This window comes from Leptosomus discolor, chromosome 1 (assembly GCF_034619465.1).
Source record: "Leptosomus discolor isolate bLepDis1 chromosome 1, bLepDis1.hap2, whole genome shotgun sequence".
Taxonomy (NCBI): Eukaryota; Metazoa; Chordata; class Aves; order Leptosomiformes; family Leptosomidae; genus Leptosomus; species Leptosomus discolor.
The window spans coordinates 17,986,672-18,228,053 of NC_141391.1; the positions used below are offsets into that span (position 1 = coordinate 17,986,672).

The following is a 241,382-nucleotide window of genomic DNA, read 5'->3' on the forward strand; positions in this document are numbered from 1 at the left end:
CATGCAGATGGTTGAGCCACCAGAAAACATCTTGCAATTTTGGGGGTTGGGGTTTTTTTTCTTAAATTAGGTCAATATTTTATCGACTCAGCTCTCTGAATCACATTCCTGTCAAGGGGAGGACCTCCAGTCCAGTGCAAAGGGAGAGGCATACTGGGTAAGGCTTTGGAGTGATAAAAGCAGCTCTGACATAGATCCATTTTGTCAGGATTGGGTTCTTCTTGGGGAAGAACATTTTAGCTGTGCTCCCACCCTATTTTTAAGATAACCAGATTAGGAATTTTAGTCTTTAAAAGAAAATCACGAATGAAGTAGTCTGTTTACTACATTGATCCCTTTTTTTTTATCAAAATACCCTGTGACACTGCACTCAGCCTTGATAATACAAGAAAAATACAATCAGTGTATATGTAATTGCAAAACTTGCCATTCTGAGATCTTTCTTAACTAAGACTGCATTGGTTCTGCAGTATTCATTTCAGATTACTTGCTTGTCTGTCATGGGATATTGTCATAATGATCAAGGCTAAACTCAACATGGCAAAGGCCAGAATCCACACTTCATCCACCCCGCATGTGTGTGAATGCCAGACTTTGCATTCTGTGGTTTATCTTTAAATCTTACCACTTGCATGCAGACTAGGGCTGAGAAGAGACTAAGCAGGCCCTGCCAAAAACAGGCTTAAGGGTAGGATAGTATGCTACAGGCAGATGAGACCCCTGCCTGCACTCCCAACCTAGCAGAAGAGTTGGGACAGTCTTTCAAAGGTTGTTTTTACACCTTACTAGCTCTATCTCTTTTCCTTCACACCTTGACAAAAGAGTTGTAGGTAAGAACACCTAAGGCAGTATTGGGATGTTCCACCACAAACAAAATGTGGTTTCCAGGCAGAAGAAATTAGATCGACCAGTATAATCTGAAGACAGTTTAGCCTGACACACAAGCAGTTCATCCAAGTGGATTTACAGTGTTGCAGACTTGAATTGCGTCAACATGGTATTATTAAGATAGGGAACTGAGAAAGTGGTTCTCTGAAAGAGCTTGCACCAGCATATTTTACCTCGTCAGTGAAAGACTGGATGTGAGGTGTATCATGCATCTGTACTGTCTGTGATGCACAGATAAATGGTCGTATCTGAGAGAAGAAGCAAAGAAAAGATAGTTCTTTCATTCCTGTCCATTTTTGCCATATTCTTATTTTCAAGTATCGAATACAGTATCTCTACATTGCATGTATTTGAGGCATGACAGATTCCCTTTAAAGAATCTGCCTACCCTGAAATGCTCTGTGTAGTATTTGTGGGGTTTATATTGCTCGTAAGAACCCAGCTAAACTATTAAATTTCCACTAATCACACTGTAAGCCTCTGTAGTCTCCAGTACTAACACCATCAGTACTACAAATATTAAAATATGCTCTGAATTTTATTTATGAATGTCCTAATTGTTATAAGGTAAGCACATGGACATAATTCTCCAATTGTTCCACCTTAATAAATGTTCCTTTCAAAGTGTTTCTTAGGGTTTATCAAAAAATATTCAAAGAATAATTTCGGTTGGAAGGGTTCTCTGGAGACCATCAGCCCAACCATCTGCTTAAAGCAGGGTCAGCTAAAGCAGGTTGTTCAGGGCCATGTCCTGTCGAGGTTGAATATCTCCAAGGTGTTCCAGTGTTTAAGTACCCTCATGGTAAACAAAAAAAAACAAACCACAATCCTTATATCTAGTCAGAAATTCCCTCATTGCAAATCATGATTGTTGGCCTTTGCCCTTTTGTTGCATGCCTCCAAGTCAGGCCCTGTCTCCTCTACATCATCCCATCAGGAAAGTGAAGACTGCAAGAAGATCCCCCTTAACCTCTTTTCCAGGTTCCCTCAGCTTCTCCTTGGATGTCATATGCTGCAGACCCCTGACCATCTTGGTGGCCTCTGCTGGACACCTTCCTATATGCCATTTTCTTTCTTGTACTGGAGAGCCCAAACATGAACACAGTAATGCCTATTAAGGTGATCATGCAGGGTCGTTCCAGTGGTTTTGACACTTAATGCCTCAGAAGCACAGTTTCTGCCAGTTCCTTTCTGAGTCTTACATTGTCTTACTTATCTATTGTTTCTTCATTCTTTTTGTTGTTCATATCTATATTGAAAGAACTGTTACTAATTCTAAGGAAAGACATTATTCTTAAAATCAAAACATACCTTGTGACATGTTATCCTATTCTTGGAGGAAAAGCATTCTGTAGAAGCGTATTAGGTGTTATACAAGAAAAAGCAGAAATTGAGTATCGACTTCAGTGTGGAACTAAGATTGAATTACTTTTCCTTCATTTTAGTTTTTGTCAATATCAAGAAAACATGAGTAACACCAGACGTTTGAATGGTGCAAAATAGAACTATTCTACATACTAAAAGATACTGCAGAAAACAGATACTATACAGTTAAACAAATAATGCAGAGGTAAACAGCCTTAAATTCTTTTTCCTAAAATTCCTACATATACAAAAGACATTTCATTAAGATTTCCTGCTTGCAGAAATTTTAGTTAAATAACATGTTTATGTTTCATATCAATTCCTTCTCAGAAAAATAATTAATTTTCTCAGGAACATTCTATTTCAGTATTAATTATTTAAAGATAGTTTTTCACAATATCTCTGTTCTTTTATCCATGTTGGAGTCTAGATCTTGGTATTTTGATTCTGAACAGTTCCTAAACACTGTCTTTAAGTGAGGAGAGAGAAGAAAATGTTTTGTAAAAGTAGAATAAAAGTTAAAGCGGTTAAGTGTCAACCAGACCTGCGGAGCAGCATTCCACTCTGTTTTAATCTTGGCAAGACATTCCACTAATGAGTAAATGATGTAAGCTGCACCTTTAACATAGCATTACTTTAGTTGAACTTTCACCATGTGGGAAGATATTGGAAGACATTTTGAACCTACAGTTTAATATACATTCAGAGGGAAATTGTTTAGTTGTTCTCATAAATTAACACAAAATAGGCAATGTTAATTCACTTTTTTTTTTTTTTTTTTTTTTTTTTTGGTCAATACGAGTGTCAGAAAATATTAGTCTTCCAGATACTTGCAGAGCTTAGTTGCCAGGTTAGGAAAATGTGAAGTACACATTTAACTGTGTGTTGAAGTGCTTTCCTAAACATTCTTCCTAAGAAATGCAACCAAATACTTTTAGCCATTCCTATTCCTATTATGATTCCATTAGGACAGAGACTGATCACAGAAGCCTGTTTATCTCACAGTCTTAGTATATATGCAACCTTAGTAAAATCAATGCTATGTTGGAAAATAGGTAAATGATAGAGGAATTATTCTTGGAGCTTTGTTGGGGAACGGTTTACTAAAATAAAATATGTTATTATCTGAAAGCTTAGCTGTTTCATGGTAAAGTGTTCTCTATGTTTCAGAATTTTATCTCATTTATAACAGTGTAAGGCAGCAATAAGTCTATGATCTGTTAGGCAGTGAACATGATGCCATCATTTCAGATGGCTTCAGAGAAGACGGTGGGGGAAACTGATAGAGCTAGGACAAAGTTTGGACTCAATGATCTTGAAGATCTTTTCCAACCCAAACTGTTCTATGATTCTATGATTCTAATTAGAATTTATTTCTGGAAAAAGTGTTTCTCATAAAAATTATCCATTTCTAAACCTGTCTGTGGGTCTGATCCTGAAAACCACTGAGAAACTCCTCAGCACCAAGGGTTTTCCCTTTGGCTTCAGCAAAAAATACTTCACCAAAGTGTTTCTTCCATCTTAAAATGCCATTGGTCACAAACATGCGGACACATCTCTGGCATAGCACCCTAGAACAACACATCATCACAGCTTTTTACCAGGTTTGATTATTGATAATGCATCCACATAAACCTAGTGCATTCCAAAAGACACAATGGGCCAAACGCAACATGATTTTAAGGCATGATATAAGTTTTGGCAGTTAAAATATGGATTTTTTCTACAATTCTATGTTAAAATGGGCCCCTCACTGCAAGAAAGACATTAAAGTGCTGGAGCGTGTCCAGGGAAGGGCAACAAAGCTGGTGAAGGGTCTGGAGAACAGGTCTTGTGAGGAGTGGCTGAGGGAACTGGGGTTGTTCAGTCTGGAGAAGAGGATGCTGAGGGGAGACCTGATCGCTCTCTACAACTACCTGAAAGGAGGTTGTAGTGAGGTGGAGGTCAGTCTCTTCTCCCAAGTAACAAGTGATAGGACAAGAGGAAATGGCCTCAAGTTGTGCCAGGGGAGGTTTAGATTGAACATTAGGGAAAATGTCTTTACTCAAAGAGTGGTCAAACATAGGAACAGACTGCCCATGGAACGGGTGGAGTCACCATCCCCGGAGGTGTTCAAAAAACGTGTGGATGTGGCCCTTCAGCAGATGGGTGAGTGGGCGTGGGGGTGTTGGGTTGGCAGTTAGACTTGATGACCTCAGAGGTCTTTTCCAACCTAATGATGCTATGAGTCTGTGATCCTAAAACTTGTGCTTGAACTTTATTACGCGTTTCCAGAACTCGGCTCCTGACCCCACACCGAGCCCCCGCCCCCGGCGGCGCAGGCCGACAGCCCCCCCTCACCGCGGCGGCGCCCCCCCCTCCCGCTCAAATGGCGCCTCCAGCGGCTGGGGGCGGGGCGGGAGCGCTGCGCTTGGCGTTCGGCGGCCGGCGGGAGGGGGGGCGCATGCGCGCCCATGGCGGCCGGTGCTCGCGCTGCCCAGCGTGGGCTGCAAGCGAGCGGCGGGCGGGCGTGGGGGCAAGGCGGGGGGTGGGGGGCGTAGCTCGGCACCTGCTGGCTTTGCCCTCCGTGCCCTCCGTGCCCTCCGTGCCCTCCGTGCCCTCCGTGCCCTCCGTGGCGGTGTCTGAGGAGGGCCGGTTCAGCGGGCGGCCGGCCGGGGATGCTGCTCGGTGTGCTGGGGCACCACTGCGTCGCCGGCCTTGTCCTTCACGGCCCCCGGGTCTGTGCCGTGGGGTGCAGGCCCGGTGCCTGTGCTCCGGCCCTGCACCGAAGTTGTGGGGCTGTGTCTGCCTGCGGGTTCAGAGGGGCCTGTGCTGTGCAGGGAGGAGATCAAAGCAAAGGAGCAAAGCCAGACTCGTGTGCAGGAGAAGCGTGTGAGCCTGTTGGGTACGAAGTGGCTCGCTGTGCCAGCGCACGTCTACGTAAGGTGCAGGATGCTTTCTTCACCCATTTGTCATTACACGTGCACATGCGTGTGCAAAAGTCGGTGGACTGCATTTGGGGCAATGCTGCCTGTGGTGACTGACATGCTGATACTGAAAGTACAAAACTGTCATCACTTGCAGCTGAATGTGTGTGTTTATATATTTATATGTGTATTTGTGTGTGTCATGGTTCACTGAGAGTGTTCAGAAAATTGATAGGTCAGTTTTAAACTTTATACATTTCATATTTGTTAATACATTCCACGCTAATGGTTAGTTCCTACTGTTTATTGTCACCAAATAGTCAAAACAGTCTTCAGCAGTATATCCATAATTAGATACTAGACCATGATACTGTGGAGCTGAGACTGTGTTGTGAGCACTGATGACCACAGTAATCGATGGTCTTAGTCACCAAGGTGGAAGTGATTACGTTCAAGAGCTCTCTGATGAGAAATGCTGAAACCAAAGTGTGCTTCATCTCACCTCCCAGCAAATTTAAGATCTTGTACTTTTATAAGACTGATTTTCTAGCAGTGCCACTTTCCTCTGCTTTGGCTGTACTAGCAGCCTGAGTGGATTATGGTCTGTGTAAAGGGCCACTCAGATTCAAGGGGAGAAAGGAAAATCATTGTTAGTTGGGTATTTTAATAGCTTGCGTTTTGAAATCTTTTTCTCTGGCAACAAGACAACTTTGAGACAGCAGCAAAATAAGCACTGACCAAACTATGAAATTGCAACGGTCCTTCACGATTTCAAAGAAACCACCTTTTCTTCCACACAAGAAGGATGATATGCATGGCAATTTAAGTGATGATTAAGAAAATAAAAGCCCAGAGCTGTGGTTTGCTTGTGCAGGGAGAAGACATGAAAGACTAAAGTTCAACTAGTTGAAACTGGCCGGTGTTGTTTCAGGTAATAAGAAGGACTTTCTTAAGTATGTTAATAGCAAGAGGAGATCTAAAGAAAGCGTTGGACTGATACTTGTTGAAGGTGATCATCTGACTAATAGAGATGAAGAAAAAGCAGAGGCATTCATTGCGTTTTTTGCCTCAGGCTTTAGTAATACTGATAGACCTTGGGCTACCTGGTCCCCTGAGTTGGAGGACCATGAGTGTGGGAACAGTGACGTTCCGTTTGTGGACACTGAAATTGTAAGGGACCAGCTGTATCTGCTGAATGTTCACTAGTCCACGGGGTCTGGTGGGATTCATCTCAGAGTTCTGAGGGAACTAGCAGATGTTATGGCAGAATCCCTCTTGATCGTCTACTGAAGATCTTGGGAGTCTGGGGAAGTCCTTGCTGACAGGGAGCTAGCCAACATTATTCCAGTCTACAAGTAGGGCATAAGGGAAGACCCAGAGAACTACAGACCTGTTAGTCTAACCTCAGTTCCTGGAAAAATTACGGAGAGGATTATACTGGGTACTGCTGAAAGGCATTTAAAGAATAATGTAATCATAGGGCACAGTCAACATGAGTTCACAAAGGGAAAGTCCCGTTTAACTAATTTGACACCCTTCTATGATAAGGTCACCTGCCCAGTGGATGAAGAGAAGGTGGTAGATGTAGTTTTTCTGGATTTTAGTAAGGCTTTTGATACTGTCCCTCACAGTGTCATCCTGGACAAGCTGTCCAACGGTCGGATGAGCAGGTTCACAGTGTGCTGGGTGAAGAACTGGCTGAAGGGCAGAGCTGAAAGGGTTGTGAATGGGACTACGTCTGTCTGGCAACTGGTCACCAGCGGTGTTCCTCAGGTTCAGTTCTAGGGCCAGTCCTGTTCAATATATTTATCAACAATCTGGATGCAGGAGTTGAATGCACTGTTAGCAAGTTTGCTGATGATACCAAACTCGGAGGCGCTGGTGACTCTCTTGAGGGACAAGAGGCCTGGCAGAGCAGTCTAGATAGACTGGAGCATTGGGCTGTGATTAGTGAGATGAAATTTAATAAGTTTGGAGGTGATGATCCTGCTATATGCAATGTTGGTGCAGCCTCACCTCAAGTACTGTGTGCATTTCTGGGCCCCACGATTTAAGAAGGATGTGAAGGTCCTCAGGTGTGTCCAGAGGAGGGTAACAAAGTGGTGAAAGGGTTGGAAGGAATGTCCTGTGAGAGGCAGCTAAGGACTTTGGGTTTGTTTAGTTTGGAGAAGAGGCTGAGGGGTGACCTCATTGCTCTCTGCAGTTTCCTGAGGAGGGGAAGTGGAGAGGGAGGTGCTGATCTCTTCTCCCTAGGATCCAGTGACAGGGCACATGGAAGCAGTTCAAAGCTGCACCAGGGGAGGTTCAGACTGGACACTAGGAAGCATTTCTTTACTCAGAGGGTGGTCAAACACTGGAACAGACTTCCTAGAGAGGTGGTCAATGCCCCCAGCCTGTCAGTGTTTAAGAGGCATTTGGGTAATGGCCTTAACAACATGCTTTAGCTTTTGGTCAGCCCTGAACTGGTCAGGCAGTTGGACTAGATGATCTTTGTAGGTCCCTTCCAGCTGAAATAGTCTATTCTGTTGTATTCAGAAGTTCCTATAACAATCACTATGGGGGAGCGGAAAAAAAAGGCAAATGCCGTTCTTTTAAAAAGCTCTCTGATATTCTGAGTAAATAATGGTAAATAATAACTATTTCTTTGGTAATGTCTGGGTTTTTTTAAAGAGTAAAGAGCAATTTCCTCAGTATATGTCACACTTACTCAGCATGCCAGACCATAGCATATGTTTTGAGGAAGGAAAAGTAGTTTCAGTGTTAGCCTATCCAGGAAAATCTATAATATTCATCATCGTACTCTAAATGTTACAATGTGAATTCTGCCACGTCAATAATACACACACGCAGAGCACGCACATGGGAACATTCTAGATAGATACACAGATTTACACCTTTGTTTTATGGAGTATGTACATTTTAAGAACTGTGAGGTTGTTGAACATGCTCCAGAGATCTTTAATTTCTCAAGTTAGCTAAAATTACAAATTCTGTCACTGCACTATAAATAAATTTTGTGAGTTGAAGTTTCAGCACTATTCTGCTGCATTGCATTCATAGTGACCTTTTGTTGGTGGATTAAATGGCTGTTGCACTGCAATACAGACAAATACTCATCTGAATAGAGGCTCGGGTGCATCCACTTCTAGCGTGAGAACAGTGTGCTTTGCGCAGAGTCACTCATGTGCAAATGCTGGAGCTTCTTTCTATATTGTGAGAGAAACTCATTGGCTTGAGGTTTGCCAGATCTGGTAGCTCCACAGAGGCGAGGCCGCCGCAGCTCCACGTTGCCAGATGCAGTCAGCAGTGAGGTGGACGATTGCATGTATTCCCAGTAGTCCCACAGATGCTGTACACTGCGTGTGTGTATACATACACATATACACGCATACATACATAGCTGACCACATAAACACAGATGAAAACTATTATCAGCGGATCAAACCCTCACCCTAACACCTGTCTCAGATCTCTCAAAGACCATTTGAGCATCTTTGCTCTCGGCTTTTCCGTTCTTATGCCCCAGAACGTGTCTGGGTTCAAAAGGAAAGCTCTCTGGTTTTGCAGGAATCAGACAAAGATGTTTAGGGCATAATCGTGCCCCCTCTTTGGCAGCTGAAGATAAAGGGCTGTTAGTGTGAAATGTGTACAGATATACAATATGGATACCTCTGGTAGTTGGCTTTAGACACTCAGTCTGTCCAGTAACGGACCCTGGACCCTTGGCCTTCCAGTTTACTTTGCATGACCCCACACAGACCAATATCTTTATATATGCAGTATGGATCGCCACAGTAACTGTCTCCAGATCCCCTTGTCTCCCCTTGACTCATGCTCAAAGACATATACATGCAGATGGGGCTCAGTTGACGCCTGACCTCATAGTTTCTCCAGTAATTGGCTTGGGCCTCTTGGTCCCTCCAGGAGTCAACTGTCAGACCACTCTGGTCTCCCTAGTATCCAGCCTAGACCTATGGCAGATCAAACATATGTCTCACAAGCCTCTTACCCTTCTCAGCCATTAGCCCAGCTTGATATTTGCAGGTGTGCACACACTGACATACACCCTTGCACAGTCTCTTCTCCAAAAAAGAAGCATCAATCCAATCATTTCACCTGCACTTGCTCAGATCATGCCTCTGAGGTGAACTTTACAAAGACCATTAAAACAGGAGTTGCCTTTCATTTAGATCATTAAGATCTCTGTGTAGTGTCTCTGAAGGTGGATCCAGTGTCCTCCACCATCTTTGCAGTGCTAACATACTTTCAGCTACCGTCTCAGAAAAGATAATGGCCAGGATGGACCTCACACCACAACAGGTCTCTTACACCTTCTTATCTGCAAAAACAAAATACTCCCCCTCTTGCTGCCCATAATATTTGTTCTCTATTGTTTCTTCTAAGGGCTGAATTTGCTAGGAACCATTCCAGAGCAGATCTTAGCTCAATGATTCACATTCTGCACCAAATTACACAGAATCACAGAACGGTATGAGTTGGAAGGGACCTCTGGAGATCACCTAGTCCAACTGCCCCGCCAAAGCAGGTTAGCCTAGAGCAGGTCACACAGGAACGCGTCCAGACGGGTTTTGAATATCTCCAGGGAAGGAGACTCCACAACCTCCCTGGGCAGCCTGTTCCAGTGCTCTGTCACCCTCAGAGTAAAGAAGTTTTTCCTCATGTTGAAGCAGAACTTCCTGTGCTCCAGGTTGTGCCCGTTGCCCCTTGTCCTGTCACTGGGCACCACTGAAAAGAGCCTGGCCCCATCCTTTTGACACCTGCCCTTTAGATATTTATAAGTGTTGATAAGGTCCCTCTCAGTCTTCTCCAGGCTAAAGAGCCCCAGGTCTCTCAGCCTTTGCTTGCAGGAGAGATGCTGCAGTCCCCGATCATCTCTGTAGCCCTCCGCTGGACTCTCTCCAGTAGCTCCCTGTCCTTGAACTGGGGGCCCAGAACTGGACACAGTACTCCAGGTGTGGCCTCACCAGGGCAGAGTAGAAGGGGAGGTTGACCTCCCTCGACCTGCTGGCCACACTCTTCTTAATGCACCCCAGGATGTCGTTGGCCTTCTTGGCTACAAGGGCACATTGCTGGCTCACAGTCATCCCATTATCCACCAAAACTCCCAGGTCACTCTCCAGCAGGTCGACCCCCAGCCTGTACTGGTGTATGGGGTTGTTCCTCCCCAGGTGCAGGACCCTACACTTGCCCCTGTTAAACCTCATCCGGTTCCTCTCCACCCAGCTCTCCAGCCTGTCCAGATCTTGCTGAATGGCAGCACAGCCTTCTGATTTACCTGCATCTCCTCCCAGCTTTGTATCGTCAGCAAATTTGCTGAGTGTCCCTTCATCTAAGTCATCGATGAATATATTAAGACAGGCCCTAATATTGACCCCTGGGGACCACCACTAGTCACAGGCCTCCAGCTGGATTCAGCACCCCTGATCACAACGCTCTGAGCTCTGTCCTTCAGCCAGTTGTCGATCCACCTCTCTGTCCACTCGTCTATCCCACACTTCCTAAGCTCACCTATGAGGATGTGGTGGGAGACAATGTCAAAGGCCTTGCTAAAGTTAAGGTAGACCACATCCACTGCCTTCCCGTCATCCACCCAGCCAGTCATTTTATCACAGAAGGCTATCAGATTGGTCAAGCGTGATTTCCCCTTAGTGAATCCATGCTGACTACTGATAATCTGTAAATTACACCTTTGCAGCTAGTCTGGCTTCTAAATAGATCATAATCTTAAGAAAGATGAGCACTTGTCTTTTCTAGTCTGTCCAGTTGTCGTAGAAAAGCAGTCTCATATTGGGAAATGTCATTGATTTTTAATTCATTCCAACTACCTATTTTTTTAATTACTGATTCAGGGGTACTGAGAAAGAAGATAAAAATTAAATGCCTAGGGAAAACACCTCAACTTCAATCCAGACACCTCTCCTTCCCCCTTCCTAGTCTCCACTCCCCTTGCCAAACATTATACTCAGTCTGTTCAGCAAGGCACCAGGCAGCACAGGATATTGACATCAGTGTGTGGCACTCCATGTTTGTTAGCTTTTCAGCTGCCCCAGTGCAGGTTCCTCCAGTCCCCTTCAGTGTAGTACCTGCTCCTGCAGGGATTCCTTTGTGGGCTGCAGTCCCCTCAGGATGTATCTGCTCCTTTGTTGTCTTCCGTGTGTCGTTGCGTGTATCCTCACACATCTCCTCCCAGCAGCTGCTCTTCTTTATTAAATATGTTTTCACAGAGGTGCTATATGCTTCTCTGATTGGTTCAAGTTTTGGCAGATGATGGGTTGCTGTTGTCTGTCCCTAAGCCAGCTGGAACCAGCTGTGCTGAAGGGCAGTCCATGACCTACACAGGTCCCCCCTGTAGCCCCCCTGCTACAAATACTCTGCTAGTTATGCCAAATGTACCATTTTCTTTCAGTCTTGGGCAACTCAGGATCCTTGTAGTTGGGAGCTGTGTTTAGGCAGGAGCATTTTCAGTCTCACCTCAGATTTCCCCAGCCTTTCACTGCCCTCCAGTGGATAGTGCTGCTTGTCTGCTTTGTCTGCCGTGGCACATAAGGCAGATATAAGGAGCTTCCTTTCCTTCAATGCCGTATCCTTCAGCAGATAAACAAGAGAACAACACACATGTGAGTGGCAGCATTCCAGGATTTGAACATTGAGAATCCCTAAACGTCTTTGACCGATTCCTGCAAAACCAGAGAGCTTTCCTTTTGAACCCAGACACATTCTGGGGTGTAAGAACAGAAGAGCTGAGAGCAAAGATGCTCAAATGGTATTTGAGAGATCTGAGACAGGTGTTAGGGTGAGGGTTTGACCTGTTGATAGCATTTGTCATTTTCATTCCTGGGGTCAGAAGATCTGCTAAGTTCTGTTTCAATTCAAAGTATGTTTTAGCTGGGATCAGGAGCAGGACTTCACTGGTGGAAGGCTTGTTTGGAGGGACAGTAAAATCCCTGACTAACACAAAATGACTCAGAAGGGGTAGTGGAAGTGAAACCTTCTTGGGAGGGAGTTCAGAGAGCTAGTTCTTTAATGAAGTGCAAACAAACCCTCATTGAAAAAAAACCTTCTTCCCTCTGCACACCTTTTCCCTCTCTTGCTGTTCTCCCATCCCCTCACCGCACATTGCACTCAGTCCCTTCAGTGAGGCAATGGGCAGTGCACAAGTCTGGGGTCAGTGCTTGGTGGTTCCTCCATCAGCAGCAGTCTCTTCAGAGCCATGCCTCGTGGGCCGGGCTTGGGCGGCTCCGTGGCTCTGGCCTTTGCTCAGGCGTGGTTTTCTCTATTCTTCTCCTCCAACCTGGTCTTTTTTTTTCTTTTGTGCTGGTGCTTTCTGCCCTTTCTTAAATGCATCTTTTTCAGAGCTGCTACAAACTCATCTAATTAAGTGGAAGCTACCACCAGCTTGGCCTGCGATGGGTCAGCGGCTCTGTCCAGTGCGGCTGTGACCTTCTCCCAGATCTCACCCCTCCAGCCCCCTCTTACGCTTGAGAGACAGATACATGAATTTTTACAAATTACATGACTGCCCTGTGCCATGGGAGAGATGGTGCAGTGAGGGAGAGAGGTTGGACAGGCTGGCATTGTGGTTTCTTTGACAAGCTACTCATTCTGTGGGAGAGATGGTGCAGTCCTGGAGGGAGGCTGGCTGGGTCAGTGTGGTGGTTCCTGCTATGCTGTGTCACCCTAGCACAGGGTCATGCATGGGTCTTGAGTTTCCCTGTGCTCTTTTCCGTGGCCTGAGTTCCTCAGAGGTTGCAGAGGTGGTCCTGCATCCTGGAGCAGGGTCATAGGTCCTCCCCTGCCAGGGTCTTTTTTCAGCCACCTCTGGTTACCCCAGTACCTTTCCATGTCCTTAGTTACAGGACTGGTGAGAGAATACCTCATTGATGATTACACCATTTGTTTTCTGATTTGTTGTTGTTTCCCAATTCTTGCTTCAGTTACTTCTGGACACTTTTGCACATCTTGGTGATCAACAGGCATTGGCACAGCTTGGCTGTCTGTGTCCTTGAGCACACCAAAACCATCCCTCCCAGGGATGGAGCCCTGGCTGGCAAAGGCCCCGGCCCTTACTGCACTTCAACACAAGCATACTGACCAGTAACTCTGTAATGGGATTGATGGGGAGTGTCTTCCATTGACTCAGCTGGGGGTGTCCCCCCAACCCGTGGAGCTGGTGGCTCCCTGTGACAGCCCTTGGACCAACCCTGTCAGGGGCTCAGCTGGCTCTGGTGCAGTTACTGGGGTTCCCCTGCCTGACGTGGTGCTGCTGCTCCTTTGTGTTCGTGGGGATGAGCCTTCAGTCACGTAACCTAGCAGTCTGTAAACTCTGTCCTCATTTAGGCTCACTTCTTGAAGTTCTTTGGGGTAGAAGGTCCCTGAATAGCTCTGTGGCACTAGTCTTTTAAGCAGTACAAGTGAAGGGTATCTAACCCCTTCTGATGATTTCATCTACTATGAAAATTTCATCCATGAATGTCTGCTAATACCCTTTTACAAACGTCTTATTTGTTCTAAATACCTTCTTGTGAAGTGTGCTTTTTGAGCAGAGACATAGTTTCTTAAATTTTTAAGAAACTTTGGTCACTTTTAAATGTCTTTAAATTCCCATGGGCAGAGGGAAGACTTCCTGCCCTAAAGGCCCTCGGTCTACCTCCAGTGTAAACAAGGTGGGGCTCCAACTGGAAGCATAGGGGATGGTGTTCAGGGAAAAAGACCATGGGACCTACTCCCAGTTACAAAGCCTAAGAAAAGCCTTTGCACCAGCAGTAGGGGTGCAGGGCAGCTGTCACTTTTTTGAATGAAAGTTGTCTCTAATCTACGCTGTGCATTCAGTGGTCACGGGGAGATTGGGTGGTGTGATATTGTGCTTAGTGATATGCCGTCTAATACTGATTTACCTGAGAGGATGGGTAAGTGGATAATGGTGCCTGTTCTGCAGACACATCACACGCAGATCACCAGAGCTTCAGCCCCACCAGTCTAGTTTAGACCAGTCCTATAGCAGTAACCCCAGAGGAACAAGTCACTCATTCTGACGTGCTGGGTCTATGCATGACAGCTCAGCTTCTGTGTGTTGCAGATCTCAGGCTTCAGCTACTACATGGCGTGGGATGACTACATATGGTGGCCACTCCCAAAGGGCTATCGTCTTAACTATTTATTACCTTTTATATTAGATCATTGATATAAGCTGACAACGGCTCTGGTAATCACATGGCCCGAGGCCCAATGTCTTTGATGTCCTCCGTCCCTGAGGCCAGTTGATAGTTGCCACCTTTAGTTCTCAGGTTTGTCTTTGAAGTTACGTTGTAGTTCCTTCTGGAAGATCAGGCCTGAGGAGTTAGGAGAAGTGTTCGTGGTCCCATCCGGGTGTTTCTGTTCTTCACTGACTGCCTCTGTGAGTTCATTCTGCTGTGGAATAGTTTCACTTGCATCATCTCCACTGAGCCATTTTAATACCTTATTAACAAAGTGGATCTGTATGTAGAAATTTATTTGTTTGTTTGTATATTTAATTATCTATAAATCAATCCATGGATTCTGATGACTCAGTTATGCAGCTTTTTTTTTTTCTGATGTTTATACTTATGTTCTACCATACACATACCTGTCTACCTCAACAGCATAAGGAACACCCTCATCAAACAAGGACATCTTCTAAGAGGTCAGAGTGTACCTTTGAATGAATTACCACGCAGAGACTTAGACACTATAAAAATACCCTCACCAACCATTTATTTGTTGAAATCTATACAGGAGATCATTAATAATACCATAAACTGAAAGAAGCTTGTAACTCCTACCATGTTTTCCTAGAATATTCCTTTCTCCTTCACCTGTGAAGATGTCCAGGTGTTGCAGACACAGTATCAGAAATAAACTTCCAGCAACAGATAACAAATGTACTAAGATGACACTAAGCCATAAACCCAGGACATTCCAACACATTGCCATTTACTCAGGGGTTTTTTCACCATCTTGCCAGGGGAATATTCTTTCTGCACCTCTCTGCTGTCCCATCAACTTCTTACCACTGTTAAACTGGAATATTGAGATGGGCCCCAGCATAATGTGGAGCTGTAGCCACAGTCCCACAGCGAGCTCAGAGGTGAGCCCTGGCACCTGGGTGCGAAATCAAGAAGCTGAACCTGGGCAGCTGGAACATCCCATTGCTCCTGTCGGTACTGGCGAGGATTTCTGTGGACCAGGGGTTAGCAGGCCTGATGTCCTGCAGGTTTCCTGTCCTACCCAATTGCCTTTGGTGTCTGAGGAGATACAAGCACTCTTGGAAACTTTCAGAAGGGAAGGCTTACACACCACGAGTGGCATTAAAATCTCGGCCTCAACCTGCCGCTCCTGCCAGCTCCCCTTGGCCCTCCCAACCGGCAGCAGGAGTGTTACCTTCAGCAAGAGTTGGAGCAAGTCACTAAGTAACACCACAGGAGGAAGTGTGAAATACATCAAATACTGTGAACTGCAAAAAGTAAGAAGGGCAGTAGATTTGTTCTCATACCGCTTACAAGATTTTAGGGCAGTCTGATCATTTCAACATAGTGCTGTTCTGCTACTCGGATGCTAAATTTGTATGTGCGCATCAAAAGAAGTCTGTGGAAGACGCTTTACCAGCATGTTGTGGCTAAAGAAATGTCCTTCCCACCATCAGGTGAAACCTACCTGGCTGGATGACATCTTAGAGGAAGGAAGGCCATTACTCATTAGTAGAGAGTATCACACCTGCAGTACTACTCTATCAAAAAAAAAAAAAGCATCTTCCAACAGCTTATATCTGTTGAAAATTTCTCTGTGATAAAATGAGCAGCTGTAACAGACTCCAGACCAATAGCCTCGGCAATTAAAATAGGCATGGAAGGCATCTTGCTTCCAGACTGGTCCCTCAGTTCTCTTAGGTTCTTGGGTGGCAGCAGAAAGCAGAGTTTCTCAGTCTCAGGTTGACTGAGGTTGAGAATCAATTACTTTTGTCATTTTTTCAGAGAAGCACTTTTACAGCGCTTCTCTAAACTTCCATGTGATCACATGTGCACAGTCTTCAGGAGCACTGCGATCTATGTAATCCCTAGTGACCTACACACTTACCAAAAGTTGAGAAAAATCCATGCCAAGTCAAAAATGTGAAAAGAAATGAGGAATTTTTAGATTGAAATGTCTTGGATTTATGGCTTAGTGCAGTCGTCTAGCTAATAATGCAGTAGATTTGGGAGTTTGGGTTTGTTTGGCTTTTTTATTATTTCCCAGAATTTAGGTTTGATCCACCTCTCCTGGGAAAAGCAGATTCAAGCTGCCAGTGCCCAAGTGGTGGAAACTGTCTGAAGGAGAATCAAGTTCATCTTGTTGCTTTAACCTCTCTGCTTTAACCATTTGTCCTGGTTTGGGCTAAATCAGAACTAATTCTGTTTTAGTGCTTTAACTTTTCAGTTAAGTCTCCTCTAACTACCAGCACTTTCTGAAACAGCAGCCTGTTTTTCCAGACAGTGACTGCTCCTAGCAGTGATAAGGCCTGATGTTTATAGTTCGTACCAAGGAATGGTATGCAGAGAGGCCCTTGCTTATACTTGTTCTTATGGCAACCAAGGTCACTGCTAAACCTTGTACTGCGTGTTGGGGTGCCAGGAGTGAAAAGGGTCGCACCTACAGGGAGGAGCGAACTGGACAGGTGACCCAAACCTGACCAACAGAGTATTCCATCCCATAGACGTCATATTCAGTATAAAGCTGAGAGATCACGAGGGTCTCGGCCCTTCGCTCCCCTTCGCTTTTCTTCGATGGCCGACATCTGAGGAGGACTGATCCGTGCATCCCTGAATCCAGTGCCTGAGTCCAGCTCCTGTATCCCATCCCTGTCTGCTGCCGAGTCCAGCCTGGGACTGCCCCAGTGCCAGCCCTGCGGTGTGGTGGTGACGTATTGTCATCAGGGTGGGGGGGGAGTTGGGTTCAGTATTGGTTTTGTATATATTTGTACATACTGTATATATTTCATTTTTTCCTTATTCTTATTATTATATTTTCTTTTATTGTTATTGTTCCATTAAAGCTGTTTTAGTTTTCTTTTCCAAACCGTAAAGTCTCTCTCCCTTGTTCTCTCTCCTTTTCCCTTTTGGGAGGGGAGAGGGGTTAGTAGAGAGCGTCTGTCATTTGTTAGTGGCCGGCCCAGCCTCAAACCGTGAGACCATTCCAGCTCCTCAAAGCGTACCCATTTTTGATCGCTGCTTCTGACTGCTGGTCAGAGATCTTTGTGATGGACTATGTGCTGTCAGGGCCTCTGTACTCACTGGTACACTGAGAAAAACTGAATGACAGCGAGATGAAATCCACCCAACTCGCCCACTCCACAGCAGACACGACAAATGCAGGTTCCCTGGGTAGCATTTAACATATGACACTCAAAAGGTCCCAAATGAAGGTATAAGGTTGTGCTGTGGATATATGTGAATTCATACACCACTGTCTTTCTACAATGAGAAGCTTGGCTAGACAGACCAGGCTCTGGAAGCCTGAAAATATTTGCAAACATTTTTAGCTCAGCTGTAAATGCCACAGGCAAATTGACCACTCACTTGTTGGGAATGAAATGAGCTGTGTAACTCATTAGTGTGAGGTTCTTCGAGCCCAGATGTGCAACGGACAGCAACCTGCTGTGCATCTAAGCTAGAGAGCACATACTTGAGGCTTTGAAGACCTATGGATGTTAGCCAGGGTGGCAGTCCATGCAGGATCTAGGTATTATACAATGAGCAAAGTCCAATTAAAATTTCACCTTATTCACATTCGGCAAGTATCAGAGCTACCAATATGACATACCTCACATCTCTGTTTCACATGCAAGTATGTCTTGTATCTAAGGGCCACTTTTGTCAGAACACTTAGAAAAGATCCCTAGGAATCACCTGTAATCATGTCCCACATAGAACTGCAAGAACTGGACTGGTTTTACCCTTCTGAAGGTTCATTTATCTGAGTTAACATTGGTTTATTTTAATTGTTACTTAAAGGAGCAACTAGTCAAGTACAAGCTATGTTCAATTTATTTTTTACAAGAACAGTTGGTGAAAGTAGAGGGGAGAAATGTGCAGGGTTCAGAAGGAAACACACTCAGAGGCACACACAGACACACAATCACTAAGTCCTGGGGACTGACTGACCAGCCCAAAAGGTCCCTGGAGAATCCAGATTCTTGGAGCAGGCAGCATCCTGCAGCTTCAGCTCAGCGTGCACAGCAAGATAAGTCCCTCTGCCCACTCCTGGCTGTGCCTTTTATAGATTCTGGGCTGCCAGGCCGAGTCTCTGCAGGAAGCTGGGATCATCGGGCCAAGTCTCCCAGGACCAGCCACGCTTGCACATCCCAGTGAGACTCATTCTGGGGCTGGAGGACGTGATCTCCCGAGCGGCGCATGCAACCCCTCTTCTGACTTCCCCCTGCCCTTGGTCAGGTGAGGGGCCAAGGTGCCCTTGGTCTCACTCATCCACGCTGTGGAGCGGCAAGGTCTACCCAAGCCTATGGGGGAAACATTAGTCATACTGGTGACCACGTAACACATTGGAGTAACAAAACCAGACTGAGGCAACGAGAATACTCGTAGTAACAAACTGCCCCACAGAGTTCCGAAGTAAACGTGGTTTCAGATATGCCCCTAACCAGAACAGGCAGTTAGGGTTTTAGCTGCATCTGTGCCTGATGTTAACAGAGGAAAACAGCAAGCTGTGTGAAAAAAAATGTCACCCATCTCCTCTCCCTGTCCCTTTCACTATCAAAGTGCCCATTCATATGAGTATCCACTTGCTGTTGACCTTCTGCCAGCAGCAATCTCCTGCCCAGCTCACCCAGCCTGCTCTGCTCAGTCCTCAGGCTGCCTGCCCCCGGCTCCCTCACCCCAGCCCAATCTGCAGAAGAAGCTAGTGCAATTCTGTTTGCCAGAAGCTCTGGGATTTCTTATTTGGCTCTAATGCCTTTACCAGCCACCTGAGGACTGTTAGTGTTTGTCATCCCATGTGGTTCTGAGACTTTAAAGGAAATCTGAGTGAGGAATCTATTGCTCAGCAGATTTCTCATAACATGATACTGAGCTGAAGATCCCAGAGAGGCAAAGCAGTTTCTCCGGCGGGCATCACCTACTGGCAGAATTGCTCTGTTACCGTAGGTAAAGGTACTTTCACAAAGGCCCAATACATGCAGTTTGTTCCACGGGAAATTAAGAGTGTCTGTTCCTGTCATTTCCAGCATTATGCCCTTTCTCAAGACAGTTTGCACGGTGCTGTCAGGGAGTATCTAGATCCCTAACTCTCCTTTTCCCTTCCTCCACTTGCCCAGCCCAACTTTACCACTTGTTACCCTACTTGTCGGTCTGTCTCTCTCACAGCCCGCCCTCCTGCGGGCAGCCCCTGCAGGCTCCCACCCCACCGGGCAGCTTCCTTTCAGCTGTCTCCTTTCTGCTCCCGCTTTTCTTTGCAAATCTCACGCTTCAACAGCCCAGTTCACTCTCACCCAGGCCGGCCTGGGTCGTGTGTGTGTCCCCCGGTCCGAGCACCCCCCTTCTCCTGCTGCACCCCTACACTTGTTGCTCACGGCAGGAGCTGCTCCGCTGGGTGAGCTGGACCCCGGGCACGGGCTGTACCCGCCACGCAGCGCCCCCGCCGCAGCGCGACGGCGGGCGGGCGGCCGCCGGTGCCGTCGCCCCCCGCCCCGCAGAGCCCGCCCGCCGCGGGGGCGGGCCCGCCTCGCCGCGCACATGACGGCGCGGTGGGAGGCCCCGGCGGGCGGCTCGGCCGCGCCACCGCAGAGCGGGAGGGAGAGGCGGGGCCCAGCGCCCACCCGGCGGCGGGAGGGCCGGGGGCAGCCGGGGCGGGGGCGCGGAGCCGGGGCCCGAGGGCTGGGGCCGGCGCCCGAGGGCTGGGGCCGGCGGCGGGAGCGGGGCCGCGCGGTGCTGAAGGGACAGCGCCCGCGGGCGCCGCCCGCCCCGCCCCGCCCCGCCCCGCCCGGGCAACAGCCACCGGCGGCCCGGCCCGGCGCCCCGGGAGCGGGGCGGGGGGACCCGGCCTCCGCCCGCCGCCGTCGCCGCCCTGCCCGGCGCGGCCGGCACGGGGGCCCGGTCCTGCACCCGCGGGAGCCGCTCCCCGGGCCCCGCGCACCCCCCGCCGCCGCCCGCCCGCTGCGCCGATGCCGGGCGTTGGGGCGATCGGAGCGCGGTGCAGGCACCGGCCGCGCAGGAGCCCCAGGAAGAGCCCCAAGGCGGAGCCGGGCCAGGCCGGCGCCGCCATGGACGCGGCGATTTGGATCTACCAGTTCCGGCTGATCGTGCTGGGCGACTCCACCGTGGGCAAGTCCTGCCTCTTACACCGCTTCACCGAGGGCCGCTTCCCGGGGCCGCTGCACTCCGACCCCACCGTGGGGGTGGACTTCTTCTCCCGGCTGGTGGAGATCGAGCCCGGCAAGAGGGTCAAGCTGCAGCTCTGGGACACGGCGGGGCAGGAGCGGTTCAGGTACAGGACCAGGGGTCTTCGCCCCCACCGCCTCCCGTCCGCCCCCCAAACCTGCCGGGCCCCCCCCGCCCCACAGCCCCGGCCCCCGCCGCCCTCCCGGCACCGCAGCCTCATCGTCCGACACATCTCCTGCCCCCAGGGCTTTGCCTTCCCCCCCCAGTGTATCTCACTGCACCCACCCGGCTGCTGTGCCCTAAACAGCACTCCGCCCCATTGCCATCCAGCCTCACCACCCCATTGCCTACCGGTGCCCTCAGCCCCGTGGCCCACCATCCCTTCTCACCCCACTGCCCACCAATTCCCCCGCAGGAGCTTCCTCCTCCCCCACCCTTTCCCTTCACGCCCACCGGCGAACAGCTGCCCCTCCCCTTCCAGCTCACACTAGGGGGTAACAAGTGGCCTTGCCCTGTTTCCCCTTCCCTCCCCCATTTTGCCCTGAAGTCCTGGACTGAGGGTAGCCGTCCCTCCTCTGCATTTTTTTCCTTCTTTGCAGCAGGAGGCCCCGGCTTCACTCCACATTTCTTACTTTGTCATCGCCTCCGAACTCATCTTCCCCTGCAGTATTTCCCTCTGCTGTAACTCTCCCTCCCATGCGATCTGGAGAGGCCAGGCCGCCTCCCTGCCCTTCCTCCCTCCAGCACAGCAGCACTGCGAGCGCCAGTGCAGCCTTGGCAGCGCGAAAGCCGCCGGGCAGCCGGCTACGGGCAGCCAGCTACGGTCCCTCGTTAGGGTTTATCTGCCTTCGGCACCTGCTCTGCACTGGTGGTTGCCAGGAGCCTTCGCTAATACCTCTGTAATTTATAGCGTAGCTAAATGAGTTCAAATGCTGCAGTGAGCACTGAATCCTCTCCTTTCTCCTTCCTGTCGCAATCAGGTAGCAAAATTACCTCTTTTCCTGCCCCAAAAAAGTCACAGTCACCCCCCAACATAGAAACCGGTACTACGATTCACTCACTCTTGTGGCTGTGATGTACCTGTGGTGCTTGCCGCTTGAGGCAAGTTGTGTGTGGATTTTAGTTTGTACTTGGAGTATGAACTCAGGTGGGAGGCTGATGCGTAGCCCGTCTATGTGGTACCTGACCCACACACTTGTTACTGGGATGCTGGCAAGAGGGTTGAAATGGGTCTCTTCACGGGCCAGAATCGATTCTTTTATGTTCCCTGCCTTCCGCTGCAACGGTTGTGCAGATCCTCGCACTCAGCTCAGGTGGGATTTCCCTGTCTTACCAGGGGACACCACCAACCCTTTTCTTTTCAGTAACAAACATTAGAGTGAAACAACAAAAACTCTTCTGGGGTGGCATGAGTCACAACTTCATATGTATTGTGCAGGCAGGCCTCTGAATGGTTAGCAGAGAAATGAACAGTGATAATAGCAAGCTTGTAGCATTTTTCACCCTCCTTGTGCTTTCTACAAGTAAAATACTTGTAAACAAGTGACTAAGAATGTATAGTCTCTTTATTTTGAATTTGCTGACAAAGAGGCGGGATGGCCAATGACAAGGCAGTTGACTGAAAGGAATGCAAATGCAGAGTTTTGCATGCATTTTAAATCAAATGTTAGCCGTCCTGTAACCCGGGAATGCTCAGGGGATATACAGTGATGAGTCATGCAGTCAGTTGCTTTTAAATTTACCATTAGTATACATCTGTGTTTATCCTAATACCCAGAAGATAAAAACTCAAGGAAGTCGTTTTAAACATTTTTTTGGTTTTCTGCTAAGAGTTTCCTGCTAAGAGTTTCCTGCTAGTTGGTGGCCCAAATATCATAGCCTTTATTGTATAGTCTCAAGGAAATTATAAACATTTTACCAATTTACACACCACAGGTTAAAATCTTGCACATTCTGTTCTCTGCTGACGGAGAAGACCACAGATCACAAGCGAAGATGGTCTTGGGGAGGAACTAACTCTTCCAAGAACTAATGTTAATTTTGTAGAACGCCAAGCAGTTTGCAGTTCTGATTCCAAATCTACTCTGGTTCACTTGCATTGGGGCTTTAGAAGAGGTAAAACCTGGCTTTAAAGCTCCCTGGGGAGTTCCCTGTGTGCAGGGCAAACTACTGGCTGCATAATGACCCCTTTCTTTTGGTCCCAGGCATTAGGGACATTCCCAGGGGAAAAGTAAGGTGTGACACACCAGCCACCACCCTCTCTTGAAAGAGGGCACTTATTTTCTTGGAGAAATTGTTTTGGAGAAATTCTTACATGTGTCTAATTCATTGATGCTGCTGTATTTGAACTGGATTTCATGCATGGTCTTAGAAATCATCGTTAATATGCACTGTTTGCATTACTTCTCAAATAAAGTAATTCTCACCGCTTCCACAAGAAGGGTGAGCAACCTGCAGACGCTGGTGCTGTCAGTTGACTTATTTTGAGCTCAGACAGAGCACTTACCAACTATATTTCCTCTGACATCAGCAAGGCATCACTAAGCAGAATCTGCCACTGTGCTAGGTGCCATACAGACCACAACCACATAATCAATGACTTTAACACCTTGCTAGAACAAGAACCTACAGACTCGGGTCCGTAACGCAGATTAAGGTAAATGAGGAGTACACCCACAGTTTCTTTCTGTCTTGAGATTAGTTGTCATTTAGAGCAATCGGCTGCTTTGGCTGTGTTTCACATCATCTACTTTGCTGTGATTTTTATGTTTGTTTGTTTAATTTTCCTGTATTTAAATCCAACAATATATTTAAATCATAAAACTTGCAAGTCTATAAAGTGCTTGGTAGTGCTGCTGAGACTGAGAGTTCATTTCAAGAATGTAGGGGCAAAATATTGCGGGGATGCCTCAATTATATTAACCCACTTTTTAGTAAGCCATGATGTTAGATACATTCTGTTTCTAACACATGACTTGAAAATAAAACACTATCCTTATTCTTCTTTTTGAGTAAGCAATATGTAATTTCAAAATTATTACCCTTACGATGTACTCTTCAGTCATAGTATAAAAATAAGTCTTCAAAATTAGATAAAGCTTTTAGTGAAAGTTCAGTTCTGGTAAAGATCAGTAAGATCATAATGAGAAAGAAACACTGGCACTGATTTAAAGTCACCCTAAAGCCATAGTCTCATGTCATAAATACATCTTCTCGTTTGTTTTCAGAAACAATTGTTCAATGGCCATCATCTTTTCTTGAGAGTATTAATTAGGGTCTTAGATCTTGAACCTCATACTTAGATTAAGCGAAGAGAATTGCTTCTGTTCTAGACAGTATTTTCCCCTTCCGTAATGGTAGTTTAGGCAGAATGAATTAGCAGAACAAACACATACTCTACATGGGAAGTCATAATTTACAAAAGAATTTAGGATCTGCATTTAACAAATACTCCCAATTAAAACTAAAGACTTCAAAGTAACTCCTTGGAAAAACGTTCTAACGTGTCATTACTGTACATCACAATTTATAGCTTCTTGAGGTGCTGTCTCACCTCCAGCAATTTCAAATACGGAACCATCTGGAGGAACCTTGCAGCATTCAACAGCAAAGTGTCGTGGTTCCCTTTTAATACTTAGTGCAGTCTTACCTTTTTAGTGTGTTCTAATAGGGAAAAACTGTTCTTCTTCAAGCCTTTGTCTGCATTTACCATTCATTTCTTACAAATGCCAAGCATTATATGAAAAAAAGCAAAAATGTTATTCATACAAGTATTCTTTCTGAAAATAAAAATTTAGGATGGTCTTGAGGGTGCCAGGACAGTCCATATTTAACAACAGCATAGATAAAGAGCTTTGGAATCGCTATGTATTTATATGAGGTGGGGGAGAAAATAAGAATTACCTTTTCAATAATGCTTAACATCAGTTTTTGTAACTCTCAGACAAAGGTGGTGTAATAGTTCACCTATTTAGTGTGGCCCGACTGGAGGCTGTAGCACACCCATCACCAGAGGCTGGTGTGACAGGCACACTCCATCCTGACAGAGGAGCTGCACAGCCACGTAGGCCTCTGGTCAGGTCACCAAGGGGTTACAGTCACCTCTCTCGGGTAGGAGGGTTGTTTTCTTCCATTTGGTGTAGCGGTGGGAAGCAGGCACACTCCCTCCTGAAATACTAGCTTGCGCCTGGAACCAAGGCCCAGGCAGACCCGTTGGTTTGGGCACTTCCATTAGCTGTCACTTAAAGAAGGGTTCAGAGTCTGCTGTGAAAGAGAAGCTGAGAGGAGGCAGGAAGGAAGTACTGGGCACAAAGGAATAGAAGAAAACCAAAGTGTTTAGGCAGAGAGAGAAGACACGTGAATAAAGACAGATGCAGGGATAGATTTAAGCATTCAGTCCTCCTTTCATTCAAAGTCAAGGGCAGATTTGCCAGATTCTAAATCTGAATGGATTTCTGCTTCCCACTTCCAACCAGCATGTCTTCTGAACAGACTCCTGGAAGGAGAAGGCAGGCTCCGTTGCTGTCTCCCCAGTTTTAGAAGAAAGGCTGCTCTTCGGCCATTACTTTTTCACCATAATCCCACCCTGTCTCTAACTTAAGGCTTTCCCTCTACTAAAGGAAGTACTCCCCTCTCCCTCCTTGGCCACAGGAGATTAATCATGGTGCTGCAAGTAACACGTTCCCATCCATAATGCTAGTTTAATGACGTTAGTCAGCTGAACCAGAGTTTACAGGAGAGGCCATCATTTCAACAGGAATTTAGGATCTGCATAGGGATAATTTGACAAATGGAAATTTGAACTTTATGAATAAGTCGGACTACATCAAACCTGCAAGTTTTTCAAGTCAGGATGAGGAACTGGTGACAGGTCACTTTCTTTCAAAATATAACTGCAAATAATAACTTACCTTAATAGTAAAACTATTCCACTATTTGTAGACCACATTTTAACAAATGTCATCCTTTTCTCAGATGTTAGACAATCATGTAACATGGTATCATATGTGTCTTTAAAACTTTTTGTGTTACTTTTTTCTTTTGTTACTATTTTCCAAAGCCTCTCTAGTATATCAAACTTTGTTTGGTATTGAGAAAATTAATTTCAAATTATACATACCAAAAAGATAGAAAAAACGACGGCTGTCTCTCCTGTATATTCACCCCGGTTTTGTGATGTACAGCCCAAAGTTACAGATGCTTTTTAATCACCTCCGTTACAGGCAATACGTACACGTAATTAAATGCACTGTCTTAGATCATCAGCTACTGTAAGTTAGCGTATCTCTGCAGAAGTGAGTTACAACAGGTGAGGGTGCTGACTGCTGTGCTTAAGCACGCAGTATCATGTGGGGGGCTGTTTCTCAGTACTCGAGTTCACAGACACATGTATAACATCATTCTGTACCGAAACGGTGGGCGGACAGTGCACTGATTTTCAATACTAACTTTCTTTCTTCGCTGGCTAATGCATTTCTTTGGCATAACTGTTTTGAAGGGGGTTTTTAAAAATGAAAATAGGTTGTATCAGCTTCCAAGTCGAATCCCATTTTTGTCACCCACTTCTTTTTTTTCTAGAACCACTTGAATTATTTTAATGTGCTCATTTCTGTTTGCAACTGCTCTGCAGCAAAAAAATGCTTAAGAAAACCTGAAACGGATCTTTGTGGCACCTTTATTTAATACTCTACAAAACATGACACACCTCATTTATAGTCTTAAATAATTTTGCAAAACCATGTATCATTTTTCATCTCCAGGCTATTTGAATTAATCTGAGGGTAAGATCGTATTTTCTTCACATTCGAGCTGTTCAGAGAGGCACTCCATGGGCTCTTGAACGTAGGAAAGAGCTTTCTAAACATTAGGACGAACAATCCCTCCCCGTTATCTAAATAAAACCATTTCAAATGCTGTTTGCAGTGGCTAAATGAATTTAGATATGCCAAGAAACCTAAGCCTTATCTAGCTGTGCACTTACCTATCTGTAATACAACTACTGCTGCTAATTATACCTCTATGTTCGAACTGTTATAAAACACTATGTGAAATGCAATGAACTGAAAATCAGAGGGAGCTACTCTTATGGAAAGAGAGGTTACGGTGTACAGTTCATCCTGATTCCAAAAGTTTTGAGGCTGCATCCTCTTCATGGTCATAAGATAAAATGAAATTAATTCTTGGCTAAATTATAATTTCAAATTAGGACTGTTAATAGAGACTGTGCATCTCATTTCAGTTGGAGAACACTTCTATATACACTAGCTATATATTCATGGTAATAACAAGCGCTTGCATCCACTCCTTGGTAGGCTGCCACTTCCTTTAAAATATCTCCTTTCACCTTCTCCATCGTCCCCTATTGCTCATGATTAGAGAATTAGAATATTTTTTTTGTGTCCCTGTATCTCTCTCTCTCTCTACGTTCTAACAAGCATTTTTCTTCTTCTAGGGCGTATGAAAAACCTTTTCAACCAGAGGAAGGGTTTCCTTCTTCCAAAATTCCTTCCAGTGAATGCTCTAGAAAGTAGAGGGCTCAAAAGTAGAAAATATCTGTTGCCAGTCCTGGAAATCTCATGCCAAAGAAGAGTAAATGCAATTATAAAGAGCTTTTGAACCTCTGTGTGAGAGAGATGCTGGAGGTAGAAGTGTTCCTTTGCCAATGCTGTAAGAAGGTGTGTTTGCCCACCTCAGCTACTTTTGGACAATTTTCTTTAGGGAGTTCCCTTTCTTAGTCTGTTACCTGTTGACTTCTGCAAGCACAAAGAATTACGATTATCTCTACGAACTTCACTACCAAAGAGTTTTTCTGCAAGGAATACAAAAGGGTATGCCTGTACATTGGGAAGCTTAGGCTCCAGGTTTCTCGACATCTGCCTACATATTTCAGTTTGAAATAATTGACTGGAACACAGTAAAGTGCATGTTTGTATAAAACAAAAGGACTTGGACTTTAACACCAACAAGTATTTGACAAATAAATATATATATTTTATTCTGTGAACGTGTGCCACAGTTCACTAATAAAGAGTACTTTGCAGGATAATTCAGCTTCAGAATTCACACTAGAGATGTTGGCTTCAAGAATGTTTAGAAAGTGACTTCTGAATGTCAGAAAAAAAGTGAAAAAGAAACATTTTTGTGTTGAGAAGGTGAATTGATAAATTCAAATTAGTTTTAAAAAAGCAAAGGTATTTCATAAAACTTACAGTAGATAAAACCACATTACCACATGGGAAAGTCATCTATTTATGATTAAAGTGAAAATGTATTTTAATTTTCCTTTTTTTTTTCTCTTCACAGATCAATAACACGCTCTTATTATCGCAATTCTGTGGGTGGCTTACTGGTCTTTGACATCACAAACCGACGATCTTTTGAGCATGTGAAGGACTGGCTACAAGAAGCAAAAATGCATGTGCAGCCCTTTCAGATTGTGTTCCTGTTAGTAGGACATAAATGTGACTTAGTGTCACAGCGTGAGGTTACGAGAGAAGAAGCTGAAAAACTGTCATCTGAATGTGGTATGAAATATATAGAAACTTCAGCAAAAGATGCCACAAATGTTGAAGAGTCCTTTACAATTCTTACACGAGACATCTATGAACTTGTAAAAAAAGGAGAAATCTCAATACAAGATGGATGGGAAGGTGTCAAGAGTGGCTTTGTTCCAAATGTTGTACATTCGTCAGAAGAAGCTGTAAAGCCCAGAAGACAGTGCATCTGCTGAGTTTGTAGCATGCCAAAGAGCACATCGGGTCTTCAGGAGATGATGCCAACCTAAATAACAGCATAATAATTTTGAAACAATATTAGATCATGACATAGCTGAATCACAGAACGGTAATTTGGTTTTGTATCCTTCTGTCTAGGTCACAACGTCATAAAACTTTAAGTGCTTTTTTTCTTTTCAGAGTACAATAACTTTGTGTGGTCTTTAGGAAAAGAAATTATATATTGCTAAAGGAAAAACTAATCCTGTAGCAAGACACTGAGAAAGCGCAATAATCGTTGTGACAACATCCTCTCTTGGGCTTTGTGTTTTGAATACTGTTTAAAATCAAGCCTTGCCTAGTGAGGATCAGGTGAGCTCATTACTTTTGTTCATCCTGCCTTAGTTTTGGACATGAAAATATTGTAACTTACACTTTTTAAATGTGATTCTTTACTCAAGTGCAGGGCTGCAAATGACCATTGAAATTTAGAATGCTGTAGAATTTCATAATAAAGATAACTCTAAAGAAAGCAAGCTGAAAGATTGCTCCAATAGCAAACACTTTTGATACAACTATGAATATAAGCCTTACTAAAGAAAAAGAATGTCTTAGAAAAGATGATTTATTTGTATATGAAAATGGGGAATAGAAGTAATGAAATTTATTATTAAGTATTTTCTGAATTGCCAATGAAACTAAACGTAACGTCACCTATGATCCAGCTGTTATTTGACTTGCATACAAAGCAGATTTCCTGACCACTGGAGTTACATTTCGGTGGCTGGATCCTCAGCTGGATGATTTTCATAGCCAGACTGATGCCTAGGGAATTATGTTAATTTACACGAACAAATTCCATATTAGCTTTAAAAAAATAACTACTTCTAACTAAAAGTAAGAATAAGTTAAAAAGTGCTGCGACCCATGCAGACCCAGGCCTTATATTTGAATAGAGCAAGGTTTGTTTTATTCTCAGCCAGCAAATGTTAAACTGTTGTCTAAAAAAAGAAGGTTTTAAAACCAAGACTGTTATGAATTGAGTGTTTGGAGAGGAGAGAATTTCTAAAATAATGCTCGGCTACAGAGAGCAAAGTTGGAGAACCCCTATTCTAAGAAAGCAACACATAATAGCTTTTAATAACAATAATAATAGGAGAAATCTGTGATCATGTAGCATTTTACTGAGCTTGAGGTCATCTTCCTACTCCTCTGAATATAACACACACTAGCTTTATGCAAACTATGCCCTGTATGTCTAGCACTTAAATACCAAATATGTCTCTTTCTATTTTACTGTAGTAGTATATCAGGATGACTTGATCTCCAGAGTTGATAAGCATCTACAATTTATCTGGGCATACTCATAACCACCAAACGTCAAGCCAATTATCTGCATATAAAGGTGTGTTATCATGTTACAATTCTCCATTTTCAAGCCAGGCAACAAGTCCATCTAATCTAACTTTTTTTTTTCAACAAACATATAATCAGTTTTCCCTCAAGTTGCTTTTAGGTTCTTTTACAATTCTTTTGTAAATGTTCCATAGTATAGAGACAGGTTGTTTGGTTCCAGTTATTTTATTTGTTTAGGGCCACTAAAATTATTGACTTCAAAGGGAACTGAAAGGTTAATTTCTTCAATAGCCTGAGTGTCACTTGCACTAAGGCACAGTTACGCTGTCATAGAAGGATACAGAGGCCTTAATATAAACAGGAATCAGCCTTAATTCATTAGCAATTAAAACAGTTAGTTAATTGTAGTCTCAGCATGCCACAAATTGCTATGAGCCTGATTCTCTGTTACACTACATATGTTAGTCGTTTACACCAAATCAATTTTGATTTGAGGGCATTTTAGGCCCTCTTTACTAAGTAAACATGACTACAGATGCCAAAAGGTAGTGCAGAATCAGGCTGTGTGCATTTGACATGGATTCCCCTATGATACTAGGCCCATGTTGTGCATCTCAGATCTTCTCTTAGTTGTTTAAGAGGACAGAATGGGCCAAGGAATAAGTCGGTGGCTGGTGAGTCAACAGACCCAAAGTCTATCACTGGTTCACTGTGTGTTTCTGAGCAAGGCATTTATGTTTTCTGTGCCTCACCACCTGTATCTCAGAAACGGAGATGATGGTTCTTCCTCAAATTCACAAAGACTGCTGAGACCAAATCTGACTGTATGATCTTCAGTCTAGACTCTTTTCTCTGTGTGCGATCTGTTGTAGAGCGTCTAGCACCATGGGTTGTGGAGACTGGTTTGTTCTGCCATACCAAAAAGAAATAATTAAAATATTAATACAGCTTTATAAGTACCGGGTATTGCTATTACTATGAATCTACATTTCATTACACGTTTTGTTACTTTCATGTTAAAATCTTTTACCTTAAACTTTTCTTCCTGAATACTCTGGAGCCAATGAGCTTTTTGTTCTGTATGAAAAAAGTCGGGTGTGTAGGGAGGGAAGGGACTAGGCGAAGAGGGGAGTGGAGGGGAGGTATGCACAGAGAAATAAACAATCATCCAAACAGAGCCTTAATGATCTCTGCTGTCAATGTTGTACCTGCAGTGTCACATTTGTTACACTGGGGATAGAACTTTTAACCAGATTCAACTGTGTAAGGAACTGGTATTGTCAATGCAACTAGAAGAGAAGTTCACTGCATTTTAAAGTACTGTGCACACTGGTGTCTTATTTGTAATTCCTAAAAATGTAGATTAACATGTACATTCAAACATTGTCTATCTTGATGATATATTAAACCACTACTGTACCTTCTCACTACACACTTGCAGTTAATAGAAATGTCTGATAAATAGATGATTTGCTGAAATATGTAATTTTGTTTTCAGATGCTTTGCAGTACAGTATGTAAGTAACAGCTTGAATAGGCTGTGGAACAGATTATAGTTCAGTGTATGCATATTCTTTCCCCCCCCCAAGAAAGGACAAATATTGATACAGGAATGAAATTTCAAAAAATTACAGAAATTAGATAAATCTCATTTGACAGCCAAATTAATAAGTAGACATTATATTAATATGAAAACATCGCAACTTGGTAAATTAACGTTTGGTAAATCCCAGTTAGGAAAAAGAAAAACCTGTTGAAATAGTGAACAGTTTGTATTTGGATTCATAGGCCTGGCAAATGAATGAATATAAAGTACTGGTTTGGACTCCTAAAATCTTTAACCTTTCATTGCTTTTATTTTAAGTTTGATAAAGAAGAATAAATATATTCCTCTAGTCATTTAAATATTTTACACATGAATTCTTCAGATATTTGGGCTTGCTTATAATTGCATCTGTCCTGTGTAAGAAGTAGAACCTGGCCGCACCCCCTAGGAACCAAGCAAGCAAAAAACATTGCGGTAGCGTACGTTCATACTGTTCATTTATGCCTTCACTGTGGAATAGACTTTTCAATCTAGCTTCAAGCTGGTGACTATCCTGTGCTCACACAAAATAATACAGGCTTGACTGAGCACCCAAGTACACTCCAGTTGCTCTGTGCAAAGATCCCTTCTGCCATAACCAAACCATTCCTGGTACCCAAGTTGCCTAACCTAAAGCAAAGATAGAAGAGAAGGCTCAGGGAGACTTTCTAGCAGCCTTTCTGTGCTTGAAGGGGGCCTACAGGAAAGGTGGGGAGGGACTCTTTGTCAGGGAGTGCAGTGATAGGACGAGGGGTAATGGTTTCAAACTGAAAGAGGGGAGATTTAGATCAGGTATTAGGAAGAAATTTTTCCATGTGAAGGTGGTGAGACACTGGCACAGGCTGCCCAGAGAAGCTGTGGCTGCCCCCTCCCTGACAGTGTTCAAGGCCAGGCTGGATGGGGCTTTGAGCAACCTGGTCTGGTGGAAGGTGTCCCTGCCCATGGCAGGGGGGTTGGAACTAGATGGTCTTTCAGGTCCCTTCTGACCCAAAACATTCTGTGACTCTATGATTCTATGATAGGTGGATGCACTGTGCTCACAGGTATTTTGGTCTCGGGGTTTCACCTCCCTTATAGAATACATGCTTCATCGCCCTGTTTTTACATAATTAACACCCAGGGAGAGCATTTTTCCCCCAGCTGTAGACCCCAGCACATGACATCAACTTCTCCAAGTCTCCACCCTTGCCTTTCACCCAGAGCTGGCATAGCAATCTCAGCAGCCTTTATTCAGCCTTGGAGAGGAAGAAGGAGGGCTGAGGGTTTATTCTCTACGTGGGCATGGACCCATACCACAAACATGCTGAACTGTTTAAGAAATCGTTAAAGAGCAAAACACAATTGTCAATAGGAAACATCTGCATTGCTCATTTCTCAGTCCAAAGACAATCTTTTAAATAAGTAAATGAAATTAAAATTCTAAAAGAGGAATCAGTAAAATATAAATCTCTTTAAAAAGCCTGATGGATAGGACTGAACAACAAAATAGATTCTAAAAAATAAAGTCCAAGCCTTTGTGTAATGATCCTTTGCTCTAGTACTTAACTGTATGCAGTAGCACCTATGATGCCTAGGTTTCTTAAGAATAATAATGGTGTCATTGAATGTATTTCAAACTACAAGAATTCAACCAAAATTCATCTGTCTGATCCTCAGACAAAAAAAATTACTGTAGCTCATGAATGCATATATACTTACTTTCCAGCTCATTCCTAGCAGTAATACAATGTCTGGGTTTAATGCTACGTTCTGTGAGGTTATCTTCTGAAAACCGACTACCTACATACACTGTCGTTTTACTCAGCAATATTTGCTCCTCTGCAAAGTGAATACAGCTGTGGAAAAGCTGAATTTTACTTTTAAGCATGGCAGAATTGTTTATCACATTTCAATGAGTGTGCAAATCTGATGAAAGTCATGCAATTGAAGACGTGCCAGTTGAGCATAATATAAAGACTATGAAGTTGTACAGGTTCCTGAAGACAATTTGCTTTGCATAATACTTAATTAGTGGGAGTGTAGCATACATGTGAAGAAAACGAAGTTGGTTCTGCAAACCCCAAAATATTTTGCTAAGCAGCACTTCTGACGTGGAAGAGCTGGCTTTATAGCTACAGGACTCCACAGAGCAATTGTTTTTCTTCATGGAGTTGCTGCTCCCACAAGCAAGCAGTGGAACAGCAAACACAGGGCTAAAATGCATCCAGGAAAATAGCTTGATAGCACAAATCCCCAAAAATATAATATAGACACTGTGGGCTTTTTACCCCTGGGGAGACGGGGGACAGTTGTGTGGCAGCCAACACCACCACAGCACTTGCATGGCAACTCCTCCCATGACTGCTCATCGCCCACAGAGGCCGGACAGGAATGGGGAGTAACAGGCTCTTTATGTAGGGGGAGGTAAATCTTCGTTTAAACTCAAACTGAGGAATCCAAAATCCCAATCCTGAGCTGCTAGAATGGATCACCATCTTTGAAAGTATTTAATCCATTTCTCAGAGAAAGTCACTTTTTAGGCTAGGCCTGAGCTACTTGGGGATGGATGCTTGATGTGTAATCTGCTGAGAGACTACTCCTCCATGGGAGCAGCGCTGTAAACCAGCTGTCACCAACCTTCAGCATCCTCACAGGCTACAATAGCAGCTCAGACTAAGAATAACCCTGATTACCTTCACAGGCTGCTAAGGGCCCACCTTGCAGCTAAAGAGTTTCTACAGAAATGTAAGAGTAGAAGTGACAAGAAGAAATTCTCTGCATTGTGAATAAAATCAATGCTTAGGTAAATGAGCTGAAGTTTCAGCTGTAGTTCAATTACTGTGATTCCTCATTGTTGGGGTTTCAAATCTGCTTGTGTGCAAACTGATTTTTCCTGCTCCATGAAAATTGTAGAGGGACAGACTGAGCCTCCTGTAGCAATAACCTCAGTCACCAGGGAAATGAATGCATAAGATAATGATGGAAAGGAAGACACAGATCCCTTCTTCCATCCCTGCACTGTGAAGGGGGATGCAGTGAGATTAACCACTGCCAGAGCCCTTAAGACCCTACGGAAATTTCCATCACTGTTATGGGACTTGTTGGATGACAGAAAGCGCCAAGGACCGGTAGTCATCACAGAGACACAGGCTATGGACTCCGCAGCTCCGGCGGCTCCCTAAGGATCAGATAATTCTGTGGGACAGCCGCCCCAGAGGAACAGTTGGGTATAACTTGATGCCAGCACTACATCTACATTGGAATCTTCCCCTTCCACCTTCTCCCCTGCGTGGTTTCTTTGCTGGAAGGGACTGCGAGAAACCATATTTGGCACTAAGGTCTGGCAGTGAGCAGGGCGATCGTTTAATATGTTAGTGGTAGTTGCTAAGTATTATGGTACAAATGCTGAGGGGAGGAATTGTGGAAAATATTTTGGTCATAATCTTAGTAATAAAAACTTTGCAGTACTGGCACTGCTCTGCAGCACTTTTGAGAATTGTCCATTTTGGTTAAGTTTTCAATGCCAAGAAAATAGCTTAGCTGTTTAGTCACAATTTATACTAAATTGCTGTTTTAAAATAATTACTACTTATTATTCAAGGGAAAAAGCATCCTGTGTGCAGATCATTTTTCTCATTTCCCTGACATATAGCCGGTGTTATATGCATTAAAAGAGCAAGGTATGCCAGGATTTAAATTTAAAAGATATAAGTCTCAATTCCGGTCAGTCAGACCACTGAAATTCACAGTAACGCTGTTCATTTTATTGGGTTTTTTTCTCTGCCCAGTTCTCTGCAGAAAACAGTCTGATTCTCAGAGAAACTTTCAAAAGAAAAGAGAGTCAAAGCTTACTGAGCACTGAAAAAGTGCTGCATGTGTGAACAAGTGTCAGAAAAGCAGCACATGAAATGGTAATTTTTCCTGTTGTATCCTCTTTCACTCTACCGCGCTTCACAGACCAACCATAACTCCCTGAATACACAGAGTGAAGGGCACAGTAAATTTCTAGCTGTCCAAAAAAGGCTAGGAGAGGAAAAATTAGATCAGATGTAATTCCCTGCAGCGGTTCTCTGCAGCTCTGTGCCTGGGCATGGAACAATGGCCACATTTTGCCTAACACACGCCACGTGCTTCCCCACGTCCCGAGAGGAATTTGGCCTCAGCACCCCGCCCCCTCGCCCCCCCCCCCCCCGCCAGGTTCTGCCTGCAAACAAGCACTCTGCACCACCCCACAGCATCCTCAGCGTAACTCAGGGCAAAAAGGGCAAAGTTTTCCAGCAAGGAAACTGTGAGGGAATAGCACTGCTGTCTAAAAATACATCAGAGAAGAATAAACATCAGGGAGAGAAAAGTTATTTAAGCTAGAGGACAATGTTGGCATAAGAACAAACGAGTCATCCTGAGATGCACAGGATAGGCAGTTCTGGTGATGCTAAGATAGAAAATCTTAAACAATAAGTGAAAGCAACAGTAATCTTTACTCCCACACCACACACAGGCAATTTCTCCAGAATGCTATTGTTATTAACTGCAAGGGTGACACGAAGCCCAGATAGTGAACATCAGAAATAAAGGGGTTTGCTTTCTTGCTGGAACAGAAACAAGTTGTTTCATGTCAAAAGTTTGGTCACTGATGATGCTTCTTTCTCAGCTGCAGGCAGGTGTCCATGTGTCCTTGCCCTGTAAAAGCACTGTCTTCAGAGACGCATGGCATGGTCTGCGCATAGGGTGGTTGTGGCTGTCCACAGCAGTGATAAACGAGACTTTCTCACCAAAGGAACAAGCATGAGTTTTAGTACCCCTACCGAACATAGCTAGTTTGATTGGAGAGGAGACTAGAACTGACTAATCAACCATCAAATGCTTTTTTCCATCATGGACTAAGTGAAGATTAGAAGAAACTACGTGCATCTTATTTGTCCCATGATCCTTAAGGTCCCTTCCAGCCCAAACCATTCCATGAGTCCATGATTCCATGAACACAGCAGCACTTATTTCCCGCTGATGCAACTCGTTCAAAGCCAATAGCTTTGCACCTGGAATCAATTCACTCTGAGACATCTAGGATATTATGCACCGTATTAATTTCACTGATCATCCAAATCTTGATGAGCTGTTGCTTGCAAATCACTTTGAACCCATGGACAGCTTTGCGATTAAGTGTCATTCACTCTGTCTTTTATAATCCATGCAAAGGATATCAAACTGTAGGCTAATGTAGTACCATATGCTAATCAATAATTAATACCTTCATTACCATCAGCATTTAGTAATAATCCATTTGCAATAGAATTAAAGCAAATAAAACAAGATTATATAACACTGTGTACTGTCAAAGCACCCTGAAGTGGTTCTAAAATACCACAAAACCTTGAGGCTCATGAAACTTCCCAGAAAATTAATGCCCAGATCTTCAGAAAAAATTACAGTCAGTATGTAATATCAGTAAAAAGTACCACTGCTTCTCAGGTGTTCAAGTTCTCTTTATTCCTTGTCTAGCACAACTTGTAACTACTGCACAAGAGCGTATTTGGGCAGGATGGAAGACCTTTTGTACCTAGTACTTTCACTTCTGACCCTTCCAGGCCAACCCCACGAATGCTACAGCAATGGCTACTGGGTGCTTAGAGGATACTTAGAACAGACAGGACCGTGAAAGGCACGTGCTGCGTCCTGGGCACTCTTACGCTTTTGTGGCAACATTTGGCAGGTTTGCATGAGAAGTACAAATACAGAGAAATCCATCATTTCAAACCATATCATGTTAAAACACAGCCCAACTTCACTTAGCTTAAATGCTGCCTAAGAAAAATTTGACATTATAACATTCTAATGATTTGCGTTGTGGTTTTGTACTCTTAAGCTTTGCATCACAGGGAACTGAGATGAAGTTCAGAGAGTCACAGAATCACAGAATCACAATTCTCTGTAGTTAGTATATTTTCTGGCTGAATGATGTCCGAATTATTTCTCAAAAGCAGTTTGAAAACATTGCTGAATTGTGGCATTAATAGCAAGCATATATTAAAAAAAATAAAGCATTTTAAAAGAACAAAAATATCAAATAACTGGAAACAATCCCATTTCAAAAGTGTTTGGGGAAAAGAGGATTAATCAGTTCATGGAATAGCGGCTCCCAGAAGTGACTGCCTCCATATCACAGTCTATAGAATATTTGCCTCAGCTTCTCTGGTACTGACATACCTCTAAAGTGATACACAGACTGTGGAGCAGGGGGCTGACACACAAATACACAACGCAACCTTTTACTGACCCTGCTGGAGGCCTCGTAACTTCAGCACCGTTGCAGAATATCTATGCAATGGACAGTTCGTCATACAATTAGCTCTATATTGCATAACTATATACTATACATACAACTATATAACTGCATGCATTGTATGTGCAATGAACACTGTACACTTGAATATTTATAGTATGGAATGCACAATATATAGTAACAATAAAGAAAAAATTATAGGCTAGTTGAAGCATTCAGAAGCTGGAAACTTTGTCAAAACAGGAAATTATTCAGTACCTCCTTTTTACTTCTCACTTCAGAGAAGGCCTTAGTATGGCTGTCTTAATTTATTAAGGTAATAAGGCCATATTTAGTCAGCATTATCAAAACTTCCGTGGTGTACAGATTTGTTGAATGTGTTCTCACAGCTTTTCTAACACCTCAGGGACCCTATCATCTACAATACGAATTTATCTTCAAGTTGCATCCCTCCCCTACACCCCAGCAGGGTGGCCTGAACGGATGGCACCAACCCTCAGGTTTCCTAACCTCGCTGAAATTTTCTTCAAGACACATTTTAGATGAAGGCTAAACATTTTAATAGAAAAATAAACCTCAATTTTCTGTAAATAAAAGCTGAAAGTGGTTTTGCTGATGACACAGAACTGGGAGGAGCGGCTGACACACCAGAAGGCTGTGCTGCCCTTCAGAGAGACCTGGACAGGCTGGAGAGCTGGGCGGGGAGAAATGTAATGAAATACAACAAGGGCAAGTGTAGAGTCTTGCATCTGGGAAAGAACAACCCCATGGACCAGTACAGGTTGGGGACTGAGCTGTTAGAGAGTAGCGTAGGGGAAAGGGACCTGGGGGTTCTGGTGGACAGCAGGATGGCCATGAGCCAGCAATGTGCCCTCGTGGCCAAGAAGGCCAATGGCATCCTGGGGTGTATTAGAAGGGGTGCAGTCAGTAGGTCGAGAGAGGTTCTCCTCCCCCTCTCCTCTGCCCTGGTGAGACCCCATCTGGAATAGTGTGTCCAGTTCTGGACCCTTCAGTTCAAGAAGGACAGGGAACTGCTTGAAAGAGTCCAGCACAGAGCCACAAAGATGATGAAGGGGGTGGAACTTCTCCCTTATGATGAAAGGCTGAGGGAGCTGGGTCTCTTTAGCTTGGAGAAGAGGAGACTGAGGGGTGATCTCATTAATGTTTATAAATATGGAAAGGGCGAGTGTCAGGAGGATGGAACCAGGCTCTTCTCGGTGATGGCCAATGACAGGACAAGGGGCAACGGGTGCAAGCTGGAGCACAGGAGGTTCTACATTAACATAAGGAAAAACTTTTTCACCGTGAGGGTGACAGAGCACTGGAACAGGCTGCCCAGAGAGGTGGTGGATTCTCCTTCTTTGGAGACATTCAAAACCCACCTGGATGAATTCCTGTGTGACCTACTCTAGGTGGTCCTGCTGTGACAGGGGGGTTGGACTAGATGATCATTTGGGGTCCCTTCCAACCCGTAACATTCTGTTATCCTGTGATCCTGGCCCCTATCAGCAATAGTGTGGCCAGCAGGAGTAGGAAAGGGATCGTGCCCCTGTACTCGGCACTGATGAGGCCGCACCTTGAATGGTGTGTGAGGTTTTGGGCCCCTCACTCCAAGAAAGTCCTTGAGATGCTGAAGCGTGTCCAGAGAAGGGCAACGAAGCTGGTGAAGGGTCAGAGAACGGGTCTGATGAGGAGTGGCTGAGGGAAGTGAGGTTGTTTAGTCTGGAGAAGAGGAAGCTGAGGGGAGACCTTATTGCTCTCTACAACCACCTGAAAGGAGGCTGTAGTGAGGTGGGGGTCATTTCTTCTCCCAAGTAACAAGCGATAGGACGAGAGGAAATGGCCTCAAGTTGCACCAGGGGAGGTTTAGATTGGACATTAGGAAAAATTTCACTACTGAAAGAGTGGTCAAGCATTGGAACAGGCTGCCCAGGGAAGTGGTGGAGTCACCATCGTTGGAGGTGTTCAAGAAACATGTAGATGTGGCAGCTTGGATTGACGGTTGGACCTGATGATCTCAGAGGTCTTTTCCAACCTAACGATTCTATGGTTCTACGAGTCTCAGGGGCTTCGTAGAGGGCCCGTCCCCGCGGGGCCGCGAAGGCAAAGGCCAAAGGCCTCTCCGCCCCGGGGTGGCCGGGCCTGGGCGGGGTCGCGCTCGGCAGCGAGCTGGGGTGCGGGGCGGGGCGGGGTGGGGCGGCGGGGGTTCCCCCGGGCGGCGCAGCGGCGGCGGCGGGCCGCCAGGGGGCGCTGCAGGCGGAGCCCGCAGCGCCAGCGGCCGCGCTTGGCGGCGGGGCCGGCTCCTCAGCGCCGCATCATGTGGGCCGGCCCCTTCCATGGAGCCGGGGCTGCTGCCGAGCGCCTCCTGGGCGGACGCCGCCATGAGGCTCTGAGGGGCGGCTGCGTGCGGAGGACCCAACCGGTCGCGCTGCGGAGCGCCCCGAGCCTGGCGCCGACCTCGCCCCCGGGCAGGGGAGCCCAGCGCTGCTGCAGCCGCCGCCGCGGGTCCGGCCGGGCGGGCGGGCGGCCCGGGGCCATGTAAAGCGGCAGCGGCCCGGGGGAGCCGAGCCGAGCTCGGGGAGAGGAGCCGCTGCCGCCGGCGGCGCCGGCCGGGGAGGCCCCGCGGGGGGGATCATGGCGACGTCTAATCTCTTAAAGGTGAGAGCGGGGCCCTGGCCGGGCCCTGCGTGAGGAGGGAGGCGGCGGGGGCCGGGCGGCCGGGGCTGCCCCGCCACCGGCTGGGCCCTGCGGGTGGCTGGGGCGGCCGGGCCGAGCCGGGCGGCCGGCGGGGTCAGGCCGCGGGCGCCGCTCCCCGGAGTTGCCGTTCCCCGGGCGCGGGGGGGCCGGCGGCCCTCCCTCAGGTGAGCGGCCTCGGCTCCCGGTGCGGGACCGCTGGCCTCGGCCTGGCCCGGCCGGTGGCCTCTTGGCCGCCAGCACCCCCTCCCCCCGGCTCTCCCTTCCCAAACACGCGTCGTTGGGAAACGGCGTTGCGTCGTGCTGTTAGAGAGGGCACGGTGTCGTGTCTTTGTTGATTTAGGAAGACCTAGGTGTGCGGAAAATTAGTTTTAAGTTAAACAAAGAGTTGAAAAATGCCTTGGCGGTGGGCAGGTGTCGTTATTTAGGTTGCTGCCGTATTCCACCTTTTTTGTTAACTACAGTTTTTCTGCAAAGAAAAACTCCTGGAGGCCTTTGGCTTACGTTAGGCGGCTTTGCTTTTGTAGTCGGCTGTTTTCAAACACTTTCCCGGTGTCCGATGACAGATGTCAGTCACCCCAAGCTGCTGCAGGTTTGAGCAGAAGTTTTTAGTATGACAGCCCAGTATTGTAGCTCAGGACTCCCTGCCCTGGTGTTTGCGGCGTATGTGTGTGGAGAAGACTGTCTGTGGCCTTTGAGGCCGTGCCAGCACATGGAAGATGGGCCTACTTCAAACAACTGTTACTAATGCCTCCAGTAAGTGTTTCTAGAAGCCCATAACACTTCTAGAAGCGTAGTTAGGGCCAAAGGCCTTGGGGAGGCTGTCTGCTGAGCTTCATCAGTTAGCAATTTAAAATAAATATAGAAATATACATGCGTTCAGCACTGTGCATTATAGTTAAATGTGGTTCTGAAGAAATGCTGCTTATGTTTTAGCACTCTGACCTATTTTGGATGTATAGATTTGTCCTGAAACTGCTGGCTGTGTTACTCTGAGACACTTAGTGTGAAGAAATGAGAAATAATTGATAGCTGTACTTCTTCCTGGTATCCAAAAAAAGGGTTTAGTATTAAAAAGATAATTTTTAGCATTTTTTTGTGAAATTGAAATGTAGTTGAAATTAATTTTAATTAATTTCTCTATAATTTTTGTGCCTAACTGGGTAGTTAGATTTTTAAGCAGATAAGACTTAAATAAAATCCAAAATTGAACAATCCCAGAACACTGGTGGAAAAACCCCCAATGTTCTGTAAGAAAAAGTACGCTTTTTGTGGAAGGGTATGGTTTTAGAGCAGGACTCAGGCGGTTTATCTGCTTGTTGATGTTTTAGTCCATCTCTTTGCTGTATATTTAAGGATCTCTGGAAAGACCAATGCGTGCTTTGACGAGACATGTGGCTGTATAGCCCGTAGTAGATGGAAGCATAGGCCTGTGAGGTTTGTCAGCATTCCACTTCAGCTGTTTTGAAAGAATAATAGGTGTACAGTAAGGGAAGATAGAGTCAAAGGCCTTGGTTCTGCGAGATGACTCGTGCTGAACCGAAGGCTTTGCATTGACTGGTCATGTTTTTTGCAACTGGCTTTTGAATCATTATTGTTTTATATTGACAACAAGATACACACGCACAGTGTGTTTTAGGAAAAATGCTACAGAGATGCCTATCCTAACATAGGCCTTTCTGGTCACTTGGAGGGTTTGTAAGTGCTATAACTTACTAATTAGTGAGTTTTGTAAAGACATGAAGTATGAGTCCTGCATTACAAAAGAAAAGATTATACAGGGATTTGACTTTGTAATGACACAGTAAACCAGTGCAAGAATTGGAGCTAGATAAGCTCTTTTGTTCCGCAGTTCTGCTGTCAGAGTGCTCTCAGAGAAGCAAACTGTTGATTCCAGGTTAGTGTTGACTGGCAGTGCCTCAGGCCTTTTGAGGCTGTGAAATGTACATCTGCTTTAAAGTTTAGGGGGAAAAAAAAGCACTATCTTGGCACAGTAAAAATCCCTGGGTAAGAAAGGAGAGGTGTTAAAATCTGTAAGGTTTTTCCATATCTTTTCCAAATAAGTCTGCATAATCAAATCTAAGTTGGGTTTAGACAGGTCTTGTTTTTGCTAGGATAAACAGGAACTAAGAGTTTTCTCTGGTTTTCCTCCGTCCTCATTTGACTGTCTACATAGTTGAGAAAATGAAGTGAAATATTATTTTCCTGTTCTAGTAATTGATACTAGCTGAATCCAAATCTGACTGGCTGTCATAATTTTGAAGAGTGTTGTTTAAACCCCACTAGTGCATAATTTTCCTAATTGTAAGTTATTTTTTTCTGGTGAGAAGCATATTCTCAGAGAGCCTTCTTTAAACGCGAAATTAGAATGGTCAATCGTGTGTTGAATCTGGGTGAGATACAACAAGTTGTGCTGTGATGGAGATGTTGAAGTGCTCAGTAAGAGGTAGCCGTGATGTGGTGAGCCAGTGCGTACCCTGCCTGGAGCAGCATGGCTCTCCCACACTGAGGCCGTGGCTTTCCTGTAGATGCCTGAGCTGTTACTAGGTGAGTCCCCTAGAGTTTTTTCTCTCAACCCACATGTGACCCTGATGCTTTTGGAGTGGGGTGCTTTGTTTCAGGGGGTGTGTTGGACTTGTAACCTGTTCCCTTTGCAGGGGACAAGGTAGCCTAAACCAATTCATTCATGTGACATGAAGATTCATGAGTTTTTCTGCAGTTTCTGGAACAGAAAGCCTCAGCTTACTGCAGCACAAAGAAGACCTGTAGCTGTATTCATGCTAGCAGGCCTTGATGTTTCTGTAGAGCTTTACTGGAGCTGCCAGCAAGTGCAAGAGTCTGTCCTTGCGAGATGAATTGCAGCTTGAGTCTGGTGTTGGGAAGGAAGAAGCAAAGAAAGCAGCAGATTTTCCATAGGCTTAAGTCAAATGAGAATCATTATTTACCTTTGCATTGGTTTCAACTATTTTTTTTTTGATCTCTTGCCTCTATCACTGATATCTGGAAACATAACCGAAGTTTTTGAATTCTTCAGCTTAAAGTATGTATTTCCAGATCTGTATTTTAAATTTGTCTGTTTCTTCCTGGCTATTTGCAATTAGGATAGCCTTAAGAATATCGTGAGTGTCGCACACTCATTAGTTACATAGCAAAGCTTTCCCTGTGGTGACTTTTCTGCTTTGTCTATTAACTTTGCTACAGTCATTACACTGTTTTTTAGAGCTGCTGGCAGCAGAGATTAATCAGACAGTGAATTTTAAGCTGCAGTTCAAAAATGAGTAAAACCAACTTCCTCAGAAGTGTTCCTTCCGAGTGAAACTTCAGAGTAGGTCCCATAAGTTTTCTGGAAGAGGTAAAAAGCCTGTTCTGCAATTCTGGAGAAGTACAATTCAGCCCTTGGCTGAAAACAGCTGAAGATAAGAACGGAACGCTCTATGTGTGAATGAGACTGGTTTCACCGTAAGACATGGTGCTTATTTCAGTCTAGGACTTCGTACTTCCTACATCACTCCTCTGTGAACCAGCCATAGTATACATGGTGTCTGAAAACGGTGAAGTAGTAAAGGTGAAGATGTTAGTCATACGTAGATGAGATGTACAGTAAGATATAGAGGATGTTGCTTTATTACAGTACTGGTTAGAGCATCTGGTGGAGACCAGGGCTGAATTTGTATGTGGCCTGAAATACACAGCGTGCACAATAAAGAAATCTGAATGTCCAAATAGCCATTTCAAGATTCAGAGGGACAGTAGCATGGAGGTCTTGTTACGTTGCCTTGCCTTATGTTCCACGTTTATTTAGGCTCCTGTACCATACTCGGTGCCTGCTCCTGCTGCTTCTTTTAAACTTGCTTACAGTTAAGGAGAGGAATTTTGTGTCATGTGGTAATACCCAAATCAGGAAAACTGGTTAGTGGAACAATTCATCTGCATCATTGTACTAATTCTACATAATATCCACCAACCTAGTCTGGGAGGTTTTTTACCTGCTGTCCTAAAATACTGTGTTTGGGTGCTTATACATAGGAGTGAAGAACAGGAAAAAGTCTGAAGAGTAAAGTTGTGGTATGTATTTCAATATAGTGTGTGAAGTAGTATATGTTTCAAGTCAAGTTTAGTGTTAAAATGGAACTTTAAATCTCTGTGAACAAATTTAGTGAAGTGACTTTTGAAACACGAGGCATTTCATAAGTGGAGTTATTTTTCAAAGCCTTAAATTTAAATCTCTAGAATGGTTATTTAACCAGGGTTATGGCTATCAGTTGTAATCAATTTGTAATCAAATTGTTTTCAGGGAAGACTTGAGGAGTGGAGTAGTTTCATTTCATCAGAGGTGTGCCTTGCCTTCCTGCTCACCTTCCCTTGGGAATGGTGGTTTGAGGCAACAAGCTAAGAAAGAAAAGTTACCCAGCCAATACTGCTCAGAAATTGCATAGGTTTGTGGGTGTTTCAAAGTAGGAAATGGTTCCTTGTGTTGTCTGTGTACTTGTGACTTTGGTACCCGCTAAGAACTACCTCTGTGTGACCTCCACTTCTACTACTAGATTTTATTTTCTCTCACGTGAACAGAGATGGAATTAACGAATGACACACAGTAGGTGGTATGATGCACCCTTGCTTCTTGTGATTTCAGTACAAGAGCGTAAGATTAGTCATCATGGAAGCCTGTATCTATCTATAAGCTGTTGAATTGTTTATTGAAATTAAAGAATAGTTTAGTTGAGTGGGATTTTTAATCCATTAATTTTATTTCCTCTTCTGCTTAATTTACGAATGAAGGAAGAAGTGTGTTTAAAAAAAAAAAGTTTTACTCCTATGTGTAGCAAACAAAGTTCTAAACTTCCATGATGGCGTTTTCTGCCAAGCTTTATTTGGGGAATTCTTTTTAAGTGGGTACATGTTCTTTACAAGTGAATGTGCAGTTTTTAGAACTGAGACGGAGTTTTATGTGTGCTTCTTAGCATGAACTAAGTAATCACAATCTAAATCATATAAACACTAGTGTTGGCAATTGACCACCACCTCCCCACCATGTTTTACAGTGCAATTAGTCTTATTCCCAAAGATAGAGCATTTGTTCTTATCTTCAGTGGTTTTCAGCGGAGGGCTGAATTGCACTTCTCCAGAATTCCAGAACAGGCTTTTTACCTCTTCCAGAAAACTTATGGGCTCTACTCTGAAGTTTCACTCTACAGGAAAACTTTGAGGAAGTTGCTTTTACTTATTTTATAATGCCTGTTCTGGAACTTCTAACTGTTCAGCAGCTGGTCTTTCAAGTTCATTATCCTGCAAAGAGGAACTGGGAACAGAAATATCTGGAAGTAGAAACTATTCATTTTCACAGGAATAGGAAAGATTGGAGCAACTCATCAAAGTTTAGAGAATGATTGTAAAGCTGGCTCTGTGTAGGGGAAGCATGAAGCCGATGATTTTCAAACATGGTGCATTAATTTTTTTATTTTTTTATTTTTTAATTTTTTTTTTTACAGAGAACGGGCAAAACACTCTGAATTGGAAAATTTTCTATTTTTTTTTTATGTTGAAAGAATTCTAAACTTTAGCAAACAGGGGCTGCTTCTGTGAGACCCATAGTCAGTACCTACTGCAGTGGTTTAATAATGCTGTGAGGCCTCCAGGTGCTGTTGCTGTAAAAATAGTTACTGTGGTGCCTGTTGTGTCTTTATAACTTGAAATTGAGACATCTTTGCACTTAAGAGCAGCAGGGAATAGTTTCCAAACTGTGCTTATTCTGAATATTAAATAATAGATTTAATTGTAAATTTACATGTAGAAATTAATCAGAAGGAGATGGTTGAGAGAACGTGGTGTGCTGCCTGTGCTTGTTTATCTGAGAGGTGTTAGTGGCAGAACAGTGCACTCATCAGAATTTCAAGTAGTGAGACTGTATTATTTTCTGTATTTTAAGTGAATTGTGTCCAATATAGTATTACTAGCCAAGACAGTGATCTGTTCAAAAGTAGGCAGTGCGTTGGAACATAACGCTGCAGATAACGCTAGCAGTAGTGTTTTTGCCACAGAACTCTCAATCAACTTTTCTTTTAATTGCAGGGCTTTGTTTTTAAAATGTGGAGCTGTAACCCAATAGGATTACAACATATGCAATAGAACTGTTACTTTTCTCTTAAAGTTGGGTGTTTTTTTTTTTTTAAATAGTGGAAGTCAGCCTGTATACTGCGGTGAGATTTTTCAGATAATCAGAATGATAAGGGAGCACTTTGTTTCTTCAGCTTTCCTTTTAATTTTATCATAAGTTTGAAAAAATTCACCTTGGATTAGATTTTTCAGCACAACGTAAATAATTTTTATCTGCACCAGCTTTAGTCTTGGCTGTCAAACTGCCTATGGCCAGTTAACCCACAGGAAAGGAGTCTGTGGTACAACAGCTCCTACATTACTCTGCTTCCTTCCTCCCTCTTTGCTGCTGATTCCAAAAGCACAGTGGAGAAAAAAGGTACGTGCCAGCGTCCACAGGTACTACTGCTGATTCCTGGCTGCCATTTTGGTAACAGTAATTTATTCAAGATGGGTTTGCAACTCTGCCTCGTGACTTTCATTGCATGTGTCTTGGCTGGGGCAGCGAAGCTGACCGAGTATCGTTCGTGTTGTCCATGCGTAACTTCGTTAACAGGTGAAGAACACTTGCTAGAACTTGTTGCGTTGTAGCTGATGCGGTGAATAAAGGGAAAAGTTGGCAATCTGCTTCTCTTAAGAAACAAATAATAGCTCTGTCACTGTTAAAATAATACTTATGTGAAAAGTGTTATTCAGCTCTGCTGTTGCAGCTCAAATGCTAGCTTTAAGAGAGACACTTCTTGAGAAGATACTTTTACATTAACCATAGAAACTGCAATCCTTAATGGGAATTTAAATAAGAAACTGGTTTGTTAAAAATAATTTTTTTTTGTTCCTTTTAGAATAAAGGTTCTCTTCAGTTTGAAGACAAATGGGATTTCATGCGCCCTATCGTTCTGAAACTTCTTCGTCAGGAGTCTGTCACAAAACAGCAATGGTTTGATCTGTTTTCGTAAGTCTTTTTTTATTGTCTTGCATCCTTCTGCATAATGGGAATACAGTTATGGTACTACTTCTGACACAGAAGTCACATGTGACACAGACTGTGGGAACACACAGACAAAAGTACTAGTTTAACTTTTATGAAGTGGTAAGTGTGCCTACATCACTGTAAATGTACAAAAGCAGAGTTTTGCTGAGATTCAGATCTTTGCAAGCAGGATGAAGAAAGAACAGCAGAGCTTTTTGACTTCGGCTGGTCATAGTGAACAAGTTTTGTACATGCCCACAAACCTTTTGTTAGAATTAGAAGGTGTTGTTTACTGCTCTGGCAGCAAATTCATTTAAAGGCAGTTTGCAGACTCTTACATTATTCCGATTTGAATGGCTTTCTTCTAAAATAACTTCAGAATGCTACTGAAGTAGCAGGGTAATGCAGTTTAACTGGTATAATTTGAATAGTTTTATACCCTAAGATATATAAGATTTTTCAGACAGCATTTGCATTATTGTACTTTCTAAAAACCATGCCATTTTCCTCCTTAGAAAAAGCCAGAAGTTGCTTCCTGTTAGGTGATGATTTTTTTCTTAAAATACATCGTGTGACCTTTGCCTACATAATATGGAAGTGAGTTACAACGTACATATCAAAAGTATATCTAAAAATAATCTTTTTCTCAACATAGTTACTTTCCTTCAAATATGGTTGTAGCTCCAATCTGTGATCTCTCCTGCTTTTTGAAATCTCTCATAAAAGTGTTTTTTAGTTAACTGCAGTTGTTGGCAGTCTGTATCTTTATTGCTCTTTTCAATGAGGACAGTGCAGTGATTCTTTCTACACCCATCTTACTGCACCTGTTACACTTTTCTGCCAACCAAAAGGAAAGGTAGTTTATCATGTAATGAGAAATATCTCACCATGTGTCCACTATAGTTGCCAGAAACATGGTATAGTTAAGGTACAAATTCAGTTCTGAATCATTGCTTTAATTTTTAATAACTAGTTCAGTAATTCTGCATTGGTATTGAAATTTTCCATTTATTTTCTTGTAGCTGAATTATTGAATAGAATTTAAGTAACTTCATGGTTAAATAAAGGGTGTTGAGGGAAAGGATCCCACTCTCCTAGGTTCCTGTTTTTGGAGAGTGCTCTTTCTTAATAAAATCTCAAAATCTGTAGGTGTCTTCTACCTGCCCTTTGAGTATAATTATCCAGTATTGCTTTTTCTGCTACTGTCAGGAAGCAGTGGCATTCTAAATACAGTGACACCTTTTCTGCATGTGACAGTTGTGTAAGTCTGACAGGTTAGGTAGAGCTCTGTAAAGCCTGAGCTAGCACCTTTGATCTGTGTCAAGGGAACTTTTTACCTTTTAAGTTATGTCTTTTCTGTCAAACTAGAAAAGATGCTTTTGTATTGAAATAACTGTATTGATTGAATAGGAACAAAGTCATACCTTTAGATTATATAGTTGCTTTCTTGCAAAGATGTGGCCCGTTACGAAAAGGAGGAAGAACCACCAGAGGAAAGTAATGACAAAAAAAGGCTTGCTAGGCCACGTTATAGATGACATATGGTTAGAGTGTAACTTGCTGTATTTGGTCTTTAGTGTGGAAAGAAAGTAGGAACTAAGTTACATTTGCTGGGCCGTCAGCTAGGAAAAGCAGGAATTTATCTGAATGTTGATTAAAGCTCATTAATAGAATTTTGCTTCGTGATGCTGTTTGGTAGCTTTTCTGCAGTAGGACTTAGCTTTAAAATGCTACCACTGTCATGAAATGTTTAAGTGGTCCTTATTAAACTAATTAAAACATCTTTTAAATTACCTGATGCCCCTGAGCTCAGATTTCTTACAAGGAAGGTCTGTTTCCTATGTAGCACAAGAATGTTGTAGTGCTTGGATTGTGAAACTGTGAGTGAAGGCTGCATGTTAATGAGAGTATTTTAGAACAATAGAGCCTGAGTAGTAATGCTTCTATGGGCAAGTGATTTCTGTCTTGGTCAAAGAAAAGCTTTAAAAATTGTTCTTAATGCAATAAGGATTATTGAATAGATACTGAAATCAAAATTGGCTTCTACATCTCGTTCTTGACCTTAGCCTTTTCCTAGGTAGGTTCTGCTGCTTGCTTCCCGGACTTCCTTATCGCTTCAGTCTCTTCTCCAAACGTGTTTTCTTGCGTATGTCACTGGGATCTAACCGTGTGTTGTTTGACAGCGATTGATCAAAAGTGTATTCATTTCTTAGATGTACTTAAATTATGACTGTTTAAACCTCATACATTACAGCATTAAACTTTGAGTAGCTGTACTAAAAGATGGATAAATTGTTTTCTAGAGATGTACATGCAGTTTGCTTGTGGGATGATAAAGGTCCAGCAAAAATCCATCAGGCTCTGAAGGAAGACATCCTTGATTTCATTAAACAGGCACAAGCAGTAAGTTCCTAACGTTTCATAATTTCTATTTGTATTGTTAGAAAAATAACCAAATAGTTCTGACTTTCACCGGATCTAAATGCGTTGCTTTTGTGTTTGAAACTCTGTGATGTTCTGGGGATCACCATTACGCTGTGAACTCTGTTGGCAAAAAGATGACTTAGCCTCGAGCATTTGCCTTGGCTCATTGTTTTCTCACAGTCCTTGAAACTGGGGTGGGCAATGATTTTTGTGTTATGTTGAAAAAACCCGAAACACACCATTATTTTTGTTTATCCAGCAGTATTTATGGAATCTTCTTCCACTCGAAAACTTCTTGAGGCAAAATTTTCTATAAGAAATTACTATCTGAAAAAAAATTTTGTTTGTCTAGCTTCAGTGCTGTGCTGATGTGTTTATGGATGGCTTTAAAACAAGCCACATGTATGGTGTAGTAGAAATACCCGTGCTATCCACTCAGCAACCTTAGCTGTCCACTCTTATGGGCTTCCCCCCAAATGACTGAAGTTGTCAATAGATTCAAAGAAAATTTTTGTGTTTGTAAAATGTATAGCAAAAGATGTTTTCTGGAATAAGGAATTTAAAAATGGGGGTGGTTGTGAAATTAAAAAAAATAAAAATCTCCTGACAGAGGTTTGTAAAGGAGAAAAGGAAAGTCTATAAAATCTTTCTTTAGTGAAGAGATTTACACCACTAAGGCTTTGTTTAAAGGAATAGTTTCTTACAGAGGCTTTTGTATAACCAGGCATATAAATGTTGATTTTTTTTTTTTATTTTTTTTTTTTTCTTTAAGTTCCATCAGCTTACTTACAGGCATAAATTCTGTGCTGAACTGAGGCCTTCAGTACAGTCTGCATTGGCTGTTGTTTGGGAGGCATCTTTTTAGGCTCTGTGATAGCCATTGGTAGTTGTGGTTTCCAGGCTTCAATAAAATACGCGTGTTAACTAGCTGTTTGGGTCTGATGAAAGGGTAGTAGATGCCATTGAGTTAAACTTTTCACTGTATAGAATGTAACATAGTCCTTACAGGTTTAATTTTAATTTTTTTTTAGATATGATTGTGCCAGTGCATGCCTTTTAGACCAAAGGTTTTAATCTTTTTGAATTGCAGATGGCTTAAAAGAAAAAAAAGAAATGGTTCACTTGGAAAATTTAAATTTAGTGACTACTTGCTTGCTGTTACCTTTCTTAACCCTTTAGAAGTGATCCGTATGCCATGGGCTGATAACTACTTCCCTAACTAAATGGCACTTACAATATGTAGACTTTCTTATTCTGATGTATCTGTATATTTGAATTTTATGTGGGGAGTTATTTTGGGGAGTTATTTTCAATGTAAGCAAAGCCAGCCCGTATTTTGTGCAGAAATTTGTTTTTAAATGACCTCCTCTTCTTCCCCCTCCTCCAGAGAGTGCTGAGTCATCAAGATGATACAGCTTTACTAAAAGCATATATAGTGGAGTGGCGCAAGTTCTTCACACAATGTGATATTTTGCCCAAGCCATTTTGTCAGTTAGAGATTACTTTAATGGGCAAGCAGGGCAGCAACAAGAAGTCTAATGTAGAAGACAGCATTGTTCGAAAGGTAAGAGATAGGTGTTAAGAGTTTTGTCGCACACTGTTCTGCCTACGGTGCTAGTGCAGAAGTGATTCTGTAGCTGAAGCTGAAATCGCACCGCTCATGTAATACAATGTATCGCTTTGCATCAGAACGATCCTTTTTTGGGTGGTTTTTTTTTTTTCCTTCTCTCCGTAGCAGTTTCACGCTGTTTCTCCAGTTTTGCTTTGGCTATTAACAGTTTCGGTCAGGTGATTAAAGCACTTCTTTGTTGGGCTTTCAGTATGTTTGGGGTTTGGGTTTTTTTGGGGCTTTTGGATATTTTTGTTTTTAATTATGACTTGAATCCTGGAGTGGGAGGCACTTGCAAATTCACCTACTGTTTCTATACTTGTAAGTAGCAAGTGTACTTGTATATGTAAGTGAGTAGGTTTTCTACTCCTAGTTTATTTCCCTAGGCCAAGATCTTAACTGGGGCACACCTCTGCATTTTTCAAATGACCAACTAAATACTGTCATCTTAAGTTCAATATGACTATTGATCTCCTGATTTCCCCTTTTCCCTCCAAACTGTCAGCTGTATCAATGAAAAGACCGGACATGTAGAATCTTGTGAATATGATCTTTTTACTATTTCATATCAAACACGTAAAGAAAGGTTAGGGTTTTGAGTATGGAGTGCTCAAGTGTTCCGAGTCCCATGAATAGTGGTCCTTGGAATTGTTTTAGTCTTTTATTACATTATATTATAATAATACTATATTATAATAATATTATAGTAATATTATTATAAGAAAAATGGAGCATATCAGTTGTAAACTGTGAAGTCCTTCAATTTAATGTCATTCATTATCCCTTTTCATTGCAGCAAGTATCTGTAGGGAAATGAAATTTCTTTAGCAATCTTTCATTTGGTGCTGAAGATCATTTTAACTGTACCCCAGTTTCCAGGGTGGGAAGAACAAAATAGTTTGGATGCATTACTTTGGGCAGGTTTTTTTCTTTGCCCTCCTGTTTTGACATCTGATGCTCTATACCTCTTGAAGAAAGGGAAGAGAACAGCAGCAAAGAGAGGATTCGCCACCTCAAGTTACCTTTTCTGTTTTCATTGTTTGTTGGAGAAAGCATGTGATCATATTAGGCTCTCCAAGATCTGGCAAACTTGAAGTCTTAACTCTGCTGTATGCAGAAGGCAGGAGGTCTAAGAAATGAAAGAAAAAACAAGGTGGAGTGAAGAAAGTAGTAAGGAGAAAGTTGGAGAAAGAGCTGGTGTCTAAGAATTCAGATTTTGTTCAGGACTGAAGCTGATGGAGATGTGTCTTATCTCTCAGGCAGTCCAGTTAGGGCCGTGTCATGATTGGGACATCAAAGCCCAGAGTCTCCAACCCATCTTCTTTCACATTCACTGCTGGAGGTCACTTCATGTTTCTGGCATCATTCTCTGTAGTTTTCTAAAAAGCACCTTGTGAAAACTTTTCCCATGCTTGGGAAGTTCTTCATGTAGTCACCCAGAATGGTATGTGTGTTTTCCTTCAAATACCTCCATAAAACTTATTTATCCATAATGTCTTAAAAGCAGTTCGACCATGACAAAGCTGTTAATGTGCCTGCCAGGTTGCTTGACATTATCTCACTGTTTACTTCTCCATTTTTTTTACTCGTTTCAGCTCTTGCAAATCAATTCTGTAATTGTACAGTGCAACCATAATGTGCATATCAATAACATTAAAATAATGAAAAAAGTAATTGAGGAAGCGTAATGAAATAAAGCTTTGCTTCTAAGAATGTTCCAGTGTTTTGAACAATTTCCTTCCAACACGTACGACTTCAGCGTCAGAAATGGATACTTGGCTGAAACTGAGAAACAGTTATGGAGAAGTTAAGAATGAAGGAGGGTAAACAACTCTCCAAAGGATATCTGACTTTTATTAGGTGCTTGCTGTGTTAAAATCTGAATCTTACAAAGCGAGAGTGGAATAAGACCATCGAATCTTTGCTATTATCTTTGCCGTATAACTGTGTGAGGTCATCCTAAGCTCTTTTTTAGTAAGCTTATTCACAATCATGAGGTGAAGTTTGAATTGGTGAATTTTATGATTCCAACCTGCTTTCCACTGCCAGTGTAGACTGACAGCTGGCATGCTTACGTTACATTAATAGCAGTTAAGAAGAAAGCTCAAACTTCCAGTATCTTCAAAGCAATGAAATGGCGTGAGTTGGATTTTTTTTTAAAAAAAATTATCTTTTAAGCTTTGGCATAATTTCACTGGGTATTCAGTGGCATATAGAAAGAGCCAGATCCAGTGTGTAAAGGCAAAAAAAAAATTACCACAGTAACTTGAATTTTAAAGCAAATTAATATTTTTAAACATGTAGCATGCTTCCAGTATTTACTGCTGAACAGTAGGTGGAGGTTAGGTGGGCATAAGCATGGCCTGGCCTGCCCCTGAGGTTTTTGTGTTGCTCAGCTGCAGCACATTGGCTGGTGATCAGGTGTAATGCGGTACCTTTGCAGCAGTGTCAGCAACAATCACCAAAAAAAATTTAAAAAATCACACAATGGAATATGAAGGGACCCTTTGAGTGATGAGGATTTTGTTAGGAGCCTCCATAACTAATTTTAAAACTTTGCAGTGCTTAGATGAGGTATAATTTTATAAATTATATATGCACTACTTGCGTATTGAACATGTTAGGCAAATCCCCAACCATCTTTTTTTTTTTTCTTTACATAGCTGTGATGTTAATTGAGATTTTGTTTTTGTTTAAGGCTGAGCCTGCCAAACAGAATTATATTTGGATGTTTCGCTCAAAAGTACCCCCTGAAATTGCAACTCCTGACACATTGCATTGCTGGAAAAGTTACTTGACTGATTACTGAGAACTGTAGAAATTATACAGAAATATGGAGTTAATATATGAATCAAATACAGCTTCCCCTAGCTGTCCAGTTCAGTAAAGCAGGCTTAGAATGTAAGCTGAATGTTACTTCTATAACAAGTTCAGACAAGATCAAGTTCTAAGGTTGCTGAACTGCTCTATATAACCCGAAAATGCCATTGTAAATGGTTCAATTTCTGTTTCTGATCTCTTGTGTTTCTTTGGCACAAACTTAGGTCTGCGTTTATCTTTCTAACAGGATTTTTTTTTCTTCCTGATACACAGCTCATGCTAGATACATGGAATGAATCCATATTTTCAAATATAAAGAATAGACTTCAGGACAGTGCAATGAAGCTCGTTCATGCTGAACGCTTAGGAGAAGCTTTTGACTCTCAGCTTGTTATTGGAGTTCGAGAATCATATGGTATGTCTTGCACAGCCCGATCTCTGTTGCCTCCTCACTTTAATAAATGAATTTTCGTCACACGAAGGTGACAGTTGTGATGGTAGGGTTGCTATGATTATTTCGGCATTTTGTATTGATTTGTTGTTGATATGTGATACCAATTAAATTCTGTTTAAAATCTTTAACTTCTGAGTGATTTAGTTGTGTATCAGTTATTGCAAAATCAGTGTTCTCAAAGAGCAGACTACTTTTTGACCTTTTAGGTTGCAGATACAACCTTATGGCTGTGCTCCTTTCCGTACCGTTTCTGACTCTTCAGACAGTTTGAAGAAATGCTAAACAGGCTGCATCTAAGACTCTGTCTTTTTCTTCTTTGCAAAACAGAGCTGTGTATCTGAAACTTCTGTGACATTTCGCCATTGCCTGCCTCTTCTTCAGAGCTCTGCAGCCTGATGAATTAAACTTGGCTAATACTCTCTCAGATGGCTTTATAGATGTACAGTCCAAAATGGTTTTTTAAAGTGTATTCCATTTAAGGACTTTGTTTATGTATATATTTATTTCTCTGAAACAGCTGAGAGGAAGGAAGGTGGAAACTTTTTTCTAAATAGTGCAAAGCACTGCTGGGTAGCAGCACTAAGCTTACTGTCTCCATTCTTGTAAAACAGAAACAACCCAATGCAAAAAAAAAAAAAATCTAAAATAAAGACACTGGGATTCTACGACCAATGTCTAAGAGCAGCTGTTTGCTCAGTCAGGTGAAGTGTTCATTTCAGGCGTTATGCTGTGCTTTTTGTTTTGGGTTTGTTTGGTGGTTGTTTTTGTTAGTTTGCTTTCTTTCCAATTTTGCAATTGTATCTGTATTTCTGGTTACCATGTTTGAATGTCCAAAATGCTGCAGGTAGGTACACAGTTCTTTCCAGTTCCCTATGGTTAACCTAAATGTTTTTGGAGCAAAGACTGGACAATTTTGATTACCTTTAGGGATCAGAGTGTATTTATAGGACATTTCAAATGGTTCAGTGCAACCTTTTAATACAAGACTCACTTTAATGAGAGAGATTATTATTAGGCACATAAGTTTCCAAGACTTGAGAGTAAGTTTGGGCTTTCTCTTTGCAGTTAACCTTTGTTCTAATCCTGAAGATAAACTTCAGATATATCGGGATAACTTTGAAAAGGCATATTTGGATTCAACAGAGAGATTTTATAGAACACAGGCTCCTTCTTATTTACAGCAAAACGGTGTACAGAATTATATGAAATATGTAAGTAAAAATTCTGTTATAACTTTGTTCTGAAAGTGTTAGTACTTAAAATGATTGCTGTTCTACTTTTGCACAGGCAGATGCTAAACTAAAAGAAGAAGAGAAAAGAGCACTACGATATTTAGAAACAAGGCGTGAATGTAACTCTGTAGAAGCAGTAAGTATAATGCGTAGAAAAATTGATGTATTTTAGATTTCTGTAGCATTATTACATTGCAGTTTTGGGGTTTGTGTGTTTTACAGTATTATCTGGTAGCAGTAGATTGATAGGAAACTATTGATTTTATCGTTTTTAATCATCCATTACATTTTTTTCTTGCAAAAAACTGTATTACTTTCCAATCTGGCAATTTACAATTTCTACAGATGTTTTTGTAGTAAATGTAGATCAAAAGTTCAGACTGAACGGCAGGTTTTGATTCAAGTTGATTTTTAGTCTTTCATTTTGAGTCAGATACGATTTTTTTTTTTCTATGCTTGACAGTTGATGAGAATGATGTTTGAAAATAAGCTGGCCCATCTAGTAGGTAAAGGGTTTCTCAGTGCTCAGTTAGAATACCTGAAGGAGTTATTGTTCATTGCAATCAAAAGAAGCAATAGAAACTGTTAAACATTCAAACTGTTCTGGATTTTCTCTTAGGCTGAAATATGGCCATTTAATATAAAGGATGTTTTTTCTTTTTTTCCTTCCCCTTCCCCCACTTGAGCTGCATTTTACACAGTTCAGATTCTGGAGGAAGATTTAACTGCAATGAATAGTTCATAATTATCTGTGTTGAGATTAGTTCAGGAAACAAGTTGTTTTAAATAAATACCCTTTAAATCTGAATTTCTGCAGTGGATCAAAATGTATTTTATGTCTTTTAAGTTGTAAATCATTTATGTTGCCCAGCTATAAATTGTGACCGGTATAAAGAGGCTGACAAGAGAGATGATCCTGACATGTACAAGCAGTTTCTGTTCTAGATCGAGCCATAGTGTCTTGTTCAAGCCACACAGCCTGGACCAAATAGGGTGTGCTGGAATGAGAACTATTCTTAGCTCTTGGATGTATACTTGGAAACTAAGTAGGGTAGTTGGTGTTCCAAAAGCAATGGCTCCCTTGAGAGAAAAGAGGCGACAGAAATATTAAGCTCATTACTGCTTTGGAAGAAAGTTTACCACATTTAGTAAATTACACATTTTGAAGAAATACGGTTTCCTGTATAGATTTTATTCAAACTATACATACTGTAATGAATTGGTGAATGAATTAATTATTTTATAGAGCATAGGTGTTGAGAACAGGATAGATTTTGTGTCATGGCAAACTTGAGACAGATCAGACTTCAGTGTTCAGATGGCTAAATGAGCTAATTCTGTGTTTAATATATTTCAGCTAATGGAGTGCTGCGTCAATGCCCTGGTGACATCTTTTAAAGAGACTATTTTAGCTGAATGCCAAGGCATGATCAAACGAAATGAAACAGAAAGTAAGTGAAGCTTCAAAAACAGTGCAGGATGAACTCAGCATCAACTGCATAAAAATAGATTTGTTTGTAGATATATCAAATTACTGTTTTTAATACATGGTGGCAGTGTTTTGTAGATAAAATATTACTGCTCGTGGACAATTTTATCCCACAAAAAATGACCATCATTGGTTAGTATGTTTTTATATCGCTTCTGAAACTTGTGTGTACAATACCCTAATTTGAATGACTGGATCGCTCTCATCTTACTTGAAAGAAAAGAATATTTTGTGTTGTGTTTTCTTTATTTTTCTTACAACTTAATTTCCTCATGTTGACCAACTCTGATAAATGTTGCAAATGTCTTCTGTTCTATTTTAATAGTTCAGATATGCTCCCCTTCTATTCCAACCCCATCTACCCCCTTCCCTCTGGGAAAAAAGTGAAGCATCTCTTTACATAACTGTTTTTCTGAAAAGCAGGGAGAAATTTTTCTTACTCTGATTATTGGTGCAGGATCAATAGGTCAATGAACAAAATATCTGCAAATTTTTCATTTGGTTTTATAGCCAGTATGTCACTGAGTATTAAAAGTTAGCTCTGCATGCCGTTTTAAAGTTTTCAAAAGTTTTTTCAACTCTGCCATAAATTGGGGGTAGTGTGATTCAGAAGTCTTGTGTTGGTCTTGTATGATAAACCAAACTAGGTAAGTCATTAAAGTGTTATAATTCAAGTAGGGAAATTGAAAAAAAATAAAAGCTGAAATCACAGGTTAATTTTTTTTTGAAGTCTCGGTATCCTGCAGCTTGGGAATATTTACTAATGTCTATGTGAAGTTTTCACTTCTATGCAAATGTGAAACCTGTTTTATGACTTAGAACAGTGTAGAAAATACTTCTAAAGCTAGCATTTCAGAAAATATTTGACCTCAAAACTATGTCATACTGATCTGTTCATCTAGCAGCATGATTTCTGGCAGTAGTCCAGAGCTAAATCTAGAAAGCCACCAAACTTCTTACGAGTGTACATTACAGCCTTTGGGAGAATACGGGAGGCTTATTTAAATGCAGAGCTTCAGAAAGGTTCATCTATAACATCCAAAGCATCTTTCTTTAGAAACTTGTTGAAGTATTCACACAGTCCTGTCTTTCCTTGTCACTATGTCTGCCCCCAATACAGCTTGGTTGCAAAATACTTCCGTTTAGTATGTAAGAACTAAACCATCTCTTTAAAATCTTTTTTTTTCTTTTTTTCTTTTTTTTTTTTTTCCCCTAGACCTACCTATGCTGTTTAAAATGTTATTATGTAGGATGCAGATGAATAAAAATGTATTTAAAGACTGGACCTATATATAGATTTGACAGTATCCTCTGCTGTACTTCACTTATGCGCATGTCTTTCTGATAGTATTCGCCCCAAAGGATTTCATGACGTTTTCTTATTAAACAGCATCTGACAAAAAAGGACTGGTTTTTTTGGTTATGAGCTGGGCACTACTGTAAAATACTCTCTTACGTTAAGTACTTAATATTTACATGCCATGCAAAGAAAGGAGGCCATAATGTTCCCCTACTAAAAACTATCAAAGATGTTGTAACTTGCAAACACTCTTCAGAACTGGCTTAGTGCATTTTTGTTTGCTTATAGTATCGGGGGTGGGAGGCCTAAATTTTATTCTTGAAGTACTTTATAACAGAAATAAAAAGTACACTTGGCTTTTATGAATACAAAATGAAAACAGGGCTTAAGTGCCCCAACGACTACCATATGGATTTCTTTACCTTTCGGTGTCATAATGTATGCTGAAAGAAATTCCAGTGAAATGTTCCTTTTGGTTTTGTAACTTTGAAATCTGTCTTGGAAGCATCTGGGGTTTTTGGGTTCCTACAGTTTTAGGGATGCACCTGAAGTCTTCCTTTGCCACCATTTATTGGGAGAAACCACTGAATTTTTTTTTCTTGACTTATTCGTGCCATCCCTAGTTTACAGAAACAGATGTCGAACCCTGTAACATATCTTCTTGTTTCCTTTTTTCCACTATCTTTTCCTCCCTCTCGCCCTTTTTTAAAGTACAGATGAAAAGATCCAGTGAAAGTTGAGCGAGCTTTTTGGATTTACCCTATGTAGAACAGTGCTGCCATCGCTTACAGTACATCTAACTTGCACTAAGAACATCTCTGACTTCATTTTTTTCTGGTTCCTGAAATCACATTGCTTAGCCCATTGTGAGTTGTATCTAGCAGCATTGCAAGTTCTTATTGAAGGTTGTTTTTATTAATTTTCATTGTTATGTTCGAAAAGGAATTTTTTTCTTCTCTGTGCATTGCTTTTCCATTTGGTTCTGCAGCAGTTGTTGGGATACAGACATCGATAACACACAGGTCATCCTCAGCGGTGACAGGGTCTCGATGTTGCTGACAGAAGTATTGCGGAGGAGAAAACAAAGGCAGGGCCTCTGGCTTTTGTCACATTTCACAGTAGATATAGCATTGAGGAGCTAAGTGAAGCTATCAATTTTTTTCTATCAAAAAAGAACTGGAGTCCATGATCAGTTTGTTCTGCTTCATTCAGCAGAGTCCTTTGCTGTGTTTAGTTCAAATCTCTGTGGTTTCTCTAAAGCAATCTGGTGGGCTTAATCCAGCTATTCCTTTGTGGACAGCTTTGTCAAGATGGTTATTGATGTTTCAGATCTTTTTTTTTTTTTAACAGTGTGGAAGTACCTTCACAAAAAGTAGACAAATAAACCATATCAGTTCTTAACAGCTTTTGAACTGGTAACTTTCAGAAAAACTAAATAAACTCTTTGGGAAAACAGAAAGGGGAAAAATGCTGTTTACCTTAGTCAGTTGTGGTTTACTTTAGAATTTGGCGTGCTTTTAATTAAAACAAAATATTGTAGATGGTATTGGAAGATACACAAAGACAGTTCTGTTTGGCTTTAATTTGAAAAAAAAAAAAAAAAGCTTGAATCCATACGATTTCCTGTATAAACTCCTGTAGGCTTCCGACTGAGAGACACCCATTTTTGCCAGGGACTTCAAGGCAGTTATACTAAGAACCTGGACTTAATCTAAATTGCCATTGAGTTTAGGGGGTTTTATTCAAGCTTGTGATGTTATATGCACAAGCAAGTATTATGTTGCAATAAATAGCTCTTTTTGCCTTCAGAAGAGTCTCCTTGTGGGACCAGAATTAGAACCGTATTCAAAACATCTTTCCTTTTAAGGGATGAATTGGGTTATCTGTTCTTTACATATTCAGCGTTCCACTTGAGATATCCCTAGCAGAAACGCAGTATATTTGGTTTTTATGCAGGTCTTTGACTGGTGGCTTTATCAGTATTTGTATCTTTCAGAGTTGCATTTAATGTTTTCACTGATGGATAAAGTTCCGAATGGCATAGAGCCTATGCTAAAGGATTTGGAAGAACATATTGTTAGTGCTGGACTTGCAGATATGGTAGCAGCTGCTGAAACTATTACTACTGTAAGTGTATTCGGTTTTAATAATGATTAACAAACAACTTTGCAGAAGTTAAATACTTTCTATTTGTGGGACATACATGTGAATGGCAAGTAATCTTGAAGATTTTATGTTTAAACATCAGATTTTGATCTGCTGAAAGTTTTAAATGTCTTTAGAATAACGTTTTTTCTTACGTTTTCAGTTGTAGCTTTAGGATGTGAATCTAATTTGCAGTCAAGAAAACGTTATAAATTAAGTGCATGGGTTACTTATACAGTAGGATTGTGTTAGTAATCTGAATTAAAAAGGTGTAGTCAATTTTTCCAGAATTCTAACTTCCTGATGAAATTTGAAATTTGATTTCAATCTAAGAGTCATTTCTTCAGTGTGGAAATTTAGTGTTTTTCCCACTGTTCTTTTTCAGCTTTTTGTCATCTTTTTCTGTGAGTCTAGGAGGTCTGAGTATCTGCAGCAATTGGGATGTGCCTTTTATTGATCCTTGAAAACTTTTTTTTAATTTTAGGGGTGGTTATACAATATTTGAAAGTTGTATATTTTTTCTGTGTGTATATAATCGTTTGTATATTGGAAATACTATCCTGAAAGTCTGTGCTGAGGCTTACATGCTGTAGAGCTCTTCAGTATAGAGAATAAAGATAAAATGCTCATTCACCATTTGCAGGCTTGAGGATACTACATTATTACAGATCAGGGAATTACGTGTAAGCTCACACTGAATTCTGTGGAGCCTCGTTTTTATATTCAGTTTTTGCCTCTTTAACTTTAGGATTCTGAGAAATACGTAGAGCAATTGCTCACACTATTTAATCGATTTAGTAAGTTGGTTAAAGAAGCTTTTCAAGATGATCCAAGATTTCTTACTGCAAGAGATAAGGTATGTGTTTCTGCTGATCATTTGTTTTCGGTTTCAGAATTGTTGTAATTCATATTATGTCTCTGAAATCCTTGTGCCCATTCACTGTTAAATCTAGAAGCTGCTCTTGCTCTAGTAAATAGGCAGACTAAAATATAGATGAAACTTACTACCAACTGATTAGCTTTTAATTTGTGTGGTAGTCATGCATAAAGTTGCATTTGTGTTCAGCTTTGTAATGTTGTAGAGCACATCAGAAGATGATCTTTGTGTTGAGCACTTTAATGTCAGGTTCGACAATATATTTATGTTTGGAATTTACTGCATATTTGGGTGTAGTCAGATGACTTCAGGTATGCAACCTGCTCCATGCAATCCCTTCCTAAATTGTTGCTTAAAGGAAAGTAGTATGTTAATGAAAAAGAGGGAAGCTCAAAACATCATTTAATGGGAAACAGATTTGAACTCTCATATTGTAAATCAAATCTGCAAACTTTGGGCTAATAAAAAAAATTAATTTCATGTTCGAGTAATCTGAAAACCTTTGATTCATATGTTAGAAATTGAGTGAAACACTAATAATCTGTAATTATTTTTCAGGCATACAAAGCAGTTGTGAATGATGCTACAATATTTAAACTTGAATTGCCATTGAAGCAAAAGGGGTAAGCCATATAAACTTTGTGTGAATCAAAGTTTTAAAATTGTTAAAGATCGAACTCTTTTAAAATACCTCTTCAAAAAGTAACAGTGTGTTTAAAAGTGCTTTGTGTTCTTTGCATTCTGGAATTTCAGATTGCTTATCAGCCAGCCTCTTCATGCGGCAGTGGATCAACAGATAGCAGGCTGTTTAAACTCAAGTTTATTTGTAGTAATTGAGGATCTATTTTTTTGTGGTAATGAGTCAAGTAGCTAGCTGAGTTTAGTAATACCATCCTGGGTTATTAATTCCAAAAACCTGAGCTGCGTAACTGCCGCAACTTCAGTAGAAGTCCTGGGGAAAACTGAGGCAGTAGCTTTATGGGAATAACTGTGGCTGATGAAGGTGTAACCATCCACAAGCTGTTTACCATCTCCTGTTCTGCCAGCTGTGAGTGTGAGCTGTCTGGGTTAGTTCCTTTTTGTTGCGGTGCAGGTTTAACCAAGCTAGTTTAAACAACTGCCAGTACCTTAAGTAGGCCTGTGGGACTCGAGAAGAAAAACCATGCTTACAGTAGCCACTCTAACTCAGCCAAGAGAAGGCAGCAGTCAGTTAGTGGCTTGTTAACGTTTAACATGTGGTGTGCCACTTGAGTAGGAATCTGTGCCTATCTAGGTGGTTGGGAATGCTTATATAAAGTTTGTAGTCTGGTTTACTACAGAAGCAAAGCTAATGTAGCTGGGCTGCCAGCTTCCCTTTCCAGTTACTGCTGTTGAGGGGTGGGTGCGTGTAAAGACTTGTTCAGCACTTTGGTTCTTATTCTGTGTTTGATTTTTGGCCTAATGGTAAGCCTGGACAGGGATTAGCCTCGCTGGCTTTACATTATTGGAGGAACACCTTCAGAAGAAACTGGATCTCTGCTTTGTATAAGTCATATAGATGTAGGCAAGGTAGAGGAGTTTTTTAGGTCTCTGCTAATGTTTTCATTTCCCCTGGAAGCATCCAAATCAATTCCTCATTCAAACTGTGGTTCACTCCTAAAGCTAAACCTGCCTAGTGATTTCTTAGAAACCACCACGATGGTGATGGTCTTCTGTTCAGCATTCTTCTTCCCAAGCTCTTTCAAGTTGTCTACGTATGCAGCCTGGTTTAAGTAAAATGAAACTTCATCCTGCATAACTTGTGCCATTAAGTTCAGCCTAAAAATGTGGAATTTGATAGTTTTTCATTGCTGTCAGGATCTTGAAGACTGCTGTTTGGAAGTGCCGGGGAACACATATATTAAATAAGGGTTCTGTCTTGTAATAACCAAAAGACTAGTGATCTGCTGTTACTCCAAATGGTGTTTAGGAGGACAGAAGACACTAGCCTGCAAGCTGCTTCATGAATTAAAAAGGAATTAAATTGTCTGAAGAGTTTTAGCACTGTCTGCAGTAGTCAGTGAGAGGGTGAGAGAATCAGCAAGAACGCTGGATTCCTGAGCTTCCCCACAGCTTCGTACCTGCTGTCTTACTCTCTGCCTTTGTTTTGAGCCCTTGGGACTAGCAAGTTGGTGCCATCTGACTCCAGGCACTATTTTATTCACTGGTCTAGACACAGGCTCAGAACCCAACCTCGTGCTTGCATGTGCTTTGAGGAACCACACAACTGTCTACTGTAGCATCCCTCTTGTTCAATCTGCTTTTAATCTCCAAGCTGTTAGTCTGCTGTTTATACCTGTTATAACATAATTTTACCCTGTCACTATGCGATAGATGTGTTAGGTTCTGCAGTCTGGGAAATGCGGTGCAGGAGGCTGCTCTTGAGACTTTTGTTAGAATATACTGACAAGATGAGTGAAACATTTCATTGCAGCATTTGTTAGTTCTTTACTATTGCCGTGCAATATTTAGTTGTTTCAAACTATATTTTCAACATAATCCTTCATTGTTAGAGTTCTAAAATTAAAAGCAGATGGAATGATCAAGCTGTAGAAGCTGCCTGAAAATGTTGGGTAGTATTTATTCTTTCAAGAAGAAAAGGGAGTTATCTCTAATTTTTCATTAGTTTAACAAGGATATGAATTCAGCACCAGGATCCTTGTCAAGGGGATCAGGAAAGAGTGGTCTGTCTTGTTTACAGTGTGACTGCTCCAGAATAGCAGGATTCTGTATGGTTTGAAGATATGTTGTTCTTCTTTTATTTAGTGTTGGATTGAAAACACAGCCTGAATCCAAATGCCCCGAGCTTCTTGCTAATTACTGTGATATGTTGCTAAGAAAAACACCACTAAGCAAAAAACTAACCTCTGAAGAAATTGAAGCAAAGCTCAAAGAAGTGGTATGTTTTTGCTTCTACTTCTCAATTATTCTGAAGAATGAATTTGTTTGTTTTATTGTCTTGCGTGGTCGAAGCCTTAATCTTCAAAAATGGCTATGCAAGGTGTGATAATGGGGAGAAGTTTATTATGTCATCAAGTGTGTGTGCGTTTAAACCTTGTAAATCACGCAGCGTTTCATGTCTCTGTCAGTTCACAAAATTAGTGTGCTAAATGAATGCCTATATCAGACTGTAATGTATTACAGTAACTACTGTTAGCCTAGGCAGTAATACAGGAGACTTCTACATACTGGTGTCAATGTCTTCTCTGATTTAAGAGGAGTTCTTGATGGTTGGCAAATGAAGAAAGTGGAGACATGGTATTATGAAAGATTCATGGCTGATGCCTGTGGTAGTATTAACACAGTTACTCTTAAGCAACGTCACGTGGCCTTTTTCTACTTCATAGTCTGCAGTGCTTTCAAAGCATTCAAAGACTTGTCTGATGATGCAAATAAATATTAAAATCTACTTTTTTGACAGCTTTTGGTACTTAAATATGTACAGAATAAAGACGTGTTCATGCGTTATCACAAAGCTCACTTAACAAGACGCCTGATATTAGATATATCAGCTGATAGTGAAATTGAGGAGAATATGGTGGAATGGCTCAGAGTAAGTAGTCAAACATCTTTCTTTGGTTGTGCCTTTTGCTTGTGATATTAATTCCCACTCTTGAACGTAGATTAACTTCTTGCTTAGGTGAGTTCTATCTTAAATTGCAGGCCACATCTTCTACTTCCAGTTTATTGCAATACTTTGTGAAAGTAAAGCAGTTTAGCTCTTGTCTACAAGAAATGTTGATCTTGATAGTGGCAGTGATAGATTTTAAAATACTTCACATGTGATTATCTGAAGGCTTCTGTATGCCATACGCAAATGAGAAAAATTCAGTGTACTTGTTGTTTAGGTATGTAAATAGTTTGACATCTGTTCTAATTGTGAAATTTTACGTAGGTTAGAATATTATTTGCATGCCTTAAACATTCCTTCAAATCTAAGAATTCACTGATTCCTAAATGCATGCGTATGTTCCTCAGCACTTGCTTTTTTTTTTTAAAAGAATCATTGTATGCCCTTAAGGGGTACCCATTTATGATCCATGCAAAACCCCTTTATTTTGCATTGCAGATTAACTGTTACTGTAAAGTGATGATACTTGTGTACTTTAATGTTCTTTTTTTTGTAGTTTATTATTTTAAAAATAAAGCTTTTTGTTCACAGTTGTCGGTGTCACAGTTTAGTGTTCTGTTTGTTTATACAGGAGGTAGGAATGCCAGCAGACTATGTAAACAAGCTGGCTAGAATGTTCCAGGATATCAAAGTGTCTGAAGACTTGAACCAGGCCTTCAAAGAAATGCACAAAAATAATAAACTTGCTTTACCAGGTATCGTTTTCAAATGATTTGCTATTTTTCATTTCTCTGAGTGAAAACTAATTCTGTTGAATCTTGGGTTAAAAATTGTATCAGCTGCAGGTGGAATATAGTCTTGAAGACATTGTTACCCTTAGATTGGAGGTGTCTGTAGGCTCTGCTTTCTCTTACAGTTGACACTGGAGCTACATCATTCTGTAAGTTATTGTGGGTTTTCGTTACAAGCAGTCTTGTAGATACAGACTCTCTACTCCTGTAGATAAATTCCAAGCAGGGGCTTTGAATCGGAATCAACCAGGTGATTGCCTGAACTACCCCCTGCTTTTGTGTCATTCTTCATGTGTGCTTCATGCTGTGCTGCTCCTTTATCTGCCAGCAGGAAAGCTGGATGCATGCTATGAAGAGCTTAAATCACATTTCTGAGATAAAATTTCACTGATGAGAGAGGCTGAGGAGCATCCAGCTTTGGACCTACCACTGCTGAAAACCCTTGAGTAGTGCTTACAAGCATCAGCTATAAAGCTGCGTCAGGGCTTAAGGACCTCTGCAGAGGCAAGCCAAAAATCCAGAGATTTCAATCAGTGTTGCTGGCAGAAAGCCAGTGGTGCATAAATAAAGTACCTTAATGTAGAAGTAGGTAGACACCCTGCTACTTTCTGAAAATCCAGTTCTCCATAATTGTATTTAGAGTAGGAAAAAAAAAGTATTTTGCTTATCTGTTGCATCTGGAGATTCGTATAAACCCATACTGTCTTACAGCTGACTCTGTGAATATTAAAATTTTAAATGCTGGTGCCTGGTCCCGAAGTTCCGAAAAAGTGTTTGTCTCGCTGCCCACGGAATTAGAAGATCTCATCCCAGAAGTTGAAGAATTTTATAAAAAGAATCACAGTGGTAGAAAACTGCACTGGCACCACCTCATGTCCAATGGAATTGTAAGTGTATAGTTCTCCGCCTGTCAGTCTCAATGACTGTGCTTTCTGTGTGTTTATAATAGTAAAAAAGCTTGTGACCCAGAAAGATTTGTAAGTGAAATCGTCGTTCTCCTCACAGATAACATTTAAGAATGAGGTTGGCCAGTATGACCTGGAGGTAACAACATTTCAGCTGGCTGTGCTGTTTGCATGGAACCAAAGACCCCGAGAGAAGATCAGCTTTGAAAATCTTAAACTGGCAACTGAACTCCCTGATGCAGAACTTAGGAGGACTTTATGGGTATTTCCCTTTCTCTTGAAACAGATTTCTTCTTCATTTTTGTTCTCTGAAATACTGGATTAGTATTTTTAAAGCGCTGTCAGATAACACTTTGAAACTGAAACGTGAACGCCTTTTTTGCTAATTAATGGGTTGTAATGCTGGATCCTTGCACTACCGCTGGGCACACACAGCCTTTACATTAACACATTCTCTCCACCCGGTATTATCTAACTTAAGCTTTTGGAAACAGCAAGATCTTTTTGACCATATGCTGCCTAAAGCACACAGTTACGACTGTTGTTTGTGGAGCGGGACTGGTCTAATTCTAGGAAATCAGTGGCATCTGATAAATATACGTTGCTTAAAAATAACTTCAGTGTTTGCTCTGTCAGACTTTTAATTATTTAGCCCAAGAATAAAGAGAGAAATCACATAAATCAAACTTAACACCACTTCTGTAGCCATGAGTTCATGCATTTTACTTCTTCGTATGATTTTACTACACTAACCCATTTCAGAAGCAGATCTGGTAAACTGTGTCCCCTCTCTGGCTTTTCTAGTATCTTCGTGTTGCCCTGTAGCAGCTCCAAACAAGGCTACATGGTTCCCTTACTACAGTCTGCACAGCAGTGAACTATGTTCTTGAAAAGTAATTGTTTCCATTTAGAAAGTCTGGTGTTTTATTTTCATTCTTTCCCCCCCCCCCTTTTCTCTGTAGTCTCTTGTAGCATTTCCAAAGCTGAAACGTCAGGTTTTATTGTATGAGCCTCAAGTCAATTCACCCAAAGACTTTACAGAAGGAACCCTCTTCTCGGTGAACCAGGAGTTCAGTTTAATGTAAGATAACATTTGAAAAGTAAAATAACAATGTACTATTTTATAACTAAAGGAATTCACTTTACGTTAACCTTCATCCTTGAAAGTTTTCAAGATTCAGCTAGACACATGCTTTGCTGCCCTGTCCTCACTTAGTTTTGGCAGGAGTCGTGCTTCAAGTAGGCAGTTGGACTAGATGACCTCCAGCATCCCCTTCAGACACATGTTTCTGTGGTTCTGAGTTTTGTGAAATTAAATTTCTTAAACACCTAGGGATGAGGTACAAAATTGCAGGCTTTGCTGTCTTCCTGTTACTAATAAACCCGTGAAATTTTACGTAGGAAGAAGGGCACGTAAGCAGAGCAGTAGTGCTGTATTGATGATTACACACAAAGTTTCAAAAGCAGAGTGAAACTGCTTAATAATATGGCATGCTGTCGAAAGCCGGGCTTTTTGGTGTGGTTTTCATGGAGAGGAGTGTCTTTATTTCAGTGAGGACTGCAGTGCTCCCTTACTGGTGCTTTGAAATCCTTCAGAGCATGAGATGGAATAAAGAGAGAATAGCTAAATGGTACATACTGCCTTCAGCATGTTTTACTTCGGGTCTTGCCTCTCTCTATTGTGAATGACAGTGATTAGAATGGGCTCCATGCTAGTAACCTCAGCTTCTGGGCCTCATTCCCAGTAGCAGCTGGACATCGGCATCTGTTGACAGAGATGTGACGAATCTGCTTTCCTGGGGCTTAGTTTCTTGCCCAGGGCCATGACGTTTGTCCTGTCATCAGGATCATGAGCTTTGGGAACTGATGAGAGGGTGTGACAGAAGAGGTGGGCTGTGCAGAAAGTTTGTGGGTGACCACTGAAGACTGCCATCAGCTTTCCTTGTTACAATAGTTGATTTTTGTCCTTTTTTTTTCTACTAGGTAGACAGTTCTTTTGACGGAATATTAAGTAGTCCAATTTCCTGAAGTTTGTTGTTAAAACTTCCTCCAAAGAACCCTAGTTTTACATCATTAAACTGAAATACATTTCTGTGGAATTTTATTCTTTAAAATAGTACTGGTAACTTTTCAACTTTGGACACTATCAGTTTCAGCTGATGGATGTTTTTGTATTGCAAGTATATTCGGGTTTTATTTTGCAGAGACGTTGGCACTGAGTTTTGATGTGTCAGCCAGCTATCTCCCTGCTGCAGTGCTAATAGCCTGTAAATACCTGATAACGTGATGGTACTCCTTGCTGCTGTAGTTTAAGTTTAACAGGAATTCCTTAATTGAAAATGTCTTTTTTGCTTATTTTCACACACTACAACTTTTTCAGAAAAAACGCTAAAGTTCAGAAAAGGGGCAAGATAAATTTGATCGGTCGGTTGCAACTTACTACAGAGAGAATGCGGGAAGAGGAAAATGAAGGAATAGTCCAGCTAAGAATATTACGAACACAGGCAAGTAAACTGCCAGAGGAATGTAAAGTGCCTCTGTTTCTTTTGTTATGTTGCCACTACTGCGTGCTGTCCGCATTTGGATGCTGAGGTACAAAATGGATGCTTCTGAATCCCATTGGAACTTAACTTTTGCTGTTTGGCTCAGATCCTTTGTGAATGCCGGATTTGGGGTGCGTGTTTGTGTGCCTGTGGTTATCAGCCGCCTGTTCGACTTACCAGGTCCTTGTTTTGGAAGAGGACAAAGCAGATACTAAGCAAGCGGGGAACATAACTCTGTAGTGGTGGGTGGCAGCAGCAGGTGGTGAAGTTGACTGACTTGAGCCACCAACCTGAACAAACAGCACTGTTGATCTTGAGATTTCTTTGACTGCTCTGGGTGAAGGGAGTAATCTTGGAGATGGGACTACGCTTTGGTAATAGCAGTATGACTTTTTGAGAGGCCTTCTCTTTAGACGGAGCGTTTATAAGTACGTCTTAGGTCTTACAGACTGCAGCTTCCTGCTTTTTAGTTGGTTCTCCTTCAGTCAGATACTCAGGTCCCATCTTTTGAGCTGACAGTTCTAAAAAAACCTGATTTTTTTTCAGGCATCAGAGACCATTACCAACAATGGAGTCTCAAAAATTTTGTCTTACCTTCAAATTGCAGGTCTGTCAGTCAGATTAGATTACAGGCCATGCATGTTGTGAATTGTACCACCTGACTTAACGTCTTGGCCATACTTTCAGCAGGATTAATGCCTGGTTGTATTTATGAAATGAGAACTCCTTGTGAGTTCCAGTTTGACATTAAGTTTGCATTTCATGAGGTATTCACAAGGTATGTCACAAGGCCCCCTGCAAATGGTGGCTTCTGCTCGGAGAGTGAGTGAACATTAGGGTTTAGTGAGTAATTCACACTGTCTAGGTATAAGATTAAGCTGCAGATTCTCCTTTGACTGGACTTGTCTTATCTCTTGCATCTTGCCAGTGCTGCATTCTTTTCCATTCTCAACTTCTTTGTAAAAGCAGTTTGGCATCCACTTAGGCTAAGAAATGGAGCATATATCTGATTTTTTAAGGAAAAATAGAGATTTCCCTGCTGTCTTGCCTTACCAGGAGCCCCCTATTAATGCTGTGTTCACTTTGTCGCTTCACCCAGGCATTTAAAAAAAATTAATTTCTTTTTTTCCTCTTGTCCCCCACCAGGAGGCTATCATCCAAATAATGAAAATGCGGAAGAAAATTACTAATGCCCAGCTTCAGACTGAACTGGTAGAAATACTGAAAAACATGTTCTTGCCACAAAAGAAAATGATAAAAGAGCAAATTGAATGGCTTATAGAGCACAAATATATCAGAAGAGATGAGTCTGATATCAACACCTTCATATATATGGCATAATTTGAGGACTCTGGAGGATGCTGAGAACATGAACGGAAGGGTGCTTGGACAGACAGCTGCCACAGTTTGTGCCGCAGAAGGACTTATTTTGACTTTTGTTACGTATTAAAATCCCTGCCTTACCTTACAGAGGACTATATTTTGCCAATCTCATTCAGCTAGCATGATGGCATTCCCTTCATGTTGCACACTTTTAACAGCATGCTGTTTTGTGGGAAACTTGCATTCATGAAGAGCCCATTGTGAACTTTTTAAAGTAGATTTGATTTACGCCCACCAGGAAGAATACAGGTTTGGGTTTTTAGATGACCAGTACTTGCACAAGGAAAAAATATTCAAATATTCATGCACTGAGGAACTGCTATTAGATTTGTTTTGGGTTTGGTTTTTTTGTTTTGTTTTTTAAATGCAATTAGGACTAGAAGTAGCACTTTCACTTTTATGTTTTGGATCAACAGAGTAATGTACTGTCCACCTTTGATCCTTTTTATGTAATAACATTTGAGAGACACAAACACATGCATCACAACTGGTATGTACTTGTTACAGTTAAGACCTGTTGGCTAGAGCAGTGCTTCAATCTAGTAACTGGATTTTAATAATTGACACATAAGTGACATAAAAGTAATTCCAAGTCATGGGTGATATTTTTCCTTAAGCAAGAGATCATTGTTTTTAAATTGTTTGCTGTAAACAAGTGGATATACATTATTTGTTACCTTATTTGGATGAATGATTTGCTACAATCCTTTTTGAGAAGGTAAAGCTTTCTTGAATGACACTTCACTCTAAAAGCAGTTTTCATGGGTGGGTCTGTTATACTGAACAGAAATATTAAGTGTATTTCCTTGTACATTTAATATTTGTATTCCAAATATTTAAGTATGACTACATATATCTGAATGCATTAAAGAGTCATTGATGCACAACTCCCCCAGAAAGAAAATAATACTTGAAGATCCCTGTACTAATTCCTTGTTGGTAACTTTATATATACGTGGAAGGTTAATCCAGTTGGACTGGTTTGTTGCTTAGAAGTCAACATCTTTGTATGAAAAACACCCTCTGCTTTTTATGTTGAAACTGGCAGGGTAGGAAATACAATTCTAACAAAAATGGTAAAAAGCTAAGGACAAATACCTTGTTTAGTGTATGCAGAGAGAGTGCCAAATACACGTCAGGAATTTAAACTTTTTAATGTTACCTTTTCTGTTTTCAATCATCTTAAGTAGTCGTTTGGCACTGCCTGCCTCTCTGCTACTCTGAAATGTCCCAGCATGTACTGGACTGATAACGTGAATCACTGGAGCAGAGTGCCTGTCTGGGGACGAAAGGTAAGTTGTGCTTTACGCAGTTCTATATGAATATTATTCTTTAAATTGCAAGTCTGTAAGGTTGGGGGTTTTTAAATTAACCAAGTACAACATCGGAAGATCTCGTCTTTTTTGATGATTGAAGGGGGGAAGAGGATTCAATTAACTTTAATCAAAAAGGAAAACCTTCCAGTAAGTAAGAGGAGTTTTGCTTTCACATGGTTGCAGTAGCGTATACAGTAAGAGTGGTTTAAAAGCAAACTCTACAGAATGGCTGTTTGCACCCTTAAACAGGCTGCGTGCTCTGATACTAATGTAAATGCCAACGTGACTGCCTGAGAACAGTGTGTACTTGGACATCTGTTTGAGTAAGAAATTTGGGGTCGTGAGGATTTTGAGAACAAGAGGTTGAGAGGAATGGAGACCTGGCCAATTCCAGTTGACTGAAATCCCGCAGCTTATGTTAGATGCAGTTACTGATACTCGAAGAAGGTAAATGCTCTTTAAAAATATTGCATCTTTCACGTTGGCCCGGTGGTGTTGCAGTTCAGAATTACAGGCAAGTGATGCTCTGTGTAGTTAGCTAGTAAAACTATTTGAACATTAGAAAACAAAATTCTAATAAAAACCTTGTGCTGCAAGACTTTCAGTCTTTGTAATTTAGAAGTAATAAATGCTCACTTGGGATAATTGAGGGAAAACATGGCAGTCTGAGCATGCTCTTGTCAACATAAAAAAATCCAGCCCTTAACCAGAGAACAATTGTCACGCAGACAGAACTGCGAAGGGGTTAATGCTGATTTTGAAGCCTTAGATTTAGATTTGAGAGAGAAGTTTTAAGAGGCTGCAGCTCAGATACAGCTGTTCAGGAAGCTGGAGTGTATGCAGAAAGCAGCAGGCGGCTGAAAGCTAAGGAGCTACACGTTCCCTCAACTAGTAAATATAAAACAATACAATGTAAATGTTACCGATGTATTTCTCAACACCTGGGATGCAGAAATAGAATTGGTAATGTGCCTATGACATGGTCACTTTTCTTTAACTATATACCGGAAATGGATGTCGGGTTTTTTATTAAATCTGAGACTGACACCAGCAAATTTGTTAAAGATGCAGAATCACGTTTAGCGTCCTTCATCAGGTCACTTTCACCAATATGCACTTAAAACTAGTCTCACCTGGGGCACAGGGAGATACCTGGGGTAAACTGTTATTTTGGGGAGGGTAGAGTTCAGATCTAACCGAAAATGAACTATTCTTCACTTGCAATATGGCAACAACGCACTTTTAAGGCTGCAATTTTTAGCTATGAATATATATGTCCAAAGACCTAGCTTAAAGAGGTGCTGCATCTGAAAAACACGTTGCCACACACACTGCCACGGTGAATAGCTATGGAATGGAATCTGGTGTAGAAGAGGGGGAAAAAAAGAATCACTCTTAATGAGTTCAGTTAAATACTGTTAAATATTTCTCTGTCCCCACAACTTGATGAGGATCTCAGTTTCAATTCTGAAGTCTTCCATTTTCCTCTTTCCACAGTTGGTGTCCCTAGCTTCTGTTTTTACTCATCTCTCTTTCATTTGTTATGACTGTAATGAAATTGCATTTCAAAAAGACCATGTGACTCTCTCGTTTTTCACCTTTTTAAACTGAATATAAATGTTCCGAATGTTCACATGTTGCATTTCTTTGCATTGGGATGCCATTGTCCTGTAAAGTGCAAATTTTAAAAATACAATTGGCAAAAAGATTTGATAGTTTTACAGAAAGATTTGCTATCTTAAACTCAAACTGTTTTCTATTTTCATCTAAATGACTGGGATGCTATCTTTGTAATTCTTTGAGGTCATATTTGTGAAATAAACAATACATGAAAGCTTTCCTGTCATATACACTATATGTAGTCCGGAGTGTTGAGCAAACTTGAGTTCCTGAGTTGTAATATCTATCTACGTATGGTATTTACAATTTTGAATGTGTGCCACTACCAAGATAATAATGCTGTACAATTTTGAATGGTGGTAGTTTCTGTATGGCAGTCCAGCTGAACTATTTTGATGTACTGCTTAATTTTTGAATTTTATTTTTTAAGTTGTATAATTTATTTTCTTGCAAAATAAAAATGTAATATAAAAGACTACTCATTTAGCAAGGTATTCTGGTGTCTTCCCCTGCAAAATTTATAAGTTGAATTCAGGTGCTGATCCTGAAAAATGCTGCTGTATGAAGTTTGCCTGATTCCGTGTCCCAAAGTCTGTTATGATCAGAGTACTAAACAAAAAAGGTAAAGACTTCCAGTTGTTTTCTTGTTACAATTTTTCAAGTACTGAAGGTTCTCTGTAGAGCTATTTAGTCTTCCAAACTCTATTTAAAGATGAGCTGTAGTCTCAGTTTAAACGTATGAAAGCTTGCCATGCCAAAAAGGGCTGGGGGGGCCAGGCCGGACTTAAAATTGTTTATGCCATATTTAAAAAGGGTTCTGTCTTTGTGTACCTTACTGGGATGTACTTGGATTGATGAGTGTTTTGGTTGATTTGTCTCTGAAATTACTTAGAATGGAGTCACTGAAAATGACTGGTGGTGTCACCTCAGGTTGTTGGGACCTTCAAGTACCTGGTCCTGCAGTAAACAAGCAGCGATGTGGGAGCAGTCCGTTGCCTGAAGGCGTGCTTTTACTGTAATAGCTTTTCTTGTCTGACTGTCCTTGCCTTTTAATGTGAACCTCTTTGTGCCTTTCTCCTCCATTTTTCCCTAAGTGCACCAGCTGACATCAGGGTTTTGTGCTTTCTGGTATATGCAAAGGTTAGAACTACTTGTATGCAATAACTACCTATTTTTGAGTGACTATTCAGTGTGCACGGCAGTTTGCAAACTGGCGGTTCTTGCAGGCAGAACTTTGATAGCAGGCTGCCGTTATTCCCAAACTTTTCTCCTCTGTTAGGGGAAGGTGTAGTCTTTCACAACAATGGTTTTCTAGGTAGAGTTGTTCTCTAGAAATAAGCCAGTTATCAGAGGAGTTGCTTAGCTGAATCAACTCTTACCAGTGGAGATTGATCACAGTTCAGGTAGAGTCATTGACCTAAATATGAAAGGCTCTAAACCTGTTTTGTTCTTCTGATAAACTAAGAACTTGGCTTGCTTTCTTTGCTTTACGTGTCAACATAGAATCATAGAACCATAGAATCATTTAGATTGGAAAAAACCTTTAAGATCGAGTCCAAGTGTTAACCTAGCACTGCCAAGTCCACCACTAAACCGTGACCCTAAGCACCACATCTACATGTCTTTTAAATGCCTCCAGGGATGGTGACTCCACCACTGCCCTGGGCAGCCTGTTCCAATGCTTGACAACCCTTTCGGTGAAGAAACTTTCACTAATGTCCAACCTAAACCTCCCCTGGCACAACATGAGGCCGTTTCCACTTGTCCTGTTGCTTGTTACCTGGGAGAAGAGACCAACGCCCACCTCACTGCAACCTCCTTTCAGGTGGTTGTAGAGAGCGATCAGGTCTCCCCTCAGCCTCCTCTTCTCCAGGCTAAACAAACCCAGTTGCCTCAGCCGCTCCTCATAAGACTTGGCCTCTAGACCCTCTCTCTAGACATCTCTCTCTCATCTCTCTAGATGTAGGCATGGGGCCTGGATTTCAGCCTCGTTTATTCTAGTGAGGGAGCTCCACTGTGTAACTTCGGGTGGATCCCATGCTCCAAGTCCTGCATGCGACCTGAAACTCCTGTAAGAGAGAGCAGTTGGGGCATGTAGGCTGCTCCTTCGATCTGCTGATCTGGGACACACTCAAAGCCAATCTCATCTCCCAAGCTAGGGAAGAGCAGCACAGTGTGATTGGTTTTAATAGTCTAAAAGGCTGAACCTCAGAAATTAGTGACTTTGAAATAAGTACATTATAGCTGGTTTTGGTGAGAAGAGGTGCTGAAAGAATTAAAGAAGGGAATGCAGTACAGTTTTCTTTCTGGTTTTAAGACCAGGATCTAATACTTCATACGTACAGCTCAGGGTTTGCCATCTATTGCAGTCATTGATTTCTGCTACTGAAGACATTAAAGAAGTTACCATCCTTCCTGCATTTTTTTGGAGCAGGCAGTTGGAACTTATCTGAAGCTGAGGTAAATATGCAGGGTTTATTGCACCAAACAGGGGTGCTGCGGGTCAGTAAGCGTGCCTGGCCCGGATGAAAGTCAGCCATCACTTCTGTGGGAACGGAGGTGTGAAAGGGAACTGCTGGCCAAGGTGTGTCACCTAGCGTTACAGCCGGCTTTGGTGCCAGGGGACGGGTGGGTTGCCAGCAGCTTTTGACTAGGTTCCACTCCAAATGGTATGAAGGAAAGCAAATTGCCACAGAGTTGGGGAAGCCAGGGCTTCAGCTGGGAGAGGACAATTCAAACATGAATGTGACTGAGCTTTAGAAAAGCAGAAACGCAGAGAGTAAGGCAGAACTATTTTCACAGAATCCTGTAAGATCAGCACTAGGGCTACTTGATAAAACCAGCAGAAGACTGGTTTAAAACACTAAAAGAGGACTTGTTTACTGGGGATACTGGTGGTGCAGATCATTGGTATCTGCAGGTTCACAGAGTGTTAGACAAATTCATGGGTAACTGATAATAAAGCCAAGCACGTACCCTCTAACATCACGAAACAGCGAAGGTGGATGGTGGGGAAGTCAGAGAAAGTGCCCTGGCTCTTCTGCTCAGCCTCAAGCGGTGGCTGTAGGGGGTGCTCCTCTCCTACACTCCCTGTTGAACTCCTGAATTCTCCTAAACGTGAATTACCCTGAAAAATTTTAAAGCCCTCCCAGACAAAAGGGCTAAAGGTGTGGGAGGGAGGCAACTAACTGGCTAGAGGCAGCAACAGGTGCAGGGGAGAGGAGGAAGATGTATGGAGATCCCTGGACTGGGACCGAAGGTGTAAAATGTAGGGGAGCACCCAGCAGAGCACCCTTGCCAGTGCCCACCATCTCCTGGAGGTGTGCAAGCAGCTCCTGACTGCTGCCTCGTGGGGAGGGACACAGATCCCACAGGCAAAGGGGTTTTACTCCTTACTCCCCCTCCAGCTTCCTCCTGCCGGTGGTGCGGACGGCCGTTTGGCCAGGGCTAGGAGGTGGCTTGTGAGGGTGTCCTGCCGCTGGCGTGGGGTCAGGATGGGGAGGGTGTAAATAAGCAGGTGTGGGGGGAAGTGCAGCCCAAACTGGTGGGAGAGGGACTGCGCCATAGCGCGTTCCAGGGCACTCATGTGCGCACAAGTGAGTGCTGGCTGCGATGGATTTTTGTTTGTTTGTTTGACCTGTTAAAGGCGTTCTTTCTGCATTTTTTTGATACTGCATTAGAGGATTCGTATCCTGAAATATACCTATTAACTCTGGGGAGGGGATATTTCTTTTTCTTCACTTACCTTCTCTATGCACTGGAGTTCTTGCGCAGCTCCAAGCTATCTTTTAAACTAACGTTATTTCAAGAATACTCGTCATCTTTTTGGAGACTTGAAGTTGCAGAACAATTAAATGATTTTATTATACTGCTATGTTGTGTCTTCTAAATTACCATAGAGTTAATACATTGCTGAAAACCGGTAAATCACCCAATAACTTTGCTTACCCTACAGGCCAGGGATGTGATGCTCTGTATGCTATGGCAGTCCTATTTTAGCAGTGTCCTAACCAGAAGACCAGTGTACATCAAGGAGTTAATGACGCCCATACCAGTTAACCTGAGAAGGCGAACGTTACAGCAGGGCTATGCTGTGCTACAGCACAGGTGCAGCTTGGCCTTCCGGCCTGTCCTGGTGGTGCACCTGTACCCCGGCCAGCTAGTGGGAATGAAGGACCCTGTAGGAGCTCCCTCCTGGCACTGGCAATGACACCACCTGCGTGTTATCTTTATCTCAAAGGGAAGCAGCATGTTCTCATGTGAACAACAGTTTTTTTGGGTGGAGTGGGAGTGATGACCAGAATTCTTGTCTTCTCAGCAGATCTTGTAAGAGTTCTAAAGACATTGGGGAACCTCTTCACGGGCAGGATCTGTACCACAGATGTGTCTGATGCTGCACAGCTCGGGGTTCCCAGCATCTGAAGGGAGGTAAGAGTATCTTTACTGTCTTCTTTTTCCTTCTGGTGTGAGCTCCAATAAAGGGCGTGTTCATCAGTCTGTCTGGAGTCCAAGTGCCTTTCCAGCTGGGATGATAGGCATGTTAGTCCTTGGTGCAGTCACAGGCTGTATCCCCAAAAAAGGGCCTTATGCTGCAGGAGTAAAGGCAAACTTAAATAAGAGCTTTCCCTTTCTCTGTTCTATATGTTTTTGGCATTACTAATTTCTGAAAAATATCCTCATCCAACCAAGTGGGATGTCTTTTCTCTATGATACGCATATAGTTTCAGGGTAAAATCTTCAGTTCTTCCTCAGTCAGTATTTGTCAGTTCTTATGTTATCTCTGGTTTGTACTTGAAAACTTTGGCTCTAAATCAAAGGTCTAGGCTAGATTGGTCAAACTCTCAGAACATCAGCTACAGACATTCAAAAGAAGCAAAAAAGTACAAGTGCTTACTGCATCTGTGGCAGTCCCAGTCAGCCTCTTACCGTTGTGTCTGGAGCATCTTTAGACATATGGAAAGCAAGAAGTATTTTATTTTTCAGAGCAGAGAAAGTTAAATCCTTTCTCAAAGGGAAATGAATGAGATGTAGAACAGAAAATGGACTGAAGCAGGTTTGATGAACGTTAGTTTTTACAAGGTGACGAGAAAATAACAAAAATCAGTCAAGATAGCAAATGGATGGTAACAAGTTGTTGAGATACTCTTTGCTTTCCAGATGCTTTCCAGATTTCTTGGCATTTGTTCCAGTTTGTGGTCTGAAGGGAAGGAAGGGTGCAAGTAAATGCTGCTTTACCTGTCTTGTGGGTATCAGTTCCAGGGAATGCAGCAGTCAGTCGTGTAACAGTCAGTATGCCAACTCCTTCAGGAATTAAAAAAGTGGCTGAGGAGAACATAAGCAAGACTGATCAAAACCACAGAACTGCTTGTGCTAGGCAGTGTGCAGCAGCACAATTCACAGAGAAAGTTACCTTCTGCTTTGAGCCTGTTCTTTTGAGAGACAAAGCTCAAGACCAGGAAGGACCAGGCTTTTCCTGGCCTAGCTCCGTGCCTGTTGGATAGACAGAGCAGACAGAGGCACTGCCCAGCAGGCAGACACCTGTAGATATTGAATACTGGCCTTCATCTAGAAATCCAGATTCAGAGGCAGAGAGCATGGCGGGGGGAAGCAAAGTGCATGGAAGACTGTGCGTGGGCACCCTGAGATCGACCTGGGGTTGAGCGGGTACCAACCTTTCTGGAAAGGCAGCTGCCGAGGCGGTTCTCAGGCAGGTTTGAACTCTGAGGTAACACTGTTAGATGCTTATGCCAGGGCTAGGCAGGAAGGACTTTAAAGGGAATTAAGCTGCTGGCTTTTCTGAAAACAGCAGGCAGCTACAGCACAAGGGCATGCCAGACGCCAAGCGCCTCAGAGACTCAGACGCGCTCCAGCGCCTGCACCCCCCCAGAGCTTGTAACTGCGCAGGTACGTTTGTGATACGGGTTCCACAGGGGGACAAACTTCTGTGGCTCATTGCAGCTGAACACTGACGAGGGGGCTGGGCCGAGGAGCGGCGGGGCGCAGCCTCAGGGGCTTTTTCCCTTTCCTGTGGAGCGGAGACAAGCCTGGGAGCTGGTTCTTGCCCCGCAGCCACCTTCCACACCGTCTCCACGCCGTTCGTTATTGGTTATTTTTCCCCTCAGCACGAAGACAAGAACCACTCCTCCGCAGCCGCCCACCCGCACCGCCTCAGAGGCCGGGCGCCACCCTCTCCCTCCTCGGCCCCGCGGACGCAGCGGCCCGCCTTCCAACCCAGCCAATGGCAGGGACGGGTTTGGCACCGCCCTCGGCCCCAGGGCCAATGGGAAGCTGGGAGGCGGTCGGGGCGTCGCCGTCTATAGGCCGAGAAGGGGGGCGGTGGTGAAGGTGACGGGGGCGGCTGGCGGGAGCATGGCGGCGGTAGCGATGCTGGGCTGGCGGCGCCCGGCCGCCGAGCTGTTGCGGGTGAGGCGGGCGGCGCGGGCCCCAGCCCTTCCCCTCTCCCTCCCCTTGCGGCCCCGACCCCGCTGCGGGGCCCGGAAAGACTTGGCCAAGGTCACGCCCGCGTCTGGGGCGGGGAAGGCTGCGCCCCCCTCCTCACCTCACCCTTGCCGCGGGATGCGGGGGGAGCTCCCGGCGCGGGAAGTGCTGAGGGGAGGGAGCGGGTCCTGGGCCCTCTCGGCCGGGGGAGCGGAGGCCGGTGGCCGCCGCGGCCTGCGGGACAGGGCGAGCCGCTCCGCCCCGCCCCGGGGCCGCCTGGTCGGTGAAGGGCGGCCGCCCCCGCCTCAGCAGCCCCGAGCCGGGCGCCGCACTGAGCCCGGCGGGACCTTTAGCCGCGATCCTCAGAGCGGCTTTTTCCACTGCCTCATGAGGGCCCGTCGGCGCTGGGAGCGCGGCCGGCTGGCCAGGGCTCACCCCCGGCTCTTCGGCTTCTTCCTTCGTGATCCGCTGCCCCTCGGAGCCCCCGTGTCCCTCTGTCACCCGCTTCCGCGGCAGGGGTGGGTGGGAGCTGTCAGAGGCTTTCGGTAGCCAGGGCCGGGAGGGGGAGCGGGTAGCAAAGGTGCTGCCTCGGTGTGCGCGAGGTGAGGTACCGAGTGCTCCCGCCCGCAGAGCCGCGGTACGGGCGGCATTGGGGCGCTGCTGACTGGGGGGGTGGGGGTGCCCGGTTCGCCTGGAGCGCTGGGCGTCCTGCCGCTGGTGCGGAGGAGAGCTGTACTGGGAGAAAAGGGCAGGGGAAGCATCCCCACTGCGCTGGATTGCGTGTGGTTTGGCCGTATTGCCACACGCAGAGCTGAAGGTTGTGTCTTGGCAGCTGTAGAATTGTTCTGCTTTTAAAAAAAGTCTGTAATTGACACAGAGCACGAACGCTGCTGGCAGATGCAGTTACATTTGGTATTGCCTGGTTTATCCAGTTTACTACAAAGGTAGCCTTCAGGTGTATCACAGTAAGGGCATGTTACTTTGCTAGGGCTTTTTTTTTATTACACTAACCTTCAAAAGCCCTGTTATTAAAGCCCTACAGGGACATAATTCTTTTTCAGAGAGTTTAACTTAAACTTTCCACTGGCTATTAGAACCTGAGCTAAAAAAACCCAACCAAACCCAAAAAAACGAATTGAAAAGCAGTAGGAAAAAAATATCTGTCTTTGAAGGTTGTCAAATGAAGAGAGAAACACTAAATTTTCTTATTATGGACAGAAGGTGTTCGTTGATTTATAAAATTCATGGTGTTTTTGTAGCATCCGTAAGCAGTTACTCTTTTTATTAGTATTTATTTAGCTGTCACTCTGATGACCAGAAGTCTCCAGTGTATTGAAATGTTGTCTTAAGGAAATGGCTTAAACTCTCGATATTTTAAACCACTAATTGAAAGATAATTCTGTTAATATATTAAATAATACCCTCAGATCTATCTTTGTATCTTTAACCTGATTAATTAGATGAAGCTAGTAGCTGGTTAAATAGCCTGTTCAGGTGATAGCTTTTTCTTTTTCTTGGTTTTGTTTTTTTTTTTTAATATTTTGTTGCAGAATTCTGAATTCATTATCCTCATTTTTGAATGAGAATAATTCACCAAGGAAATAAAGCTGTAGACACAAACTGCTACTATTTAAAAAGCAGTGAATTTAATGATAGCAACAAATGAACCAAAGTCCAGAGAAACAGACAGAGGGACTAGTAAACTTTTTCAAGATAGCACATCACTCCCTGGTTTAGACATATGTTACATATGTACATGACAGGCTTGTCCAAAATGAACTGGGTTTTGTTTTTAAAGGATTATCTGTTTATTTGTCAGAAAATGTTTTATCACAGATGTTATGGTGAGACTATGTACTAGGCTACGCTTTTTTTAAAAGCATTTCATTATTTTTAATGTAATATTTTTCCAGTATTTCTTAGATATTATTTTTTTAAATTATGACTTCTATGAAAATGGTACATTATTGAAGCATCATGGTATTGGCTTTCTTGATATGAAATTCTCAGAACTTTCTTATTTTCAGGCTTTGAAGTATACAAGCCGTGGCTATGCATCACAGCGTACTTTAAATGTGAGTATAAAACACCATCTGACTGCAGTAAATCACTGGTTAGATCTGTTTCTTAACTGCTGAAGTTTTTAAAAAGTTATCACAAAAAAAATCCTATTTGCAGGCAACTCAGCTTGTGGCCAAGTCGCACCTTACTGCAAAAGCTGGAATCAAAGTCAGATCTCCTTTGTTACTTTGCTTTGCTAGTTGTTAGGTAGGTGAGGGGGGCAAAATTGGTTAGAAGTGTGTCAGCTAACTTAATTTGTCTGTCTGTCACTGGAAAATACAGCTGATGTTAACCAATCCTTTTGATGTTATTTGGATGTTATCCTGCAACTTGCTGTTCCAATGAAAAGATGAGGACAAGTGCTTTACTATCACTGCAGTCAGTCACGATGAAGAAGGGGTTACAGAAAGAGACAGACCTTCCTAGTTTTAAACAAGCACAATTTGTCTTTTTTGGTTTAAACTTTTTCCAGTGATTTCTATCTTTGCTTGTCTCTATAAATAAAGAACTTGTGGTGAGACCTCATAAAGCTTTGTGTCTGACTTCCACTGAAACCAGCACAGCTGGAGGTATTCATTGCTGCTTCTCAGTAACTGTCCAGGGGCAGCCAGAGGTCTGAAATGGGCATCTTTTTGATGCTGGGTCCTTATGATACTCTCACAGAGTTAGCGGGTAGGTATGTTGATGTTGCATTAAGGCAAAGAGGCAAAATAAGAGTAAATCATGTCTTAAACTACCACTTACTCGTTATGCTGGGACGTGGGCTCTTGAGTGTCTCCAAGGAGGGAGAGTCCATGACCTCTCTGGGCAACCTGCGCCAGTGCTCAGTCACCCTCGCAGTGGAAAAGTGTTTCCTGATGTTCAGACGTAACCTTGAGTGTGTCAGTTTGTGCCCATAACACCTTGTCCAGTCACTGGGCACCACTGAAGAGAGCCTGGCTCTGACCTCTTTGCAGCCTCCCTTCGGGTATTTATACACATTGATGAGATCACCCTGAGTCTTCTCATCTCCAGGCTGAACAGTCCCAGCTCTCTCAGCCTTTCCTCATATGTCAGATGCTCCAGTCCCTTAATCATCTTCGTGGCCCTCCACTGGACTCTCTCCAGTAGTTCCCTGTCTCTCTTGAGCTGGGGATCCCAGAACTGGACACAGCACTCCAGATGGGGTCTCAGCAGGGCGGAGTAGAGGGGAAGGATCACCTCCCTTGACCTGCTGCCAATGCGCTGCCTAATGCAGCCCAGGATTCCGTTAGCTGCCTTTGCAGCAAGGGCCCGTTTCTGGCTTATGTTCAACTTGGTATCCACCAAGATTCTCGGGTCCTTTTCTCCCAAGCTGCTTTCCAGCTGGGTGGCCATCTCTGTGTTCTGGTGCCAGCAGTTGTTCCTCCCCAGGTGCAGGATTTTGTACGTCTTGTTGAACTTCATGAGGTTCCCGTTGGCCCATTTCTCCAGCCTGCTGAGGTCTATCTGGGTGGCAGCAGACTCTCTGGCATATCAGCCACTCCTCCCAGTTTGGTGTCACCAGCAAACCTGCTGAGGGTACGCTGCCCCATCATCCACATCATTAATGAAAACGTTAAGCAGGATCAGACTCAGGATCGACCCCTGGCGTGCACCGCTAGTTACTGGCCTCCAGCCAGACTTTGTGCCACTGATCAGAGCCCCCTGGGCCTGGCCGTTCAGTTTACCCCACTGTCGGCTCATCCAGCCTGTACATCAGCAGTCCTCTGTGAAGATCCTATGGGAGGCCGTGTTGAAAGCCTTACTGGAGTCTAGGCAGACAATGTTCGCGGCTCTCCCCTCCTCCACCATGCCAGTCCTTTCATTGTAGAAGGTTATCGGGTTGTTTGAGCATGACTTGCCCAGGGCAAATCCACGCTGATGACTCCTCATGATTTTCTTCTTGTTCTTGTGCCTGGAAATGGTTTCCAGGATTAGTTGTTTCATCACCTTCCCAGGGACTGAGGTGAGGCTGACCAGCCAGTACTTCCCTGGGTCCTCCTTCTTGATGTTTTTGAAGACAGGAGTGTCATTTGCTTTCCTCCAGTCCTCGGGCACCGCTCACAGTTGCTCTGACCATTCCAAGATTATTGAGAGCGACCTTACAAAGACATCTGCCAGCTCCCTCTGTGGGTGTATCACGGCAGAGCCCAAGGATTTGTTTATGTCCCGTTTGCTTAAGTATTCCCTGACCTGATCCTCTCCCACCAAGAGTGCGTCTTCCTTGCTCTAGCCTTCCTCTGGGGCCTGGGATTTCTGAAGGCCAGTCTCACTCGTGAAGAGTGAGATGAAGAAGGCATTCAGTACCTCAGCATTTTCCATGTCCTGTCTCACCAAGTCTCCTGCCCCGTTCAGCAGCAGGCCTACGTTTTCCCTAGAGTTCCTTGTGCTTCCTAGGTGTTTATGGAAGCATTTCTCATTGCCTTTGACATCCCTTGCCAGATTTGTTTATCTTTGGGATTTGGCTTTTTTAACCTCATTCCTGCATGCTCAGACAGCTCAGGTCAGGTTCCCTGACCCTGCTTTGGTCATCCATACAGCTCTCGTGTTCTGTCTTCACCTGACTTGCCTGCTTGTTGGAATGGAGTGCTCTTGAGCTTGGAGGGTGTAATCCTCAAATATTAGTCAGCTTTCTTCGACCCCTTCTCCCTCCAGAGCCTTGGGACCCCTTCAAGCATCATCCACCCCAAGGCTGAGATCAGTGCACTCCAGCTGTCTCTCACTTAAACAGCAACCTCCCTTCCTTGTCTCCTTGGCCTGTCCTTCCCGAAGAGCCCGTATCCCTCCATGGCAGCACTCCAGCCATGGGAGCCATCCCACCACGGCTCCGTGATCCCAAGATTCTAATCCTGCAACTGCGCACCTGTCTCTAACTCCTTATGTTTATTCCCCGTGCTGCATGCGTTAATAAAGATTATTTTAGTGCTCTGAAACACCTGTGGGATAAAAGAGAAGCTGTGACATGAATGAAAGAGTAGAAGTGGATAAATTTAGAAAAGACTCTGGTATAAGTGTGCATGTGTGAGAGAGATTGTGACTTTGACTCCATGCTTCTCCTCTTAGGAGGTGGTGATAGCAAGTGCTGTAAGGACACCGATCGGATCTTTCCAGGGATCTCTTTCGTCATTACCAGCCACTAAACTTGGTTCCATTGCAATTAAGGGAGCAATTGACAGAGCAGGTATATGTAAATAGTTTTTCTGTGACAAAGAAAACCTTGAGTGGCTCAGACCAGTATCAGTCTGTGTCTTTTAAGTTGCTTGGTAAACAAAAGATCTTGTGGGTTTTGCTGCCGTGGCACTCCTAAGTCTATCCACAAATGGTGTTTAAGTAAAGCTCACTGTTGGGCTTTGAATCTGAATTAAGTGCTGTTTCTAGGAGTGGAATATTACTTAGGGATATCTGTGCTAATCCAAATCCATCTGAACGTGCTAATTGTTTCCTGGGGTGGGGTCTTACGACACGCCTAATCTGATGCAAAGGCTAGCTGTTGCCCAAACCAGTGCCCCTTCCTTTCAGTGCCTGTTTTTTACATGGGCACTCATGCTTGTAGGAACCCTTGTGAGTCTATTGATGGACTCAAATTAGCAAAAAAAACTTTTTGGGAGAGAGGAGGGTTAATTTTCTACAAATTTGACTTCTCGAAACAGCATATTACAAGAACTCGAACGCCAGGGCTGTTGCAAGAGATGCAGCGGGAGAGCAGGGCTCTTCTGTCTGGTGGCAGCTACCTGTGGCCTTGACTCACCCCTGTAAAACTAACGAACAAAACTGTTCCTTTAGACATAACTGTGGCGTGTGGGAAGCTTTGTGCATTTAACCATCCATGGAAACTGAGCTTCTCGGGTGACTAGTGAGACATGGAAGTGTTTGCTGTAGTTGGCTGACTGTAGCTCATTCTGCAGGGTAACAAGGGAGTTCTTTTGGGGATGGGGGTGTCAGCAGTTCAGCACGTTCCATGAATACCAGGGTAGAGATCCAGGATGCACCCACAGGGGCCTGCGTGCTGTTAGCACAGGACACGGCACATTTCAGCAGTCTGACAGAAAACTTCAATGGGAATGTTAGTAAAAGGGAGTTATGTCTTCTGGGCAAAGAATCCTGAATCAAAACAATTTTGTTTTATAGGTATCCCCGCAGAAGAAGTGAAAGAAGTGTACATGGGTAACGTCTTGCAGGCTGGACAAGGACAGGCTCCAGCGAGACAAGCAGTCTTGGGTGCAGGTATTCATTCCCTTGATGCTGGAGTTAAAGGTTTTCTGTCTTTGTGCAGACAGCGTAGATCATCGAGCCACGCGCTAAAGCAGAGCGGTGCCCAGCCTTCTGTCAGGGCAGTCTCTGTGTGCTTTTTTCCCTGTGGTGGGTGAAGGGTGTGTGTTGTGCTCACGTAAGTGGCCCCAGATGTCCATCCTCAGGGATCCATTTTCGTATGCACAATGGATGTCACTGCCTGTGGTGTCTGCAGAAGCGGGAGAAGACGATAGTGGAGACCAGGCTGCTACTTCCAGAGCACTTTAGGCTAATGATGGATGCTGCTCTTTGAATCTTTCATGAAACGGCCTTTTTTTACTTCGTTACTCTTAAGTCCTCCTGGATAAGGGGTCGGTGAGTTTCCTTGAACTGCAGATAAGAGTATGTCATTGTACTCATCTTCCCATGGAGTCGGGAGCTGTCACTGGAAGGATTCGCTCAGTAACGTTAACTAACTGCAGCACGAATGTCATTGGGGTGCAGGAGTTACTTTCTTCTCCCTGTCGCTGTGGGGGTGGGATTCCATACCTTAGTGTGACTGTAGGGAAGTCTGTGGATCAGGGAAGAACTGGATACTTTCCTGGCTCTGTCCATGTACTTTTCTGAAAGAGAAGGAGCTGCTTCCATGTGAGGCAAAGGGGTGAATACGGCCCTTTTCTTTCCCCGGCTCGTTTCCCCATCTCGCTGCGGTGTGGAGGTGATGTGCTGGTACTAGGGCAGCGGCAGTGATGCAGTGGGCTTGAGCCAAGCTGCACACAGCAGAGCCCAAAGCTGTTGTGGTGAGCACTCAGGAACAACTCAGTAACACCCGTGTGAGTGATGGTGGCACTTTTGGTCTTGCTCAGTATTGCGTGCGTTTGGAGTCCCTCTACTTCTGGGGTCTGTCTTGTTGCCAGTTGCTAAATTCTACAGCTTGTTTATGCCTTTTCAGTCTTGAATGCTTCTTGGAGGCAGGGACCGGGGTGTCAGGAGGAGGAATAGTCCTGGAGTTGCTTCCCTGATCTTCTGTCTCTGATTCTTCACTTGCTTGCTCCCTTATCTGTTGGAGGGGGAGAAAGAACAAGTCTCCAAGAAGGATGGTAACTAGGAGTGAGGGTGGATAAATTGCCCCAGCAGGCTAAATAGTGCAAGCTGGACACCCTGGGCTTAGGTAAAAATTGGTCCCGTAAGAAGTACTGCTGAGACACCAATAAAGTGTTAGTCTACCCTTGAAATAATATGGTGGTTTGTACAACTTCCTTGGCTCAGGTCTACCAGTCTGCACTCCTACTACAACTGTCAATAAAGTCTGTGCTTCGGGAATGAAATCGATCATGATGGCAGCGCAAAGCCTGATGTGTGGGAGTCAGGTATGTGAATTTTAGTGCTGTTTTATGGAAAAACCACACAACTGATGTTGTAGGTCCTGTCCTACTAATGACCGTGCTCTGGGATTTGGGGCTGTGTTTTGGCTTGGGATAATAAAGCTAATTAGTAAGGTTTTGTTTTGTTTATGCAACCTTAATTTTATAGTCGCTTAAGTGTGTTTTGGTTTTAAACAGAAAAAAAAATTAAATATTGTAGTTAGGAAATTGTCAGATCTGGTTTTAGAGCTGAGCAAATAAGGTGGGTTTTTTTTTTAGGGGGGCGTGTGTGTGCTGTGTATTTGCATCCCCTCCCTACTGCTCTTCCCCTAACCCAGCTCCTGCCCCAGACCCCAAAATGTAATTAAGGGAATTTTCAAGCTCTCTGGTTTGAAGATTTGAAGAAGTTTTTATAGGTTTAGTTTTTGCTGAAACACATTCAGTCTTGACTTTCAGACACTTACAATACTTAAATGAATTAAATATACATATTAAAGCAAAGCAATGTTGTTTCCAAGTACATTAAGGATGTTTCAGGCATTTTTTATTGTTTTAGTAGAAGCAGAAGCTATTGCTGCTGAACAAGCATTTTCATTGAAGAGCTTGAAGAACTGTCAGCTCTGTGCTAAGATTCCCTGATGGGGAGAAACAGTCTCACTTAATGGGAGGGTGGGAGAACACACCATCTTCCTCAGGCCATTAAATGCTGTGCAGCAAAAAATGTGGGAGAAATGTGAGTGTGAAGAAAGACATTTCAATTCTGATTTGAATTCCACACTCAAAGCATTTTGGCAACATTTCCCCTCCTCTGAAGTGAAAGTATTGTCAGTTCACTGTTTATTTTTGGTTTACAAAGTAAGTGGCTCATAAGTGAGAAATGGACTTAGGCTTCTTTTTTTCTTTTTTGTTTAGAACAAAAGTCAAATACGTAAGTTCTGTTGTCCTTGCTGGGAAAATAACGGTATAGCTGAGATAGGCAACTTCTTGCTGCTTTGGCCTTGCTCTGCAGAGAGCGGCCCTTTGTCCAGTGCCTGCTGAAGTCAGTGGAAGTCTTGTCGCTGAACTTCGAACCAGGCCCAGCATGTCTGGGTAAACAGCCACTTTTGGATGTAGTAAATTGCACCCAGTGACTTCATGAGAGTGGTTGTGCACTTGGTTGGACAGACACAGGCCATGAGCTCTGACAGGAACTGGAGTTTTCAGCTGAGCTAATCATACGTGCTGTGCTGCCGGTCCAGCAAGGGCAGAGACTCAGCCAGTTATTAGTCTCTTAGAGCTATAAATTATGGGGTTTTTTGGTATTTGTTTGGTTTCGGTGGCTGTGGACTGTGAGGTGTCTGTGGTACGAACGTCAGTGATGGTTCCCAGTGGCTTGAGTCAGCGTACGTCATTGTGTAAACAGTTGTGTTCGCTCTGTCTCCAAGTCTTTCACTTTATGGAATTGAAATGCCGGGGACTCTTGTTCCTCTGATCTGCTGCTGCTGCTGTATCTCAGCTGCCTTTCCGATTGATCTGCCTTTCCAGTTTGTCTCCAGCTTTTGTTCTTTTCTTTATTACTTCATGTCACTGTTCCTGGATCTAGTTTATAGCCTGTTCTGAACCAAACCATTATTTCTCTGAGTCTTAACTTAAAGAAACCAAAATTGTATTGAATTTATATTAACAGTATTATTGAACTCTCAAAGCCTCACACTGCTGTGTGTGTATTTTTCTTACATTTATCAGTATTTCAAATATGCCATTAAACACAACTGTGCCTGTTCTTCACATCCTGGGCTTTTGGGGCCATAGCCTGATGAATGTACTTAGTTGTACTTATGGTCCTTACAGCTTTGCCGTTTGTAGTTTTCTGTTTGCTTTGTCTCAGCTTGAAAAGTATGCTAATTTATAATGCCCATAATGATTCAGCTTAATGAAGTTCAGTAATTGTTAATTACTAACATCTCCTTTTTTGCTGGCCTTTTCAGTTGATAAAACCATATTATAAGTTGTCTCTCTTTACACCGTAAGATGAAACAGTATTATGTCAAACTGCGGGTCCTTGTAAATCTCTGTCTCTTCTTATTGGTCTCAAGATTCTGACTGTTGCTTGTTCCATAGGGATATGGAGCTGCGAATGAAGAACAAAAATAAGAAATTTACAGAAAAAGAAACTGTTATAAGTAAAATTTATAAATTGATCTCAGAAGCTTTTGAAGTAAAAGTGCAAGGGACTGTCACGGCTCTTGCAGCTTTTTAAAACAAGCCAGAAGTCCACTTGTTCTGTCAGGGTGGATTAACTGTCTTCAGCTGCTGTTCCTGCTTTTGCTTTTTAAATGCACAAGGATTTTTTTTTTTTCCTCTTTCTCTAAGACTCCTCAGAAATGCAAAGTGTCTGTGCTTAAGCTTTTGCTAATATTTGCTGCTACAAAAAGTCACAGAGAACAAGCTGCATTATTGACAGCTTTAACTTGTTTCCTTCGGGCAGGATGTCATGGTCGCTGGCGGAATGGAGAGCATGTCTAATGTTCCCTACACGATGAGCAGAGGATCAACGCCTTATGGAGGAGTGAAGCTGGAAGACCTGATAGTAAAAGATGGGCTGACAGATGTGTATAACCATATCCACATGGTAAATGTTCCCGCACAGTCCTAACGCATCAGCCATAGACCTGCTGCAGCTTTGAAGAGCTTGCTTATCATTGTTGTGAAACTGCTTCATCTAGCAAACCTAGAAATGAGGAATAATGTTAACGGAGGAGGAAAAAGTCTTCCATTTCCAGGCTTCCTGAGTAACTGTAGTGGAGGGGCTAGACAGGAGACCGACACAGAATAGCAAATTGTGTGTTGATACTTGTCTGTCTCTGACTGAAGTCTGAACAGCCAAGAGCAGGGGTTTAAAGAGAGTATCTCTGCTACCGGGAGGTTGCTGTGGCTCAGTCTGTGGGAGAGAGCAAGCGAATTACTTGATGCCTTTGAGGGTGCCTGCCCTGCACGGCTCAGCAGGCTCTTGTGTTTATTTGCCCTCCCCCAGCGTACGTATCTCATATCTTCTGCTGGAAGGTTTGAGTCAGCTGATGCGCTTACCCAGCAGCATGGTAACTTAAATTGGGCAAACAACTGCAAACTTCGGGTGGGTTTGGGAAACAACTGATGTGAAGATAGTGAAGAACAGTTTGGAAAGAGAACGGCGGCTTCCAGTTTACAAATACTTCTGACCTTTGCCTGTGGTAATTCACAGCGGTGGGGCGTTATTGATTGACCAGTTAGTGTTCTGCTGGTATACAGGAGAGCGTATCATGGAGAATACTCTACTGTGATCCGTGTATTTGATACAGACCTCACTGCTTCGATGTGTGATGTACTCTTTTTGCAGTATAGTGCATTCTACTTGGGCTATTGGTTGAAATCCAGTCCCACATTCCAGCTAAAATGGATTCTGAGAATTTTTATAGGAATGTAAACAGAGGCTTTGCTAGTTCCTGTATGTGGGGAAAAACTCTGGGAGTTGGCTATAATACACAAGTTTGCATAGATTGGGACAATATTTGAGAATCTTTTGCCTTACAGCAGCTGTAGGTTGCTTGGAAAACCTTAACGGTCTGTGTGAGAATATACGGGAAGGCCCATCTGATGGCTTTAGAAACTTACTCTTGCCCGTGTTTTGGCAACAGGCTCAGTTGCTGGTGTGACTTTAAATTCTTTAACTGCGTAGAAGTGAACTTGCTTGTTTGCAGAACTGGAGAAAAGCAGTACTGAAGGGTTTTGTGTGAGTTCATTGAGTTTTCTACAGAAATGAGAAGTGGAACAAAACCTGTTTAAGAACAAATCGTTCAGGTTGACAAAACTTTTTTTTTTTTTTTTAATTAATGTTGTCACCAGGTATTTAGACAGTGTTGGCAATGAATGATGAGTGTATAATTATGATTATGATTGACCTATATATAAAATGACTTGCTTGTCTCATTCTACTTATTTCATTCCAGTTGTTAGGCAGCAGGTATACATACTTCTGTTTGCATGGTTTTTGGAGTCTCAGATCCCGAAGGCTGAGTAACCCCCATGTGTTGGGCTGTTCTTGTACCCTTTGGAACAGGCAAGCTAAGAGTGGAATGAAAACACGAGTAAGATGATGTGAACATTCTGTTCTGTGGCTGAACGGTGGTCTTCAGTCTCTGAAGACATCAGCCCTGCGCACTTTAAAACTCCATTTTGCATGCTGTTTGTGAACTTGGAAAAAAGATCATATTGCAAACCCAAAAGTTACTGTTGGATCGTGGCAGTGTACATTAGGAACGGACACGAAATGTTAGTCACATTCCATTCTAGAAATCTGCTGGTTGAGTTTTTTCAGCTGCATTTCTACTTCACATCTCCAGAAATACCAAACCTAACGTGCCTGGTTTTCTTCAAGGGCAACTGCGCTGAGAATACCGCGAAGAAGTTTACTATTTCACGAGAGGAACAAGACACTTACGCCATAGGCTCTTACACTAAGAGCAAAACAGCCTGGGATTCAGGACTATTGAAAAATGAAATAGTTCCTGTCACTATTTCAAAGAAAGGTACAACGGGAAGGTGTGATAAATGAATTGTGTTTCTCACTGAAAGCTGTCAGGTTGTGTTCAGTGCAAACTGGGTTGTTTAAACACGCAGATCTCGTTCAGGGATCTAATTTTAGATTAGCTGAGAATTTTCTGTTATGCAGCCTTGCTGGTGAGCAGCAGTCAGTGACCCATGGTCTGGTTTTGTTTTCAAATTTTTCTTTAACGTTACATATGTATCTTCGTCCTTTTCTGTGTAAGTGGAAGACTAGCTATTGAATTTAGCTAGTACGGCTTGAGGACATCTGTGTTTTAATTTCCCAGTTAATTACCTTAAAGATACATTCTTTGTCCCTTTTGTTCAGCCACCAGGAAGTATAAATGGATTTGCTGGGGACAAATTAGATTAAGGAATAATTTTTTTCAGTTTTCATAAGCACATTTCCTGACATCCATTTTACGTGTGGTTACATTTTTTTTAACTGAAATAAGTTGTTTAAATAAGGCAGCGTTTAATCAAAGTACTGTGTTAGAATGTCTTAAGAATGGGCTGTTCTGTAAAATACTAAACCAAATCTGAATTTCAGGAAAGCCGGATATAGAAGTGAAAGAAGATGAAGAATACAAACGTGTTGATTTTAGTAAAGTTCCAAAGCTGAAAGCTGTTTTCCAAAAAGAAAATGGTAAATATTGTTTAATTAAGCAGAACAACTGCTTAATTTTTTACCAAGTGTGAGGATACTTTGTTATAGTGACGAGTGCTGCTCCCAAGAGCTTGAAGGCCGAACAGTAGCCCATTAACTTTTAAATGGCTGCTAAGATAAAGACACATGCGTCACAACAGCACGAACTGGCTCGGCTTAAAAGGTGGTCCAAGAACCTCAGACCTGTGGCAAGCTCCGTTTGGGACATTTGCTTTAAAAAGACTGAAACAGATCGGTTTCAGGTTAGCTCTTGTCTTGGTCTCCACCAAGTACGAGCGCTGGGTTCAGCGGGAGCTGGAGTGCCCTTACGGAGTTGCCTGTTACTTCCCAGAGCCTGGGATTGATAAATCTTTCTGGCTGAATCAAAGCTGCCACTCGTTCACAGGCCTTTTTGAGCTGGAGTTAGGCCAGCAGTGCAGCTGGCACGGAAGGCATGGGCTAAACTGCCACTTGGACAGAGATACGAATCCATGTGACTGTACTTGTTTAATCAAATCGATTTAAAAAAAGATAACTCCTTTTTAGTTAAGTGAGTGCAACAGATACCACCGTATTGTTGAGACCTTACGTTCAAGGGCTTGAGGTGAAACCCCCGACGTTCACAAGATACACGTGCGCTCTGCCACGCTCCCCTCTGTTCAGACGGTGCTTTTACCTTTCCTAGGAACAGTTACAGCCGCGAACGCCAGCACTCTGAACGATGGAGCGGCTGCTTTGGTGCTGATGACCACGGAGGCAGCCAAGAGACTGAAGGTCAAACCACTGGCACGGGTAGTAGGTACGGGTTTTCTTTTCTTTGAGTACTGGAAAATGCTCCCATAGGTGCTCTCGGACTGGGAGTCGTTTGGCCGGCTATCTGACGTTCGTGGGGCAGAAAAGCCGAGCCCTTCGCGTTATGGCTGCATCTTCTCCATGCAGTCCTTGGAGCTCCAAGGGTTGTACCAGCAGGCTTTTGATTGTAAACAGAGTTTTCTGTAGGGAATAATATTGAGTCTGAAAACGTTATGATGTGGCTCACTTAAGGCACTAAACTGTAGAGTCTCTATTTCATTGACCGTTATATTCAGGACTTCTCTGTCTCGGCTGGGTTTGCTGCTTGTGCAAATAAAGATCCCGGGTGGTAAAAACAAAAGGTCTTTAAACAGCTTTTGCAATTTTTACAGCTTTTGCCGATGCCGCTGTTGATCCTATTGACTTCCCAATTGCACCTGCACATGCTGTTCCCAAGGTAGGAATAAAACCGAGTGTTTTTTGAACAACACCACCTTCCCTAGCACTGGATTGTTGGTTATCCCTCTTCCTGTAATTAGCATCAAAATTATAGTTACATTACAAATACAAAGAACACGTTTTTCAGAGGATTGAGGCTAGAATGCTGATTTTCAGACTAACAAATGTCTCACACCTGTTGGGAAAGAGAATATAATTTTGTACGGCTTTCACCAACTCTGGGCTTTTTTACACTTTGCAGCTAGTAGAGCTAAAAGGTGAAATAGCTGCAGTTGTACCAGTAGGGACTGGTTCAAAAGGGAGCTGAGGGCAAGGTATGGCGTGAGGCAGTACTGTGTCAGCTTAAATGTACTTGCTGTAGCAGCCGTCTGGGCACAAGTGTGATGAAAAGGCGCTCTTGGCATAGGTTACTCCCCACTTCTTCTTTCATGAAAACTCAAGTTTGTGCTTCAGTACCTCAGTTTTGCTTTTTCCCACCTGACAAAGAGGTTACGAAATGTGAACTTGAATCCGACGACTGGCAGCCTGAGTCAAAACAGACCTGATGATTTCTAGTATTATCTTCCTTTTTTTTCATAATAGTAATTATTTTTATTACCTTTTCTAGATTCTAAGTGAGACAGGCCTGAAAAAAGAAGATATTGCAATGTGGGAAATCAACGAAGCGTTCAGCGTTGTGGTGCTGGCCAACATTAAAATGCTGGGCATTGATCCACAAAAAGTAAACGTTAATGGAGGTGCCGTCTCCCTTGGCCATCCCATAGGGTGAGTCCTGGGCGCCAGGTTGGTTCTGCAGAGGGCACCGGTCTCTAGACACGCTGCAAACCCATTGACCTCTATCTGCACAGGTAACCCACGTAGGACGGGTAGCAGGGGTTTGCGGTCAGCCCCAGAGTGACTTGAGTCAGGTGTTAGACTTCAGGGTACCTTGAAAGAAGCCCGATCCCCTTTGTCTCTTCCCAGGTCGTTATCCCCTGCTTTTATAAAGAGCTTGCTCGGTACCACAGCAGTGTGGATTTACGAAGTATTAAAACCAAATCACTATTGACAAGACAGGATGAACAGTAATAATTAACCAAGCAGTTACACTAATAAAATTGACAGGTAAACTTCTGGAAATAGCGAAGGACACGGTCCAGGGACTTTTGTTACATGAGCACAGTGAAATCCCAGGTCTTGTTGAAGCGCTCTGGGCAGTGAATCCTGAAGTCACCAAGCACCTGACACAGGGCCAGCCTGGGGGATGGCAGGGGGCCTTTGGCCAAAGTTCTGTCGTCTGGTCCGAGGAGTCACGTCACCTGCAGTGCTCCCCAAGAGCGGTGACTCGTGAGGCGGGTATACCCCGGGTCTATCCCACTGCTCCTCCGAGAGCGCTCGTGCTGCACGGCGCAGGCCTGTGAGGAGAACCCCGTTTGCAGGCCTGGCGGTACGCACGGGTGGGAGGTGACCCCGCTGTTCCGCAGGAACCGCTTGGAGCGCTGCGTGGTTCGTCAGCAGCTCTAATCAAGGCAGAATCCCCCAAGACAAGCTGACATCTCCTCTGCAGTATCGGCTGCTTCTCATAAGGGAGTATGGGGTGGTTTTTTGACAGTCTAATGACAGAATTTAAATGTCGGATTTTGCACATTCGGTGGAGCACAGTAGCACACTGCAGTGTATCAAGCTGTAAGCAAGTAAGAAACTGTTTGACGTTACTTGTTACTATCGATTTGCTTTTTGTGGCAATTTGTTACCTTCTTTGGAAGGGCTTTGCTGCATCTAGAGATACTTTGTACCAGAGGGGCTGACCCAGAGACCTTTTCTTTTCCGGAAGGAAGGTCAGATGAACATGGAGTTTTTGGTTGTGTACCTGTAAGAGTCCTTCTGTCTGTTGGGTACTGTAGCTGGAGAAAAGCCCCACTGTATTGCACCTAAAAGTAGATGAAAGGGTGTGTTTGGTCTTTTTGGAGGTTTCTTGGTGTTTTTTTTTCCCCTCCAGTGAATCAGTGCTATATTCTGCTGATTCCCTGCTGTGGGTCAAATGAAGACTTTCCTTTAAGCTAAGCTCTGTACACTTTTTTTTCTTTTATTTAGAATGTCTGGAGCAAGAATTGTTGTTCACATGGCCCACGCGTTGAAACAAGGCCAATACGGCCTCGCAGGAATTTGCAATGGAGGTGGCGGTGCGTCTGCACTGCTGATAGAGAAGCTGTAGGCCCAGCGCCTCAGCCACCCTCGGCCAGCTGATGAGTGGCACCTGTTACATCTTACGTATCAAGAAGGGGATGAATTCTATAACGGTGTTCTACAATGTCATAAACCATCATTGATTATCAATACAGACAAGGGGGCTTTTATTTTCTTTGACTCAGTTTTTATACAGTACAAACAAAAAATGTAAAATTATAATAATGTCTTGAGACCTGACAATAAAGAATGTTTGTTAACTGTGGCTCCTCTGTTGCCAACGTACGTTTTCTCAACTGCCACTGAAAGTCTTGTTGAAGACTTCAGGGAGAAATTTATGCTGTTTCTTTGTTAGGCTTTTTACCAGACGGCAAAAATTTCACCAGCATAAACCCTATTCCCACCTCCCCCTTTTCACCAGGGATAAACATCAACCGCTTTTAAGTCTCGTAGCAGGGATTGAGGACAACTGCCATCATGTCACCAGGAAGTCATCTTGACCCACTGCCTGTCCCTACATTTGCCTCCATAAAGTAGGGGGAATCAATACTTTGACTGGGATGTAGTGGGATCTCTGCTTTCCAGGCAGGAATGGACTGGTAGGGGTAGGAAATGAACAGGGGGGTTTAAATGCTGCATACTAAGACAATTAGCCTTCATTCCTGGTCCAAGACCTGTTCTCCTAAAAATTATCTGCCAGCTGACAGCAGCCTGGCACTGAAGATCCTTCTTCCTTTGAAAGTGACATGAACCGGTACCACCAGTCCCCTGAACTGGGAAAGACAGACTATGGTGGATAGTGGCTGTCTCATGGAAGAACTACACTGTGTCTCAAATAAATAGCAACTCTGTTTAAAAATATCACATATCAACTGTCAGAATACTATTAAGCATCAAATGCCACCATGTAGCAGAGACACGATTGGTTTTGCCACTCTGACAACTGGTGCTATGAAAACTCCACGTTCAAGGCTGAACTTTTTGTCCTAAAAAAATGACCCATCAACATGACTTTTCTGTGTGGTACCCGCAAAGCTGCACCGTGCACTTAGAAAATATTAAACAAGACATGACTTTTTATTAGAACAAAAATATTTATTCAAGCTGTAAATGCTATGCAGTATTTAGTTACTGGATGGGTTTAATATAAACATCTACTGCATATTGGTTCCTTAGGAATCCTTGTATACTGTCTGAAACATCGCCTGTTGCTGTACAGATCTCTTACAGGAACACTTGCATTTTTTAAGACCTCAGCAATTGGAGAACAGAGGAAGGAATACCAGTAGAGAAAATTCTGCAGTACCGGAGCCAGGCTCAGCGTGGCAATTTTCACCCATGCTCACTATTGCTCAAACAGAGGCTGAGCTTCTCCCGTGCCTCTTTTGAAGAGAGTTTGTGTAACAGCTATGACAAATTTGACGTTCAACAGAAAGATTAGATGCAAATTTTTCCATGTTTGTCTAAAAGCATAAGTGATACTAACAAACGCTTTCCCGACAGTACAAATGACGGCTAAAAGAACTGACTTTTGCAACAGAACACGCTGAAATTCTTGTCTGGCTGTTGCTACAGTTTGAGTTTTCATACCAGAGTATGAATATGGGGGTGAGCCACACCTGAGCACACTGTCTGAGAACAGCTGAGGCCTACCCAAACTAAAGTTCCTCCCTGGACGACTGGTTGGGAAAAGCTTCGTTGGATGAGAAATCCTTCTGGAGGTTTTCTTGGCCTTGTGTTTAGTTACTGGTATTTTTGTTAACTCCTCCACAGCCTTACAGCGTGGGTTTGACAGCGACGAGAAGAGCTTGAGTAGAAGCCAGTTACACCTGAAGATCAAGTCCCTTCCGGATTCAGGGAGACGAGGGGAAGTGGCCAGGTTGGCTGCCCATGTCTCAGAGCGGAGAACTCCAGGCGCCGCCTTCAGAAGCGCGGCCTTTCACAAACCGGCCCGGCGGCGAGCAGAGAACGTGGCAGAACACAGGCAACGCCGTGTGACAGGAAACGTACAACTCCTCTTACAGTACATTTATACAAATTTACAGTTCTGCAAATTAAATGGCTCTATAGTTACGCAAGTGCTTTTCCAAAAATAAACATGTACAAACTCAATGATATTTACACTTAGCAACCTGCTTCCGAAACAGCACGATGTTGCTATAAAGTGAAACTTCAGTGCACTGAAAGTGCAACTCACCCTTTAGGATTAAGTTCTCTTCCCATGCAAAACCTCAGCATAACTCCACTTGGCTTCAGACAGTCACGGTCCAACTTGGTTTTCATTCATCGTAATGCAAAGACAACAAGAACTTGTCCACGTCCATTCCTGCTGGGAAAGAATTTGGTAGCTTCTTTTTCTGTAGGAGAGGAAAAGAACAGCTGTGTCAGACGCGAAGAACCTGAAGGCGCTGGGGAGTCTGTACGCACTCCAGTCCTCCTCATCCCCCCATCCGCCCTGCAGACACGACTGGCAGAGCTCCCCCAGAATCAGCCGCTGAAGTGCCTGTGTGCTCCCCCGTACCCCAGGGCACAGGAGGCGCAGCTGTGGGCCGGGCCGGGCCGGGAGCAGCGGGGCTCTCGGCCCCAGCAGCAGCCCACCCCGAGCTCAGCCAGGCGCAGCCCCTCGGCGCCTGTCGCACACGCAGTACGAGCCAGCGAGCACGGCTCAGGTACGGCCTTTCAGGAGCAGGCGACAAGGAGCGGTACCCCGCCTCCTTTGGGGTGGTTCACGTACATCTGCTTTTCACGTCTCACACCTTTGCTATTTGCCATTAAATGCCCCAGTCAAAGGCACGGTGCTGCAGAGACGGGGACCACACAAAACACGGAGTCCTAGTCCTGGTGGTAAATGAGGATGCAAGAATAGCTTGAATTCTAGTAAGGCCTAGTTTGAGTTTGGCCCAATTCCTACATTCCACCTAGGAACTTAGTCAGAAGTTAGAATTTAGAAACTCATTCATGTTTTACGAAAAATAATCTGATTTTCATAGGTGCATGCAGAGATTCAGTAGGAGTTGCTTGTGTCTATCTGAAGACGACGCTAAAGAAAACTCTTAGTTCAGAGTAGGCTCAGCAGGCAAAGTTAGTAAAACTGAGAAATATAAATAGGATCTGGGCTAGCATCTCTGAACTATCCCGTTATAAATAATACATAGAGAGATGTCTCAGATATATTTAGACTTTTAAATTAAAGAGTAAATGCCTGTACTCACCTTTATTTTCTTCTTTTTTGATGGTGTTGGAGAGCTTTGAAGGTCTTTTCTATTTGCAGAACGAGAATTTCTCTCGCCCTCATTCAAGTCTTCTAGTTTCCTTTTCTTTACTGCGCTCCTTAAAGATCGGAACTGCTGAGTATTGTCCTTCAGGGGGGTTGCGGTGCTAGTCCTTGCAATGGCTGCCCGGGACAGTATCATCAGCGTGTGGGCCGCCATGCTGACGCTGTTCTCGCTGCCCGTTTCGCTAGCCGGGCTGCAGGCAGGCAAGTCTGGCGTAGCCGGGGGCACCATTATCCTCGGGGTCGTGCTGTCCTCATTGAAGCGCCGACAGGTCGGGGTCCGCACACTGTCTGTAGTGTCCTCTGTGTGCCGGTCCCCAACTCCAGACGGCGTACGGGGCACTGGCAATTCTCCGTTTTCAGCCGTTTTACTACTCGGGCTGTGCCACTGAATGTCTTGCAACATTTCCACGCACTGTTTAGTGAACGGACTTGACAGGCAAAGGCCTTGGTTGGAAACTTTAGCCGGCTCTCGCTTGGGCTCCTTCGAAGACAAAGAAATGGACCCCGAAGATTTGCTGTTCCCGTTCGACAGCGACCCTTGCTTTTTGTTCAGCTCTTGCACCGAAGCAACTGTCTTTTCGTTCCATAAGCTGACGCTTTGTTGGCCATTTGAGAGCTTGGCGGTGTCCTGGTTCTTCTGTTTTTCATCACTGTCCCTTCGTAATTCATTTTCTTTATTTGCTGTAGTCTTGTGGAAGGGATCTAGCGGAAGCCCTGCAGTTGCCACCTTCCGCTCGGGCTGCGGCTCCTTTGCAGATGTGCTTCTGTTGCTACCAACTTCCGGCTTGCACAGGATTCTAGGCAACGTTTTGTCTTTCTCTCTTTTTGCTACCTGTGCCTTAGCAGAGGATGATGCAGTCTCAACGGCAAATAAACTATTTTCGTTTCTTTCTTTTTGGGATAAACTCTTAGCAGTCTGAATTTGGGTGGTTCCTCCTGGAACGGGCAGGACGTTATCAAAGCAAAGCACTCTCCTGTGGCTTTCACTTTGTCTTGAATTTGAGCTTGTGGTCTCTACTGGTGCAACAGGTAAGTTCTCCTCCACTTTCCTTCCCAGCTCTGCAGTGATAAGCTTGTCTGAATTTCCAGTTCTGAAAACGAGTTAAGAACACTTGAGCGACATACTTGTTCTTACCAGGCAAGTTCATGTCAGTTGGCTGCAAGTCCCCACCCGCCCCTCAAACACCTGTTTAAAGCACTCCCTGTTCTCCAAACGTAGGTATTTTATCAACACGCAAAGACCACGAGCAAGGGATGACAACTGCGGAAAGCTCAGAGAAAGCAAAAAAGGGCCACAGAAGGGCACAAAACAGAGTCTGGACAAAGAACAATTAGGTAGAGTGGGGCTTTTCAGCCTGGAAAGAGAGATGACCGAGGGTAAATGCAACAGAGCTCTGCGAAAAAAGCCAACACAAAGGAAGCCATTTGCTATATCGTCCAGCGAAGAACTAGGGGCATCAAGTAAAACTAGTGTCAGGTTCAAAATAAGGTTTGGACGCTGCATGTAATTAAGCCTGGGAACTTTTTTTACCCTGGGATATTTGTGGATGCTGGTAGTTTACTTGGGTTCAAAGAGACACTGAGCACAAAGCCACACCAAATTAACACGGGAAGAGTAGCAGCAAAATGCTAGCACAGGCTGCACCAGCGCTAGCGCCCGTCTGTATCAACACTCCCAGCAGACAAACGGGAAGAAATAAGGGGTACTGCTTACACTGTTGTTAAAAAAAGCTGCTCTCCTCTCCACGATACTGTACAAAGAAATTTATGGCAGGAAAAAGACAGCAAGTTTGAATACCTAGCACTACTGACCTTTGCGTTCGAGAAGTTGTGTGGTTCAAAGGCTCCACTACGCTTGGTACCACTTTTCCTGGAACGACAGATGAAGTATTAATAAACTACAGTACTCCAAGTAAATCATCTCAGTTTGACATTCCGCCTGACAGAGAATCAATAAAATAAAACCAGCAACAAAACTCCGCAATTTTTTCATAATTTTGAAGTTTACAGATTAATAGATTAGCAGAGGTCGCCAACCAAGTATAAACAAGAAGCTTGCTGCCTGCGCTCAGGTAACACGTAGGCCTGGCAAGACAAAACCAACTCTGCTGGACTTTGAAACGCACAGCGGGGACTTCCAAGCAGAAGGGGAATAACCACAGGGAACCCTGCGCTATCCATCAGCAAACAGAATGCAGACTAACTGCGCAATCCCAGCTTGTTTCTCAATTTGCAACTTCAATCTATTTTCATTTTTATGTGTAAGTCTACTCTTTTTTAAAAACATAGATAGGCTAAAGCACAACTTGTCCTTATAACTCAATTTGGTTTCTATTTAATTATTTTTATTTTGTCCCTCCGAACACCGAGGAATGAATGTAACTCCAGCCTTGTTTCAATTCACTATTTAAAGCAGCAAGGTCTCAATGAAACGAATATGCAGACGTACATACCTGAAATGGCACAGCTAAAACAGATAGCAGAGTGCATTTTTTTTTATAAATAAAATATTTAATAGAAGTGTTGCACACTTAGTAAATGTTTAGAACCCCTCTAATAATTTCTTTGTTACCATGTGGTTTGGTTTCGATGGCAGCAGTAAACCGTACTTATAACCAATATGAAAAATAATCAGAAATACAAAGAAAAGTAAATCTGAAAAACTGCATTACAGCCCTGAAACATTAAATTTTGGAAATCAGCTTGATCCCCAATCTGCAATTATTTTATATGCTGGGAGTTCTTCTTTGTAAGCGGAGCAAACACCATTACTGACTACAGGTACAGGCCCCTCTCAAAGCCATCCCAGCAGTTACCTGGTGGAGGAGCACTGGGATTTGCAGAACCTTATTACTTAGAACTGACTGGTCTTTAGAACCCCACCTTTCTTCTGCCCTTCTCAAGAACGCAAGGCGGGTACCTGTGTTGGCCTTGTTCCTTGCTCCAGGAATCTTTTGTGATTTGGGAGGGATGGGAAGTTTCGGGACACTTCTGTTGCACACTGGATTAGCCACAGGCATGTGTAGAACCTTGAAAGAAGCAAAATATTCCATTACAATTTACCAAAAGGCTCCTTAGCGCTCCAGCTTTCATTTTGAAAAGTTTTATTTGCTACCTGGCGGGCAGGTGCTGAGAACGTGTTTCCATTTTGCCCTACTACCGAGAGAGGGATCATTCCCACCATTCCTTGCAGAACAGGTTGCACCGGAGATGTAATTATAATGGCAGAACCTAAAAAATACCAAAGTGTTCAAATTGTACAGAAACTAAAAATACTTCCTTGAAAATAAAATCTTCAAGATAGGATTTCTTAACATTACGTATGGTCAAACCCGTGGCAAGAAAAGCTCTGGCTTTTTAGAAAAACTTCACTGTCCTTACTATACGTTACTATTAGAAAACAACGTAAATACCAGTGTCATTTCTAGGTTATATCAAATTCTTCAGTTAAAGTCTGTTCTTTTTAAGAAATGGTTCAAAATTAGGCCTGATGTATGAAAAACCTGTGTTAAGGCTTGAACTTCAAAGTGATTTATAAAAACCAGTAAAAGTAACATCACATGGCTCATTTTGCTGCTTAGCAAAACCAAACTATTATTTGCATCCTATTCTCTACAATTAGCATGCTCAAAAGTCATTAGCAGAATTATTTTTTTTTCTTCCAGTGCACCCGTAACACCTTCCCCTTACAAGCACCCAAAGAGCTGGGAAAGGCTGAAGCCGTTAGACACCTGCATGCAGATGTCTAATGCACACTCCTGGCTGGCAGGAGGTGTTAAAGATTCTAGGTAATTAGTGGGTTCAAAATTAATTATTTTTAAAAATGAAATAAAGCACAGTAAGATTAATTTGGAATATTTAAGCCAAATTTTCCTATTTAACTATTTAAATCATTGTAAAACAGTTGTTTTAAAACTTATTCTAACAGATTGTTAGAGTGTCCGGCTGCCAGACACATGGGGATTACAAAACAGGACAATTATTATAGCGCATTAATTGGAAGTGGAAGAAAAATTTCAGAAGTGAAAGAAAAATTTATTCTACACAGTTCTGCTACCTGAGCACTACCATGAAAAATATCCAATGCAGAAGAACGAGCAAACTTCTATTTCTCTATTAAAAACAAAAACCCGAAGCCAACAGTTGCGTAAGAAATCCTAGTGAGGGAAAAGGCCGGCACTCCCAGGCCTTGCACGTACGGGTGCCCTGGCCTCTGACCACAACGAAATGATTACACACAGAAATTCAAGGATAACTGCAGTAAGGTTCTAGTTTTCAAAAGAAATCTCAATGTGTTGATTACAGCTGGTTTATAGTTGGGTTTAACGTTTTAAAAAGCACTTCAATTTTTTATTGCTGTAGTAAGAAAAACGTTTGTAGTAAGAAAAAAACAGGAGAAGTTTTTATATGACAGAAAGAAGTTATGCTAGACTTTTATATTTGTCTAAATGTACTTCTAGTGTCGAACAGGGTTTTGGAGAATGGAATAAAACAAAACAAGGAATTAATTTTGGAAGGACTATCTACATCTAGCCAGTTATCTAAACTACATATGGATACCTACAACATAGAGAATTCTATTTATAACAGGAATCTTATTAAAACAAAACCAAAAAACCTGCTTTATTTAGCCAAAACAATTGAATCTTTTCTACTGTAAGCCCAAGTGTGCTTCCTCAATTTATCACTGCTAAAATAACATAATTTAAGCTTCTGAAATATGAGGCTATTTTTTTCAAAGCAGCCTGGTCAATGACTCTCTATAGCTTTTATTCCATTTTTAGTAGCTACTAACCCACTAAAAAAAACACGTAACTCCTGGCTAGTCTCAAGGGGCAGATAAAACAGTGGTTTAAAATTGTTTACTTCTGATGCATTTACAAATAAAGAATAAAACCGCTACACAAACACCACATTTTCAGTCATTTTCTAAACATGGGATTACCCTGTGGGAAGTTTGGGGAGACAGTCTGGTTGGCTGCAAAGGTAGTGCTGGATCTAGGAGGAGTCCGTAACTGTTGTACAGCTGGAGGCTGGGCGGCCACCGGCATGGAATTGCCGGGCAATACAACCACGTTTGACGGCGTTACAGCTGTGCCCAAGGTGGCTGGATCAGTCACACAGGTGGCGATGTAAAGGTTGTTTGAATTCCCAAAAGCTGTGCTTGTTGCTGGCATCAACTGTATAAACCCCCCTTCCTTGGAAAGGTTAGTTGTACCCGCAACTGAAAAAACAGTGCAGTCCTCGTTTGGCACATTAACTGAGGTGACCACAGGATCCTTCGGCCTAAGCACAAGGAGATTCTGCTCCGCCAAAGCTGAATCCACATTTTTTTCTGTGTCTTCTGAAGTTAGGCATTTGGACAGGCCTGCAGTTTTGGTTGGGGATTTAGCTGGAGAAGACAATATTATAGTCGGCAAATTTTCTCCCGTGATGCTGGAAACAGCATTATTTAACTCTGTGTCTGATGAAATAAATGGGTCATCGCTGATGATGATCTTGAGGGACATTATACTAGAAGGATCAACATCCATTGGTTGACTGCTAGAAGATACACCGCTGATACTTTTGGCCTCAGTACCTGACGCCTCTGTTGAGGATGCAGTTTCTGGGAGAGGAGAGTGGCGTATTTCAGACGCAGTCAGATTGTTTTCAGTGGATACTACAGAAATTTCTGTACATGCGTCATCACCAGAAGAGAAATATATATTATCAGCATCTACTTTTGTAGAAGATGATGGTTCCTGCATTTCCCCCTGTGTCCCCTCTGAGTTTGACAGTTCTGAAGGGAGGTTAAAATCTTTCTTACAAGGCTTATCAAGTGAATGCTGGTCACTTGAGTAAGTTTTGTTAGAAGTGTCGACAACTTCAAGCTGCAACTCTGTTTTGTCAAGATCCGAAATCTCCACTGCAGATCTTGCAGCACAGTCCGACTGCGTACTCTGTTCCCGATGGCCAGAGTGGTGGCTCGCGTTCTCCTGTAAAATCCCAGGTAAGGCAGCCGTATCGTTGGTTACAGCCTGTCCTTTTCCTGCATCTGCTGACGGGCTGGAAACCGATGAATTGTTTCTTCTCAGCAGTACACTGTGGCCAGGGCTCCCAGCAGAAGGGCTTTCTGTTGGTGTTTTTTCAGACAGTGACGTACCTGGTGATAAGTGACATTTACTTCCAGAATGTGTTTTGTTTTCACTGGCTGTAGGACCCTCTGCCAATGAAACCAAAGAAATCTGCGGACTACCAGAATGAACATACTCTAAACGAGGACTACTTCGAGCACTGTGACTTAGTGGGTCTTTTTCAATTTCTATAGCTCTTTCACTTTCAGACACTAATGCAGACGACTCTTTTTTATCATAAGTATCTCCACAGTGTTCATTACATTCGCTATCAGAACTCTGTCTCTTGCTAGGTTCAGCCAAACCAGGCACAGTGTCAAAGGCAATTTCAAGCTCTCCAATATGTTCAGGGGTAACGGTTTTAAGTATTTCAGGAGGCTTCTTTGGTCTACAATTTCCATGCAACTGTTCATCAGCTGTATTTTTCTTAGCAATATCATCATCATTAATGCTGGTCTTCAAGGCACATGGTGCTTCTCCTAACTGAAAACCTTTACAGGATAGTGATTCTCTAGAATTATCACCTGTAAAACAGAGATTAAATCAGTTACATAATTATTGAACAGACGATCCTTTCACACTATTTTACAAGCAACTTATCATTTCAATGGAGAACTGTTTCACATGAAACAAAGTAAGAACAATGCTACTCATCCTTACTTTCAAACTGAGTGGGAAGTATATGAAACGTACGGATATACACATTAGGCAGCCTGGCAAATCGGTTTGTACATAAACAGTAAGTGTACACTTAATAAGCAACTGGCTCAAGTCACTAAGTCAGATTTGCAGAATACAATTTGTCTGAAAATATTTTCACAATTAAAAGTGAACAGATTAGAAGAGATATTAAAGAAAAAAGAAAAACGTACATTTAGTCATTTCTTCTGTTCCTAAAGAACATTCAAGTGTTTCCAGGTTATCCTCATCCACCAGGATCGCATTTTCCACTCCACTCTGACCAGAAATACCAGCAGGTAAGTTCTTGTTTACCTTGCTCTTTCCTATTTTCAAAATAAAGCATGAAGAATGATTAAATATGTCATTTTACACACAAATGCGACTATGACATTTTAAATGAAGCACGGAAATATCAAATTCAATAAATGCTATCCTAAACTCAAAGAACTATTTGTCTATATTCACTAGAAATTGAGAAATAGCATAAAAACATCCTTACATTTTATGTGAGGATATCCCTGATCAGACAAATAGAAAAATTTTACGACAGCATAGAAAAACCAAGTATGAACTATCATCCTTTAGGCCAGAGAAGTCTAAAATAACAGCAATAAACCAATCACTCAGCCAGCACAAAACCAGAATTTCACCCACAAGAAAGTGCTGTACTTTGTAGCCACATATAAATGTAAATAAAAATCTAACTCGGAATTGTGGGACACAGATGCCACACAGCCCATCTCTCCTGCAGAAGAGGCCCGCTGAGCTACCTTTGCTTCTTCAAGCAGTACTTCAGAAAATTGATCATTCATGATGCCTTATAGCAATGGTACAACCGAGCAGAATATACCCTACCGTAATCAAACAAGTCAAAGAGTGCCTGAAAAGCTGGGTCCGATTCTGTCTGTTCTAGAATGTCCTGTATAGCCTCTTCTGACATATGGATTTCACCCTGAGGAAAGAGAAGATACACAGAACTGTTAGACAGTTACTTCCATAAGTTAAAAGAAACCCAGACAAGAATTGTTTTCTTTTCAGAAGGTTTTTAGTTCTATTACTTCTGCTCAGAAACATAAAGAGCGATGCTGCAAATGTTTCTGTCACAAATGTAATGTCTGTTAAAAAATGTCAGTGATTGAAGTTTAAGAAATAAAGTCCCCCAAAACCCAACCAGCTTTGTCAGACACCACGCCCTGAACACACGGAGTATTCTCCACATAATGGCCAGCATGGTTTAAGGACTGAATCTCAGGCTACACTGGAAGCTCATGCAGATGGCAGGAATGCCGTCAGCCTGTGCTAGCCAACCACTGGCAAAAAAATCCCCAAATTAACCCTAACTTCTTGGGTTTGCATCTATCTAGAAGACAGCACTATGCAAAGGGAAGTTTTATTTCATTTACCCATTGCATGTTCTATAATATAATTTTCATCTTCTTTTCACTGGAAGGCAGAGCTGCACGGGACACTGCTCTAAGGCTCCTGTTTCAAGCTGACTTGGTTGGTAGCAGCCCAGGAAGAAAACGAACAGGGCATTCTGTAACATATTCAAGCGTTCAAACACATAAGTTTCTCCTGACTTCCTGGAGATCCTCTAAGCACACTACAGCTTTTAATATGGTGGTTGTTAAGGGTGGATATCCCGTGTGATATGCTTATTTTGTCTCAGCTACTCTAACTAAACCAAGAAGCAGCTTTGATTTTGTTCTACTCAGAAACATGGAATACAGCTTTCCAGCTCCGTATTTTGATGAAAATTGACCTAAAAATCACCAAGTGACAGAAGAATGGCTTGATAAAACACACACCTCTACTTCATGAACAGGCAACTGCCTCTACTCTCCTGCCCTTTTCACGAGTGCCATGAAGACTGTAATTCCCTCATTAAGAGCCCTTTATAACTCTGTGATTCCAGCTCGAGGTTGTAGGAGAATGAAGGGAGAACACTATAAATTTAGTTTGTACAAGTAGAAGGTACATTTCCTCCAAACCCAAGAAAATATTAAACTTGAAGAAAAAGCATCCTTATTTAGGCTCCAAAGACAATTTCTCTTGCTATACTAGACAATCCATGTTTATCTTACAGCAAATCAGAAAACCAGATCAGACTAAACACGTTTGGAGACCACAAGATGTTTTAAATTCCTTTTTCCTTTACGAGGCTGTTGATCAGATGCCCAGTCAGAAGCTGGTACCAAATTACAGGTACCAAAGAGCCAGTGACAAGCAGGCAGCGAGTGCCTGTGGGATACTTAGATCTCAGTCTGTGGCTGTGATCTCAGCCATTAGACAGGCTTAGTTGTACTGGAAAACAAACAAACAAATAAAAAGAAAGAGAAAGAGGAAAGCAATCTTAGATATCAGACAGTAGTCAGAGGTTCAGCACAGTTTCCATAACTGACCACTCCCACGTGTGGTCTTCAAAAACACATAAAGAGAGCAATCCACACCTACCTGAAGTCCAAGGATTTCATCAATTGAAGTCTCCTGTTCCGTGGGACCACTGTCTGTCTGTTTAGGGGCCTGAGTGACATTGCCATCACTGGAACACATTAGTCACTAGTTCAGAACTCAAAAATAAACCAAATAAGAATACATATGAAGTTTAGAGATTACTTTCATTACCTGCCCAGGATTTTGTTAATATTCTCAGCAAGCTTCTCCTGAAGAGATTTGTTGCTCAAGATTTTTTCTCTGGCATTTTCAATAACCAGTTGCTGGAAAACACAGTTTTAAAGTGGTCAGGTTTCTATTTTTATCATCACTAGAAAAGAAGAATGAATTTCCAACTTACTGGTAAAACAAACAAACAAAAAATCAATTCAATACAGAGAACACTCTTTATACAGAGACAGTCAATCTGACTGCATGACGTTGCTATGAAAAAAATCCCAAAACATTCCTGTACTTCTACTCTCCTAAAGTACAGCAAGGCTTATTGTGCTTTCTAATTTTCATTTTCCAAAAAAATTACTGTATTCTGACAGCTTACACCTATGTTAGCAAATGAAATCAAAATGCAAGGAAAATAAAGGAAAAAAACCCTTTACATAGTCATGCTATCCTCACTAGTTAGTACACAGAAGAGCTAGTTCAAATACAAAACAATAAGTTTATCTTCTAAAGTTAATTCCTAAGACAAACAACATGTAAAAGACTAGTTCTCCTTAATCGGAATTTGTTTCTTAAATGTAAACAAGAAAAATTAAGAGTGTGGCCAGCAGGTCGAGGGAGGTCACTCTCCCCCTCTACTCTGCCCTGGTGAGGCCACACCTGGAGTACTGTGTCCAGTTCCGGGGTCCCCAGTTCAAGAGGGACAGGGAACCACTGGAGAGAGTCCAGCGGAGGGCTACGAAGGTTATCAGAGGATGGGAGCATCTCTCTTACAAGGAAAGGCTGAGAGACCTGGGGCTCTTTAGCCTGGAGAAGAGAAAACTGAGAGGGGACCTTATCAACACTTCCAAACATCTAAAGGGCAGGTGACAAGAGGACAGGGCCAGACGCTTTTCAGTGGTGCCCAGTGACAGGACAAGGGGCAACAGGCACAAACTGGAGCACAGGAAGTTCCACCAGGGTGACAGAGCACTGGAACAGGCTGCCCAGGGAGGTTGTGGAGTCTCCTTCCCTGGAGATATTCAAAACCTGCCTGGATGCTGCCCTGTGTGACCTGCTGTAGGTGAACCTGCTTTAGCAGGGGGTTGGACTAGATGATCTCCAGAGGTCCCTTCCAACTCCTGCCCTTCTGTGATTCTGCAAAATACCTTCCATAAGTATATACTCACTGGGAAGTTACCATCTATGAATTCTTCAAGTGGCTCACTTTCTTTTTCTACTATTACTTCATCAGGGTCTTGAGAATTTCTAGTTGCTGGAAGAAGCCCAGATGCTGCAATGCTTTTCCTCTTCTGAGATTCACTGAAACATTCCAGGAAATTTATCACATATTTTGTGAGAACATAGCAAACAATAGACCTAATAGTCAGTAAATCAAGTGTTTCTCTTCCTCCCTAGCAAACAAAAGATTTTAATCAACAGAAAATTAACTACATACTGGAAATACAATAAAAGCCAATACCTGTTTCATTATGTCATACGCAAACATTGTGTCTGACTTCGTAAAAGTTAGAAACAGCGCAATGGCAAATTGAATTCCATGTTCACTATTCAGTATTCCCCAACATCCCCCCCCCCTCCCCCAGTACATGTTACTTTAACTGGTGGTACAGGTTCTAATTAAAGAAAAAGATTTGTGCACCACCACTAAAAACAAGCTCTCTCAAGGAGCAGCTGTTGTCAAAGAAGGAAACAAATGTTAGGTTGCATAAGAATTTAAATGATGAATAGGAAATGTAATGCCTTTCTATGAAATCATGGCGTAGGCTCTTCTGAAACCATCAATCAGCAGTGGCACTGAAATCACTTATAAACAAAAAAAATCATGCACGAATAAAGAGAGCTTGGAAGAGGTATAAATGATTGAGGATCTGGAAAAATGATAAGCAAAACCACCGGCTGGAATTTAGCCAGGGATAAAGACAACAAATGGAACATAAAGAGACCAGTCAACTCATTAAAAACAGAAAGACATCGGAATCAAAGAATAAAAAAATGCACAACTAGTCTAAGAACAGTTTTTCACTCCACTTTTAACGTGAATATGAAAAATTTCGCTGACAAAATTTAATGAAGCCAGTAGTTTTTCTACATTTAAACCAGACAAAAATGCACATTTATATCAATATTGATTTTTCATAATTGATAAGGATACCTTGGATGAAATACTAAATCTCAGGCTCCAAGATTATCTGCCTGTGTCTAATACTGGACTAATGTAAAGACCAGCTATATGTAATAAAGAAGTACAAGGAGCCTCCTATCAGTCTCGTGTTGAGTTCTTTGACTTTCCTTTCCTTTGTGAAACATCACACACTGGCCACTCTCAGTGGATCTTAAATGTGAAACACTCCAGCATCCAAGAAAATTTACACTAGAGGTCAGAACACCGCATAAACTCTAAATGATCTAAAAAAACCCCAACACCACCACCCCCTAACACGTTTACCTTTTCCGTCTTCCTGGAGAAAGCAAGTTTGAATGAAGCTTTCGTTCTTGTGATGCTGGAACTTGAATGTGTATGAAATCTCCTGCTTGAGAAAGGAAAAAAAAAAAACCAAAAAACAAAAAAACCCAAAACCACCCAGATCAGGACGCCAGTACCTTTTCCAGCGACATTGTTAAAGCACTACAGAAATCTACACATTACTGATTAGTTTCCAATCAATTCCTCTGAATTAATACAAAATAATTTGGTATTATCATGAAAATGTGAACCATTCCTTTTAAATACATCCTGAGAAAAACATGCACTTGATGTGGATCATCCTTATCTGCTAAAACTGTTTTGGGCGAGGGTGAGATCACAGGATAGAATAATGGACAAAATAATTAATGCACTTCTGATCTCTGAACTCACATTAGCAAGCAAGTATGCAAGAGCCATTTCTCTTTCGGGCACTCCTTTTATTTTAATCACCTGAATCAGTTTTGACAGCTAGAGGAACAAAGCATGAACTTTCTGAAACTTTTTTTGGCGGAAGACGATTAGCCCTGCTTTTTAGAAAACTCATCTATATCCATAGATTTTTCACAGAAAAAAAGGTTTAAAAAAGTGTGCAACTTACTGCCAATCTTGTTTTCTTGGGTTTGTGACTGGTGCACAAACAATGTATTCAGTCTCGTCTGTGACACGCTCTGATTTATTGTTGGCCTGTGAATAACTTGAGGAGATACAATAGAAGAGGAATTCTGTGGCCCTGACTGCTGGGCTACTGACAACAGCCCTGAGTTTGCAGGAGCCGATTGCTGAAGCATTCTCTGTCTTTTCATTTCTACAATTCCACTTCTTGTACGTGCTGGAGATAATAAAGACATGATGAAAATATATGATAAAGGAATTTTAAAAGGCTGCTGATTCTCCAAAACCTAATTAAGGATGTTCCACTGAAACTTTTTTGTGCTTCAACAACTAATTAATGAAATTCAAAAAGCAAGCAACACTCATCCTTGTCTTCCATGTAACAGGTTTGAGCCAAAATAATTCAAGTACAGCCAACTCACACAGACATTGTAACCATGCTTGTATCACTGCGTAAATATTTACAGTAATAAATCATATCAAAATATTTCACTACATAATATACCACTAATTGACCTTAACTGAAATAGCTAAACCAATGTAAGTTTGCATTTATTTATCAAAGTCTGACAAATTTAAACAACAGAATACTACCCAATCCAGTGAATCTCAGATCCAAGAACAATCGCTACCTATATTTCACGTTCTCTTTTCTCACACGGGTTACTAGGCAGAAGTACTACAGAGAGGAAAATTATTCTTAAGTAAAAGAACTTTTCTTTTTTGAGAGTTCATTTGGCAGCTTTTGTAATTAAAAAAACAATCCTAGACAGAACAAGTATCTTTTCCTATTTTGCTCAGATATATGTTTGTACGCACAAAAAAATAACTGTTTCAAGATTGTAATACCCTTTTATATTTCCGTTCTACAGAAATGAAACGGCATCATAATCAGACTGGTTATGCTTTCAGCTCCTCTATGAACCACAAATTAAGTCAACAGCTTCAGGACCTAAGCAGCAGTTTTTAAATTTTTGAACCATGTAACCGCTAAGAAGTTTTTGGCAGAGAAGAAAATGCTACATAGAGAAATCAAGCCCCTTGCAAAAAAGCTCAGCTTGTATTTTCTTTTCTTGATCATTACAGTACTCCACAGACTGCACTGAAGACAACACACATGCCAAAAAAAACACTGCAGAAGAGATTTGACAACATTTTAGGAGTAAGCATGCGTTACTGATTGCTGCAGCATTCCCCTGTTTTTTGCCAAAAGAGATAATTTGAACATAAAGCCCATTGATTCCATGAATTGGCTTAATTACTTACTCCTCTGATTAGCAGAAAATCCAGTGGAATTCTGCATGCTCCTAAAAAATAAAGCAGGTGACATAAATAAAAGGAGCACAATGGAAACATTCAGCTACACAGCACGACGGTATCTATCGTATGGTTAACATCAGTCTGGTCCCGGCCACAAATTACTTCAGAAAGCTCCAATCTACTGCTTGTTATTTTCATTCTTTCAAACAAAGGTTACAGATCCTTCAAATGAAGCTTACTGTTATATTTTTGATCAAGTAACCACAATGGTATTGGATTCTAAATGAGTCATAGGATATCGTTTTCTATACTCACACACTCACACTAATGCCCTCCTTATTTGCTAGTCCTGCCTTAAAGTCTTGAAATGTCTACTCAACTATCAGCTCTCATGTACCTATCTTTTTCACCATCTCTCAGAGGCAATAGAGAGCAAAGCCATTCTCACTCAATGATAAGGGAAGCTGATCAACATAGGGACTCACTCTTAGAATGAAATTTTACTTTCTTGATTTCAAAACTACATTACCTGATCTGAGAAAGTGTATAGTCTAATTTTTTCCACAGAGATGACATCATTGCTGGAACTTCATTTGTTGTTTCTAAAATAAACCAGAAAAAAAAAAAATTTAGATGCCTAAAGCAGATACAGGTTGAGAAAAAGTAAAACCTCAAGCAGAGTAATTGCTATGGGGTGTTTTAAACATCATCTAACTTTAGGTGTCTAGTTGCCTTCTTAATATTCTGTTAATTAGAGCGCCCTAACTCCTAATTTAAGAACTTTGATATGACCACACAGTTTTAGAAACATAAAGGAAACCAAGGCAAAAGACATCCATGATGGTAATTCTCAATGGAATCTGCACATGGTGTTGACTCCCGGGCCAACATATGCTAACCTAACCTAACTCACTTCGGGAAACGTTATTGATATTCCCCAAGCCACCTGAGGGCTTTTGAAAACTGTAACCTGGCAGACAGGCCTTTAAAAGTAATGGTTTATTTTAAGATGTCACCTGAACAGGTAAAAACACTTGGTATTTTCGCAGCAGAGAACATTAAAGTATAAATGAAAAGATGTAAGCAGATCAATTTATAAAGTTTTTCAAGGTATAGAGTACAAAGTATTTTGAAGAAAGTATGTTTGTGTCTCAGTTACCACTTCTGTTAAATGCAGTGTGAAAAGGAGAAAACATTCAGAAATGGTATGTCTTAAATTGCAGGTCTTGGAACCAAGCACCACTAAACTCTGATCCTACAACACGTATCAAAAACCTGTAAGCCTTGGCAACATTCAGAAGCTCAGTGCGTGCTTTTCAAAACAGGAAATGCTCTCTCTCCCTAATATTCATACAAAATATTAAGTTATTCTGAAATTATTTTAACTAGTTTTAAAAACAAAAAGCATTTCATAGCATAGGACTCCTCTTGGTTATTTCATGGAATCACAGAATATCTCAAGTTGGAAGGGATCCATAAGGACCATCAAGTCCAACTCCCTGCTCCTCACAGGACCACCTAAAACTACACCATATGACCAACAGCGTCATCCAGACGCTCCTTGAACTCTGACCAGCTTGGTGCTGTGACCAGTTCCCTGGGGAGCCTGTTCCAGTTGACCGACCACCCTCTCAGTGAAGAGCCTTTTCCTAATGTCCAGTCTGAACTTCCCCTGCCACCGCTTCATTCCATTTCCGCATGTCTTGTCGCCAGTCACCAGAGAGAGGAGATCAGCACCTCCCCCTCCTATTTGTAGTATAAACAATAAACCGTATAATTCTACAAGCATAAACCCATACACGTAAACCCATACATTTTGCATACTTTATTATAGCTTTGTGCTTTATTACATTAGAAGTTCTGCTCAAATTGGAAGTGAAAATATATGCCGCAAATCCAAAATAAGATAATCAATTAATTTTGCTCACAAGATGCTGATCTAACCGGCCGTTGTCTGCACAATATGGAAACCTTCAACTTCTAGCATAGATGGAAGATTGCTCTAAGTCCATCTATAGGTGGACATATTACCTCTTCCTCAAGGAGTTCACAACAGATAAAAAATAAAAATAAAATAAAATCTCATTCTGAAGGCTTACCTTTTGTTTTCATGGCTACGTATTCATTAAGAATAGTTGTCAAGTTTTTTCCACACAAGGACTGGAAAAAAAATACTGATCTTAGAATCTTCACTAACAACTTATACTTCACCTGCTATATCACGTTACATTTAAGCAGTTCTTTAGAGGACTACACCATGCTGACCCTCAACACACGGAATTGTACTTTATGCTGTTGGTGGTGAGTTGTCTCAAACTAGGTGGAGAGCCATCTATGGAACAAAATGCCATTACAAACACAAAATCTGGAAAGCTCGATCCCATTGCACCACGCTGGTGTAGCAGAGTGACATGACCTCCACTCACCTTTGTTACTATGGAACAAAACCACAAAAATAAGATGACGAACAACTGTAACAGAGTAATGAGTATACATCATCCTGGAATGCAATGTGTTAAGATGCAAATGCAAACAGAACTTGTGTCTAAAGTAAAATTCTGAAGTCACACAGAATTAACTTTCATACCATATTCACTCGTTTTGTTATTTCAGGTGAAAGAAAGCAAATTAAGATTTTAAGGTTACCACTATCATTTGTTGTACCTTCTTGCCTTGTTTCCTAGTGGGAACTCTACAGGGTATGACAGATACAGCCTTCTATTTATAGACAGCCTTTTTATTTATACAGCCTGATCTGCAGTAAATTTTTTTCTTGGACACTATCATTTCATCACTTTTCTACGAAAAACAGAAAAAACGTTTCTGCTGAGAAAAGGAAGGTAACTAAAAGCTTTAAGAATCTGGATAACCTATTTATATTTGTTTTTTCAAATTTTTGCTAGTCATAGCTTGGTTCTCAATTCCCTACCCCCAAAGTACAGATGACTTAACACTTTTAAATGAAATAAGTTCAGCCGTCTGTTTTGAATAGCTGCATGAAGACCTCTGATGTCGGAAGAGCTCCACAAATTTTGGAGAAACTATGGACAAAATGCCAGACCATATAATTAACGAATACATTAGAAGAATGGAACAGAAAACAGGATGAAGATGCACATATAAACATTAAAAGGTTGATATACAACAATATCTAAACTCTGTCATTTGCATACTACATTAAAAATCCCATTTTGTGTACGTTACAAATGCGAACTATCCAATTACCCTGTAGCTATATGCACATATCTACATATATAGCTACACACTGTCTTTATGCATACACGAAGTTCCACATTTCACCTGGGACAAAGCAGAGGATCAAAGAGGAACCTGAACAGAAAGATAGTTTTTGTCAACAAAAATTGGAAGCCTTAGACAAAGCTGAGGTACCTTACTGAAATATTTAACATGTACTTGAAATGGAACATTACTGGCTGCTGTGTCTAGGATAGGAAAGCGCTCTCCAACAAATTACAAGAGCAGCCCTGAAATCAATAAAACCCTTGTGACACCCTTCCATGAATCAACCTCAAAGCTATAAAGCAGACTAAACGTAATATGCTGACACCACTTTGCATATTTTACACTTAAATGTTTCTTAGTAAGACTAAATACTAGAAACCAAATAACTGCTAATACCACAGGATGCAAAAAAAAACCCCACAAAAACAACAAAAAAACAAAACCAGAGGGGACGATCTAACTAACATTTTACGGAGCGTTTGAGATCTAATTGTTACACTGAGAAATCTCAATTTTCTTTTCCATGGATGCAAGACAATTTAACTTTCTGCTTTGCAAAAACAAACTCACCAGCAAGCAGGCTGGAATAAACCCATCCTCTGTACAGTGCTCTGCATATTCTTTCAAATCTGAGCTTTCCAGAATAAATTCACGGCAGGTAGCTAGAAGTTTTTCCTGTTGCAAATACCCTGCAACAAATCAGATGGAAAATTCTGCTATTTCATTCATTACTTCTGCTCAATAGGTATCAAACCATTAACATAATCAGCTGCATACAGTGTTGAACTCAGCTAAAGATTTGTATGTTAGAAAAGGAAAATGAAGTTATTTTGAAAGAACATATATCTTGCAAAATATTTCTTTAATAGTTAAAACCAGAAAGAGCACAAAATATTACTGATATTACACTTAATTTACAAACTATTGAAGGCTGGAACTGAGGTAATATGAACAATTTCTGATTGACCTTTAGTACAGACAAGAAAACAAAAGTTCTTGGCTCAGGAGCCTGACAAACTAGCACTCACGTGGGCTGAAAACCCAGTGTGATAATTAAATGGAATTCTACAATACTTGCATTGCAACGCAACAATAACTCTCCATGAATCCTCCTGTTTCAAAGCAGGTAAAACCTGTGCAGCTGCTACAACAGTGTGTAAGATTTATTAAAAGATTGGCATTGCGCAAAAATTAATAACAGGAAAAGTTTTTTTCCCCCAACTTACTATAATTTTCATTTCAAACAGATGTACTAGCTGCAACTTGTGCCATGTACACACCCCAAAACTCAGTACTTACCTTAACAGGAAATATACTGAAAAAGTTTACTTTTCCAAAATTCCATTCCCCAGCAATTATGTTCTGCTTTAATCAAACTTTTTAAGCCCTGCTTTAATCTTCAAATACTCTAAACATTAGAAGATAGAAATAGACCAATCTGAACAAAGGACTCTAGAACAAAGATCCACAAAAGAAAAGTCTCTTCTTTCTTGCTTGTGGCAGAACTGAACATGCAATGTTTTAAAGAAAGGATACAATATGTTCCTAATTACACAATGCAGGATATATATACATTAGCATATCTATTTCAATGGACTCCCAAAACGGTCCACCTCAGTTCAGGAACGCCCACAGAAAAATGCAGCCTTCAAGTTTACATGAAGACAAGTATCTTTCAGCAGATCTGAGTATAGCTGGAAAAAACAGATCATATTTCAGACACATAAGCCCTTGTTCAGGTCTTCAACAAATAAGCAAACCTGAAAATTAAACTCAGTTTGGGAACAACCACTGTGAGTTTAATCATGACGTATGAGCTGGCCTATGCCTATAGTGGTACCCGTGGAAAGGAAAGGGCTGTCCTATTTAATTTTTCAAATATATTTTGCTAGAAAACTCTCAAGCCACAAATGGCTGGGAGCTGGAAGTGAATTTTGGGGAAATACAACTATATGCCAGTCTTATTCCTACCCACTGTACCACCTGCTGTTGGTCGGGGTGGTAGATCGGGCATTAGGCTAGGTGGAGCTTTGATCTGTGCTGATGTGGCTGTTCTTGCAAATTCATCTGGACGTTTACTGAAAAAGTAGCAACTTTTCTTTCTTGAACCTACTACTACAGCGTTGCAAGGGATGACCGAATGCTCGCCTACAGGCACATTTGGCACCTACACCAATTTCCTGCATTCCAGCAAAATAAGGCATTCCAAAGTTTAAAAACGCCCGAATGAAGATCTTCCATGCAACTGAACCGCTTGTGTACACACACTGTACAATGGCATAGCAGTACACTGTGCTTTAACGTCATCAAAACCAAATTAAAGGTACAAAAGCTACAGTACCTTCTGAACCAGGAATGATTCTATGTTTTATCTTAAGACATATGTCTAACTCATATACACATTCACTCTTACATTAACTGGAAAAATACGTTTTCTTATGTATTTTTCTATGGGTGAGCTCATCTTATCATTTTAGCTTTATTTCTTAAACCAATATTCATCAACTTTCACAGCACCACAAAGACTTCTCTACAGAAGGAGGAAATAAATATTTAAAAAAAAAAAAAAAAGATGGAAGAAGAGCTGCACTGGGAAGCCTGTTTATCTGTCCAAATTCAGAGATGCCTCATGGAAGAGGAATCCCCATTAGAAGACAGAAAGAGCTACAAGGAATACCCTGTTCTACAACCTTAGGTTGCTCAGAAGTTTTCTAGACATGATGCACGCACCATGCCACAACAGACACAAGACAGGATGGATCATCCACACACATGATGTTGCCAAGATCGTATACTACATCTGCAAGTCTTTGGTAAGCATGTGAGACAAGCTTCCTACCCAGAAATTGTAACTTAAACAATTTTTTATAGAAAAGTACAGCGAGAGATCTCTCTTGCATGATTTTAAATCTTCTTGTACAATGCACGAGGTTTCTGAAAATCCTTTATCACTTCACAATAATAAAAACATTGCCTATCTTACTAGCCTTGCTCCTCAAAACAGTAGCAAAAAACATTTCAGGTAGTGCTTAAAAACAAATTGTGCTGGAGGAACGCTGAAGAAAAGATTCAGCCTTAATGGCTTTGGATTCAAAAACATTGTCAACAACTGGAAACTGAATCTCACAACGGAAGCTGCCATGAAATCTTGGCAACCTGTCCTAACTGGGGCTTACCTGGGGGACTTAAATACGTGGGTCCTATTTTTGATTACCATCCATTAGTTCCTATCTTTGGCAATAGTCAAATATTTGAAAGCATAAAGGAATTTTAAAAATTCACTGTCTGCTGCCGACATCCTGAGCACACTCACCCTATGCTTTCTGCAGACACTGACCAAACCCGAGCTCCCAATGCAGCCCCACGGGTGACAGAAACAGGTCGGGAAAGAAAAACCGGCTGAACCCTAACCTAACCTCCTCTGGTATTTTGGAAGCCCTCCCGTACCCCTCCTGCCATCAGACACTTGATGAAACTCCATCCACCAGGCATCCCTCCGTGGGTGGACACCAGAGACCGCCGCATTTGCCCCAGCCCGCGGCGGGCCCCAGCTCACGCCCGGCCGGGGAGCAGCACGGCCCGGGCCCTCAGGCCTGCCGGGCTCCCCTGCGCCCGCCGCCGCTCCGGAGGCCCCAAGTCCCCCACGGCCGGGCTGCGCTCGTTTCCCGCTAGCGGGGGGCCGGAGGGGGGCGGCCAGAGACCGCCAGGCCCGGGGCGACACCTCGGTGGCAGAGGCAGCGACGACCCCAGCCCGCTGGGGACGGGCGCGACGCGGTCGAGGGCCAAGGGCGCAGCCGCTTCGCTCTCCCGCCGCGCCGATAGCGCTGCCGGCGGCTGACGAGCCCCAAGCAGAGCCGCCCTGGCGCGGCCGCCACCTCTCCCCACCCCGCCTCGGGGGTCCCCGCCGTGGCTCAGGGGGGAGCGGCGACTCCACCCCGCCCTCACCGGCTCACTCACCCAGCACCAGCCGGGCCACGTCGGATGGCAGCAGCATGGCCCGAGGCGGCGAGGGGGACGGGGAGAGGAGTGAAGCAGGCAGAGAGCCGGACACAGCTCCCGGACTCCTAGTGCGGCCGCCCCGCTACCGAGGCGAAGGCGCGGAAACTCCGCCAGCCAGCGCCGCGCCCGGCCCCTTCCGCCGGAACCCGCCGCTGCCGCCCATCCGCTTCCAGGTCCGCCCGCAGCCGCCGCCGCCGTGCGTGGGCACCGCTCTGCTCCGCGCCGCCGGCAGGAGAGGGCGGGGGGCGCGCACCGCAGCCGCCGGCGGCCCTTCTCCCCAGCCGGCCGTCTTGCCCAGCCTGCTCCCGCCGCGCCGCGCCGCTCGGAGGTGGGCCCGCTCCTGCCCTCCCCTTTGGACCCGCACCTGCCCGCGTGGTGACGCGGCCTCCGCCCCCCGCCCGAGGCTCCGTGGCCCTGAGGGGCCGCTCGGCCTCCCTGTCCCGTCCCTTGCCCGGGCTCCGGCCCGCGGAGGGGCGGCGAGGGCGGCCCCGGTGCGGGCCCTGACGCGCGGTGCGGGGCGGCCTCGTGGGGGGGCGGCGGCCGGAGCCCGCGGGACGGCGCCGTAAGGTGCGGCTCCCCCGCCCGGCCCCGCGGCGGCGGCTGCTGCTGGCGAAACGCCTCCCCGCCTTGTGGTTGGTTCGTTCTTTGTTTCGGCGTGTGCCTTCCTCACCCCGTGTCACTTTTGTAGGGGTAAATGTGGTCATAATGTGGTAGTTGGGGAACCGTGTAAGGAGGCAGAGAAACGGGTTCAGCCTTAGGATTTTTTCACTGTTGTTGTGGCTGTGAAATACCGTTAGCAAAGGAGAGGACTGACTGCTTCCCCGTTGGTACCCAGTCCCTACAAGATGCAGCCCACGTTGCCACAGTTCTTGGTCAACCGTTTGTCAGCCCGTCAGCATTTTAGGAGCCATTAGTGTTTAAAAGTTACTTCCTTTCTGTTTCTTTTCCAGCAGAAGCAGCAAGATAGTAAAGGAACACCTCGTCATTTAAATGTTGTACAGTACAGCCAGCCTTCACGCTTACAACATACTCCTTTTCATGAACTCTTACCAGTCACCTCATCTCTGATCATACTTAGTCTCAGCCTGATCTTGACTGAAGCTGAAGGAAATAAATTTACCCTGAGACATAGATATTTAAAGTTTTACTTGTCTGAATGGGTGTTTTTATATTCTCACTGAAGTGCTCAAGATGCAGTGCTACGCATCATGAACGCCTGTTCTTAATTGCTTATTGCAGCCTCAGCAGCATGTGCTTGGAGCTACCTCCAACTTACCTGTCTTTTTCAGACAGAATTTCTCTTTTGTCTGCTTTAAAGGTGTAAAAGGAGAAGCAAGGAAGTTGTACACAGTGTCATTGTTGTGATCTGCATCGACATAACTTTATGTAAAGCAGAAATGCGAGATCTAGCTAATTCCGACCTCTGTTGAAGGAGATGAAGGATAATTTTAAGTAGTCACAGAGGGAAAAAGATGTTTTGTGTTACAATGGATACTTGAGCATCCTTTGGCATGTTGAGTCCAGGGGGATTTGTCAATACGATAGTGCATACTTAGGAAAATGTGGGATGTCACTGAGAGAGGAAGAGAGTTTGCAAGGTGCTGCCTTCTCCTTACAGCATCATGTTAAGACAGTGGCTGATAACAGCTGGCTACTGAAAGTCAGTGCTGTTTGTCTGAGTGTATTCAGCTCTGTGTCGTTTTAATCTTATACTTTCACTCCAAGTTGTCTGACCAGCTGTACTGTGTTACTGCTCATAAAAAGGGAGGAAGTCAGAGTCATGTGAAGGGGGTCTCTGCTGTCGTTCTTTATGACTGTTGCTTGTGGGAATGGATTGTATTCTTGACATGAGACTTTGCTTCAGTCTTGTGACCAATAAGACTAACCTGGAAACGAATGAAAAATGTTTCACTTTTCAGTGAAACAACACTGTGGTTGTGTTTGATACTGGATTTTCAATAGATTGTGTTCCCAAATTTTTGACTGGTTGACTTGGCTCTGTATTAAATAAAATAATTACTGTTTTATGCTTTTCTTCTGTTGGCAGATACAAACAGTTTCAGTTTTCTTCTGTTAAACTGAACCATGAGTCTTGCATTACACGATCTGCTCATTTGTTGTCGTCGCCTTGAAAATGAGAAAGCTGTGGAACGAAGGGTAACAAGTTTTCTTTTGGTGTGTGTGCCTCAATTAGCAGTGAAGGGAATAATTTATAATTCTTTTTCTTGAAATACATTTTCAGAAGGAAATTGAAAATTTCAAGCGACTTCTCCGTGATTCTGAAACAGTTCTCCAGCTGGACCGGAACTCTGATTCCAAACAAGGAAAGCAACTCAACTGGGATGCTGTATTTAGGTAGTTCCTTTTCTTTCCTTTGTGAATCGTCGCAATGGAACATCATTCTTTTCTTTATCGGGCCTATTTTAAAGCTTATCTTTCTGCAGATTGCTTTAGACTTCTCAGTTTGTAAATGAGAAATGACTTGGTCTCTAAAGGAACTAAATTTAAAATAGCCAAAAATACAACATTTACCACGTCTGAAAACGTGACTTCTAGGAAGCTGATCATTAATTCGGTGATCGTTTTTCCTTGCAAAATAATAGTTACTTTCTTTTATTGAAAATTACCCTCTGCATCTGATTTTCAATGTGTAGTTCATATGTAGATTATAGATAGCTCATTAGAATTTTTTGTGTTGCCAAGTTCTTTAAGACACAATAGAAGCACTGTGGCTTGTGGATTACAGAAACTGAGCTGAGGTTTGTAGAGGCCCACCTTTGATTTAATCTGCTCTAGGTGTACTACAAGATTGGACTGAGCGTGAGTGTGATAAGTTCTTAGAGCAGCTGGGACCAGCGTCAAGTTTCATGTTAAAAGTGCATTTGAAGTATTAGTTTTCATAGGCTGGTATGTTTTTTAATTGGACGGCGTTGGAATAGTTCTTGTTTCATACCTGTACAAAAAATATAATAAGTATTTCATAAAATTTGTATGTTGCTTTTGAGATGGCCTATAATAAATTAGAAATACATAGGAGGAATATAAAAGTAGAGACTCTAAACTGAGTACAAATAGTAGGCCAGAAAATCTACAGTAACTGCCAGTGAGAAATTTAATCTATTCTTAGATCTAAAGTCTAATCTATATGTTAATTTTAAGTGATGGAGAAATAGGACTTGAAGGTTTTCCCCAATCAAAACAACGAAGAGTGCTTCTTATTTTGTTATATAATGTTGCAGAATAAATGAAAAGACTTAGCATTGCTTTTTTCCCTAATTATAGATTGTATGTTTAGCATTACGCAAAGTTTAAAGGAGAGTTTGGTTCCTAGTCAAGTTGCTTCTGGATTATCCTTAAAATTTACAGCTCCTTTTATAGACTATTTCCATCTTGCTTAGACTGCAATAGATTTCAGTTGGTTTTAGTCTTTGGTAATTAGAATTGTGAGAAGAACAAGCACTGACATTCTAGGCTGAAACAACATTTACCTGTTTTACTTTAGTCATAAATGTGCAGATCTTTGATTAATATCTCTTTTTTTATTTTTGAAGTGTCTTGCAGAAATATTTCCAGAAAGAAATCAAAAACCTGCAGCTGACAAAATCAAGTGTATCTGCTTCAACCCAAACTACTAGACAGAAAAAGATGCAAGAAGTTGGAAGTTTGGTCAAATATTTCATCAGATGTGCTAATAAAAGTCAGTAATGTATATTCATATAGACTTACTGTTTTCTTTTGGTACTTTGCTTTTAACTTTGAATTTTTATTCTGAAGTAAATTACCAGGGTGGGGTTCAGCTTGTTAGCTTCCAGGTGTTTACAATTTAAATATCTTCATATGAATCAGTCCTTTGTGCTTCTTCTCTGTCCTCATTGATGTTCACAGTGCCTTTCTAATTATTCAATGCGTATATGACTGATGTATCCTCTCAAAAATAATTTCTTTCTTAGAAACAGTTTGTTTAAGAAGATGATTCCTAACAGAACTGTTTCTGATCTGTAGGGTTTTTTTTTTTTTTACATTATTTTAAAGTAAACATTTACAAACAATTATTTCCAGATTTATTTGGCTTACTTTGGGTTAATTACAGTCTCACATTGTTTCTTCATGTAGGAGGACCCAGACTGAAATGTCAGGAACTTCTGATTTATGTCATGGAAATTATAAGAGATCCAACAAGTTGTGCTGCTTATGGATCTGACTGCAGTAGTATACTCCTAAAAGATATTCTCTCAGTAAGGAAATACTGGTGTGAGATATCCCAGCAGCAGTGGTCAGGTAACGTTTTTAAGCCTACTTATAAAAAAACCTTATTATAGAAGCATGTTTAGGTGCATTTTGATTTGTTTGATGCCCTGTTGTGTGAGGGACTACACAAAACATGGAGTAAAATGTCAACCTTGAAGGCTTACAACCGAAATAAACACAGCAGCAGAGATTAGGAATTGATTTTTTTCTTCCTGCATACTGTTTGTCTGTGCTTGCTGAAACACGTGTACAGTCAGGTTATGTACGTGTGGTCTCCACAGCGCTTAATGTGTATGACAAATACATGGAATGTGTGTGCTGGGAATAGCCTCGGTAAAACTGGTGCTGGTGTGCAATTGTTTGCAAGTTATTAGGTATTGGCTTTTGATATAGTTAGGGTATTACTATTAAATGTTATTTGAGTTTTCTTGGCTTATGAAGGTCCTAAAAAAACACTGGGTCACTGTTGTTATATGCCTATATCACATATAAAGAAAAATTAGAAAGCTTAATATTTAAATAGACAGAAACAGGTTAAAGAGTTGGGTAATAATATAGCATGCAACCTGAATTGAGCAAAATGCAAACATAATTTTTTGCTCTTCAAGGGATTGGATTTGACTCCAAAACAGTTAACTTATTTAGCGTGGAGAAGAATGTTTGTGTATTTTGAATCATCTGAGGTGTACTATGCTCTTGACTCGTCTGTTTTCTTTTGTTGATTTAACAGAAAAGTAATTTGGAAAAAAAAAAGCTATTAGAAGTTTTACAGTCTAGTTTGTTGAACGTTGCATGTGCAATTCTGGGGAAAGTGTAGAAGTACTATCTTTATTTGCATAGTGTAGTGCTTTGAAGTCAGAGTTTGGATTTCTGAGAAGTATTTTATGAGAAAATGCTGTGCCCTGTAGCTTGAGGAGAGTTTCTTAACTACAGAATCGAAATAAGCCTGCAAAAAACTCAGAAGAGGGGTCTGGTGATACTGGGAGTGAAAGGGGATGCAAAAAAGCCTGCCGAAGGCTGGCGAAGCAGTGAGTAAAATGGAACCATTGAGGATGGGAGGTGTGGTTGGGTGATTAAGAGAGCCTGAGGGTGAGATCTCAGAAGTTAAAGAACTTGGTACCATTTGGCCACGGAGATAGAACGGGAAGTTGAAGACTGAAGGGGAAGCTGGAGCTGTGTGGGAAAGCTGCTTGAGACTAGAAGACCACGAGGCGGGTAGAAGACAAAGGACTGTCAGCTGCAGGTTGGAGCAGAATGCAAAAGCAGGGACTGATCAGGTAGGGAGGCTGGAGTCTGGAGTTCAGAGCAATAAACAGGAAAGGCATCTGAAGAAGACCTGGGTACTCAGGTAGAACTGAGGGTAGGTGGGTAGGGAGTGGGACAAGAAGCCAGGGATGTTGAATACAGATATTGAAGAAAGCAGAGAAAGGAAACTGAGGGTGTCACTGGAAGGGTACATACAGGTGGCATGAGGAGCCTGTGGGAGTTGCTGTGTGGCAGTTAGGTAGTTTAGGAACATAGAAGTTAGCTGAGTCTGTGTGTGGACAAAAGCTAGAAGTGTAACAGGAGAAATTTTGACGTTAGAACATAAGGGGTACAGTGGAATTTAGTTACTGAAGTGAGGCAGGACTGAAGGCCATAAATCTAGAGGAAGTCAGACTTAAATCCATTAAAGGAAACAAGTTGCTTTTATTAAAGGAGGGATATATGAGCTTTGTAAAGGTTATTATAAGCTTTTTTTAGCAATTCCACCTTAATCCTTGTTTATGATTCTCGGAGTACAGTGGAGAAGTCTGTTTTCTATTTATAAAATAATTGACCTGGTGCAGGAGTTGAAAGTAAGAACATGGATTCTATCTGTTGCCCCAAAGCAGTTAGATTTGGTAAGCAAATACCGACTTCATGAGGTGCTCTTATCTGCTGGAAGTTCTGAGCTTCTGAGTGTTGATAGTAATATTATGAGGAGCTGTAATATTGGTATATACTGGCTGCATCATCAAAGGAGTCATGTGAGGCCAGTGGAAGCTGTACATGGTAGAAGCTGAACTCAATCTTACTAAAGGAAAGTGGAAGCCCTGTGAATTGGTAATGGGACCATGTACCTCTTGCAGCTTGGGCATTGACTTTTTAATGAATACATTTTAGGGACCCATGAGGACGTCGGTGGGCATTTGATGTTGCCACCGTAGTAATGAATGAGGACGCCTCTTTCCTCAACTGGCTGACTTTCCGAAGGAGGAGGAGTCAGGGCTGCAGCAGACTTCACCTCAATTGGTGCTGCTTGCAACTCAGTGCACGGGTGATAGTGTTGGACCAACAGAGATTTACTCCATCCTGTAGGTGGTCTTACCAAACAACTGGAAAGTTGAGGGGTGGTTGCTCAAACCCGTTCACTGTTTGACAATCCCATCAGGCTCATGTGAAAATACCAGCGGGGACTTGGTATTAATTGGAGGTAATTGATGTTTGAATGAGGTAACATCACCCTTGAACATTGCAATACAGGTATACTAGAACTATAGTAGGAACTCAAAGCAAAGAGCGCTACCCAGTATATGACCATTGACACAGCTGATGGGTTTTTTTTTTCCATTTCTCTGGCCCCTGAGGGTAAACCAGAGTTTGTCTTTACCTGAAGAGGAGTACAATATGCCTATAACCTTCTGCCACAAGGATGGAAGCATAGGCCATCTGTCATGGACTTGTACAAAAGGTTTTGGAAGAGAGCAATGCTCCAAAACACTTACAGTACATTGATGACATTGTAGTATGAGGAAACATTGCCCACGAGGTGTATAACGAAAGCAAAGAGATAATTAGAATTTTACTAAATCCAAGATTTGTGCTCAGAAGAGATAAGGTGAAAAGACCTGTGCCAGAAATAGTTCATTGATGTCAAATGGCAGGATGGGTGCTGTTGCATTCCTGCTGATGTGATTTACAGTATTGCAGCAATGACACCACCGATCAATAAAAAGGAACTGCAAGTTTTTCTTGGAAGGATGAGATTTTGGCAAATGCACATCCTCAGATACAGTCCGCTGATGAACTCACTGTACCAAGTCACCAGGAAAATGGGCTCATTTGAGCAGCATCTTGAGCAACAATAACATCCGACTACAGGCTGTTAACTATACCCTGTCAGAAGAAGAAATATTTGCCGTCTATGAAGGAATCTGGGTAGCATTTGAAGTAGTCGCAATGGAATCAGAAATGCTGCTGGCTTCTCACTTGCCTGTACTTCACTGTTTGGTGAAAGGAGAAATGCCTTTTACTTTCCACACAGTGAGTGTGACCTGGAATAAATGGACTTATAAGGGGAAACAGGGATGATCCAGCTTACTGGAGGAGTTGATGGATTGGTCCAAACATCGTGACTTTTAGGGTGTCACCCGAGGCATTACCATATGCTCAAGAAGCCCTGGAATATGACAGGCTTTCAAAAAGGTTAGTAATATGCCCCATTTGCTAACGGTTCTTGCCTAATTTTTGGCCATTGGTGAAGATGGAAAGCTGTCATTTGGAATCCTGACCGATAGGTGATAGAAGTTGATGAAGGTGAAGGACAGCCAAGTCAATAGGAAGAAGTCCAAGCCATAAGACTGGTCATTGATGCATCATTACAGAGGAAGCAGTGCAGATTTTACCTGACTCTTGGGTGAGATTGGCTTACATGGTGGAAACAGGAATTGGCAGAGATGAGGGAGGCCTATTTGGATAGCTACCTTGTGGAGAAACACCACACAGGATTTGAAGAAAACCTCAATGTCTGGGTGTGACGTGTTACTAGCTATATCCCAAAAGGAAGAGACACGAAAGAACAAGTTAACAGCTATCAGTCAGACTGAACTACTCGAATTGCTGCAGTCAGCAAAGTCCTGGACTGAGAACGTAAAGTGGACCTGTTTGTAACTTGGTGGACTCATGAAACATCTGTCTGTCTGCTGTAGGAATTAAGGCAGTATAAGAATCCCCTGCAGGGATGGGGAGCATTGACTGTGGACTGCTGTGACCCTGGGCTGCACTGCACCTGCAGTTGTAGAGCACCCACTGTTCTGAGGGTGTTGGGAGGTCACTGATGCACATTCCGCTTTCACCCTTTATGCAGAAGGGGAACAGTTAAACCAAGCTTGGGCGCTATTGTCACCAGGTTAAAGCTTTGTGACCCAGTAATATAGGGGTATGAACTGCCTCTGATTCCCATGATTCAGAGAGTGACCTGGGTTCTGCAAATGACCCTATGCCTTCTTGGAAAGAAGGTGCTGGTATCTCTATTGAATCTGAGGCCAGAGTTATGAAAAACTTGGTGAAGGTGGCATTATAAGTCCTGTTGGAGTCCAAGAGTCCATAAATCTACAAAGGCCTGCACAACACTGAAGCAGTAGCATTGCGATTTACTTATAGTTGTCCCAAGCTGGCTTTTCCACAATATAGGAATCTGGAGCTCAGGGCTCTGGGTGATGCCATCAGTGTCACCCATGCAGAGGATTCAAAAGAAGAGATTCTGAATGAATGCCTCAGAGGCTGTGATCCTGACTGTCTGTGGAGAGCTTACTCACCCCAAACTGATGAGCTACTGGCCAGTAGAGTTGAGGATTGTCAGGTTCTTGTAGGTCATAGTCACTTTACAGAGCAAGAGTACAGTAACTGGTCATTCTGCATCCCAAGGACTATATGATACAGCTGCTCTGAGCGCGTGCCTGGTTGACTGTGAACAAAGTGGTCATAGTGGCTGGGATTCCCAGAAGGTCATTCTACCTACATTTTTACTTAGAGAGAGGGAGGCCTGAGAGGTGGATGTCCATTCACTCAAAGTGTTGTCCCAGAATAGTCCTGAGGTCATAGAACTGAATCAGTATTTTGTCCCGCTGTGGTTCTTTGCAGCAGATATTGTCCACATTGTAGGTGGCGTAAATGAAATAGCAGCAAGGCTTTTGTATGTGTCACGTTAAACTGATGGTGATGGTTGGATCAGTAGTGTGCTACTGTGATTTGTATGAGGCTGGTGAAAGGACAGTGTGATGATTCCTAAATGAGCCTTGAGATAAGAGAGTAAAAATCTGAAAAAGGGTCCTTTACTTCAGAAAAATTCTAAGTGGGTGCAAAGGATGGATGTGTTGATCTGCAGGCTGGAGTGCACTAGCTGAACTGCAGGTAATGGAAATATGGGGAGCCTCAGTACCGACTGTTCTGATCTGTTTACCTGTTCCTGCTACACCAAATCCTTTGTTGATGTATCTGTGGCTGTAAATTGTTTCTGAGGACTTTTATTGTGTATTTTGCTGCAAATGGAGCCCACTGTGATGAGCAATCAATGCAGAGTAGAAGTTGAGTGTGGAAGTAGTTGTGAAAGTTGATCGTGTGGCTATAGCTACTTTGCTCAGTGTATCACAGAGCGGGTTATATCTCAGCTCAGAATGAATATAACTTTACTTCCAGTGTAGACAAGACCACATGTTTTATTTTTTTCCCTCAGTTAACTTCAACTTCTATGAATAATGACATGCAGCTGAGTTCAGAATAGTGGTTTCTGTATATTTAATGCAATATTTTGCTTCAAGTGTTTTTTTATGTAATTTTCTGTGATATATATGTTTATATATATATATTTATGTATCTAAAACATATATACACACTATATCATATATACTTTATTTTAATACATTTGCAGAGTTGCTGATCCTCTATGGCCAATTATACCTCAAACCTTCTGGGAAGATTAATAGAGTCTTGGCGGCTAGGATAATTCACACACTTATGAGGGGGTACTGCTTCCAAACTGATGGTTTGAATTCTGATATGTTTATCTTCTTCTCAAAAGCAATGCAGTGTGTGAGGTATGTTGCAAGTGCTGCTTTTGTATGCTAACACCTACTTTTAGAGAGTAACTGATTTTAAGTATTTGGGATTAGACTTGAGTAATAGCAGGTAATACATCTTTAGACATATTTCGTTCTGTCTTTAAACATCAACGTAATAAAATCTTTACATTATTAATAACTTCTGCATTTGTTAGATAAATAATATTCTGAATATAGTTACTTGCTAGTATTTACATTTGAACAATTCCTGTGAAAAGAAATAAGATTATTTCTTCTGGAAGTTTGAATGTTTAATTTATGTTGCAGGGAGGAGAAGAATACTGCAGGCCTGGATCATATTGTTGGAGCAATGAATATCTTCTGCAATAAGTTTGCTGTCAACTGTCGCAATTGGATTTGTAAAGTAGGGGAAGAAATTTTGCCTACAGTGCTTTATATATGGACTCAGTATAGACCAAAGGATTCCCTGAAGGAATCAATAGTTGAGTTATTTCGTCTCCAAGTTCATATTCATCATCCAAAGGGTGCAAAAACTCAGGAAAAAGGTATAAAAAAAAGCTCTCTGTTTTTTTTTTTTAATATCACTGTGTACAATTGTTTGAATTATTGTGCCACCTCTCTGAATTTTTATACTGAGTCTTGGAAACATTAGTGGCAGTGATGATTACTTGTCAGTAGTTTTATGCTATATGTTAATACTGAGTGAAAGTGAAAGTGAGTTTTCAAATTGTGTGCACCAGGAGAGTATTAATTGTATTAAGTCCTGTAAAGGTTGATTGTTTTTTTTTATCAAAAGGTGATTTTAATTACTGAATCAAAACACAAAGTCTTTGGGGAAGGGTAATAATAGTTTAGATTGGGTTTAGATTGCCACATGTGTTCATACCTCACCAAGTTTATTTAAGCCCAGAAATTACTACTGTAGTCTAAGTCTGCCTTAATGTATAAAACTGGTCAGAGAATATCACTCAGTAATTGTGTTTGTCTGTGATGGCCTATTTCAGTTGTAGCATCTATTTTTTAAAGCAGTTGTTTTTTTTTACTTTGTCTACAAATGGTAGAGAGTTTATAATTGGTCCAGATTTATCAGTTGCATTTCATTGCAGTCTTTCCAGTTAGATAAAGAATTGTTTATTAGAATCTTCGTTCCTACCCTCATTACTCCTATCTCTCTTAACTTTTTTACTTTGTTCTTTCTCCATTAGACCTGTTCTGCAGGCCTGCATTTAAGTGTTTTATGCTTTACTCTGATTTTGGCTGTGTTTTGCATTGTCTAGGTAGGTTTACATATTGTATCAAGCGGGTGGTACATGTTATCCTTTAATTGTTTTTGCATGTACAGGTGCATATGACTCAACAAAATGGCAGAGTATCTTACATAACCTATATGATCTACTGGTGAATGAAATAAATCTCATCAGTAGTAGAGGAAAGTATTCTTCAGGCTCACGTAATATTGCTGTAAAGGAAAATTTGATTGAGTTAATGGCTGATATTTGTCATCAGGTAACATTTTTATTGAAATATGAAGTTGGCTATGTATTTACTGTGTTGTATGTTTTGCTTTTTAAAGTAATATGGCTTTAGAATTTCCTCAAAATCGTTTACTGAATTATTAGTATCTTTTGTCTGTGTTCTGTTGTGTTTAGGTGTTATTTTTTTTGCAGTATAGAAATGTGTGGACTCCTAAATTACACTAGGTTTCAGTAGTGTTGCTTATTAGACTATAAGCAGAGATTCTGTTATAGCAAAGAATAAAAAGTAATAATTCTGGTTGCCTCTTAAGAGGCTTTATACGTAGTAAAAAATGTACCAGTTTACTTTGACATTTATATATTTTCCTGTAAATACAACGTTTTTTTATTTGCATACTTTTTAATTTATCTTTATAAAAGGTTTTTACAGAGGATACCAAAGTTCTGGAAATTACGCAGTCGTATGCTGTTTCACAAAGAGAGTCCAGTGATGAAACGGTACCAGGCAAGCGCAGGAGGATTGAACTAGGCTGGGAGGTAATTCGAGACAACCTGCAAAGATCCCAGAAGGATTTTGATGTCATACCTTGGTAATAACACCTTTACATGAAACAAATGTCACTGTAGATATCTTTTTACATTTAAGTCTTTTCCTGAATATGTTGTGCTTTCAAAGTATGTGTCTGCAAACACACTGTAATTGCATATCTAAGCACTAAGCTTAGATTCTCATAGCATTTGGAAGGTAGTGAGTAGCCTTTAAAAACTTTGTGTCTTTCGTTTCCTAAGAAATAACAAATGAGGTCTGGTAAACTGTGTTGCAGTGTGTAAGATATTGCTACCTCTGATTTTGTACTGTCTTTTGTGCTAGATATTGCCAGTCTTTATGTAAGACTTGTGTATGTGATCCAGCTTATCAGTATTAGGAAATTATCGTGAGATTTTCTGCAATCTTAAGTTGGCCATGTCTTAGGACAGCGACCATCAGCAGTTTGGCCATTTTAGATTAGTTCACACAGTTTTTCGTAATACCTGGTCTGGAAACTGTTGAAATGCAAGGGCTGGCATCTTAGCATGGACCTTGATTGAAGGGTATTTTGTTTGACATGAAGGACTTCTGAACTGGAGGTATAGCTACATGTCTTCTTCTGCTGCAGAAGGACTCTAGCAGAGAGCATAGCAGGGACTGAAGTCGTAGTTAAAAGACCACAGATAGACTTTTCCGGAACTTAGCAGTTGTTGTCCTAAGCCCAAGGATGTTGGCTTTTTAGCTAAAATGAATTACGCTGGATGCTTTTTGGTGTTACTCTTCCTGTCTCTCTTTCTGACTTTTCTTGGAAACTGCTGTACAAGATACCAGAACAGTGTAGCTGCTTGTTATTGGGTCCTGAGCTGGGATGGCAGGTTTGCGTGTGTGTGTATGTGTGTGTGTTTATTGCTCACAGTATTGAGGCAAAGTGGCTGTTCAGGATCCAGTTGAGAAGTTAGCATGCCATTCTGTGTGGAGGTGGCAATCTCCAAGAAATACTGAGAGTACTGTAATTTACTAATTTGAATAGAGTTACAACTATTGCTATAAGCAAAACTCTTCCATCTTGTCACCCCCAGCTTAACATGTTGTTCATTTGATAAATTCTTTTTTTATCTGCAGAGATGTCGTGATGTTTCCTCTTTATATAATTTCACCCTTGAGGCCACTCCCTGGGTCAGAGTGTGTAACAGGCTAGTCCAGAAGAAGGAGAAAAATATTTTTTTTTCCTGAAATTTTCTTCTCTTGTGGTCAGAAATCAGTGAACTCACTTTGTGAGAAAGTATTAGTGATAGTGAGGCTAGACGAGCAGACTTTACAAGTAAAAACAGTAGAAATACTGAATCTTTAACCTTTGATAGGAAACAAATCAGCTCAATACTGGAAAGTATAATTGTGAAATGATAATCAGAGAACGCTTTGTTCATTTACTTTTGAAGACACAAATTGATGTATGTTTGATATTAATTGCTTCACTTTGTGTTTTCAAGGTTACAGATTACAGCTCAATTAATATCAAAGTATCCCTTGAGTCTGCCTAACAGTGAGCTACCTCCCTTACTCAATGTACTTCATCAGTTACTGCCTCAGCAGCGCCGAGGAGAAAGGACCCCATATGTGCTGAAGTGTCTTATAGAGGTGGCTTTGTGTCAAAACCAGAAAACTGATTTGAAAAGCACCCACAAGTTGGAGCTCCAGAGAACCTGGGCAAAGATTTGGTCTCTTACCATCCGTAGCGTAAGTTTCCAGCAAATTGAAGTGGAGAGCTTTGGGCTACTTGGAGCTATGATTCAAGGAAACCTTGTTGTAACAGATAAAGAACTCTGGAAGATATTTTCAGGACCTGCATGCAAGCCTTCAAGGTAAAATGGGAAGCAAGGGTAATATTTTGTGTCTAATTCACATTGCTCTTTACTGTGCAGCCAAACCCACTGTATTCTGCAAAATAATATTATTGTTGTGGCTGTATTTCTAGTTAAGAACTGCCCATGTTTGCATTTTAAGCCTTTGAAACAGGCATAAATACATACATAAGTCTGAAAGCAGAAGCAGAAGAGGAGAGGTGAGCATCTTCAGATTTAAAATTGGCTAAAAATGTAAAATGGACTAAAAATTTAAAATATGACTGAAAGAGATGTTGATTTTTTGAAGTTTAAAAGTATGTTTTCTTCTAAATATATTTTGATTCTGAAATGAGTATTGTGAAACAGTCTTTAAAATAGGTAGGAAATGTCTGTAATAGCCAAAATGTAGCTTTTGAAAATGCAAAGATTCTAGTAAAGGAGTTTTCCAGTATGTGTGCTTATTAACTTGCTATGTACTTGGTGCTCCCTGAGCATGCAGAAATGCTGACTTTGCTTTAGAGTACTGACCAACAAATACCATGTTGTTTCTCATGAATGCCGTATGTTCCATTTTTGTTACAGTTCTGCTGTGTGTTGTTTGTCGTTATTGATGTCTGCCTATTCAGTGCCAGAAAATTTGAATGTAGGAATGGAACAGAATAATTGTGAAAGAAATCTGGATTCTGTGTTAAAGGAGGCAATAATGAAATGGATACTGTCCTGCTATTTGGAGGAAGAAATGGAAGAATGTGCAGAGTTATCTCCTGTGCTCTGCAGGTAAAGTCTTTGTGGCATAATTTTATATGTAAGCTCACCCTATAACACAGAAAATTGCTCAGGGAAAAGTGGATTTGCAGAATTGTAGTATGGTTAGTGCTTTGGTAGAGTTTATAGGGTTTTAAGCTTACTGTAGAATGCCATTCTGGGGACATAATTTAGTTATCTGTCCATAGCATAGCAGATACATGAACTGTGTTAGGAATTCTAAGTGAAAACTTAAGCTTCTTTGAAGATACACTGTTATTGTAGTTAACGTTTGAGTACACTTCTGGAATCCCAAGAGTTTGTCTGATTGCAAGAAAATACAAAACAATTTTCTTTTTTACAGTGATTTTCCTCATCTTATATTACAAAAAATTCTTGTGAGCCTTACAATGAAGAACTGTAGAGCTGCCATGATTTTTTTCCAAAATGATGCTAAATGGTATGTTTTTACATCAATCATTATAGATACTTAAGCTTCTTATATTTGTCATTTTAGCGGACATAATGAAATGCATAATTCCTCAAGCTCTTTCGCATCTTTCCATACATCTTTCAGACCCTGTAAAGATAATAGCACTTCTATGTTTTGTTAAAATGCTTTAAGCAGCCGTTAAAATAGTCTCTTGCTGACACACTCAAATCTTCAGGTATTGAACGAAATACCTTATAAGGAATAGGTGTATCATCTCTCTTCAGCAACGCAGATAAATATTTGGCTCTTTATCCATAAGTACATTAGGTATTTTTGCCTAAGTACATTAGGCATAAGTACATTAGGTATTTATAAATTATATTTATATAATTTTATAAAATTATATTTTTCAAATAGTTTCTAACTTTATACAAATAAGTATACATGCTTTTTAACATTACCCTCCATTATACGGGAAGCATATATCTTAAAAGAGTTTTCTTGAAGATAGATGCTAAGTAGAAAATTGCCTAGATGCTTACTGACCATATGTCCTCGTGCCATTCCACCTGTATTTGTGGCCCCAGCCTCACATTACATGCGTCTGTTGGAGTAACTCTGTGACTGCTGTTGCATCTTTCACTGATCCGTATGTTCAAGCTCTTGGACTATTCATTTCCCTCTTAATGAAACTAAAATGTGTATAACGTTTCTGATGCAACATAAGACTTTCCTACTAGAAGTTAAAAGTACTAGTTTCACGCATTTTGTGGATTTCCACTCCAATTATGTAAAGTAGGTTGAGGTCAGCCATCTTACCTCAGATGCTGCTATATGAGCTACAGTAGAACGTGTGATCTGTGTGCAGGCTTCATTTTTCCTTGCAGTTTCTTTAGACAGAGCTAAAATGGTAGTTTCCATTCCACAGTGAAACTCACCTTAGAAATTAAAGATCAACCAGAGTTTGGAAGCATGAAAAGATAAAATATTTTATTTTGCTTTTGTTTATTTCTTGTATTTAAATAATAGTTTTAAAGACTTGTAAGTTGTATACTGGCTGCTAAAGTAAAAATGATGTCTCTTCTTCAAGTGTGCAACACTTCCAAGGGAAAGAAGAAAACAGCTTTTCTGATGTTGAAGAGCTGTATCTGCAGACAACATTTGATGAAATGGATATTTTCACTAACTTTGCAGTAAATGTTGCAGATAAAAATGTGACTGGTTCAAGACTTGCCATCAGCCAGAATCATAGGGAAACACTGGAATACTGTCTTTCAGCAATGTCAGAAAAGCTTTTAAGCAGCTATGGTCCTAAGGTAAGTTAGAAATTACTGTTACATGCTTATATTTGTGCTCCCAAACAGTATATTTTCAAGGCAAAGTATATAGATTTTCATTCCTTTTACTGCTAAAGATGAACCACAGGCATTTAAAAATGATATCTAATAATATGAAATAAAGAAGTCTGTATTTCTTTACATCATTGGCAAGATGTCCGTAGTTTTCATAAGTATGGCGGGGGGAATATGTAGAAGCTGCATAGAAGTGAAAGTATGTGCAAAGAAACAGAAATCTCTATTAGCCTGCTTTTTGTGTTGTTGGTTTTGGCTTCTGTGCCCCTGTAATGCTTTAAGCTCTTGCCATTTTCCAGCCAAGATAGCCTCAGACATAGAGATCTCAAATAGGTAGGTTTTGTAAAAAAGAGGCAGCTGTGTAAAGGAATAATTGTAACGAAAGCTGCAGATACGGGCTATATTAACAAGAGCACAGACAGTGCTCAAGGGAACTGATCATCCCCCCCTACTCGGTGCCTTCAGACAGTATCTGAAATATTGCATCCAGTTTTGGGCCTCCCAGTATAAGACAGACATTTAGTGCATTCAGTGGAGGCCACTGAGGTGGTGGGAGACACAGGAAACTGGGCAGACTGGAGCAGAGATGGCTTTGCAGGGAACCTGCCAGTGCCTATAAGGCTGTCTAGAAGACAGAGCCTTGCGTTTCACAGTGGTGTATTGCAGGAAGGTGAGAGACGGCAAGCAGAGTCAAGAGTTCACACTGGAGATAAGAATAATTTTATCTATGTGAGAACAGTCAGGTAGTGGCACAGGGTGCCCTGCCTGAGAGGCTGCACAGTCTTCATCCTTGGAGGTTTTCAAGCCCTGACTGGATCAAGCCTTGAGTTGTCTGTACTGACCTCAGAGCTGACCCTGCTGTGGGCAGGAGGTTGGACCAGAGACCTGCTGTGGCCCCTTCCAGCCTGAACTGTCCTCTGATCCTGTTTGTATCTTCCACTTGTTGAAAAACCACAGAATCTCTCATTTGGAGAAAAATCTTGGCTTGTAGAAGAAGAGTCAACTGCATAATGGTAAAAAGTTTGTGAAAACAAAAGCAGCAGGCTTTTAAACTTGCGGTTCCTTTGACAGGCTAACTTTGGGTTTAGTATAGTGGTGTGCCTTCCTTGCAATTCGCTGCTAAGGCCCTGTAATATTTGGAGAGCCAAAAGAGGCAGTACCAAAGTTTGAAACAAGGTACTGGCGATTAGGAGCTATAAAACTTATCCCTGGTTTTGCATCTGTAACAATGGCATGACGGATAAGTTTTCCCATTGTTTTTTATAGATACCTGCCTTTCACGAATGTGATAGCAATCCTTTTTAGTGTCCCTTCCTGAGAAAATAAGACAAGTACTTGTCTGCTCTTTCTCCTCCTTTGATCCTAATAATTTGGACAGGTAAAAAAGAATCTCTGAAATGCTCCTGCAGTAAGCTTGCATGCATTTACAACCATCTATGTCATTTCTTGACATAGTAGCTGGTAAGAAACAACTTAAGGATGTACTAAGATCGGAAGAGACAGCAATAGGAATGTAGTACAGTTCCTGACTAGCTCATGTGGTCATTGTATTGGCAGGAGGTAAAATAGATAAACGGAGCATGTGGGAAGAGCTGGAGGTATTGCTAAAATGGAATCAAAAGGAGAGGAGGAATTTGGAGGATTGTGAAGGAAGTGTAAGGGCCATGGGACATACACAGAATATTACAACATTGAGAGCCACAGGGACTTGGGGAGCTGAGGCAGCTGCAATGCAAAACACTGGGATGCAAATCTTTGTTAATTTTGGTAAAATCTGTATATAAAAGTGTTTTTAAAAGACTCTAAAGAATTCTGTATTTTGGTGAAAAAGTTTAATGGTAAACCACTGATATTTATACTGTGTATTTCATTTAGTTTAAGGTTATTGCTGCAGAACACCTTGTCCGATGTGTCAGTCTCCTGATTGGTGTTCTTGGTTGCTATTGCTACACTGGTATATTTAGAGAAGAGGATGCCTGTAAATCACAGTTGTTCCAGAACGCTAGGGTAAGCAGCAATGGATTTGGGAGCTATTAAAAATGAAAGAAACCATTGAATATAAAATAATTTTAAAAATTCTATTCATTTTGACACATTTTCAAGCATGAATATTTCCACTGGTTTGTGCTTATAAAAAGGCAGTTGAGAGGGGTTTAAATATGCTACTGTTGCTGAAAGAGAGGAGTCACTGAAATTCTGTCAGTACACCAATGCATCAGTTTGGCGGTGGAGAGTATTCTACATATTGATACATTTCTGAGTCACCCCTTTTAAAAAATTAAAATAATCATGGACACGTGGACAAAGGACTACTTAGAGGATAACAAGTCCTTTCATTTATAGGTCTTTTGTGCAGGAGTTTTTTAATATCATTTGATGGTTTAAACCGGTACAAAGACAGCTACTATTATTATTATTATTACTACTACTACTACTACTATCTGAGGTGGTTTCTTGCTTAAATACGGAAGCCAGAACTTACACATTATGGAGAGATGCTATATTTTTCTTTTGTGATGAAAATATCAGTGTTTCAGGCAGGTCGGGGCCATCTTTTTGTCACTTCTGGAACAGAATGAGTGAAACAAAAATCAAAGAAAAAAATTAAGTCCAAACTCGCTAATGCACGCTATAAATATCAAAGCTGTATGAATGAGAATTTGTAAATGAGTATGAACGAGAATTATGTCCTTTTTGTCTCTGTGTGTGTGCTGTGTATGTGCCAATGTATAAAGGAATTTAACTGAGGTATTGTAACTGTGTTGTATTTTTACTAGTCTCTCATGCATTACGCTGGAGAAAGCATTTCTCAGTCTAAAAACAAACTAAATGAAGATGCCCAGATCAACTCACTGAGGACTTTGATAATGCAGTGTACAAAATGTTTATGCAATTGTACCAAGGTAAAGTTTATAAAGGAATTTATATTTCTTTCTTCATTAATGAGATCACAAAGTTGAATATCATACATGTGGTACCTGAAAAAAATGAATTGACTTTTCTTACATCTTGCTTTCTTACAGAATAGTGTTAATAAGTTGCTGTCTAATATATTCCTGCGTTTGTTAACATCAAAATTTATGAATGATCTCATAGATATTTGCAAAAATCTGGTAAGTTCGTTCTGTCTGTTTCTAAAGGCAGTGCTTTTGTATGAAAGGACTGTTTTTACAGTATAATAATTTGGAGGCAAGCCAAATGAGATACTCACTACTGAAAAAACTAAACCAAAATACATTGAGCTTTATAAAGAATTCCTAGCTGGAAACATTTCTATCTAGCATTTGAATGCAGGGGTAGGGGAAAAATGAGAGCAGATGGATAACATTTGATCAAGATTAGCGTGCCAGCTCATGTTAAAAAACAAATTATGTTATTTTTTGGAAATCTTTTAATACTGTGTTAGAGTAAAAGTATATACAGATTTTATGCCAGAGGAAGAATTTCTATAACACATGGCATTTAACTTCAATGCACTTGTAAAGTTTTAAAAGCTTCTTTTTATTTTGTAGTTTGATGGACTTCTGTGCCTTAAAACACTTTAAAGGTGTTTATTATATGGATATTAAATCTTCTAACTGTAAATGACTCTCCTTTCTCACTGAGAAAAGTAATAGGGTGGCACATCACTGTGTTTAGCAGAACCCTTAAAACTTCTCTTCTTGTCACATTGTCCTGTAGTCAGGTTTAGGTAGGCAAAAGCGTTGTTTTTTTCAGGTGAGAAGCTGAGAGTCTTACCTTCTGTTAGCTTATCATCTGGTAGGGAAAGTAGTAATTAGTGTGCCCCGCAAAAGGTCATACACCTTCCTTTAATTTCTCTGTAATTGTGAAGCATAGTGAGAAGTTTGTGAGTCTTGTAGAGAGAAGTGTTTTTCAAATACTAGCAATGTCCTTGGCACCATCTAAACACAGAGACTAATATCTGTGTTAGGAGGCTTGTATCCTGAAACGAACAGTCAAACCAAACAATTCACGTGTGTAGAATACAGGTTTATCACTAAAGGTGAAATTCATCAATTCAGTGTGGCCCTTATTGTCTTCACCCGTTCTAGTTCTCTGGGAAACTGTAGTATATCTTTCCTTGTGGTATGCCTGTGGGGTTTCTCCTGTCCTTAAAAGTCAACTTTAAAAGGATGTGGTGTTTTTGTCAGATGACATTTACTGGAAAACCAAGTGAACTGGGAGAAGTGGATCTAATGGGGAATGATCCTGAGGAGAGTATAATGGAAGTAGATAACCAGGTGTCTGATGATCATTCAGTGACTGACATCAATGATACAAATGAATCTGGTGAGATGCAAAATGTAACAGGTAAGTCTCCTCCATGTCCAGCTTGTTTTGACAGATTGCTCTTTGCTTTAAAGACCGTGAGATGCAAAATTGTGCTGCTTTATTAATAGTTGAAGCAGGTAATGGTTGAACCAGGTTCTTCCTAAACAATAGTAATTCTTTTGTACCTCATTAATATTTTAAAGATGTTGATGAAGTGGAAAGGAAAAGTTTATTTTTTATGTTATAAATAATAAAACACAAGCCAGAGAAGCTAACTAACAAAGTCAGGCAGAAGTTTTAGCAAAGAACAGACTAGAAAGTGTGTCTGTAGGATACCTGTCTCTGTCATTAAACTGTGCTTAATTTTCTTAAAAGTAGTGGTATTTAACTTTTCTCCGTTTCCTGATCAGTAATTCTTGACAAGGTCAGATTTCATGTATCTCTGGACCTACAGAGAGACAAGAGCATGACTCTGTCAGTTTATTCCTGTTAGGAGCTACAAGTACCAATGTTCTCTTTTTTTTAAAATTCTTTCTTAAAATGGTGTGTATCTTAGTTTTTAATCAGGAAAATGTCTTCTGTTTATTATTGAATGAGAAGGAAGTTAGGGTGTTATATAAATGTCACAAACAGTAGCTGGTCTGTTTTCCCCATCATGTTGAATAAGTGACTTTAGAAGTATCTTCTCCAACCATCTGATAAATAATTCTAATAAATTAAGTTTGCTATGGCAGAAAATTACCAGAATTCTAGATGTGACAGGAAAATGGCATTTGTAACTATTTCGTTTAGGTTATAATTGAAATTTCAGTGAGGATATCAACATAGCCGTGGTTGCCATCATTTCAATTTTGGGGATGCTTTGCATCTGTAGTTTAGAATATATCTTAAGTTACAGTTCACAACACAAAAGAACACAGCTGCAGATGGTTCTGCTGAGTTCATTGCAACCTCGATGGAGAAATCAGCCGTATGTATGGTTACATAAAATTAAAACCTCTGTTTTAGAGAGGGCCTTTGTAGAAGTGGGAAGCACTCAAGAAGCTGTTACTGATGCAGTAACCGCTCAATAACAAGTAAACTTAAAGGTTTCTAGTACTCTATCTGTTCTGAGAATTTAAATTAGTTTTGTAAAGACCTAAAATGTTACAGCTTTTTTGTTGTCCTTGGAGAAGCATTTCTTACATGAATATCTTATTTTCAGGTGCTTTGAGCCCATTAGCTGAAGAACAGTTGACAAAGCAGGATTTACTTCTCCTTGAAATTCTGAGGTTCTTATGTATTTGTGTAACTACAGTCCAAATTCAGACAGTGAGCTTCCGAGCCTCTGATATACGGAGGAAGCTGTTAATGCTTACTGACAGCAGTGTCTTTGACAGCGCTAAGCCCCTGCATCTGCATGTGGTGAGTGAGCTTTTTTACAGCAAACCCACCTCTGTATTTGTGCTGTTTTAAAATTTGTACATTCTTGTCAATTGTATATTTTTGTCTTGCCATCGGTCCCCTGAGAAGACATTAAAGTGGCTACTTTTACTGTTTTGAATTGTGCTGCGGTCAGGGAAAGAGCAATTAGAATTTGTAAGCCAGAAAATAAAGAGTTGAGAAGTATAAACATCTTGCCTTTTAATTAAGTCTTTGTTAATTAGCTAGAAACGGTCTCTGTAGTAGAATGGATCTGTGTTTTAGTTTACAAAGGAAATTTTTTTGACTGCCAAAACTAAAAATTTCGTGAGCCATATTACTGTGTGACAGTCTTTGCATTAAAAGATGGTCAGAGTCTAACACGTAAGAGCTGACAATTGGTATCGTTGCTACGTGATTTCATGTAAGAGCTACTGAAAATGTTTTGTAGTTTTCCTTTTTGTCTACTTATTTTCTTAAGTATTATTTTCCATTTTGGTTCTTTTTTTTTTTGTTTTATTCCCCAGTACTTGGTGCTTTTGAAGGAGCTCCCTAATGAAGAACACCTCTTGCCTGAAGACGATGTTCTTATGCTTCTTAGGCCTCTTTCGTAAGAGAGAAACTATTCAGCATGTATTAGAGCTATTTTAGTTTAACAGCTAGAGGATTTGGGGGCTGTTTAGTGTTTCAAGATACTTTTTCTTTCTTTCTTTCACAGTGCTGTGTGTTCTTCATACCGTCGTGATCAAGAAGTTTGTAAAGTAATTCTAAATAATTTGCTTCCTATAGCAGTAGTGTTGGCCCAGTCCCATGCACATGCTGAAGAGACAGGGGATGCCCAAGGACAATTTTTGACAGTTGTTGGAGCCTTTTGGTATGTTTTATCTATTTAATGCAGAAATCTGTTGGGCATAAGATTTTTAACTTTGCTCATCAGTGTGAAGACTGTAGTGTGTTGTATGTCTTGCTGTTGGTATCCTGTGATATCTTTATCCAGCATTTAACTTTCCAGTTTTTGTGTCACGTTATATTTGTAGCAAAGAATCATATTGTCCTTAAGAAAGTATTAGAACAATAAAGGTTACACCACTTTATATTAACAAAGACTGATTGTACTCTGAATTGCATCAGTAATTATAACAAGTGATAACTTCAGCAACCAAAAATTAGTATTGTTCACAGTTGTAGATTATCCATAAAAACGTCAAATCCTCCCAAATGTGCCTGTTGAGCACAAAAGAATGAACTGTGAGCAGCGGAAACTAACTTGTTAGACTTTTTCTCAAAACTGTTGGCAACTTTTTCATTTATTCAAATCTTCCTTATTTTAGGCATTTATCTCAAGGAGGGAAATGCACAGCACCAGTAAGAGTGGCCCTTTTAAACTGCATGAAAGCCCTGCTTGAGGTAATCCCAGATTTTCTGACATTCATTAGCATGTTAAGTATATACTTAAAAACAGTGTCTAAAGATCTGTTGCATATATCAGTGTATATTCCATTGTAGGTCTTCTACAGATTTTAAACCACAATATTAATTTTCTTCAGGCCGATCCTCATTGCAGGTGGGCGATCCTTAATGTGATAAATGAAGACCTACCTGTGAGTGATGCTTTCCCACATTTTCTCGCAGATAGTCACCATCAAGTTCGCATTCTTGCTGCAAAGTCGATTACCAGGTGATAATGTGGATCTTTTTTGTGTTTATAAGAATAACACTTACTTTCACTTAACTGGGTGTTACTTCTGCTGCTGTATAGCTGCTCTTTTCAGTATTTCTTGGGCTTTAATCTCGATGGAATATAAAAGCCTACCAAGTTACTTGGTTAAGGTGTTCAGACTTTGTCTACATTTTGGTTATTCTGAGATGTGAGATAAATATATAGAGAGGGATAAACTATATATAAAAAACTATATATGATAGCAAATTTTGCACTAAATTTGTTATGCAAACTTGAATAGGAAACAGTTGTTAATCTTCTAGAATAGATTAGGTACATTGCATAGCATAAAAACTTTTTAGAAGGATCTTGTGTTTTGAATACTGTGTATAGTTCTTTCTCCATACATCAAGAAGGATATAATTGAACTGGAATAGGCGTAGAGGAGCGATGCTCAAAAGTATGAAACCCGTTATGCACAACTATTGGTTGCATAAACTGGAGCCCTTCAGCTCAGAAAAGAGTTGAATTGCAGGAGGTATAACATAGCTACAAAATCTGGAGCGGAACAAAGTGAAGATTTGCAGTCTTCCAGTTTAAAGACTAGGGGCCATCGAGTGAAGCTAACAGGTTCAAGATTCAAAGAAAATAAGGCTTACTTCTTCATACAACATTCAATTGTCCTTAGTGTTATCCTACTACCTTCACTGAAGGATACTAAATATAGTCACCACTTCTAACTCATGATCTGCCTAGGTCAACTGTGGTCAAATGTTATATCCAAGGAATTATTGTGCATACAAGGCAAGCATATAGTGATCTTTCTTAGATATCTGCTGATAGTGACTTAGAAATGGCTAGAGTAACTTTTGGTCTGATCCACTGTGGTGTTCCAGGTGCTTTAGCCTGGAGAAGAGAAGACTGAGAGGGGACCTTATCAACGTTTATGAATATCTGAAGGGTGGGTGTCAAGAGGACGGGGCCAGACTCTTTTCAGTGGTGCCCAGTGACAGGACAAGGGGCAATGGGCACAAACTGGAGCACAGGAAGTTCCACCAGAATATGAGGAAAAATTTCTGTACTTTGAGGATGACAGAGCACTGGCACAGGCTGCCCAGGGAGGTTGTGGAGTCTCCTTCCCTGGAGATATTCAAAACCCGCCTGTACACAGTCCTGTGCAACCTGCTCTAGGTGAACCTGCTTTGGCAGAGGGGTTGGACTAGATGATCTCCAGAGGTCCCTTCAAACCCCTACTATTCTGTGATTCTGTGTGTTCCCATTTTTGTTACAAAGAGCAAAGTGGGTTGGGCGTTGATCTGCAAAAAATAAATTCTTTGAGAGATTCTTCTTACATATACATCTGTTCAGTATATTCCCAAGTACTTAATGACATGAAGTGTTCCATTATGATGGACAACTGAAGTTTGGCTTCCTGCACTAGCAGAGGCTAGGAAACTTTTATATGTTTTCAGGCTGTTCTCTGCCATTTTCCCCCAACCAACAGGTGTTCTTAGTGTTATTAATAATGATATTCAGAAAATTAGAATCATTTTATATGCACAATATGCATGAATTCTGTAGACTAAATGTTATGCTAATAATTATTTTTCTTTTTTTTAAGTTTGTTTCAAGATGTGAAACAGAGAGATTCTTCTGGAATGTCAAAGCCTCTTCCTTTGAAGCTCCAGCAAAAGGCTTTTGAGAATGCTTATCTCAGAGTTCAAGAAGGAATGAGAAATCCGGTACCAACATCTAGTCATTAGTTTTGCCTAGTTTTCATCTGATAAATAAGATGACTTTTAAAATGGTAGTGTTTTAGTTTTCCAAGAACGTTAATTCTTCTGGACTTCTGATAATCTGAGGTAGTGAAACAAGGTGATAGTCAGGAAATTAATTACACATCCAATCAGTCACTGTTTTGCCCACATTAGAAGTTTGTAAGCTTTTTCACTGTATGTTCCAGACTGTTCTTCTGTATCATACTATTTGTTGTTGTGGGTTTCAGTACTGTCTTAAGAATCAAAGAAGAATGGAGCCTTAGTATTCTAGACAACATACAAATAGTGAATAAGAGGCAATGTAAATTAAAACTATGTGTTCACATAATAGAAAACCAGATTTGTAAATTCCAGTAAGATCATGTTTCCAGTGGTATTAGAGCAGTGGTTTTCACAAAACCAAAATTTGCTTAAAAAATTAAACTGTTCAGAAGAATCTTCAAATGAAGGAAAAGTTTTACATCAGTGCAGTGACCAGAAATGCAATGGTGTATATTGCTGAGGAATTTCTTTAACTATTACTTTTTCTATTAGCATCTTTCACTTTTCCTCCTTCCTTGCTACCACACTAAGTCATCCACAACATCTACATTTTCCATTTTATTTTTTCTGTCATGCTGTCATCTATCTGCATGTCATCTCTCTGCCACGTTTTCTCTCTGTTCCCTTTGCCTGCTGTCTTGTGGCTTGGACTCACTGCTGAGGCCTCATCTCTCCATCATCTCATTTCATCTCTCTGTACTGTCACCTCCAGCTCTTTGTCACCTTGTTTCATTTCTCTGTTGCCTTGGCTCCCTATTCTGTCACTTCAGCTTGCTGTTGGCTTCTGCCCTTTCAGAGCAGTTTCTTGTTACTTATATTCAATATCCATCACTTGTCAACACCATGCCTTAATATGGGAAAAACTGCATTTGAATTACAAGGCAGTTCTTTCCTATATGCATTGGGGAGGAGCAAAAGAGAGACTTGTCAATGCCTCCATCATTTCTTTCTTAAATGCGTTGTCTTTGTTTAAACTGCTGATACTATAACATGAACTGGAGTGTATGGGGTATCAGCATGCGAGCTGACATGCTGGAGGCAGTAACCTCTGGTGGAGGAGTGGAGCAGACAGCTGGGGGAAGTAATTTTTGAGCAATCAAAGCAAGATTTTCGGCAGTATTTATGTCACTGCCCTTAATTTTAAATTATTTGTGCTCATTTATTAATTAGGAGATTGCTTTAACAGAATATTTGTATGAGTTCTTCATTATTTCTTATTGAAGGTCAGGAGTGATGCAAGTCCTGAAGATCTTTTGGACAAAGAGTGTAATGGAAAAGCTGTTTTGCTGATGCTTATAACCATGGTTCTGTGCTGCAGTCCAGTCTGTGAAAAGCAAGCTTTGTTTGCTATTTGCCAGTCTGTGAAAGAGAATGGATTAGAACCTCACCTTGTGAAAAAGGCAAGTATAAAATTCTATTTTATATTTAGGTTATAAATTAAGGTTAGGTTAAAATTGGAACGGTACAAAATGCTTTTGTCAGTATTGAAAGTTGTTAAACTTTGTAAAAGCGTGACTAATGTGGGACTTAAGTATCTGAATGAATCTGTAATTATATTTGATGACCTGCATAGAAATAACGGCATCATAAAAGGCAATTTTAATGGGAAATCTCTATGTTAAAAGCCCAGATCTGAACTACAAATAGATTTTTATAGATTGAAGATTGCAGATCTCATTTTAAAAAATCTTTCTACCCAGTGGAAATAAACTGCTTTTTCCAACGTGGAAAATATGTAAAATATATGTAAAGTATTGGAAGATGGTGTGTGTCTTGTGGACTTTTAAGTTCACAAAAGCGTACTGAAATAATTACTGTTTGTACTGCAGCCTTTCAGGCCAGTCATTTTTTGAGTCCGTGTGTTCTCTCCTTTTATCCTTTCTTTCTACTCATTGCCTCTTGTTTTTACACACGGTCTCTACCCGGCAAAGTGTGTACTGGCTGTCCTTTCTTACCTGAAAGGAGGTTGTAGTGAGGTGAGTATTGGTCTGTTCTCCCAAGTAACAAGTGATAGGACAAGAGGAAATGGCCTCAAGTTGCACCACGGGAGGTTTAGATTGGGTATTAGGAAAAATTTCTGTACTGAAAGTGGTCAAGCATTGGAACAGGCTGCCCAGGGAGATGGTGGAGTCACCATCCCTGGAGATGCTCAAAAACCGTGTAGATGTGGCACTTCAGGACATGGTTTAGTGGCTATGGTGGTGTTGGGTTGATGGTTGGCCTTGATGATCTTAGAGGTCTTTTCCAACCTAGTGATTCTATGATTCTTTGACTACCACCTTGTACAGGGTAGTTGTAGTTCCTTGACTGCACTCTTTCGAGGTATGGCAATACAAATAATAAAAAAATTGCTCATGCTAAATAGGAGCAATGTACAAATATTCATTAAAAGGCTGGCGGGAGGGTCATGGAGGTGTAGTACTGTCAGTTTGCCATAGTATCATGTGCTCTACCTGCTGTTTCTGCAATCTTACTTCATGCGCAGGTTTTGAAAAAAGTATCTGACATTTTTGGCTATAAAAGTATAGAAGACTTCATGACGTCACATTTAGACTATTTGGTGATGGAGTGGCTGAAAATAAATGACCGTGGATATAGCCTGTCTGCTTTTCCTTATGTTCTCCTGAACTATACTAGCCTGGAGGAATTCTACAGGTAAGTTTGCTATATGACAGCAATTTGGATTTGTTTATAGTGATGACACAGGGTTTCAAATTTCTAAATGTAGTAATGCATCAGGGTTTTGTTCTAAGGTAACATATTGAGAACTTTTAAAATGTATTCCAAGTATCTTGTATATTATATTTATGCTGGTAAGATATTTTTTTTTTTTTTTTGTATAGCAATAGCTGAACAATAATTACGAGTTTAGTTATGCAGAAAAGGAGTGGTATTTGCTGTATTATGCTTGAGATTTTTTTTTAAATTCAATTCAAGGACATTCTGGAAATGTATTTACTACGTGTAGGTCTTGTTATAAAGTTTTGGTTCCACACCTGGTGATTAGAAGTCAGTTTGAAGATGTGAAATCACTTGCCAACAAGATTGAAAAAGACTGGAGGCAGGTTCTAGCAGACTGTTTTCCAAAGATACTTGTGAATATCCTCCCGTATTTTGCCTATCAAAGCCATGGAAAGAGTGAAGTAGCAGAGCAAAGAGATGCAGCTTCTGAAGTCTACGACATGCTTAAGGACGAAAACTGCTTAGGAAAACAGGTATCTCTTTTAAATGTGTAAATTCAGTTTTATGGTGTTTAACAGACACGAAAGAAACTTTTATATATTCTGTAAAAATGTAAATAGTTCAAGTTTGTAGATAGAAAATTATCTTAATAAAGCCAAACTAGCCAAATTTTTTTTCCAAGGTTTTCGAGTAGCTGTTGAATAGAAACTTTCAGGCAGACAGTTGACTTAAAGTACAATTTTTTTCCGAATGGAATTGAATTTTTTTTTTTACCATTCGTTATACAACCCTGAGTTTCCCTGTCATATATGTAGGTCATATTTTCCTCTTAAAATAATTTGTTAATGCTTTATGAGGAGCCATCTTCTCCAGAGGCAGACTCTATATTTAGAACTAGTAGTAAAATTAAGCTTTTTTTTTTTTCCCGGATACTGTAGGAAAGTAAATTGTTCTGTGACTGCCAGATACGACTTAACCAAGCTTTATTTCTGAATGAATTGTATGTCATGGATAATTGAACAAATAGAGAATCTGGACAGGAAAGATTAGGTTTTCTCAGAAGGAAAAGTAATATTAAATTATCTTATCTAAAATATTTTGTTCATATTAAAACACTCTTTTTCTTCTTCTAGCAAATTGACAATTTATCTCATAATAACTTAGCAGAGATTGTGGTTGAACTGTTGATGACCTTACATGAACCACCTGCTACCATGGTAGAAGAAGGAGCTCATCTAAGTAAATACATGAGGTACGTGTTTGTAGTTTTTCTAAGTGCCGAGTGCGTTTGTATAACAGTGTGCATTAAAACATGCCCTTCAGGCATAAGAAGAGGTGGCCTTGAAATTGAGACTTAAGGATTTTATTGTCATTAGTAATGACATATCACAGGCTTTCTCACATAATTATTCCCCAGTATCAGTGAGTAGAAGCTCTGTAATACTTCAGTTAATGGAAAGGACGAATGGGTGGGCAAGAGAATGCCTTTGCGTGTTGTGAGCTGGACTATGGCAATGCCAATTTAGATTAGTTCCAATTTGGATGGACTACCCTCTCTATAAAATTGGTCAGGTTTTAATCTCAAAATTAAAGTGATTCTTTTAAAGATCTTTAAATATTTAGAAGTCACTAAGAAAATTAAGTGAACCATTTTTTAACAGTTATTGTAGTGGCAGCTCTTGCCTTTGGTAAGGAGATTGCTTAAGCAATGCCAAATAAATGAATTCCTAATGAATAGAAATACTCCAGTGGCAGAAATATTTTAACTTTCATGAGCTTTTCAGTCTTTGTTGTTGTCCTAAAAATATTGCTATTTGTATAATTGTATCTGGAAATAATTTTTCAGGTTTTTGTGTTTAGATATAAATTATTTAGAAAAAACTTTCTGAAGTTATTGAAGAAGATATTTTTATTGTAGAAATATAAAGTTGAAAGAAACCAAAGCATTTCTATGAAAATCTGCCAAAAGTTAGATGTCTGGGATTTCAGAACTTTATAAAATGGATTTGTTTTAGTGTGTTTATTAACAGACTGTGGTGTCTGTTTGTAACACAAGGTTTTCTAAGAAGGGAATGACAAGAATAAAGTGGTGAAACTTAGATTTTGCTGTCTTGTTACTATTGTGATGCATTCCTTTTCTTTTTGAGGTCCCAGAAAAAGTAGACTACCTTTTTTTTTATAAAGGGGAGATTCTTGATTATGTTTTTCTTAACCAGATAGTAATTGTGTAATTACAAAATGCAGAAGCTTTATCCATGACTTGGAATTAGATTTTCCTATGAAGTACCTTAGATGAGGCAAATGTATGAGTTTTTGGCAATATGATCTTTCAGAAAATAATAGAAGAATGCTGAGAAAGTACAAGTTAGAAAACTGCTGTAGAGGGCCAACAGACAGCTAAAAATAAGATGTATGTCACTCTGCTGGATACTTTGGGTGCTTCTTACTGAAAGCAGAAAAGGTTTTCTAGGACTTATGTCAATGTTCAATGGGATTTACTTTGTTTAATACATGGGGTTTAATTTTGGGAAGGGAAAAAAAATAATCTCTTTTTTTATTCATTCAGGGAACTGGATCCTGCTCCTAACCCTCCTCATTTTCCATCTTATGTGATTAAGGCAACCTTGGACTATATTAGCAACTGTCATAAAAGCAAATTAAAAAGTCTTGTAGCAGTTCTTGCTAAAAGCCCTGTAAGTATGTAGTGATGATTTTCTTTTTCTGTAGAATATAAAATTTTTTTTATGGGTACATTTTGGTTTAATTAGACATTCTTGTCATGTATATATGAGGAAAAAATACAACCTTAGAAACCTTTCTGATCTTTTGTTTGCCCTCTGAAATGGAAGAAGTCCTAAGTTCAGGGACACAGTAACCTTTCAAAAGTTACTTGCTTGAACTATTACATGTATTATAGAATACATATGAAATAATGTGTAAATAGAGAGAATTATTTTAAAGGTTGGGGAAATCTGTGTGTACCAGACATAATTTAGATGGAATTTGTTTCTTTGGTATATGTCTGAAGAACATTCTAAAATAATTACATTTGGACAATTTTATTAAATACTATCTACAGTTAAGATATTAAAGTTTGCTTTCCTTCCTGACAGTGTGAAATTTTTTAGTCTGTGATATTTTTAGACATTTGATTTTCAGTTGCTAAAGGCAAATACGAAGGCATTTAAAATTATGCAGCCCTTGCAATAAATCATAAACTGTTGTAAGGTCATTCCTTAGAAATGTATCTTTTCAAAGTTTATGCTACTTTATTGCATATGTTGCCAACAACTTACTTTGCCTATCCACAAACAATCTAAAAATATGAAAAATCCCTTTTTCTAGTCCATGTTTGTCTAAATCTTTTGAGTGTAAAAGTTAATATGGCCAGACAGTAGAATGAGTTCTTTAAAATGTAACAACCTGCCTAGCACTTTAAGACAGTTACTTTTTTATTAAGTTTACAGTTTTAACTGTTACGATTTCTATTGATGCGTTCTATGAAATAACACATTTTGTACATATGAACATGATGTTTGAAAGACTAAAGGTTGAAGCACTACCCCATGTTTTAATGTTTTTTATTTGATGTTTCTCCTATTGGTAGAAACTGCCATAACTGTTTGCTTTTCTGAAAAATGTGCATAACCTTTCTCATGTGGGGAAAACAGAAAATTAGGAGGTATGGGGCTTATAGTCCTGCTTGGAGAATTGATTTCTATGTAGGTATTTTGTTAGTTTAAAGCGGTAAAAATAATAAACCCTTTTTATACACGTCCTTTAAAAAAAAAAATCTATCACTTAAGTTTTTTCTTGCTATAAAGTATGTCTATATTGGCGTTATGAATTAATTTTTTACTCACAGTTTGTTCATTTTTAGGATTCATTCCAGAAAATCCTTCTAGCTCTTTGTAAGCACGCATCAGATACAAAAAACATTTACAAGAAACACAGAGTTCTTATAATTTATCACTTGTTTGTTAGTCTGTTACTTAAGGAGATAAAAGATGGTTTAGGAGGAGCATGGGCTTTTGTCCTCCGAGATGTAATTTACACTCTGATTCACCACATCAATAGCAGGTAAATACGGTAATTATATCTTGCTCTTCCTGTTTGTGCTCCCCTGTTCTTGTAACCATACATTTCAGTATCACTAGGTGTTAACTCATTCATAGAAATAACTGAAATTTGCTGAAAGAAAAAATTAAATTGCCTTTCTTTCATAATTTTGGAATTTAAATTTAGAACTCTTATTAAAATATGAAATGTTTTGTGCTATCCTTGTATTTAAATGTACGCTGTGCTGCAGAATTTTGTATCTATAATAGACTATCAAATTGTAGAAATGTTGGGAGGATTTTGATGACAGAAAGGATGTTTGGGAATTTAAAGGATATGGAAGAAAAATTCAAATTGTGGAGTTAAGTGCAAAGTAAGCACATGCCAAAAAATGCGTTTATTGAGTTAATGAAGAGTATTGATATTTACATTCTCACCAATAAGTAGCTAAGAAAATGATTGAGAATTGGCAAATGTTATCTTAGCTTGTCTTCAGACTGAGAAAACTGGTCCTTCATCAGGCTTAAGATTTAAGTAGAGATTCTTATCTTTCATAAGGACTAGAGGTATTATCTTACTTGAGGTGTAGCTTTGGGTTTCCAAGACAGTTATTCGCTTAAATGTCATTGAGTTTAAGTGCAAGTTGATCGCTTTGCTTGTTGGAAGCATCTCATAGCCTGAAATATTGGAGAGAGGTGTGGATTTTATGGTAAATGCCATTATTGTGAGACTTACTGCAATCAACGCTGAACTGGGGTGGGGGCAGTTGGTGCAGTGGAGGACAAGGCTGCCATTCAGAAGGACCTCATCTAGCTGTAGGAGTAGGGCAACAGGTACATTGTGAAGCTGAACAAAGACAACCCCTAAGTCTTTCACCTGGGATGGAAGAACACCACTCATGAGTGCAGCTTGGGAGCTGACTGGCTAGAACGTAGCTTTGCAGAAGAGGACCCAGGAGTCTTGGAGGACAAGCTGGATGAGGCAGCAGCGTGCCTTTCATCACTGGAGGCTGACCATGTACTGAGCTGTGCTGGCAAGGGTATAGCCCCCAAGTTGAGGGAAGTAGGCATTACCCTCTGAGTCTTACGAAGCTGCGATAGGACCACTGTGTCCAGCGTGGGGCCACTCCAGCCAGGACATGAGAAGTAATGCTGAACTAGGATGGGCTGAGTGGAAGACTCCCAAGGGGATAAGGGGAGTTGATCTAATTTCTGGTTTCCAGTTTCTGGAGGGGAAGATACCTTGTAGAGAAGGTAGAGACAGATTTTTCCTGGAAGTGCACAGTGAAAGGACAAGAGGTAGCACCCACCAGGTTGCAATATGGAAAATTCTGATTGGCATACGGGGAAAGATTTTCGCAGTGAGGATAGTCAAATACTGGAGCAGGTTGCTCGGAGGGAAGCTATTGATTCTCCATCCATGGAATGTGTCAGAATTCAGCTCAACAAAACCCTGAGAACCTGATCTGACTTTGAAGTTGACCATGCTTCAGATGGGAAGCTGAACTAGATAATCCCCAGGTGTCCTTTGTAACCTGAATCTTTTTTTTTTTATTTCAAACTAATGGTTATGTGAGAGAGAGGAGGGTTCAGGGAGCATGTTTTCCACTTTGTTCTGTTTCTGTTGACGTTGTTCTGGCAAATAACAATTTAAAAGCCTTTTTGGGTTGCTTTTGTTTTTGGTTTTTTTCCTTTTTGTAATATATTTGTCTTTAAGTTTTTCCACTCCATTTTTTAAAGTGACCAGTCAAATTCTGTGTATTTTAGTTCTCCTGTGTCTTCTGAGCTAAATCCTTAGAGCTAATTGAGTTGATAAATTTTAAAGTTTAGAATCAGTTCCTGCTATAAAGTTTACTTATGTTTCCCCTTTTCCCCTATTCTTCCCTACTGTATAAAAGGTTAATACTTGAGACAATGATAATTTGTATTTCTTTAATTCATTTTCTTGTTTCCTGTGACAGACCTGTTGTTATCAGAGAAGTGTCCATGCGCAGCTTTTCACTCTGTTGTGATCTTCTCCATCTTGTTTGCCACACAGCAATTACATGTTGCAATGATGCTCTAGAGAGCCACCTTCGTGTTATTGTAGGAACACTGATACCTCTTGCCATGGACCAGCCTGAGGTTCAGGAACAGGTAGTTATCGGTTGCTGCTTATCTGTTAGCTTTTCAGTTCATCTTCACTGTCATTAAAGCTCTATCTCTACTCATGTTCAATTTTAATTCCTTTTTTTTCTATGCTTTGTAGATTTATATTAAAAAATCTTATTTGAGATGCAACACTTTACCTTTAATTTTTTAAATAAAAGTGTCTTTGCTTTTGGTACTTCTATTTTGTCAGATATTGTGTTCCATATTTAATTCCTGCAGCTTTAAACAGTCATTGAGATGTATTTCTATCATAATCGCTGAGATTACTGTATCACTCACTTTCTAATTCTATATTTACTTAGTCTATAAAAAATCAGATTTCTTAAAGAGCTTTAATGCTGTTGTAATGTCTGCTATGCATCTGTGCACCTTTTTCAGCGAAATCTGGAAGAGGTTTAAAACCTTCAGGGTAAGTTTCTGAATAATTGTTAGTTGAGTAGAGACACCAAATCAGTGGTACCACTAAGGAAAAGATAGAGAAAACATGGGCATTGCTGAACCGCTGGTGATGGGAAGCTAAGCAGTACAACCACATTGAGTAGCCAAGTGGTTACCTGCAAAGCTCTGTGGATGATTTCACAGGAAATACGATGAAGACCTTTGGAAGAGGAAAGTGTCTAAATGACAAAGAGGAAATATGTTCAAAGAACAGATTTCAGTAGTTCAGCTATTTATTTAACGAATTATCATTAAAAATAAATGTAGCACATAGGCCTTAAAAGGGAAATGAAGCAGTTTCTTTTGTGTGACAAGCCTTGTTTTCCTTCTGGTGATGATTTGTATGTGAATTCTGCTGGGGGTGGAAATATGCTTAGATTCAGAAACTTATAATTAGTAGCACTTCAGTCCCCATGATTGCCTGCTGGCTTAATCTGATCCCGTGTGGTTGCAGTGTACCCCTACATTGTCCTCCTCCTTGTACTTCCAGCTCAGGTGGAGGGCTGTGCTGATCTAGCTGAAAATAACCTGGCAATCTTTTTCCCAGTTTAGTGATCATGATCAGATTTATAATGTGTCTGTGCAGTTGTACACGCACAACTGCAAAAGCAACATGTCAGGGCATCCCTGGGCAGAAACAAAGTGGAGAGCACAGAAATTTCTCTGAATTGGGACTGATACCAAATATGAAAACTTCTCATATCATACTCCTGCAGGGAAGTCCTTCCTCTAGTGATCCCTTTTCAGTTATTTTTCTTCTGGCATTGAATGAAGGCTAGTTAATTGTTTTCAGGTAAATACAGGTCTCCAAATAAAAACTTTATTGTTTAGATTGTAGACCCCTCAAAGCTGCCTGAATTGAATTTCCAATTGCATTGACTTGTAAGTAAAGCATAAAAGGAAAGTGTAGTACCCCTTTAGCAAGCATTTATTCAAGCTGTAGATCTGTTATAAAATAAATTCTGCCAGAGTTCAGTGATTTGGGCAATAAATTATGATATTTAGGCATTTGTCCAGATTTCAAATTAAGGTCACTTTAGTCAGTAAGAATTATAAAGTCCTAATAATATCAGAAGGACTGCTTGGGTGCAGTGTGTTGCTAAATCATTGCCAATATTGTAATGATTGTATTGGTCGGTTGAAATTGAAATCAGCTTCATCGAAAGACAGGATGTAACTGCAGGTTGTGATAATAAAAGCTTTGATGTCTGTTTGGGAGGGGGAAAAGCAAAAACCCCCCACCATTTTAGAATGTTCCCCATGCCTCCAAACATGTAAACACGTAATGATTTTTAACAGTGTAAATACATTACCTCAGCATTTTTTATAGGGTTCTCAGCTTATGGAACTTGGAGAAATACAAACTTTGTAACCTGAATAAGAAATATGGATCAAAAATGTTTCTCTTTTTTTTTTTTTTTTTTTTTTTTTAATTTACTTGTTATGTTCAGGTCCTAGACTTGTTGAAGTATCTGGTGATACATAATAAGGATAATGAAAATCTGTACCAAGCAATCAAATGCTTGGATCCTTTTCCTGAATATCCTGCTTTCAAAGATTTGCGAGCAACTCAACAGAAAATAAAATACAGTAAAGGACCATATTCTCTTTTGGAGGTAATTATGTTTTAAAATATATCTCATGGCATAGTGTTTTTTGTAATGCAAACTTTCAAAAGAAAAACATTTTTCTAGCTATAGGTGTAATTGAGAAGGGTTTAAAGCAGATGTGCGGATTCTTTTTATTGACAGTTTCAGACACTGAGATATTTGTAGGTCTCCATTCTTATTTTGCATCTATTAATACTCACGTTGTGGACTGATGAGAGCCACTTCTTTACTTAAAGCCTTTGTGTGCTATATGTGCTTAATGCAAAATGTCATTTTTCAGGAAATTAATCACTTTCTCTCAGTTGGTGTTTGTGATTCGCTGCCCTTAACACGACTTGAAGGACTGCATTATTTACGCAAACAATTGGAACAATATAAAGATCAGATGAAGGATCTCCTGAAAAATTTCCAGGGTACTGACATCTGATTATGTATTTTATTTCTGTTGTATCTGGTTTTAGGTGTGTTCTAATTTGACATCGAATGTTTTCATTTGTGTCTTGTTTTTTGTATGTTTAACAATGTATCCTTATTATAATTCCACATGCAGAGAAGAATGACATTGAATATTCATGCAAAATCTGAAGTATCTTTAGCAGAGTATGTTATAAATATTATCTAAGATGTGATATGGCAGAGAGGATAAAATGCCCTTCCAGCTTTTGGCATGGGGCATATATGATTGTGAATGACCAGGATAATGTATAATATGAGTATATCGCTTTATGGCTGCTGAATGAGTTTTGTATATGAATATCCCTGTTCTCTTAAATGTCATGAAACTAGATTTTATTGAAGGCATAGTATGTTAGAAAGTAAAGCTCATGGAAGTTTCAGAATGGTAGGATTTAGTTCAGTTGAACCTTGCCACATCCCAGCATTGTTTCAGCCCTTGTTCCTGGAAACAGCAAAACCATTTTGTTTGGAAAGCTTATTTAAAAAGAAAATAACTCAGGCAGGCAGCAAATACGTAAGGAAATATCCATCTCAAGAGTTTATAATTTGGCAAAGTTAATTAGTCAACTGAAAGCTAGTCAAATTCTGTGAAATTCCTGGCAGAAAGCCTTGTTTTGGGATATTCCTTGGGTTCAGATTTAGAACAGAATGATGATATTAACTTAAGTGCTGTCAGTTGAGTCACGTAGTATGACTGTGCTGTTTCAAGTAACATTCTTTCACTTATGCTAGTATTTCGTGTATTTAATTATCATTTCTACATCAAAACACTGAAAATAGTAGCATTTGTGTGTTGTAGTTTTGAGGATTCTTTGGCATAGTCAAATGCATAGGAATTTTTTCTGTGACATAGTTTCAAGACATAATGAATAAGAATGAGTAATTTTTTTAATGTACTGTTTAATACCAGCTTGCTTGAACATTAATAATGCATGTTGACATTTGTAGATGAAAGTTACTAAAGCAGTGTTTTTAATATGTTCACATTACAAGTGTACAGTGACATTTTTGGGGTTCTTTTTTCTTTCTGAATGATAGAAAAGCCAGAAGATTCTGTAGTAGTGAAATTGGTGGTGAGCTTACTGCAGCTGTCCAAGATGGCAGTTAACCATACAGGTGAAAAAGCAGTGCTGGGTAAGTTAATTCATCCCGCAGGCATCCTAGGACTGTCACTGCAAACCCCAGGTTGAAACTGTGGCCATTCTCAGTATTACTTCCCACTGCTATTTTGCATTTGCTGCCAGAGGTAGCCATCAGGAATGTTAAAACGGGTGATACATCTTCTTTTCAGTCACTGTATTTTACAGCTTTGACTTTGACTAATAAATTGTCATCAGTTTAGACCCTGGTCTCTTCTATACTCAATGAAGAGTCATCTGCTGTTATATGGGTCACTTCATAGAATCATAGAATCATTTTGGTTGGAAAAGACCTTTAAGATCAAGTCTGACCATTAACCTAACACCACCAAACACATAACCAACCACTAAACCATGTCCCTAAGCACCACATCTACACGTCTTTTGACCGCCTCCAGGGATGGTGACTCCACCACCTCCCTGGGCAGCCTGTTCCGATGCCTGACAACCCTTTCAGTAAAGAAATTTTTCCTAATACCCAATCTAAATCTTCCCTGGCACAGCTTGAGGCTATTTCCTCTTGTCCTGTCATTAGTTACTTGGGAGAAGAGACCAACACTGGCCTCACTACAAGTGCCTTTTAGGTAGTTGTAGAGATCTTGAAGAGCACATACCTGAAAATTTGAAAGGCGTGGCTTAGTGAAAATTAAAATAGTTGTTCTCCATCTTAAAGACACTTCTGTGTCATTGAAATTATTCTCACTGTTTATATTGAGTACTTGATTAATGTTTGATCCAAAGCACCAAAACTAAAATCCAAATCCCCTCTTCCCAGAGTGGAGAGTTCCTCCTTGAAGGTGCCGTTTACTGAAATGAGATGTCTAAACTAGACAGAAACACAGTATATTAATATCTTTTTTGTCTGAAAGAGTAATAACTGGTAATTAAAAATGCTGAGCAGGTGAAGCTCACATTGACTTCAGTAGGTTACATTCTTCAACACCTCTGCAAGCTGTAAGTTTCAGCCTTTTCTGCATTGTGTTTCCTTAGATCGTTTGTTAAATTTAGTTCAAAACACAACCTGTATGTCTTCAGTCTGTTCTTTATTTGCTCTGGTGGTTGAAACAATGTTGTAGAAAATGGAAACATTTTCAAGACACATGGCAAGTATGAAGGAAAGAGCAGGGAAATAGATTTTGGTCTCTTTCTGACGAGAGTTAATATCCCTTTTTTTTTTAAATTATTTTTAAGGTCAGTTTGGTTTTTTTCTTGGTAGTCAGGTGTTTTTATAAAATGTTCTGTCTGGAAAGCAAATGAGGAACACATTGATACATAATTTTATGTGAAGTGTAGGTTAATTCTGACTGACTTGACAGGCTGCTGTCTGTATTTATCATATCCTTCGGGAATGAAAATTAGTGTCTCTTAGTGTCTGTGATTGTGACCTTTTGCACTTATCTGTTTCTGACAGAAGTAAAAATAAAATCCATATCTGATTTAAACTGCAAGACTGAGAGCCATAGGCACTAGAAAATTGAGTTAGAAAGCGTAACTGTATTATTGATGAGTCTTAACCTGCAAATTTGCACACCTGCAGTTTTAGTCATAAAGCTCCTGAAGTGATTATTTATAAATGTTTGTGGCTTTTTACCCCATAATAATCTCAGTTCTAAAGGTAGTTTATATTAATTGCAACTTTTTAGGGTAAGACCTTGTTTTAGTGTGCATAAGACTATAAAATCTCACTTGCATTTGCAGAGGCTGTTGGAAGTTGCTTGGGAGAAATTGGTCCCATGGATTTCTCCACCATAGCTCTTCAGCGTGCTGAAAATGCTGTGGATTCTAAAGCAGTGGAAGTACTTGACAATAGAAAACTTCAGTGGGTCTTCATAATGTTAACTCAAATAAATATTGCTTTAACAGATAATTGGTGAGTATACTTAATTATTTATTTAGGTCAAAGGTTAATAGGAGCCATTAAGTTGTACATTGTTCAAATCACCTCAGAGTAACACTCTGAAAGTGCTACTAACTCTAGTTACTGTTCCACCCTGTGCTTCTTCAAGGCTCATCTTACTTATCCAGTCAAGCTTAGATGTTTCCTAGAAATTCTCCAATTGAACTCGAGCCAGAGAGTCTCTTCTGTGCTGTAGAGGATAGCAGTGCTGTGGAGTAAATACTGAAGATTTGCTCTGTAACAAAATATGCAGTGGTGTATTCTGGTCCAAAATTTTCTGATTTGATGCACATTTTGTTAGATTGTGGAATTACTTGTCTTGTATATTTATAAAGGTGATATTGAAAATAAATTATCTGAATGAAATTAATAATAATGACATTGTGTATGTTATTTTTTCAGTATTGATGTTAGAGCTGCTGCTGTTTCCTGTTTGAAAAACATATTAGCCACCAAGTCTGGCAGTGAATTTTGGGAAGTTTATAAAAATGAAGCTGATCCCATGTTAGTCTATCTACAACCTTTCAGAACATCTAGGAAAAAGGTAGTTCTGATACACCTTATTTATATGGCATATGGGGTAGAGAAAATGTAAAAATATATTTTTTTAAAAAGTAAATTTGAAAGAATTTTGAGATAGACTGATGAATGCAAAATTTGGACTTTTCACCAGTCTGATTGCAAATATGATTGCTTTTGTGCTTCTCTCTCCCATTTCTGTTTCAGCATTTGTGGCTTCTTCACATAGGTAATTACCAATTTGACATTAGAAAGCTGTATTTTCATTATTAGACAGACAATTTTTAATTACCTACTTGGTAATCTAATACGTTCTTTATCAGGATTCCAGTATCATTTGATGCAAAAAATTAGTGGAAAATAGGTCAGAAAAAAAGATGCATAATTAACCACAAATCAGATATTTCCTAATTTTCAGACTTCTGATTTGTTACCTGAATGTGGTGTCTAATGTGACCTTGAGGATGTTATCAGTAAAATTTTATTTTTAATACTTTCAGATTTCCTTGGAAAACTTTACATTTACACAAACAAAATTGATACTGTCAATCAATTAAAGCATGGTCAATATTTGATATGTTTTAATGTGTGCAGAGTGCAGTATGGTTTTTTAAATGCCATAGAATTTATTTATATTTGCAACATTTTCCTTCTAGTTTTTTGTAGTACCTGCTAATGATATGGAGGCTCCTTTAGAAACTTTGGATGACACAAACCTGTGGATTCCTCTGGGAGAAAGTCATGAGACCTGGATCAAGCGCTTAACTAGTTCCATACTGGACAGTGGAGGTGTGCAAAATGAAGTTCTCCAGTTAATGAAGCCGCTGTGTGAGGTGAGCTAAATTATCCATGTGTGTACATGTGTATGTGCGCTGTGATGCAAAAAATATAGATGATTACTCATGTTGATGGCAAACAGTAATTTCTGCTATTAAGTTACTACTTTTTCTTGACAGTAATTCAGATACTTCGTAGTCAGATACTGCAGACACCCATAAAATACATCTTGAGATACAAGATTTGAGGGATAATTGTAAACATAGATGAACATGTATAACTACTTTAACTGAATGCCAGCATAGCCCTATTGAGTGGTTTAGTTTTTTCATGTCACATGTTTGTCTGAGTAGTTGTCAGTTTGGTTATAACCTGAGAAAGAAAGGCTTTAAGTTGTTTTTCTTAGTAGTTGCTGTGCGTGATTGTTTTCTAGGTGAAAACAGACTTGTGTCAAACTTTACTTCCATACCTTATTCATGATATCCTTCTTCATGACTCAGATGAATCTTGGAGAAATATTTTGTCAGTTCATATCCAGAAGTTTTTTACAGCCTGTTGCAGATTTGCCTCATCTAGTAGATCTGCTACACCTCCAAATTCTGATTCAGGTAATGTCATAATATTTTTGTTTCAGCTGAAAGAGGGATTCTGGTTGTGAAAAAATTATCTTCTGACATCGAATGTATGATGCACACTTGTAGGCAGACAGAATTTTAGAAGTTTCAGTCCAATTGTTTGATCTTTTTCAGTGGAGATTCTAGTAATTTTTAAGCTGTTTATTGGCAGTACCCAAGTAGTTTCTTCTGTATAGCTTCTTTCCTAATTCGCAATCATGTTTGTTACTTGCTGAATTTAGATGTGACCCAGTGTTGTGTGCTGCAAGACTGAGTATTGGACTGTTTCTTAAAATGACTAATTGGCAGTTAAATTCCTCTCTTATTCAAACAAGAGTGATTAAAGGTAGTTTTCACCTGGATTTTCCCCTTAGAAAAAAGACTAACCCTTGCTTTAGCTTCTGCCTCATGTTGATAATGGTCTCCGTATACATTCAAAAGACTTGTTCCATTCTAGCAGAATGAAAGGAAGTTGTAACTGAAAGATTTGCAACTGAGTATGAGTAATGCGGTAAGTTCCATTAAAAGCAAAGCACTTTCTAATCAAGCTGCCTGATGGCCTTTCCGATTAGATTGTGGTTGAAGGTAGCAGAAGTCTGTGTCAAAAATAAGATCTTTGTTTCTAGGCTATGGGAATGGTACATGCACTTATTTTCAGGAGCTGAAATAGTTTATTTGTTTTATTTGTGCGTATCCCTTGCTTAACACAAATATAGTACCTTTGGGTTAATATTTTTTTGTGCAGTAGCTATTCTGCTATATCTTCCAACTCCCTTCTTCAGTGACAGATCACCAAAGGAATGAGTCTCTACAATGTCTTGCAGTCTCTTTACAGGCAAGTCATGCAAGCTTCAGATTGCCAGAGAGGAAAAGGAACCCTTAGGATTGCAGGTTGTACTAAGAGTGGTGTAAATAAGCCTGATGATACTAGGTGTATTTTAAGGTACTTTTTATAGATGCTGAGTACCCTGTCCAGAAAGATTAGAGCAGTGTTCTTTCACATTTTTGGAGTCCAATAACAAGCTGTTCACACAATCCAGATTGTTCTTATTACTGTCCCACTTTGTCAGATAGAAAAGGATTAACAATTTCCTATTTCCTTCCTGTAAGCAGCCATGGAAACTACTGCACAAATTTATGCTCAGATGTACGGACTAATCCAAAATGTTCGTTGAAAAATAAGAAGGAATTTTTCCTAAGTTATATAAACTTGCAGTTAGTTCAGTGACACCAACAAGCAAATGATAGAGGCCTCTTCAAACGTTGCGATTCTATGCAAGGATCATGCAAGTTCTAGGGACTGACTGTTAATCTTGGCAATTTAAAGCATAACTAGTGTGAACATCATCACTGCTCTGCCTGAGAAACCAAACAAATCATGATTTGCCAACTGCCTGACAAGAGTCAGACACACCAAACTAAGAATGAAGAATATTTTAGACTTTGTGCATTGTTGGTCTGGCCAGAATTAGATGTCAGTTCAATCTGTTATTTTGCAGAAGAGATGTAATTTTTTTGTTATATTAACCTTTCAAGATAGATGTTCAGTTATTTCTCCTTAGAATTTCTATCTGATACCGTGAAAAAAACAGGCACCATTTTTGTTTTTTGTTTTCTGTCTGTAAGCTTCTTGTAGCAAGGGAGTATGAACACCATGCTGACAGCTTATAGCTACCATTATAGTCATTTGGTCTGTTGTTCAACAAATCCTAAAGAATAACTTTTTTCTCCCAGTTTTCTTGGCCAGTGCCTCTTCCTTCCCCTGACTCGTTAATACTTTCTGGTACCCAAATAGAATTAACTCAGAAATTTTCAATTGTTCATTGGATCAAATTACGAAAGAGGAAGTAGCCATCAATTTGGGGCATTGACTGTGCAGTGCCAATGAACAGACCCTGCCTGTGAGACCCTGTGTCTACAGTTGCAGGTAGCGCAGCACATGGGATGGATCTGGAGAGCAAAATGTCATGGTGCGTTAGGAACTGAGAGTCAGATGTCCCCACTGTATGTCTTTTGAAAGTTGAGCATGTGAGAGTTGAGTTATAAAGGAGTTAGTGTTCCTTCTACAAGGTCTTTGATAATAGTGGAAAGTAAGCATTGTTCATGTCTGTTTGTTGGAACACAGGAAATCACAGACTCATAGGATCATAAGGTTGGAATAGACCTCTGAGATCATAAAGTCCAACCTAATTGACCTAATACCACCATGCCCACTAAACCATGTCCCCAAGTGCCACATCTACACATTTTTCGAACACCTCCAGGGGTGATGACTCCACCACTGCCCTGGGCAGGCTGTTCCAATGCTTGACCACTCTTTCAGTAAAGAAATTTTTCCTAATGTCCAGTATAAACCTCCCCTGGTGCAACTTGAGGCTGTTTCCTCTCATCCTGTCACTTGTTACTTGGGAGAAGAGACCGACCCCCACCTCACTACAGCCTCCTTTCAGGTGGTTGTAGAGAGCGATCAGGTCTCCCCTCAGCCTCCTCCAGGCTAAACAACCCCAGTTCCCTTAGTCGCTTCTCGTAAGGCCTGTTCTCCAGACCCAGATACTTTTTTTACGTGGCTTTTGCTTTCTTAAGGGGAAATTTCTAGTTCTGCATCTTGATGTAGTGTAGTAGTAATCAAACCTTTGCTTATGCTTTCCCTATTTCTTGCTTCTTGTAGTTTATAGATTAAAAATGTCCAGAAAAATGAAAAAATTATGAACCCGATGACCAGAACACAACCTGTAGCCATCTGTTTGGGGTTTTTTTGGTGTTGTTCTTTTTTGTTGGTTTTTTTTTTTTTCAATCCAGAAGCAGGGCATGGGAATATAAATTCTTTGAAAGTAGGGGGGTGGGGTGGGGCAGGGAGATTGAGTCCACAAATTATTAAGGCAAAAGTAATTTGAAAGAAAATTGCTGTATAAAGCACTGTAATGTCACTAACATCATATAAGGAGGGGAAATACATTTTGGGACAAATTATTAATTTAATTTTGGAAATGCCATCCAAGGAAGTTTTTAGTTATTTTCTTGAGTAGAAAATACACCTTTTTATTTTGTAAATGGACGTGTTATGACAAATGTTTATTATATTCTTTCTTTTGAAATATACATCCCAGAGCAAGAAATCCATAATTTTAGAAGTTTGGATAAAGTGTCTCGACGAGCCATGCTTGCTGTTGTTGATTACTTAAGAAGACAAAAGAGGTGAATTGCAGCTTTCCAAAATGTTGCTTTAATTTAATTATGTCTGTTCTAAGATCTGTTACGCTCTAGATTAAGGAAGAGGGATGTGGTAGAGAACATGTCAGTTAAAAGAAGGAAGACCTAGTAGTGATCTTGCATTTGTTACAGAAATGATACAGCTGGCCTTATAGTCTTCTGACTATGCTGAAGGAGTTTATAGAAAACTTTTTGTCTGATAAACTTTTTGTGGTATGGGTTTTGGGGGGGGCTAAGATAAAATTAGCCTTTGGAAGGCTTTACAGTTAGATTGGGTTTATTTTGTTTAATGTTAGAGAGAAGGTCTGTTACAGCAATATTAAAGTCTATTTAATCAGATCTGTTTCAGGTACAGTTTTTGATGACAGCTTCTGGCTAGATCTGAACTATCTTGAGGTTGCTATAGCAGCACAGTCTTGTACTGCTCACTTCACAGCCTTACTCTACGCAGAAATCTACGCAGACAAGATAAATATAGACAAACAGCAGGAAAGGTACAGGAGGTTTGAGGAATGCAGTTTCTTGACATTTCTGGTAAAATGGCTCATGTTTTGTGTGACCCAGTAGTGTTTTGTTACATGAAAAGTCAAGGAAAACTTAAAACAAAATCCTTCAGTGTGTATATTGACCTGAAAAATATTTCTACCAGTCCTTGAATGTGATCCCAGCCTTGCTAGTTTGCTAGCTGTGACACACTCAAAATAGTGTCATTTTGACTTCTGACCAGGAAGTTTTCATAGTAGTGTGTATTCTGGAGAAACTTCATTAAAGCTAATGCTTCTGAGTACTAAAATGTATTGAATCTCACTTTCTAAATTGAACGCTTTTCAGATTTTATTTCTCATAATTACTACTATGCTAGTGGTTAAATTACTGCCAGAAGTGAGTCAAGGGTGGAAAGAAACCATAGAATGATGACCGGAATTGTATGGGTAGAGCTGAATGATCCTTGTAGGAGGGGTTTTCTTCTATAATGGACAATCATCTTTGTCTTCTGGTCTAGCCAGATCAAAATATGGAACTAGTTTACTAGCTCCATTTTGGTGATAAATAACTCTAAAGCAGTGAATGTGTAACAAAAGTATGGTTGTAAGCATATATATTATGTAGTTGCTTTTATTCTTTCCCAGAAGAGACCATTCTTGCTTCAGGCATTCACAAAAGCAATTTGATATAATAAAAGATTAGACATTACAAGGTGTTGATTTTTTTCCTCTGAAAAAATCACTTTGATGTTGAAATCCCTTGATGTTGATATTTTCAGTTCCGCTGATCACTTTATCATTCTGGTGGTGAGCCATTTTGAATAACCTGGGAATAAGACAGACCTGATCTTGCACTTCTTAAGTGTTGTTTCAGAATTTCTGTAGTTCTTTGTGTTACATTTCATTGAATTTTATTGGTTGAAACATTTCTTTCAGGTCGTCTTTTAAAGCAGCTAAGAGTTTGACGTTTGAGGAAGAAAGTCAAAGAACAACTATTAATATTTTGAATGAAAAAAGTAAAGAAGAAACTGGCATAAGTTTACAGGTACCTGTGTGTACTTCATAGTCTGAAAGCAAACCTTCTCATATAATTACAATTAACAAGTAGGTTTCATCTGAGCTGGAGGCCGATCTAGTTGAACTTCAAAAACTGTGTTTTAAAGTTCTCCTCATCCTCTAATTGGAAGTGAACTCAGTGGCCTTGTTGGACAAGTTAAATTGAGTATTCATTCGCCTGAAACACTAATTGAATGGCAAATTTTAAATTGCAGCAAAGCAGGCTTTGTTCTCCAAAAGAACTGGCCTCATGGTGGTAACCAGACCATTATTTTTCAGTTTGTTTTATCAGAGAGATATGCTCATAAAAAATCAGCAAATGTTGTAGCAAGTTGTAATAATCAAAACCAAAGTAGTGTTATTTCCTACCATTTATTTGATACATAAAATCTGATTTGGTAGCCTTGTCGAAGTTACATCTTTCTATAGTTCGTTATTCCAGAACTATGCTTGTGTGTCTTTAAAATGCGTTGCTTAGCTGGTATGCCTGGTGCTCATTCAGTACTACTGCCTTTTGCTTTTCAGCCAGTCCACCTCAGACCTACCGCTGGTTTTTTTAATAACTTAGCAGAGAAGTTAGGTAGTCCTGAAGAGTTTTACTAGACTACAAAACTTTTCTTCCTGTGGTGATAGCAGGCTCAGATACTGTGTAAAGGAAAATTAAGCAATGATAACAACATGTTACGTGTAAGGACTTGTGTGTATAGACTTACATGATATGTATAAATCTTGCTTGAACTGGTTCCAAAAGAGGTAATTCTTTGTTTTATGGTGTGCATTCTAGGACCTTCTCATGGACATATATAGAAGCATTGGAGAACCTGACAGTCTCTATGGCTGCGGTGGAGGAAGAATGTTGCAGCCATTAGCACGGTATAATTTATTAATGTTCTTTTGTTCTTTAAAGTCATTGCTTTCGTTTATTAGCAAGGAACTTAAATTGAAAACTTCTTGTTAACTTACAACAGGATAAGAACATACGAGCATGAAGCAGTATGGGAGAAAGCCCTTGTAACATATGACCTTGAGGCAAGCCTCTCTCCATCTACTTGCCAGGCAGGAATAATAGAGGTAATTTTATTTTATAATAGGAGATGAATGTAGGAATTGATATCCATTGTACTGAGAGTCATTTGTAGTAAATGCAGAATTGTTTTAGGACTGAAAGAGAGCTCTTTGGTCCTCAAGTGCAGGCCACTGTAATAGGCATCCAAACTGTATGATATAAGACAACTGAATATTTGTCCTGAAAACGTTAAGGCTTCTAGTCCTCTTGTTACCACCCATAATCCCTATCTTGGATAATGAATTTTGTGAAATATTTCAAAATAAGTATATTTAATTTTATACAGAATTTGGCCAGTTTCTAAAATGACAGGATATAAAAAGTAATGTAATTGGTTATTTTTCCCATCTTGTTCTTTAAACCTCTCCATTATGGCAACTGTCTTACTGAAACTGGTATTTCTGATAAATAAATAGAATTTATGTTGTCTTATTTTGGTCCCTTAAAAAGATATTGTTTTTTTATCCTGACAGTATTTTCACCAGTTCTGTAATAACATAGCACAGGTATATCTGTGTTTCCCCTATTCCATTTTCCTACGGTTCTTTTCTTTTCCTACCTCAAGTTATTTAGTATCGTTGTTGAAATTCCATTGTGTTTCTCCTTCATAATGGCTGCACAAGTAACCTGGATAAGTGGTCATAATTATAAAGTCATTATGGTCTTCAAACACATAGGAGTTTAGGAGTTGTAGGAAACTTTTCCAAATCCCCACCAGGAAAAACTGTTCATTAAGAAGTAAAACCAGTTTTGGCTTACTACCCAGCAGTGATGCAATGGAAAAAGGTGAACATAGTCAATTTGAAACATGGAATTTCTTTTCAAAGAAAGCCAGCCACAGTAGTAATGAAACAGTTTTTCCAGGGTTGCAGGTATCAATAGTGTGATTGGTAGTCTTATTAAAAAGTTTTCACCTTATATAATGCTGACTTTAGAAATACTTATGGTTCTGCCTTACCCACAAAGGCTTCTTTGTTTCCAAATGTAAAACAAAGCCTTTTAAAAAAAACAGTTCAGTTTATTAGAGAGGGAAAACCAACTTCCAGTAATTTTGTTAATTCCAGGCTTTGCAGAATTTTGGGCTTTGCCACACTCTTTCCACGTATTTGAAAGGACTGGAACATGAAAGCACTGAGTGGTCTGCGGAACTACAGGAAATACGCTTCCAGGCAGCGTGGAGGAATATGCAGTGGGGCCACATCTCTTCTGCCAAGTAAACCAACTTACTTTTCGCTGCTTCTTTAAGTGAAAGGCAGTGGTTTCAGTTCCAAGCAAAAAGATGACATTAGAATATAATTTTTATGAAGCAGGTCACATAATTCATCTTAATCATTGAATTGAATAGCAGTCTTTCTCACTTGGACCTGTCTGGTTTGTATGCACATCACTTCTTATTTTCCTGGGAAACTGTACACAGTTGATTCTTCTTTTTGATTGTTCATAACTATAAACAAATTTTCCATTTTTGACTCAGTAGATGTATTTTAAGTACATATGAGAGAAAGATAGTTTTTAATGTTATTAAAAATGTAAGTATTAATTACAAATTATAATGTTTTTAATTTAATTTATAAGCAAATAGGGAAAATATTACTCAGTAAGCCACAGGAGGTTATCAAGACCTGGATAAGCAAACACCAGTGTTGATTCATGGCTACTCCCTCATAAGGAGTTATCTCCTCCCTTGTGTAATGTTGGGTGCCTGGCACTAGTTATCTCATATGGCTGGCCAGGATCTAGTATGAACTCTGTCCTTTCCTAGTACAGCTATATCATTGCACATTTTAGGAAGAATACAGAATAGATTCACTACATTTTGGCAAAAGCAGAAGTTACGTGATGGAGTCTTCAGTAACTCCATCTACATTAACTTTTAGTAGTCAGGAGAATGGAGGATTTTTCTCCTAAGACTCCTACAGAGAGATGGGTCTGGGGAGCACAGTCTTGGTGTGTTCGTTCTATTTTCCTGCACTTTCTTAAGGTCATTATTTAGAAGCACCTGGAGGACTTCACAGAGATATCCTGTTGAAGGGCATATGTCATGCCACAGTCAGAGCAAACTTGATATAAGTGGTCTCTCTTCATTCCCGGGCTAGGGTCTGTATAAACCTTTTTGGTTATAAACCTCTCAGGCAAATAGAATATTCAGCTTTAATAGGAGCAGAAAAACGTGTAAGATGACAGAATGAGATGGCAGGAAAGAGGAGGGTCAAGGAGAATCGTATCATATCATATCATATTGTATCATAGAATGGTTTGGGTTGGAAGGGACCTTAAAGATTACCTAGTTCCAACCCCCCTGCCATGGCAGGGACACCTCCCACTAGACCAGGCTGCTCAAGGCTCCATCCAGCCTGGTCTTGAACACTGCCAGGGATGGAGCATCCACAACTTCCTTAGGCAACCTGTTCCACTGTCTCATCACCCTCAGGTGGAAAACTTCTTTCTTGTATCTAGTCTAAACCTGCCCTCTCCCAGCTTCCAACCATTACCCCTCATCCTATCACTTCAGGCCCTTGTAGAAAGTCCCTCCCCAGCCTTCCTGTAGGCCCCCTCAGGTACTGGAAGGCCACTATAAGGTCACCCCAGAGCCTTCTCTTTTCCAGGCTGAACGACTTCAATTCTCTCAGCCTGTCCTTGTAGGAAAGAAAAGTGAATTGGTGATGGTTTTAGAGGTCTTTTCCAACCTTATGATTCTATAAAAGGGCAAAGAAGAGAAAATTAAATTGAACACCATGGGTTTTTTCAGCCTTCTGATTTTCTTTGTTTTTTCCTTTTTAAAACTGTTTCTGAAGTTGAATGTAAAAGATGGTTGATTCTGAACTGAAGTTGCATATGTACCATAATATATATCTTTCAGCATAATACTGTGAGAAATGTGTTATGATTAAACTTTTATTGTGCAGTTGGTTTTGTATTGTATTTTTGGTACAATCTTGAACATGTTCTCCGTGTTCCAAACATTTTGACGATTACTATTTTTTCTTTGTTTTAAAACAGCAGCTTGAATTTGTAAAATAATTAATTTAAAATGTAAAGGGTTGTGTTATTATTTTTTGTCATACAGAACAACCGTCCGTCCAACTGCAGAAAATGTGCTTCTAAAAATACTCGTCATAAACATAAAATTGATGTCTGTGTAGAGAAATGTAATTTTCCTTTTATTTTGTGTTACTTTTGTTTTATTTCTAAGAGACGAGACAAGAAGACCAGGGTACCATGAATCATTGTATGATGCTCTTCAGTCTTTACGAGATAAGGAGTTTCCTGCCTTCTATGATAGTCTTAAAGATGCCAGGTAACTGTATGCAAATATTCTGCTGTTAGAAAGAGAGACAGAGTGTGTGTGTGTGTAGTCAAAAGTTACGTATAAAAAGACTATTATGGGGCTTTATGGGCTTAAATAAACACTCATGCATAGAATAAAATTAATGCTTCTCAACTGCAACTTAATTTCTGAGTTTTTTAACCTAAATTTGTCTTTTGTGCATATAGAATGTGTGCACTAATTGAAGGTACATTTCCTGTAGTATACATTCCTTACTTTACGATCTTGTTAAGTGGATTTGAATACTGACTGGTCTTCTTTATCTGAGCTTTCCCATAGGCTTTGGAGTTTATATATGCTTACTGCGTTTTCGTTTATTGACAAACTTAATTTTTTTAACTGTAATGGTAATACAAGATCATTTGGAACGGAATAGTTTTGCTTTTTAAATTCTGTTCACTGTGTGGAAGTTATGTTACGGATATTTGAAATTACTTGTGGATACTAAAAAAAAAATTGTACTATTCTCTATTAAATCCATAGAGTCAATGAAGTAGAAGAGCTGTGCAAAGGCAGTCTTGAGTCTGTTTATTCCTTATATCCAACTCTTTGCAGACTACAGCTAATTGGAGAGTTGGAAAATATAGGTCTACTGTTCTCCAGGTATTTATTTAATCTTGTTTCATACTCCTTTCTCAGTTTTCAGGATTTTTTGGTAATCAAGTCTAGCACAAAAATAAAATTACCTCAACAAATTTTATTCATGAGTATCTCAAACTTCATCTTAAAAATGATACAGGTTTTGCCTTTACTGCGTGAAGACACATCTAGGTTCTCATTATTTCCCAACTGGATTTATTTTTGATCTAGTTTTAATTATTTGATGCTATGCCAATATTGTATTTTAAATAATTTTCTTTCCTTTGGTTTGAGTTCCCTGGTGTACTCTGTCTATATCTCCTAGGCTTTACTTTACTAAAGTACCTGAGTCATCCTCTTCTAGTTTTCTTTCTAAAAATGTGTTCCATTTCCTTGACAATACCAGTATATTGAAAGTTGTTTCAGTTTCAGTCACTTTCTTCATGGACCACTATTACCATCAGTATTCTGCCTGAATTCTTAACATTGCTTTGTAATCGTAGGAAGGTATTTATCTCTGTAGCACTGTTAACGTTGATTTTTTTTTTTCTGCTGTAGTTGTATCAGTTTGGTAGCTCGTAGTCATCCTACAGTCATTTAACATATCCGGGACCTAATGAACCATTGCTATTTGCAGTTAATGCATCACCTAAGAAAATGATACATACAATGACAACCTAGACAGCTACAATGTCACAGTTTGGAATTTATTCTTATACTAATCTATATACAACCTATATAATAAAATAGGAATCTTGGTCTCTAATCTTTTATGTAGCCCCCTGTTTTGAATGCAGTTCTCTTTGTAGATGGACCTTTAACACAACAGTTTTTGATGCTCAAACAAAAATGTTTACAGTGGGGTTCTTCACCTTACTAATGTTGCTCTCTTGATGTTCATGTTCGTTAAAACTGGAAGCCTGTCAGTTTATTCTGCGTATTAATCATTGTAGGGTTTTGTGGACTGTTTCTTGGTTTTGAGCTGTAGGTTGTGAACTACCTCGGTGGTTTAATTTTGTTACTCATCTTGCATTTCACTAATATTTAGCGAGAATTAATAACGGGTCTTTTTTCTTTTGGTAACAATTGCAGATCTGTTACTACTCAACAACTGAACGATGTTTATTTGAAATGGCAGAGACAGTCCGAGCTTCTCAAGGACAGTGACTTCCGTTTCCAGGAACCTATCATGGCTCTGCGCACTGTAATTTTAGAGATCTTGCTTGAAAAGGAGAATGAAATTAGCAAAAGAGAATGTGTTAAAGACATCCTGACCAAACATCTAGTGGACCTCTCTAGATTGGCAAGAACTGCTAAAAATACACAGGTAACAAATTCCAGGAAAGATCAGTGACAGATGTTTAGGTTTTTAGTTTATAAAAGAACTTCATTTTTTAACAGTACTAAAGATTAACTCTATTCTAAGTTTATTCAATTAATCAATTAGTTGGAGACATAAACTATGTTGAACTTATTAATAAATTGTATTTATGGGCATGTTTTCTGAATTTGTTCATAACTGTAAGTACTCTGTGAGGCAGATAATGCAAAAATGAAATTCTTAGTGAAGAATGCTCTTATAGCTCTGTTACTTTATTTTGATGCAGTTTTATATATCAAGCTTTTGCTTGTGTCATACTGTTGTAGTGTTCCAGAGCAAAGCTGCTGAAAGAACTTCATTGTATCTGTATATTTAGTGTTGTCTTCAAGGTTTTATACTCTCACCGCACCATTGCACTGTGGTAAATCTCTCTCTGTCAATGACTTAACGGGATTTGCAGTATCAGTGGTTTCTGCAGCTGCTAATGCATTTAAGGTCCAGAGTCAGCCTTGGCCTGTTCTAAGTAGTGCACCTGGAGGAGTAGCTCAATAAGAATTTTTAGAGCAACAATATCATCCAAGAACCTCTGCAGAAAATAGTTCCAGCTAAATATATAACCTGGAAATATGCTTAACATTTCACATATGTGAAACAATGTTAAACTTCAGTTTCGGGAAGTTTCTAACTCTTTTTGTGAATCATGATGAAATCCATAGAACAGCTGTCTTTGATTTCGTAAATTTACTCAGTGCCTATGGAATTTTTGGGGAAAATTACATCTTCAGAATTTTTTTATCTCATGCTTGCCCAGCCACTAGCACTGTGGTGATGAATGTCCTGCAAGAGCCTCAACAGAAGTTAATTCTTTTTCATTTTGATTTTTATTTACAGAAGAAGATTAAAATTAGGGTGCCGTATTTTGGGGAGGATTAGAAAGTTCTGAAAGATTTGAGTGCAGTGTGTTTCTGAAAACACTATCATTCCAGCCTCTTCAGTGTTGTAGGGCATGTGCAACCTTTGGGGCATACTTCTGGGCCTTACCGGTTTTTCAAACCATGGGTCAATAACCCTTTCCTTTTGGCACACTAGTAGCTGACAACACTAAGTGTCTGTACGTAGGAAAGTTTCTGAGGAAGCGCTCATTGCCACTAATGGCTTTTCTTCCACTTTGGTGCCACTGCCATCCATCAGGAGAAGGAAGAGAGTACCATACAGAATCAGAATCACAGAATGGTGGGGGTTGGAAGGGACCTCTGGAGATCATTAGTCCAACCGCCTGCTAAAGCAGGTTCTTCTAGAGCAGGTTGCACAGGACTATGTTCAGGCTGGTTTTGAATATCTCCAGGGAAGGAGACTCCACAACCTCCCTGGGCAGCCTGTGCCAGTGCTCTGTCACCCTGGTGGAACTTCCTGTGCTCCAGTTTGTGCCCGTTGCCCCTTGTCCTGTCACTGGGCACCACTGAAAAGAGTCTGGCCCCGTCCTCTTGACACCCGCTCTTTAGATATTTATAAGTGTTGATAAGGTCCCCTCTCAGTTTTCTCTTCTCCGGGTTAAAGAGCCCCAGGTCTCTCAGCCTTTCCTCGTAAGAGAGGTGCTCCAGCCCCATAATCATCTTCATAGCCCTCTGCTGGACTCTCTCCAGTAGTTCCCTGTCCTTCGTGAACTGGGCACCCCAGAACTGGACACAGTACTCCAGATGTGGCCTCAACAGGGCAGAGTAGAGGGGGAGGAGAACCTCCCTCAACCTGCTGGCCACTCTGCACTAAGAATAGTGCATCCCAGCATACCATTGGCCTTCTTGGCCACAAGGGCACATTGCTGGCTCATGGCCAACTTGTCTACCACAACTCCCAGGTCCTCTTCCACAGAGATGCTCTCCAGCAGGTCGACCCCCAGCCTGTACTGGTGCAAGTCACACTGACACAGAACCATCACACTGAGCGCTAATTGAAGTACCTAAACTTACATTGTCATTTACAGGCATTCTTACATTTTAATTGTTTACCTTGCTTATTTAAAGGTTGGATTGATTTGGTTATTGGTTGGACAACTTGTGAAAATATGCTTTAGTCTCAATCTTTGACATTGTTAAAAAGATAGTTTGCTCTTTGTACTATCACAGTGATGTAAGATTACTAAACAATGAGGATGTTAGTAGTGTTATAAGTGAAGAGCTAGGCATACAAAAGAATTAGTGTATAGTGGTGCCATTTTTCTTACTACTTTTCTGCAATCTCTTAGGATGTAATAATCACTAAGCTAAAATTATAAAGCCATTTTTTCATTAGGTACTGATTGTAGAATTTCTGTACTTTATGCCTCCAAGTAATTTGAAATGTTAGACATTGATACTTTATTTTGGAAGTTTGTGAAGTTTAATCTGGTAGTCTGTTTTTGTTGCAAATCAGGATTTTCTGCAAGTATGTAGAAAAATAACTTCATCTCTTTGCCGCAAATAAATTCCTAGCATTGCATAGGCAGAATGTGCTGCACAAGTAGAACAAATGAAGATGGAGTTTAAAAGCATAACTTGCTGTGAAATACATATATTTCATTTAAAGAATTGTTTTTTTTTCAATTTCAGCTTCCAGAAAGAGCTATGTTTCAAATCAAGCAACACAATCCAACAGGGTATGAAGTTTCTGAATGGCAACTAGAAGAAGCTCAGGTTTTCTGGGCTAAAAAGGAAGAGAGTCTTGCACTGAATATTCTTAAAAGGATGATAAAAAAATTAGATGCAGATTGGTTTAAGGTATGTGCTATATAACGTATAAAATTATGGGAATTAAATTATTTAAGATCCTATTTCCACTTTCTGAAGTTTTCCCGTGAAAGAAAATTAAAAGGCTGTCTGCAATATTACTAAATCTATTTTGTACTCTCAAAATGTCTGAAAGCAAAAAAAATCTGTATTAGCAAATCTTACCAAGGGTTTTCAAAGTGAGTCTGTAAGAGTGGCAAATGTTAGAATTCGTTATTCGTTATTTTGCCTCCAGTGCCACCACTGTGAAATATATAGCTTTTTAAAATCAGGGGTGATTTCTCTTGATAAAAAATTAAACTTTTCTTAAACAAAAATGTTACATAGATGTGTATCTTCTTGTTCTGTGCCAATAGTTAGAGAAACTAAGGGCCAAGCAGGATTGTTCAGGCATAGAATCATTTAGGTTGTAAAAGACCTTTAAGATCATCGAGTCCAACCATTAAGCTAACACTGCCAAGTCCACCACTAAACCATGACCCTAAGCACCACATCTACACGTCTTTTAAACACCTCCAGGGACGGTGACTCGACCACTGCCCTGGGCAGCCTGTTCCAATGCTTGACAACCCTTTTGGTGAAGAAATTTTTCCTAATGTCCAGTATAAACCTCCCCTGGTGCAACTTGAGGCTGTTTCCTCTCATCCTGTCACTTGTTACTTGGGAGAAGAGAATGACCCCACCTCACTACAGCCTCCTTTCAGGTGGTTGTAGAGAGCAATCAGGTCTCCCCTCAGCCTCCTCTTCTCCAGGCTAAACAATCCCAGTTCCCTCAGCCGCTCCTCATCAGACCTGTTCTCCAGACCCTTCACCAGCTTCGTTGCCCTTCTCTGGACACGCTCCAGCACCTCAATGTCTTTCTTGTAGTGAGGGGCCCAAAACTGCACGCGGTATTCGAGGTGTGGCCTCACCAGTGCCAAGTACAGGGGCACGATCACTTCTCTACTCTTGCTGCCCACACTATTTCTGATACATATTATCTTGGAAACTGTAACAGTGTACATGTTTTTCTTGGAATAATAGGAATAAAAAATATTTTATGTCTGGTCCTTATTGCGTAAATAAAGACTAATACAGGGAGACACGAATAATATATTTTATACCAAAGAAGCATACTTCTGTTGCAGGCGTTTCCTTGATGCCTGTAGGGAGTCTTAGTGCAAAGGTGGGAGTGAATTGAGGCTTCTATTTCGGTGAGGCTGAAGCTGTACCACAAAGTGCATAGAAATTCCAAGCATGTTTTTGACTGATAAAAATGCACTACTGTACCTCAGACTTCGTTGTCCCTTAAATTAATCCATTATCAAGGAACATAGATATGGCTTGGAGTGCTGTTTCACATCTTTGAATCCTCCTCCATTTACAGGCACACTGAGCTGTGAGTTTTATGTTATACTTCCAAAAATGGAATCTTACCTCAAACAGAGGAGTATTTTCTCATCAAATTTAACTTCAGCAAGTGCTTCTGAATCTTAGTTGTCTTAGATCTTTTTGTAAGCTTTCTGAAAAATTATGTCACTTGATGTGAAGCACAGACTATATTCCCATCTCTGGTTCAGAATCCAAGAACTGAAACAAAAATCCCTCTTTCCTGTCTCAATAATGGGCAATACAAAGTTCCTAAGAAAAAATGTAGGGAATAGTTGGGCTATATGGCCAGAGTACAACCCCAGACTGATTTGTAGCACAAGAACTTCCTGAACCAGAGGTGGCTTCTTCGTAGGCAATTCCTTCCCATGTGTTTTTTATACCATAAATTTGTCCAGTGATTGAGTCTGCGTAAGCTTTTAATATCCAAGAAAACCCTGCAAGAAGGAGTTTCACAACAAGTGTTTTAAAAGCCACTTCCTTTTGTTCATTTTGAATCCCCTGCCTTCATTTGATGTTAGTTCTGATCTTGGAAAAAACACTGAACAGATTTTCCCTGTCTGCATTCTCCATAGGGAGGGAATGTTTTATAGTTACATTTCCAAATAGGTGTAACAGTTTCACAGTTGTATACAAGAAGTCTTTTTCCCCCTCACATGCATCACTTAACATTTCTTTTTTGCTGGTAATTTCATCTTCATCAAGTTTTTTTCATTCCATTTATTGTCCTGTGTTGTTTGGCTGCAGTTCTTCAGTCTGTCCTTGTTTTCATCACCTTGAATAACTCAGTATCATCACCAGATTTTGTGTTCACTGTTCATCACCTTCTCAAGAGTAATGTCTTCTGAACAGCACAGATGACTGGATCTTTGGAGACTTTTCACTGGTGACCTAACTCCAGTGTAAAAAGTGGTCCATTTATTTCTATTGCCTATCTTAGCTCTTTATTCCTCCAAGAATCATGCATTTTATTTCTTGCCACTTAGTTTCTTCAAGAGCTTTTGTAGAAGGACCATGTCACATGACTGTTGGAATCTGTTGGAGTAGGCTGAATCAGACCGATCTTCCTTTGCTTGTTGAGTTCTTCACGAAGTTCTTGAGGTGGGAAATGGGATACATCTGGGGATGCTAAGAGAGTTGGCTGACATCATGTCAAAGCCACTTCTTAGCCCACATCTGAAATAATGTGTCCAGTTTTTGACCACCATTCAAGAGAGACACTGAAAAACTGGAGAGGGTCCAGCAGAGGGCCACTGCAATGATTAGAGCATTGGAGAACTTGGCAAAGGAATAAAGGTTATGGGGATTGGGTTTTTTCAGCCTTAGGAAGTGAAGGCTTAGGGGGCTCTAGTCACAGTCTTCCAATACCTGAAAGGTAGTTACAGTGAAGATGTAGGTGACTCTGCTCACAGAGATGCACAGTGAAAGGGGAAGAGGCAATGGCACAAGCTGTCTCAAGGGAAATGACATCTGGATATAGGAAGAAAATTCTTTACCACTAAACAGTGAACTGTTTGCCGAAAGAAGTGATGAAATCTCCTTCGCTGGAAATGAATAATCAAGACTCAGTTTAGGAGAGTACTGGAAAACTTAATCTAAAGCCCTGCTTTCAACAGAATGTTGGGCCTGATGGTCTCCAGAGGTTCATTCCAGCCTTGACTTTTCTGTCATTCTGTGATGTCCTTTTACAAAAGCTTTTCTGGCTTTTCTTCGTATTAATCCATCTGTTCTCTTTGTGGAGTTTTTTTGCTAATTTGTCACTTCTGATAAGTGTGTTACTGACCCGTGCTTCCCTGGAACTTCTTAAACTACTGTTGTCACATCTGCCACCTGCCATTCCTCTTACATCAAGGCAGTTTTAAGCAAAACCTTTTATACCTCTTTTAGTAGTTCAGTCATTTCATCTGTGAATTGCTGTAAACGTTTCAGAAAAATATGTTCTGATCCTGTTGAGTTGATAGTTTTCATTTTGTCCATTTATTCAGTAGCCTTTGCTGTTGACACTTCAATAGCAGACAGACCTTTGAATCCCTCATAAAGAAAGGCTTTGCAGTGGGACTCCTCAAGCTCCTCCGCAGTGAACACAAATGCAAATAATTTAGATTTTTGTCTGCTTTTTCTTCTCAGAGTGCTATTTGGTTTATAGCTCCATTGTCTTTTTATCAAGTGGACTGTCTGGTGGCTAGCTGCTCCTAGTATTTTTAAAAAATGCTTTTTTTATTATTTGTGCAGTCTCCTTCGAGTTGTTTGGGTTTTTTGGAGAGACTGGTGGTAGTTTTTTATTTTTTCATTTGACAGGATATTTAGATTTCTTTAATATATTTTCTTTTTCACTTGAATAAAAATTCATTTTGTATACTGATGTGGTAAAATTTTCTTCATGTTTACTTTTGTTTTAGCTATGATGGCTTTCTTTGAGTATTTTTTGGAGGATAATAAACATTCACTTTTAATCCATTATACATTATTAAGGAATATCACACTTCAGAAAAGCTGGAGGATTTTGGGCCAAGTTCTCCATACATATCAGGGCAAAATCAAGAGTTGCTGCTCCTCTTTTGATTTTCATGATTGCTCCATGAATTGGTTGATGAGAGCCTCCAAAAATTTAGTCCTTCTCTCACCTTCCAGTGTTACATTTACCCTGTCAACATGAGGAGGTTTTGTGTATTTGCAGCCTATGATATCCTTCAGTATTTCACAGTCAGTGTTGCCATCTTGATCAGGTGGTCTTTAAGATGTACCCTATACTGAAAGTATTTTGGAAACACGTCCTGCTATATATTGGAAGCTGAGCTTCCAATCTGGAGACAAGTCCTTGGAAACCTGCTCCATCATCTTCTCAGAGCACTTTTAAACAAGTTTCCATGCAGAGGTCTGTCTGAAGAATTTAATCATCACACATAATTACCGCAATTCCTGAATGTTTCCTGTGGAGTGTACTATGGTACTTCAGACTAAATGGGGATATTAGAAAATACAGTTCTGGAAACGTGGTGTGAATTTATTTAAATTTTTTGTACATTTTGTCATTGTTTTATTCTGGTTTTCATTGTTCAAACTGTCAGGTATTTAAAAATATGTGCTATCCTTTAGTCTAACATAGAATGTGAATGTGATTTAAGGTTATTGACTACTGTAGATGTGGATGGTAAATGACTCTGTAGATACATTATGTGTAATAGGCCTGAGTGATTGAATTATATTCAGGGTTTAAAAGCTTTATAAATTGCCGGCCTCTTATGTAAAAGGTATTTTTGTCTGATGCCTCCTTCTTTTTTTCTTTTTTTTCCCAAAACTTGCTTTCTCAAAGGTTGAGAATGATAGTCATCTGAAATTGATGTACACAGAGTGTTTGAGGCTATGCGGAACCTGGTTAGCAGAAACATGCTTGGAAAATCCTACAGTCATCATGCAGAAATACTTAGAAAAGGTACGTCCGGTCTTTGAAATGTGCAGTCTTTGAGATAGCGCTGTGCTAAAATATGGTGTTAAAATGTCAAGTAAGTTTTTCAATGCAGCCTATATTTTTCTGGATTAAAAATACCGTTTCTTATAAAAATATTATAGTTTCGCATAGTACTGTATAACACTGTAATCTTACAAAATATTCAGAATATGGCCTTACAGAATTCAGAGAGAAACTTCTTTCTAATATTGGCATAGAAGTGCAGTGATGACAACTACTAGTCCAGTTTCCCTTTCCTATTCCACTCCATCCCCATCCTTTCTTTCTCAGGACAGATCATTCACTTATGTTTTCAGTATGTGCATTGTATTTGAAACATTCTCTTTCCAGGTGCTGGAAGTCTTGTTCTAGTGTTTCAAAGTACTGTTTTTGTGGTGGTTTTTTTTTAACTCTTAATCAGTAATAGAAACATTTTTATTAATATTTGTCCACTCTGCATTTCTATATTTCATGCTAATTTGTGAAACTCTACATAGTTGCCTTTCTGTGTTACTGTCTACATACTTTCTTCACTCTGATGATTTTAATCAATGACTTTCACATATAATTTCCTTTCCTTTTTGCACTTTTTGGACTGTCTTCTATTTTTTTCTCACCACCTTATGATATCAGGTTGTAAAATTTCATGCCTAGTTAGTCTAAAGATAGCTAGCTGTAGGAGACTTCTGTATGGTTACTAAAGCTGTTTCGTCCAGGATAATGTTTTTGACTGTTTGCACTGAAACACTCCTCAAAGTTTAAATTCACTTAGGAAAAAAATATTCAGCCTGGTAGGTTTTATTTTTTATGCATATATATTCTGTCATAGGCAACATTAAGTAACCTGTTTGTGCAGATGACGCTGCTTGAGTGGCGAGGTTGGACAAGATGACCTCCGGAGGTCCCTTCCAACCTCACTCATTCTGTTTTTCTGTGATAATTAGTTTAATCAAGTATTATGCAGCACTATTAAATCTGATTATCAGTCTTACCGTTATTATAACTTCCCTTTTAGGCTGTTGAAATTGCTGCAAGCCACAGTGGAGACAGCAGTGATGAGCTGAAGAAAGGAAAGATGAAGGCTTTCCTGTCTTTGGCTCGTTTCTCAGATAATCAGTACCAGCGAATTGAGAATTATATGAAATCCTCAGAGTTTGAAAATAAGCAGGCGTTACTGAAGAAGGCCAAGGAGGAGGTTGGCCTCCTCATGGAGCGTAGAGTTCAGACAAATAGGTGAGTGTTCAAATGGAGAGGTGGTTACTATGGAGCTATCAAATGTTCCATCTTTACTAATTCTTTGGGCAAGTGGTACAGCATGGATCACATCTCTACAGCTGAATTTTTCTTTCTCTGCAAAACAGTGGCCAAATCTGTAGTGTGTGTTGTGAATAGTTTCTGAACTGAACATGGTCTCGGAGAGTGATAGATAGCGTGGGCCAAAACTAAGCCAAGGAGTGTTACAACACTTAAACAGTATGGATGATCATGGGCCAGAATTCATGTTTATTTTCTGGATCTCTTCAGTTTATTTGACAGAGAAAATGTGACAGAGTAAAAATAAATAAGTTTGAGATTTTTCTCCGTTACACATTTGGTGAAAAAGTAGAATTCATCTTAATACAGAGTTCTTAAAACATTTAGTAAGAGCAATTGCAAGTGAAATAAAAAAATTGAACTTCAGCTGTTGGAAACTGAAGTCTTTAAACAAAAGATCTGTACTGGATGTTCACATTTATACCAATATGGAGATTAAATCATTAAAAAAAAAAAAGACACTGACTGAAAATTTACTTAGAGTGGTGGGTCTGTGTGGACATAGACCAAAGGAATGGCTCCCACAATTTGTTTTCTCAGTTGTTTATTTTACTGTGCTTGTACATAGAAAACAAGTTAAAAAATGTTAAATTAGTAAGTAAATAAGCTAGGGATAGCCTTGCTGTTAGTCCGTTAAGAGATAATTTGTTATTTAAAAATTAATATCTGTTCACATAGATACACAGTGAAGGTTCAGCGAGAACTTAAACTGGATGAATGTGCCATACGTGCCCTAACTGAGGATCGGAAACGTTTCTTGTGTAAAGCAGTGGAGAACTATATCAGCTGTTTACTAAGTGGAGAAGAACATGATATGTGGATCTTCCGACTCTGTTCCCTGTGGCTTGAAAATTCTGGAGTTGATAGAGTCAATGAAATGATGAAGGTATATGTCTGCTGTTGCTTTTCCTTATGCTTTGACATTAAATTATCCATCTTCCTCCTTCTCCCCCATCTTTCTAGAAGATGAATTTAATTCTGTGAGGTGTGCTTTCCTATGTATCTCCTGAACTTTTCCCTCTGAACTTTTTTGCAGTCATCATTGATCATCAGTTAGTTTTACATCAGCGAGAGCTGTAATTATCAATGTATGTTAAATTAATTTAATTTAGCATTTTAATTTGACGAGTCTGTATGATTAACAGTTGGTGGGATGGTTGGTGGGGGAATCTGGAGCACAGGTTATTTTTACTCCTTCCAGTTGTGGCCAGTGACATTAGAAGAAACAGACGGATCCAGTCTATTAATACATGGCTCCATGGCTGGTGCCACCGCCACAGTTTTGGGGTTTTCAATAATGGGATGGCCTACACGGCACCTGGCTTGCTGGTGTCAGACGGGATTTACCTTTCTCAAAGGGGGAAGAGGGTCTTTGCTCAGGAGCTTGCAGGGCTCACTGACAGAACTTTAAGCTAGACATGAATGGGGAGGGGGATAATATCAGGCTTGACTTTGACAAGCTGTGGGATGACACTCCATGGTTAGAGGGACGGGGAGCTGGCAACGGCCCTCAGCCTGTTGCTCTGAGGCGTGCTGGGTACACTGCAGTGCACTTGAAGTCTTATGGAGATGAGCCAGGGGCTCCTGAGGTAATAGGAGCCAACAGACAAACACCAGTGAAATCCATCGAAGGAATTAAGGGGTGTTCCTCTAAGAAGGTGACATGGCCGACAGCCCAGCTGAAGTGCCTCTACACCAATGCGCGCAACATGGGAAACAAACAGGAGGAGTTGGAAGCCAGCATGCTGCTAGAAAGCTATGACCTGGTTGCTGTTACTGAAACTTGGTGGGACAAGACCCATGACTGGAGTGCAGCTGTCGGTGGCTACAGGCTGTTCAGAAGTGACAGGCAAGGAAGGAGGGGCAGGGGCATGGCTCTCTACATGAAGAAACAGAGTGTGAAGAGCTCACTCTGCAGAATAGCCATGAGCAGGTTGAAAGCTTGTGGGTAAGAACTAGACACCAAGGCAACAAAGGGAACCTTGTGGTTGGGGTCTGCTACAGGCCACCCCATCAAGGGGAGCCTGCAGACGAAACCTTCTTACTGCAGCTACAGAAGGCTTCGCACTTACAGGCTCTCATCCTGCTGTGGAACATCAACCACCCTGACATCTGCTGGAAAAGCAGCATAGGGAGCTGTAGGCAATCCAGGAGACTCCTGGAGTCCATGGGCAATAACTTCTTAAGCCAGGTAATAGACTGCCCTACCAGAGGCGATGCCGTACTGGACCCGATGATCACCAGTGGAAGTGAGCTAATCAGGGACATCAAGATTGGAGGCAGCCTGGGCTGCAGTGATCATGCACTGGTGGAGTTCTCAGTCCTGAGGGACATGGGTGAGGCAAAGAGTAAAGTCAGGACTCTGAGTTTTAGTAAAGCAAACTTCAGCTCTTCAAGGAGTTGGTCAATAGGACCCCTTGGGAAACAGCCCTCAGGGACAAGGGCACAGAACAGAGCTGGCAGATCTTTAAGGACACTTTCCACAGAGCGCAAGAGCTCTTGATCGCCAGGTGCAAGAAACTGGGGAAGCAAGGCAAGAGACCCACATGGCTGAGTTGAGACCTGCTGGTCAAACTAAAGGGCAAGAAGGAAATGCACAGGCACTGGAAGTGGGGACGGGTATCCTGCGAAGAGTATAGGGATGCTGCCCGGATGTGTAGGGTTGGGGTCAAGGCATGGCTGCAGCTGAACTTGGCAAAGGATGCAAAGAATAGTAAGGGCTTCTACAGCTATGTCAACTGGAAACGGAAGGTTAAAGAAAGCGTACCCACCATGATGAGCAAGTCTGGCAAGCTGGTAACAAAACAAGGAGAAGGCTGAGGTACTCAGCGATTTTTTTCTCAGTCTTCGCTGGCAACCTCTCTTCCCGCACCCCTCATGTGGATGGGCTGCAAGATGAGGACTGGGGAAGCAAAGTCCCTCCCACTGTAAGAGGAGACCAGGTTTGTGACCACCTGAGGAACCTGAACATACATGTCTCTTGTAAGGCTCTTTACTTAAGGCCCTGATGCATCCCAGAGTCCTGAGGGGATTGGCTGATGTAGCTGCCAAACCACACTTCATGATATCTGAAAAGTCATGGGAGTCAGGTGAAGTCCCTGGGGACTGAAAAAAGGGAAACGTTGCACCCATTTTTAAAAAGGGTAGAAAGCAGGATCCCGGGGAACTTCCGACATGTCAGCCTTACCTCTGTGCCTGGGAAGACCATGGAACAGATCCTTCTAGAAGCTCTGCTAAGGCACACAGAGGACAGGGAGGTGATTTGAGACAGCCAGCATGGCTTCACCAAGAGCAAATCCTGCCTGACCAACCTAGTGGCCTTCTATGACAGAGTGACTACATCAGTGGACAAGGGAAGAGCTACGAATGTCATCTATCTGGACTTCTGTAAGGCCTTTGACACAGTCCCCCAAACATCCTTCTCTCTAAATTGGAGAGATAGGGCTTTGATGGATGTACTGTTCGGTGGGTGAGGAATTGGTTGGATGGTCACATCCAGAGGGTAGTGGTCAATGGCTCAATGTCTGGATGGAGGTTGGTGACAAGTGGTGTCCCTCAGGGGTCCATATTGGGACCAGTGCTGTTTAATATCTTCATCAGTGACAGACAGTGGGATGAAGTGCACCCTCAGCAAGTTTGCAGGTGACATGAAGCTGAGTGCTGCGGTTGACACGCTTGAGGGGTGGGATGCCATCCAGAGGGACCTGGACAAGCATGAAAAGTGGGCCCATGTGAACCTCATGAGGTTCAACAAGGCCAAGTGCAAGGTCCTGCACTTGGGTCGGGGCAATCCCTGTTACCAATACAGGCTGGGGGATGAAGGGATTGAGAGCAGCCCTGCAGAGAAGGACTTGGGGGTGTGGGTGGATGAAAAGCTGGACGTGAGCTGGCAATGTGCGCTCACAGCCCAGAAAGCCAGTTGCATCCTGGGCTCCATCAACAGAAGTGTGGCCAGCAGGTCGAGGGAGGTGATTCTCCTCCTCTGCTCTGGTGAGACCCCACCTGCAGTACTGCATCCAGCTCTGGGGTCCTCAGCACAGGAAAGACATGGACCTGCTCGATTGGATCCAAAGGAGGACCATGAAGATGATCAGGGGGCTGGAGCACCTCCCCTGTGAGGACACACTGAGAGAGTTGGGGTTGTTCAGCCTGGAGAAGAGAAGGCTCCAGGGAGACCTTATTGCAGCCTTTCAGTACTTAAAGGGGCTTATAAGACTAGATATAAGGAAGAAATTTTTTACAATGAGGGTGGTGAAACACTGCCACAGGCTGCCCAGAGAGGCGGTAGAAGGCCCATCCCTGGAAACATTCAAGGTCAGGTTGAACAGGGCTCTGAGCCACAGAATCACAGACTGGTAGGAGTTGGAAGGGACCTCTGGAGATCATCTGGTCCGAATCCCCCACCAAAGCAGGTTAGCCTAGAGCAGGTCACACAAGAACGCATCCAGATGGGTTTTGAATATCTCCAGAGGAGACTCCACAACCCCCCTGACCCACCTGATGTAGTTGAAGATGTCCCTGCTCACTGCAGGGGGGTTGGACTAGATGACCTTTAAAGGCCCCTTCCAAACCCAAACTATTCTATGATTCTTTTCTATGATTCTATGATTAAGCATATCTCATGGTCTTTCACTGTTGTCACCTTGTTCTTTACATAGCTTGGATACTACCCATCTTCAACATCCTTCAGTATGTTATTCTAGTTTGTATTATATATACTTTTAGGTGAAAGGATATGTTTTTAGATTGTCTATATAACACAGTAGCCAGGGATCAGTAAAGTTCTCATTCTCAGGCTAGTTCTATCATTTCTAGAATTGGGCAGGAAATATGTTAATTCTTACCTGAACTATCTGTTTATAAGAGATCTGTATAATTTGTTTCTTCACTTTGTGTTATAATTAATTTCGAAAAATAGAAAATGTTTCTTTCCTCATATTTTTAACACATGAATGTTTCTTGTCTTAAACTAGATTGTAATTTTTTTTTTATTAGGATTGTCTCTTGCCACAAAGAATCTAGAACTGAATTCTGAGTCAATGTGTGTAAGCTCTGCTCTAATAGAATAGAAAATAGTAGTTTTCTTGTGAAGGACTTGTGGCATTTAGGAGACATGGACCGAGATGATGTGATACTTACTGGATTGCCATTTGATCCTACAGCAATGGTTACTCTCAGTCTGAAAAAAAAGTCAAAAACAAAATTTCTAGCCCTTGCCTGGTATTTTATGATTACAGGGGGTTTTTTGTACAAGTATAGCTTTCTAACTGAATTTTCTCTACTACAGAAAAATGCAGAGAAGATCCCTTCGTACAAGTTTTTGCCTCTGATGTACCAGCTGGCTGCTCGGATGGGAACCAAGATGATGGGTGGTTTAGGATTTCATGAAGTTCTGAATAATGTAATTTATGGGTTTTGTACCTAAAGATGTCTTGATTGGCTTAGTGGTGCATACTTCAAAACAATATGTATCTTCCTTTGTGCAGATACAGCTAAATAAGTTATGTAGGTGATAAAAGTGTATTAAAATGAGTGATGCAAAATTGGTGTAGTCAGGGCAGAGGGGGAGAGGGTTTGGGACTCTTTTCCTTGCTTTTTAATTGATTTTCTTGTTGTGTATAAGAATAGTCTTATGCAGGTATAGGAATGTACTTTGTATTTTAGTTGTGGAAATACCATCTAAGTATTACTTTTTATTTCTTATTAGGAACTTTAGAAGTTCAAAAGAATTAATAAAATAAGTATCTTTTTTTCTTCTGTACAGTTTATAGTAATGGGATCTTTTTGTTTTTCTTGACAGCTAATGTCTAGAATTTCACTGGATCATCCACATCATACTTTGTTTATAATATTAGCTTTGGCAAATGCTAACAAAGATGAACTCCTCACAAAACCAGATGCCATAAGAAGAAATAAGTTAATTAAAAATGCACCGAAAGAGATCTCCCAGCTTGATGTGGTGACTACAAATGCTTCTATTCTATTAATCATATTCAGTCCTTTCATTTTGTTAAAAAATGAAAAAAAAAAAAAACAATTATGTCAAGGAGTATTTTGATGTAGAGCTCAACAGCTGACTTTTGTTAAAAAGAGTAGGAGGAAAAAAGTGCTTTTAATAATAGAAAAACCTCCTTCTGTGCATACATTGGTAATTACTATTGAGAGAAGTAATTATGGGGTTGAACAAAACATGGTTAACATTTCCTGGAACAAATAGACCCAATTACTGCGAAGAGTTTTGTGGTAGATATCCTTGATGTGTGATTCTGTAAAAGGCGTTTTAGATGCAACAAAGACTTGAGTGGGTTTATCGTTAAAAGTACAATATTGTTAAAAGTTAAAAGAATTGAGTATTTTTTCTGCTTTGAGTGGTAACATCTGTTCTGCATAAGTTTTTAGCCTTGTGCAGTTTATCTTTTGTTACTTTATATGACCTTTATGTGTTAAAAGCCACGATAATGGGCAATACTGAACTGTGGCTTCAGGTTAGTGTTATTATTGCTTAATTTTTGTTGGAACCTGCCTTTGGAATCATCTCATACATAGATTAATGCCCCTTCTCTCCCCCATCACTGTAGACCTGGCATGGTTGTTTGGCATTACCCTCTTACCCCCCCCCACTGATATAATTTTTTGCCACATTTTTATGTGTATTTTTTTGCCTTTCTCTCAGATTTGTGGTTCTTGTGTGGTCCTACCCTTAGGAGTAGGATTATACTGAACTCAACAAAGTCTCTCAGAGTTAGGTACAGAAGGGACACATGGCCAGATTTTTGCCTTTTGCATACAGGCTTTTTCTTCAGTTGGGGGGAAATAATGGAAGCGGGAAGGTGATGGAAGAACACAATCTACCCACCCCTTTTTCTGAAGAATTTTTGCAGGTTTTTTTGCACTTTGCCTAGACAGATTTGCTTCCTCTCCATCCCCAGTAATATTTTACTTTACTCATTATTTCAGATTAGTCTACATGGAGCTTTTCTTCAAATTATTTCTGTTCATATCCAAAGGGCTGTCCATTATTGCAATGTTCTCTGTTTTCATAGGATGGATCTCAATTGTACTTATTTGACTGCATGTTATGATGCATCTTTAATCTTACAAGGTGTAGTTTGCAAGGTCTGATATTTGTATTCTCTTGGGGGTTTTTAGGACAGAATGGAGGCTGCTCGCAATATAATCAATATTGTAAGAAAAAGGAGAGCTCGTATGGTTAGAAACATTGAAGCACTTTGTGATGCTTACATCACGTTAGCAAATGTAGATGCTACTCCATGGAAATCTCAAAGAAGTAAGTCTTGGAAAAATTTTTTTTGCTTTTAATAGTGAAGATACATTTTATTTTCTTGTGTTAAAAAGTGTATTTCTAAATATTGATACTTAGTTAAATGAGATACGATGCCAGCACTGCGTCCTGTTTTTCATAAATGTACAACTTGGCCTAGATTAAAAGTCGTAGTAACCGCTTGCACTGAAAGTTCAGACTTTCTGAGTATGAAGCTCCAGGAAACTCCAGTTGTCCTGTGGTCGTCTTCATCAGCTCAACAGAAGTATGCAGTGAGGTTTTGGGTCCCAAAAGCAATGTAAGCTGGTTTTTGTGAACTTCAATTTGTGTTTATAGTTCTGAATTTAAAAATATGAATTCCTTTTATTTACAGAAGGAATAAATATTCCAGCTGACCAGCCAATTATTAAACTGAAGAACTTGGAGGATGTTGTTGTTCCTACCATGGAAATTAAGGTGACTGAAGTTGACATAAATGTAGACTAGAATTTCAAATCATAGAATCAACTTCAAATTTTTGTAACGGCAGTCAGGGCACATATCGCTACATCAAATTCCCATGTTCTTTACAGGTCAGCCTACCAGGGGTACTTCACTGTCAGGTGGGAGATGCAGGGTGAGATGGTTTCCTTAGGCCTTAGAAGAACCTTGACCCCAAGTCTTACGTTTGTTGGATAGTGGCTTATTGTGGCTTGTTGTATGAAGATGTCTTTGCCACTGCCACTCTTACCACCGACTAGTCTTTCATTGATAAAAGGGGTGATGAGCTACCTAAATCCCAGAGAGGATTTGGGAATCTGAATCTCCTATTTTGTAGGTGCTAGCTCAGAGTTTCAGGGAGGCACTTAATGTCCAGAAAGGTGTGAGAATTAATAGATATGCCTCTTCTCCTGTTCCTAAATGGCCAGCTGATATGTTTTTACCATTCAGTGAATGATCCATTCCCATTAGCATAAGTGTTTGATTGGATGGGTGCATGGGCACTCATTCTTAGATGCCACATGCTCTGCCTAGGAAACGTACCGGTTTCAAGAGTGTAGAGTTGCTTTTTGGGCTAGCCACGTAAAATTTAAATGTTACGGAGCCAAACTTCCCTGTGTTGAAGTCCCTTAGGCTATGTTCATAAAGCTAATAAAACAAGCCAAGGACTGTTTTATGCTGTTTGACTTCAGAGGCCAGAAATTGCCACCGATGCTAAATAGCATTTGTTTGTAGGTCTCCTGTTGGCCCCAGGTGTTGCTCCTTTGTACAGCCTGATTGTCCTTTTCTTTGCCTTTCTTCTCCTTCAGGACAGACTGTCTGAGATAGTTGGAGGTCTGTGATGTAAACAGCTGGAGCAATACTTCCTTACAGCTACCTGAGCAGGGTTGCGTTGTGGCGTGAGGATATGGAGGATGGCTGAAGATACAGATCCTGTAGATCACAACAGTTTTAGTGTTGTGGATTGGGTCCGTTTGCAGCCCAATGTAAGCCTAATGCCTCCCAGCCATACATGACCATGTTCTTGGGAGAATGCTGGTTGGGACAGGCTGAAATTGTGTCTGAGCTGGTTTAGTGGAAGTCAGCAGCACCATGTCCCCTACCAATGAGGTGAACAAGGAGGAATCTAACTCACTGCAGCATATTTTTGTAGCCATTATCCTTGTAGGTGATGGAAAGCTGATATTAATATTTAGCATATAGTCTGCTGATGAGGTTTGCAAACAACTCATTACCACTTCCTCTAAAATGGAGGTAATATTTATATTAATTTTAAACTAATTTATAATTCCAGGTGGATCCCACAGGACAATATGAAAATTTGGTGACAATAAAGTCTTTTAAGCCGGAATTTCGCTTAGCAGGAGGCCTGAATCTGCCTATAATAATAGATTGTGTAGGGTCAGATGGTAAAGAAAGGAGGCAGCTGGTTAAGGTAGGTTCTGTCAGTTGTAATGGCATCCCAGAGACTTGGCATGTTGGAATTTTTTTTAAGTTCTCTTGTCAGTTTCTCATATATCACTTCGGTACCATGAGCAGACTTTTCATGGTTCAGGAATGCTTTAATAAAGGAAATTACAAAGTAATAATAAGTAATATAACAATAATTTAAATAATAATATACTAACAAGTAATAGTATTATATATTTTTGTAATTATGTTTTAACAATGCGTGTAATATACAGTAGCTTACCTGACAGTTACCAGACTTGCGACTTGCATGGTCATGCCGCAGCTAGTGACCTGGAGTGTACAGCAAATAAAAGCCATCACCTTTTTCTTTCTTCCCCATATAAATTCAGAGACAATCAAAAACACGCACATTGAAACATGAATCTCTAAAAAACCTTTATTTCTCTTTAAACTCGGTTGATTTCATTCTGTCTGTCTTTGAATGTAAACATTCAGCAGCTGCTGGGAGAATTCTGTTTTGCTGTTAAGTATGGGGTAGTTTTGAAAGTTTTAGAGAAGCATGAATCGCTAGATCTGCATCCAATATTCAGAACTGCAGTACCAACTGATGCTGCTTCAGCTGTGTGCTGGGCTGCTAAATATGGTGAATGAAACATCTGTTTTTATAAAGGGTGCCATAAGCCATGGAAGTTGATTGAAACCTTAATCAAATAACATTTGGCAAAAAAAAAGAAGAAAAGGGTGATGATTTGAGTTAATGATGGTTCTGCTTAAGCAGCTGAGCAGTATTAGAAAACCAAATACAGAGAAACCCCAATTGTTAATTACATTTTATTGCAGGTCATTATTGTGGAAAAGTAACTTGTGTTTTGTGGAATCTTTTTAAATAATTTTGTAGAGGTGCTGAACAAGAAGTTGGATGCTGAAAAGTGTTCTTTAACTGCTTTTTCTGTTTATGCTGAAGGGGCGTGATGACCTGAGACAAGATGCTGTTATGCAACAGGTTTTCCAGATGTGCAATACATTGCTCCAGCAAAACACTGAAACACGAAAGAGAAAGTTAACTATCCGAAGATACAAGGTAACCCTGAACCACTGCTGCAGCAGAGGAATAAATGCTCCCAATAAAGTGTAGTACCCCATTCTCCTCCTTTTAACCCCAAAACAATATAAAAGTGTATTTATTTATGTGTTGTTAAAATAGTCACTGCTTCTTAAGGTATGGAGTAAACAATTAGTACCATTTCATTACTACAATTACAACAATTGGCGGGGGAGTTGGACTAGGTGGTCTCCGGAGGTCCCTACCAACTCCTGCCATTCTGTGATTCTGTAATTACTACAACTGAAATTTTTCCAGATCCTTAAAAAAAAATTCTGATGCCAAATATATATTTAAATATTCTTCAAGGCTTTCTTCATATGAACTTATAAATGAAATGAAATTAAGGCATGCAGTGTCCTTGAATTGTAAGTTGCTGGTCATTAAACTTGAGCATACGAGTTTGTTTATGAATTTTCATTAAATTTAGGCTTGTGATATTCCTTACAATTGAATCCAGAAGTCCCATCCAGGGTCTGTTCATGCAGAATTAGAATTGCAGAACTGTTTTTGTTGGAATTGGAAATACAGGGATAAATTCTTATTGTGAATGCCGAAGATGCATTTGAACAGGAACTTTCCCCTCCTCCTTCCTTTTTATGTGCTTGGGTTTATAATAATAGCTATGAAGGTGACCTCTGAATAAGTACTCTCTAAATAAAAGTAATTGCCTTTCGCGAATGAGAAATGTGCACTCCAGAATCTCTAAAGGAGCTTATCTGCATTGCTAGCATAGTTTTAAGAATTCACAGGTGGAGTGACACGTTTTTATTAATTTTCAATGAAGATTCAGGGTTTTATGTGTGTAAAAATGGGTGAGAGCAGGGAAAAAGAGCATGGGGGTTGCATAATGAGATAAAGAGGCTTTTATAAGAAAAGAAAATTGAAGGAAACAGGCAGTAGCTACTTCTCTGAGGACAGGAGATTGTTCATTCTGGCCATTTCTGTCTGCTGCCTCTGCAACTGAGGTAGCACTTAGAGCCAGTTATGAAGTGAGCAACTGTCCGCTAGGGTGGGAAGCAGACTAAGACAAGCCTGATACGTTCATGCAGCTGCCATGTGTTTGTTCCAGATTTCACTTTTTACATGTAATTCGCACAATGCTTGTATAGACCCATTCAAGCATAGCAAGCTGTTGGCAATCACAGGTCTCCCAGGATACTGATGCAAACATACGAATTGAGTGTAGTCATGAAGTTGGTACTGAAGGACATCATGGAAGGTTCTCTGGGCTAGGAAAAAAATTGCAAGTATTTGATAGAAAAACCTTGAGTCTATTTTATATACATGTATATTTAGAACATAAGTTGTGGTCAGCTATGTGGTTTGCTCTTTTTTCTTTTTAAACAAACCCAACTATGCACCCATGTTCTGCAGCAGGCAATTTCATAGTCGTGTGTGTATAACCTTCCCCCATGCAGCAGTGGTTTTGTTTTTACAGGTGGTTCCCCTTTCTCAGAGAAGCGGGGTTCTTGAGTGGTGCTCGGGAACAACTCCCATTGGGGAGTTTCTTGTGAATGTCGAAGAGGGAGCTCACAAGAGATACAGGCCAAAAGATTACTCCAGTTATCAGTGTCAGAAAATAATGATGGTGAGTCAAAGTAACTCAAAACAGTAGCTGGTTCATGTTCTTCGTGGGGGGGAATTTATGGAGAATTATATACTATGCTTTTATTATATAGTAATGAACATGACCAGTGGCATGGAATTTATAGATCTTCGGACTTCTAGTTTAGTTGAGTTTAGTTTAGTTCCACAAACCACCTCACCGTACATTTAGAGAATTGAAAACAGGTTTACCTGTTACTTTGTATAGTCATGATTGTGCCAGAATTTACTTCTTTTTAAATCTGTATCGTATTAACAGGATAAAAGTATATCTAATTCTGGCTTTGTGCAGCTTGTGCATGTGAGTGAGTGAGAAAGACTTTCTCACAGTGATATGAAGCCATCAGATAAGCTAAGGTACCAGGACAGAGTGCGAGGGGGAGTATCTGCCAACAAGATGCATTTACCTGTACAAGCTGTAAAATACATATACTTGCTGAACCAAAGAAGTAGCAGTGTGTTTTTGCATGTAGCCCATGAGTTGTGTATGAAAATAGAATTGGTTAGTGAAACAGATAGATAGGTGCATTAGTGATTGCTGTAAAAAAGACTTTTAATTCATAGCTCAGAGAGAGAAAGGAATGAGAACAGCATTTGATGGAAGAGAGGGGGTAGAAAGGAGGAATGTATTTCTTTCAGAGGAAGAGGTAATTTCCTTCCAAAGCAGTCGGTCATGGGGAAAACCTGTCTTATGTGTTTAAAGGATGCACAAAAGAAACATTCTGAAGAGAAATACAATATCTTCATGAAAGTCTGTGAGAATTTTCAACCTGTGTTTCGTTATTTCTGCATGGAAAAATTCCTGGATCCAGCTGTGTGGTTTGAAAAACGATTGGCATACACTCGCAGTGTGGCTACATCTTCTATAGGTATTATATTGGATTATTATCAGCAGCTTTTTAGATTATGTAAACAAAGAGTTTACACCATTTCAGAGGTAATGGCTCTTCTGCTTTTGTCGGATGCCAGAAAAGGGAGAGTAGGGGCAAAAAATGCCAGCAAGAACACCAGCATTATTTTTGTAATTAAGATTTCTCATTCATTCCTCCCCACCTCCCCCCTTCCTGCAGTAGAAAGACAGTATGAAATTCTGTTTCTTTGCTTTATGTAGTGGTTTGTATTTTTAGGTTCTGATAGGTTTTTGTAAAGTTTATACCTCACTAATTCTGTTGTTTGGATTTGATATTTTAATCATTTAATTTCTAGCCTCAAATGTTTTAGCTGAGTTGAAAAGCTTAATCTTTTACTGTCTTTGTACTGGCATCATTAGCCATGGCTGAAACGGTTATCTAAGCTGTTGGTTATTTTTCCTTTGGTGTTTCTGTCTTAGTAAGGAAATACATGTGGTTGGATTGTGGATTTTCTTTGGATGACTCAGTTCTGTATTGAGTCACTGGAAGACATTTGATAGTAGATTGTACGCCTTGCAGTAGATCCTATTTCAGATGTTAACATGTACATACACTCCCTTTTTTGCTGAAAAAAAAAAGAATCTACAGTTTAGCAGAATTCAGATGAAAGATTTTTGTAGGAAATACTACTACTTTCCTTGTCCATCAGCTAATAGAAAAACAGCAACGGGTATAAATTGCAACAAGGGAGATTTAGTTTGGAGGTTTTCTGTGTTTAAGGACAGTAAAGCACTGAACTAGGCTTACATGAAAGATCTCATCGTTTGTATCACTTGAGACTTTTCAAACTGACTTGGAAAAGAATCATTCAGGAACTATTTAGGTATAGTAGAGCTGCCCCAAGTGAATTATGGACTGAATTATGTCCAGTCCTGTTTTCTGGATTACATGATACTGTGAGTTAAAAGGTTTTCTTAAAAATAGTAGTAAAAAAAAATCCTAATTTTATCATGCACTTGCTTTTTATCTTTTTTTTTTTTTTTGAAAGCTGTGAAGTTGTTTCCTTAACCTATCTACAGAGAGAAACGGGCAAGAAGTCTGTGGAGTCGATGAAACAATACAGATCTGTATGAGAATAGCCTTTGTGCAATTCCGTTCAGTTAACCTTTTCTTTTTGGATTTGTGGAATGGCATTTGCTCTTTACTGAAATAATATGTATACATGGGGGAAAAAATATTCTCACTTTTAGTGTGTTTGCATGTGTTACACTGATTCTAATAATCTTCTCTCTGTTAAATTTTCCCTGTTTTTTTATGGCATGTAAATATGGTTTCAGCCCTACCTTTTTGTTTTAGTTGGCTACATTCTTGGACTTGGAGACAGGCATGTTCAGAATATCTTGATAGATGAGCAAACGGCAGAACTAGTGCACATAGATCTGGGTAAGTGTGGCAGGCAAGAAAACCTTAATTCTTCTTTACTTTAACACTTTTAAAAACGTTTATTATCCTCTCATTTAGGGGTTGCTTTTGAGCAAGGTAAAATCCTTCCCACACCAGAGACTGTTCCATTTAGATTAACCAGGGACATTGTGGACGGAATGGGTATTAGTGGCGTGGAAGGAGTCTTCAGAAGGTAAGTGCTCCTATATTCTGTAGGGGTAAAGAGGCAGCAGAGTACTGTCGGCATTATGGTTGTGACATGTCAAATAGTTCTGATGCCTGAGAGGAGACTCAGATTTCTGATGATAATATTCAAACCTAAACGCTGTCCTCTAACTCATACGCTCTTATTTATATAACAATTACAAGTTCATTATTGTTGCTCAGCTTTTCATATTCTTCACTAACTAATGGGTTACTGTGACCCTTTTGTGGAATTCCGGGATGGCTCAGTGCTTCCAAAGGCTCCACAGCTAAATTTCATCCCTTGGTTCAGACGGCTGGATTTTTTTCCTTCAGAACTGTATGTTTCTTTCAGAGCTATACTATGTATTCAGAGCTGTTAAGTTTCTTCAAACCATCTTCTCCTAGCTTTTAGTTCTGTTCAGTTCAATGTAAGTAATTTGCAGCCTTTTTCCTCTTTTGGATCATATATTTGATATCACTTCAAGTGCAAAATATGAATCCCACAATAGATTTGAGCTGCAAAACAGAAGAATCCCAAAAGGGCTGAGTTACTGTCAACCTCCATCGTATTTCCTGTGAATGACCCAAAAGAGCCCAGAAAACCAGGACATTTCTCTCATTCGAGATTTTCATGATGTTCGTGAGCACAGTACTTGGAACCCCCAAATGTCATGTCTTTAAAAAAGTGTAGGTGTTGTCTTTGTAAGGTAGCTGCTAACATTCTGTGTATAGAAATATTTCAGACAGTGAAACAGGTAATCTCTTTCCCCTAGGGAATATAATCAGTGAACTAGCCGCTCTCCTTCTGGTCTTACCTTTCTAAGTTTCTCTTTTTTTTCTTTTTTTCTTTTTTTTTTTCAAAATGGAAATATCAGAGACATTACTCACATGTTAGAAATTAACCTTAAAAGGGTGCAAATATTCATTATTTAAATGATGAAAGTACCATTCCATTTTACTGAAAAGAACCTGAAAATACATAAAATATTTTCTAGATGCTGTGAGAAAACAATGGCTGTTATGAGAAATTCTCAGGAAGCTTTGCTGACTATTGTGGAGGTAAGCATTTTTTCATTCTTTCTGATAATAACCTGCCAGAATATCTTCAGTTTCTTGTCTTTGTATGCATGACTATACCAAATATTCATGTCAGGGTTTTTTGCTGAATTTGAATGTAGTAGTGTTGGCCAGGTTTGTTAATTCATGTAATCTTCAATAAAATTGTGAACAGTTGCATTTTCTATGAGAATTACTCATTTCAGACATATGCAGTTTTCCCTCTTCAGTATCCAGACACTTCTAGCCATAGTGCAATGTTCCTAGCATGAGCAGTGCCAGGTGAATTAAATCCTCTTTGCGTAAGTCACAAAGAAGAGAATTTTAAGTAATTTTTAAAAGCAGCTTACACTATGCATTAAAAACTAATGATGATATTTAGAGCCTCAAAGTGTATGAAAAAACGATGTCTTCATTGCTGTGAGAGGGGACTGAGCCAAGTATGAACAACGCAAATACCTGCAAATGATCAGATGCAGTTTTGTTGTTGGGTTGTGTACTAAGCAATTTAGCCCAATTCTGTTGGATTTAAAAACTCAACAAACCTCCTAATATTGTGGTTAGCGTGAGTGCTTCCCTCTGGGCTCGGGCACTGAACTAGCTGTAATTAACAGTTTATATGAAATGGAGGTTTATTTACTGTGCAGGTGCTGCTCTATGATCCTCTTTTCGACTGGACCATGAACCCCTTGAAAGCTCTGTATTTGCAGCAGAGACCAGAGGATGAGGCTGACATGAACTCCACGCTCAATGCTGATCCGCAAGAATGTAAAAGAAAAGCCAGGTGCAAGATTTTTTTCTTACAGTCTGCCTATTGCCCTGTCGCCTTGCTTGGTGGGTTTCTCACTGACTGTTACTCTTGTTCTTCAGGATCCATATCTAATTCACCTGGTTTTCTTTTTTTATTCTGCCAGCAGCGATGACCAGAGTTTTAACAAAGTGGCTGAGCGTGTTCTGATGAGGCTTCAGGAGAAGCTGAAAGGTGTGGAGGAGGGAACAGTGCTCAGTGTGGGAGGGCAGGTGAACCTCCTCATACAGCAGGCCATGGACCCTAAAAATCTGAGCCAGCTCTTTCCTGGATGGAAACCCTGGGTGTGACTTGGAAGGATCCAGCGCGTTTTTATAGGAAACCTATTTTTATGCAGCAAGTGTCTGAACATTTCATATTGGTATTTCACAATTAAAACTTCTATCAGGAGCAACCGTGAAGGCTTGCACTTACTGGTATTCTGTGGATGGTTTGGGATTTTATTCAATAACCTGTTCCTGAGAAAACATTTCTTGTCCGCTTATGTTCACTGTACAGTGTGAAACACCAGCTGGTGTTTTGATGTTCCTTGTGACCTGCAAGGGCTTTGGATGTGTTATGTCCGTAAAGCCTGAGGTTTGTCACCTTTAAGTATATGTTGAATAGCTGGAGTCTTGTATATAATAATTCTGTATGGTAACATGACCGTGTAGAGTGGGTGAGCTAAAAACCGGGAGTCATGAAATAACTAGCTGAAGTGCTTTTCAAAAGGGGGTTATGCTGTAAAGATAATGCTACAGCGAGTATAAAAGAAAACCAGAGAACCTCAAGTTTAATGAACTGAGGATTCTTAGGGTTGGTTTCTTTTTGGCTTCATTAAATGCACACTCCTTTATATAGATCTGGACTTTGAGCCAAGTATAATACGGCTGCTTTTGTTCCTCTTGTAAATGAAATTATGTTGGTAGTCTGTTTTTGTAACATTACTTTAATAGTATAAATCAATTAAAAATACTTAGCTTTTTTAGCTCAGACTTCCTTGATAAAATAGACTGACTATACAATGAAGCTTAGCATACCAGATACACCTCTAAAGCAAACAGCCATTCTGTATCTGGAGTAAATACCTGTCAGAAACATTGCGGCTGTATTTTGAGCACAAAAATCTCATTCTGATTGCACGCAGTTTTACAGAATTCATTGTTCCTTCTGAAATAAAAAGAGCTACTGTAATTGGATAGTCAATGAATACAGTTAATAGGAGAATCCACTCAAGTAACGGTCTCGCTGGTATATTTAATAAATCTTCCCAAATCTTTATATTTAAAAATAGCAACAAAATTTGATGTACTCCCACATTCTTAATTTACACTTTATGTGTTTTTACAGCACTGTAAGTGAAGAATTTCTGATTAGCATTTCACTGATTTTTATTTGTACGGTGTTCCCACAATTTTTATGTTGTGTCTTTGTTTTGTAAGTTAATGTCAACATGGCAAGGCGAGTCTTTCGTATTGTTTTCATGAAGCTGGCATAAATTTCTGTTGATCCTTGGAACCAAATGCGTATCCTGGCTTTTCTGTGGGGAAGAACTCTCATCCAGGGGTACAGTGATTTGTTCTCTGAAAACAAAACTTCCCTGACAGAGCCCGCACTCTGTATGTGAATTTTAAGTGACACTTAGGAAGGGGAGAACAGTCCAACGGAGCAATTACAGAGGGGTGGGTAGGAAAGGACTAAAAAGCACTTAAAAGTTTTTATTTTTAAGCTCAAATTTAAAAAATCAAGTAGTACTTCTGGAATTTTTTTCTCATGCTTCCTGTAGAGGAAATTCTTTAGGGATTTTTTGGGTTACTTAATACTAGAACTCTAGCTGATCATATAAATGAATATCACATAAAAGCACTAGGCGTGTCCTGTCCTTCCTTCCGGAGTTACTGCTGCTCCACTTGAACACTTTTGTTTTGCTGGGCTGCAATTTAGGTTTTTTTACTTACAGCAAACTGTGAAATCATTTATATTAATACAGTTGTCTCAGGGAACTCTAACATCAGAGGAAAGAATTTATTCCTCTGCAATGCTGTTAACTTGGGTTTTACTGCCTATATTTGGAATGTCCATACCTTTTCATTGTTCAAGTTGAATGAAATGCAAACAAAAATGCATGCGAATGTTGTAAATGTAATTGAAACCTGTTAGGTTATTTGTAAGCTCCTGTGGCAGTGAAACACCAGTTAGGAAAACGACGTGAATTATTAACTACCTTAAAGTCTCCACGACACTGTCAAGATCAGTGTGACGCACTGCTGTTACTATGAGATCTGAGTTCAACTCATCTGACATTGTTGAGATAAATATCATCTGTGCAACAGCCTCATGTAGCCAAATAGGAAGGCTGTGCTTTCTTTTTGTTCCAGTAATGCCTCAGTTTTTAAAAGTCAAAATGAGAAAGTGAATGGTTTGCAAAAATGTGTCATCTGTAGATACACACTTTCTTTGTATAAGAATAGAAAAATAAAGCCTGAGTGGAAAAGCTGTTTCATTCTGAACAAATGCTGCTACCAATGGTAAGGTGGATTAGTATTTGAGAGCCTCAAATGTATTTGCTATGTTAGTAAGCTAGAAATAGGTGAAGACAAGTCAAGTTGCCTCTTCAGCATTGATTTTTTTCTTGGAATGCATCTTAGTAATTTTAAACATTTGCATTTAGAAAAGATCATTTCGAAGAAAAATGAGCCTATGATCTAGTAGGATGGAGAAGAGTTTTTAAACAGCAACATATTTTGTTGAAATTATCTTTTCCTGGAGAAATGCCCTCAGGAGTATGAACTGTAAAAAAGTTAAGTGTTAGCAGATAAACCAATTTGAATTATATACTCTGACTAAACTCTTCCGTCGGCAAGGAACTCTGCCCATGGACAGGAATCAGATTAAACGGGCCACCTGCTGAGGTACATCCTATTTAAATAAAACGAGGGTGTTGGTCTTCATGAGCGCAGAGCTGAAAACTTACGTTCTTACAGATAAAACCACCCGAAAATCGTTTTCTCAGTAACTATGAATTAATTAGGTCACTACTCTATGTTACTACGAAACCCTTGAGTTTATAACAAGTATTCACTACTACTAAATGTTTTTGAATGCCCTGAAATTTTAGACTTCGTATTTTCAGGGGGTAATGCACTCTATTACACATTGTTACTAGTTGTACTCTTCATGCATATTGTTCCCTACCTGCACAAGCGGTAACGCTTCAGTGACAAAAGGTCAATAAAGATATTTTTGTAAACAGGCGATTCCAAAATCTGCCTGGGGAGTTTGGTCATGTGATTGGCAAGTGATGGCACTATAGTTTTTACTGCTGCTGTCATCCCTGCGAATGTAAAGCTAAAGTAAGGTGGTCGTGTTGTCCTGTGGAACCTGCAGACAGCCTGAAACGGCTCTTGGAGGGAGACTACCTCATACTAGCCCTTAATGATGACACTTAAATATTAGCATTAAATAAAACTGTTTATTTCAGCAGGTAGGTTGAAGTTTCCAGCCCTGCTTCCAGCCCCCTGACATGCCATGGAAGTTGTAGATAACACTTGTCAACAGGAGAGTCTTTGCTCAAATGAGTACTTCCCGTGGGCAGTTTCCAAACCAAATGCCTTCTTGGATGTCCTGGTTTCTCCTGGGATACGGTTAATTTTCTTCCCAGTAGCTGGTAGAGGGCTGTGTTTTGGGTGTAGGATGAGAATAACATTGATAACACACTGATGTTTTAGTTATTGCTGAGCAGTGATCAAGGGCTCTTCAGCTTCTCACACACTAGTGAGTAGGCTGGGGGACACAAGTTGGGAGGTGACACAGCCAGGACAGCTGACCCGAACTGGCCAAAGGCATATTCCATACTATATGACGTCCTGCTCGGTGTACAAAGCAGGGGGAAAGCTGGCCGGGGGCTGCTCCTTGGGAACTGGCTGGTCATTGATCGGCAGGTAGTGAGCAATTCCATCGTGCATCGCTTGGTTTGTATTTTCTAATTCTATTATTTTTTTTCCCTCCTTTTCTAGCTGACTGCGCCCACAGACCAAGTCCAAGGATAGATCGCTGTCTGGGGCTCTTTTGGGTACATTTATTGCCTTAGGAGGAGAGTTTTGGTGGGTTTCTGAAATACCTCTCTGTTCTAGACCAAGCTGTGGTTGTTTTAGGGTGCTGCTGAATCCTGTGTCGCATGAATGGGGTGTAACGTGAGGTTATGTGGGATTGTTCGAGGATATAAAGGCTGTTGGGCCAGTGTGTGGTTGGGAGGAGCCAAACCTCATGCACTGCTATCCACTGTCCCTTTGGGACCCTGTTCCTGGAATGAACTGTCTGCCAAACTAAAGCCGAATATTGCTGAGAAAGAGCCAACGGGTGCTGCCCAAAGCAGAGCCCAGAAACAGTGTGATTATCAAGCAGCGTGGAGAACCAGGGATCCAGCTTGCTTGACCCATGGCCCTCGAGTGCTTCCTAGCCCCTTCCTTATCTAGCAGTATAGACAAAGACTTGAGTTAAGCAAAATCCAAGATGGTTCTTTAGGGCTTAGAGCTAATGCTTCAGACAGGCCCTGCGGTCAGGCTTCATCTTCCCTAAAAGCCATACTGACTGCAGCGAAATACCCCCTTGTAACACCCTTTCCTCAGCAGTGCTGCTGTGTTCAGCCAACGGCCAGGAGTAAAGCAAGTGGCCTCGCACAGAGCGGTGGAATAATCACAGTTTACAGGTGGACTTAATACTTAAAAGGTATTTAAGTAAATGTTGTCGAAACAGATTCAAATTCCTGGTGATAACTGCTAAAAATAAGTATCGCTTTGTGATAACTTTTCCAGCTTTCAGTATAAAGTTTGTGCATTCATTCAGCAAACTGCTGTGCAGAAGCCTTAAGCTGTGCTCTGAAGAAATGTGGTGTGAAAAGGGAAATTATTGCAAATGTGATTTAGAGCAGAAGTAGATTACGTTGCCACTTGTGTTTATAAACAGTACAGTCCGCTATAAAGCAGCTGACTTTTGCTTTTTCAGCCAGGCAGAGTTTGTTTAGTCAGCTTCTGTTGCTGAAATTACAACTCTACTTCATGTCACAAAGGAGTAGAGCAAGATATAAACAAATATTAGCAAATTTACCATTTAGGATTTGTATCCCTTGGAAAAATGTCTTCCTCAGAGAAAAGGAGAACTTGCTGGTGTTACATCTGGTGCTGGTATGAAGTCTGCTTCTCTTACATGAAAGGAAATAAAAGTTTCTGTTCTTTCTAAGTTAATGGTGTGGAATCTGAGACAATTCACATGGATCATGCTGTGACTTAAGAATCTGGAAGTCTAAACAAAAGAGTGGAAATGCAAGTAAAGAAATAATTTAGATCTTTAAAATGACACTGTCTTTACCTATACATGCTACAAATCCTTGTAACACTAACTTAAAAGAAAAAAAAAAGTATATCAAAGTTAGAAACAGTTCTATTTGTGTTACAGAAATGGAGATAGAAGAGAATTAACTTTCCCTAAGACTGCACATCTAACAAGCTAGTTTCTGTGATTATGAGACATAAGCTGATATCAATGCTCTGGTTTTTTACCTAATAATTTCTCCTTAATACTGCTCTATTGTTAAAAAAAATATTATTTCTCACAAAATTATTTTGTTGGCCAATCTTTTTCCAGACAGCAGTGTGAGCCCTAAATTACATCAAACAATTTCAGTTATGCAAATGAGAAGAGAATCTGGCTCTTTATGTGATTTTGTTTTGGTTTTTTGACTTGCCTCACTACCTTAATCAGTCGATAATGTATGTTAACACACTTATACATTGTGTAATACATAAGTATATCGTACGCACTAAAAGCCCCTTGGCTATATCAAAACACAGAAACTGAGGCCTAACTGGTGCCCTATCAGCGCACAGCAGTCCTACTGGTGTAATTAAACTGGTTTTAAATCAATTTATTTAGGCCTGTGAAAACCACTGTGGGTGCAAACCTCCGTGTGACACACATCTATTATCTGTTTATCTTAATTCTGTCATTTACACACAAGGTCTCGTAAAGCAACTGTGTGAAGGCAGACGTTATACATGGGGAGATAAACACAGACCTTTGAGACTGTGATTACTTAAAGCAGACCTGCTCTGTCATCATTCAGTTCCAAATCACCATCTCTACTTTATGTAAAACGTGGAAGCAAGCCTGTGGGCTCCCGGTTTGCACTGTTCCCACTGTCCTTCTCAGCTGCTTTCCTTCTCACTCCTACACTGGTTTTTGAGTCTTGGTTCTAATGGTTTCAAAGTATCCTTTTTTTCAATTCCAAAAGCCCTTACTGGGTGCGGCTTTCAGCCTGTCTCTCTGGTACTTCACTCATTGTTTCCTGTTTTCATTACGGCATCTGCAATACAGATGTAGCTGAGGGGTCTTTTTATAGTTTGCCCCTGTGAGAGAACTACTCATCACTTAACTATAGGCATGCTTGAAGCTTTTAAAGTGAAATAATGCTTTAAGAAACTGCATGTCTGTAAAATCATTTTAATAAACTAATCTAATGATATAAAAAGAAAAATTCTTTTTACATTTCTGCCTTATTGCAGTGTCCAATTACTCTTTATTAGAAATGTGAACATCTCAGTAAGCAAATGATCCAACTGACTATACACCGAGGAGTTTAATTGATTTCTTAACTGGAGGAGGAGGATGTTACAACATGTTCCGTATATAAAATAAGTAATTTACTTTAAATGCTGGCTCTCACAAAGCATTTAGTATATCCAATTTATGAATAACTCATTATTTTAATATTGGTCTTCCAAGTGTCTCTATGAACTAATTAGAATTTACTGAAAAAAATGCTTTATCATCTACTGAGAAAATTAAGGCTTCCTTTTGTAGAGCACTCACTTTTTTATGGTCTGAGGGTGATTTATCCTTGCAGAATAATATGAAACAGCTGTTTTTCGTGAAAGATTCATGAGATCACTCCTACATACTAATCTCTGGCCTCTGTGACATTTTTTGTTATGTGCAAGATGACACACATTTCCTAATACTGGAAGTCCTAAATATAGCCAGAAAGAAAGTGCTGCAAAGAACTGCATTTGCCTTTATGAGACTGTTTCTCTTCAAAAAGTACAGTCAAGATCAAAATAACTACCTGAAAGCAGGTTACAGAGAGGTGGGGCTTGGTCTCTTCTCCCAAGTAACATGTGATAGTACAAGAGGAAAGGGCCTCAAGTTGTGCCAGGGAAGATTTAGATTGAACATTAGGAAAAAATTCTTTACTGAAAGAGTGGTCAAACATTGGAACAGGCTGCCCAGGGCAGTGGTGGAGTCACCATCCCTGGAGGTGTTCAAAAAACATGTAGATATGGCACTTGGGGACATGGTTTAGTGGGCATGGGGGTGTTGGGTTGATGGTTGGACTTGATGATCTTAGAGGTCTTTTACAATTTTAGTGATTCTATGATTCTATGAAAATAAACAATTCTAAAATACGTTAAGTACACATGCAGTTGTATTACAACATTGGTTAACAAAACCATATACCAACCATAAAAGTCAATAAAACTAGTCAATCCTTAGAGTAATTTAAAAGTATAGATGATGTATACCGAAACCTTGATGACTGCAACAGACGCACATTTCAAGCCATGCTTTAATGGACAGTTAAGGCTTGGGGATTCAGCTGACTGATCACCTTGCTACGTATTGCTGTAGAGGAGGGTTTGGCAGTAATTGCGTATGATACTTCACTGTGGAAAAACAGTTTCCTTAGTGTCAACCTACGCGATAAGAGTGATCAGTATTTGCTTATTTTCTCACAGATGAACACCACCTGTGTCTGGAGCGACGACCACTGAACTTTAGAAATAAAGGCTGAATCACAATTGGCAACAACAAGTCTGACACAAAATATTCGCGTTTCCTAAGTACTTTCATCTGGAGTTCTAACTCACTGCACAGATGGCACTTGTATTTTTTCCCTAGGAACTTATGAAATGGTTCTGTAATTCCTACCTACATACCCTTTCCTTACTTCATGCTAACTCTTACTGAAAGACAGACTCCAAAGAAATCTGTGCGCTGCTGAACACCACTGGATGCTACAGGGGGGCAAAACTCCCCCTCCCTTGCTCGTTTTTAAGCATGTGCCAAAGGGAGATGACAGTATTTAGGGCTTTTGATTACTCTGTTTACTTTTGTCAACAGAAGCAGCAAAAAGGTGGTGTTGGGGTTGGTTTGATTTGATATTTGCTTAGTATGATACTTCTATTACTGAATAGTTTAAGAGTTTAAATTATCATTGAATCATGGACATTTAGGAAGGAAAACATTGGTGAGTATCCTCCCTGTCAGAATATCTCATTTCTTAAAGAATAATATAAGAGGGAAATCATATCCACTGTCAACAAGGGAAGTTTTGTCACTGATTTCAACAACAGTTGAAGACGTGCAATTGAATCTCTCAATCAGTCCCTTTTAAAGTGGATATATGTGTCCCTTTTTATTTTTATGCAAAATCCATCACTTTGGTAAGTAAGTGGACTCTCTTTTTCTTAAATCAGATAACTTAATCAATCCCTTTATTTCTGGATAGCCTAAATTGTCCCATGATCAGTTAGATATTGTAGCAGCATGTGTACTACTTTGACTTCCTTTGTCAACAATCTGAAGACCTGACTTTCATATTCATACTGTAGATCCCGTCCTAGGTAATGGGAATTTTTAATTAATCAGCAAGAGAAGAGACTTCATTTTCTTTTGATTTATTAATCCTTCTTATCATGTAGCATAATATCTGTATTATTTGTTTTATCAAGTGCAAAAAAACCCCTAAAATATTTAAAAATTAATCTTTTAAGTGTGGTTAATGCTGTTAGATCAGCTAGATAGATAAAATCAGATAAAGGAGAAGGAAAGAATACCTGTACTGATTAAGCCAGGAGATACTGTTTCACCAAAACGTGTGCCTTGTATGTAACAAGATTCAAAATCCTTGCATGAAGGAGAGGACATAAAGCACAAGAAGAAATCCACCCTAGATTTACTGATGACATTGCAACTTGGTTTCAAAGACAAAGACTTTGAAACAGCAATCAAAAAACTGTGTAAGTTAAATAATAAGAATTCTGCTTGAAAGAGGCCCAACTATGCCAACTTGCAAGATGGCTTTTGAAAGGTGCTCAGGCCAGTTTTAAGAGCCAGATCTTGCCAGAGGCCTTCATCTTCATCAGTACTCCAAATTAAAATGTTTTACAGAAAGTAATTATATGTAATTTCATATTAAATTCAAATGCAAAGCTAAATCCAGACAAGTATTAGTTTGAACACAAATGTGTGTACATTATTTTACAAAAAGGTAGCTATAAAGACAAATGGATGACATTGTTCATTGGAAGAACGGAGAGGACCCTGTAATAAGTGCTAATCTAACTGAAAATGCAGGGGCTAGTTTCTCTGCTGTGAGTGAATCCTTCTTGGTAAGAGGGAAATGCCAGGAGGTGTCATGGCTCAGATGTTGAGACACTAACCGAGGGAGTATCCGCCAGCTCCATGCCAGAAGCAAATGTTCCTGTGAAGTGGGAGTGCTAATTTTGCCACTCAGGATTTGTTTTCTTTGCTTGTTTTCTTTCTCAAAGGAAAGTCTGTCCCAGCAGTCAAAGAACAATTGATTTGTCACGAATTGATGATTTTTCAAGAAGGGAAAAAGTAGAAACATTATAGGTTTTGATTCAGTCCAATATACTATATTTTTTCTGTGAAGAGAGCCTTAGCTTAGCTCTTTCTGTCCTCTTTTTCAGGCAGCCTACTTTAAATCTTTGGTCACTATCAGAATATATTTATTTAATCAGAAAATATTTATTTTCCATTAAATCACTGAGTTATGGGAAAAGGATTTTAACCGTTTATTAACTTGGGACAATGTAGCATAGTGATCCACTTCAAAAAGTCCAAAATTAATAAAATGGTAATTAACACAGTGTTGCAGTAAATGCCAAACCATTTTAAGTGAAAAGCCCCAGAAAACGTCTGAATTTGTTCACTTATTAAATGGAGCTACTTAACTGCCCAGGATCATTACATATTTTCTCTTTTTCTATAGAACTGAGAATTCCTTAGGAACAGACCATTTTGCTCTCAGAAACACGTAGGAGACTACAATCTGATATGATGTAATTTTCAAGGGCCAATTTTACGAGTTCAGTGAGAGTTAGTGTTGCTTCTGTTGCCCTGAAAGTTGCATAGTTTTATCAGCTACATTCCTTGGGCTCTACATACCTGGACATAGATTGTTAAAATTGTGTATGGTGTTGTAACAATAAGAAACAAACATAACTGGTAAGCAGTTTGAGTTTCTTCTCCATAACTTTGCCAGTTTTGCGTACCATTTCTTACTTGCTTTAGGTTTTTAGTTAGCCTTGACAAGTGATGGAGTGATTCAAGGGTATTGATTTAGGGGACAACTTGTCAAGACATTAAGTCCCTAGAAACAGGAATCTGCTTAGCTAGTCTTAGATGTCCTGTGTCTCAAATCTAAAAATATTCAAACTAATTTTTCATTTGCCTATGAACAGTAGGTGCTTTTCCCTCAATTTTTTTCATTGGATCAGGTAACCTTCTAGACCTTATTTTTTCTAACAAATATGAATGCACTCAGCAAAAATCCTATGCCATTTACTCTAATGGGACCAGAATGAGGCCTTTCTATGGGAGTATAATTTGTATTCCCCATCAGAAGTGATTTTATAATGGCTTCCTTAACAAGATAATCCATCAAAGAACTGATGACAACTGCACCTAGTAACCTACTTAACAGATCCAGTTCAACAACTATTACACATTAGTGGATGTCATCAAAGCAGGGTGTAACTTAACATTAAATTAATACAGCAAACACATTTGATAGTGGACTATAGCTGCTTGAGAAGGCTGAAGGTGATAACTTATGAGTAAAAGAATTGTTTGGCTTTGGAGTAATAGTCTTGTGACTGGAATGGAGAAAACACCTACTGCTTACAAGGGTAGTTTAATCATCAGATTCAAGTAAATGTTGAATTTGTTTGCTAATGGTACTTAGAGCTGTGTGTTCATGAAGGACTTCCCCAAGATTTCACTTCATTTGGTTCCTGAACAGGCATACGACAGTAACTGTCCCTAGAGGAGACCTCATTCAAATTGGCATCTTCCAGTGCACAGATTGCCTGTTTTGAATTGATTGGTTCAAGTTTTACAGGGAAAAGCTAATTTTCCTGTCTCCATTCATTTTGAAATAAAAGATCCAATTGCTAATGTGTGTTTCTGTGACTGGAATGGAACTGTGATGAGCGAAACACATTATCTTGCAAAACAGTGAACATCAATAGCCATGGTCTTAGTTCCAGTAAATGATTCACTATACACGCATTATAACTAATAGTCAGGAAAAAGTTGCAGTTTTTCTGGATCCTTGGGACCAATTCACATTTTTTACAATGTTTTATCACAGGAAAATTTATTTTCCTGCAGGCAATCAGAATTTAGAAACTATTTCTTGAGAATTGTTCTTAATTACTCTGCATCTTATATATGTACCGCTTGCGTTTAAGTATTGCCAAATATTTGCGATCTGTTACGAAGTCACATCTATGTGATCTGTACCACCTTTAAATGCCTGGGTTTTTATAAAGAGTGAAACAATAATTAAATAAAAATCTTGTATTTCAAATTTACACCTACTTTTCAGGTTCAGTTACAGGAAGTTTTGAATCAGTGTGACTGCTGATTACCTTACAGACACAAGTGAATCTTTCAGGGAATGGAGGAAATGCCAAAGTCTTTAAATAAGATGGAATGGTTGTGGTGTGAAAAGGCATGCTGGAGTCGGAGAGCGGGGTTTAGTCTTCCGCTTTGTTCATAGGGCAGAAGAAAGCAGAATTTACTGGCAGACATGCAGCTTCTATCAGCAACATATGTTCCTGACATTTTTTAAATGACTTGCCTTACCAAACAGTGTAAGTAAACTATCTTAAGGACACAGGCCAGAATGAGTGGAATCTATAGGATTTTATTTGAGTGGTTATGTCAGAGATACGGTATTTTATTGATTCTTCTGTGTCTTATATTTTAGTGGATAAAATCTTATTGTATAACCCTGACTTTTAATTTCACTGTTATGAATTATCTAATCTTGGAGTTCACTATCAGTGTACAGTAATACAGTATAGATGATTCTGAAGTATCCCTTAAAACTTATTTTGCTTATAAAGTTCACTTCATGCTTTGCCTCCACTACAAAGAATATACCAAAGTATCTGTAACAGCCACCTTATCTTTAAAAGAGTAACATCGTTTACAAGCAGAGTGGTTTTTTGGTTTGGTTTGGGATTTTATTGTTTGAATATTTTTTTTTTTAATTCATTAAATGAAATTAACTGTTCTGATAAACTTACCTTCTTCCTGAGGTAACAGCTGACGGTTTTGAGCATAGGAGCAAAAACATCATCACTTGGAAACAAAATCAATTTTCGCTCTACACTGTTTTCAACTGCCAGCAGATTTCCATGTTAAAAATAATAAAATACTCAAATCTCTTTCTGTTGCAACAGTGAAAAATTTGGCGAGAGTAACATGCAAGATGAAATCAGATGTCAGACCTGCAGGATGCTAACTTGGTAGCAACCATTCTGGTTTACCCTCACTATTAGTCATAATAAGGTGGCATATCTCTACAGTTGGAGTGGTATAACAGCTTGGCTAGACATTTTGGGAGAAAAAGAGTAGCTGGAAGTGTGCTTACTGTTGACCCAAAGGTAAACAACAGCATCTGCTAGTGCTAAACAACCTCTCTGAGTGCCATAAGTGATAGTGGAAATCACAGTCTCATGGTATAGCTTGAATTGATTGGCTTTTACACAGGCTCCATACAGAATAATGTATTCCATGCATTTTCAGCAGGAAGGTAACCATGTGAAGCTCTGTGCTTTTTCAGGTACGCCCTTCTGGTATTCTGCTGAGCTGTCTTGAGTATCTCTATGCTACATTGTAAATCTGTGGTACAGATGGATCCTGACCGATTTTTTTTAGTGTTGGGAGTGGGATGGGAATATGTCATGCTCATTCACCAGTGGCCTACAGAGTATGCTGGGCACTTAAGTGTATGTATAACTTAAAAAGTACATTAATATTCCCAATGATTGCTTAAAACTAATTACTCTGATGGTTCATAACTGTACTAAAAAATCTTTTGTAACTATCCCACACAGGTAAAGTGTACATTCAGATTCTTGAAAGAGCAGTTCTTTCAATCAGTCCAAGCACATAAAGCCAAATCAATGTATCCTATTTCTGTCGAATCCTCTGTGTACTGCATGACTATGGTATATTGTGATAATATATAGCAATAATATATAATATTAATATATAATTTTATAGCCTTGTAACCCAACACTAAAATATCTGCAAAACCTTAGTATTATCAAGGGAGACACAAACATGAATAGTACCAAAAGTGTCAGCACAGAAGGGCTACATCACCTCTTGGAGACACCCAAGAGCTGGATGATTTTATTCTCCTGCTATGTGACGAGATGCATGCTTATTGTATGAATACAACATAGAACAATGAACATCTGGAGGTCCTGTAGGCCAAGCTTCATCTCCTTGGGGATATCAGCATCAAGATTTTTTTTTCCCTTATCTAATCGGAATTTCCCATGTTGCAGCTTGTGGCCGTTGTTGGTAGGCCTTCTGCTGTGCTCCTCCGAGAAGTCTGGCTTCATCTTTTCTACACCCTCCCTTTGACCTAACCCTGCTCACTCAGCTTCTCCTTGTACTTCATGTGCTCCAGCCCCTTTATCACCTTGGCGGTCCTCAGCTGAATCTGCTCCGCTATGTCAATATATTTCTGGTATAGGGGAGTCCAAAATGGAATACAGTAGTCCAGTTGCAGTCTCACAACTACCAAACAGAAGGGAAGAAACATTGCCCTTGACCTGCTAGCCACACTTGCTAATCACCACTCACATGATGGGACTCAGTTATGGTATGTGCTACACATGTCTCAAATATCTTCAAACAGACATGCAAAATAATCCTTTTTCCCTTACTCGTACAGCAAAATGCAAAATTAGTTCCATAACTTTCTACAGTATAGATTTTCTTACCTTATTAACAACCCAAAGCAAAAGCCAAGCACTAGTACTCATATAGCCTCATTAAAATGCTATAAAATTATTCACAGACAAGAAGGTTTTAGTGGTTAAATCCTGTGAACTTAAACAATAACATATTTATATAAAATCTTGCACTTCATCACTGCCCTTACAGAAAACATTTTTGAAAACCTGAAGTAGTAAAGGAGCTGATAATATCACAGTTTTAAGTAATGTTTCTTTTCACTATCATTTCTTTGCAAGCTTCTCAAACGTGCTCAAACAGGTGATGTGCTTTCCCTGACAGCTCTCCTCCCTAACTAAATCATTTAGTTTCTAATGTAACAAGTGTTGGGCGTATGCTTCCCAGGATGGATGCTTGAATCTAACATTCCATCAGGCAAGCTTTGATTATAGGGGGTTTTTAATTATGAATCTGTAAGGTGGACCTGGCACAATACTGTCATGAAGCTAATATATTAGTTATTTTGAGGTAAATCTCAAAAAACACAGTCTAAAAATGTACTGAATTTTCATCTATCTCCTTTATGTTCAACATATCATGATTTACTGACTCTCATTTCAAGACGAACTTGAAGTTGGGTGAGTGGTTCCAAATGTGGCTGCCTAAATATATTAGGACATGTATATGATATAACATAAAAGGACTAATTTTCTGGAGTGTTCACTGTATGAAATGACTGTTAAAGTTAAAGGGATCTGAAAGTGAGGAACCTTAAGTAAAGGCTCTGCATGGCCAACATTTTTGGAAGTCAGATCACTTCTATCTAGATTCCTATGTTTGAAAATATTGGCCGTGGACTCTAGGACATACTATTTCAACACATAAACTTGTCTGCAACATCAGCGACAAGTTCTACAGACTTCCATTGATGAAAACAGGACATATTTTACTCTCTATATTACATCCTATGTTGCACATAAAAAGCTGAAATTACTGTAGCAAAATTCAGTAGTGGTATGATAACTAGTGTTTAAAATTACCACCAACTGCTAGGTGTACAAGAGATAGTTGCTGTTCAAGAACTACTATAGAATAATAGAAACTCTAGTGTACGTATGTCACTTAAAAATACTGTGTATTGTATGTATTATACTTCACTGGTACAAACAGGTTTTACTGAATATTTAGCAATTCCTGTAACACACTAGTGCAATGAATATCATCCTGTCATCAAACTAAAATAGATCAAACATCTTCTCTGGCCTGGAGGGGCCATTGTTACAACTGCTGTTCATGACAATCTAAATAGTACCACCAATGGAAAGAAGACAGGCTTTGCTTTCCCTTCTTTTATCTTTGGATGATCTGTAGTCATAAATTGAAACATATTTTCTCAAATTACTAAGCACTTTTAATGAAAGTTCTACCATGTCTCTACTGTTTTTTAATTTTGGCAGGAAGATGAATGTATTCATGTTTTTCAGGATATTTCTTGCCTCTAAGCTATAAAAGCATCTGTAAGGCATTCTGTGACAAACTAGTCTTTGCTTTGAAGGGATTCTTATTACTAAAAGCAAGGAGGTTTTTTGGCAGAGAATTTAGAATAGTTTTTTTCCTCTTTATGAGGGAAGAAAAGAAGGATGAAATATTCACATTTATATTCACGACCATTTAAATTTTATCTGATTCTTCTTCAAGTTTCTGTCTCAAACCAGGCAAGTTTTCCTACACATATATTTCCAAAGAAGCCTAATGTATGCACCATGACTCCCCCTGTTCCCTGTTCTTAAAATATAAACACATAAATTTGGACTTTTGGATTGAAATATGTGTGTGAGAGGTGGAAGACTTTGTTGCTTCAACAATCTGGTATGCTTAATTGTGTTTGCTGAGCACACCGCTTCCAAATACTGGTGTATATAAAATGCACATGGTATAATGGATAATATCACAAAATAGATCGTACCGTACAGTAAAAATGACTGCACAGAGGGAAGGAAAGAGGAGCACACACAGTTTTAAGTCCCAGCTTCAGCAATGGAACCCTGTTCCTGAAATTTAATGTAGAAAATTTTGTCAGATGAGCTGAACACGTATTTATGGCCTGAAGTTCTAGGACTGATTGTCACGCTAAATAAAAGTACAACCACTATACGTATTAGTGTTAAAACCAGAACAAAGAGGATGATGGGTAGAGCAACATGTTCCAGGTTTTTTCTTAACCAGCATAACGTAATAAAGGACTGATGGACAGTTGCATTAACCTCTTCAGAAACCTGAAGTTCTTTCCATATTTAGCATACTGAAAAATCTAGTATTTCTTCCTGTTCTAGTGCAGAAATTTTGTTTTATGTATTTTATGAGAGTAACTTGCAGTGTAGAACCAAGAATGAAGCCTGCATGAGGTGTAGAGCACCAAGCTTTGGGCACCTAAGCAGTTAGAGAAGTCCACAGTCTTAACACGCTTCCATTCCTTTTTGCATAGGGAGAATTTGGTATCCATGAACGACATCTGATTGTAGCTGAGTAGGAAGCTGCTCAGGCAGGCTACACTAGCCAAGACAAAAATGCAGAGGACAGAAATGGGTGCTTGTGGGCATTGGTCTTGGTGTCTCCTTCCCGAACTGCTTACGCATTTTGAAGTAGACAAACTTGGGTAAAAATCAGCAGATGTACTGAGAGCCACATCAGGGACTAGGATTTTTCCTCTGCCCCACCCAAAGTAGACTTTATTGCAATGGTATGTATGACAAGCTCTTTCTGGCCCTATGAATTTTGTATTGTTAGCTTCATGGCTGCACAACTTCAGTGGAAGACCTGAAGACGTTTTGTCCAGTCTGGAGCTAAGGCACTCTCTGGAAAAATGGCTTTGAATCAAATCAAGGAGGCTGACTGGCTTCCCAATTGCTTAGCATGGTCTCTAACCCCTAGACTATTACATAGAAAGCACTGCATAGGTTTTTCTGTCATATGTTTGAACCGAAGCAATGAAGTCTGATCTGCTGTCTGATCTCAGTATAAGGTTAGGTATGATCTAAATTCAGAAAATGAATAAGAACTCTCTAGGGACTTAGGCACAGGAAAAAGTAGTTCATGAACCCGAGTGAAAAAGATGGTGGCATCCTCAGGTCTACACAGAAGTTAAACCTAGGTGGTCTAAAACTCTAGTAACAAATTTCATATGTGCGAATACTCCAGTAGCCTAGAATACTGTAGACTGTATTGTTGAACTAAGACACCAGTATTTCACCTGGCCTCACCTGTAGTTCCTAAGTCCTTTTCTGGATCAATGCCTATATTCACAGACACGGTCACTGGCAGGGAACAGGTCTCCAGAGTGGTGTCTTGGCACTTAAAAGCACTATGATTGTGATAGCTACAGAGTCTGCTTTAAAGCAACATTTAATTCTGGTGCTTATAAAAATAATATTCTGATCTGTCCCCCTCCTCTCCATTTTCCTCTGAAATCGACAAATATTATATCATGTTCTCTATTCTGTTATCCATCATAGACTGCAAAATAATCTCAAAGCAACACCAGATTTGGTATCTGTAAATCTCAAATATTAATTTTCATCGTCTAGTTAGAAAATTGTTTTGTATACAAGAAACAATCTAACACTGAGGTAAACTTTATGAAGAAATCATAATGCTGTTTTAGTATGTTGCAAATGCTCCTTTAGAGTAACTCACACTGACTCATGGAAGATCTTTTGTGGATGACTGGTTCCTCATAAAACTTTGGTAACAAGGTCCCAGCTGGAACACGAGCAGCACTGTGCTCTTCTTCCTGATGGTGCAGTACATCAAAGAAATCCCCTAGACGCTCCCCATTAAGGTTCAGTATCTGTCTGGTGGTGGTCACGGAGACAGAATTGTGGGAACCAACGTTGTAGATCATAGTCAGTGTGAAAAAGGGTATGCAAATAGAAGAAGAATACATAACTAAGAATGTTTGCTAGTGCGTAAGTGTCTTAGATTTCACAGCTTAATTCCTATTCAAATCCTTGCATTGTAAGTGGGTGATTTCCTCCATCTGGTACAGTTATAGATCTTCCCTTAAAGGCTTTTTCCTGTGGCAACTGCACACTGAGTCTCTGTCATCAGGCTGAGGTACAAGTTCCATTCCATCCCGTATTTCAGGTTTGCTGGCTTGGCGTTTGGCGTATTTCTGAAATATGTAAACAACATTTAAGAATGTTATAAGCTCTAACGTATAATTCATGAAACAGAATTTTCCTCCTCCCTTCCACTCACAAGCTTGCCTTTATCCAGGCTCCTTATGTCATTGTTTACAACCTGTTTACAAGCTGTCTTTAGAACACACCTACTAATAGGCTACATTGCCTCTGAAAACCTCCTTTAATGTTTTCCCCAGTCCTATTATTAATGGTAATTTGAATATTGTCATTATTTGTGCCTCTAACCACTTTATCCAGATAATGCTGTCATTTCTGTACAGTGAACAGTTCCAAACTTGGTGTCAACCTGTGCTTGCTGAAGCTGCGATGTAACTCTGCACAGCAAAACAGGAAAAAGAAATTAGTACCTTCAGAGAACAGAAACTTCTTTCACTAGAGATTTGCATCTCCCAGGGAAGAAATGGCTATTTGGCCTGCTTCACCCCTTGCCACTCTACTAGCCATACTTTCAGAGTTTCTTTTCCATGTATTCATTGTTTTCTAATACAGTGGAGTAGCTTATGAGGGAATAAGTATGAAGGGAAAAAGGAAGAAAGTTGTGTACAGATTATCTGCTATGTCTATTAGAAATCACATACCAAGTGACACTGAAAACAGGTCTGACTGTGGGGATGGGAGCAAAACAAATACAATCTCTGATTCTGTGAAACAACTATTACGTCAGCTCGCCTCTTTAATGATGAAGCAAGTTTTAGCAAAGCTCTTCACACTGATCTCCTGTGAATAATATGACGTGTGTCTGCTACTGATACAAGTAAGGACTGAAATTTGTAGCATCGATAGCATTAGCAGTTGGGAGAAAGTAATCTATTAAAAAAGTGATCTATTCTGCTAACCTGGAGCACTTTGTAATAGTAGCAGTAAAGCCTGTGAGGCTGCAGTAATTCTCTTGCCATTAATTGTCCTTCTTTAGCAATTTTTCTTGCTTCTTCATCATTCTCCTGGAAAATTGAGACAAAATGAATTAATAATAGAGCAATCAGTGAGCCTGGCATTAGAAGTTTTATTAAAGGGGCTATTCAAATCTGTAACTTTATGTGCAATTACTGGTAGGCTGTAAAGGCACACTTTAAACTGCAGATTTCTTTTAAATACTGGATTACTTATATGGTCACAACTGGGACCTTAGGGCTATCAATAACAACTTTCATGGATAATCGCACAATTTTGAAAATTTTCAATCACAGAATTAGATCAGTTTGTTTGGTTACAGAATCCAGGCATTCTGAGCACGTTACAGAGCAGTAATTTTTTGTACATTCAAACAGAACATGCAGAGACTTCTGTTCTAGTCAGGACCTAAAGAAAGTGATAGAATCAGTTACACAGTATCTAGGATTCTGGGCATTTCGTTGAAAATTACCTGCATTAGTCAGTATACTAAGGCTCTGACACATGAAACACTTCTGCACATACCTAAAACGAATTCTTAAGTACCTCCCCGACTAGAGATGGTTACTTGAATTAAGGCCTTCCTATCTTACACTGACAATAAAATGTACTTCCTTTATCCCAGGATCTCAACAGAGTTCATGCAAAGTATGTATGTGGAAATACAAAAAGAAGAGAGTATTAAGACAAATTTACATGTTTGTTTATCATTTTGAACTTGAATTAGTAGTGGAACTTACCTTAGCCCATTTTATTTTCTCTAGCAAGTCCTCTAAGTTTCTCTTAACTGGAACATAATGTTTCCAAGGTTTTAATCCAATATAAAAGTGTTCATAGTACTGGGAATCTTGCTTCAATACTAGGCTGTCACCCAGCAAGAGGTATGGAAACCTGTAAGCTGCTACGGTCCCATCTACATTCACCTGGTATTTGTACTACAGTATGGAGATAGAGGAAAAAAGGTGAATCGTTTTGAATCAGAATAGGAACACTGACTGCATAAAAGATTATTTTCACAGGCAAGATGTAATTGTGTTTATCGATTCTCAACTTCAAACCCGTTTTAGTGTTAAGCAGGTGCAGTTTCATGGTGTTCTGGATAACATAATGGAAAAACGATTTGTTTTCAACCCAAGGCTGACAGTCAAGAACCTTTGTGTCACATGAACTGCCTGATGGGTATTCTATTAAAGTGATCTGGAATGGAGCAAGGGGTACAGCTGAGAAGGAAATAAAACTAATCTATACTTAAATTCAAAAAGAGTCATTTTATTCTGACTTAAAATTATATTATTATGTATAATAATCTGAAACTTACACTATTATATAAAATAATCTGAAACATTATACTAAAAGTAACCATGAATGTACTGCTCTGGCAGATGCTCTTGGCTGTTACAGCATTTCTGATATATTAATCTCTGGAACAGAACTTCAGTTGCCATATATTACAATGCTTGTTACAGGACTCTGTGCCCTTAATTTTTGTACCTCTGTTGCAATGGTATTTGTGTGTTAAAGTGCAACAAAAAACAACCACCTCTTCTTCTAACTTCTTACTACAAGGACTCTTTCTGACTTCTGTAATGTACTTGCAGTGGACACAAGTTGTGTCCATTGTTTTTGTATTTACCCCCAATAAGAGAAACTCTGATGGTGAGAAATGAAATTTCTCAATCTATTTAAAAAAAAATGACCTCCAAGGGACTCCACAAAAAAAGTATAGTGGCTTTCTTCAGAACTGTGTCACACTATGACTTTGATAACAGGTGGTCTATCTGACCCGCATGGACTAGTGTCCCAGTTTAGCATAATTGTTTTGTTTACTGAACGGAATTAGAAAAAGTAAGCCTTGTCTTTTCAGTTGGTAAGAACTTGACAACAAAATTAATCCAAGACTGTATTCTGCTTGCTACCTTAAAGAAGTCAAAGAAGCCCATCAGCTGAACCTTTCCCAGCTCTTTTTCTTTTTCTCTGAAGAAGAAATATCCTGTTATTCCAGCATCTAGTAGTTCTGGATTTTCCTTGGATAACTTGACAAGATGGAGACGTTCTTCTCGGCTGTCCCGACCTCTAAATAAAGCTCGCTCAGTTTTGTTGTCCCAGAATGGGCCTACAAGCATTGAGTGATAAGATAAAAGCAAACAGTAATGAAACGTTCATGATACATTTAGTGCAAATAAGGAACTTGCTATGACAGTGGCATTACTCCCAGAGACATGGTAAAACAGGCATGATTTCTCATAGCAAAGCCATAATCACTTATTAATCACAGGGTTTAAACTCCCAGTTCTGGCTTGAATTTTGTGATGAGAAACTGAGCTACTCATAAAAGGAAAATCAGATAATTGCTTTTCCACTCAACAATTTTATATTTAAATAACTTGAAATATCTTCAAAGCTACATAAGGGATTATAATCAAATTATGTAAGTAAAATACTAATAATTAAAGTAATTCTCCATCCATAAAGTCTGACACAAGAGGCAAATTTCTTTAGTAAAATCCACTTCTGCTACCCAGTAATTTAGTTAGGTCTTTGAGGAATCACTTAATGATGACTTAAAAAGGAAAAAAATGTCTATACTGTGTCCTCAAGATACTTAGCAAGAGCCTGAAAGACTTAATCTCTGCTTATTGCCTGCTTTTAAAAACATTAACTACGTCCTTCCTCATCCTTCTGCTGGCAATTTCCTTAAAGGACGTACTAAACTGGAGTAGGCTCTTACTGTCTCCCCTAATTGGAAAAGCAGCTGTACTAAATCAGTAAACATAGAGTGTTTCAAACTGATAATTTAATTAAAATATTTAATTAAAAAACTAATAAAGGAAAGAGAAGTTGTGAACAAATCAAATAAAAAGAAATATGACCTCACTCAAGTTTTACTCCTTAAGTATTGTTCATGCCATTTGTCTATCCCTAAGTATTCATGAGTTTTGGGGGGGGAGGGGGGGAAGATACCTGTCAGTAAAACTGATTCTTCCTTCAAAGCTAGAAAAACAATTCAGAAGATCCCACTCTGAGGTATTTTTTTAGACAGACAATATTTTCTTATTTGAAAGAGGCTGAAGCACAGTACTAGGTTACTTCTTTCAGGATTCAAATTCATTTTTGTGTAAACAGAACACTGGGCCACATCACTGTCAGGAAAAGGTTTACTATTTGATTGGAAGGCACATATTCAGGCCCTTCACAAAGGAGAAAGGCCTTTTAATTACATTTACTTTTCTTTTGACAGGTCACAGTAGCTACCTTTTGGATACCTTTAAGTTAAAATTCACCATTATTGTAAACTAGACTTCTCAAATTTTGGCTCTAAATCTGTATTAAACACCTGCTTAGCAGCAGTGTTGAAAGTGTTTAGAACTAGTGAAGACTAACCTGCCTGTATTAAGAGACCACCTAAGGCACTTGTGAAGTTAAACACATTATTTGAATGCAACTTGCTTCCTTGATGGAATTTACCAATTCTTTTTTTAAATCCACCATCTCTAATTTACCTGTATTTCCTTGAATAGAAAGCAGATCGTTTGTGACTCCCCGCAGGGTTTCAAGAGTTGAGTGGGTTACATCATACGTTGGAAGGACTATATCTCTTGAATCCACAGAGCCACACCATGAAATGACAGGTATAGGCCCAGGTGTATCGTTAGCTTTCCGATACTCAACTGGCCAATCTCCAACATTGAGATAAAACTCCACATCAGGAAGACGAACCTAAAGATATAGCCAGGAAAGGACAGTACCACAAAGATAGAAGCTGTTTGTCACTCTTGCACATATTCCTCGGTTCTCTTATGTCATGAAGAATCAATATAACTACTAGATAGTTAATACACTTAGCCAGGCTTAAGGTATGAATTTCAAGTTTCTGCCCTGCAAGCAAGTACGAAAAGAACACTCATAGATGCCAGGAAAAGGCTCGCAGAGTCGGGCCTTAGCCCCTGAAGCTTTCCTAGCAATTTCATTACTGTTAAGGTTAGCCCCCACATGTTATCCCTAAGACACACTGTCATCTTGATGAGAAAACAAAAGCCAAATCATACTTCAGGAATTCTAAACCTGAAGATACAACAACAAATGCAGTCTTGCCACATTAGAGCATGGCTCAATAGTCTTACATGATCAAAACTGGTACCTTTCTTGCCAGTGACAGGAACATCTCATCAGAGAACATTTTGAAGTCTGTATATTTCCCTAAGGAGCGACGGTAGATCTGATTATTGAGAATAGTGTAATGAACAATGGCACCTCTTGTTTGACTGAACTTTGTTGTGATTTCCTTAAGCATTCGCTGAAGGTCAATGGTGGGAAAAGAAACGAAGTCTTTTGTAATCTGAGGTTCTTGAGATGGACAAGACATAACATTCTGCCAGATCTCAGGGTCTTCTTCAGGACAGTCACAATATTCATGATAAACTGGTCCTGCAGAAAACAAAGCACTGAGGGTCTGTATTTCTGATTCTACATCAATCATAATTCCCCAAACACGTGGGCATATAAATGTAGACATTACAGTGGCTTGACATTTTTATTCCAAGTTTTCTGAGGTTTTCCTGGGAAATCATCCTCCCTAAACTTTTCTGGGTTTTAGCAGTGTAATTAAGAAAATAGCAACATTCTTCTCTTTTTTCAGAAACTAAAATACTAGGGGTTTTGTTATCAGGGTAGAATTCATCTGCAAAATGAAGCTCCATTATTGTGCTACCTGTCAACCACACAGGGTATTCAGAATTGTTCTAACTGTCCATAACTAGCAAAGCTCAGGTATTACTTTCAATTTTAGCCCAATTCTGAACTTTGATACGGTAGTCTTTACCTCCAGCATAAGGTGTTTTCTTTTATGTATAATCAACTATTCTTCCTGTCCTTTTGAAGCGGAGAGCTTAGGTAGAAGCAAGAGCCTCGTACAATGTGAAAAAAACCCTTATTTCGTGGACTTCTGATCAAAACGGGTTCTGTCCTGTGTCATCGGTTCATGGCTGTTGGCAAATGTGCACCAGCAAAAAGAAGGCATACTACTACTCTGAGGACTCAGAACAGTTTCATTTCAGTTTGAAGTAATTTCTAAGTTTGTATTTAGGAAATTTTATTAAAAAAAAACATGACCAAATTCTGGTTAGAAGAAGTAGTGGTGAACCGAAACAAGACTCTCCAGAGAAGTAACTTTACATTATCTTTTTCTTTGCTAAACAGCTGCCCATTTGAGAACAAGAGAAGGAACTTAAAGCAGCAGATCTGGAATAAAAGAATAATTTGCCTTGTTTTCCCTGCTTTTAAACAGTTCTTCCATAGTAAGACCTACTCTGAATTAAACTGGTCTAATGGAAAGGAAGTTAAATATTGTCTGGTTAAAGAAATATTGTTGTCTTGTTATGAAGGATCACACTTTTTAGAAATCACAGACATTTGAAAAATAAAGTGTTGGGAACTACACAAATCTCTTGCTTTTGCAGGTAATATTTTCTACTTTAGATAAAAATAACAGAATGTTTAAAGTGAATACCTGCCTGAAAACAGCACAAATACAAGCATTGCTCTCTTATTCCCTACCACATCTGTAGAGATCCATTTCCTTATGGAAGAGGAGACGTCCAGGCGCACCACCTTAACACCGGCTCCTGTAACTTGGCAATGCACAGAGATTGTGATTGCTCACTTCTCTGTATCGGGAGAACATTTGTAAGGAAACTACACGAACAAGGGCAAACAAAACTCTAATTTCGCACCCCTTCCTCCAGCAGTAAATTAGTCCATAGCATTTCTGTCACTACCATCATACATTACATCAAATCAAAAAGTACCCTTACCTTTCAAAATATAAGGAGACTGAGCTACATGCTGATCACCATAAAGTATCTCAATTTTTAATCCTTTTCTGACACTTCCATACATTCGATATCGCATAAGAAATGTGCCATCATTTCTATCCAAAGGGCGAGGGGTGTAAATTCTGGTGACTTCTTTTGGAGAAAGTGCTTTAATTATCACCTTAAACTGTGTTCTTCCTGAAAAGAGGAAAATAAAAATAGATAAAAGCACTTTAAACTATTAGAACCACATATATGAAATAAAGGGGAGCGCAAACTCTACTGGATTAAGTCCACGGAATTTAATTTAACTTTGCACTAAACATTTTTTTATTATACCAAGTTGGTAAAATTAATTTCCAGTGAAGGAAGATCATCTTAACAAATTTTCTTGACCATCACACACCCAATAAAAGGAAAACCTGTAGGTGGAGGTAAAAAGTTAAGTAATGATTACAAGACAGAAGGAAAGGCTAACACTATTTTGAAGCAAAGATTAGGTTTAATATTAAATTCAGGTGTCTCTGCCCATGGCGGGGGGGTTGGACTAGATGACCTTTAAAGGTCCCCTCCAATCCAAACCATTCTGTGATTCCATATTAAGTTTTCAAGTTAGTGCTCTGAGGAATTCCTCTAGAGTAAGAAAAATAGGAAACCAAGTTAAAGTAACAGGAGAAAAGAATACTTGCCAGCTCGTGGAAAGGCAGTTACAGCATGCAGGAGTCAGATACAAATTGTTCACCTTTGGGCTGCTGCTGACTGTCTTGCAAATTTAAAGTCCCAGCTACTGAAAAGCAGGGATAAGAGAATAACAGTAGAGACGCTTCCTCGATATGTCTGACCTGTGCTTAATGATCACCAGCATGTCATCACTAATGCACTGTGTCTTTTTAACTGGGCATGGAATATTTTGTCGACAACATGAGCATGCATAAACATAAATCCGTTATATTCCCTTATTTCTGCCACAAATGGTTGTCATAAATTTTATTCTTCAAAAAAGAGGGGGACAGATTATTCACAAAATGTTATAGTCTAAGCATTGCAAACCAAACAAATGTAATGCAGGTTACCACAAAGCAGTATACAGAAATGAAATTGAAAAAAATGCAGATAAAATCAAGATGTTACTAAAATTTGAATGTGTCTCAACAGCATTAAATGATAGAGTTAATTTTATGCAATCCATATTTTAATATACTTTGCAACCGCAAATGAATGCCCTGATGTGTTAAGTATAACAGTCATTTAACAATCAATCATGTCTTCCTTAGAGCACTGGGTCTTGAAATTGGATTCAAGTCAACTACCGTGCAAGAGTTTCCAGATTAAATGAGGCAGAACCCTTATGATTTCAGACATGTATTTCCTGACATGTCATGCCCCTTCACAGAAAGAACAGTTACCCTGAGTAACTCAGATTCTTCCAGACATTGTTGTCGGAGTCGATCCCTCAATCCATAAGCACAAGGTCAGTATCTGTGAGCAGAAGAATCTCTCACAGCTAAACACACCCCCTGTTCCGCTTTGTGTTTTAATGTGGATTATTTGTAATCATCCCTCAGTTTCCTTACTATTCAAAGTCCATGCCAGCTGAAGATGCCAAGACGCAAGTGAGAATACCTTCACTTGACAACATATTGAAGAAATCAAATGAATCAGTCCTTCGAATGCCAGTGCAGCAAGCAGCATGCCCACCAACTACGGAATGCAGAATATTGGCTTCAGCACCTAGCAGTTCTACCCTGAGAAGCCAGGGTAGATTAAGTATCAGTCCAGAATGATTTCCAGAAGTGCACTTCTGAGAAGTAGAAGAGTGTTAAGGTTGCTCCAGATGGAATGGACACCTCCTTGCTTGCTTCGGTGGTAGGCTGAAGATACATGTTATTCAGCGTAACATTTTCTTACGCAAGTAGAAGTACAGCTCAAGCAATGCTAATGGACCTAAACTCCAGAAAAATGTCTAGGAATGATATATTGGTTTAGATCTAAGACTGTCACAGCTTTGGATCTCTACAGCTTGGATCTATGTGAGTAGAATTGATTCAGACTGGCTCCCAATTTGGAGTTCCCCAACTTGTTTTGGTGTATCTGCAAGCAGAGTCATCATCAGAGAAGAGCAGTTTTGCCCCTTCATATATTTTTCACATCTAGCTACTGATTAGCTTTCAAGATGGCATAAAGAGAAATAAAAAGATAATACAAGAATGGCGGTATGATCATAGGCCATAAATGGGCCATAGATTGACCTTGAAACCAAACGTCTGCTCAGTATCTTGCACCATATTGTCACTAGCAGACATATGCAAGACAGGAAGAACAAAGAAATTACAGAGGAATACTTCTGAAATTACTGTCTTCCCCTTGTGGAAATCTGCAATAAAAGGACTTGAAAAATCACAACTTGTAGACACATAATTTCAATAGCATTCAGTGAAGGTTTTCCATGACTGCTTTATCCCCATCTAAGCATTCTGGTATTTGTTGCATCAAAAGCATCCTAAGGCAGTTCTTTTTCCAAAATGTGATTACATATTGCAGAGATGTTTGTTTTAAAACTTCTGTCTGATAACACAAGAATTATAGGCATCAAAGTCCTGGGAAACAATGAATTTTAGTTCCCCATTTGCTTTCTCCTCCCTGAATAAGCCTGAATCCTGTAGCCAGTTTCAAAACTGTCCATGAGCCAGATATCCAGAACTATTCAGAGAGTAGTGGGGTTCTTTCTAAATATATCTTTCCGCTCTTCTTTGCTCTGCACAAGATTATGTTGTACCACGCAACACTTGATAATAGAAACATAATGGAGAAACACAAAATAATGAGAATCACACAGCTGTTGCATTTGGAAGTGACCTTGAGATCATCCAGTCCAACTCACCTGCTCAGATCAGCCAGAGCAGGCTGTCCAGGACTGTGTCCTGTTGAGCTCTGAATACCTCCGCATATGGAGACTCCACAATCTCTTTAGGTAATCTGCTCCAGCGTTTGAGCACCTGCACAGTCAGTTTTCTTGTGTTCAGACTGAATATTATGTGACTTCTTCCAGCCTTCAGAACTTCTCCTGTTTGCCGTGATCTTTCAGAAATGATAAAAAATGGCCTCACAATGATGTCAGCCAGCTCCCTGAGCACTCGTGGGTTCATGCCATCAGATGCCACAGACTTAGGTACGTCCAGATTTTTAAGTGTTCCCTAATTCGATCCCCTTCCACCAAAGGTAAGTCTTCCTTGTGCCAGATCTTCCCTCTCGTCTCAGGGGCCTAGGATTCCTGAAGGCTGGTCTTACCAGTAAAGATTAAGGCAAAGAAGGCATTTCAGTACCCTGTCCTTTTCTGTGCCATTTGTCACGAGGTCTCCTGCCCCATTCAGCAGCAGGCTCATGTTTTCCCTAGTCTCCTGTTGCTGTTGACATACTTTTTCCTGATTTCTTTTTTAAAATCGGAGAAAGGTTACCATGGTACTTTCACTCACGGTTTTCTGTTTCTCTCAATCCAAAGAAATGATAAAATAAAAATGTGTCGTTGTTGAACCATCACCATTAGTACTTCTGTGTTACCCTGAAAACCTGTCTGGGACAGCATTTTAAGTACAAAATAATTTTCCAGTCCTGAAGAGAGACTAAAATACAGACACAGTCAAAAAGGGACACTTTAAGAAATCCAGATGATGAAACTTACTTTATGCATTTTTTTCTTCTCTTGTGTAGCTTGCAAAAGAGGTATTCCATGCATGGATGAACGAGTGAAGAAATGCAGGGATGGAAGGAAAGAAAAAGTAACAAGGTATTGATTCATGCAAATTGTTGGAAACCAACAAAAAACCCAGTCATCCTATTTCCGACATGTATGCAGAAGAGAAACTAAAAGATCTGAAAATAAGGGTTTTTTTCCTCAACTGTTTTACTGAATTGTTGCGGGTTACTTTTGCAGACGGAAACTCTGAAATCAATAGAGTCAATAAAGGGGCAGCTGAAAAAACAGATTCTCTTAGCAAAACAGGCTCCTTTGATTAGCATATACTTTAACAGAGTTGGATGCAAGGGCATCTATCCAGGAACAAAGAAATACAGGTCATGGTAGGAAGCTGTGTGACCATCACAAAATCCCAGGCATCGCAGTCAATAGAAGACCTGAAAAGAGGTCCTGCAGGTACGAAGGGGAGCGTAACTGAGATGCACTCTAGCTACACTGATATAAGTACTGGAAAAAGCATGCCACGACTCTTTGAAAGTATTTGGTAAAACCTGCAAGAATACCTGGGAGGCCTTGAAAATACTCATTAGCAGAGTATGTAGGTCATCTGAAGAACAATTAACATCCAACTTTGTCATGATCAATCGTACATAAAGACATGGTGGGCAGTTGTTAAACCTAGGGGAAACCTAGCTGACAAGAAGGATAAGATGATCCAAGTATCCAAAGAAAAAATCTATGCAGTTTCTATTAAAAGTAAGTGCTAGATTTTCAGCAGGTGATTTTTTTTTAATCTTTGGAATCATTTTTCTAGGTAATGAGTGAATTCTGCATCATTGGACATCTTCCTAGAAAGACAGGTCAGAGTTACAGCCTGTAGTCCAAACTGCTGCGTGACATGCAATGGTGCACATCAGTTCTGGTGATTAGACTTCACACTCAGAAAACTTATCTGGATGTAAAATCTACTAATTATCCTATATAAGTTCCATACTGGATACCAATAAGAACTGACCTATTTGACCGAAACTCTAACCCACATGAAACACAACTTAATAGATTTGGACACATTTTACAAATGGGAAGCCTTAACTGCAGCTCTCCTGCTCTGATTGCAGTATTTGTGCAATGGAGGTGATAATGTGGGTTTATGTAGCTATCCCAGCAGGGATATTTTAAGATGTATTTAGTTTATATTGGAAAGCAGCGCCTTAATAAATATTATTAATTGCAATTCTTACTGACATTTTACAAACAGAATTTGATCATTTAAAATCATTTGAGAATTGCAATTTATAGCCTGTGCCTATGTGAGTACAGTAAACAGTGCTCATGCACTGGAATATGATCAACTGTGCTGCTAAATTGTTAAAGGATCCTTGGCGCTCTCCTGAATAATTCTTGGCTTGGCTCAGCAGTTAGCACGGGCCGAGCCAACCGCTCTTCCCTGCTGGCAGCATGCATGCACTGCTGGGTTTGGAGGCTACAGAATGCCACGGTTTGAATGGAGACCACTCCATGCCAGATGGCACCAGGACCTGGAAACATTCCAAAGACATTGAATTTATGAATACAAATACTAACATACACGAACACACAGAGGTCAAAACTAGGTTCTCAGTACCCACGTCCTATCAGTTTATCTTGGACAATTTAAACTAGCATGAGAATTCAATTGAGCTTCACACCTTTTTACCTTTAGCAACCTGCTGTGTGAACCCAAGGCTCTCCTTGGGTGGCTGAACTCAGCCTCCGCTTCACCGGCAGTGAGCATGCAGTTGCATTCTTCAGTGCAATTACAGAACTGCACTGCAATCCAGCACCAAGTTGCAACACCAGCTGGAGAAAGTCCAGACCTGAAGTATTCAGGGTTCTGTCAGACTGAAGACATAACCTGTACAATATATGTCTATTCTTTCATTTCACAAGCAGCAGACTTCTAATTACAAGACACGAAGAGGCCATGCATGCTTGGTAGATATCCTCTCAGTCCCATCTACAGAAATAGTAAATAATACAGAGCAAAATAACTAGCTCTACCTTGTATAAATTAGGAACACGGGAATTCCACTGGATGGGCACCTCAGGGTTATCTTCGTTATGAAATCCGCGATGCAAAAGCTATTTTTATTCCAAATTAAAACTATTAATATAGAGTGCATGGAATTAACTTGCAGCAGAGAACAGCTGACTGGTGGCACAGTGCTGGACTGCGAGAACCAACCCATCCCCACCCTTAGAAGCGTCATGGGGCGGTTGGTGCTTGTGCCGAGTAACCACGAGATGAAAATGCTCCTTCTTAGCGGAGCAGCTGTAGAGTAACGGAGCCCGAGAGCCGCTGACCGGGACAGACATGTTAAGCAACTGGTGTGTGTGTAGCATTAAAGACAGTTACGTTACACTTCTGAGCAGGGTACTGGGATTTCTTTATACCCACTAGCTCCAGGAGCACTGGTTTGCTTGCAGCTTGCTGGTTTGTTGCTGTAAATCCCATACTGTTCAGCGGAGGCTCTGGGTGAGGCGCAGAGCTCTACGGAAGGAGGCACCAGGCGGCACCACAAGCGAGGAGGGGTTCGGCCATGTGCTCCGCTCACCGCCGGACCTGCGTGGCCCGGGCGATGCGGGGCCCGGCGGGACGCTACGGGGGGCGGCCCGGGACCGGCGGCGGCAGAGCGAGCGCTCGGGAGGGGGCGAGGAGGGAAGACGGGAAGGGGAAAAGGGGACAGAGGGATAGCGGGGAGGGGTGGGCAGCTCCCACCAGCTCCTCCGAGGACACCGCAGCCCCGGGCAGGGTCTCCGCCCCGCGCCCCCGCCCGCCCCCGCGCACGGTACCTGGCGGGGACCGGGAGAAGTTGCGTCCGGCCGCGCTGACCGCCTGGATGTAGAAGTACCGCACGGGCAGGGCGAGCCCCGCCCGCAGCCCGGGGCCCCACGCCAGGCTCCGCTCGGCGCTAACGGGATCCGCCGGCTCCGCCGCCCGCACCAGCGCGGCCGGCAGCAGCAGCGGCAGCAGCAGCGGCAGCACCAGCAGCCCCATCGCCCCGCCGCTCCCCGCCGCCGCTCAGCCCCGCCGCGCTGGCCGCGCCCGCTCGGAGCGGGGGGCCGGGGCCTCCTCCGGGCCTGCGCGGCCCCGTGACGTGTGGAAAACGGGCTCCACGGCCGGCGAGGCTGTGCAGTAGGTGTGTTTGCTCCGCGCCGGGCAGCGCGGGGGGTCCCACCGGAGTCGTGCGCGCCTCAACGCGGCAACTTGTCTCAGATTTATACAGTCAAATGTTACATATACATAAAGTCTCCCCATACGCCTATACATATGCATGACCTATCCCCGCTTCGTATTAAAATTAGTCCCGAGAAGTAGTTCCATAAACTCCTCCCGACTGCGCTTGCGCAGTGCCTTCTCGTGGTGGTCGCCAGGGGTCGTGGAGATGAAGGCTGGTGGCTCCTCTTCGTCACCGCCGGTAACCCCTTGTCCTTGCGCAGACTCAGTTGCTCTGGCGTGCGGAAAACAAACTGTACAACTTGCAAGGCTGTAAAGTAGGTGTGTTTATTCAGCGCTGGGCAGCAGCGGGGGTCGCCCCCCCACAATCGTGCGCACCTTCCGCGGCAGTTATCTTGCATTTCTGCAGCAAAGTGTTACATACTCATTATAATTCAGGAAACGCCTATACATATTCATAATTTTTTCCGAAAAGGCAGTCTTTATTACAATGATTCTCTGCCTCTAACTCCTCCCAACTGCACACACGCAGTGCCTCTTGGTGGTCGTGGGCCGGGGTCTCGGGGATGAAGGCTGTATGTCTTCCTCATTATGTACTTTTCACCTTTTCCTCAAAACTTGTTCAATGCGGTTTCTTTAACAAGGTCATCATGACTGTTCTGCTTCCTCAGCAATGCCCTTCTGCTAATTCCTGTTCAGACATTTTACACAATGGTTATGCTATAGATATATGGCTCTCTGCTATGCAATGTCCTTCTGCTAGTTCCTGTTTAGACATCCTACACAGTGGCGGCTATGCTATAGATATATGGCTTAAGCTATAGATATATGACTTAAGGTAAACTCTGCTATTAACCCTTAAGTGTTAGTTCCCTCCATCGGCTCCTTGGCTCTTGCCAAACCACAGGGTCGGTTTCAGACAGTTCTTAAGACAGGTCCCTGGCTCTTATAGGAACTGTCTGTTGTAAGGAGCTACAAGACTTCTTGCTTCAGTTAATTTGCACAATAGTTAACAGAAACATCAAGCAATGTCTACTAATTCAATTCCTTGGGCTATATACCAATCTAGATAATCATTAGCAACACCTTATCTACTCAGATTCCCTTAACTCCTTCTCTCAGTCCCCCCTTTTCTAGAAGATTAGTAAATTCTTTTACTACATCTAACTCTAGTACAGTGTTTCCCTATCTAGTATTCTCTCAAAATAATTGTTAGACTCAAGCTTCCGTCATAGTTGATTCTTTTTCCATTCGCTGTAGGAGTCTCCTGTGTTCTGAAAACACCACAAGGCACATCAAACTGTCATGCAAAGGACTACAGACAGAAGTATGATTATGATTACTGTGACAAACAATTGCTTCAGCCATGTTAGGTTTGACAACCAGGAGGTCAATTTTTCTACTAAGTCTGTAAATCCCCAAGATGTTTTATCCTGAGTGACCTCGTGCAACACTGTATTCTTTTTCCAAATCTTCTCCAGATCGGTCTCAACCTGCTTTTGCTTGTTAATGTATGTGCAGCAGGTTTGGTTTATTACTGTACACAATCCTCCCTGTTTAGCCAAAAGCATATCCAATCCCATCCTATTTTGAAGCACTACTTTGTGTAAGGAAGAGATTTCTTCTTGCAATGCCGAAAGAGCATCGGCTGTGGCATTGTTAATAATTTCTAATGTGGCCGAGACACTTACGATGGCCTTTTTTAATTCACTTATCCCCAGGGATGGAATCGACCACCTTACAAAGCTATGAAATTCTGTGGGCCTTTTCTTGAGAGGATTATCCGGAACAGCACGTGTTCATCTCCACAAGGTTCGAACTATTCCTGGGGGTGGTCCAATGAATATACCACCTTGAGGATTAAGGTAGCCCCCTATACAATGGCCCTTCCAATTCGAGGGTAAGCTTTTTCTAGCATGTCCATCCCCACATAGCCAATAGAACCCTGCTTGTAACTGGCAGGCTTGTGCGACAGGGTTGAAGCCAAAATTTCCTCCCAGCGATGAATCTTTTTTATTGGCACCTATCGTGACATTTACACTATAACTTTTGATTTTAGTAAGGTTAAAGGTACCTACAGATTCTGCCATACTGCAGTTGTCAGGCTCCTGGGCTATATGCGAAAGTGGGCCTGTACCCATACATGGTGAGGTGTCATTTAAGCATCTGGTGTAGATACTAACATTCCCGCATGGAAGCAGTTCAAACCTTTCTCCGAGCTGGTTAGAGCTATCGCTCCCAAATGGACATGTTCCATTCCTTGGGTGCTTAAAAGTATATGTCCAATTCTTGCTAGGTATACCCCATACTGGAACCTCCCGGTGGCCTTTAGGCAACAACAGGCACACCTAACAATCAGAAAGGTTAAAGCTATTGCTCATTGCCTGAGTAAGTTTCACATAAGTATTGTGCTCCCACCGTTCAGTTTCTCTCATCAATGATGTTATCAAAACCGTGAAAAATGCAACTTTCTTGGTTGCACCTGAGTAACCTTCCATGGAGGTTTAGGTGCCCTTTTAACTCTGGTGTGATGAATCCAAGCGCTCTGTTCCGTGATTCTGATTGCTGTGAAGGAGGTGAGGAGTACCTGGAATGGCCCTTCCCACTGTGGCTCCAAAGTTTTTTCTGCAAGAGACTTTATATACACGTAATCTCCAGGTTGTATATTGTGCACAGGTCCATCTAAATCCCTACTTCGAGTTCCAACCACATGCTTTCCGATTTTATTAAGCTGCTTACCCAATGCCACCATGTAGGAAGTCGTGATTTCATCCCCAGCTTGTGTGGACATCCCTTTCTGTATTCCATAGGGTCGTCCATATAAGATTTCAAAGGGGCTCCAGTCCTTCCCTCACCCTTGGTCTAGTTTGTATGTGCAAAAGAGCCGAAGGAAGAGACTGAGGCCAGGCCAAGTTATTTTCCTGTCCTAATTTTACAATTTGATGCTTGATTAAATGGTTCATTTTTTTTACTTGGCCACTCGATTGAGGGCGATATGGAGTATGAAGTTGCCAGTCTATATCCAAATAGCGGGTAATTTGTTGTAGTACTTTGGAGATGAAATGTGGACCTCTGTCAGAGGACATGGTTGCTGGAACCCCAAAATGTGGTATTATTTCTTGTATTAATATTCTGGTTACTTCCCAAGCCTTGGCTGTCCTGGTGGGGAATGCCTCTGGCCAACCTGAAAAGGTATCAGTTAATACCAATAAATATCGATACCCCCCTTTTCTTGGAAGTTCTGAAAAATCAATCTGCCATTGTTGCCCGGGCCTACTGCCTTTCCCAGTTTGGCCCATTTCTGGTTTGGGGGTATTCTTGGGATTAGTCTAGAGGCAAAGGTCGCATTGCTGAGTCACTTGTCTCACAATGGTGTATAAACTTCTAGCTACGATCTCTCTAATTAGGTGTTTATATAGGGCCTCTGCCCCCCAATGCCTTTTCCTATGTTCCTCCCTTACCAAGGATCATGTTAAATAAGAGGGAATGATTATTTTCCCTTGTGGGGTGAGAGCCCACCTCTCTTTATTATATGACCCTTCTAGATCTGTGATAAGCTTCCGATCTTCCTTGGTATACTCTGGTTTACCTTCTAGGGAGATTTGCCTGTCAGGGACCAAAGCCCCTTCTGTTTTTACCTTTGTTTTGGCTACCTGTTTTGCCTCTCTGTCCGCCAGCTCATTTCCTCTTTCCAATTCTGAGCTCACTTTCTGGTGTGTCTTGATGTGCATGATCGTCACTTTCTCAGGGAGTTGGATTGCCTCCAACAGTTTCAAAATCTCTTCTGCATGCTTGATGTTTTCTCCTTGAGAGTTCAATAATCCTCTTCCTTTCCAGATTGCTCCATGCGCATGTACAACCCCAAAGGCGTATTTCGAGTCTGTATAAATATTCACAACTTTGCCTTGGGCCAATTCCAAGGCACGGGTCAGAGCAATGATTTGTGCTTTCTGTGCAGAGGTATTCATGGGTAAAGGCCCTGACTCTATTACTTCTTGATTGGTGGCAATAGCATATCCTGCATATCTTTCACCACTCAGATGGTAGCTGCTTCTGTCTGTGAACCAGTTTTCCCCATTTTCCATAGGACTGTCTCTCAGGTCCAGGCGGCCTGCATATGTTGTTTCAATGGTCTCTAAGCACTCATGATGTACTGGTTCTCCTGTGTTTCCACTGAGGAAAGAAGCTGGGTTGACCATGTTAGTGACTACGATCTCCACATCATCCTGTTCTACCAGTATAGCCTGATATCTCAAGAATCTTTGTGGAGAAAGTCAGTGTCCACCCTTCGCTTCCAGTACTGCGGATACTGTATGGGACACCAAGACAGTCATTCTCTGGCCCAGGGTAAATTTTCGGGCTTCTTGTATGTTTAATATTACAGCTGCAACCACTCGCAGGCATCGAGGCCGACCCTTTGCAGTTGCATCCAATTGTTTGGAGAAGTAGGCAACTGCTCGTCGATATGGACCCAGATCTTGTGCTAATATTCCCAGGGCAACTCCCTGCTTCTCGTGAGAGAAAAGGAAAAATGGCTTACTCATGTCTGGGATCCCTAAGGCCAGGGCCGACATCAAAGCCCTTCTTAGTAGCTTAAAGGCTTGCGTGGTCTCCTTGTTCCATTTAAGGTATTTCTGTTCAGTGGCTGTTAGTGCATATAGTGGTTTAACAAGCAGTCCATAGTTATAGATCCACAGTCAACACCACTTGGTCATTCCCAAGAAAGTCTGCAACTCTTCCACTGTCTGAGGTCTCTGAGTTTGACATACTGCCTTTTTGCGGGCCTGCCCCAAAGTCCTTTGTCCAGCACTAATTTCATAGCCCAAATAAATCACTTTGCGCTGCATTACTTGGGCCTTCTTCTTAGAGACTCGGTACCCTTGGAGCCCCAAGAAATTTAATAGACTTACCGTCTAGGTCATACAATCGTCCTCTGTTTTGGTGGCGGTCAGGATATCATCCACATATTGTAACAGTTGCCCTTCCTCAGACGGGATTTCCCAAAATTTCAAGTCTTTTGCGAGCTGATTGCCAAAGATGGTGGGACTGTTCTTAAATCCTTGTGGCAACACCGTCCAAGTGAGCTGAGTCTTGCGACCACTTTTGGGGTTTTCCCATTCGAATGCAAATAAATTTTGGCTGGCTTCATGGAGAGGGAGGCAAAAGAAGACATCCTTCAGATCTAGAACAGTGAACCAAGTTAGGTCAGGTGTTAATACAGTCAGCAGGGTATATGGATTCGCTACTACTGGGTAAAGGTCTTCAGTTATCTTATTTACAGCCCGCAGATCCTGGACCACCCGGTACGACACGTCAGGTTTACGAACAGGTAATATAGAGGTGTTAAAATCAGACTCACACTCTTTCAATAATCCTAATTGTAAAAATTTTTTTATTATTGTCTAGATTCCTTCCCTATCTTCCTTCCTTAGGGGATATTGTTTAACTCTTACCGGTTGCTGGCCTTCTTTGAGTCTGACTTCAACAGGTGAAGCATCTTTCGCTCTTCCAGGTACATCGGTGGCCGATACCCCAGGATATACCTGGTTTAAAACCTCCTCACTAATTTTTCCTTCTGCGGGGAGACTGGTTAAGAATAGATTCGGTATCTGGATATATTGCTGATCTTTTACCTCCAGAGTAATTTCTCTTTTTTCAAATGTAATTTTTGCATCCAATTGTTCCAACAAATCCCTTCCCAATAGTGCCTTTGGGGAGTTGGGCATATACAGGAATTTGTGGATGCCCCATTGTTTTCCTAATTTATACTTCAGAGGCTTACAAAAATATGCCTTTTTCCTTTGGCCAGTCGCCCCTTTTACCATGATGTAGTCGTTTCCCAGGGGCATCAAGGCTTGATTGAAAACTGAGTATGTTGCCCCTGTGTCAACCAAAAATTCTACTTCTTGTTGTTTCTTCCCTAGCCTCATTATAACCAGTGGATCTACTAAGGTAGATTCCCCAGGTCCCTGTCAACCTTACTTTACATGGGCTACTATTCTTCCTGTTTGGTGGCTTCGTCCCTTTTCCTTGTTTCTTGGACATTCTTTTTTTCCAGTGACCAAATTTCTTACACAGCGTACATTGATCCTTACCTAATCGGGACGGTTCTCGTCTAGGCCTCCTTTCCTCCTCTTCCCTGACAACCACCACCATTTTCCTTTGCCCTTGTCTATATCCTTTCTGTCTGTTACTAAATACTCTCCATGCTTCATCCATCAACACTTCAAAATTTCTACGTTCTGTAGGATGCAACTTCTGGAGTTTGCGCCTAATCTCCCCTGTGGACTGACCCAAGAACAGGGGGACTAGTTGTTGTATTCCTACCTCTGACCCAGGATCCAGCGGTGTACTACAGCGCATTACATCCCTCAGTCGATCCAGGAATTCGGATGGGGACTCGGAAGGACCTTGTTTAATTGCATATAAAGCTGACCAATTTTTAGTTTTGGGGACAGCCCTTTCCATTCCCTTCAAAATCCACTCCTGATACCCCTGCAATTTCTCCATATACGCAGATCTATTAACATCCCACTTTGGATCCTGGAGAGGGAAATATTCCTTGACGTCCCCTCCTGTAGTCCTATAATGGTCTTCAGCCAAATTCCCTGCTGTTTTTAAAATCAGTTGCTTCTCTATCTCAGTCATAAACTCTAATAATAACTGTATGTCCTTCCAATCAGGGTTATGCTGTTTTACAATAAACTGACAATGTTTGGTTACAGTTATCGGATCACTCCTGTAATCCTTCGCAACCCTTTTCCATTCCCCTAAATCAGTGGTGGAAAAAGGTACCTTGATTAGCATCGTCCTGCCATGCGGCCCTACCGCCTCTCGGAGAGGTGCTTGTAAGGCTGTTGGGGCAGATTTCTTCCTAGTACGGGAAGGTACAGGACTGTCTGGAGGCGTGGAGGTTCCATCCGAGTCCGCATCCTGTTCCTGTGGTCGAGGGGAAGGCTTAAACAAATCAGTTAGATCTTGTTCTGGTGCCTGGTGAATTTTATTTACTTTAGTACACCTTTATCCAATACTACATGCTGATCAACACCGCCTCAGTTTACCTCTAAGTTCTTTGTTATTTTCTCGCTTGAATGTGAGTACCATGGGGCCCTGTGGTGGTGCCATTCCACAGTCCCTTTGCCACTCCGGATGGTTTCGGAGGGTGAAAAACATGTCTGCATATGAAACTTCATCTCACTTTCCTTCTCTCCTTAAAAACAACGTTAATTGTAAGAGAGTTTTATAATCTATAGATCCATTAAGTGGCCACTTAGCTTCGCCTTCTAGCTTATACAGCGGCCACCATTGATGATAATATTTGATAAGGGTCTTTTTGCTTTCTGTCCCTCCAGTCCCAACAATGTCTTTCCAATGAGCAAGCACACAGCCTAAGGGACTTTTCTTCAAAATACCTCCTGAAGTGATTCTCATTTTTGTAACTTCTATGGACCTCTTATTTTGGCTTTTGCTACGCTTTTGTTAAGTTTCCACGCAAATCATTTCTTACAAATCCTTATGGTTTTCTCCCAGTCCTCCTCCCACACGTCCCAAATTTCTGGGATTAAATTTTTCTTCCCACACACCAACTTCACTATTTTGGATTCTTGACGGGCTCTTTCCCAATCGTAAAGGTGTGGAATTCGGGGAGAGCACTTAGGGCACTCTGCTTTCCATCTGCTAGATGTACAATAACACCTCCTTTCACAAGATTTACACTTCAACAAAACACAAGCCTGGTGCAAATTGTTATATAGTCTAGCAACAAGCCCGCATATATAGCAGGGAGTTACTCCTATTTGTCCGCCAAGACTGGGATTTAGGGAGATGTCTGGAGGTTGTTGCCAGTCTAAGGCTACTCTCCACCCTGCTGGAGTTAAATATGCCCCTTTTAAATAGAATTGTTCATTTCTCCTTCTTATCCAATTTCCTCCTTCATTTAAATATTCCCATGGTTCGAGCCCAAACCACCGAAGGAGTGACTCCCTTTTCCCTGCTCCTTCATTGACATGTAGAGACATTCACAAACTATTTGAACATTATACACACTCACACAAAGACGAAGACCTTTAACATAAAAATCCCGGGCATTTAAATGATACAATTATCACTCCAATTAACATCCACCCAGCAGCTGCAAATATAATCCACAGAGTAACCTTATTACAATTGCAAGAGGCCTGTTTACCCTTCTCCTGCTTCCTATATACCAGTCATTAGCAGGTCCGTCCTGGCTCCCGACACAGGGATGCAGTGGCGACCTCCGATTTGCTCGATCTACCCCCAAAATCGCTACCGGTCAGCAAATCCCCGTTACCATGCAGGGCACCCTCCTCCCCTACGGGGACTGTGCTGCACGCCAGACGGCTCTGCGCGATTTACCAGCTGCCCCGGCCACACGTAGGACTTGCAGGCCCCTCCTGTAAAACGCACCGGTTGGCCCGCGGCGCCGGGAGGCGGTGGTCTGCTCCCGCGGGGGGCGGCCGGCGGCGGAGGCTCCGAGGAGGAGGAGAGCGCTCGGGGCGCGCCCAGGGCCGTCCGCTCCCCGCCGACCCCGCGGCCAGGCAGAGCCTCCTGCCCCGCTGGCCCGGCTGGCGGGCGGGTATCGGGCTCCCCAGCCGGCGAGGCTGTGCAGTAGGTGTGTTTGCTCCGCGCCGGGCAGCGCGGGGGGTCCCACCGGAGTCGTGCGCGCCTCAACGCGGCAACTTGTCTCAGATTTATACAGTCAAATGTTACATATACATAAGGTCTCCCCATACGCCTATACATATGCATGACCTATCCCCGCTTCGTATTAAAATTAGTCCCGAGAAGTAGTTCCATAAACTCCTCCCGACTGCGCTTGCAGTGCCTTCTCGTGGTGGTCGCCGGGGGTCGTGGAGATGAAGGCTGGTGGCTCCTCTTCGTCACCGCCGGTAACCCCTTGTCCTTGCGCAGACTCAGTTACTCCTTGGCTTTTGCCCAAACCGCAGGGTCGGTTTCAGTCAGTTCTTGAGGCATCCTCGCGGTTCTTATCAGGAACTGTCCTTGTGTGAAGCCGTAGATCCTCTTGCTTCTGTGAGTTTATCAGGAACTGTCTTTTGTAAAGGGCCCCAAAATTCCTTGCTTCAGCTAGTTTGCACAATTAGTTAGCAAAATATTAAGCACTATCTATCAGCTTGATTCCTTGGGCTGCACAGCAATCTAGATGATCATTAAGCAATAATATTTCTACCAAGATTTCCTTAACCCCTTCCTTCAGGGCTTACAAGGTTGCAGGGGAATTAAGTCAAGCTTCTGTGCAAGCCTGGATTTTCACATGCAAAACAACGAGAGCGTGAATGAATGCTGCGTGGTTTTGAGTAACATGAACTTCAAGTATCTGTGCATACAGATCATGAAAAACAGGTTCCTTGAAAGTGGAATTATCACGTCTGGTTTCCTCCTTGATTTTGTCTTTAGTCTCCTAAACTCCCTCACCTCAGACAACCATAGATCTCCGCTGACATACCACATGTGATACTCCCAACAGGCAAGAGAAAACATGTTATAATGTTAATCTAGAGTTATGCATGTGCTTCTAGGCCAGGTAGTACCTCCGTGGCTCCTGCTCTCAGTGCAGGGATCAGCAAGGGCGGCTTTCCTCTCTCTCTGCACTAGTTAGGAGCACATCTGGAGACAGTGGTGACTGGGAGCTGTCAGCATGAATCGACCAAGGGCTAGCCACACCTGGCTGACCTAATCACCTTCAGCGATAAACTGGCTCTGCAGATGAGAGGAGAGCAGGGAATGTCATTTACCTTGAATTTAGTAAAGATGTCACTGTCTCCCACAATGCTTTTGTATCCAGGTCAGGATGTTATGGTCTGGATAAGGAACGACCGGATGGGTAAAAAACATCAGGATGGTTGGTTTGGCTTAGAGGGGGCTGGTTAATGGGTTGTCTGTAGCTGGCAGCTGGTAACAAGGGGAGCACCCACGGACCTGGCCTGGGATGAGGCGATGGAGAGCTCTGTCATTTGGTTTGCAGATGATACCAAACAGAGGGACTAGTCGGTGTGCTCGAGGGCAGGGCTGCCATCCTGAGGGACCTGGACAGGGTGAAGGAATGGGCTGTGAAATTCAATGAAAAGTCCTGCACTTGGGTGCCAGGGAGCAGTGAGGGTGGGCTGCTCCCTCAGGAACAGGGTTGAGGAGCACAGCACCATGGCTGGCAGCAGGGCTTCACCAGGGCCTGCCTTGCACATGGCAGACAGCATCTGAGGCAGCCAAGAGGCCACATCACCCAGCAGGCTTGTGGGGGCAGGGCTGAGGTCAGGCAGGGACGTCAGTCTGCAGATCAGGACCAGGCCCTGTGAGGGGAACCAGGGTCAGACACAGCTCTGGGATGGCTGCAGGGCTGGGGCTTGGTGGGGCCTGTGGCCGGCCAGGCAGCGCTGTGGGGAGATGGACACCAACGTCCTACAGCATCGCTGGGGCAGGGACTGATGGCTCCAGGCTGGGCTGAAACGGTGTCCTGGGCCTTGGGCAGGGTGGGGGGAGCCCTGGGGAGGAAGGGGTCAGGACTTGCTGGTGCTCTTGGGGCCCTGTCCATGGGAGGGAGCCACCCCTGCTATGGGCTGGGACAGGCTGCTGGCAGCAGCTCTGAGGGAACGGCCGGGGGGGGGGGGGGGGGGGGGGGGGGGGGGGCGCAGAATTGTCTGGTGTTTCTCAGCTTGAAGAAGATCTG

General features: G+C 40.9%; 6 protein-coding genes across 13 annotated transcripts; 4 read left to right on the forward strand and 2 right to left on the reverse strand.

The window, feature by feature from the left end:
* The first annotated feature begins 20,346 nt into the window (after window positions 1-20,346).
* RAB39A (RAB39A, member RAS oncogene family) lies at window positions 20,347-28,292 on the forward strand. The gene is made up of 2 exons (XM_086481784.1): window positions 20,347-20,669; window positions 27,866-28,292. Exons 1-2 carry the CDS (start codon window positions 20,347-20,349, stop codon window positions 28,290-28,292), a joined length of 750 nt encoding a protein of 249 aa, XP_086337910.1.
* Window positions 28,293-40,109: 11,817 nt separating this feature from the next.
* CUL5 (cullin 5) lies at window positions 40,110-72,824 on the forward strand. Of its 3 annotated transcripts, XM_086476038.1 has the most exons (19): window positions 40,110-40,133; window positions 47,105-47,214; window positions 49,536-49,635; window positions 51,044-51,220; window positions 54,359-54,500; window positions 55,605-55,750; window positions 55,827-55,907; window positions 57,129-57,222; window positions 60,557-60,687; window positions 61,454-61,561; window positions 62,141-62,205; window positions 64,367-64,499; window positions 65,022-65,153; window positions 65,803-65,926; window positions 66,674-66,849; window positions 66,968-67,129; window positions 67,830-67,948; window positions 69,248-69,371; window positions 70,557-72,824. In XM_086476038.1, exons 1-19 carry the CDS (start codon window positions 40,110-40,112, stop codon window positions 70,749-70,751), a joined length of 2,343 nt encoding a protein of 780 aa, XP_086332164.1. In that variant the 3' UTR covers window positions 70,752-72,824. The 3 variants fall into 3 exon arrangements, with proteins under 3 accessions (XP_086332164.1, XP_086332170.1, XP_086332177.1); XM_086476044.1 differs by lacking the exon at window positions 61,454-61,561; XM_086476051.1 differs by lacking the exons at window positions 67,830-67,948; window positions 70,557-72,824 and having other exon boundaries at window positions 69,248-69,297.
* A 7,274-nt stretch (window positions 72,825-80,098) lies between these two features.
* ACAT1 (acetyl-CoA acetyltransferase 1) lies at window positions 80,099-96,658 on the forward strand. The gene is made up of 12 exons (XM_086481785.1): window positions 80,099-80,152; window positions 82,195-82,242; window positions 85,292-85,409; window positions 86,357-86,452; window positions 87,728-87,828; window positions 90,290-90,433; window positions 92,216-92,366; window positions 92,933-93,028; window positions 93,714-93,827; window positions 94,213-94,277; window positions 94,887-95,044; window positions 96,353-96,658. Exons 1-12 carry the CDS (start codon window positions 80,099-80,101, stop codon window positions 96,471-96,473), a joined length of 1,266 nt encoding a protein of 421 aa, XP_086337911.1. The 3' UTR covers window positions 96,474-96,658.
* A 954-nt stretch (window positions 96,659-97,612) lies between these two features.
* NPAT (nuclear protein, coactivator of histone transcription) lies at window positions 97,613-120,726 on the reverse strand. Of its 2 annotated transcripts, XM_086481786.1 has the most exons (19): window positions 120,675-120,726; window positions 117,288-117,406; window positions 115,574-115,634; window positions 114,004-114,076; window positions 113,481-113,521; window positions 112,201-112,431; window positions 111,582-111,666; window positions 110,302-110,434; window positions 109,145-109,236; window positions 108,974-109,061; window positions 107,375-107,471; window positions 106,711-106,842; window positions 104,668-106,362; window positions 102,838-102,953; window positions 102,601-102,751; window positions 102,029-102,040; window positions 101,535-101,592; window positions 99,658-100,813; window positions 97,613-98,802 (listed from the first exon to the last, which is right to left on the reverse strand). In XM_086481786.1, exons 1-19 carry the CDS (start codon window positions 120,709-120,711, stop codon window positions 98,725-98,727), a joined length of 4,455 nt encoding a protein of 1,484 aa, XP_086337912.1. In that variant the 5' UTR covers window positions 120,712-120,726; the 3' UTR covers window positions 97,613-98,724. The 2 variants fall into 2 exon arrangements, with proteins under 2 accessions (XP_086337912.1, XP_086337913.1); XM_086481787.1 differs by lacking the exon at window positions 102,029-102,040 and having other exon boundaries at window positions 102,643-102,751; window positions 120,675-120,711.
* A 2,075-nt stretch (window positions 120,727-122,801) lies between these two features.
* On the forward strand, window positions 122,802-200,325 carry ATM (ATM serine/threonine kinase). Of its 4 annotated transcripts, XM_086476086.1 has the most exons (63): window positions 122,802-122,873; window positions 122,959-123,071; window positions 124,268-124,413; window positions 124,830-124,994; window positions 130,636-130,801; window positions 131,093-131,331; window positions 132,129-132,292; window positions 132,682-132,851; window positions 134,281-134,652; window positions 135,217-135,411; window positions 135,743-135,838; window positions 136,902-137,127; window positions 139,045-139,170; window positions 139,941-140,066; window positions 140,187-140,276; window positions 141,315-141,474; window positions 142,640-142,839; window positions 143,364-143,446; window positions 143,555-143,710; window positions 144,168-144,243; window positions 144,384-144,514; window positions 146,118-146,238; window positions 147,540-147,716; window positions 148,802-148,971; window positions 149,285-149,531; window positions 150,132-150,250; window positions 151,565-151,691; window positions 152,879-153,078; window positions 155,018-155,192; window positions 157,097-157,261; window positions 157,536-157,668; window positions 158,750-158,845; window positions 160,549-160,720; window positions 161,150-161,291; window positions 161,923-162,099; window positions 162,477-162,651; window positions 165,765-165,852; window positions 166,206-166,370; window positions 167,313-167,397; window positions 168,193-168,281; window positions 168,377-168,479; window positions 169,539-169,687; window positions 171,668-171,772; window positions 172,286-172,405; window positions 173,474-173,708; window positions 176,288-176,448; window positions 177,623-177,629; window positions 181,152-181,265; window positions 182,296-182,513; window positions 183,273-183,480; window positions 187,882-187,995; window positions 188,395-188,553; window positions 189,744-189,882; window positions 190,250-190,332; window positions 191,651-191,791; window positions 192,734-192,850; window positions 194,313-194,462; window positions 195,183-195,348; window positions 196,687-196,773; window positions 196,852-196,966; window positions 197,955-198,018; window positions 198,663-198,799; window positions 198,930-200,325. In XM_086476086.1, the coding sequence occupies exons 1-63, from the start codon at window positions 122,802-122,804 to the stop codon at window positions 199,111-199,113; spliced, it is 9,171 nt and encodes a 3,056-aa protein (XP_086332212.1). In that variant the 3' UTR covers window positions 199,114-200,325. The 4 variants fall into 4 exon arrangements, with proteins under 4 accessions (XP_086332212.1, XP_086332203.1, XP_086332185.1 ...); XM_086476077.1 differs by lacking the exon at window positions 177,623-177,629 and having other exon boundaries at window positions 139,039-139,170; window positions 166,206-166,361; window positions 167,289-167,397; ... (1 more) ...; window positions 176,288-176,455; window positions 181,146-181,265; XM_086476059.1 differs by lacking the exon at window positions 177,623-177,629 and having other exon boundaries at window positions 139,039-139,170; window positions 166,206-166,361; window positions 167,289-167,397; window positions 176,288-176,455; window positions 181,146-181,265.
* Window positions 200,326-216,908: 16,583 nt separating this feature from the next.
* POGLUT3 (protein O-glucosyltransferase 3) lies at window positions 216,909-230,506 on the reverse strand. 2 transcript variants are annotated; one of them, XM_086481789.1, is made up of 9 exons: window positions 230,293-230,410; window positions 228,371-228,412; window positions 223,767-223,916; window positions 222,095-222,381; window positions 221,457-221,673; window positions 219,873-220,069; window positions 218,697-218,891; window positions 217,902-218,006; window positions 216,909-217,034 (listed from the first exon to the last, which is right to left on the reverse strand). In XM_086481789.1, exons 2-9 carry the CDS (start codon window positions 228,372-228,374, stop codon window positions 216,909-216,911), a joined length of 1,281 nt encoding a protein of 426 aa, XP_086337915.1. In that variant the 5' UTR covers window positions 228,375-228,412; window positions 230,293-230,410. The 2 variants fall into 2 exon arrangements, with proteins under 2 accessions (XP_086337915.1, XP_086337914.1); XM_086481788.1 differs by lacking the exon at window positions 228,371-228,412 and having other exon boundaries at window positions 223,767-223,964; window positions 230,293-230,506.
* Between the last annotated feature and the right edge of the window lie 10,876 nt (window positions 230,507-241,382).

Excerpts from the sequence above, each read along its gene's own strand:
- RAB39A (XM_086481784.1), top strand. The coding sequence starts at position 20,347 with ATGCCGGGCGTTGGGGCGATCGGAGCGCGGTGCAGGCACCGGCCGCGC. Across the intron at positions 20,670-27,865 it reads GCGGGGCAGGAGCGGTTCAG|ATCAATAACACGCTCTTATT; the intron begins GTACAGGACCAG and ends TTCTCTTCACAG.
- CUL5 (XM_086476038.1), top strand. The coding sequence starts at position 40,110 with ATGGCGACGTCTAATCTCTTAAAG. Across the intron at positions 55,908-57,128 it reads AATGTAACTCTGTAGAAGCA|CTAATGGAGTGCTGCGTCAA; the intron begins GTAAGTATAATG and ends AATATATTTCAG. Across the intron at positions 60,688-61,453 it reads CTGCTGAAACTATTACTACT|GATTCTGAGAAATACGTAGA; the intron begins GTAAGTGTATTC and ends CTTTAACTTTAG.
- ACAT1 (XM_086481785.1), top strand. The coding sequence starts at position 80,099 with ATGGCGGCGGTAGCGATGCTGGGCTGGCGGCGCCCGGCCGCCGAGCTG. Across the intron at positions 86,453-87,727 it reads ACAAGCAGTCTTGGGTGCAG|GTCTACCAGTCTGCACTCCT; the intron begins GTATTCATTCCC and ends TCCTTGGCTCAG. Across the intron at positions 87,829-90,289 it reads GCCTGATGTGTGGGAGTCAG|GATGTCATGGTCGCTGGCGG; the intron begins GTATGTGAATTT and ends TCCTTCGGGCAG.
- NPAT (XM_086481786.1), bottom strand. The coding sequence starts at position 120,711 with ATGCTGCTGCCATCCGACGTGGCCCGGCTGGTGCTGG. Across the intron at positions 114,077-115,573 it reads CGTAGCCATGAAAACAAAAG|AAACAACAAATGAAGTTCCA; the intron begins GTAAGCCTTCAG and ends GGTTTATTTTAG. Across the intron at positions 109,237-110,301 it reads TCATAGATGGTAACTTCCCA|CAACTGGTTATTGAAAATGC; the intron begins GTGAGTATATAC and ends TGTGTTTTCCAG.
- ATM (XM_086476077.1), top strand. The coding sequence starts at position 122,802 with ATGAGTCTTGCATTACACGATCTGCTCATTTGTTGTCGTCGCCTTGAA. Across the intron at positions 149,532-150,131 it reads AAAACTGCTTAGGAAAACAG|CAAATTGACAATTTATCTCA; the intron begins GTATCTCTTTTA and ends TTCTTCTTCTAG. Across the intron at positions 153,079-155,017 it reads ATTCACCACATCAATAGCAG|ACCTGTTGTTATCAGAGAAG; the intron begins GTAAATACGGTA and ends TTCCTGTGACAG.
- POGLUT3 (XM_086481788.1), bottom strand. The coding sequence starts at position 230,497 with ATGGGGCTGCTGGTGCTGCCGCTGCTGCTGCCGCTGCTGCTGCCGGCC. Across the intron at positions 223,965-230,292 it reads CTTCTCCCGGTCCCCGCCAG|GAAGAACACAGTTTAAGGTG; the intron begins GTACCGTGCGCG and ends TCCTCTTTTCAG. Across the intron at positions 217,035-217,901 it reads ACTATTACAAAGTGCTCCAG|AAATACGCCAAACGCCAAGC; the intron begins GTTAGCAGAATA and ends TACATATTTCAG.